General features: G+C 42.4%; 12 protein-coding genes across 19 annotated transcripts; 6 read left to right on the top strand and 6 right to left on the bottom strand.

Moving 5' to 3' along the window:
• Positions 1-2,794: 2,794 nt before the first annotated feature.
• On the bottom strand, positions 2,795-28,108 carry LOC112225125 (sterol 26-hydroxylase, mitochondrial). 2 transcript variants are annotated; one of them, XM_024388786.2, is made up of 9 exons: positions 27,828-28,105; positions 24,366-24,556; positions 18,760-18,959; positions 14,786-14,983; positions 14,481-14,644; positions 6,219-6,385; positions 6,028-6,109; positions 5,658-5,858; positions 2,795-3,114 (listed from the first exon to the last, which is right to left on the bottom strand). In XM_024388786.2, exons 1-9 carry the CDS (start codon positions 28,068-28,070, stop codon positions 2,983-2,985), a joined length of 1,578 nt encoding a protein of 525 aa, XP_024244554.1. In that variant the 5' UTR covers positions 28,071-28,105; the 3' UTR covers positions 2,795-2,982. The 2 variants fall into 2 exon arrangements, 1 of the variants encoding a protein (XP_024244554.1); XR_006080031.1 differs by having other exon boundaries at positions 2,978-3,114; positions 5,993-6,109; positions 27,828-28,108.
• A 6,404-nt stretch (positions 28,109-34,512) lies between these two features.
• Positions 34,513-39,493, bottom strand: LOC112225126 (mitochondrial chaperone BCS1). The gene is made up of 8 exons (XM_024388788.2): positions 39,325-39,493; positions 38,624-39,002; positions 36,750-36,889; positions 36,369-36,563; positions 36,173-36,236; positions 35,780-35,952; positions 35,072-35,189; positions 34,513-34,971 (listed from the first exon to the last, which is right to left on the bottom strand). The coding sequence occupies exons 2-8, from the start codon at positions 38,941-38,943 to the stop codon at positions 34,719-34,721; spliced, it is 1,263 nt and encodes a 420-aa protein (XP_024244556.1). The 5' UTR covers positions 38,944-39,002; positions 39,325-39,493; the 3' UTR covers positions 34,513-34,718.
• Positions 39,494-44,715: 5,222 nt separating this feature from the next.
• On the top strand, positions 44,716-56,779 carry znf142 (zinc finger protein 142). The gene is made up of 8 exons (XM_024388791.2): positions 44,716-45,111; positions 47,995-48,481; positions 48,602-48,832; positions 49,095-49,919; positions 50,018-50,195; positions 52,543-55,564; positions 55,778-55,883; positions 56,001-56,779. Exons 2-8 carry the CDS (start codon positions 48,007-48,009, stop codon positions 56,579-56,581), a joined length of 5,418 nt encoding a protein of 1,805 aa, XP_024244559.1. The 5' UTR covers positions 44,716-45,111; positions 47,995-48,006; the 3' UTR covers positions 56,582-56,779.
• A 140-nt stretch (positions 56,780-56,919) lies between these two features.
• plcd4b (phospholipase C, delta 4b) lies at positions 56,920-85,087 on the bottom strand. 2 transcript variants are annotated; one of them, XM_024388792.2, is made up of 16 exons: positions 84,730-85,087; positions 79,035-79,088; positions 78,673-78,831; positions 73,044-73,272; positions 72,459-72,588; positions 71,314-71,545; positions 68,697-68,898; positions 61,742-61,886; positions 60,550-60,702; positions 59,532-59,693; positions 59,114-59,264; positions 58,842-58,958; positions 58,582-58,757; positions 58,325-58,457; positions 57,957-58,106; positions 56,920-57,651 (listed from the first exon to the last, which is right to left on the bottom strand). In XM_024388792.2, exons 2-16 carry the CDS (start codon positions 79,054-79,056, stop codon positions 57,551-57,553), a joined length of 2,262 nt encoding a protein of 753 aa, XP_024244560.1. In that variant the 5' UTR covers positions 79,057-79,088; positions 84,730-85,087; the 3' UTR covers positions 56,920-57,550. The 2 variants fall into 2 exon arrangements, with proteins under 2 accessions (XP_024244560.1, XP_024244561.1); XM_024388793.2 differs by lacking the exon at positions 84,730-85,087 and having other exon boundaries at positions 78,699-78,831.
• Positions 85,088-87,328: 2,241 nt separating this feature from the next.
• On the bottom strand, positions 87,329-110,935 carry LOC112225129 (CCR4-NOT transcription complex subunit 9). The gene is made up of 8 exons (XM_024388794.2): positions 110,551-110,935; positions 109,568-109,747; positions 108,224-108,339; positions 108,027-108,136; positions 107,788-107,897; positions 107,576-107,674; positions 93,972-94,063; positions 87,329-88,224 (listed from the first exon to the last, which is right to left on the bottom strand). Exons 1-8 carry the CDS (start codon positions 110,566-110,568, stop codon positions 88,056-88,058), a joined length of 894 nt encoding a protein of 297 aa, XP_024244562.1. The 5' UTR covers positions 110,569-110,935; the 3' UTR covers positions 87,329-88,055.
• A 247-nt stretch (positions 110,936-111,182) lies between these two features.
• On the top strand, positions 111,183-146,989 carry LOC112225132 (ubiquitin carboxyl-terminal hydrolase 37). Its single transcript, XM_024388799.2, has 24 exons — positions 111,183-111,359; positions 114,044-114,251; positions 117,694-117,859; positions 117,965-118,053; positions 118,153-118,268; positions 118,609-118,686; positions 118,974-119,062; positions 119,154-119,247; positions 119,373-119,528; positions 126,852-126,983; positions 127,337-127,460; positions 127,539-127,756; positions 127,975-128,092; positions 134,656-134,735; positions 134,847-135,011; positions 136,298-136,348; positions 140,911-141,046; positions 141,175-141,391; positions 141,616-141,776; positions 142,064-142,124; positions 143,774-143,889; positions 144,393-144,462; positions 144,804-144,942; positions 145,686-146,989. The coding sequence occupies exons 2-24, from the start codon at positions 114,078-114,080 to the stop codon at positions 145,774-145,776; spliced, it is 2,841 nt and encodes a 946-aa protein (XP_024244567.1). The 5' UTR covers positions 111,183-111,359; positions 114,044-114,077; the 3' UTR covers positions 145,777-146,989.
• Positions 146,988-148,665, bottom strand: ybey (ybeY metalloendoribonuclease). Of its 2 annotated transcripts, XM_024388801.2 has the most exons (5): positions 148,574-148,665; positions 148,277-148,476; positions 147,936-148,067; positions 147,429-147,497; positions 146,988-147,342 (listed from the first exon to the last, which is right to left on the bottom strand). In XM_024388801.2, exons 2-5 carry the CDS (start codon positions 148,310-148,312, stop codon positions 147,247-147,249), a joined length of 333 nt encoding a protein of 110 aa, XP_024244569.1. In that variant the 5' UTR covers positions 148,313-148,476; positions 148,574-148,665; the 3' UTR covers positions 146,988-147,246. The 2 variants fall into 2 exon arrangements, with proteins under 2 accessions (XP_024244569.1, XP_024244568.1); XM_024388800.2 differs by lacking the exon at positions 148,574-148,665 and having other exon boundaries at positions 148,277-148,486.
• A 181-nt stretch (positions 148,666-148,846) lies between these two features.
• Positions 148,847-178,896, top strand: LOC112225130 (minichromosome maintenance complex component 3 associated protein). Of its 5 annotated transcripts, none has more exons than XM_024388798.2 (29): positions 148,847-148,934; positions 149,344-149,434; positions 149,512-151,115; positions 151,242-151,489; positions 151,630-151,711; positions 151,953-152,118; positions 152,357-152,535; positions 152,771-152,907; positions 153,219-153,416; positions 153,678-153,946; positions 154,243-154,405; positions 154,596-154,756; positions 156,335-156,573; positions 156,889-157,220; positions 157,661-157,761; positions 157,894-158,025; positions 158,312-158,425; positions 158,614-158,766; positions 160,749-160,946; positions 161,070-161,138; positions 161,255-161,389; positions 162,654-162,807; positions 169,719-169,962; positions 170,115-170,212; positions 170,598-170,988; positions 171,219-171,473; positions 171,697-171,847; positions 171,985-172,357; positions 177,936-178,896. In XM_024388798.2, exons 3-29 carry the CDS (start codon positions 149,576-149,578, stop codon positions 178,107-178,109), a joined length of 6,456 nt encoding a protein of 2,151 aa, XP_024244566.1. In that variant the 5' UTR covers positions 148,847-148,934; positions 149,344-149,434; positions 149,512-149,575; the 3' UTR covers positions 178,110-178,896. The 5 variants fall into 5 exon arrangements, with proteins under 5 accessions (XP_024244566.1, XP_024244563.1, XP_024244565.1 ...); XM_042306628.1 differs by having other exon boundaries at positions 148,889-148,971; XM_024388795.2 differs by having other exon boundaries at positions 149,344-151,115.
• Positions 178,897-179,149: 253 nt separating this feature from the next.
• On the top strand, positions 179,150-192,612 carry lss (lanosterol synthase (2,3-oxidosqualene-lanosterol cyclase)). Its single transcript, XM_042306629.1, has 22 exons — positions 179,150-179,244; positions 179,654-179,822; positions 182,222-182,360; positions 182,707-182,815; positions 183,019-183,140; positions 183,387-183,483; positions 183,692-183,827; positions 183,995-184,103; positions 184,195-184,313; positions 184,755-184,852; positions 184,948-184,975; positions 185,136-185,192; positions 185,369-185,440; positions 185,616-185,666; positions 185,838-185,987; positions 186,245-186,341; positions 186,458-186,563; positions 186,662-186,727; positions 188,750-188,830; positions 188,990-189,163; positions 190,638-190,716; positions 190,986-192,612. Exons 1-22 carry the CDS (start codon positions 179,228-179,230, stop codon positions 191,121-191,123), a joined length of 2,214 nt encoding a protein of 737 aa, XP_042162563.1. The 5' UTR covers positions 179,150-179,227; the 3' UTR covers positions 191,124-192,612.
• Positions 192,613-210,530: 17,918 nt separating this feature from the next.
• Positions 210,531-261,775, top strand: hibch (3-hydroxyisobutyryl-CoA hydrolase). The gene is given in 8 exon segments (XM_042306940.1): positions 210,531-210,633; positions 211,045-211,158; positions 211,299-211,383; positions 211,641-211,689; positions 237,036-237,155; positions 261,147-261,269; positions 261,491-261,524; positions 261,663-261,775. Coding segments are annotated over 8 exon segments (735 nt in total). The 5' UTR covers positions 210,531-210,536.
• A 5,841-nt stretch (positions 261,776-267,616) lies between these two features.
• On the bottom strand, positions 267,617-274,434 carry LOC112225135 (small membrane A-kinase anchor protein). The gene is made up of 2 exons (XM_042306954.1): positions 273,870-274,434; positions 267,617-270,784 (listed from the first exon to the last, which is right to left on the bottom strand). Exon 2 carries the CDS (start codon positions 270,597-270,599, stop codon positions 270,336-270,338), a length of 264 nt encoding a protein of 87 aa, XP_042162888.1. The 5' UTR covers positions 270,600-270,784; positions 273,870-274,434; the 3' UTR covers positions 267,617-270,335.
• Positions 274,435-276,138: 1,704 nt separating this feature from the next.
• Positions 276,139-280,720, top strand: mstnb (myostatin b). The gene is made up of 3 exons (XM_024388805.2): positions 276,139-276,656; positions 277,739-278,106; positions 279,107-280,720. Exons 1-3 carry the CDS (start codon positions 276,284-276,286, stop codon positions 279,485-279,487), a joined length of 1,122 nt encoding a protein of 373 aa, XP_024244573.1. The 5' UTR covers positions 276,139-276,283; the 3' UTR covers positions 279,488-280,720.
• The last annotated feature ends 7,638 nt before the right edge of the window (positions 280,721-288,358 follow it).

Below are 288,358 nucleotides of genomic sequence, written 5' to 3' on the forward strand. Positions count from 1 at the left end.
AATTGTACACTGAACAAAAATATAAATAACATGTAAAGTGCTAGTTTCAAGAGCTGAAATAAAAGATCCTACACATTTTCCATTTGCACATAAAGTGTATTTCTTTCAAATTTTGAGCACACATTTGTTTACATCCCTGTTTGTGAGCATTTCTCCTTTTCCACGATAATCCATCCACCTGACAGGTGTGGCACATCAAGAATCTGATTAAACAACAATCATTACACACATGCAGCTTGTGCATGGGACAATAAAAGGCCACTCTAAAATGTGCAGTTTTATCACACAACACAATGCCACAGAATTGAATGTTAATTTCTCTACCATAAGCCACCTCCAATGTTGTTTTAGAATTTTTTTTAGAACGTCCAACCAGCCTCACAAAATGCAGACCACGTGTAACCATGCCAGCCCAGGACCTCCAAATCCGGCTTCTTCACCTGCGGGATCATCTGAGACCAGCCACCTGGACAGCTGATGAAACTGAGGAGTATTTCTGTCTGTAATAATGCCCTTTTGTGGGGAAAAACTCATTCTGATTCATAGATTAGGACATAATTCATTCATTTCAAATGACTGATTTCATTATATGAACTGTAACTCAGTAAAATCATAGAAATTGTTGCATGTTGCAATTATATTTTTGTTCAGTATATTTTCTTGGTATTTCATTACCTTAACAAAAAAATTCCTAAAGGTATAAGATGGTTACATTTCATTTCAGTTTTGTTAATTTTCTAGGAATGTTCTCCAACTGGTTTGACATTGGGAATGTTCTCAAATAGTTTTGAGAATGTTAAGAAACAACATTCTTCTGTGGGAATTTCCTCGTGGTTCTATTTTCCTCATGGTTCTCATGGTTCTATTTAAAGTCATCTTCTCAAATTGTTCTGAAAAGGTTAAGAAAACTTTCCATAAAAACCACAAGAAAACTCTGTCAAGTTGGAAGTTGATTATTACTAGACAACGATCTTCATGTTTTGCTATAGATTTTCAAGACGATTTAAGTCAAAGATGTAACTAGGCCACTCAAGAACATTCGATGCTGTCTTGGTAAGCAACTCCAGTCGATATATTTGGCCTTTCCTGATGAAAGGTACATTTGTCTCCCAGTGTCTGTTGGAATGCAGACTGAAATAGGTTTTCCTCTTTTGCATGTGGTAAGCTCAATTCCATTTATTCTTATCCTAAAAAAGTGCCTAGTCCTTGCTGATGACAAGCATACACATAACATGAAGCAGCCACCACCATAAATATGAAGAGTGGTACTCCGTGATGGGTTGGATTTGCCCCAAACATAACGCTTTGTATTCAGGACATAAAGTTATTTTATTTTCCTAATTTTTGGCAGTTTTACTTTAGTGCCTTATTGCAAACAGGATGCATGTTTTGGAATATTTTATTTTGTTCAGGCTTCTTTCTTTTCACTCTGACGTTTAGGTTACTATGGTGGGGTAACTACAATGTTGATCCATCTTAAATTTTCTCCGATCACAGCCATAAAACTGTAACTGTTTTAAAGTCACCATTGGTCTCATGGTGACATTCCTGAGTGGTTTCCCTCCTCTCCGGTAACTGAGTTAGGAAGGACTCCTGTATCTTTGTAGTGACTGGGTGTATTGATACACCATCCAAAGTGTAATTAATAACTTCACCATGCTCAAAAGGATATTCAATGTCTGCTTTTTGTTTTACCCATCTACCAAAAGGTGCCCTTCTTTGCGAGGCATTGGAAAACCTCCCTGGTCTTTGTGGTTGAGTCTGTGTTTAAAATTCACAGCTCGACTGGGGGATCTTACAGATAATCGTATGTGTGGGGTACAGAGATGTGGTAGTCATTCAAAAATCATGTTAAACAATATTATTGCACACAGTGAGTCCATGCAACTTACGTGACTTGTTCAGCACATTTGTACTCCTGAACTTATTTAGGCTTGCCATAACAAAGGGGTTGAATACTTATTGTCTTAAGACCTTTCAGCTTTTGTTTTTTTCATTCATTTGAAAAAAATATAATGAGACTTTGGCATTATGGGGTATTGTGTTTAGTATCCGCAAAACACCAGTCTCAACATCAACAGTGAAGAGGCGATACCGGGATGCTGGCCTTCAAGGCAGAGCTGCAAAGAAAAAGCCATATCTCAGACTGGGCAAAAAAATAAAAGATTAAGATGGGCAAAAGAACACAGACAGTGGACAGAGGAACTCTGCCGAGAAGGCCAGCATACCGGAGTCACCTCTTCACTGTTGACATTGAGACTGGTGTTTTGCGGGTACTATTTAATGAAACTGCCAGTTGAGGGTTTGTGAGGCATCTGTTTCTCAAACTAGACACTCTAATAATGCACTTGTCCTCTTGCTCAGTTGTGCATCGGGGAGTTTCTTGCCAATTTCTCGCATGGAATAGCCTTAATTTCTCAGAACAAGAATAGACAGACGATTTTCAGAAGAAAGTTATTTGTTTCTGAGAGTAATTTGTTTCTGGCCATTTTGAGCCTGTAATGAAACCCACAAATGCTGATGCTCCAGATACTCAACTAGTCTAAAGGACAGTTTTATTGCTTCTTTAAAACAAAACAACAGTTTTCAGCTGTGCTAACATAATTACAAAAGGGTTTTCTAATGATCAATTTGCCTTTCAAAATGATAAACTTGATTAGCTAACACAACTTGCCATTGGAACACGGGAGTGATGGTTGCTGATAATGGGCCTCTGTACGCGTATGTAGATATTCCATAACAAATTAAAAAATCAGCCGTTTCCAGCTACAATAGCCATTTACAACTTTATCAATGTCTACATTGTATTTCTGATCAATTTGATGTTATATTAAATGGACAAAAAAATTAGCTTATCTTTCTAAAACAAGGACATTTCTAATTGACCCTAAACCTTTGAACTGTAGTGTATTTTTATTTACATTCAGCGATAGATATTGTAGGCTGCTTGGTGACAAATGGCTATCACCTGTCTTTAACATATCAAAGGGCAGCTTTGTCCGTCCTCTCCAGGAAGTGCAGATTGACTTGCCTGTCTGCTACTAAAACGGAGCGATTGAGAGCTTTCACCTCTCTTATGCTGGGGTCCGGTCTGATTTCAAATAGCTTGATTATCTGGGGGAGAGAAAATATAATTTTCAGTCATTGTCAGGGTCTCTCCAGGAGTATTCATGTTCAAAAAACATTCCTGTCCTATCGGCTTCCTGACAACCACCAACCGCTTTGAGTTCTAGATCTAGTAGTAACTGAAGTAATCCTACAGATCAAGATGCCTTTATATATTCACTAAGAGAGAATAGGCCTAAGTCGTCCACCTAAGCATCAAGCAAGACTCCTGGCCAGCGTTTCCTTTTTAGGAGGGTATTTTCCACAATTTTCAATACCCTGTCCAAACCTTTAACTACACAGTCTTTCTTGAGGAGGAAGTATGTCTGTGAAATCTTCATATTAAACACTATTACAGTCAATTGCTTTTTTCGATAGATATTCTCATTGTTCAACTCAAAGTTGGATCAGTTTAATATCAACCAACATCTATGATGTATGTAGGCCAATACGTAATTCAGAATGACTATATAATCTTGAGGCTCAGAATAATATTTTTTTCTTCCTTTTAGCCACTTTGATTTTTAGCCACTGATGCTATTAGCCTTTGCAACACCTGTGCCATTGTTCCCTTCTCCCTGAGTGCTGCGGGCTCTCCATCAGGTGATTGGGTCTTTCTAACAGGCTACAAGTGAAGACAGACACTTCGGGGATGCAACAGAGTCGTCCTTATCCAATTCCGAGGTGCATATTGAATATATTGGAAAACTGTCCACATTTACTTTTCGTCAGCCAACAAGATGGCCTAACAAACAGCAAAAGCACTAGCCTAGGTCAATCTACTATCCCCCATAGTGGCGGTAGGTAGCCTACTGGTTAGAGTGTTGGGCCAGTAACTGAAAGGTTGCTAGATCTAATCCCCGAGCTGACAAGGTAAAAATCTATCGTTCTGCCCCTGAACAAGGCAGTTAACCCACAGTTCCTAGGCTGTCATTGTAAATAAGAATTTGTTCTTAACTGACTTGCCTAGTTAAATACATATATATATTATTATTTTTACAAAAGTTGACCTATTCTGTGAGAAATAAATATTCCAAACAGTCTGGGTCAGTTGTAGGATGCGATAGATACCAAATGAATATAACCACTAGCATCTCACTAACAAAATATTTTTTACACAATGAGGCAACAGATCAGAATGTTAAGCTTAAAATGTGACAAACTATTAGGCTATTTCTTCACATTATAAGAGCAGCAATGTGTACATGGCAGTAGGCTATAAGCACGAATGTTCCATTAGCGGGAAAACACCATTATCAAAAGTGACAAATACGATTATTACATACAAATACGATTATGCATGTAATGCTTTTATTATAAAGGTGCATTTTTATGGTGAAAATGATCTTCCCCAAACTTGACTCACGGGCTGCATATGCCAGTTAGGCTCTACACCCCTTGTAAAGCGGATTAATGTGCTTAATTTTAAGAAATTATTTTGTCACTTTAGTTGTGATACAAACCTTACCAAACATATAGGTCTATGGGCTAGGTTACATGTGTGCGACTATGATTCGAAAAAGTCGCCCATTAGACTAATATTGTCACCCATCAGACTATTCTTGATTTAATCTTGTCTTTACATATATGTGTGAAATGTGTTTTTATTTAGAATGGACCCTTATCATGCACCTGTCTCAGAACAGGGGCAGGGGAAATATACATGTCATCTATGCACTTAAATAGCAAATGGAGGATGCTTTTCCCATGGTTCATTTGCATGCCAGCCAGGTAGTCTATACTCATTTTTTATATATAAGCAATGTGCTTAATATTAGGAAAGTTGAGAAATAAATATAGTAGGCCTAGCCTTGATGGGATCCTCCTCTCTTTAATAGAGGCCATCACTCTGTTTTCTCTCACAATTGCATAGCCTATATGAAGTGTTTGATTAGATTTTAGATGACATTTGCATTAATATCAAAGTGATTAGAGGGACAATAGAGTGCTGAGTACAAGGCAGTTAGCAAGTTTGGTAGGTTACTAATGACCATCACCAACATCAGAGCTTGGAGAAGCCTAATTACCATGACTAAACGGTCACATGGAATTTGACTGCCCTCATGAATCGTGACCATAATAAGGTCACCGCAAATCAAATGTTTTATTTGTCACATACACATGGTTAGCAACAGCCCTACCTGAACCCTGAAAGCTCTGTATTAAAACTTTTACTTCGACTGGATCCTAGAACGCAAGTTTCCTCTTTAACCTTTACCAAGTCAACTGTGCTACTGTAACAGTATAATTTTAGACCGTCCCCTCGCAAATACCCGGGCGCGAACCAGGGACCCTCTGCACACATCAACAACAGTCACCCACGAAGCATCGTTACCCATCGCTCCACAAAAGCCACGGCCCTTGCAGAGCAAGGGGAACCACTACTTCAAGATCTCAGAGCAAGTGACGTCACCGATTGAAACGCTATTTAGCGGGCACCACCGCTAACTAGCTAGCTATTTCACATCCGTTACACTACTACAAAATCCACTCTACACAATCTATTGTTGGTTGAAATAGTCTAGTGCAATGCATCTGTAAACTGCTCTTACCCGTGACAAAGCCAGGTACATCTCCAGTTCAGCTATCCGACGACCTACGCAACCCCGAACCCCAAAACCAAATGGGATAGAGCCAAAGGGGTTTGGCCGGACTCGGCCGTCCCTCAACCATCGTTCAGGCTTGAACTTCGATGGTTCTGGGAATGTCTTTTCATCTTGGCTGATGGCGTAGTGGCACATTGTAAACGAAGTCTACAGACACAAAACAGCAGAGAGGGAAATAATTGTTACAGCACTGTACCAACAATGGCATGATTTACATGCATTCAAATGTTGTTTTGTTTTTATGGTTGGGACAGTTTTAGGCCAGTAAAGTGAAGATGTACTTGAAAGTTGGTTGTTTCCCTAAAGAGAGATTAACCTTCTTGGGGAAAAAATGTCCGCCAATAATGACATCCTTCTCTGCCATGATGCGTGAGTTCAGGGGGACAACAGGGTACATTCTGAAGAACAGGAAGTACATCAGAAATGGTGTTAGAGCAAGATAAGGGAACTTTCAAGAACTCCATCCTTTCCAAAGTGACAAACACGACCACTATTCACATTTCTTACCTTAGTGTTTCCTTGATTACAGCCTTGAGGTATGGCATGCAGTTGACATCTTGAGCAGATGGAATGTTGTCTCCTGGTACACAGCGTGACACCTCCTGATAAAGGGTGTTCTGCACATTGGAGTCCCTGGACAGCAGGTACATCGCCCACATCATGGTATTGGATGTCTTAAAATATGACAACAGCAGCGGTAGTGACACAGGAGGCTACTGCCGGGAGAACGGCTCATTATAATGGCCGGAGGAAAGCAAATGGAATGGCATCAAACACCTGGAAACCATGTGTTTAATGTAATTGATACCATTCCACTTATCCCGCTCCAGTCGTTAACACGAGCCCATTCTCCCCAAATAAGGTGTACTACTAACTGGACAAAGGTTTTTGGAGTGATGGAGAGCTTTTCAGTGACAAACACAATTAATATTAGCAGCAGAGATGAGCAGCAACACAGCCTTCATCATCTGGTGAGCTGCTGGGAGCAAGCAACTAGTGTAGGCAGACAGGCTCTGCTCCAGCTCCGCCTCCGATTATAGACATCGCGCAGGTGACCCTCTTGCTTCACTTTAGCTAAACAGTCACCACCAGCCTTCTAGTTAGCTACTCTTTGCCTGGTTAAAAAACACAAGCCGCTTTACGATATTACAGACAATTTCAGCATTGAGTTTAATAGTAAAACAATAGTCTAGCTATGTTTTTCTCCCACTTCAGTAGGCTTTAGAAAAGTAGGCTGTCTTTGAATTTGTAGTCTCGATCAATCCTTCCACATTTCCCACTGAATTTCATATACAGGTTCTGTATCCAAGTCTCCATCTTTTCTTCAGAGAAAACGTCTTGATTCTAGCCCTTAGGCTACCATTCAAAAGGCTTGACTCATAAAAGTGCACTACGTTTTTTTCTTTCTATCATGCATTGGCAGGCTGCATTTTACATTCATAAAGCATATCGTGGGCTGTTCTAAAAACCAAACATGCTACTTTTGGACTGGGCCGTCAACCATTTGTTTAGGCTACACCTTGTTCAGTGATGTTACCTCATTAGCGAGCTATAGCTAACAACTTGGGGAAGCGTTCAGCAGGACACGTTTTAGAATAATACTATGAAGAACAAACAACTTTATTCAAGAACATTTTTCAACTGAACGTGGCCCTAGTAACATTACCAGTAGCGTATATGCAAACATTTTGTGGCACAGAAAGAAAGGAAAAGGGATAGCAAACAATTGAATGACAATAGTGTCCAAAAATAGTGTTGATATATGCTAGCCCAGCTAATAACCAAATCAAATCAAATCAAATCAATCTGCCGGGAGAACGGCTCATTATAATGGCCGGAGGAAAGCAAATGGAATGGCATCAAACACCTGGAAACCATGTGTTTAATGTAATAACACATCCATGACAATGACATTCGCCAAAGTAATGAGACTGGGTGTTTAAATTTTAGAAATATCATTCACGCCAAAAAAAATGAGACTGGGTGAGTAAGTATGCCGCCAGGACAATATAGTGAATTTGGCATCATGTATAGACCCCCAAACAAATAAATAAGACCAAGGACATCCAAAATCCATCAGATTAACAGTTTTTAATGAAGCCAGTCTGATGCCCTGGAGATTGAAATATAGTTTGTCTTTTGGTACAAGCTTTGATGCACCTAAACTGCCTCCACCTTCTAGATGGTAACGGGGTGAACAGGCAGTGATTCAGGTGCCTGAGGTCCTTGATGATCTTCTTGGCCTTCCTGTGACATGGGGGCGTGCTCTCTCTGCTGTCTCCTGTAGTCCACGATCAGCTCCTTTATTTTGTTGACATTGAGGGAGAGGTTATTTTCCTGGCACTACTCTGCCAGGGCTCTCACCTCCTCCCTGTAGGCTGTCTCGTCATTGTTGGTAATCACTACCACGTTTGTGTCGTCAGTAAACTTGATGATTGAGTTGGAGACGTGTGCGGCCACGCAGTCATGGGTGAACAGGGAGTACAGGAGGGGGCTGAGCATGCACCCCTGTGGGACTCCCGTGTTGAGGATCAGCATGGCAGAGGTGTTGTTGCCTACCGTCACAACTTGGTGTCAGCCCATCAGGAAGTCCAGGACCCAGTGGCACAGGCATGGGTTTCGACCCAGGGCCCTGAGCTTAGTGATGATCATGGAGGACACTATGGTGTTGAAGGCTGAGTTGTAATCGATGAACAGCATTCTGTAACACTTCACTTGACACCTAGCGTCACAACGTTTTGACACAGTCCAAACCATGTCATAATATTTCATAACAGCTGACATGACCATATTATGACCGGTTACGACAAGTTATGTCAGCTGTTATGACACATATATTTAGACCTACTGTGACATATATTGCATTATTTTATGGCTGGATATGACAACTACTGTACATTAGTGTCAAAACCCCCAAAAACCTACCACTGTAGTTCTTTTATGGCTGTTTATGACACCTACAGTACTAGTCAAAAGTTTGGACACCTACTCATTGCAGACTTTTTATTTTTTACTTTGTAGAATAATAACACATACGGAATCATGTAGTAACCAAAAAAGTGTTAAACAAATCGAAATATATTATGTGTGTGAGATTCTTTAAAGTAGCCACCTTTTGCCTTGATGACAGCTTTGCAAACCCCTTGGCATTCTCTCAACCAGCTTCATGAGGTAGTCACCTGGAATGCATTTCAATTAACAGGTGTGCCTTGTTAAATGGAATTTATTTACTTCTTTATGCATTTGAGCCAATCAGTTGTGTTGTGACAAGGTAGGGGTGGTATACAAAAGATAGCCCTATTTGGTAAAAGACCAAGTCCATATTATGGCAAGAACATCTCAAATAAGCAAAGAGAAATGACAGCCCATCATTACTTTAAGACTTGAAGGTCAGTCATGAGGACCGCCACAGGAAAGGAAGATCCCAAGTTACCTCTGCTGCAGAGGATAAGTTCATTAGAGTTACCAGCCTCAGAAATTGCAGCTCAAATAAATGCTTCACAGAGTGTTCAAGTAACAGACACATCTCAACATCAACTGTTCAGAGGAGACTGTGTGAATCAGGCCTTCATGGTCAAATTTCTGCAAAGAAACCACTGGGGCGGCAGGTAGCCTAGTGGTTAGAGCGTTGGGCCAGTAACTGAAAGGTTGCTGGATTGAATCCCCGAGCTGACAAGCTAAAAATCTGTCATCCTGCCCCCGAACAAGGCAGTTAACCTACCGTTCCCTGGTAGGCAGTCAATGTAAATAAGATTTTTTTCTTAACTGACTTGCCTAGTTGGGTTAAATGAAAAAAATACTGAAGTACAGCAAGAAATACGAGCAATGGACTGGTAGAAATATGTCCTTTGGTCTGATGAGTCCAAATTTGAGATTTTTGGTTCCAACCGCTGTGTCTTTGTGAGACGCAGAGTAGGTGAACAGATGATCTCTGCATGTGTGGTTCCCACCGTGAAGCATGGAGGAGGTGGTGTGATGGTGCTTTGCTGGTGACACTGTCAATTATTTATTTAGAATTCAAGGCACACTTAACCAGCATGGCTACCACCACATTCTGCAGCGATACACCATCACATCTGGTTTGCACTTAGTGGGACTATCATTTGTTTTTCAACAGGACAATGGCCCAACACACCTCCAGGCTGTGTAAGGGATATTTGACCAAGAAGGAGAGTCATGAGTGCTGCATCAGATGACCTGGCCACCACAATCACCCAACCTCAACCCAATTGAGATGAGTTGGACCGCAGAGTGAAGGAAAAGCAACTTAAAAGTGCTCAGCATATGTGGGAACTCCTTCAAGACTGTTGGAAAAGCATTTAGGTGAAGCTGGTTGAGAGAATGCCAAGAGTGTGCAAAGCTGTCATCAAGGCAAAGGGTGGCTACTTTGATTAGTATATTTTGATATATTTTTGGTTATTACACGATTTCACGTGTGGTATTTCATAGTTGTGGATGTCTTCACTACTATTCTACAATGTAGAAAATAGTATATTAGCATCTCGAGTGGCGCAGTGGTAGCTGTGTGTTGGGTTGTGTTTCGGAGGAGTTGCAGCAGTTGCAGTGATGAGTCAAGACTGTAACTACCAATTGGATACCATGAAATTGTGGAGAAAAAGGGGTAAAATATATTTCAGAAAATTGTCAAAATAAAGAAAAATCCTTGAATGAGTAGGTGTCTAAACTTTTTTTTTACTGTGTTTTTTGGATTTTCAAACACCATATTTACAAAATAATTGCACTTGTAAGTTATTTGGTAGTAATATAAAACAACACATCAAGGACAACAATACAGCAAAACAAAGAGTGAGACAGAAATAACAAAAAAAACAAAGACAAAAGAAAGATATTTTGATAGTTTTTACAAGTCAACTAACACAGATAATACAGTCCTCCTTATCATCCGAGATTCCGTGTATACACATACCAGGCCTCTTACGTCACCGATATATAAATATACATCACCCTGGAACTGCAGAGAAATCGTTTAACACAAGAAAAGAAGGGAGCCCACAATGCATAGAATTTGTCTATAGACCCATTGAGGGGGTGTTACATTTTTTCCAACTTTATGCAATTCAAAACGGATTTAATACAAAGAGCATGAGAAGGGAGTGCAAAGGATTTCCATCTAAGTCAAATGAATCGTCTCGCTAACAAAGTGACAAAGAAAATTACATCCTTATTCATTTTGGCCAGTTGTATTGTGGGAAATGAAACCCCAAATAATGCAATAAAAGGGTCTGGTTCGATCTGTGTGCAGCTTAATTCTGAGAGTGCGTTAAAGAGGTCTTTCCAGAAACCAACAAGAGATGGGCAACATCAAATTATGTGTACGTGATTAGCAGGAGACTGGTTACATCATACACAATTAGGGTTCACATCCATTGTACATTTTGGATAATCTCGCTTTGGTCCAGTGAGCCCTATGAATGAGTTTGCATTGAATGAGATCGTGCCGAGCGCAAATAGAAGAGGTATGTACCCTTTTGAGTGCCCCTTCCCATAGCTCATCGGATATTTCCTCACCCAGTTCCTCCTCCCATGAGGATTTAATATTGTTTGATTAGGTGGTTTGTAGTGAGCAAATTTGGCTATAGATTATTGACAAGATGCCTTTCAGAGTAGGAAGTGGGATAAGAAATGTGTCAAACTGTGTTTCACCAGGAAGGGTGGGGAATCGGGGATCTATGCTGTGGACGTAACTCCTGATTTGTAAGAACCTAAATAAATTATGTCTGGGGAGACCAGATTTAGCTAATAATTATTGTTCAAACGTGTCGATCGTTGCAAAAGGATGCAATCTGATTAGTGTTATTAGTCCTGACAGAGGCTTGAGGGGATGAGTACAGAAGTCTTATCCAAGTAAATGAATTTGGAGCCAAAGCCAAATTTATTTAGTGTAAAAAAGTATTTACATTCCAAATGCTTTCTCCACATCCAGGGATAGAATGGCTTCAGAGGCATTGGTGACAGAGGGATTACATATAATATTAAATAATTGAAGAATGAGTGTATATTTTTAATAAATCTTGTTGATCCGGAGAGATAATTGATGGGAGGACTGTTTCCAGAAGTTTGGCTAGAATTTTATAGTCGACATTTAGCAGACTAATTGGACGGTATGATACACTGTCGGGTCTTAGACAAGTCCCCAATTGGGTTTTATAATTTTTTTAAAAACTAAGACAAATGGTTGCCTGAGTGAGAGCACCATTTACAAATGCTTCATTCTACATTTTGTACTATTTTGGAGAGAATCTTTTTATAAAAAACTTTTTATAAAAAAAGCCCAGGCCCCGGGCTTCTCCTGGATTGAAGGTATTTGACAGCCTTAGACAATTCTTCAACAGTGATCAGCTGCTCTAATTTTTTAACCAAATCCCGGCTGACAGAAGGCACAGCAAGTCAGTGGAAGAAATCATTGACGTACAGTTGAGTGGTTAAAACTTTTTCGGGATCGGTGTCCCTTCCACGGGACGGTTGAGCTAACGTAGGCTAATGCGATTAGCATGAGGCTGTAAGTAACAAGAACATTTCCCAGGACATAGACATACAGTTGAAGTTGGAAGTTTACATACACCTTAGACAAATGCATTTAAACTCAGTTATTCACAATTCCTGACATTTAATCCTCGTAACAATTCCCTGTCTATGGTCAGTTAGGATCTCCACTTTATTTTAAGAATGTCAAATGTCAGAATAATAGTAGAGAGAATAGTTTATTTCAGCTTTTATTTCTTTTACATTCCCAGTGGGTCAGAAGTTTACATACACTCAATTAGTATTTGGTAGCATTGCCTTTAAATTGTTTAACTTGGGACAAACGTTTCAGGTAGCCTTCCATAAGCTTCCCACAATAAGTTGGGTGAATTTGGTCCATTCCTCCTGACAGAGCTGGTGTAACTGAGTCAGGTTTGTAGGCCTCCTTGCTCGCACACACCGTTTCAGTTCTGCCCACAAATTTTCTATAGAATTGAGGTCAGGGCTTTGTGATGGCCACTCCAATACCTAGACTTTGTTGTCCTTAAGCCATTTTGACACAACTTTGGAAGTATGCTTAGGGTCTTTGTCCATTTGGAAGACCCATTTGCGACCAAGCTTTAACTTCCTGACTGAAAAGATGTTGAGATGTTGCTTCAATATATCCACATAAATTTCCTGCCTCATGAAGCCATCTATTTTGTGAAGTGCAGTAGTCCCTCCTGCAGCAAAGCACCCCCACAACATGATGCTGCCACCCCCGTGCTTCACGGTTGGGATGGTGTTCTTTGGCTTTCAAGCATCCCCCTTTTTCCTTTTTTATGGCCAAACAGTTCTATTTTTGTTTCATCAGACCAGAGGATATTTCTCCAAAAACGATGATCTGCACTGTGCAGTTCCAAACCATAGTCTGGCTTTTTGTGGCGGTTTTGGAGCAGTGGCTTCTTGTTCTGAGATTGATTTGCACTTTTCGCACCAAAGTACGTTCATCTCTAGGAGACAGAACGCGTCTCATTCCTGAGCGGTATGACGGCTGCGTGGTCCCATGGTTTTTATACTTGCGTGCTATTGTTTGTACATATGAACGTTGTACCTTCAGGCGTTTGGAAATTGCTCCCAAGGATGAAGCAGACTTGGAGGTCTACAATTCTTTTCTGAGGTCTTGGCTGATTTCTTTTGATTTTCCCATTATGTCAAGCAAAGAGGCCCTGAGTTTGAAGGCAGGCATTGAAATACATCCACAGGTACACCTCCAATTGACTCAAATGATGTCAATAAGCCTATCAGAAGCCACAACATAATTTTCGGACATTTTCTAAGCTGTTTAAAGGCACATTCAACTTAGTATATGTAAACTTCTGACCCACTGGAATTGTGAAAAGAAATGCACCCTGATGACAAATGGTCGAGGGGGTTCTCCATCCCGGGGTCGGCTACACAGGGTGCGGTGGGCCCAGTCTAGCTGCAGCTTCTCCTGCAGGCCGAGCAGCTTCTGAAGCAGCTGGGCCATGAACTCCATCGGTCTTGGGCCCTCCACTCCCTCTGGTATTCCCAGAAGATGAATGTTGTTCCTCCACATTCTACTTTCCATATCTTCGCATCTATTGTCGAGGTATATCACCCTAGTTATTAATATGACAACGTTAGCCTCTAGCTCGCTAATGCGAGTGCTGTGGTCTGTAGCACCAAGCTCCAGCTCCGATAAGGCTGCTACGTGTGTCGAGCTTATTCTGTATACTCTCTATAGATTGTTTAATATAGTCTTTTTTTTAAGCTCGTCTTTGACCATTGATATCTCTGACCTGAGATCGGTAAAATTGACTCTCTCTCCACCAAAAAATATCAGTTTTGAGGGTGCCCATCACGGATTGTAGCAGCTCTACAGTCAGTGTTCCCGTGGGTCAGTGTTCCTTCTCCTGATTTAGCGGCTGAATCCACGGCTGAATCAGGAGAGGGCACGGGCTTGCTGCGGCCTGCTCTTTCAGACTCCGTTTTTGGCTGGGTAGAAAGCATTACAACATTTCTCAGACTTGATCTGAATTGCTTAGAGGTCTCTTCAGACACCTGACCAAACAGAAATACATACAATTTTTCAAGGTTAAATATATACATTTGGTCACTAACTAGGGAAATGCGTTCTACATCCTTAGCTTCCAACAGCACCCCACACGTGTCCAAACTTTTGACTGGTACTGTACCTGCAATAGGCTACTTTATCATAAAGGATCCCCCCGGTTGCTTCCCCCAAAACTGAGACGGTAGTTAAAGCTCCGCAGATTTACTTACCGTATCGACTCCAGCCAATAACAGCTCAGCGACGCTGCCGTACACCTCCTTATTGGTCATCTTTGTATTGGAGAGGAGGTACGTTAAGTATTCTCCCTCAACTTCCTGGTTTGTGTCCACTCGCTTCTGAATTGCCTCCATCTTCATCTCAATAAACTTCACAGCTGAAAAAGAAAATCATTATCCATCTGTACTAATAGGTAATCAAATGAATTCCAATATCAACAATGCACACTCCATTCCAGTGCTCTTAAATCCTTGAGATGTGCAGAAGTGCACAGAATGTCTTATGCTGAATAATTCACAGAATTTGAAGATGCCCTCCCAGCCAGCGATGTAGCGCCCATAGAATGGCAGGATGTTGCGGCTCCACTTGGGCAGCATGGCCACCGGCAAGCTGTAGGAGAACATCTGAGCGATGGAATCGATGAAGTGCTGCGTCTCCACCGGGATCTCTTCCTCCAGACAGCCGATCCGAGTCTCAAACAGGATGGAAGAGATTCCTGAAGAACAGAGATTTAAAGTTTAAGATAAACTTTTGTCTGCACGTGAATGGTGAAGCCATAGACTTATGGAGCACAGACACCATCACTGCTGATACTGTACATATGATGCAAAGGGACAGATTAACAGCAAAGTCATCACTATCATTTGCTCAGCTCAGCAGCACGGAGAGAGAGTAAACACAGCTTTAACTACCTGTTGAAAACATTTTGACCCAGAGGGACAATTAGATGTCTCTGACCCAGTTCTCCAATCACAGCTGCAGTGCAGGCGAGGCCATCAGAACTCCACATCAGGCTGGTCAGAGGTTCTAAACAACTCTCCATGACACCAAACTCTTTTTGTACGTCCACATATAGGAGCCTGAGGGAGTGCTCTGCTCACCTCATCCAGAGTGAAGATTCTATAGGAGATCAGAATCTTGCTCGCTAGCCTGGTCAGGTTGTGGAACATAATGCCCAGTGCTGGCTGCATGATGAGGTCCACGTTCATTGGCGTCAGATCCCTCAACTGCACTAGTGTTCAGGTCAGTCATGTCCACAAACTCCTGCAGGGAGGGGATGTCGTGGTAAGCTGTAGGGCGAAGCCTGGTGTCATGACGTTGCCCTCTTTGAGTACAGCGAGCACCCTCCCCCGCTCTCTGCTTCTACAACCAGACTGCTGTGGTCAGAGGTCCTAAATTCCTAAGAAGACCTCATGGACACACAGTTATAGAGTAGTTTTTCATGGAGAAAGGAAATCCTTCCACCACACAGAACTTGAGGTATGAACAAATTTCATGTTCCAGAGAAAGTGTAAAAGATCGGTGAAGAATCCAGCTACGAACTGGTCCGTTTGGCACAACTTGTGAAGCTCAAGAGAGACGGTGTGGCCACATTACCATAACGCTGTTTATATAATAGCATCAGTTATGAGGTTTACATCTAATTGTTATACAAGAAGAATGAGAATGATACCTTTTATATAATATGATTGTGGACTTTTTAATGAAGAAAAACACAATTCCCTTTCTGATTTGAACTAAATCAGAGGACCACCCCTGAGCCCAGTTAGGGCAAGACATCCTGGGACAGCCCTTTTCTGCCATTCCGAATAAAACCCAACTTGGAGAAATTATCACCAGACCAAGCTTACCTCAATTATGAGAGGGCTAAAGGTGTAGACCATTGCTCAATCTTTTTAACCATACCTCGTGGTTAAACTCTTAAACTATCGATACCGACAGAATAAGAACAAGTCTTTGATATTGATTACTGGTCTGCAGCTAGGAATTCGGCATCATTGAACGCAAAGAATGACAACCACCGAAACATACATTCTATAATGAATGTCACTCTGAACAATCCCCTCTAACCACAACCGAGAGAGAGAGAGAGAGAGAGAGAGAGAGAGAGAGAGAGAGAGGCGGACAATTCTGCAAAAGAAATGAACTTTTCACCAGCGATCAAGACGACACACTGAGCGTAAATATATATATTGATTGCAATTGTTCCCGACTGAGTGAGCGTTCATGTGTAAGGATTAGCATTTCAATTATAATTATGAACTCTGTAGTGACTTTAGTCGACCCCCACTCCCCTTTTGTCAAACAAGCCATGATGCCGGTTCAGCCCACTAGGGCACATTCTATCATTTCATGTAACCATATTTACTGTTTGTTTATGCATTTCTGTGAATGACTTAGTTACTAATAAATAAATGATTTAAGACTATTGATGTATGGATGACTCATAGTGAAGACTGGGTTCGTACAGATAACCAACAATTTACGACATTTGGAATGAGACTAACATGAGGTAAAATAAATAAATCATTATAATCAGAAGACTATTGTTCAGATATGAAAATATCTGAAAGGTTATATTGGGAAATTATAACTTTGTAATCTGAATACTTTCCCTTGGTGCCCCAACTTCCTAGTTAATTACAGTTACATGATTATTCAGTTTAAATCGAGGCACTAATTACAGAGAATCTTTGATAAAAACGAAGTCGTCATTATAATGATAGTAAAGACACGACACTGGTTTTCGCAACTGTCACTACCGATGATGTTGGTGAGAGTAAACCAGGAGCAAAGTTCATGTGAATCAGCCCTTGAAGACAACACCAAATATGTTTGTCAGATTCACAAAGTCTGAATCTACTTTCTTCAGCGAAGTGAGGAGGATGAATGCAGACACTTCAATGTGTACAAGTGGGTTATTATGCAGGATTAGTGTTTCCAAGCTGTGCAGACCAAATGAACTGTTCTTTGTAATCATGTTTTTATCCAAGCAAGAATCTAAATTTACCCAGTCCCTTAAATGTAAAGTCTACAATAGTTGTGACTTTATTAACAAATAAATCCAGCCGCTCGAGATTCATCAAGCAACTCTGAAGTGATGTTTGTGATGTGTAAATTACTCAAGGAAAGTCTCCACAGCAACGTGACAGGACTCGAGTGTTATAAAACATACCGAGCTCAGGTGCGCATGTTAACAGTCATGTCTGTTAGAGTCTTCAATGTGAAGTTAACAGTGCCATACCCTCAAAGTTGTATTACCTTTATACCCTGGCAGTTTCTCAATGCAGATGTGTAGTTGTACCTACATTTAGGAAGCTTTAAGACCATTTTTGTAATTGACGGTTTGAGTACTGTTTTACAAATGGATTCAGATTAATTTTCCCTGTCAAAGGAAAATTATATATTCTGCTGATTCCAGACTACAAAAGCTCTATTTATAGGTTATCAATATTGGACAAAATGAGATACAATATAATTTCAAAGTATTGGAATGCTCCTTTTGCTATATGACGTGCATTAGGAACAGTAAACATTACCTCTTGAAGATGATGGAAATAAGGTAGCTGAAGAATGACTGAGCAGTTTTGGTGTCTCAAAATGACTATCCCCTCTGACTCAAAGTCCAGGGTTGTCAATGACTAACATTGACTATTCTACATAGCAAATCAGAAATATCCCATATACAGCTGATGATTGTGAGTTTCTTAAAAAAAGGGATCCCACCCAATGCATCTCACTTCCTCCTAGCCTCTGTCTACTTCGGAGGTAGTGATAAGCATTGTCCATATCATATCATTACAAAACAATACCTTAAACCATGATTGGAGAGACTTCACAAATACAGCAAAGAGCTGCTGTTTATGAGTAAGTTCATATTTAAAGTTGTTATTAAGCACTGTCAACACTTTTTTAACACTTAAAAACCATTGAATGTGTGTTCTCCCTACAACTAGTACAGCAGATGCAATGAAGGGATACAGCAGTGTTTCGATAAGCTTGCGTTGTTATTATTTAAGTAACGTTTAAAACCAAATCTGAGCTGTTGATCTAGGCTTGCATTTTGACTCAGAAAGTGATCTTGACTCAGAAAAGGTTGGTGACCACAGCTTTACAGCATCCAGGTATGAGGCATTAGGATGCAGCTGTAATGCATAGCAAGACTAGCATGTATGACCCCGTTATAATGTCGTATAATCATCTCATAATGAGCCGGACTAAATAACAGCCAGTTTGAGACCGTTGAAAATGTTAAGCAACGAGATAGCCCACATGACATTAAAAGCCTTGTTATTATAAGACATTTCAAAGCCTAGTAATGCTTATAACAAGTTAGAATTATATTATAATTATACCTGGATGTTTTAAAGATCCAGTCAAACATGCAACTTGACCCAACTTGATCAAATCATTGAACTTAAAATGAACTGTAGATATAGTGAAGAGTGAAAGAATCGCCTTCCCAACCCATAAGCAGAATTTCCCACGTACCCTCCAGAGAGAATCGGTAGAGCTCATTGGACAGGTTGTTCACCCGGTCTCCCGTGGGGCTGGTCCGGCGTAGGTGGTAGATCCTCTTGATCAGGTCGCTGACCACCTCGTTGACCACGTCTCCGTACTGCACCGAGTCTTTAGGGTGCAGCATGCGCTTGTTCAGCACAGTCCTCAGATTGTACCACTTCACCCCTTCCCTGTCAGGAAACATATACTGTATCAGGAAACATGCATGACACATTCACAACAATAACATTGATGATGCATTAATTAATTGGTACATGTTGGAATTTAGGTAACTTCATATTGAATTCAAGCAGGATAAGATGGGATAAAGCTTTAACTTCAGCTTCTGTGTAAATTGCATACAGTATGTAACAATAGTGTATTACTACTCTTACGTAACCGGCTCATTTAAATGGATGTACTGTTTTTGAGCATCCGGTTTGATTAACGTGACTGGACCTTGACCTACAAAGCCACGCAAGGGTGTTGTGCTGGTCTTGCGGCACTTGGAGTTCACGGAACACAAAACTAAGGAAATAAATCAGAATGACTGCACTGCTTTTCGATTTGAAGCATATGTGTTGATATACATAGGAAATCTCACAAAGCTAGATGGCTGCTAAGTAAAATACATGTAATCTCATACAGTTTGATGGTTCTAAAAGGACACTCCCAGTGCAAACTGTGCTGTGTTAGTCCATAGTTCACGTTTCCTGCCTTGCACACACGCATGGTCTATAGAAATGTGTAATGACAGCCTTTTTTGAATCACTGGATCTTCAGAAAGTATTTACACCCCATGACTTATTCCACATTTTGTTGTGTTACAGTGTGGGATTAAAATGGATTCAATCGTCATTTTGTGTCAACAATCAACACAAAATACTCTGTCAAAGTGGAAGAAAAATATTTGCAAAATGTTAGAATTTATGAAAATAAAACACTTATTTATCTTCCTTACATAAGTATTCATCCCCCTGAGTCAATACATGTTAGAATCACCAGTCTTTCTGAATAATTCTAAGAGTTTTGCACACCTGGATTGTACAATGTTAAAATTCTTCATGCTCTGTCAAGTTGGTTGTTGACCATTGCTAGACAGCCATTTTCAAGTCTTATCATAGATTTTCAAGAATGTAACTAGGCCACTCAGGAACATTCAATGTCGTCTTGGTAAGCAACTCCAGTGTATCTTTGGCCTTGTGTTTTAGGTTATTGTCCTGCTGAAAGGTGAATTTGTCTCCCAGGGTCTGTTGGAAAGCAGACAGAACACGGTTTGCCTCTAGGATTTTGCCTGTGCTTAGCTCTATTTCGTTTCTTGTTTTCGTAAAAAGAACTCCTTGCCGATGACAAGCATACCCATAACATGATGCAGCCACCACCATGCTTGAAAATATGAAGAGTTGTACTCAGTAATGTGTTGTGTTAGATTTGCCCCAAACATAACGCTTTGTACTCAGGACAAAGTTCATTTTGGGCAGTTTTACTTTAGTGCCTTATTGCAAACAGGATGCATGTTTTGGAATATTCTTATTCTGTTCAGGCTTCCTGCTTTTCACTCCATCATTTAAGTTAGTATTGTGGAGTAACTAAAATGTTGTTGATCCATCCTCAATTTTCTAATATCACAGCCATTAAACTCTAAATGTATTAAAGTCTCCATTGGCTTCATTGTGATATCCCTGAGCGGATTCCTTCCTCTCCGGCAACTGAGTTAGGAATGACGCCTGTATCTTTGTAGTGACTTGGTGTATTGATACACCATCCAAAGTGTAATGAATAACTTCACCATGCTCAAAGTGATAATCAATGTCTGCTTTTTATAATTTTTTACCCATCTACCAATAGGTGCCCTTCTTTGAGAGTATTTGAAATTCACTGAGGGACCTTGTGTGGGGTGCAAATCATGTTAAACCCGCTCACATTCTGAAATTGCATTTTTGTCCCCCCCACCCAGTTTTATAATTGTGCTGTGACACAAAAATGGCATCAGTGTGCTTTAGGAGTTTGTCGACGCCTCTGAGCGGCTGGATTTAGGGCTGTGCAGACAACACAGCACATGTGGATAGGCTGTGTGAAGGTAAAGCTTCCGAAAGGCTGGCTTAGGAACGGCACAGGGGAGTTGAACAAATGTAGCTGTTGTCAGTGTGTATTGTGTTGCGCTCTTTCTCCAAGTTGTTACAGATGCACTGAGAAAGTTATAGATACACAAATATCATACCCGCAAGACATGCTAACCTCTCACCATTAAAATAACAGGGGAGGTTAGCATTTTGGGGGGGGATACGATATTTATGCCTATGTAACTTTCCCTCATTATTATTTCCGAGTCATTCGGGGATATACTGTAATCATGGTAGGATCCATATTAATGTAGAAGTGTTTAGAAAACATTCTATTCTTATTTACAATAAAAGTGACCCAAAATGTCACAATACATGATTTACCATTGAGTTTGAGTTAATTTTGTTTTTACAGGGACAGTGCACATTAATCAACGTTTCAGTAAAAGTGCCGGTTTTAGCCAGCCGGGTAATTTTCAACAGCAGTCCCTGGGCAGGTTATTAAAAACAATTACAATATAGACAATCATTGAGCAGTGAGCACACGCAGAGCAACATAGGACAAGCAAGGCGTAGCATACAGACAGAGCAACCTAGAACAAAAAGCAGTAAGACAAAATTCATAAAAGCAACAAAGTGTTTCCACACCTCACAAGCTACAGACAACATGGAAAGCGGCAATACACCACTAGGGATTATATTCACAAATCTGACTGACCTTTAGCCATGTCTTCATGCATTTTGTGAAAGTTTGATATGTGGTGCAGTTGTGTGTGTCTGATGGCAGTGTATTCCAGACATGGGAAGCTCTCACAGAGAAAGCAGATTTACTAAAGGTGCTTTTCTTTAAGGGAACTATACAGTCACCTCTCATGGCAGACCTTGTGGATCTGCTGCCATATGTTTGGGTTTTCTGTTTAACAAAAAATACTGAGTGGAGGGGGAGCCAGACCATTTACGATCTTGAAAACAAGACGTGAGTCGGTGTATTGCACAAGATTTTCCCAACTCAGGAGCTCATGCTTTCTGAGGATGTAACAGTGATTATGGCTATTGGGCTTCCTATCAAGCACTTTGAGAGCCTGTTTGTAGACAGACTGAATAGGTCTTAATGTTGTACAGCAACTTGGGCCCAGCTAGTAAAGCAGTATGTTAAGTGGGGGAGTATCATAGATTTGAAGTACAGTTTTGCTACCTCTGTAGTCAAACAATTTCATATAAATAGGAAATTAGCTAGGTTGAATTTGGTTATTTGAATTACCTTTTTCACATGCTTTTTAAAAGTGGAAGGAATCAAGTATGATGCCAAGGTACTTAAAATCAGATACCACCTGGAGCTTCTCCCCTGACACATAGACATCTGGCTCAGTAACATCTGTTGCCCTCTTTGTGAAGAACATGCAAACAGTTTTTTTCACATTGAGATGCAAACACGAGTCACTGAGACACTTTGTAACCTGGACCATTACAGTATTGGACCATTACAGACCATTACAGTTCTTGTGCAGCTTGTTGTTTGCTCTTTGCATGCACATATCACTGTATCATCTGCATAAATTTGAACTTCAGACCCAGTACAAACAGAAGGCAGATCATTAATGTACAGGCTGAACAGGAGGGGCCCCAGTATTGACCCTTAGGGCACGCCCACATCATAGCTAAGAGTGGGCGACAGCTCATTGCTCACTCTGACACACTGAGTTGTGCCTTCAAGGTATGATTTCATTCATTTCTATTGGGCATAAAATAATCAGCAAATGAATCCAACAAATGTCTAGAGTCACAAGCTTGATATAGTTATTGCGTGCTATGAATATGGGACCAAATAAATTAACTTTTTACTACTTTAATGCACATACATTACCATTCAAAAGTTTGGGGTCACTTAGAAATGTCCTTGTTTTTTTTAAATAAAAGCACCTTTTTTGTCCATTAAAATAACATCAAATTATTCAGGAAAACACTGTAGACATTGTTAATGTTGTAAATGACTATTGTAACTAGATTCTTTAGACTTGTTGAGTATCTGGAGCTTCAGCATTTGTGGGTTCGATTATAGGCTCAAAATGGCCAGAAACAAAGGACTTTCTTCTGAAACTCATCAAGTCTATTCTTGTTCTGAGAAATGAAGGCTATTCCATGCGAGAAATTGGCAAGAAACTGAAGATCTCGTATAACGCTGTGTACTACTTCCTTCACAGAACAGCGCAAACTGGCTCTAATCAGAATAGAAAGAGGAGTGGGAGGCCCCAGTGCACAACTGAGCAAGAGGACAAGTACATTAGAGTGTCTAGTTTGAGAAACAGGTGCCTCACAAGTAATCAACTGGCAGCCTCATTAAATAGTACCCGCAAAACATCTGGCTCAAAGTCAACAGTGAAGAGGCGACTCAGGGATGCTGGCCTAGGCAGAGTTCCTCTGTCCAGTGTCTGTGTTCTTTGGCCCATCTTGATCTTTTACATTTTTTTTATTATTGGCCAGTATGGCTTTTTCTTTGCAACTCTGCCTAGAAGAAAAAAAAATAACCTGACAAATGTACACTATTGTACCTCAAACAATAACAGGCAACCACCGTCTCCCACACTGCTAGCTGTCGGGCAGGCGAACAGTGAGTACTGGAATGTCCACTAGTCTGAAACGTCATTACCAAATAACACTTTTACTAAGCTAACATATGCAATTGTTTTAAGATGTTCGAATGGATCATTTAGCCATTTGATTTAGAGTTTTAGGACACCTTTAGGTATAAAGAAAAATGGCCTTTACTACTAACCAATGGAAACACATTGAATAACAGGTTCATAAATGGCAAAACAGACTGTCAAAAAATAAATCATAAAGACTAAGGTTTTTAAGTGTCTGTCCTATATCTAGGAGATAAGAAAGCTCAGGAATTAAATTTTTTGTTAGCACAAAACTACCTCTGTACTGCCTTTCATTCCTTTGTATGGATTACCTTCAGACCTTCCGAGTAAAACGGAGGACAGCATCACGTTTGTGAGTGTCACAGGTCTATAGAGTGGTCATAAGTTTGTAGGCCGTTCGAATGCTGCAAACCTTTTTATGAGAAGACATTTTCGGGATGTCTCGTGGTCTGAAAAACACTGCTGTAGCTCGGCCACCTTCCACCACAGGTGTGCAAGGCCACCACAGGTGTGGAAGGCCACCACAGGCAGATGCGGTGGATTTAGACACAGCCCATGCAAAAAATACAGTATCTCTAGCTTGCTTCTGACAGATGGATTTGTTTATTATGTTACTTACATTGACGCACAGGTGAGTCAATAGAGGATTTTAATAGCCCATGTCACTCTGGTTGTTGGAGCTTCATCAAGGTTTGTAAGTAAATCTGGCTTTCATAAGAGCCCGTGCTTACCCAGCCACTGACCTCACTGCATCACTGAGTGTGATCATAAGACATACTATGTATGTACAGTATATTCTAACATGACTGCTTTCCCCTAGCCACTGCTATATCCCTCTTTTATGTGATCTCATCACTTCCCACCAACAGATGGCATCCCTGGGCCTTACTCAGTGAAGGGGCCGTAACCAATGCCCCTCAGGTCCCGGTAGTCTGTCCAGAGGGACATGTCTCCTCGGCTGGGGAACCTCTCATCCTTCCTAAGCAGCTCCTCCAGTAGCTCCACACTGTTGAGAGCAACGGAGTTAATGCTGCCTACGCCTATTTTGTACATGGGGCCGTACAGCTGCTTCTCATACACCTAGCACACAGAGGGAAAGTGAGAGAGAGAGAGAGCGACGAGCTGGGTTACATATAGTATAGGCCTACTTTGTTGTACACACATCTACTATTCAATCTTTTCCACATTGTTATGTAACTGAAAAGCTGGATTGATATTAGTAAATGGGGTCAACAAATCTTTCAACATGCATTCTGGTACAATAAATGTAAACCGCTGTACTTTGGTAATCCCTGCTGTGTCAATGGGGATTGTATTTCCAGGGCAAGGCAGCTCTTGGAGAAGGTAAACAACACTGCACGTCAGCAAGACTGCCTGTTTTCCTTAAGTTGCACTCCTCTGCGGGTTATTACGGGAACAAATATAATATATATATATATACTGCTCAAAAAAATAAAGGGAACACTAAAATAACACCATCCTAGATCTGAATGAATTAAATATTCTTATTAAATACTTTTTTCTTTACATAGTTGAATGTGCTGACAACAAAATCACACAAAAATTATCAATGGACATCAAATTTATCAACCCATGGAGGTCTGGATTTGGAGTCACACAAAATTAAAGTGGAAAACCACACTACAGGCTGATCCAACTTTGATGTAATGCCCTTAAAACAAGTCAAAATGAGGCTCAGTAGTGTGTGTGGCCTCCACATGCCTGTATGACCTCCCTACAATGCCTGGGCATGCTCCTGATGAGGTGGCGGATGGTCTCCTGAGGGATCTCCTCCCAGACCTGGACTAAAGCATCCGCCAACTCCTGGACAGTCTGTGGTGCAATGTGGTGTTGGTGGATGGAGCGAGACATGATGTCCCAGATGTGCTCAATTGGATTCAGGTCTGGGGAACGGGCGGGCCAGTCCATAGTATCAATGCCTTCCTCTTGCAGGAACTGCTGACACACTCCAGCCACATGAGGTCTAGCATTGTCTTGCATTAGGAGGAACCCAGGGCCAACCACACCAGCATATGGTCTCACAAGGGGTCTGAGGATCTCATCTCGGTACCTAATGGCAGTCAGGCTACCTCTGGCGAGCACATGGAGGGCTGTGCGGCCCCCCAAAGAAATGCCACCCCACACCATGACTGACCCACTGCCAAACCGGTCATGCTGGAGGATGTTGCAGGCAGCAGAACGTTCTCCACGGTGTCTCCAGACTGTCACGTCTGTCACATGTGCTCAGTCTGAACCTGCTTTCATCTGTGAAGAGCACAGGGCGCCAGTGGCGAATTTTCCAATCTTGGTGTTCTCTGGCAAATGCCAAACGTCCTGCACGGTGTTGGGCTGTAAGCACAACCCCCACCTGTGGACGTCGGGCCCTCATACCACCCTCATGGAGTCTGTTTCTGACCGTTTGAGCAGACACATGCACATTTGTGGCCTGCTGGAGGTCATTTTGCAGGGCTCTGGCAGTGCTCCTCCTGCTCCTCCTTGCACAAAGGTGGAGGTAGGGGTCCTGCTGCTGGGTTGTTGCCCTCCTACGGCCTCCTTCACGTCTCCTGATGTACTGGCCTGTCTTCTGGTAGCGCCTCCATGCTCTGGACACTACGCTGACAGACACAGCAGACCTTCTTGCCACAGCTCGCATTGATGTGCCATCCTGGATGAGCTGCGCTACCTGAGCCACTTGTGTGGGTTGTAGACTCCGTCTCATGCTACCACTAGAGTGAAAGCACCGCCAGCATTCAAAAGTGACCAAAACATCTGCCAGGAAGCATAGGAACTGAGAAGTGGTCTGTGGTCACCACCTGCAGAACCACTCTTTTATTGGGGGTGTCTTGCTAATTGCCTATAATTTCCACCTGTTGTCTATTCCATTTGCACAACAGCATGCGACATTTATTGTCAATCAGTGTTGCTTCCTAAGTGGACAGTTTGATTTCACAGAAGTGTGATTGACTTGGAGTTACATTGTGTTGTTTAAGTGTTCCCTTTATTTTTTTGAGCAGTATATATATATACACACACACACACACACACACACACACACACACACACACACACACACACACACACACACACACACACACACACACACACACACACACACACACACACACACACACACTCTCTCTCTCTCTCTCTCTCTCTCTCTCTCTCTCTCTCTCTCCTTTATTTAACCAGGTAGGCCAGTTGAGAACAAGTTCTCATTTACAACCTGGCCAAGACAGCAAAGCAGTGAGGCAGGATGAGGGAGGTAACGTAAACTCATCCCATTCCGTACAAATGTGCGCAACCGCAAAATTCAAACGAGGCTACAAAGAAAACTAATGGGACTGTAGCGACTGTGTTGACTTCAAAATCGGGGGTGTGAACTAGGTTTCTACTCAAGCGTGGATCGACATGGTAATGGCTCTAAAGTATTGGGGAAAAGTTGAAAAAAACGGACCCTCTGTTACATCGGGACGTGTCATGTCGTAATGTACAGCACGCATAAAGAAATTATTTCTGTCTTACAATCTCTCTCCACCAGGTGTAGCACTACTCTCTTCCTTTAAAAACAAGAAATGGACAGTGCCGGAGTAAGGGGGGGATACATAGTTATTTTTTGCGTCATTGCATGCGATCATCATTCTCAAAAACGCTGTTTATTTCTAAGATCACTTTAGCACCGCCCTAAAAAACCTGATTCAAATTCGACACAAACCTTCAAATAGGTATGTAATGACACATTATATAAACTCTTTATAGTGTTTTATTTACATTTTAGAGGCGATAAGGTGATAAGTTGGACAGATCGAGTGAAAAAAAGCAATTTTCCCACAACATCTCTCCGTCTCACTATCACGCATTAGTTTCGCTTCCCCACCCGCCATTTTTAAAAAGATCCGACGGGGCTCATTGCCTGCTTGAATTATGCAGAAACGGGCAGTTTAAGTCATGTAATTAATTGAGGTTCCAGTTAGAAGGTCTAAAAAATATAGAAGATCCGTACCATGTTGGGTGAGGCGGGTTGGAGGAAGGTATATTTAATTCGAAAATGGAAAGAGATTGAAATGTATATAGAAAAAAAGCTGAATATTTACAAGGGACAAAAATAAACATGTCTTGGGTTAAATCCACGGTCTCTGTGGGTCAGCTGTGGCTAAACACAAAAGCTCACCCTGGCTGACACGGATCTCATGTTTCAATTTGTTAGTAAATATCAGAAACACACAGTAAGATATTGGAAACTTACAGGACCCAAAACATAGAGAGGGGTAAATATTTGCAGCAAGCCACCTTGAGTACCAAAGAAAACATAGAGAGCCTGCTTAGAATACACACATTTCCTTTTTTCCTGTACCTGTAGCTCATGTAGACGCTTGTAGTAGCCTTGGACATACAATCTGTACAACATCTCCCTGGTTTTAATCCTGGGGAGGTCATCCTCGGTCCGAATCTTATCCTGGGAGGTGGACGGTTGGGCGACTGAGGGAGAAGGGGTGCCTCCTGCAGCCCTGGTGTAGACCAGAGACAGGGCAGTAGGGAACGGCAGGAGCCAGCGGCCGCTCCTCTGCACCATACTCTGGGCCAGACAGACTACCATGATGGGAGCAGTACAAGGAATGTCTAAAAACACAGGGCTTCTGTTTCACCAGTGAGACTGGGGAGGGGCCATATCCCTGGGATCCTAAGGAGGTTAACCCTTCAGCTCCAACACACAGGAATGTCCCCTTGTTGAAGAGAAGCCCTACAGGAAGTAATGCTTACTTGGAACAGAGAAATAACAGAAGGCCACTGTCACTGTCTATGTGTTGAGAAATTCTAAATCTCAGATAAAAAAACGTCTGTGGGCAGTGTTGGGGAGTAGTGAACGACATGTAGTTCAACTAGTAATTTAACTACATTTTTGCAGTAGCTTTGTGGTCGTTGAACTAAATTCAAAGCTTGGTAGTGTTTGAGTTGTTAATGACTTGTTTTGCCATGTAGCTGTCTAGTTAACTACTGGAAATACACACTACTTTCTTTGCAAAAACTAAAAGAAAGAATTAATACCCATTGACTTATTCCACATTTTGTTGTGTTACAGCCTAAATTCTAAATTGATTAAATATATTTCTCTCATCCATCTACACACAATACCCCATAATGACAAAGTGAAAACGTGTTTTTAGAAATGTTTCCTAATTTATTGAAAATGAAATACAGTATCTCACTTACATAAGTATTCTCACCCCTGAGTCGATACTTTGTAGAAGAAACGTTGGCAGCGATTACAGCTAAAAGTCTCTGGGTAAGTCTCTAAGAGCTTTCCACACCTGGATTGTGCAACATGTTCCTATTATTATTTTCAAAATTCTTCAAGCTCTGTCAAATTGTTTGTTGATCATTGCAAGACAACCATTTTCAGGTCTTGCCATAGATTTTCAAGTAGATTTCATTCAAAACTGTAACTCGGCCACTCAAGAACATTCACTGTCTTCTTGGTAAGCAACTCCAGTGTATATTTGTCCTTGTGTTTTAGGTTACTGTCCTGTTGAGAGGTGAATTAATCTCCCAGTGTCTGGTGGAAAGCAGACAGAAAACGTTTTTCCTCTAGGATTTTGATTCCATTTATTTTTCATCCTGAAAAAATCCCCAGTGTTTAATGATTACAAGCATACCCATAACATCAAATTAAATCAAATTGTATTTGTCACACACACATGGTTAGCAGATGTTAATGCGAGTGTAGCGAAATGCTTGTACTTCTAGTTCCGACCGTGCAGTAATATCTAACAAGTAATCTGACCTAACAATTTCACAACAACTACCTTATGCACACAAGTGTAAAGGAATGAATAAGAATATGTACATAAAAATATATGAATGAGTGATGGCCGAACGGCATAGGCAAGATGCAGTAGATGGTATAGAGTACAGTATATACATATGAGATGAGTAATGTAGGGTATGTAAACATTATATAAAGTGGCATTGTTTAAAGTGGCTAGTGATACATTTATTACATCAATTTTTCCATTATTAAAGTGGCTAGAATTGAGTCAGTATGTTGGCAGCAGCCACTCAATGTTAGTGATGGCTGTTTAACAGTCTGATGGCCTTGAGATAGAATCTGTTTTTCAGTCTCTCGGTCCCCGCTTTGATGCACCTGTACTGACCTCGCCTTCTGGATGATAGCGGGGTGAACAGGCAGTGAACAGTGTTGTATTAGATTTGCCCCAAACATTACACTTTGTACTCAGGACAAAAAGTTAATTGTTTTGCCACCATTTTTGCAGTATTACTTTAGTGCCTTTTTGTAAACAGGATTCATGTTTTGGAATGTTTTAAAAAAACATTTATTTCACCTTTATTTAACCATAATTCCACTTTGACATTATGGGGTATTGTGTGTAGGCCAGTGACAGACAAATCTAAATGTAATCAATTTTAAATTCAGGCTGTAACATAACAAAATGCGTAAAGGGGTGTGAATACTTTCTGAAGGCACTGTATGGGTGAAATAGGCAAGAATTTCCTTCTTTTTTTCAGACCACGCTTGAAACATAGTTTGGTTTTTAGTAGGCTAAATTAGATTTTTTTTATTTTTTTTACATCTGACTCCGGAGTGATCTGTTCTTGCAATTTGTATGACATTTCAGATTAAATATGATAATTTATCACTCAGGGTGACATGGCCTGAACTGACCCTACTTCTGTTCACTGGCTTCCTCTGTTGTCTGTGTTGATGTCAGCCTAATCATTGAAATACTGGCCCCTCCTCTAACCACATCTTGTACACTTCTCTGAAGGTGTGTTGGTAGTGCACTGGGCCTTTATTAGTATTAGCGGACTGATATAGATCACGGGCAAGAAATCTTTTTCAGCATCTCTGCTTTGGCAAAAAAGGTACTTGCATAATTAAGGTATCTTGCAGGATTCAATAGGTGGAATTGTAAGATTTGTTGCCCTGTCCCTTTATCTGTGATCTTCATTCTAATGGAATCCAGAAATAACTCAATCCTGCCCTCAAACATTTTCATCAAAAGGTGCCAAGTTATGGGCAAAGACCCGAAACACCCACATTAAATTTAATATATTTCTTGATAAGATAATGGAAAACAACCACTTTTTGTGCAGCATTAATTTAGCATCCTTACAAACCACTTAATGAAAATGTATATTACTGTATAGTACATAGGCTGGTCATCTAGGTTTGTACCTGTAGACTTTCCATCACCATGAAGAAAAACAATGACCAATACAGTAATTGAGTACATTGAGACATCAAGTGGCTTGCGGTGTGATGATGTGGCTCAGTTGCTAGAGCATGGTGCTTGCAATGCTAGGGTTGTGGGTTCAATTCCCATGGGGGACCAGTATGAAAACTTATGAAAATCTCACTACTGTAAGTTGCTCTGGATAAGAGTGTCTGGAAAATGAATGAACAAACCAATTCAGTTTTTAGGGTTCTACCTGGAACCAAAAGGGTTCTTCAAATGATTCTCCTATGGGGACAGCCAAAGAGCCCCTTTAGGTTCTAGATCGCACCTTTTTTTCTAAGTGTATGACTCTGTTTTACCTGCAACAGGCATCTTCAGCACAGAGTAAATTGCATCTGCATGTGGTAGATTAGTCTGACCTAACATGTAGAATAATTGAACAGCATTAGAAAGACAGTAATGATCCCTCTACTCTTCAATCCAGTATATTCGCTATTAGAAAATGCAGGGGGCACTAACAACCATGCATAATATGGCGTCATGGATCAGTTGATTCCTTAAAGCTGGGAAGGTCTGCAGTGTATGAAGTCTGTCCATCCCACTTACACTACTGTTTTGAGTAATTAACTATCGATTTAATAGATCAAGGTCTTCCACAATCATGTTTAATCAGTCGTGTTATAGCTGATCTGGGGGGAAAAAACCCTCCAGGATCAGATTTGCCCACCCCTGCCTTAGAATATTACTAATCTATTCAATAATTAAATGTGATAATTGATTACATGGGAGGCTAATTGAGAAAAAAAATAAACATTTACATCATATTCATAGCTTTACATGATTCATTAGATCAGTACATTAGATCAGAGCTTGAAGTGAGAAGAAACAAGCGGACTGACCATGCGGACTGACCATTTTTAGTAGGCAGATAAGCAGCGCCAGTAGATCAACGGCCACGATCAGTACCACAACGATTCCCACGGCAATTAGTGTAGTAGAGGGCCTAGGGGCTGGAGACTCTGAAATAACAGACGTGCAATTGTAGTACAAGTTTTAAATGGACGTTAAATATATGTGGATTTCGATCAATGAGAACTTTGTGTACAAAGATAATGTCTTACCTTTCCAGCTCTCTGGTGATTCTCCAGAGCCTCGGTATTTACACTTGTAGAAGCCCTCATCAGTCTTTGATGCTGAGGGGATGGTCAACTCTCCTGTAGTCTGGTTCCCGATCCATCTTTATAAAATGTTGGGATGGAATGGGAGGGAGTAGTCTTATTTCTACAGCAGAGTCACATATTTTCCCTGTCACAGGATGCGTAGGAATCTCCAAGGTCACATTACCACCTGTACAACTGCAGAACAATCATATTATGCTGTACATCAACCCCATTATTCTACAATTAGAAAGTAGTTATTAAACTACTACGTAACAACATGATAATGACACTGTTACCATAGTAATTACAGCTGTACTACACACAGGTATAGAGCAACTTTGTCAAACGTTAGCCAACTCAGGTTGACACCCTGTCACTTCTCCTGACTCTGTCGTGAACCTCTTCAATCTCCATCCATGAAGACTTTCCTTAACCTCACAGCGCAGCGAAAGACTCTGGTTCCTAACGTGTTGAACTCTTGTCAGGATTCATCTTCAGCAAGGTTAGGGGAAGCCCATATGAAACCAATAGGGACTAGGTCAGACTGACCTGCTAACCAGAGAAACTGAGTTTTGCTGTCTCTTGTTTAACAGCCACCTCTCCCAGCTTTACACTTGTATCTTCCTCTATCGGTTAGTTTAACAGAGCTGAAATTGTAGCAGGACCCAGGGGATTCATGGGAAGAATCTTGTCCCAGACAAACTTGCAGCCTGTAGAAGAGCCCTCAACCCCACAGCTCAGTCACCGAGTCTCCTACATTCAGCCACCATTTTGAAACATTTGCTACAGCTCTGGGCCTCTCTGTAATGGGGAGATGCATTGGAAATGTTCACAATGTACTTCACAGCTGAGCATCTTACATCAGCCTTACCAGTCCTTCTAAAACATCCTAATGTATGTGTTAGATATACTTACCTGACACAGTAAGATTAATAGCATTGCTTACAAATCAAATTTGAAGCTGCGAGCGTGCATGTGTATAGTTTGAAAATGGCATGTGTATATCCTGCTCTTTTAACACCAATACAAGTGTAGACATCCATGTAAACTGCTGAAACAAAAGGGATTCTGTATTCATGATCTGCATTGGAATTTACTGACGTATCATTCAATCTCCATTTATAGTCCCAGTCAGTGGCTCCTCCATCTTCTGTCATATCTAAACAATGACAGTCTCTCTTTTGAATATCTGAGTCCAGTTTGGCTGCAGGGTTAAGAGCAGCCACAAGTCTCTCTGGCAAAATTTCAGAGAAAAAAAAGAAAGATATTATAACAGAATTCAATTAATAGTGTGAAACTGAAATATGGCAAGACATCAGATGAAAAGGATGGATGGATAGAAGATCAAAGTCAGTTTTTTGGTCAATTGCACATAGGTCCAACCGAAATTACATCCGCTTTTAACCCAACCCCTCTGAAAGACACACATACAGGTTTTGGAGAGTTGCTGGGGGCAGCCACACGAGCTGTTGTTGTGGGGAGTTCATAACCTTTGTCAATGGCACAACGGGAGGCAATGGCATCTAGGACTTGATACGAGCAACCCTCCGGTTGCAAGCTCACTTCCCGCAAGATTTTCCCCATCGGAACCAGGATTCAAACTAGCAACCCTCCGGTTGATGGCACGCTCTCTAACCGCTAGGCTACCTGCCGCCCCATAAGCTGGAGATATGAAGGGATGGAGAATCTATCTGACTTTATTACAGAACATCCCATTGGGCAACCAGCTTAGCCCGCTGGGGGGGAATCCTTCATCTTGACTGTATCCAGAGTTGGTGAATGTAGAGTAATTAGTACTAAATCACAAACAAATGTCATTAAATGACACAACTCATCTCAAATTTAAAAAACAAAGTATACAATTATGTTGTAAATCAAGGAGAAAATACAATAGTGATAAACCCAAATGATTGGCACATACACTTACAGAAGCGACCCTATCTCCATTCTGTCCAAACAGTGTGACACCTATGTAAACTGCTGTATATATATATATATATAGTAGACCTCCTCCACTTCCTAAATAAAGTCAGCTAGGTTGCATAAGACACAGAGCAAAAAATACAGAAAAAACGTTGCACGTGTTAACATTTGATCTCTACTCAACGTATCTTTCTGTGGAGCTTACTCTTACAAAGAGGAAGTAGAAGGGCTTAACTTTACATCTTGGACCTGTTCAGAGTTTGTCAGTTACGAGCAATGACTGTTAGTACATTATATAATTACTAGATTAGTTCCTACAGTAATTATATCGTAATATTGCAGTACTTAGTTTTCTCCCAATCTCAAAACTCAGTAATACAGGTACCAACCAACCTCAAATTAATAACATTGTATAAGCTAGGGACATCAATACTTAAGCAGTTGCCAAACACAGATTGTGACAGACTTCTCAAATCAACCAATGAGAAAGGCTACCTAGGTGAAGGTAGACTTATGCCAATCTGCAATCAAATGCAGAGTGGATTTGAGAAATGTGTTTGATTTGCACAGCAGCGTGTCCCGGTAGGAGGGAGTTGAGACTTGTTATAGAAGTGTGGTTCTGTGAACTGGATGGCTTCTCAGACAGAATTTCCATTGAATTATCAAAAGTCTTAGAATTCGAAGAGTGTAATACATGACACAACCCTTTTACTTTGAATCTCTATATACTGTAAATACCACGTCAATAGTACCAACTTACTCATGTGCCTTTGATTTTATTTAAAACATGTTTAATTTACACTCACTCACTTTTATTCAGTACGTGACTTTGCAATAAAAAAAGCACATAAAAAGTTTGAGAAGTTACAGCATTTTCCATCTCAAACAGAGTCCCTTTAACTTCTCCTTTCGTGTCAAATGACGACTTCTTCTGTGACCTTCCTTCCCAGAGTCCTTTAAGTCTCCTCACTCCTTCATCTTGGCCACGTTGTCTATGGAGCCCGTTGGGTCCATTTTGAACAGCATGAAGTGCCCCTGCACCTGGGCAGCACTGATGTTGGGGTGGGTGGCCAGCGCGCTCTCCGCAAAGCGGTCCCCCTCTGTGGCCGACTCAGCTGGGTAGAAGCGTCGGAACATCTGGGTGAGCTGCCAGTGGGTGCAGTGGCCCACATATTGTTTCAAGTCCACACGGCCCGGCCTGATCAGAGCTGGGTCCAATCTATAGGGATGAAGGGAGATGGCAGTCAGGATACACAAAGGATTAGATCACAATACAAAATGTTGCTAGATACTGTATTAAATCTCAAGGTGGCTCATACCTGTCTATGAAGTTGGTGGTCATGAAGACTATTCTGGCCTCTGACGAGGCCACTCCATCCAGAGCATTGAGGAGGCCACTGAATGTCAGCCTGCCCATGCCCTGGTAGGCCAGAGGGCCTGTGGGACAGAGAGATGCAATAATGAGTCCTAAAGAGCAACCGAACTAGAAGGAAGAGTATTGTTTTTATTTTATTAAACCTTTATTAAAGTAAAGAGTCTTGATCGAACCGTCCCCATAGTAAGCATAGTGAATGACAATCAAGTAAACATTAACTAACCAACAGTTGAAGGCGGAAGTTTATATACACTTAGGTTAGAGTCATTAAAACTCCTTTTTCAACCACTACACAAATTTAATGTTAACAACCTATAGTTTTGGCAAGTCGGTTAAGACATCTACTTTGCGCATGACACAAGTCATTTTCCCAACAATTGTTTACAGACAGATTATTTCACTGTATTACAATTCCAGTGGGTCAAAAGTTTACATACACTAAGTTGACTGTGCCTTTAAAGAGCTTGGAAAATTCCTGAAAATTATGTCATGGCTTTAGAAGCTTCTGATAGGCCAATTGACATAATTTGAGTCAATTGGAGATGTACCTGTGGATTTATTACAGACCTCTACATGCCCTACATGCTTTGGAAGTAGGAAAACCGGCAAGATCGGCAGTGTTTCAAATACTTGTTCTCCCCACTGTACATACTTTCGGTGGGCAGCAGCTCTCGGCTGACGAAGGCGGCGTCCACGTCCTCCAGCAGGATGATACTCTGCTGCGGCGCCACGCTCAGCAGGTGGTTGAGGCGGTCGTCAGACAGGCTGCGGTCGCTCAGACTCATCAGGCAGATGCTGTAGCCCAGCTCTCCAGCCAGGGCAGTGCTGAAACACAGACAGAGCATGCAACAACAAAACATTCAGTTCAAGGAGGCTAATGCCATCTCGGTAAACTGGGCCAATTGACAACAGCAAAGGTAAGTGGAAAATCATGACAACTTGTATTTTGAGAGATCTATCCCTTTAAACTGAATAAATGTTATAAGGGATTATACACAGATTAGTGTATAAATCAGGTTGGGGCTACCATCATCAGCATACTCACATGAAGCTGCTTTTCCCACAGCCTGGAGGTCCATACAGCAGATAACCTCTCCTGTAGGGGATCCCTGAATACAAAACACAACCACATTAACCCTGACAAAACCACACACTCAACTGCTTGTATGATGAAAAGGAATGGGGTCAATTCAATTTCAAAACAGCTATTCATTTGTCATTAATTACTGAATTGGAATTACCTCGGTCTGTGTACCACTTGGGGTTTCCGATGAACTCCTTCACATCATCTACAATCCTATCGGCCAAGCCCTCTTCCAGGACCACTGAGCTGAGGGGCCGTCGTCGCCGTGGGAATCCAAAGGGCCTCCACTCGGAGCCCAGGGCCGTGTACATCACCGTCCGACCCTCCTCCTGCTTCAGGGCCAACTCCCTGGCTGCATCACACCCAAACAGACAGACAGAGCCAATCAACTCCATATCACAAGCTAGTAATACAGCCAATCTCCCTTATCTGCAACAGCCAATCAAGTTGTGTGCACATTTTCCTGCCACTCTCAGTCTCTACGTGCACATTTTCCGGCCACTCTCAGTGTCTACTTGTCTAGATGATTCTAGTGTACCTTCTTGCAGGATGTTGAAGAAGACGTCTCTGTTTCTTCCCATGGCGGTGAAAGTGACTGACTCCCAGGGAGTGCCTGTGTGGAGATCCACCATCTGTTTCTCTCTGGTCCTCTCCACTCGGATCCACTTCCTCCCATACCTGCACTCAAACAGGGATGGCAGTCAGTACAAAGTTTACCAACTCACACTCTGAAACAAAAGTGCTTTTCTAAATTATGGTATGTGTTGCTACAGAGCTGTGTACATATATAGTCAGGTCCAAAATAATTGGCACCCTCGATAAAGATGAGAAAAAATAAAATTAAGTAAAAATTGAAAATGTTATATTTATACAATTGCTCAAAGAAGGAGAGGCAACCAGTTTTCTGCTAAAATGTCCTGATACTGGGTAAAGTTCATGACACTGTTAACCTTAACAAAGACCCCGTGTGGCTCAGATGGTAGAGCATGGCGCTTGCAACGTTTGATTCCCACAGGGGACCAGTAGGGCTGGGAATTGCCAAGGCCCTCACGATACGATATCATCACAATACTTAGGTGCCAATAGGATGTGTATTGCGATGAGATACTATGATTTCATTAAGATTAGATGTTCCAATCCTATTTCTCACCATATGTCTGCTGCAGAGGGATAAAAGAGAGCCATGAGAAAACTAGTTTTGATCATTCATGGAAATAAATGTGCTGAAAACAAATTGGCTCCATATTTAAAAAGAAGATGGAGAACAAGCTATGAAGGAAAGACACGAGTTTTGGTGCAGGTACAGCCAAATAGCGCAAAAATATTGCAATATTGTCAAAATGATACATAAAGAATAATATCCCGATATGTAACCTCATCAATATTTTCCCCCAATCACTAAGTAGGTATGGGGTTCTTTTATGAATATGCATATTTCTTTCTACGCAAAGCTCACCACTTGTGTGCATGGCCAAAGAGCTCTATTTTCATGTAATCGGACCATAGCATCAGTTCCAATCCAAGTGCCAATGCCATTTAGCTATCTCCAGGCGTTTACATTTGTTGGATGACATCAAAATACATCTCTTTCGCCACACACACCAGTGGTGGGTTTTGCGTCGAAATAATGATATTCAGAAAATAACCACTTATCTACTGTAAAATATGGTGGTGGATCTTTGATGTTATTGGTCCTGGTATGATGAACTTACCCAGACAGTAGCAGGACATTTTAGCCAAAAACCTGGTTGCCTCTGCCGGGAGGCTGAAACTTGGCCGCAAGTCAAACTTCCAGCGAGACAAAATCCACACAATTTTTTTTTAATTGACCACAAAATCTACATTTTGCAATGGCCATCTCAGTCTCCGGACTTGAATCCCATTGAAAACCTGCGGTTTGAATTGAAGAGTGCAGTCCGTAAGCTCAGACAAATGATATAAAGGATTTGTAAAGATTCTGTATAGAGAAATGATCTAAAATCCCTCCCAAGACTCTATGCTTTTATCTTCACAAAGTGAGGTATTAAAAAGGTATTGAAAAAATCGTTTTTACCCCCCATATTTTTTAGAAGAATTATTACTTATTAAAAAATACATCTCTCTTTGAGTATAAAATATATTTTGAGCACACAATATAGCTCAGTATGTTAATTTCTTTTATAGTGCATTTTTTACTCATCTTTATCAACAGTGACAATTTTGGACCTGACTGTGCCTACCCCCTACCTGTGAAGAGATATCCTACTGTATAGTATCTGTTGACAATGTTAAGTTCCGCATATATTTTCTCACATCAGCTCAGAGAAAAACAGAGCAGAACTATGAGAGACCACTACGACAACTCATCAGACAACTAATCTCTAACTAATCAGAGAGTACAGTCAGGGTTATTGAGTCTTGTCAACATTTTACCAGATTATGTGGTTGCCAGGGCTGGGGTGGAAGTCAAACTGTGTGTGTACCCGTCCACTCTCGTGCTGCATGTAAGAGGTCTCCACACTCAGGTGCTGCGTGTGCTTGGCGTGCTTGGTGATCCAGCTCAGCAGCCAGTGGTAGCTCTTGTCCCGACTGGGCACCTCCAGGGTGATCATGTAGTTCCTCCGGAAGAAGATCATCCCAAATTGAGCTGATTTCCTGGCCACAGCAATGGCCGAGCCCACCCCCACCAGTCCAAAGCCAGCCCCAAAGTAAGGGTTGTCCTTCAAGGCATCCACGAAGTCTGATAGAGGCATGGTCCTTGTGTTTCCTAGCTATGTAGCTAGGCTACTCAGAAGCTATACAACACCTCGACCTAAAAGAAAAATAAGACGTTCTTACAGCTAGCTAAATTACAGTCATTATCATTATTAGTTAGCTAGCTAAAGAGGCTCAGGCAGGTTGGATGTCTTGCTCTGATCACGCCGGTAAATGTAACTGTCAGAATGTTGTAGCAACAGACAGAATATTTGAGATTTTGTGCAAATAGAGAAGCTAGCTTGTTAGCTGGCTATATTATAGCTTTCGGACACAACATCGGGAGTTGTGTAAATCAAATCTGTTTATTGTTTTTTTATTGGTTGGAGTTCAACCAATACACAGACACCTGATGTTGTGTCCCAAAATTTATTACATACGTTATGAGCATCCAAAAGAGGTGTCCTCACAGTCTTCACTTTCCAGTCTCATTCCTAGAACCATGGCACCCTTGGCCTTGTTACACTACAGATTTGGCATATAATTTCCACAGTGCTGTGGCGATGCTGTGGTTTGGTTCATCAGCGTCTCGTCAGCAACACTAAAAAGGTACTTCCGGGTCACAGAATTTCGAAAATGTTTCTAATAAAAGTCCCCAACGTAATAGTAGAAAACTGTCAATAACCTGTATTTATTCACGATATATGGAAATTGTCTAAACATGAACAACTATTTATATTTGTTCATATTTAAGTGACAATTGCATTAAAAATGGTCCGAGGTCAAATAAATGCCCCCAATGCAAACAAATCACCTTGTATGAAATACATATTGGCTTATAGAGCTAAACATATTCTAGGTGCTGCAGTAAAAGTATTGTAGAGAATACTCAGTAAGGTAGGTAGAATGTATATATAGTGGCATTTCATGTAGCACTGAATTACACAGAGTGTTGCTGGCCTTTTAGTATATTTTCAATATCATACATTTTCAGTCACTCAGAAAAGGATAGAAAAGCAAACATCTTAAATTAAATGGATAAGTTATTGTTCTGGACACTGTGAATGCACTAGATTTCCATGTGCCATATTCAGGCGATATCATACATTCAGATGAAGATGGTATAAAGACCATTTCGAGCACACTCACTTTTCCAAAATGTGATTATTGCGCAACAGGACAGTTAAACCGCACTGTCCTCAAACCAATCCATGCTGCCTGCTAATTATCTATAGGCTGTTTCAACTTGTCAATTTCTAATTATTTTCAAAAAGTTGTATTTTCTAACAACAGTTTGAATTGAGGTGTGTTCTGCCTCCTCATTAATTCACATAGAAGTAGCCCATTTCACTGTTGCGGGCAATTTACAGTACCAGTCAAAAAATTGGGATGTGTAGAACAGCAGAGTGAAGGGAAAGCAGCCAACAAGTGCTGAGCATATGTGAGAACTCATTCAAGACTGTTGGAAAAGCATTCCAGGTGATGCTGGTTGAGAGAATGCCAAGAGTGTGCAAAGCTGTCATCAAGGCAAAGGCTGGCTACTGAAGAATCTCACTTGTTTGGTTAATTAACACTTTTTTGGTTACTACATAGTTTCCATGTGTTATTTCCTAGTTTTGATGTCTTCACTATTATTCTACAATGGAGACAATAGTAAAAAAATAAACAAAACCCCTGGAATGAGTAGGTGTGTCCAAACTTTTGACTAGTACTGTATATACAGAAACACACAGACACACTTTTTTTTACAATATTTTTAATTTGTTCTTCCCTTTTTGTAAATGTATTTCTACAGCTGCCTTAAACTCTGTGAAGTTTTGAGAAACAGAGGTAAAATCACATACATTTCTATAACTCTCATCCCCTTGGAATGAGTGCAACCAAAACAAAACTCATCGCCAATATGGCAAAACATGCAGTCAAAATAAATGTGTGCCAGGGCTACACACTGGCTAAACACAAAACTTATTGATATCCCACCCTTGAAAGACAATCAGCAAACAAGTTGTCATGACCATGGACAAGGTGGAAACTCCTGGAATATGAGAATCCAGCAAATAAGTTGGCGATTTGTGGAGCTCGTCTTTTTAAAGAAAACAATAGAGTTATGATCGGTAAAGACCACTAGAGGGGTAGAGACCGATACATTAACCTCAAAGTGCTGTAGAGCCAGCACCAAAGCAAATGTCCAATCTCGAAATATAAATGAGAAAAAAAAACTACGCCCGTAACAGACACGTCATAAAAAGGGGTCAAATTCAGTAATAATAATAATAATAATAACATTTATAAAATAAAATAAAACATGTAATCACTTAGGGGGGTGCACCCACAAAATGCAGTCAATGTGATGGCGCATTGATTAGACAGACAGTTTGGACCATCACACCAGATATTCTTGTTATTTTTGTGCCCTGTGTAGCAGAAAATGGTACAGTAAAGAGAGACCCCATCTTTCCATCCAGTACAATTGAAATCCCAGCTAGGGAAGGGGTTGGCACGAGTACAGACGCAAACAAACCACTTGATTCAGAAACAGATTTGTCATTCGGGGCGGCAGGGTAGCCTAGTGGTTGGAGCGTTGGACTAGTAACCGGAAGGTTGCAAGTTCAAACCCCTGAGCTGACAAAGTACAAATCTGTCGTTCTGCCCCTGAACAGGCAGTTAACCCACTGTTCCTAGGCCGTCATTGAAAATAAGAATTTGTTCTTAACTGACTTGCCTGGTTAAATAAAGGTAAAATAAAAATTCCACAGTATGAATACTTCTCCAATCACACAGTTGATAAAATGTTACCTGTTTAAATGTTTCTAAATACTACATCAGCATAGTAAACTACAACTGATAGTAGACTACAAAACAACTGATAGCAGACTACAAAACAACTGATAGCAGACTACAAAACAACTGATAGCAGACTACAAAACAACTGATACAACTGATAGTAGACCACAAAACAACTGATAGTAGACTACAAAACAACTGATTGTAGACTACAAAACAACTGATAGTGGAACCGAGGGACATTTCTGCAGAAAGCATAGGCGAATACCTTGTTGGTTCAAATCAACAGAGCAAAGCATGTAATATCTAAGAATTCAAAAGCCTCTTAACATTCAAGCTTTCATGTAACCCATGCGGATAAGGAGTGCAGGGGTTCTCCACTTTGGTCTGAAAGTAGTCCTACACTGTCAAATGCAAGGAATGTGATTCCTCTAAACTTCAAGACATTCCTCAGCCAACTCGAAGGAAACTGAGAATTTTGATACAATAACCAATGGAAACCGGTTCAGTGATAAGATAATAGATGTGTACCTTGGTTTTGTAAAATATCATTTGGAGGATCACTTTGTGTTGATCTGCCCCGCTTCCTTTGTTAGCCAACAGTTACAGAATCTCTGTTCCGAGAGGATAGATGTTCTGCCTAAGGTACCTAGAAGAGCCCACAATTGGTGGTGTTTTGAGTGTAATAATACCTGTGAATTTAAAAGCACTTTGAATGGCCATAGCTATAAACATGAAAAATAAAGTTTGTGCTTGCAATAGTAGAACATATAACTACTTTATCTTAGTCTATGTTGCTCTGACATTTCTCATGCATGTATTTATATATTGTTAATTCCATTCCTTTACTGAGATAGATTTGTGTGTATTGGGTACAGTGGGGCAAAAAAGTATTTAGTCAGCCACCAATTGTGCAAGATCTCCCACTTAAAAAGATGAGAGAGGCCTGTAATTTTCATCATAGGTACACTTCAACTATGGCAGACAAAATTAGAAGAAAAAATATCCAGAAAATCACATTGTAGGATTTTTAATGAATGTATTTGTGGTGGCTGACTAAATACTTTTTTGCTCCACTGTACATAACTACCTCAAATTCTCCAGTATCCCTGCTCATTGTACATTTGGCACTGCCACAGACCCTGTATATACTGTAGCTTACTTTCTCGTGTTTTTCTTATTTCTTGTGTTTTGAAATATAATCGACTTTATACTATTTGATATTGAATAGTGCATTGTTGGGAAAGAGCTAGCAAGTAAGCATTTCACTGTACTTGTGCATGTGACAAAACTTGAAACTTCTCTGTTGATCAATTTGGTTAATTAACTTCAATGTGATGAATACTTGCATTTCTCTTGACTTTTCAAATAAACATGTTGTAGGTTGTATTTTTTCCAAAGTGTCTACCAGAAGGAAGATTATAAGATTTTTTTGATTTTTCTTTTACAATATAAGCTATTTTGGAATGACAATGTATGCATCCTATGACACAGTGCTATATTTGAGCCCTATAGTGTCCTGGCACCCCATTTTAAGCCGTTTGTTTTGACAGTTAAAATCCATTAACGCTTCATATGACTTAGCTTTTAATTCAAACTCACCCTACTGAGTCTTTTCCCATCTCATTTTAGCTGAGACAGGTAGTAGACAGTCCAGTACAGTATATTGCATAGAAAGCAATAGTAATGGTGTCTTTTTGTAGGCACTAACTCCGCCATGGTTTGTTGTACAAAGCCTATGAGGAAAAGACTAGAATTTTTGAAGAGTTTTGAGATAAACACTGAAAATAAGGTCTTTGGTAAACACAGGCTTTGGAGATCTTATATGTTTTGTTCTAATAAAAAATCATATTCAGCTAATCAGCTAATGTTACCTTTTGTGAATTTTGAAGCATTTATGTATTCAGAAAAAAACTTAGACTTCATAATTCATAAAGGTAATGTTAACTGATTGATACTATCTCATAGAACAAAACGTATAAGATGACTCCAGTCTTAATTTCAGTGTTTATCCCAAAACCCTTTTCTTTCCCCATAGGAATGGCTGAATGAACCAGAGGTAATTCATTTCTGTTTTTTAAGACTACCAGCTGGCAAGCTCTATTGGGGGCTATGGAGGGGGCAGAGTAAAAAGCCAGCAGCAGTCCACATGACACAGTCCCCCTCCAAAACGAAACATTTGGTTAGTAGTCTGACTTGTCTCTTATCTCTTTCACTCCCCAGGGTTCTGTGTCTATGAATCTCTTTTAGCCTTGAGGCGCTTTCTCTTAGACACCCTGTTTTGACTGCAATAACTCACACATCTCTCAGACTGTTTCTTATAAGAAGCAGAGGCTAGAAAAGAACTGTGGAACAATATTAAACCTTATAATGCATATATATATATATTGCTAATCTGTAGTCCAGGACTCTATCGATGTAGTGAGGGAGGGGTCTTATAGCCCTTCCCCTTCTATTAATACAACATTAACATAATCAATTATTATAATACATCAACAATTTGGTGCAGCCCCTATTATGACCCCAAGGTGACCCCCATCAGCTTTAAGCCACAAGATGATGCTACAAGGTTAAGACACAAGGCTTTCAGCCACTACAGGATACTACTAGGATAAGACACGAGGCTATAAGTCACTTGGCCATATAATCATCCAGGAATACATCTCAAGCAAACTGGAAGAAAAAAAATGTGATAGGATCCTGTAGTTATAATTTTGTACGAATTTTAACATTATGCTCTATGACTATGCAAAGCTGCCAAAAAATATTGATTTCACAGGATGCTGCTGAGGGGAGGACAACTCATAATAATGACTGGAATGGTGTGAATGTAATGATATCAAACAGATGGAAACCATGTGTTTTATGAGTTCGATGCCATTCCATTTTTTCCCTTCCAACCATTACCTTCCCAAATAAGGTGTCACCACCAAACTACCGTGTCGTATCATACACAGCGTTTTACCGAATACTTTTATTTTGAAGGCAAACCGGAAAACTGGAAGTCTTAAAGTTGCTATCGGGACACTAATGTCACGGATAGAACAATGAGGTATTAGTTATTCAAAATCGTTGTTCATGTTGTTGCCGTGAATCATGTAGCGACCTCTATAATACTTCCGGTGTTCTATGAAAATAGCTCCGTCTTTTCAGGACGCAGTTGATGTTAGTTCCTGGTCTTCAAATGCAGCGTCATTATTAATGCTAGACCAAACTTAAGTGACCGAAAATGATTTTAATTGTCAACAATATACCTAGTTAGCTATATCTACATGCTGTACATATACGCCTTGAGTATACAAGTAATTATGATGAGATTCTTTCAACTGGAAATACTTAATCATTGCTCCACCAAAATAAACATAGTGATGGCGTCGTTTGGTCATTGGAGTGGCGATTTAGCAAAGTAAAAACAATCTACCCAGCTTCAATACCTTATTAAGGTAAGACAGGCTCATTAAATGACTTAGCTAAAATATGTTCATTACATGTAAACATATGTAACGATATCATATCCATCAGAATACAGGTCCATTTAGAAAGGTCTGACGGGGTAAAATACATTGTTTTCAAGAGAAAGAATCTCAGAAGTTGACGCAGTAGGTCAGAATTCTGTTTCATAAATGCTGTCATTATTAAGCACTGCTGATAATTAATTTGTTACTGGAGAACTCAAAACATAATTTCGAGTGCTAATTTTTGTTTATCAGCTAGTACTTCGTTTTTATAGAGGGCCACAGTGGGCTCGTCACAATACCCATAAAACCTAGCGGACAAACACAGAAATGGTTCCAATAATTTTTTTCATCATTTATTTTTCTCGAATGGGATTTCATGTAGGCTTTAGGTGCCTTTACTCAGTACTTTGTTGAAGCACCTTTGGCAGTGATTACAGCCTGAAGTCTTCTCGGGTATGATGCTACAAGCGTACACCTGTATTTGGGGAGTTGGAAGGTGAACCTTCACCCCAGTCTGAGATCCTGAGTTCTCTGGAGCAGGTTTTCATCAAAGATCCCTCTGTACTTTGCTCTGTTTATCTTTCCCTCAATCCCGACTAGTCTCCCATTCCCTGCCGCTGAAAAACATCTCCACAGCATGATGCTGCCACCACCATGCTTCACCGTAGGGATGGTTTTGGCCAGGTGATGAGCGGTGGTTGGTTTCCTTCAGACGTGACGCTTGGCATTCAGGCCAAAGAGTTGAATCTTGGCAAACTCCAAGTGGGCTGTCATGTGCCTTTTTACTGAGGAGTATATTCTGTCTGGCCACTCTACCATAAAGGCCTGATTGGTGGAGTGCTGCAGAGATGGTTGTCCTTCTGGAAGGTTCTCCCATCTCTACAGAGAAACTCTGAAGCTTTTGTCACCTCCCTGACTAAGGCCCTTCTCCCCGATTGCTCAGTTTGGCCAGGCAGCCAACTCTAGGAAGAGTGCCTTGGTGGTTTCAAACTTCTTCCATTTAAGAATGATGGAGGCCAGTGTGTTCTTGGGGACCTTCAATGCTGCAGACATTTTTTAGTGCCCTTCCCCAGATCTGTGCCTCGACACAATCCTGTCTTGGAGCACTACGGACAATTCCTTCAACCTCATGGCTTGGTTCTTTGATTTGTGGGACCTGATATAGACAGGTGTGCCTTTCCAGGATGCACATGAGCTCAATTTTAAGTCTCATAGCAAAGGGTCTGAATACTTATGTAAATAATTATTTTTGTTGTTGGTGTGTTTTATACATTTGCAAACATTTTTTGTCATTATGGGTTATTGTGTGTAGATTGAGGATGTTTTATTTAATGTAATCATTGTAGATTAAGGCTGTAATATAAAATGTAGAAAAAGTAAAGGTCTAAATACTTTCCGAATGCACTAACTTTGACATGTTCTGTTGCAGATTCAAAGCCAAATGAACTCATTGCAGAATTCATTCATAACCATGAATAAATAAGAATATTTATTTGACAAGAATGCACCTAGTCACCCATCAATCACCTGAACTCCAATTACCATTGTTTTAAAGAAAACAAAATGGTAAACAATTCATACGAATGTCTTTTATACATAAAATATAAACGTCTAAGTAAATGTGAATTATTTATTCATCAATGCCATAAACCTGGGACATCACAGAGGACCATATGAAAAAAATATATATCTGAGAGCACGCATATTCTTCTAATTTTCTAGTTTAAGAATTAGACTAGCACAAATAACATGTAAAACAGCATATTGTGATTTTTGGTGGGTGAGTTACAAATGGATAAACAACTGGATGTGTAAGTTAGGTTTAATATAAAATACTAGGTCAAATCCAGCAGAATGAGAAACACTTAACTCACTCAAAACAAGGAAGGCATGCCTAAACGCAGCTATATCAACTCCCTTCTTGTCAATTTAACAGGTCCATGTTGATTGTCATTTGTGAGTAGCACATTTTCCACAGTATTTAGTCCAAACCCCAGAATAAGCAAGAAAAGGCCAGAATTACACAGGTGGAAAAAAGGTAGCAAAAACAATACATCACAGCCGTTATAATCATTGACCAGTACGGAGAATTAAGTAAAACCACAAATCCAAATCCATATCTCCATCCATGGCTAATTTAGGAAAGGAACCATTTTAGCTAGCTTGCCACTGGAGGACAGAAACACAACGGGATGCAACAATGGGTTTTGATGCGATGTGACTGTAAAGCCAAATCCAAATGGTCTTCCCTTTACATATATATTTTTTGTGTTTACCAGGACCATTTTTGTGAAGGGGGGGTGGGGGGGTGCTGTGGGATAATTTTAGATACTCTTTGAAGAGGTAGGATTTCAGACGTTTTTCTCTGAAGATGGGCAGGGACTCTGCTGTCCTAGTTTCACAGGGAAGCTAGTCCCACAATTGGGGTGCTAGGACAGAGAAGAGCTTGGACTAGGCTAATCCTACCCCATTGATTTTAATCACTCAGTTGTGAGTTTATTTACATGCATGCAGACAGCTTATACCAGTTGTAAACAGTACTATGAAACAACACAGTGCCTATAACTGTAAATACATAGGTAGGGACACCTAAGGTAAACATTTTATTGTATATTCCTCCCTGTGTGACCAGGCAGCTCCAGTAGTTGACATTTCACTGTGCTTCTACACCTGCATTGCTTGCTGTTTGGGGTTTTAGGCTGGACTTCTGTACAGAACTTTGTGACATCAACTGGTGTAAGAAGGGCTTTATAAATACATTTGATTGATTGGCATAGTCCTTGGTGATAGGCACACTAACTCATTGTTATTTAGTATTAATTGCCTGTCATGTTATATGGCATAATGCTCTTAATATTTTCTCAACAGACAAATGAGCCAATGGAGACTGAGGGGTTGTGTCTCTGTGAAAAGTGCGGGAAGGAATTATCCGATAGCAGCCGCCTTTCCTCTCACCTTTGCACTGTGGACTTCACCAAAAAGGGACAGTTGACCCGTTATAAGTGTCCTTTGTGCGATGAGGTCTTTACCATGCCAGGTGCACTGAAACACCACTTTCAAAGCCATCGGAAGGAGGAACTCACAGGTCCGTTCCACTGCTCCGAGGAGGGTTGCCAGTTCAGCACCTCACACCGGTTGGTGTTCCAGGAACACCTGCACTCACAGCATGCTCTCACCCTCGTCTCTTGTACCTTCCGGTCCTGCACCTTGGCATTCCGCACACGTTCTGAGATGGAGGGCCACTGGCGTATCCATATGCCTTTCCACTGCCCCCGCTGTGACTTTGTGACCGCTCATGCTAAACAGCTGAGTACCCATGGTGTGGAACATGACCGTCCACTTGCTGCACCTGAGGGTAAACTTTTAGAATAAATGCATCATTCTCCACACAAACTAATACTCACTCACACACATTGTTATATTTAGGGTAGAGCCAACACGGGATGCCTCAATTTGTGTACATTTTTGTGCTCAGGTGACAAGGTGCCAACAACGACAGGCCAGGGTGGAAACAGCCAATCGGCTCTTGAGACCAGCTCTGGAAGGCCAAGAAGGGCCCGGAAACGCAATCCAGCTTATGTGTCATCATCACAAGAAGATGATGAGGATGAAGAAGAGACACAGCAGCACAACATCGACAATAGAGCCAGAGAGGAGGTGCAAAAAGACAAAGCAGCTACGAACATCAATGAGAACCCTTCTAAAGGTAGTGTGGGATCTCTAGACCTGCTTTGGCGTTGTTGTTCTTCTCTTCTGTGTTCAGGACCATTCAAGTTTTCTGGTGAGGTAGGGTTTTGCCAGGTCATCAAATATCAGATAAATGTTGTGCTAACCATACTTTTGAAAATCACTTTAAATCAGGTTTATGTCAGTAAATCTAGGTCTACATTTACATACTAGGAAATAATTAATAATTTAATTTGTTTCATTACAAGAGATAACACCCACATCTCCTCCCTGTCCTGAAGATCATATTATGGCAGGCATGGAGCATATGTATCGCACTCACATCTGCCCCGAGTGCCGCCGCTGTTTCAAGATGCGCTCCCACCTGCTGGAGCACCTCCACCTCCACTTCCCAGACCCCAGTCTCCAGTGCCCCACCTGCAACCATTACTTCACCAGCAAGAGCAAGCTGCGCATCCACATGCTTCGCGAGTCTGGCCAGAAGGTCCATCGCTGCCACCTGTGCAACTACGCCTCTGTGGAGCGCAACTCGCTCCACCGCCACCTGGCCAGTGTGCACTCCAACGAGGTAGGGGGTGACATCCACCCGGAAGTCTACCCCTGCCCCACCTGCGGCCAGAGCTTCCGACAGAGCCAGGCGCTCAAGTCCCACATGAAGTCTCACCACACGTCGCGGGACAGCCAGCCACTGGCCTGCTTCCAGGAGGGATGCTCCTTCAATACCTCTGACCGGAAGGAGCTCCAGAGACACGCAGCCGATGTCCATGGAATCAAGGCCGTAGAGTGCCGCCATCATGCCTGCAACGCCATCTTTGGTAGCCCCCAGGACATGGAGGCCCATTACCGGACACACTTGGCCTTCCACTGCTCACAGTGCGACTTCTCCTGCTCCAACAAGAGCCTCTTCCGGCAGCACAAACTGCAAGGCCATGCCGGGGACGAGGAGTTGACCTGCAACTTCTGCCCCTTTGCCACGTTCAATCCTGTGGAGTTCCAGCAGCATGTCGGCCATTTCCACGCCAATGAGAAGATCCACCGGTGCCATCAGTGCAGCTTTGTCACCGCACACAAGCGGGTCCTACGACGGCACATGCTGATGCATAGTGGTGAGCAGAAAAAAGTAACGTAACATTGGACTGTTCTACTCATCCATAGCTTCCAGATAACTCATTTTTGAAAGTCATTCATGTATTTTTCTTTCAAGGTGAGAAGCCCCACAAGTGTAACCTGTGTGACTTCAGGTGCCGTGATGAGACCTACCTCTCAAAACACATGCTCATCCACTCAGATGACAAGAATCATATGTGCTCTGAGTGTGGATATGTCACCAAATGGAAACACTACCTGAATGTGCACATGCGCAAACATGCTGGTGACCTCAGGTAAGTGATTTACTAGTTAGTTATTTTGCACATACAGTACCAGTCAAAAGTTTAGACACACCTACTCAGGGTGTCATCAAGGCAAAGGGTGGCTACTTTGCAGAATCAAACATTTGTTTAACACTTTTTTGTTTACTGCATGATTCCATATGTGTTATTTCATAGTTTTGATGTATTCACTATTATTCTACAATATAGTAAAAACAAAGAAAAACCCTTGAATGAGTAGGTGTCCAGACTTGACTGGTACTGTCAGTCTTCGAGAACTGTCAGTGGCGCAGCGGTCTAAGGCACTGCATCTCAGTGCTTGAGGCGTTACCACAGACACCCTCGTTTGATCCCAGGCTGTATCACAGCCGGCCGTGATTGGGAGTCCCATAGGGCGGCGCACAATTGGCCCAGTGTCGTCCGGGTTTGGCCGGTGTAGGCCGTCATTGTACAGTGCCTTGCGAAAGTATTCGGCCCCCTTGAACTTTGCGACCTTTTGCCACATTTCAGGCTTCAAACATAAAGATATAAAACTGTATTTTTTTGTGAAGAATCAACAACAAGTGGGACACAATCATGAAGTGGAACGACATTTATTGGATATTTCAAACTTTTTTAACAAATCAAAAACTGAAAAATTGGGCGTGCAAAATTATTCAGCCCCTTTACTTTCAGTGCAGCAAACTCTCTCCAGAAGTTCAGTGAGGATCTCTGAATGATCCAATGTTGACCTAAATGACTAATGATGATAAATACAATCCACCTGTGTGTAATCAAGTCTCCGTATAAATGCACCTGCACTGTGATAGTCTCAGAGGTCCGTTAAAAGCGCAGAGAGCATCATAAAGAACAAGGAACACACCAGGCAGGTCCGAGATACTGTTGTGAAGAAGTTTAAAGCCGGATTTGGATACAAAAAGATTTCCCAAGCTTTAAACATCCCAAGGAGCACTGTGCAAGCGATAATATTGAAATGGAAGGAGTATCAGACCACTGCAAATCTACCAAGACCTGGCCGTCCCTCTAAACTTTCAGCTCATACAAGGAGAAGACTGATCAGAGATGCAGCCAAGAGGCCCATGATCACTCTGGATGAACTGCAGAGATCTACAGCTGAGGTGGGAGACTCTGTCCATAGGACAACAATCAGTCGTATATTGCACAAATCTGGCCTTTACGGAAGAGTGGCAAGAAGAAAGCCATTTCTTAAAGATATCCATAAAAAGTGTTGTTTAAAGTTTGCCACAAGCCACCTGGGAGACACACCAAACATGTGGAAGAAGGTGCTCTGGTCAGATGAAACCAAAATTGAACTTTTTGGCAACAATGCAAAACGTTATGTTTGGCGTAAAAGCAACACAGCTCATCACCCTGAACACAACATCCCCACTGTCAAACATGGTGGTGGCAGCATCATGGTTTGGGCCTGCTTTTCTTCAGCAGGGACAGGGAAGATGGTTCAAATTGATGGGAAGATGGATGGAGCCAAATACAGGACCATTCTGGAAGAAAACCTGATGGAGTCTGCAAAAGACCTGAGACTGGGATGGAGATTTGTCTTCCAACAAGACAATGATCCAAAACATAAAGCAAAATCTACAATGGAATGGTTCAAAAATAAACATATCCAGGTGTTAGAATGGCCAAGTCAAGTCCAGACCTGAATCCAATCGAGAATCTGTGGAAAGAACTGAAAACTGCTGTTCACAAATGCTCTCCATCCAACCTCACTGAGCTCGAGCTGTTTTGCAAGGAGGAATGGGAAAAAATTCAGTCTCTCGATGTGCAAAACTGATAGAGACATACCCCAAGCGACTTACAGCTGTAATCGCAGCAAAAGGTGGCGCTACAAAGTATTAACTTAAGGGGGCTGAATAATTTTGCACGCCCAATTTTTCAGTTTTTGATTTGTTAAAAAAGTTTGAAATATCCAATAAATGTCGTTCCACTTCATGATTGTGTCCCACTTGTTGTTGATTCTTCACAAAAAAATACAGTTTTATATCTTTATGTTTGAAGCCTGAAATGTGGCAAAAGGTCGCAAAGTTCAAGGGGTCCGAATACATTCGCAAGGCACTGTAATTAAGAATTTGCTCTTTACTGACTTGCCTAGTAAATTAAAGGTTAAAAAAAGTGAAACTAGTGGTCTGTTTTATGGTGTGCATGCAGTAGTGTAGGGATTGTTAACAGATAAAAGCATTACAAAATACTTTTTGTTTGATGTTCACCCAAGTTGATGTGTATGTCTGCTCTAGCACGTCTTGGTGTGAGAAGTGGGATATCATATCAGGAGTTAATGAACCTAAGGCCACACTTAGGCATTGAGAGATTGACCGATCCAGTCCGTTTCTTCTCCTAGGTACCAGTGTGACCAGTGCTCCTACCGTTGTCACCGCACGGACCAACTGAACAGCCACAAACTCCGACACCAGGCCAAATCACTGATATGTGAAGTCTGTGCATATTCCTGCAAGCGCAAGTACGAGCTTCGCAAGCACATGCTCAAGCACTCTCAGGGAGAGGGCCATCAACCTCCAGTCTTCCAGTGCAAGTACTGTCCCTATCAGACATGCTACCGCCAGGCTCTGCACAACCACGAAAACTGCAAACATACCCGGACTCGAGAGTTCCGCTGTGCCCTCTGCCCCTACTCCACTTACAGCAGCACCGGCCTCTTCATCCACAAGAGGAAGGCTCATGGATACGTGCCTGGCGATAAGGAGTGGCAAGAGAACTATGCAGAGAAGGAGAGGGAGAACTCTGTGGACCTACTGCAGGGCTTCTACAAAATGCCAGCCAAGAACTCTGCTGAAGGTCCTATCAAGAAACTACAGGAGAAAGTCGCTGGCTCTGCTGTTCAAAATGAACACAACCTAGAAACTGTAACTGGCCCCAAAACCACAGAAATGGCAAATAAAAATTCTGATATTATCCAAGTGGTAGTTGACAAAGGGATTCTGGCATGTCACAATTCAACAGATAATCCAGAGCAATGCTGTACTTTAGTTTTGACAACAATAGCTAACACAGAGTGCACTGAGATGGCATCCATGCAGGGTGAGACGCCAAACGGCAGAGACCCAACTTACAGAAGACCCACGGTGGACCCTAAAGGATCTAACACCCTGAGCCAAAAGCCGGCATCTGCAAGTGAGGCGGAGGAAGAGGACATGGCTATGGAGGATTGCGATGACCTAAACGATTCAGAAGACAGAGAAACTCCTTTAACCGCTACAAGGCAACCAGCAGAGGCTGCAGAGAACAACACACAGATAGCGGAGGTGTCTAGCGCCGCTTGCATCTCATCCTCCGAATCATTGGCGCAAAGCGCCGACTCTGAGATTCGTCTGAAGGCCATGAGGAAGCAAGACAAGGACCAAGCGGAGGCTCTGGTTTTGGAAGGCCGGGTTCAAATGCTGGTGGTGCAGAATGAGGCCGGAGAGGCTAGCATATACCGGTGCGAACATTGCTCCTACGTGACTCGCAAGCAGTCCTCTCTCCAACACCACTGCCGTTCCCTCTGCCTCGCCAGGTGGAAGAGACTCAAGTGCCAAGCCTGTGGGGCGCAGTTCAAACAGAAGAGAGGCCTGGACACCCACCGCCTTAAGAAGTGTCCCGCTCTGCAGAAGAACACCAGGAGGTTCATTGGCACTCCCTCTGCTGGACAGTCTGGAGAAAGGGACTCGGGTCAGGGTAAATCCCAGATCCCTGATAAAACCACAACCGATCAAACAGCCGATCAATCAGAGATAGTATCTTGTGATGTTGCGCCAACCGAAGATTCCATAGACACACAACCAGAAATGAGAGGAGAGGAAGCAAACTTGTGCGATTTGACCAATCCTGGAGGCTCGGGTGAGAGAGGATCTACAGCACTACAGAAAAGCCAAAGGAAGACAGTTGGAAAGACAAAAAGGCAAGTGAAAGTTGGCAGGGTAAAGAGACCTGTGAAGATGAAAAAGATCAATGAGGGAGAAATCTTAGGAAAGACAGACAAAGCCCATCCTGTGAACACAGAGAATGACAATGCTCATAGCTATATAGAAGATGACATGAAATTCACTTGCAAGATGTGCAGTTTCAGGTCCTCCAGGCTTGTGACGATAGAGCGCCACTGTTCGACGTGCACAAGAAAAACTCCCACAAAGAAGGCTGTCCGAATTGTTAGCTCTCTGGAGCAGGATGATGACAGCAATGAGGAGGATATGAATATTAAAAGGAGTTCTGAAGAAGATGTGGTTGAGATAAAGGTATCAAATCCAAGCTATTCTCCTAAATTTTCCTGTCCCAACTGTCTTTTCAGGTGCAAACAGAAGAGAGCACTGATCAACCACGAGAAGCGAGGCTGCCTGAAGCCAGACGAGGTGCAGTGCGAATTCTGCTCGTATGTGGCCAAGTCACAGAAAGCTATGGCTAACCATGTACTGGTCCATCGGAAAGACAAGTTATCGCTCTTAAAAAAGGTCAAAAGGTCAGTTTTGCGTTGCGACCATTGCCCCTTTACTTGTAAGCAAGAGCGTTGCATGACCCAGCACGTGGCTCTGAAGCACGAAGGTGCCAAGCCCCACCGCTGCCGCTTCTGCCCGTTCAGCACCACACGGCGCTACCGCCTATATGCCCATGAATCTCTTCACACCGGCATGGGCCGCCACAGCTGTGATGTCTGCGACCAGACCTTTGGCGCTGCCTCCAAACTCCGCCAGCATCACAAGCGTGTCCACGACAAACAGCCCTCTCATTTCTGCACCCTGTGCGACTTCAGCAGCTACTCCCTCAACGATGTCGGACGACATACCCTCCGTTGCCACACAGGGAAGCTTCTGCACCCCTGCAGCCAATGTGAGGCACGCTTTAGCTCCGACACAGCGCTCAAGCAGCACTGCAGCCGCAAACACCTGAGCCCCGCCAGCGTAGCGTGCCAGAAATGTGACTTCAGCTGTGGCAGCCAGGCCACCCTCAAGGTCCACCAGCAGAAAAAGCACCCTCAGCTGGACTGTGCCACCTGCCAGGAGACCTTCCCCACCCGGGAGGGCCTGGAGGAGCACCAGAGGACCCACCTCACCCAGCAGTGCCCGCTTTGCCCCTTTGCCACCCGTAAGAGGCAGCCACTCATCCAGCACCTTCTCGACGAGCATGAGGATGGCCCCCCAGAGGACAAGCCACTGAAGTGTGCCATCTGTGGCTTCGCCTGTCGCCACCAACTGGTCTTTGAGCAGCACGTTCGCTCCCACGGGGGTACCCGCCTTTACAAGTGCACCGACTGCCAGTACTCGACTCGCAACAAGCAGAAAATCACATGGCACATTCGCATACACACAGGGGAGAAGCCCTACCATTGTGAGCAGTGTAGCTACTCCTGCGTAGATCCATCAAGGCTAAAGGTGAGCAATGAGGTCCTTCAAAATCTTTGCTGTAATGTAACACATGGTACTACACCATTTTATTTTATAGAAGTCAGGTCCTCTCGGTCTAATACCAAACCATTGGGCTTAAAAAGTCTACAAGGACTGGTAGAGGACCTTCTATAATAAGATACCATGTGTTACAAATGGTGTAGTAGATACCTATTTATCATCATTGTCATTCCATTATAGTATCACATGAGGATCCACCAGGAGGAGAAGAAGTACCTCTGTCCTGAGTGTGGCTACAAATGCAAGTGGATGAGCCAATTGAAGTATCACATGACCAAACATACAGGTACAAAGTATGAGTCACACTATTGCTGTCATCATTTATAACAAATACATTTAGTTGGAATTCGATCATAAAATGACCTTTCCCCTGCCCTTTCTTTCTCTCTCCCTCCACCCTCAGGGGATAAGCCATATGCGTGCGAGGAGTGTGAGTACCGCACCAACCGTGGTGACGCCCTCCGCATCCACAGGGAGACGCAGCACTGCGACGCTCGCACCTTTATCTGCGAGAAGTGTGGCAAAGGCTTCAAGACGCGCTTCCTCCTTAAGACCCACCAGCGTAAACACAGCGAGGAGCGGCCTTATGTGTGCGGCCTGTGCCGCAGGGCCTTCCGTTGGCCAGCCGGCCTCCGCCACCATTACCTCACCCACACTAACCAGCAGCCTTTCATGTGCCGCTACTGCCCCTACCGTGCCAAGCAGAAGTTCCAGGTGGTCAAGCACCTCCGGGGGCACCACCCGGACCAGCCTGTGGAGCAAGGGGTGGCCAAGGATCCCCACGCCCTCAGCCTAACCCTGCAGGATGCCCGTCTGGGGGGGCTGGAGGAGGGGGCTGGGGAGGAGGTGGAGGAGGGAGCTCGGGAGGAGGGGATGGAGGTGATTGTACCGGATGGGGTGGAGGTGTTGGTGCAAGAGAGGGTGGAGGTGTTGGTGCAAGAGAGGGTGGAGGAGGTCACAGAAGGCCAGCAAGGTGAGGAGTAAAAAGGTTCAGCCCACTCAACTGGAACCTGAGAAAACAGACATTTTAGTGAACGTTTTGATGCAGTTTTCCTCATCCAAGCATGATGAGGACTGGGCTACAGCGTAAACTTGAATTAAACATCAACAAAGGACCTTGTCTTAATGAGTATGCATGTACATATACTACTGCAGAGTGCACCGTGAAACAAATATACAATTGTATGTTTAGTATTAAAATATTGTCAATTAATGGCGTATAAAAAAAAATGCTAACTGACAATTACAAGAAATGGGCAGTTTAAAAATGTTTAACCAATAGGAATATAACTTTTTATATTAAGAGGTTTTCAAAACAGCAGGTCTTTCATTTCTCTTTATTTATAGAGCTCTATGCGCATGCATACATTACAGTATAATCTTTTACAACATGACGCATGAGATATAGTTTCATGCCACACTTTGAGGAACTGTACAAAATGTCTATGGAAATGCTTGGATGGAGGACTAATTGTCTATGCAGTTAAGCTACTCGACCAGCACACAATGCAAGTGTTGAATGGTTATGAAACAATGATATAAAAACAAAGGTCATTGCATAGTCTGTAACCCTAAAAGGACTTGTGAGCCCTGCAGTATGTCAGTTATTGTATCAGTTCGATCAGCCAAGTGCTATTGAACATTGCTTAATGCGTTCCTATGACATGACAAGTTAAAAAACATTGATTATTTTAAAAGATTTTATATTGGGGAAATGGCAAAATATCACTTAATTGCTGTGAGTTCCCAGGTGTTTTTTCATCAGTGTGAGGTCCCACTAATGTTTGCTTGAACAGAAATGGGTATTTATGCAGAAATACTGTAAAGCAGTTCATACTGATGTATTTTCAATACTGATAACAGTTAATTTGAAAGTGACCGCAATCATGAGGTATTGTAGCCCTCCCATGTAGTTGGAGTTTGCAGCATGTTATTCAGCCAATCATTGGGCCATCAGACTTCTGTTGTTACCTCAGAGATCTTGACGTTGACAAACAGAGTAGACAGGGGGATAGCCGTTCCGTCTTTGGACAGGAGGTGGATATGCCGATATCCTGGGAAAAGTGGGGAGAGCATCCAGTAGAAATTCAGATTTTTGTCAGGAAAGAGCCACTTAGAAACCATCACTCATACAGTATAATATGTACATTTGTACATAACAGGCTTAAATAAAAACTCAGTTGAGATGTACAATTCAGACAGGTTTCATTTATTTAACCTTAATTGATTTAACCTTTAACCAGGTAAGTCAATAGGATAACATTATTTTGTGAAATAATTTGAAGAAAACTGCACTTGAGATTTACCCAGCTGTCCAGACTACGCTATCTCAGTTGTAATATGAACATGTCTATTTTACCTGGCTGAATACAGGTGAAGGGCACGGTGAACTGGCCCATGAAGTCATTCCTGGAAGCCTTGTCATAGTCCTCCACCACAAAACGCACCAGGGCCAACTCTGGGACGTGGATTATAAAATTGAGGGTCTCGTTCCATAGAGGGTTAAAACCTGTAGACAGGGGGCAGCAGAGACCAGGATTTAGGCAGCCAAGAGAAGGACTGGGGTTCTATGTCATGTTCTATCTAATTTACTTGAACATGGCAAGGTGCATACTATTTACATGTAAAAAATAATAATAATGCATGCATTTTGGTCCCCGAGTTGACCGAGTCTGTACAAAGACCCCAATGAATCTCTTTGTCAGGCCATGTAAGATGGTCCCTCACCATTGTTGTCAATGTAACTAGTCTCTTGCTTGGCTTGGTCTTGTGATACTCCGTAGATCTCCACTCTAACCAGAGGGTCAACGATGGAGCCCTCTTTCTGGTTCACCTTTGGTAGCTGCTGCCCACTAATTACCTGATGGACACACACAATCAAGACTCGGAAAAGTATAAACTTGCAAAAAGTAATCCTTCAGTACACACAAACTGCACAAAGGCACACAGCATAGTTGTATGATACAGAGCAGTTGTTTCTGGACCTGGATAGACAGTTGGAGTGATGTGTAGCCATCCCTGTCCTGCGGTCTTTCTGGGTCAAAAGAGTCATCGTTCCTCATGAAGTCAGGTTTGAGGACGTAGCCACAGCAGCCATTCTGACGGAAGAGCCCATCGTTCAGATCCATCTCCAGCCCAGCTGTCTGGACGTTCAGCGCCACTAGGAGTAGATTAATCAACCAATCAATCAATCACATGTATTTATTTCTATATGTATGGATGTTAATTATGCAATATGTTTCACCTATCTGACAGCCCACGTTCCACAGCTCCTGTGGGTTGTAGTTAGAGGAATCGGTCCTCATGCCGCTGGGATAGACTCTGCTAAGCTGTCTGCTGTTGTGGTGCACAAACTCCGTCCCTGAGAAAGACAGCCATACAGCGACGTTTTTTCCTATCCCCTAACCCAGGGGACCTACAACAGTGAATGGGAGTGAATTCCTCACCGATGACCCTTGGCAATATCTGAATACATTGTTTTCTATGTAGGTATTGCTAAAATAGTTCAGGGCGTACCTGTGTCCTTTGCAAGTTTCCTGGCCTTGGACTCGGAGAAAGAGGACATTTCGTAGCACTTGGAGTGTAAGCGAGAGTACTCAAAGCTGTGAAAATGGACACTCTTGCAGTACACCACCAGATCCGAGAGTTCCCTAGAGAACTTGGATTTCTGAGGAGACAGGAAATGACATGCCTGCGTAAGTGACCTAAACTCACTTGCGTTGTGGCTTTTGAACCAAGGCAAAACATGATTAGCTGGCAGATCAAGGTACAGTGTTCATTGCTTGCTTACTGTGTGATAGACAAAAACATGATCTAGATTTTTCACATAATGGCAGGATGTATTAACAGTAATAATGTGTGAATGTGTAATAGTTGGCGCAGATGATGACAAGAAGTTGCCAGACGTTCACCATCCATCCATAGATCCCCATACCTTATCATGGAGACAAATGGCCTCTGCAGACAGGTTTTCTGCAGACGGGCTCTCAGGTTCAGCTTCATCGCTGACCTCGTCAGTGGCCTCATCGGTCAGCGTTTCACTTTCTTCTAGGCTGCCAATCTTCTTTGCTTTCAGCAGGATCTTTCCCTTCAGATCCTAATATGTGCATGCACAAACACACACACTCTGCCAATCATAAACTTCGGTATTGATTATCTAAAGTGCTCTGAATGGAAAAAGAATAAAACAAATCACTGGAGAATACAGACTGTACTCAGTGGTGGAATGCGAGGCTGGCGGTGCGCGTGCACTGGAGCCCACGGCCATGGGGGGCTCACAAGCCCTAACTATTAAGTTATGCATGGGAACCCTAGTTATCTGCATCCCGGGCTGTATAATTTGTACACCAGACTTGTCAATAGTCCACTATGAACCATATCAAAATGCATCATGCTGTTTATAAGACAGGCCTACAAGTCAACAACACATCCCAATTATGGTAATATGTAACTTAAATGTTTGGGCACTACATAAGTCACCTAAATATTTCAATGTATGGATGACAATACACCGATTTGCTTCACATAAAACCTCACTGAACAGTAACAATGTCATTTTTTATTGGTATGCAAAGATCGCTGGGAAATATGCAAATACTGTCCAATGATTTTGTAGCAGAGATTCAGATACGTGGCTAATTGTGGTTGTGGCTTTCAGTTAGTTATTTTTGGCTACCTGTAAGTGTGAATGTCTTTCCAGTTCATCTGGTCTGTTGACTTTCAGTTACTGTTCTGCTTTACATTGGGGGCCCAGTGCTATTTTTATAATATAACAATGTATTAAAGCCACTGACTGGTACTGCTCTTAGCTACACTGCTGAATAAAAACCTGAACATAGTCAGACAGGAAATCAAATCCATAGAGAATGGGTTCTCAATTGACTTGCCTTGTTGGTGAATAGTTACGGTAGAGTAGATAAATAGAATAGAAAACACATTGAAGGGGGTCTTACGTGGGGAGAGGGCAGCTCTTGGTGAACCAGTCCATCCAGGGGTTCCCTGAGCAGCATGTCCCCAAGGATGGTGTCCAGGAGCTGGGCCATGACCCTTTGCTGCTCCACACTGCAGTGGTTCTCCAGGGACAGGATGACAGGAAACTCAGATGCCTGGGAGAGGGGACAGATGAGGGACTAAACAGGAATTCGTAAAGGAATGTGTGGATCTATTACAGTAATGTTTTTAATGATATGTTAAGGCTGAAGACAGATTGGTTTATGATTCTGAATACTTGTTTGAAGCAAAAACCAACACAGAAGACAAATGGTCAGGACAAGAACCACTTAGAGACTGGATTGAATAGAACTGAGTGGTCATGGCCTTGTGAGTGGCGCAGCGATCTAAGGCACTGCATCGCAGTGTTGCGGTGTCACTACAGCCTGGTGGTCCCATAGGGTGGCACACAATTGGCCCAGCGTCATCCGGGTTAGGGGAGGGTTTGGCTGGGGCGACTCCTTGTGGTGGGCCGGCCGCCTGCAGGCTGACTTCAGTCATCATTTGAACAGTGTTTCCTCCGACACGTTGGTGCAGCTGGCTTCCGGGTTAAGCGAGCGGGAGTTAAGAACCGCGGCTTGGCGGGTCATGTTTCAGAGGACGCATGACTTGACCTTCAACTTTCCCGAGCCCGTTCGGGATTTTCAGCAATGAGACAAGGTCGTAATCCCAAAATTTGGGAGAAGGGGGTAAATAATTACAAACAAAAAAAATGTCATACAAAAATAGCTGAGTGGTCATGAATATGTGATGGAAATGTTCTGTTTGTGTGTCAGATCAATGCTGCTTTTCTAATAGCTACTCATGTGACTGACTGATTGATTGTACATGGGAGGAATCCTCACATTCGCAGTACGCCCATAACATTGCTCTGGGATCCAAGAGAAGTATCTTCATTCAAGGTCTCAGCTTTGAGAGAAGTCTCATGAGGTATCGGTCAGTCACATGCAGGAACTAACATTAATAATGAATAATGTAAATCATGCTTATATGACTTGTTTGTGTAGGGAATGACCTTGTGAGAGTTTTCATCAAGCATGGACTGAGTTTGTGAACCTTGATAATAAAGATGGATTCATTTACTTTCAATTTGAGTCCTTAGAGGTGAATTTCCACAGCAAACGGTATAATTAACTCAGGTATTGAGGTGCCCACCTTGAAGGCGTACTCTCCCAGTGTGGTGATGACATCTCTGAAGAGGATCTTGGAGGTGAAGGTGTGGCCGTGATAAACAACCGGCTCTCCATTCGGCCCGTCCCAACAATCCACCTCAACACAACGACAGCCCCGCTTTAGAGCCCTGCACAGCAAGTACGCAGACACTCAGACATGGACTGAAAACTGTTTGAAAGATGGTTTGGTTTGTAAGAAATTAGAAGTTCTGTGTCTCACTTTCATACAAGCCAGAGATGGGCAACTCCAGTCCTAGAGGGCCTGATTGGCATCACACATTTCCCCCAGACCTACCTAACACTGATTAAACTAATTGTATTATAAACTGGAAACCATTTTTTATTTAACCTTTATTTAACTAGGCAAGTCAGTTAAAAACAAATTATTATTTACAATGACGGCTTACCGGGGAACTGCCTTGTTCAGGAAGGGTCAGAAAGACTGATTTTTACCTCGTCAGCTCTAGGATTCGATCCAGCAACCTTTTGGCAACTAACCACGAGGCAACCTGCCGCCCCGAGAATGTCTGACCATGATTAGTTGGTTATTAGATGTGTGTCAGCTAGGGCTGAGGCAAATGTGCATAGGCAACTGCACCCACACCTTCAAAATAAGAGTGCAAACGTATGTTTTTGCACCCTCACTTTTTTTACCAGAAAATGATCATGATCCATTGGGTAATTTGTCATATTCAATGATTATCAATCTTTTGAGTTAGTCTACTAAAATACATATGACCATTTAATATATTATCTGCATCTATAGTGCCTTCAGAAAGTATTCCCACCCCTTGACTTTTTCCACATTGTATTACATTACAGCGAGCCTGAATTTAAAATGGATTAACAAGAGATTTTGTGTCACTGATCTACACACAATACCCTAGAATGTCAAAGTGGAATTGTGTTTTTAGACATTTTTAGAAATTAATAAAAAATGAAAAGCTTAAATGTGTTGAGTCAATAAGTATTCAACCATTTTGTTGTGGAAAGCCTAAATAAGTTGAGTAAAAATGTGCTTAACAAGTCACATAATAAGTTGCATGGACTCACTTTGTGAGCAATAGTGTTTAACATGATTTATGAATGACTACTTCATCTCTGTACACCACACATACAATTATCTGTAAGGTGCCTCAATCGAGCAGTGCATTTTAAACACAGATTCAACCACAAAGACCAAGGAGGTTTTCCAATGCCTCACAAAGGAAACCTATTGGTCAATTTTTGGGGGAAAAAAGCAGACATTGAATATCCGTTTGAGCATGGTGAAGTTATTAATTACACTTTGGATGGTGCATCAATACACCCAGTCACTACAAAGATACAGGTGTCCTTCCTAACTCCGATGCTGAAGAGGAAGGAAACCGCTCAGGGATTTCACCATGAGCCTATGGTGACTTTAAAACAGAGTTTTAATGGTTGTGATAGGAGATAACTGATTTGACATTTTAGTCATTTAGCAGACGCTCTAATCCAGAGCAATTTAAAGGAGCTCAAGGGCACGTCGGCAGATTTTTTTATTAGTATTTTTATATTTAAAAAATAATTTTACCCCTTTTTCTACCCTATTTCGTGGTATCCAATTGGCAGTTATAGTCTTGTCTCATCGCTGCAACTCCCATACGGACTCGGGAGAGGAGTGTGTCCTCCAAAACACAACCCAACCAAGCCGCACTGCTTTTTGACACAATACCCACTTAACCCGGAAGACAGCCGCACCAATGTGTTGAAGGAAACACAGTGCACCTGGCGACCATGTCAGCGTACAATGCGCCCAGCCCGCCACAGGACTCGCTAGTGCTCGATGGGACAAGGACATCCCTGCCGGGCAAACCCTCCCAATACCCGGACGACGCTGGACCAATTGTCCGCCACCACGATTCTCCCGGTCGCGGCCGGCTGCGACAGAGCCTGGACTCGAACCCAGAATGCCTTAGACCAATGCGCCACTCTGGAAGCCCCGGCAGATTTTTTTTAACCTAGCTGATTCTGTGTTATGTTTTGGGAAAATCCAACACAACACTTCAATGAGTACCAACCACTCTTCATATTTTCAAGCATGGTGGTGGCTGCATCATGTTATGGGTATGCTTGTCATCGGCATGGACTGTGGAGTTTTTTTTGTATAAAAAGAAACGGAATAGAGCCAAGCACAGGCAAAATCCTAGAGGAAAAAAATCCTGTGGTTCAGTCTGCTTTCCAACAGACACTGGTAGACAAATTCACATTTCAGCAGGACAATAAAATAAAACACAAGTTCAAATTGGAGTTGCTTACCAAGATGACATTGAATGTTCCTGAGTGGCCTAGTTATAGTTTTGACTTAAAATCAGCTTGAAAATGTATGGCAAGACTTGAAATTGGTTGTCTTGCAATGATCAACAATCAACTTGACAGAGCTTAAACATATTGTTAAGAATAATGGGCAAATATTGTACTTTCCAGGTGTGCAAAACTGACTGATCCAGAAAGACTCACAGCTGTATTCACTGCCAAAGGCAATTCTAACATGTATTGAATCAGGGGGTTGAATACTTATCTAATCAAGATACAGTATATTAGTGTTTCATTTACTATTAAAAAAAAATACATCTTCAAAATGTTCTTCCACTTTGACATTGAAGTATTTTGTGTAATTGTTGCCAAAAAATTACAATTAAATCAATTCTAATCCCACCTTGTAACACAACAACACTGTGTGTGAAAGTGAATACGATCTGAAGGCAATGTATTTCCTTAAATCAATCGGTTAAATCACATTGTTAAAATGTTTTCATTAAGCTACAAAAGTAACATTCCTGGCTGAGACCCATATGCAAGTACAAAACAACGCTTCGTGGTTACAGTGTAGCCAAGCTGTGTCTGTATCAGAACATGTGAGCAGAGTTGAAATGCCGCTCAAAATGGCGCCAGAAGAAATGGCAGCAGATTTACAGGCGCCCAACCAATTGTGCTATTATGTGGGTTTTTTTCACGTTATTTGTAACTTATTTTGTGCATAATGTTTCTGCAACCGTATCTTACGGCAAAAAAAAGAGCTTCTGGATATCAGGACAGCGATCACTCACCTTGGATTAGACAAAGATTTTTTCTTCAACAAGCAGGACGCACAGGACATTCTCCGAACACCCGACAAGGCCAACATCCCAGTTATTTGCAAGAGGAAGCGGACAGGGGACACAGAGCGGGATGCCTCGTAAGGGTATACAGAAGGCGAGTGGGAATGCTGCCGTTACCGTCAATAATACCCGCCAACGTGCAATCATTGGACAATAAATTAGAAGAGGTATGATCACGAATATCCTACCAACGGGACATCAAAAAGTGTAAAACCTTATGTTTCCCGGAATTGTGGCTGAACGATGACATGGAAATTCATTTAGCGGGATATACGCTGCACCGGCAAGACAGAACAGCACACTCCAGTAATACAAGGGGGGGAGGTCTGTGCATATTTGTAAACAACAGCTGGTGCACGAAATCTAAGGAAGTCTCTAGATTTTGCTCGCCTGCGGTAGAGTATCTTGTGATAAATTGCAGACCACACCACTTGCCAAAAGAGTTTTCAGCTATACTTTTCATGGCTGTTTATTGACCATCACAGACGGATGCTGGCACTAAGACCGTACTCAGTCAGCTGTATAAGGAAATAAGCAAACAAGAAACCCCTCACCCAGAGGCGGCACTCCTAGTGGCCGGAGACTTTAATGCAGGGAAACTTAAATCATTTCTACCAAATTTCCATCAACATGTTAAATGTGCAACAGAGGGAAAGAAATCTAGATCACCTGTACTCCACACACAGAGACACGTACAAAGCTCTCCCTCACCCTCCATTTGGTAAATCTGACCACAATTCTATCCTCCTGATTCCTGCTTACAAGCAAAAAGCAGGAAGCACCAGTGACTCGGTCTATAAAAAAGTGATCAGATGAAGCAGATGCTAAACTACAGGACTGTTTTGCTATCACAGACTGTAACATGTTCCGGGATTCTTCCGATGGCATTGAGGACCACACCACATCAGTCACTGGCTTTATCAATAAGTGCATCGAGGACGTCATCCCCACAGTGACTGTACGTACATACCCCAACCAGAAGCCAGGGATTACAGGAAACATTCGCACTGAGCTAAAGGGTAGAGCTGCCGCTTTCAAGGTGAGGGACTCTAATCCAGGAGTTTAGAAGAAATCCTGCTATGTACTCCGACAAAACCATCGCCCAGGCAAAGTGTCAATACAGGGCTAAGACTGAATCGTACTACACGGGCTCCGACACTCGTCTTATGTGGCAGGGCTTGCAAACTATTACAGACTACAAAGGGAAGCACAGCCGCGAGCTGCCAAGTGACACGAGTCTACCAGACGAGCTAAATCACTTCTATGCTCGCTTCGAAGCAAGCAACACTGAGGCATGCTTGAGAGCATCAGCTGTCGGACAACTGTGTGATCATGCTCTCCGTAGCCGACGTGAGTAAAACCTTTAAACAGGTCAACATTCACAAGGCTGCGGGACCAGATGGATTACCAGGACGTGTGCTCCGGGCATTAGCTGACCAACTGTCAGGTGTCTTCACTGACATTTTCAACATGTCCCTGATTGAGTCTGTAATACCAACATGTTTCAAGCAGACCGCCATAGTCCCTGTACCCAAGAACACGAAGGCAACCTGCCTAAATGACTACAGACCCATAGCACTCACGTCCGTAGCCATGAAGTGCTTTGAAAGGCTGAAATGCCTCACATCAACACCATTATCCCAGAAACCCTAGACCCACTCCAATTTGCATACCACCTAAACAGATCCACAGATGATGCAATCTCTATTGCACTCCACACCGCACCTTTCCCACCAGAACAAAAGGAACTCTTATGTGATATTCATTGACTACAGCTCAGCGTTCAACACCATAGTACCCTCAAAGCTCATCACTAAGCTAAGGATCCTGGGACTAAACACCTCCCTCTGCAACTGGATCCTGGACTTCCTGAAGGGCCTCCCGAGGTGGTGAGGGTAGGTAGCAACACATATGCCACGCTGATCCTCAACACTGGAGCCCCCCAGGGGTGCGTATTCTGTCCCCTCCTGTACTCCCTGTTCACCCACGACTGCATAGCCAGGCACGACTCCAACACCATCATTAAGTTTGCAGACGACACAACAGTGGTAGGCCTGATCACTGACAACGACGAGTCAGCCTATAGGGAGGTGGTCAGAGACCTGGCCAGGTGGTGCCAGAATAACAACCTATCTCTCAACTTAACCAAGACTAAGGAGATGATTGTGGACTACAGGAAAAGGAGGGCCGAGCACGCCCCCATTCTCATCGATGGGGCTGTAGTGGAGCAGGTTGAGAGCTTCAAGTTCCTTGGTGTCCACATCACCAACAAACTAGAATGGTCCAAGCACACCAAGACAGTCGTGAAGAGGGCACGACAAAACCTTTTCCCCCTCAGGAGACTGAAAAGATTTGGCATGGGTCCTCAGATCCTCAAAAGGTTTTACAGCTGCACTATCGAGAGCACGCATGCCTCCGGTCGCAAGGCACTACAGTGGGTAGTGCGTACGGCCCAGTACATCACCAGGGCCAAGCGTCCTGGCATCCAGGACCTCTATACCAGGCGGTGTCAGAGGAAGGCCCTAAAAATTGTCAAAGACTCCAGCCACCCTAGTCATAGACTATTCTCTCTTCTACCACACAGCAAGCAGTACCAGAGCACCAAGTCTAGTTCCAAGAGGCTCCTAAATAGCTTCTACCCCCAAGCCATAAGACTCCTGAACAGCTAATCAAATGGCTACCCAGACTATTTGCATTGCCCCCTTTGGAACGCTGCTGCTACTCTCTGTTGTTATCTATGCATAGTCACTTTAATAACTCTACCTACATGTACATATTACCTCAATTATCTCGACACCGGTGCCCCCGCACATTGACATTGACTCTGTACTGGTACCCCTGTGTATAGCCCCGCTATTGTTATTTACTGCTGCTCTTTATTTGTTATTCTTATCCTCTTACTTTTTGGGGGGGTGTTTTCTTAAAACTGCATTGTTGGTGTCTGGATTGGCGTGTAAGTAAGCATTTCACTGTAAGGTCTACCTGTTGTATTCGGCGCATGTGACAAATACAATTTGATTTGGATTTGATTTGTATCTCGATAAAACAGCTCTGCTTGGCTTGGTAAGTGTAATATGGACCAAAAAGCCATTCCTACCCTCTTTGCATCCAATATGTATGCTGCTGAGACAAGTTAATACAAAAAATGTAATGGTGACAGTGCGTCAAGCAAAGGCAGCAAAAAAGGTCCATGTTGGAGGAAAAGCTGAAAGGTCAATTAATGTGCTTGCTGAGACTACACTCCTGTTATTCCTCATACTTTTCATGAATATTCGGGTTCTTCACGATTCGTTGTCAAATAATGTAGCCTACTCATTGTAGTTGTTGTTTAAAAGCCCACCATTAAAAACATTATGATAATAAAAAATTATTTATAGTAGCCCAGGCTACAGTGGAAAAAATTAATTCATTCATTAAAACAATTTTTAAAAACGTGTATTTTCTCTCATCTTAAAAAGGTACGATTCTCAGGTTAGGCTACATGAGACAAAAATAAGATTAACTTAATGATCAATTTAACAATGCAATTTAACAATGCAATTCTAACAATTCTTAACAGTTTGGCTTGTCAATCTATCACTATGGGTGGTATTTTCATTGAAGGGGGCGGGATGTTTGTGAGTCACAAGATTGGTAGGGTTTCAGACCTGTCAAATGAATTGCGCTCCCACTTTCAAAGTCAGGCACCCATGCAAATGTGTGTCACCAATCAGGCCGGAGGACGGGATTTGCCCATCCCTGAGCTACAAAGGGTTATAATTGGATGTTAGGTATGAAGCTAAGGGTTGTAATGGTGAGGATAATTTTGTTCCTCACTGGATGTAGGCCTCCTGGCTGCTCTGTCCTCTGAGCTGGTCCTCCATCAAGTAGGTGTTGTGGGAGGAACAGATGAAGTAGTGGCTGAGGGGCTGGCTCATGTCCTGGTTCAGGGTCAGCCGCTGGGGATCCAAGATGGCGCCCTCTGGAGAGACCAGGTACATCTGGAAGCCATCTATAGACATGGCCCCCTGTTTCTTGGCTGTGAGGAGACATGGGAAGTTCCGTCTTATCATAAGTCAAACCCAATCAAAAAATGCTCAGTAACTACTGTAAAGGAAATTTTACTTTGTACAACTTGTCTTTGGTGTCATAAACAATACTTGGTTCTTACCTGTGTCTGGTAAAGATATGAGGGGGGGTATGTCATGACCTCCTCCTTTATTTGTCAGATCACCCAGAATATGTTATTTAAGTTAAGATAGGAGATGGTGCCAGACACATGCCGGAACAAATTGTGACCGACAGGCTTGAGTCGGTCTTATGTAGAATTCTTTTTTTTCTTATGTAGAGTTGTTTTAGTTGGATAAAAGTAGAGACTCAGAGCTGGAAAATGGTATATCATACACTACAGTTGAGGGGCAATGGGAAAGTAATTCTACTTTAAAAGTTGAACTTGTAATGTCACTTTTGAGAAAATGGCCCTTGAATGTTTTGGTAAACCTACTGGAGAGCTCTCTTTGTCTACGTTCTTTCAGCATCGTTCACACCCTCTTAAGCCTTAGCCCCACCCATCTCTTTAAGGATTCAGATGTAGGGCCAAAAGGTTTCAAGACTCAAGGCTGTTTATACTACGCCTATCGACAGTTGTCGCAGTGACATCATGAACATTCTATTGTCTTCCGACAAACTTGTCGTTGTCGTATAAAGTTTATAAAGTATAAACACAAAAACTACCGGCTGCATGACATCAGCAGCCAGGTGGTCCAAAATAGCTAGTTGTATTTTAACATCAATAAACCCACCCGTTTAAAAATTAATTTAGTATATGTCAATCTAGCAAACCAGGCAACTAAAAGCAACTTTCTAAATAAACAATGTTTTGGTTTGTTTCTAGCTTGTTAGCTAGCTAATGTTAAGTTAGCTGGCTAGCCAGTTCAAACGATGACCATATCATATAGCTGACGTCTTCACTTTAGCCCATTTGTCTTCATTATTACAGAAAAATAAACTCACAGCAAGATCATTATTTACAAGTTAATGGTGAGCCAATTACAGAAAATAGGTAACGGTTGTGAGTGTGATGAAATAAAAGCAGGGCATTCTACTGGATCATTTTTGAACTTGGACACTGTCTTGTTGGCCTAACATTATATCCTAATTTGACTTTGGTGCAGGTCATGTTCTTCACATTACCGTTTCTGGTAAACACATATTATATGACATAAAATCAAAGTTTATTTGTCACATGCAAAGGATACAGAAGGTGTAGTGAAATGGTTACTTGCATAGTGGAGTCTTTTGTTTAGACATGTAGCTAGCTGGCTAGCTAGCTAAACAATGAACCATAATCTCAACTCATAATGTTACTACCCTGCATGAATCTGCAGGTAGCTAACCAACCAGGTTCAATATTAGCTTGCTAGCTAAACATTAGGCTATAATTAGCAATGCAAATGGCTCTGAGATACGAATAATATTACTACACAATTCATACACTTAAAATTAGCTTGCGAGCCACCCAGCTAACTTTAGCTAGCTAGCTAACAGTACGCTTTAACTTGAAATGAAAACGACTTTGACAAAATTAGAATCGTGTAATATCTTAAAATGTAGCTTGCTAGATTATTTTACCTGTAGACATGGATGGACGCTTCTCCCTCACTGTCACAGATGCCATGGTTGCCCTTAGTTTTAATATGTAATCCGGAGACTGGCGTTTTATATACAACAGCCATACACAACAGTGTGTTCTCTTTTCGACTCCCTCCTCATATTTACAATCAAATGCCAGAATTTTCTCCATCTATTTAGCTATCACACTCCAATTCCACCCGGCATTCCACTGATTTCAAAACTCGGTCCTCCAGAAAGTGGAGAGCAACACTTTTGCAATTCTACTGTGTGATATCTTTAAAAAAAAGCTGTGTTAGAAAGGATTAACCACACATACTGTACTGACCAGCTCATGTTGTAGACAAAAGCGTGCTACATGGCAGACCAATCTGAACTCATCTCTCGGCATGTCCAGGCCATCCATTATCTCAGCCAATTATGGCTAGCGGGAAGGTCCCTGACTTTTTCTGTGACAAAACCAACTAGGCTTGTAATTTAATAATTGTATTCGTATTTACAGATGGCATACACGTTTGTTATTAAGACACATGAAAGATAACATGTTCCAGAAGGCATTTCTACAAAAAAAACACATTTTGATATTTAAAAAAAAGTTTACGTTCAAAATGCCTCTCCTGTGAAGTAAGTGACATGCAACATACAGCTAGTTTCCTTACTTGTTGAATGGTTCATTGTGGGCTCTTGTGGTTTACTGAAGTAAACTAGGTTATTAATATTGTGGTTGCCGTTCATTGTGATTGACATTGTCTCACCGAGGCTATTAATGAAATAATTCATTACAGTTGACTGTGGTTGGTTACAGTTGCACAGTGGTCCTTACCAGTCTCTGACGGCTCATAGCGGTCAATCAGCTCCTGGGCATGCTCCCAACTCCTCTCCCCCTCCTGTTGCTCCTGCCTCAGAAAGTCCTTCAGCTCAGCAAGGGTTAATGTCTGTCCGTCTCGGGAGTAGTCCTGGAACACCCGCCACATGTCCTTCCTTTCTGTCAGTATCTTATAGAACTGGACAAACTCCTCGTTCTCTAGACAACCTGACTTAGACTTATCTGCCAACTGGGGGTAAAGAAAATAAGCAGCATAGATTGTTACCTCTGCAGTCTTCCAGTGGTATTGTACTCTCAATAAATCATGCTAAAACAGAATTCCATCACCTGATGATGGAAGGCAGATTAGTTACTGATATTTGACTGTGATAGGTTTCTGTTAAATATTACCAACGTTGAGAACTATTCCACGACCAACAACATCCCAATTGAACCGCTGCTCACAATGCAAGGTTGATTCATTGACTGAGGATGTCATATGAGCAGTGGGAAAGCATAGAATAAATATAGAAAATAATATATTTTCTTATGGTTTTGATACATGTTGGGGAATAATCAGAATTAGTTGGTAACATAGGTAAGATGTTTTATATTCATCATATGTTTGTAAGTTACTTCTCATCAGAATGTGTTTGTATAATACTGTGGCGGGGTTGCAGTATCTGGTCTATGTCAAGACTAAGTTACTTGGGCCGGAGAGAGGGGAGAGGTCAAGCGTGTATCTCTTGGCTCCACAATGTCTGTGTGCCAGTCAATGTGTCTCTGTGATCTTGTCAAGATAGGATGGATTTGATATATGGCTGTTGATATGGAGGATTTGTTTATGGTTCTGAGTTTGAGAAAAGAACATAGTTTAGGAGACAAAGCTGAACGATAAATTATGCCGATGCTATCTGGCTATGTGTGTCTTTGCTATAAAGGATCTCAGTTGCAATGTGTAAGGGACTCTCAGAGAATTCATTGATAGACACTGAATTGATCTGAGAGTCACAGGGTTGTGATAGAGCTCATATAATTAAAGATGGACTTTGTGATAACTAACCCTGACTTGTGTGTGGTTTGCTCTCATGATTTGGTAATTACAGAACATTTCCACGACATACACTAAACGGAAGACCGCACGAACTTGATGGGTACCTCACCGTGAAGAGGTGAAGAGCATACTCCTCATTCATGTCCACGTTCATCATCTTCAGCAGTGTGCGCACCTCCTTGAAGTTCATCCGTCCGTCCTTGTTTTTGTCCGCCTTCTGAAACCAGTCCCAGATCCATCTGAGGGAAGATGCTGGCTAAGGGCAACACTTGGTTAGACATGATTTCGAAAGGAGCAAAAACGAAGACTTTACTCTCACAACTTAAGTGTTTTTTGACCACAGAATTAGGCATTAGAATACTAGAATGGAAATTAACCTTCTTATGATGGGATAAAGGTCAGCCATTTCGGTCAGCCAAAAGAATCAGGGAGCAATTTCCCTGCATAAGTAAAATCTGGATTTCTTTCTCTACTGCCATTAATTCCAATTAGACTAGTTTGGATTTCTTTCTGACAATATGGCTGCCATTTTCACCCCATTCTGGAACTGTAGCCCCTCCAGTAACTTAATAGGACCTCTATGGTTTTGATTGTTTAGATCAATTGTTATAAACATATTATGATAAGGCCCCACCAAGTCAAGTGTCACAAACCATCTAATAATCTGCCTGTTATCTGAATGGGATAAGGATACTGGTCAACCCTCTCCTTGTCATCCATGCTCTCAGCATTCTGTATCAGCTTGCTTACACCCCGGATCCAGGCCTGCGCCTCAGAAGGTGACTCCGCCACCAGGTCCAGGTTGCCGCGGCGACCACGGAACACCAGGGTGAAACAGAGGTCAGCGGGGAATTCTTCAGCGACGCTCAGCAAGACCTCCGACTGGTGACCTTCACGCACCACCTCAACATCAGCCACAGAGACTAGAAAGGAACATTAGGCATTATCGGTCAGATTCATACTTAGGAAAGGCGTGTGTAAGAAAGGCGTAATTTCCTACGTGCTTCTCAGTAGTTGGTATTCAGACTTACCTTATGAAGGTTCGTAACGGGCTTTGCAGTCATGGTTCCCTTGTGTGAACTGAATTTCTTTTAATCAACCGCTGAAAACCCTCCCATTTGCTGGCCAACAGGTTTTCTCGTGGAGTTTTTATTCAAAAGGGTTTTCAGTACATTTATCTTAAGCCATCCCTTTAAATACGATGTACCTTTAATTAGAATTTTGTCGACAGACTAGAATGCATCGCGATAACTGGTTCATAAAAATAGAGAAGAATGAAAGAAGCCATCTAAATATGCATCTTTGTCTCCGTTTCAGCACCAACTGGTAGATTTAAAAATACGCTTATCTTGTAGATTATTTAGGAACATTTTAGAGTTAGGAAAGCATGTATGAATCATTAAAAAACTGGTTTGGAGAGCCTTTACATACTAAATACTGTATATTGACGAATAAAAAAAATGTGGTTTGATTCATCCTGAAAGTTATTATATTCGAGTTCAATCCATGAAATATTGGAAGGTGGGAAAGGAAAAAGTGTACAATAGAGGTTGAACAATAGTCCTACAAATCTACCCTAATTCTTACTAATTATGGAACTGTATGACAACGGTCCAGTCGTCGTGAACCGTGCGCCAGGCTCCAGGTTTAATCTGCTACATGTGGTCTGAATTCCATAATGATTCAAATAGGCTTCAAGTCCCAAATTATTTCACAACATTAACCTAATATGATCCACTAACGCTAGAGGAACAACTTACATGGATGTGACAAAAAAAAGAGAACGGAAACGGAATGTTGCCATGACGTTGGCCTCTTTGGGTATAGCAAGCCCATCCCCTCTCCCTGCCTCCCCCTTGCCTCCTTCAACTAGGCTGCTGTGGTCAGAGGTCGTAAATTCCTGAGAAGACCTCATGGACACACAGTTATAGAGTAGTTTTTCATGGAGACAAAGGAAATCCTTCCACCTCACAGAACTTGAGGTACGAACAAATTTCATGTTCCGGAGAAAGTGTAAAAGATTGATGAAGAATCCAGCTACGAACTGGTCCGTTTGTCACAACTTGGGAAGCTCATGGGAGATGGTGTGGCCACATTACCATAACGCTGTTTATATAATAGCCCCAGATATAAGGTTTACATCTAATTTTTGTATAAGATGAATGAGTGAGTATGATACTGTTTACACAATTTTACAATGTGATTTTGGACTGAAGGAAAACTCAAAAAGGAAACTGGATTTGAACTAAATCAGAGGACCGCCCCTGAGCCCAGTTACTGTCAGACATCCTGGGACAGCCCTTTTCTGCAATTCCGAATAAAACCCAACTTTGAGAAATTATCACCAGACCATGTTTCTCTCAATCACGGGAGTACAAAGGTTGTAGACCATTGCTGAATCTTTTAACCATACCACGTGGTTAAACTCTTAGACTATCGATACCGACAGAATGAGAACAAGTCTTTGATATTAATTACTAGTCTGCAGCTCGGAATTCAGTATCATTGAACGTAAAGAACGACAAGCGCCGAAACATCCATTCTATAACGAATGTCACTCTGAACAATCCCCTCTAACCACAACCCCACCATTTCTCCTTTACCCAAATCCAAATAGCCGATGTTCTGAAAGAGCTGCAAAATCTGGACCCCTACAAATCAGCCGGGCTAGACAATCTGGACCCTCTCTTTCTAAAATTATCTGCCGAAATTGTTGCAACCCCTATTACTAGCCTGTTCAACCTCTCTTTCGTATCATCTGAGATTCCCAAAGATTGGAAATCTGCCGCGGTCATCCCTCTCTTCAAAGGGGGTGACACTCTAGACCCAAACTGCTACAGACCTATATCTATCCTACCCTGTCTTTCTAAGGTCTTCGAAAGGCAAGTTAACAAACAGATTACTGACCATTTCGAATCCCACCATACCTTCTCCGCTATGCAATCTGGTTTCAGAGCTGGTCATGGGTGCACCTCAGCCACACTCAAGGTTTTAAACAACATCATAACCGCCATCGATAAGAGACATTACTGTGCAGCCAGCCGTATTCATCGACCTGGCCAAGGCTTTCGACTCATTTTTATTGGCAGACTCGACAGCCTTGGTTTCTCAAATGATTGCCTCGCCTGGTTTACCAACTACTTCTCTGATAGAGTTCAGTGTGTCAAATCGGAGGGCCTGTTGTCTGGACCTCTGACAGTTTCTATGGGTGTGCCACAGGGTTCAATTCTCGGGCCGACTCTCATTTCTGTAGACATCAATGATGTTGCTCTTGCTGCTGGTGATTCTCTGATCCACCTCTACGCAGACGACACCATTCTGTATATTCTGGCCCCTCCTTGGACACTGTGGTAACTAACCTCCAGACGAGCTTCAATGCCATACAACTCTCCTTCCGTGGCCTCCAACTGCTCTTAAATGCAAGTAAAACTAAATGCATGCTTTTCAATCGATCGCTACCCGCACCTGCTCGCCCGTCCAGCATCACTACTCTGGACGGCTCTGACTTAGAATACGTGGACAACTACAAATACCTGGGTGTCTGGTTAGACTGTATACTCTCCTTCCAGACTCACATTAAGCATCTCCAATCCAAAATTAAATCTAGAATAGGCTTCCTATATCGCAACAAAGCATCCTTCACTCATGCTGCCAAACATACCCTCGTAAAACTGACCATCCTACCGATCCTCGACTTCGGTGATGTCATCTATAAAATAGCCTCCAACACTCTACTCAACAAACTGGATGCAGTCTATCACAGTGCCATCCGTTTTGTCACCAAAGCCCCATACACTACCCACCATTGCGACCTGTACGCTCTCGTTGGTTGGCCCTCGCTTCATACTCATTGCCAAACCCACTGGCCACAGGTTATCTACAAGTCTCTGCTAGGTAAAGCCCCGCCTTATCTCAGCTCACTGGTCACCATAGCAGCACCCACTCGTAGCACGCGCTCCAGCAGGTATATCTCACTGGTCATCCCCAAAGCCAATTCCTCCTTTGGTCATCTTTCCTTCCAGTTCTCTGCTGCCCATGACTGGAATGAATTGCAAAAATCTCTGAAGCTGGAGACTCACATCTCCCTCACTAGCTTTAAGCACCAGCTGTCAGAGCATTTTACAGATCACTGCACCTGTACTTAGCCTATCTGTAAACAGCCCATCTATCTACCTACCTCATCCCCATACGGGTATTTATTTATTTTGCTCCTTTGCACCCCAGTATCTCTACCTGCACATTCATCTTCTACCATTCCAGTGTTTAATTGCTATATTGTAATTACTTCGCCACCATGGCCTATTTATTTCCTTAACTTACCTCATTTGCACTCACTGTATATAGACTTTTTGTTTTCTTTTGTTCTACTGTATTATTGACTGTATGTTTTGTTTATTCCATGTGTAACTCTGTGTTGTTGTATTTGTCGAATTTCTACGCTTTATCTTGGCCAGGTCGCAGTTGCAAATGAGAACTTGTTCTCAACTAGCCTACCTGGTTAAATAAAGGTAAAATAAAAAAATAAAAAAATAAATATATAAACCGAGAGAGAGAGGACGAGAGACGGACAATTCTACAAAAGACACAAACTTTTCACCAGCGATCAAGACGACACACTGAGCGTAAATATATACATTGATTGCAATTGTTCCCGAATGAGTGAGCGTTCACGTGTAAAGGATTAGCATTTCAATTGTTATAATTATTAACTCTGTATTTACTTCTTAGTCGACCCCCACTTCCCTTTTGTCTAACAAGCAGCCATGCCGGTTTAGCCCACTAAGGCACAACCTCCTATCACCACATCTACCTTGTTTGTTTACGCATTTCTGTGAATTACTTAGTTAGTAATAAATAAACAGACAATTAATGTATGGAAGACTCATAGTGAAGACTGGGTTCGTGCAGATAACCAACAATTTACGACGTTTAGAATGAGACTAACGTGAGGTAAAGTAAAAATTCATTAATTAGAAGACTAATTGATCAGATAAAATATCTGAAAAGTTATTTTAGGAAATTATAACTTTGTAATATGAATATTGTTCCTTGGTGCCCCGACTTCCTTAGTTACGTGATTAATCAGTTGATCGCATAGTAACTAATTACAGAGAATCTTTGATAAAAACTATCAGTCTTCAGTTAATGATAGTAAAGACACGACATAAACTACAAATTGAAAACTAACAACAAAGTGACAGAAATGTATGTGGGTATTACCGATGGTGGCTCCCGTTAGTGGCTAATATTTAACATGATACAAATTGTAGAATAAAACAAAAGACCGGGCATAAGCTATATTTAAAACATTATTTAAAGTCCATACATCAACTGGCAGATTAAGCCCCACAGAAACCTATAGCTTGGGTGTCCAAATTTCATCCACACAAATTATGAGGGCACACAATGAAAATTCTGACTAACAGCACAGCTATTTATAGGCTTTTTCACTGTGGTTTCACATTCGTCTCCAAGGAAAAATGATCTAAAACGATGGCTGTGTATTTACAATCCCCTTCTCCAAATGGATTACTCATTTACCTAGCTCTTATCAATAGCTCTTATCCATTTATAAATTACAGTGCATGGATAATGCTGCTATTGCTATCTGAAAACAGAAAGATGCTTTTTCCATTTGGAACTGGCAGGTTTGCTCAACCTTATTCATGGTTTCCTCACGTGTAAATGTGGCGTAATTATGAGGGAGTTAAGTCAAGGTCAGAATATGGGCTCTCGAGTGGCACAGCGGTCTAAGGCACTGCATCTCCGTGCTAGAGGCATCACTACAGACACCCTAGTTCGAATCCAGGCTGCATCACAACCGGCCGTGATTGGGCGGCACACAATTAGCCTAGCGTTGTCCGTCTTTGGCCAGGGTAGGCCGTCATTGTAAATAAGAATGTGTTCTTAACTGACTTGCCTAGTTAAATTAAGGTTACATTTTTATAAAATAATACATCTGTTGACACTTCCGCACCTTTCATTTCTTAGATCTCCGCCCGAACGAAGTGGGTGAATAGCATGCTATTCTCATGCTTAATTCAAGGTCAGAAAACGCATAGAGAGAGAAGTGCATAAAAAGGGAATATAACGTTCCATTTACACGCGCTTAACTCGGGTCGGAATCGGGGCCTATGTGAAGACATACTTAGGCTTTTTCAATGCTAAAGTGATTTCTCAAGGAATGATTCTACGCATCATCCTTTAAAAAAAGAGAAATAATGTGGCCTTAATTCAGTTATCTACAGTATGTACAGTCTGTGGTCAATTCTTATAACGTCTCATCCGTGCTCCCTCCTGCCACCCACACCCTCATTACTCACAGGTGGAGTGGCTTGTTCCTGCCCACCTGGACTTATACCAGATGGTCTGGCCATCTTCCTGTAGCCGGAAATGCCGCTGCTTCTTCCATGATTTGGACTTGACCTTCTTCAACATGGCCCCCGCCTTCATCACCTGGAGGTCCTTGTCACCCTTGGCAACTGTGCAGGATCAGGGGTTACCATCGTGTTTACAAATACAGTCCATTTTTGGTCAATTGAGACACCAGTGTAGCTTCTCTATTCTGTTTAATGGAGGCTGACATATGTACTCCAAAAGTTCAATTTTGAGATTTGATCAAAGAAAATAAAATGTCATTATTGCCTGTTTCCTCATGCAACAGTTTTAGTACCCATCAACTTACACAAGCTTTGGGGAGAATCCATCAACAGCCTTGACACATGCACTTGGTGATATCCTGCCAAAAAAAAGAGGACAAACATAATTGCTGCGATACCTATTACGCTGTGATAGTGAAACATATACAGAAACTCTACAAATTATTAGCGGTGGTAAACCAATTACCTCCCTACTTGCTAATCAGTGTGGCCCACCATGGCTTAATAATTGTTCTAACTGTGTCGTCAACATTATGGCTGGGTTGCCTGCAGAGCTTAGAAATCCAATAAAGCTTTTGCTTTCTCTATCCATCCTCTATTGATTGGCTAGGGGGGGTAGATGATTGACAGTCTGTGTGCTGCACTGGTTTTTCCAATACCGTCCAAACGATTTCTTTGAAGTAAAAAAAATAAATGTGTTGCTAAATACCTGCAAGTAAACTGCAAGTACAGTGCCTTGCGAAAGTATTCGGACCCCTTGAACTTTGCGACCTTTTGCCACATTTCAGGCTTCAAACATAAAGATATAAAACTGTATTTTTTTGTGAAGAATCAACAATAAGTGGGACACAATCATGAAGTGGAATGACATTTATTGGATATTTCAAACTTTTTTAACAAATCAAAAACTGAAAAATTGGGCGTGCAAAATTATTCAGCCCCCTTAAGTTAATACTTTGTAGCGCCACCTTTTGCTGCGATTACAGCTGTAAGTCGCTTGGGGTATGTCTCTATCAGTTTTGCACATCGAGAGACTGAAATTTTTTCCCATTCCTCCTTGCAAAACAGCTCAAGCTCAGTGAGGTTGGATGGAGAGCATTTGTGAACAGCAGTTTTCAGTTCTTTCCACAGATTCTCGATTGGATTCAGGTCTGGACTTTAACTTGGCCATTCTAACACCTGGATATGTTTATTTTTGAACCATTCCATTGTAGATTTTGCTTTATGTTTTGGATCATTGTCTTGTTGGAAGACAAATCTCCGTCCCAGTCTCAGGTCTTTTGCAGACTCCATCAGGTTTTCTTCCAGAATGGTCCTGTATTTGGCTCCATCCATCTTCCCATCAATTTTAACCATCTTCCCTGTCCCTGCTGAAGAAAAGCAGGCCCAAACCATGATGCTGCCACCACCATGTTTGACAGTGGGGATGTTGTGTTCAGGGTGATGAGCTGTGTTGCTTTTACGCCAAACATAACGTTTTGCATTGTTGCCAAAAAGTTCAATTTTGGTTTCATCTGACCAGAGCACCTTCTTCCACATGTTTGGTGTGTCTCCCAGGTGGCGTGTGGCAAACTTTAAACAACACTTTTTATGGATATCTTTAAGAAATGGCTTTCTTCTTGCCACTCTTCCATAAAGGCCAGATTTGTGCAATATACGACTGATTGTTGTCCTATGGACAGAGTCTCCCACCTCAGCTGTAGATCTCTGCAGTTCATCCAGAGTGATCATGGGCCTCTTGGCTGCATCTCTGATCAGTCTTCTCCTTGTATGAGCTGAAAGTTTAGAGGGACGGCCAGGTCTTGGTAGATTTGCAGTGGTCTGATACTCCTTCCATTTCAATATTATCGCTTGCACAGTGCTCCTTGGGATGTTTAAAGCTTGGGAAATCTTTTTGTATCCAAATCCGGCTTTAAACTTCTTCACAACAGTATCTCGGACCTGCCTGGTGTGTTCCTTGTTCTTCATGATGCTCTCTGCGCTTTTAACGGACCTCTGAGACTATCACAGTGCAGGTGCATTTATACGGAGACTTGATTACACACAGGTGGATTGTATTTATCATCATTAGTCATTTAGGTCAACATTGGATCATTCAGAGATCCTCACTGAACTTCTGGAGAGAGTTTGCTGCACTGAAAGTAAAGGGCTGAATAATTTTGCACGCCCAATTTTTCAGTTTTTGATTTGTTAAAAAAGTTTGAAATATCCAATAAATGTCGTTCCACTTCATGATTGTGTCCCACTTGTTGTTGATTCTTCACAAAAAACTACAGTTTTACATCTTTATGTTTGAAGCCTGAAATGTGGCAAAAGTTCGCAAAGTTCAAGGGGGCCGAATACTTTCGCAAGGCACTGTAAATACCTGCAGTCAACTTGTTCATCATTTCAGCTGTCACAATTTTTCATAATGAATAATGTTTACATACATTTTGTTAAGTTACATCCTTATTCTAAAATGTATTAAATGTTTTTTCCTCATCAAGCTACACACAATACCTCGTAATGACAAAGCAAAAATAGGTTTTTTGAAATTTGTGTACATTTTTACTGGTTAAGTGGGCTTTGAATTCTAAGTGGGCTTTGAATTTAAAAAAAAAAATGGAAATAAAAAATGGAAATATAACATTTACATAAGTATTCAGACCTTTTACTAAGTACTTTCTTGAAGCACCTTAGGCTCGCTGCAGCCTCCAGTCTTCTTGGGTATGACGCTACAAGCTTGGCAATCCTTTATTTGGGGAGATTCTCTCATTCCTCTCTGCAGATCCTCTCAAGCTCTGTAAAGCTGGATGGGGATCGTTGCTGCACAGCTACAGTACCAGTCAAAGTTTGGACACAACTACTCATTCCAGGGTTTTTCTTTATTTGTACTATTTTCTACATAGTAGAATTTAGTGAAGACATAAAATAACACATATGGAATCATGTAGTAAGCAATAAAAGGTGTTAAACAAATAAAAATATATTTTCAGATTCTTCAAAGTAGTCACCCTTTGTCTTGATGACAGCTTTGCACAGTCTTGGCATTCTCTCAACCAGCTTTATGAGGTAGTCACTTGGAATGCATTTCAATTAACAGGTGTGCCTTGTTAAGAGTTATTTTGTGGACTTTCTTTCCTTAATGCATTTGACCCAATCAGTTGTGTTGTGGAAGGTAGGGGTGGTATACAGAAGATAGCCCTATTTGGTAAAAGACCAAGTCCATATTATGGTAAGAACAGGTCAAATAAGCAAAGAGAAATGACAGTCCATCATTACTTTAATACGGAACATTTCAAGAACTTGCAGTCGCAAAAACCATCAATCATTATAACGAAACTGGCTCTCATGAAGACCGCCACAGGAAGGGAAGACCCAGAGATACCTCTGCTGCAGAGGATAAGTTCATTAGAGTTACCAGCCTCAGAAATTGCAGCCCAAATAAATTCAGAGTTGAAGTAACAGACACATCTCAACATCAACTGTTCAGAGGATACTGCGTGAATAAGGCCTTCAAGGTCAAATTGCTGCAAAGAAACCACTACAAAAGGACACCAATAAGAAGAAGAGACTTGCTTGGGCCAAGAAACACGAGCAATGGACATTAGACCGGTGAAAATATGTCCTTTGGTCTGGAGTCCAAATTTTGGTTCCAACCTCCATGTCTTTGTGATATGCGGTGTGGTGAATGGATGATCTCCGCATGTGTATTTCCCACCATACAGCATAGAGGAGGAGGTGTTATGGTGTGGGGGTGCTTAGCTGGTGACACTGTCTGTGATTTATTTAGAATTCAAAGCCCACTTAACCAGCATGGCTACCACAGCATTCTGCAGTGATACACCATCACATCTGGTTTGGGCTTAGTGGACCATAATTCGTTTTTCAACAGGACAATGACTGGACACACATCCAGACAGTGTAAGGGCTATTTTACGAAGAAGGAGAGTGATGGAGTGCTGTATCAGATGACCTGGCCTCCACAATCACCCAACCTCAACCCAATTGAGATGGTTTGGGATGAGTTGGACCGCAGAGTGAAGGAAAAACAGTCAACAAGTGCTCAGCATATGTGGGAACTCCTTCAAGACTGTTGGTAAAGCTTTCCAAGTGAAGCTGGTTGAGAGAATGCCAAGAATGTGCAAAGCTGTCATCAAGGCAAAGGGTGGCTACTTTGAAGAATCTGAAATATAAAATATTTTTATTAGCTTTTTGGTTACTACATGATTCCATATGTGTTATTTCATAGTTTTGATGTCTTCACTATTATTCTACAATGTAGAAAATAGTAAAAATAAAGAAAAACCCTTGAATGAGTAGGTGTTCTAAAACTTTTGACAGGTAGTGTAAATGTTTGCAAGCTAGATATCTTATATCGCTTAAGTTAACTGTCTAAAATGTGCTAAATGCTCTGTAATTGTGCATTTGGTTTGCTAATTTAGTATCTAGTAAGCTATCTAGCTAAGTGGTTAGCTTCTTCCAAAATCAAGCTTTGCTTGGTAACAGCAGATAATCCTGTGCAGGATCAAGAGCCTTGTTGCCTAATATTTGTTGTGTGTGTGCTGTAAACTTTCAGTAGCATTTTTGGGTTCTTGTATAACTTTTAGCTGGGATGTCTGTCCTGCAAATGCATTAGCGCAATGCGCTCCTTAGCATTTAGTTAGCATTCTCTATGGGATTTTACATGTACTTGTTAGCATTGCTAACCTTTGGATTACAAAGGGTCAGTGGGGTTTTAAAATAGCTCCCCTTGTGTTCAGTGCTGGTATTACCGAATATCCCGGTATGGCACAAGGTCGGTATGGAGGTATGACAATCTGGATACCGCCCAAGCCTATTAATGATGGCAACTTTTGGCTCAGCTATCTAGTCCCTTGGGAAAGAGGTTCTTAAACCTTATCAGAGAGGAAACTCACAAGGATTATTGTATTGTATACACTGAAAAACAAACAAATGTTCCATAAAGGGATAGTTCAAATGGCTACTCTCCCTTTTTTGGGGGCTTTTCAATGGCTCTCTTTCCTTTTATCTTTGTAGAACAATGGCAAATATTTATAGTATCCTCAGGGGTTGTTTTCAACTGTTCACAGCGAGGTCCATGTTCCACTGTTCAAAATACCACAGTTACTTCCCTTCCAGGTCCACTGTTAGTAAATATCAACTCTTTACCCAGCAATACAAGTATAGCAAAAGCAAAGAAACTATATTTTTGATACTTTTTAACCACCCCAGTGATGTTGTTGATTGTTGTGAGATGTTTGTGAAAAGATGTTAAAGAAGAGGCAGAAACAGAACTCTCATTTCCTGGACCCCTTCTGTAACTACAAATACAAAAAAAGTCATATGGTTCTAGCCAAAGAATAACCTTCTATGTTATTTGAGGGGCGGTGGCAGGAGTGTTTCGGGACAGAGAACTCTTTCAGGGGACTTGACTAATATGTGCAAGAGTGTGGTCAACACACACACGCACAGAGTCATGACTCACTGGTAAATTGGTCTCATACTCACACAAAAAATACTCAAAGTAATATAGAAATACTATACACCCAGTGAAGTAGCAGCCTCATTATATGCCCATATGACTCCACTACAAGCACCCCTTATTATAACCATTTGTGATATCCACAGGAATGTTCAACTTCCCCTTTCATGAAAGCTCTGTGCTTGACCCTCACAGGTTGGTTCTACACTTCAGTAGGAGCTATGTGAAGAATCCTATAAACAAACCAGTCTTTTATCATGCGAAGAATCCTATAAACAAACCAGTCTTTTTTCATGTCTGTAAAACATGCTTGTGCCAGGGAGGGAGGCTGGCTGAAGGACAACAAAGTAGAACCAGATGCTGTAATATGAGACAGTATTAAAACAGGGACCAGGGGGTATATTATCATCAAACCAACAAAATCAACACTAAACCACAAACTGTACTGAACATATACTGTATTGTATAGATGAGGAAAAAAGTTGAGTTTCTGTAAAGTAATGTGAAGGGTCAAAGGAGAAAAAAAAGAGACTTACCAAATTGTAGACTGCTCACTTGGGTCTTTGCCCCGACTCAGCTTGGGCTGCCACTGCTGTGACGAGCTCCAGAATAGATTGATGTTTGGTGAGAGCCAGTCCAGGAAAAGGCTCTAGATCAGAATTAGGGAGTGCCCAAAAGATAGCTGGCCCCCAGAGATGGGGGTCTGTTGGAGGTAGCAAGCCCAGTAGAAAGCTCCAGAACTTAAGACACTCAGGGAGTGTCCTGAGACCACTAGCACAGCACAGGGAGATGGGGAGTGTCCAGAGGAAAGCTGGCTCAGTGTCAGCCTCTCTGTCTACCAGGCTCCACTCTGCCTGCGTTGTCTGGGAAAACTGATCCCCAGACAACACTGCCGCATGCTGGTACACTGTTCCCCCCTCCACCTACCCCCTCTCCTCCCTTTCCTGCCACTCCCTCTTTTTTTCCTCCCCCCTCGCATCTGATGAGGGCTGTTCCTTTTTTCCAAGGCTGCTCTCTTCGCTCTCCTTTACCGTTTTCCGGTATGCTGCCTCTCACTTTAAATGTCTTGCTCTCTCTGTCTCCACACACTCTCCCTTATATATCAGCTGACTGCAGATCCGATTCACTCCTCTTCCTGGTTTAAAGAGCAAAAGCCCCTAAAAACCAACTTCACATTTAGAAAACAGCCTGTGGCATTGATGAGTCAGAAACATGTGTTCTATTTTCAAAATTGACTACAAGGTGTAAAAAGGATAATTTTGGTCATAAAGTCAGTCTCATCCAAAACAGTTTTGTGAGACTCGTGGTCGTGACGGCATCACCACGTAAATTAAAGTTGGGTTTGTTTCAATCCTGCCTACATGCTCACAGCAAGTAATCATCAATTCGGAGTGCAGCTGCATGCGACCCAATCGCAATGCCGGTCATAAATTTCAGTTGATCTTGGATGGCTAGTTTGTGACCATAGGTAAATTACACATGGGACAATATGTTAAAATTCTAATTGTTCCAAATTTCAATGACATAAAAAGCATTTCATGAGAAAACTAAAAAGTGTGCAACATGAAAATAGTCTCATTTACATTGTGTAATTTATTGATGGTCCCTAACTAGCACCAGGATTGGCTATCCAAAGTCAAACCACGGTCCCGCACTAGCCGGCTGAAGCTAATTGGCAAAAGAACTCCTTCCCACCTTTGAACACACACACATAAAATCAAACCACACCCCGAAACCAACTCACGTTTCAATTTATCGTGGATGCTAGCATTTCTTAATAACCCAAATAGAAAACGAGGCCAAATCAGGAAGTTCAGCCGCCATTTAAAGGGCAGCAACCCAGACAGGCCTTTGTGCTTACCTTAGTCAAGGAGGGGTTAGGTTGCCTGTGCAAGATCAAAATACATGTAGAGAGCTGCATACAGTACTCGAGTTCTCACAAACCCAATCGTTTTCATACATACTGCACTAATCCCATCTGAGTTAATTTACATCTATTGCACATGCAGCCATGTTTTGCTGAGTTTATTGTCCAATATATTGATAGTTACATTATATTCCATCCTCTCCAACATCTAAAACCCTCTCTGATGTGTTTGTATTTACCCACTTAGCACTGGTACAATGACTGATACCATATCTGAAAACATGGTAGGAAATGGTAGAGTGAGTTACACTAAAGAGAAAAGACCTAATCGAGAAAGCGCCATCCCATTTGGCTGTGTGCCCATGCACTGCAGTCAAGAGACCAGAGTGGTAGAATGAGCTGTGGGAACAGCTTTCACAGCATCACATATCACTCTTATGAGAATTCTACCCTCCTGTGGACCAAACCTTTCTCTGGTATCTAACGGAAAACATTAGTTAAAAATCCTGGAGTTTGGGTATAATTTGCAATTGCCCCTTTGCAACCCCATTTCACTCGTAGTAGCAGTATTTAAATAAATTACTTTGCAATCAGTACAATTTATTTCACATAGAATACCACCTATTTAAAAAAAAATCATAATACATTTTCAATATCTACAAAATGTCATTCTCATTTTCCTAATGCACACTCACTTGTAACATAAAATGGAGCGTTCCAGATAGGTGGATATAAAAAAAACATTTATGGGCACTTTCCCGACAGGAAAGCACATTACAGATTTTAGCAGAGATCCTCTAGGGATCCAGTTTATTTACAAATGGAATCTACCCCAATAAACAAAATGAAAATCCCTCCCTTGTATTGTTAATGGTCCCTATGGCGGAAATGGTAGGCTAAAAGCTGTTAAAGGCTAATGTACAAGTGAAGGGAAACCTTTCTTCTCTTCAATAACCTGCGCTCAGATAATTTACAATAACTCGGAAATCACATTTGAAATCTCAATTTCCAATAATAGAGGACAAACAGCTATTCCTTCAACAATTCAAGAAAGTAAGTGGTTTTTGCTGAGATTGGGGCTTTGTTTTGGAATACGTTACAGTAGATATGGTCAACGTATAGCTCCTATAACTCCGAAGCAAAAAGGTAGCTCTCTGTTGATGCAGAGCCACCTTTTGTGGGCCCTAAGCAAGATTTGTCTTGAGTGGATGGTCAGGGGGCCGGAACATTATTAGAAATAATGTGTAGACTGCAAGAAGCCCAAACAGATATAATATTTATTAAAAACCTTGTTTACATTTGTATACCATCACATACAGTATCTCTATTATACATGGGAATACTTTGGAACAGATTTCCCAATTCACTTAAAGCTGATTTACTGGTGTTTTTACAGTCTTATGTACAACAGTAAAAAGAAAATGCATTAAAATTACATGTTTTTGGGACAAATAAAATCTCCCGTGGGCCAAATTCAGGGAACCCTGCTCTAGATGGTTAAAAGAAAACATATATACAAATATAAAAAAAACACTTAGAAAATGCCTGTAGTGATTTTGGTTCAGGACAGAACAAAAACAGTGGGAAACACCAGGTTAAAACCAGACCAATGTTGATTTCCTTTTTGATGACGTCAATGTTCAACCCTGTTGAAATGTTACGCAAACACCTCCATAAGCATTGAGGAAGCATTGTGAGAACGTCTCAGGGAGAATGCCAGGTGAGCGGCAACAACAAGTGAGCCACAGAGTTTATGGTTCTACACAGCATCATCTTCTCCTGGTCTTGGACAGTGGTTAAATTGGACAGGCGCACACCACTACAGAGTACCAGAGCCTATTATTTTCTACTCTTTTGAGTACCTGCACCTCTTATAGAACATTTACTCTTAAATATTAACACGGGTACTTTAAAATTAGTACTAATCATGTTTTTCTTCTGTGGCTCTGCCAGCACGGTACTGTTCCTCAGGTAGTGTCAAAGGGGTTGATGAGGTTACTGTGCGGTCAGGGGGATGCCTCGGCCGTCCGTCACCGGGCCCTCCTGCAGGTTCTTGACCAGCTGGGCCAGCCAGCGCTTGGTGGTGGTGTCGTCCTTTAGCACCTGGGCGAATGTGGCATCCTTCAACTGGTCAGGCAGGCACTGGCGCAGTGCTTCTCGCGCTCTGGGGGTCAGAGGTTAGATGTAATGAGTGAACAGAACACCAAATATATTAGGGGCACGTTCATCAGGAAACAACGTTGGCCAACATTTAGATAGGAATATGCTAGAACAAAGAACAAACACAACTCTGAAGAAGGAATCATGTCGACTCTCCATGGCATTCCTGTCTTCAACGTTCAAGAACGTTAGGCTTCTGAACATGACCCTGGACTGCAGTACATCCCCCCACCCCTGCTCTTGTTCACTCCTCTTTGTGTATCTGAGACAACTGGGTAAGTGTAAGAGAGACTGTAGGTCCATATACAGTGGCAAACTGGGACCAGAAATTGGCCCAGGGATTTGTAACACACCGGCCCGTTTTTTCCCCCTCAAGGCCCCCCAATCGGCCCATTTATTTCCTTGAGGCTCCCAGTATTAGCCAGAAACTTAAAAAGTTGCGCAAAAATTTAGATCAGCTCAGTGGGCTAAAAATGGACAAGCCTATTTGCCTGATGGCCAGTCCGCCTCTGCCACTAACTTAACATCCACCACCCACACTCCTCTATAAGATGAAGGGAGTATCAATTTCCTGTTACAAGGTAGAGCTACAGGCAGCTATGTGATACATTCACCTCAACACAGTAGTTTCATTGCTCACCCCCCCACCCCCAGACCAACGATTAAGATATTCTTAACAACATGAGATCCATGGTTGCCGTGGCAGCCTTTGTAGTTTACTAACGGCATCTTACAGACTACCCCTCCCCCTCAGCAACTTTACAGAAGTTATATCCTCCGCTGTGCAGTCAAACATTTATAAAATTAAGGCCACCACTTGCTCCCTATCCCAACCTGCTCATCTAGCCTGCTTATGTTCATCACCACCCTGATCAACAAGTCCCTGCTGCAGGGCTGCCAACTTTTGAAGACAGCTCAGAGTGAGATTTCATATTGTGAATGTCAATGGTTCCACCCTCTAACCGTGGGGTATGGGTGTACACCCCCCACGTAAAAAAATAAATATATAAAATGTTTTAAAGCTAATTTCCGGCTATTCTACATATTTTCACATGGCTAACATGCTGACTCAACAGGGCAAGCATCCACCATCATGAGCATGTTGGTTTTGTCCATCCACACCAGACGAGTTCAGGACACGCAGGTTGAAATATCAAAATGAACACTGAACCAACTCTATTAATTTGGGGACAGGTCGAAAAGCATTAAACATTCATGGCAATTTAGTTAGCTAGCTTGCTGTTACTAACTAATTTGTACTGGGATATAAACATTGGGTTGTTATTTTACCTGAAATGCACAAGGTCCTCTACTCCGACAATTAATCCACAGATAAAAGGGTAAACCGATTTTGTTTCTAGTAAGCTCTCCTCCTTCAGGTCTTCTTCCTCTGGACTTTATATGGTGGTTGGCAACCAACTTTAAGGTGCATGACCAACACCAACTGGACTGTGGACCTCAGTTCATCTTTCAATCACCCATGTGGGTATATGCTCCTAAAAACCAATGAGGAGAGAGGCGGGACTTGCAGCGCATCAAGCGTCACAAATAGAACCAAGTTCTATTTTAGCCCATGGCTATGCAAATGCTTGTTGACGCGCGCGAGCAGTTTGGATGCAATGATTGAATGACATGTATGTGTACATTTATTGTGTGGTCAGCATTTAAGGCCCATGACCAGAGTGGATTTTTTTGTCGATAAGAAACCAACATGTAAATATCTCATTCATATGGGTGAACTATTCCTTTAAAATAGGACCATAGAAAATCCTGATTGGAGGTAGCTCTACAAGAGGGTTGGCCACCTGATCTATGTCTCCCAAAAACTGAGGGTTTGAATATGTTCATGTGACATTTGATTAGAATAAATAACCCCACATTTAAGAAAAATTGAATGAATATTTATCTTCAGCAGGCATAATAGAACATTAATACAGGTCGCAATCGCTCAAGCACAAGCTCACTTCCTAGTGAGTAGTCAGCTAATCTTCATATTTCAAGTTTAGCCAACTTCAAACTATTTGCTAGCTAACAAGGCAGAACAGTTGAATTGTTATGGAACACACCATCCTGTCCATCTCCAACTGTTTGAACAGCATGCTTGTCTGTCCACTTTGTTCAGACGTTGAAATCAAGTGGCCTACCTAATTTCTCAGAATGAGAACGAGTTGCCAGTTCCCTATATACACACACACACACACAATTGTTTTTGATGCATATTGCACATTTATAAAAACACAGACTTGACAGCTAGTATAACAGGCTAAAATGATGTTGGTACTGAAATGCTGCGTGCAATATACTGAGAATTCATTTTCCAGAATCAATGTTCATTGACCCTCTCGTTTTATTAGTCATTTCCAAACAATTGACCTCTCGGCTAAATGGAGTCAGCCCTAATTTTTATATACATTACCAGTCCAAAGTTTGAACACACCTACTCATTCAAGGGTTTTCTTTATTTGTACCATTTTCTACATTGTAGAATAATAGTGAAGACATAAAAACTATGAAATAACACATATGGAATCACGTAGTAACCAAAAAAAAAAAAGTTAAACAAATCAAAATATTTTCTTGATTCATCAAAGTACCCATCGTTTTCCTTGACAGCTTTGCACACTCTTGGCATTCTCTCAACCAGCTTCACCTGTAAATGCTTTTCCAACAGTCTTGAAGGAGTTCCCACATATGCTGAACACTTGGCTGCTTTTCCTTCATTCTGCAGTCCAACTCATCCCAAAACATCCTCCCGAAATTCTTCCACTGCTCTGTCATCACTACACACTTTAGTCTGAGACTGCCATTATTTAAGTCGTTTGTGGTGATGAGGAGCATTGTACAAAACAAAGTCATCAGGTTTTGAATAATCTCTAACCAATCAGAGTATCAAAGCCAATGACGAATTTTCGAACTACCGCTTTACCCACGTAAAAAAGCGAATGTTCTGACAAGAAGCGTCTACCATTTTCATGTGGAAAAGGCACTACATACTATGTGGAAATAGCTTTGTAATGGCTTGATTTCTAGAATAGGCTCTTTGAGGTTTCTTGCAGCCCCCCAGTATTAGCTAGATAATGATCATTTTGAAAAAAAAATATATATAATAATTATCACAGGCCCACTGAAAATGCCCATCTGACTTTTGTCCGAAATGCCAGATGGCCAGTTGGCCCCTGTTTATATAGTTCCATCACATTGGTTTCACGTTTTCCAGTCCTAGCATACTGTGCATTCGGAAGGTATTCAGAGCCCTTGACTTTTTCCACATTTACTTACGTTACAGCCTTGTTCTAACATTGATGAGAAAAAATTTAATGATTTAATCAAATCTACACACAATATCCCATAATGACAAAGCAAAAACAAGTTTGTAGAAATTTATTAAAAATAATGAACTTAAATCACATAAGTATTCAGACCCTTTACTCAGTCTTTATTGAAGCACCTTTGGCAGCGATTACAGCCTCGAGTCTACTTGGGTACAAGCTTGGCACATCTGTATTTAGGGGGTTTCTCCCATTCTACTCTGCAGATTCTCTCAAGCTCTGTCAGGTTGGATGGGGAGCGTCGCTGCACAGCTATTTTCAGGTCTCTCCAGAGATGTTCGATCGGGTTCAAGTCTGGGCTCTGGCTGGGCCACTCAAGGACATTCAGACACTTGTCCCGAAGCTACTCCTGCTTTGTCTTGGCTGTGGTGCTTAGGGTCGTTGTCCTGTGAGAAGGTGAACCGTCGCCCCAGTCTGAGGTCCTGAGAGCTCTGGAGCAGGTTTTCATTAAGGATCTCTCTACTTGGCTCTGTTCATCTTTGCCTCAATCTTGACTAGTCTCCCAGTCTGTGCCGCTGAAAAACATCCCCACAGAATGATGCTGCCACCACCATGCTTCACCGTAGGGATGGTGCCAGGTTTCATCCAGACGTGAGGCTTGGCATTCAGGTCAAAGAGTTCAATCTTGGTTTCATCAGACCAGAGAATCTTGTTCCTCATGATCTGAGAGTCTTTTAGGTAACTTTTGGCAAACCCCAAGCGGGCTGTCAAGTGCCTCTTACAGGAGTGGCTTCGGTCTAGCCACTCTACCATAAATGCCTGCCTGACTGGTGGAGTGCTGCAGAGATGGTTGTCCTTCTGGAAGGTTCTCCCATCTCCACAGAGGAACCCTGGAGCTCTGTCCGAGTGACCATCGGGTTCTTAGGTCACCACCCCGACCAAGGCCCTTCTCCCTCGATTGCTCAGTTTGTCCGGGCAGCCAGCTCTAAGAAGAATCTTGGTGGTTTCAAACTTCTTCCATTTCAGAATGATGGACGCCACTGTGTTCTTGGGGTCCTTCAACGCTGCAGAAATGTTTTGGTACCATTTCCCAGATCTGTGCCTCGACACAATCCTGTCTCGGAGCTCTAGGGACAATTCCGTGGTTTCATCTCATGGTTTGGTTTTTGCTCTGACATGAACTGTCAAATGTGGGACCTTATATAGAAAGGTGTGTGCCTTTCCAAATCATGTCCAATCAATTGAATTTACCACAGGTGGACTCCAATCAAGTTGTAGAAACATCTCAAGGATGATCAATGGAAACAGGATGCACCTGAGCTTAATATAGAGCCTCATAGCAAAGGGTGTGAATATTTATGTAAATAAGGAATGTTAAAAAAATATATTAAATTTGCAAACATTTCTAAAAACCTGCTTTCACTTTTTCATGATGGGGTATTGTGTATAGATTGATTAAATAAAAAATAAAATCCTCAATTTTAGAATCAGGCTGTAATATAACAAAATGTGGAAAATGGAAGGGGTCTGAATACTTTCGGAATGCACTGCATCTCTGACTGACACAGTGACCTCCTGGCTTAAATTACATTCATGGCACAGCTCCTCTTGATGGACATGAAGAGACAGTGCACCAACAAAGAGAACAAGTGAAGCTTCCCCTTTCTAATATCTCATATATTAAGATTCTGCACATTTTAGACAAGATCATTATGAGAAAGTACTAACACATTATAACGGCGTCATACATGCTTATAACAAGTCTTACAGTGCATTATAACGGCATCATAATGCATAAGCCTATACCTGCTGGTGTTAAAGACACCCTCTGGGACTTTGACGACTAGTAAGTATTCCAGCCAATGAGCTTCAGCCCCTCACCATTTGAGTGACAGCTAGCTAGATGCACACAGCAGAGCGAGAGAGAGCAATGACATGGTGCACATATGTGACGTGGTAAGCAATTTTTAGGGACCAATTTTTGGCAAGTGAGTGCTACTTTCAGAACTACTGGCTAAAAAGTATACAAAAGTATCAGAGAATCTCTTTAAAGTGCTGTTAACGGACATGCTACCTGTCCCAGACCTGCTTTTTTCAACTCTAGAAACAGCAGGAGCGGTAGAGATACTCTTAATGATCGGCTATGAAAAGCCAACTGACATTTACTCCTGAGGTGCTGACTGCACCCTCGACAACTACTGTGATTATTATTATTATTATTATTTGACCATTTGTACATCTTGGCCATGTTCTGTTACAATCTCCACCTGGCACAGCCAGAAGAGGACTGGCCTGGTTCCTCTCTAGGTTTCTTCCTAGGTTTTGGCCTTTCTTGGGAGTTTTTCCTAGCCACCGTGCTTCTACACCTGCATTGCTTGCTGTTTGGGGTTTTAGGCTGGGTTTCTGTACAGCACTTTGAGATATCAGCTGATGTAAGAAGGGCTATATAAATAAATTTGATTTGTTTTAACACTTAATTTACCTTGGATTATCAGAGAGGCGAAGGTAGCAGCGTACAACATGTTTCAGCAGACGTGCAGATGGTTCCTTCGAAAGCTGCAGCACCATTTTCCCCTGAAAATAAAGGGAATCAACATGTTTGGGGTAGAAAAACACAATAGTTTAGTGCTTTCAGAAACATTTGACACATTTTGTTGTGTTACAGACGGAATTTAAAAATGGATTAAATTGAGAGTGTGTGTCACTGGCCTACACACAATACCCCATAATTCCAAAGTGGAATTATGTTTTTAGACATTTTTACAAATTAATAAACATTTAAGAGTCAAGTTTTCAAGCCCTTTGTTATGGCAAGCCTAAATACATGGAACAAATACAAGTGTTTGTCCCATGTTTCATGAGCTGAAATAAAATCTCAGAAATGTTCAATACGCACAAAAAAAGCGTATTTATCTCAAATTTTGGGTACAAATTTACATGTCTCCTTTGCCAAGATATGCCACAACTGTCAGGTGGATGGATTATCTAGCAGCTGATTAAACAGCGTGATCATTAAACAGGTGCACCTTGTGACGAGAACAATAAAAGGCCACTCTACAATGTGCAGTTTTGTCAAACAACACAATGCCACAGCTGTATCAATTTTTGAGGGAGCTGTTGAAAGATCATTAAAATGTTCCTTTCTCTACCATAACCTGCCCCCAATGTCGTTTTAGAGAATTTGGCAGTACGTCCAAACAGCCTCACAACAGACCACGTGTATGGCGTTGTGTGGGAGAGCGGTTTGCTGATGTCAACATTGTAAACAGAGTGCCCCATGGTGGCGTTGGGCTTATGGTATGGGCAGGCATAAGCTACGGACAACGAACACAATTGCATTTTATCAATGGCAATTTGAATGCAGAGAGATACCGTGACAAGATCCTGAGGCCCATCGAGGCGGCAGGTTGCCTAATGGCTAGAGCATTGGGCCAGTAACCGAAAGGTTGCTGGATAGAATCAAATCAAAGTTTATTTGTCACATGTGTCGAATACAACAGTGAAATGCTTACTTACAGGCTCTAACCAACAGTGCAAAAAAGGTATTAGGTGAACAATAGGTAAGTAAAGAAATAAAAACAGTAAAAAGACAGTGAAAAATAACAGTAGCGAGGCTATATACAGCATCTAGGCTATAACAGTAGTGAGGCTACATACCGGTTAGTCAGGCTGATTGAGGTAGTATGTACATGTAGATATGGTTAAAGTGACTATGCATACATGATAAACAGAGTAGCAGCAGCGTAAAAGAGGGGTTTGGGGGGCACACAACGCAAGGTAAAAATCAGTCGTTCTGCCCCTGAACAAGGCAGTTAACCCACTGTTCCCCGGTAGGCCGTCATTGTAAATAAGAATTATCTTAGCTGACTTGCCTAGTTAAATAAAGATTACATTTAAAATAAAACTAAATGTATCCGCCGCCATCACCTCATGTTTCATGATAATGCACAGCCCCATGTCGCAAGGCTCTGTACACATTTCCTGGAAGCTGAAAATGTCCCAGTTCTTCCATGGCCTGCATAATCACCAGACAAGTCAATCATTCATCATGTTTCAGATGCAGCTTGTTCCAATTCCCGCCAATATCCAACAACTGGGACAAGATTCCACAGGCCACAATCAACAGCCTGATCAAATCTATGCGAAGGAGATACACTAGTATATGGACACCCCTTCAAATTAGTAGCTCTGGCTATTTCAGCCACAACTGTTGCTGACAGGTGTTTAAAATCGAGCACACAGCCATGTAATCTCCATAGACAAACATTGGCAGTAAGTTTTTTTATTTCACCTTTATTTAACCAGGTAGGCTAGTTGAGAACAAGTTCTCATTTGCAACTGCGACCTGGCCAAGATAAAGCAAAGCAGTGTGACACAAACAACACAGAGTTACATATGGAATTGAGGTAAGGCAATAAATAGGCCATAGTGGTGAAATAATTACAATTTAGCAATTAAATACTGGAGTGATAGATGTGCAGAAGATGAATGTGCAAGTAGAGACACTGGGGATCAAAGGAGAAAAAAAACAGTATGGGGATGAGGTAGTTGAATGGGCTGTTTGCAGATGGCTATGTACAGCTGCAGTGATCATGAGCTGCTCTGACAGCTGGTGCTTAAAGTTAGTGAGGGAGATATGGGTCTCCAGCTTCAGTGATTTTTGCAATTTGTTCCAGTCATTGGCAGCAGAGAACTGGAAGGAAAAGGCGGAAAAAATAAGGAATTGGCTTTGGGGGTGGCCAGTGAAATATACTTGCTGGAGCGCGTGCTACGGGTGGGTGCTGCTATGGTGACCAGTGAGCTGAGATAAGGCGGGGCTTTACCTAGCAAAGGCTTATAGATGACCTGGAGCCAGTGGGTTTGGCGAAAAATATGAAGCGAGGGCCAGCCAACGAGAGCATACAGGTCACAGTGGTGGGTAGTATATGGGGCTTTGGTGACAAAACGGATGGCACTGTGATAGACTACATCCAATTTGCTGAGTAGAGTGTTGGAGGCTATTTTGTAAATGACGTCACCGAAGTCCAGGATCAGTAGGATAGTCCGTTTTATGAGGGTATGTTTGGCAACATGAGTGAAGGATGCTTTGTTGCGAAATAGGAAGTCGATTCTAGATTTAATTTTGGATTGGAGATGCTTAATGCGAGTCTGAAAGGAGAGTGTACAGTCTAACCAGACACCTAGGTATTTGTAGTTGTCCACGTATTCTAAGTCAGAACCATCCAGAGTAGTGATGCTGGACAGGAGGACGGCGGTTGGTTGAAGAGCATCCATTTAGTTTTACTTGCATTTAAGAGCAGTTGGAGACAACGGAACGAGAGTTGTATGGCATTGAAACTCGTCTGGAGGTTAGTTAACACAGTGTCCAAAGAAGGGCCAGAAGTATACAAAATGGTTTCGTCTGTGTAGAGGTGGATCAGAGAATCACCAGCAGCAAGAGCGACATCATTAATGTACACAGAGAAAAGAGTCGGCCCGAGAATTGAACCCTGTGGCACCCCCATAGAGACTGCCAGAGGTCTGGACAACAGGCCCTCCGATTTGACACACTGAACTTCAGAGAAGTAGTTGGTGAACCAGGCGAGGCAGTCATTTGAGAAACCAAGGCTGTTGAGTCTGCCAATAAGAATGTGGTGATTGACAGAGTCGAAAGTCTTGGCCAGATCAATGAATACAGCTGTACAGTATTGTCTTGTATCAATGGCGGTTATGATATCGTTTAGGACCTTGAGTGTGGCTGAAGAGCACCCATGACTAGCTCGGAAACCATAATTGCAGAGGTTGAACAGGCAAGTAATAGGGGTCGCAACAATTTTGGCTGATAATATTAGAAAGAAAGGGTCCAGATTGTCTAGCCCTGCTGATTTGTAGGGGCCCAGATTTTGCAGCTCTTTCAGAACATCAGCTACCTGGATTTGGGTGAGGGAGACTTGGGCAAGTTGCTGTGGGGGGTGCAGGGCTGTTGACCAGGGGGAAAGCATGACCAGCCGTGGAAAAATGCTTATTGAAATTCTCAATTATTGTGGATTTATCGGCGGTGACAGTGTTTCCTAGCCTCAGTGCAGTGAGCAGCTGGGAGGAGGTGCTCTTACTCTCCATGGACTTTACAGTGTCCCAGAACTTTTTGGAGTTTGTGCTGCTGGATGCAAATTTCTGTTTGAAAAAGCTAGCCTTAGCTTTCCTAACTGCCTGTGTATATTGGTTCCTAACTTCCCTGAAAACTTGAATATCGCAGGGGCTATTTGATGCCAATGCCGTAAGCCACAGGATGTTTATGTGCTGGTCAAGGGCAGTCAGGTCTGGAGTGAACCACGGGCTATATATGTTCCTGGTTCTAAATTTTTTGAATGGGGCATGCTTATTTAAGATTTTGAGTAAAGCGCTTTTAAAGAATAACCAGGCATCCTCTACTGACGGAATGAGGTCAATATCCTTCCAGGATACCCGGTCCAGGTCGATTAGAAAGACCTGCTCGCTGAAGTGTTTTAGGGAGCATTTGACAGTAATTTGTGTGAGATTGAGGGCATCAAGCTTCGATTGTAGGATCGCCGGGGTGTTAAGCGTGTCCCAGTTTAGGTCACCTAACAGCACGAGCTCTGAAGATAGATGGGGGGCAATCAATTCACATATGGTGTCCAGGGCTCAGCTGGGGGCAGAAGGTGGTCTATAGCAAGCGGCAACGGTGAGAATTGTTTCTGGAAAGGTGGATTTTTAAAAGTAGAAGCTCAAATTGTTTGGGCACAGACCTGGATAGTAAAACAGAACTCTGCAGGCTCTCTCTGCAGTAGATTGCAACCCCGCCCCCTTTGGCAGTTCTATCTTGTCGGAAAATGTTATAGTTAAGGATGTACATTTCTGGGTTTTTGGTGGCCTTCCTCAGCCAGGATTCAGACACAGCTAGGACATCCGGGTTGGCAGAGTGTGCTAAAGCAGTGAATAAAACAAACTTAGGGAGGAGGCTTCTAATGTTAACATGCATGAAACCAAGGCTTTTACGGTTACAGAAGTCAACAAATGAGAGGGCCTGGGAGTGGAGCCAGACACTGCAGGAACTGGATTAACCTCTACATCACCAGAGGATCAGAGGAGTAGGATAAGGGTACGGCTAAGGGCTATAAGAACTGGTCGTCTAGTACGTTCGGGACAGAGTAAAAGGAGCAGGTTTCTGGGCGCGGTAGAATAGATTCAATGCATAATGTACAGACAAAGGTATGGTAGGATGTGAATACAGTTGAGGTAAACCTAGGCATTGAGTGACAATGAGAGAGGAATTGTCTCTAGAGACATCAATTAAACCAGGTGAGGTCACCGCAAGTGTGGGAGGTGGGACAAGAGGGTTAGCTGAGGCATATCGAGCAGGGCTGGAGGCTCTAAAGTGAAGACAATCACTAACCAAAACAGCAATGGACAAGGCATATTGACATTAGGGAGAGGCATGCGTAGCCGAGTGACTTCCAAAGTGGCATCGTCATAGGATGCCACCTTTCCAACAAGTCAGTTTGTCAAATTTCTGCCCTGCTAGAGCTGCCCTGGTCTACTGTAAGTGTTGTTATTGTGAAGTGGAAACATCTAAAAGGTTGCAACACTTATAACCGACTTCCAAACTTCCTCTTGAAGCAATGTCAGCACAAGAACTGTTCGTTGGGAGCTTCATGAAATGGGTTTCCATGGCTGAGCAGCCGCATACAAGCCTAAGATCACCATGTGCAATGCCAAGCTTCGGCTGGAGTGGTGTAAAGCTCGCCGCCATTGGATTCTGGAGCAGTGGAAACGTGTTCTCTGGAATGAAATCCCGTATCACCGTCTGGGTTTGCTGGATTCCAGGAGAACGCTACCTGCCCAAATGCATAGCGCCAACTGTAAAGTTTGGTGCAGGAGGAATAATGGTCTGGGGCTGTTTTTCATGGTTCGGGCTAGGCCCCTTAGTTCCCGTGAAAGGAAATCTTAACACTACAGCATACAATGACTTTATTGACGATTCTGTGGTTCCAACTTTGTGGCAACAGTTTTGGGAAGTCCCTTTTCTGTTTCAGCATGACAATGCCCCTGTGCACAAAGCGCGGTCCATACAGAAATGGTTTGGTTTGTTGAGATCGGTGTGGAAGAACTTGATTGGCCTGCACAGAGCCCGGACCTCAACCCCATCAAACATTTGAGGGATTAATTGAAACGCCGACTGCGAGCCAGGCCTAATCCCCCAACATCAATGACCGACCTCACTAGCGCTCGAGGCTGAAAGGAAGCAAGTCCCCGCAGCAATGATCCAACATCTAGTGGAAAGCCTTCCCAGAAGAGTTGAGGTTGTTATAGCAGCAAAGGGGGGACTAACTCCATATTAATGCCCATGATTTTGGAATGAGAAGTCCAACAAGCAGGTGTCCACATACTTTTGGCCATGTAGAATATGTCGCGCTACAGGAGTCAAATGGCGGTCACACCAGACACCGATTGTTTCTCTGATCCATTCCCCTACTTTTTTGTTGGCATCTGTGACCAACTGATGTATATCTGTATTCCCAGTCATGTGAAATCCATAGATTAGGGCCTAATGAATTTACTTAAAATTGACTGATTTTCCATATATGAATTGTTGCATGTTGCATTTATATTTTTGTTCAGTATAAGTTCAGGAGTAAAAATGTGCTTAAGTAACATAAGTTGCATGAACTCACTATAATAGGGTTTAACATGATTTTTGAATAACTAACCGATTTCTGTACCCCACATATACAATTATCTATAAGGTCCCTCAGTCGAGCAGTGCATTTCTGTCACACCCTGGTCTAAGTATTTTGTGTTTTTCTTCATGTATTGGGTCAGGCCAGGGTGTGGCATGGGGTTTTTGTATTGTGGTGTGTTTTGTCTTGGGGTTTTGGTGTGTATGTATTGGGATTGTAGCTAGTGGGGTTATCTAGCAAAGTCTATGGCTGTCTGGAGTGGTTCTCAATCAGAGGCAGGTGTTTATCGTTGTCTCTGATTGGGAACCATATTTAGGCAGCCATATTCTTTGAGTTTGTCGTGGGTGATTGTCGTTAGTGTCTTTGTTCCTGTCGCTGTGTTAGTTGACACAAGTATAGGCTGTTTCGGTTTTCGTTACGTTTATTGTTTTGTAGTGTTTTGTGTGTATTCGTGTTTACGTTTGTTTGATTAAACATGGATCGCAATCTACACGCTGCATTTTGGTCCGACTATCCTTCACCACAAGAGAACCGTAACAATTTCAAATCACAGATTCAAGCACAAAGAACAGGGAGGTTTTCCAATGCCTCGCAAAAAAGGGCACTTATTTGTAGATGGGTAAAAAAAAAGAAGCATATATTGAATATCCCTTTGAGCATGGTGAACTTATTAATTACACTTTGGGTGGAGTATCAATACACCCAGTCACTACAAAAGATGCAGGCGTCCTTCCTAACTCAGTTGCCAGAGAGGAAGGAAACCACTCAAGGATTTCACCATGAGGCCAATGGTGACTTTAAAACAGAATTTAATGGCTGTGATAGAAGAAAACAGGATGGAGCAACAACATTTTACTTACTCCACAATACTAACCTCAATGACAGAGTGAAAAGAAGGAAGCCTTTACAAAAGAATGTATCCAAAACATTCATCCTGTTTGCAATAAGGCGGTGAAGTAAAACTGGGAAAAAAATGTGTCAAAGTAATGAACTTTATGTCCTGAACACAAAGCGTTATGTTTGGGGCAAATCCAACACAACACGTCACGGAGTACCACTCTTCATATTTTCAAGCATAGTGGTGGCTGCATCATGTCATGTGTATGCTTTTCATAAGCAAAGAATAGTTTTTTTTGTTTAACAAAAGAACCAGACGAGAGTGATGCACATGGCAATATCTTTGGTTTGTCTCTGACATTCAAAAGCATGGCTATGACCTAAAGTAGAGGAGTAAAAAAAAGAAGGTATTTGCTTGGGAAGTAATCTTATACAATGTGTGACTATGTGGCTATCAATTGATCTAATCACTTTCTGTAAAACAGAATGTATAATTAAATTATAGGTTCAAAAATTATTCCAGTGTTTCCCAACCTTGGGATACGTGGGCAGTCCCAGAGGGAACTTGAGAAGATTTTCAAAAATGTGAAAGAAAAGAAAATATTTACTGGTGTGAAATATCTAGTTATTTTATAATTGAAAAGGCCTACTTTTTTCACTTTAGTTTCTGCGTGTGTGCATTTCTCTGGCTACCTGGCCTCTGCTCTCCAGTTGGATCTGTTTGATCCTATGCTCGCACCAAGTGCACATGATCCATTGCTTATCCTCGCAGAAACTATGATTGATAAGACAGCAGCTGATGCACTTTAGACTGTACCATTGTCAAATAACACAGTGTGCTGTAGGATCGATGACATGGGCGTTGATATTGTTGATCAATCAATTTACTTAAAAAAAAAAAATTCAGGTACATTTTCTCTGCGGTTGAACAAATCGACTGATGTCAGTGGGGAAGCCTAATTGATTGCGTGTGTGATAGAGACATTTCGGAAATGAATGAGCACATTCTGTTCTGCAAGAAGCTAACGGGGAGAACTACAGGTGAGGATGTGTTTTGCATTATTGACCGCTTTTTCTCAGACACAATCTGGATTGGAAATCCTGTTTTCATGTGTGCACGGTTCGTGCTGCATCAATGTCTGGGAACGAAATGATTAATTGCCAACATAAATAAATTAAATCCCACTGTATCATTCATAGTCATTGGCCATCAAGAGAATGAGTCCTGAGTTACATGATGTTTTGAATGACGCAGTGAAAGTGATTAACTTTATCATGTCCAGGCATTTGAATCACCGACTGTTTGAAAGGCTCTGTGATGACAGTGGGACTGAGGACCAGCAGATACTGCTTCACACCGACGTCTGTTGGCTATTCAGAGGGAAAACGCTTCAGAGGCTTTTTGAGCTGCGTGCGGAAGTCAGTCATTTCCTGTCTGAGCACTCACACCCCCTTGTGGCTGTGTTCGAGGACAGACTGGGGAGCCCGCCTCGCCGATGTGTTCAGAAAACTGAACAACCTGAATCTAGTTCTGCAAGGTAAAAGACACACACATTCTAAACATGCACCACAACGTGTGTGGATTCGTGAAGCAGATCAAACTCTGGGAGAGGGAATGTGAAGATGGGGATATAAGCTTAAGTTTCCAGCAGCTTGACACCTACCTTTTTACAGGTGTTTTCAAGTCTTGCCATAGATTTTCAAACAGATTTAAATCAAAACTAGAAGTCAGCCACTTGGCAAGCAACCCCAGTGTAGATTTGGACTTGTGTTTTAGGTTATTGTCCTGATGAAAGGTGAATTCACCTCCCAGTGTCTGGTGGAAAGCAGACTGAACCAGGTTTCCCTGGTTCAGGCTGCAATTTATGTGACTTGTTAAGTAAATATTTACTCCTGAACTTATTTAGGTATGCCATAACAAAGGGGTTGGATACTTATTGACTCAAGACATTTCAGGTTGTCATTTTTTATCCATTTGTAAAAATGTCAAAAAACTATTCAGTTTTCAGATTATGGGGTATTGTGTGTAGGCCAGTGACAATTATTATTATTTTTTAAATCAACATTTAACCCACTTAAAATTCAGGTAATTCACAACAAAAAAGTCAACCGGTATGAATACTTTCTGAAGGCACCATATCACTTTGGAGGGCAGCCTGCCTGCAGAGTGCTCGTTGCCAACCTGGTAGTTGTTATTCCTAATAAATATTGTAGTAAATTCACTAGAATATGTTACAGATCTTCATCCCCTAATATTGAAGGCAGTACGATGTTACGGCTGCATATCTTTAGACAAAGAGTCAGTAGCCACCCAAACTAGGCCCATCTGAAATATGAAAAAGTATCAATCAAATCAGCAGGTAGCCAGGGTTGGGTAGGTTACTTTCTAAATGTAATCCATCAGTTACTAGTTACCTGTCCAAAATAGTAATCATAAACGTAACTTTTGCATTACAAAAACTTAGTAATATGACTACATTCAGTTAATTTTAGATTACTTTTCCCTTAAGAGGCATGAGAAGAAGACAAATGTATGTTACCAATTGAACTGCATGTATTGCAGGATAAATCAATGTTAAAGTTTACATAGTTACATTTTACTTTACGGGTTGGTTATGTAGGCTTCTTCTAACCCATCGCTTTCTACAACATATAAGATTAAATTACATATTAACATTAATATATAAGTCCCAAAAAATGTATTTAGCAACTACTGATTGCCCCTTTAAGACTTTCAAAGCTGTGTGTGTTTTAGCATGTGTCCATTAGGCCTCTGGATTTATTTTTTGTATCAGCATGAATTAGATTTATTGCTCAAAGACCTGCTTTTATTCCATAGGCTGGGATCTGCACTATGCAGCTGTTGCAAGAGCACATTTTTCACTGGCTGTCCACTGGTATCAAATATAATGATTGATAGGCAGCTTAAACTTCTTGAATTCAACCATTATTGGGTTCAAATACACATTTAGATTAGTGAACAGCCATCCACGACAACCACAATCCATAAGGTGAAAATAGATAAATGAGAGAGCAGCAGTGATTCACATCAATACGCTATGTACAGTTAAAGTCGGACGTTTACATACATATAGGTTTGAGTCATTAATTCTCGTTTTTCAACCACTCCACAAATTTCTTGTTAACAAACTACAGGTTTAGCAAGTTGGTTAGAACATCTACTTTGTGCATGACACAAGTAATTTTCCTAACAATTGTTTACAGACAGATTCACTTATAATTCACTGTATCACAATTCCAGTGGGTCAGACATTTACATACACTAAGTTGACTGTGCCTTTAAACAGTTTGGAAAATTCCAGAAAATTATGTCATGGCTTTAGAAGCTTCTGGTAGGCTAATTGACATAATTTGGGTCAAAAAGTGTACCTGTGGATGTATTTCAAGGCCTACCTTCAAACTCAGTGCCTCTTTGCTTGACATCATAGGAAAATCAAAAGAAATCAGCCAAGACCTCAGGAAAAATAATTTGTAGACCTCCACAAGTCTGGTTCATCCTTGGGAGCAATTTCCAAATGCCTGAAGGTACCACGTTCATCTGTACAAACAATGGTACGCAAGTATAAACACCAATGGATCACGCAGCCGTCATACCGCTCAGGAAGGAGACGCCTTCTGTCTCCTAGAGATGAACGTACTTTGGTGCGAAAAGAGCTAATCAATCCCAGAACAACAGCAAAGGACCGTGTGAAGATGCTGGAGGAAACAGGTACAAAAGTATCTATATCCACAGTAAAACGAGTCCTACATAGACATAACCTGAAAGGCCGCTCAGCAAGGAAGAAGCCACTGCTCCAAAACGACCATAAAAAAGCCAGACTATGGTTTGCAACGGCACATGGGGACAATGATCGTACTTTTTGGAGAAATGTCCTCTGGTCTGAAACAAAAATAGAACTGTTTGGCCATAATGACCATCATTATGTTTGGAGGAAACAGGGGGATCCTAACTGACTTAAGACAGGGAATTTTTACTAGGATTAAATGTCAGGAATTGTGAAAAACTGAGTTTAAATGTATTTGGCTAAAGTGTATCGAAACTTCTGACTTCAACTGTAGATATCAATAAGTGATATCCGTATCACCGTAGACTACACCACTGCTGGCAACCTTACCGCCAAGCATTTATTCATGTTGGATAGTCTTTGGGTGCCAACAGAAGTCGCACAATTGGAAGACATAGCTTGAACTGTAACCCACAAGCCTATTCCTGCTCTTTTTGCGCAATCCATCAAACAGATTTGGTGTGTCATCATAGTGGTCTCTGACTTGTGGTCAGACTCGCTCAGGTGGAACAAACTTGAACTTGCGCCTTTTTTCAATGCTGATTTGAACGTCATTGAGAAAACAGAGAAAAACATCCTTTCTATATTAAAGTAATCCTCGGCGTAATGATCTACTTTTTCAAAAGTATCTAATCTGATTACAATATTTTTGCTGGTAACGGATTAGTTACCGTTTTTTGTAGTCCCTTATATGTAACTGATTAAATGTAATCTGTTACTCCCCAAGCCTGCAGGTTGGTGTTCCTATTGTTCTGGCAAAGATGAGTCAGTAGTAGATTGCTAAACTGTATTTTATATGGATGATAAATGTAGGCCTACTCTATTTTTGCCAGGCAAAACTGGAGGAAATTAAACGAGCTGTGTTTGAATACTCATAGTAACCTCACTACTTGTGACGTGAATTGAGTATATAGTATGCTTATTGGTCATAGTACGGATATAGTTAGTATGACAAAAGTTACCAGATGTCGTACTAAATTTGCCAAAATATGATGTATACATGCAGTGGACACTTTCTGTGCTTTTAGGGCCCATAATGCAATTCATTATAAAATGGCCGTGGTTTCACAGCGTTTTCAGATTTGAAGAAAATGGGTGAAAATATGGAGCCAAAGTCCAACGAGAGTGGATGCAAATTCATTGCTTTAACTAATTATAATCAAAGTTAAGAAAATGTTGAGCAATGTAATGAAGTAATAACTTTTCAAATAAGTTACGTTACACGTTATGTTGGCTGACAATTTGCTAACTACGCTATCCTTACGAACCGCATAGCATTACAGCAGTATGTACCAGTATGTTACCTGGCTACTAATAAATCGAACTGGCCAGGCCGTATATTAACTATCTGCTAACTAACTAACCAACGTTTATTGACTCGATTATTCACATAATTCTTAACTAAGTGGTATAGTCGTTGTGCGTTTCAATGGAAATGGTTAATTCCGGACAGCTACTCTGATTTCAGAGCACTCTTGTGCAGAATAACTGATGAATTTACAAAACGCTCAACACCGTTGAATATGGCCAGTGTCAGTAAACGTTGGCCAAAAAAAGCGTAATTAAATTGTTGCTAGCAGCACAGTTAGTCACCAAAGCTCTGAAAAACAAACAGTCTAACCAGCTTTGCTAGGGTGAGTAAAATGGTGAGAGTGAGGTGTTCTCTCATTTGTGTCTGAAAGTAGCTAGCCAACGTTAGCTTTGGTGCTTGACTGCCATTGAACGCGCCGATCAACCCTAGGGTGCGTTCTTAAATTCCCTCAGGCTATCTACTCCGATTTCAAGGCACTCTGGTCTGAGTGTGCCAGAGTGCAGAATAACTGATGAATTTACGAACACTCAACACCATTTGAATATGGCTGCTGTCAGTAAATGTTGGCAAAAAACGTAATTAAATTGTTGCCAGCAGCACAGTTAGTCAACAATGCTCTGGACAACATAAAAACAGCCGAACCAGCGCTTCTAGGGGGAGTAAAATTGTCAGAGTGAGGTGTTCTCTTATTTGTGTCTGGAAGTAGCTAGCAAGCTAGCCAACATTAGCCAGTTAGTTTGGGTGCTTGAATGCCGTTGTGAGTTTGGGTGCTTGAATGCCGTTACTCCTCTGCCAGAATGTCCAGTGTGCGCACTGAACACTCCGAGAGCGAAACGCTCTGAATTTACGAACGGACAATCTGACAACGCTCTGGATTTACTAAGGCCCAGAGTGCACCCTGGAAATCCAGATTGAATTTACGAACACACCCGAAATCGTAAAATGTTTAGCTAGTCATTTGTTATGCTAACAAGCTAGCAAGAGGTTGCATCGCAACAGTGTCAACTTCCGGTAGGCAGGCAAAGCTCTATTATGCTCAACTGAAACTATACTGTTTGTTTACAGTATACCTAAATGAACAAATTGTATGTTAGTATGAGTATTCAAACACATTTAAGTTCTTTCTGGTCAATAATCTTGATACGCACGTGTCCCTTTGCACGCCATTGCTGATGATTGGTAATTGGTCAACAATCAAGACGCTGAACTTTTTGGTTCTGATGCATGGATGACAATTTAAAGACGACTTACAGGCAGTGGGTTCAGAAGAACTAACATTTTGTGGGAAATTTTATCACCACAGAAAAGGGCACTTTGGAGACTGGGAAGGCAAATGGGCAGGTGCTCTGCACAGGTACAGCCCCATTTGTTCACGTGTCTGGTTTTATCGCTGAACAACCCCCGTATATATACAGCTGTACTAAACCTTCCTCTGAAAACAAATGATACTTACAAGAATCATTGCCACGTGAGAGAAACGTTCATAGGTCTGGCATATGTACGCCAGCCCGGTGTCGTCCAGCAGAATTTTTTGGAGTATGAAAGTAGCAACCTGACATTGAGGACAAAGGGAGAATTACTAAAAGGTTATACATTTCCTTTTGTTTATATGCACGTAACATAATGTGTGTAAGCAATATGGCAGAAGCTGGATAGATTAGCTACCGTTTTGGAGAGTTCGCTGCCTGACTCCATGATGCGCAGGCATAGAGGGATGATCTCTGTGGTGAGCAGGAAATTGATCACCTCCTGTTCATCTGTTTTGACCAGAGCACCTGCAGGAACACAAACAGCAAACTACAGTTGGAGGCATTCAGGTGTTTTTAACGAACCAGAGAATTGCGGCATGAACAATCGGGTGCATTGGAATCAGGCAGACAAAAGCAGGTAGAAAAGGATGTTACCTATGACTCCTAAGCTGGTGAGGCGCAGGTACTCAAATGGGCGTGTCTTGCTCACAGTATGCAGGAAGGGGTAGAGGAAGAGAGGAATGTGTGCTGCCAAAAATGCAGACCTGGAGGAAGTGGTTACATTTTGAATGTGTAAGATAGTGACACATAACACAATCATTTACATATTGAAAAGAAAGATGGTGCATTACCGAGTCTCTGGATGGGAGGCGACACACTGTAAGAGCGCGAGGGCATTGCATACTCTGTTGGATTGGTGGGCTGTCAGAGTTGGTGGGTTTATGGAGGGGTAGATGTTCACAATTTCCTGAAAGAAACAGAATGCAAATAAATTAGAATGTGAAGTAGTATCGTCCTCTTAAAGAGATTCTGCGGTACTTTTGTATACTTTTTAGCCAGTAAATCTGAAAGTAGTGCTCACGAGCCAAAAGTAGTCCCTGAAAATTGCTACGACGTCACATGTCCAGATACGGGATGTGCACCACGTCACTGCTCTGCTGTGTGTGCGTGCATCTTCCTTGTTGCCACTCAAATAGCTAGAGGCTGAAGCTCATTGGCTAGAACCTGAAATGATAGGGGATGGCCCACATGGGGGAAAATGGCGCAGTAAAGCTTCCAAACAAACTTAGTTTCTAACTAGTGATTTCATGGCTAATTGAGGTAAGACAGTAATTTTGCACATAGATTATGCATGTATGAACTACACGTCGCCACATCCAGCACAATGCTGGAGGTTTAAAAAAGACTTAGTAGTCGCCAAAGGTAAAATACATGTCTTTAAGGAGACACTGTAGGTACCTTCACGCAGCAACATTTTACATTTACGTCATTTAGCAGATGCTCTTATACAGAGAGACTTACAGTAGTGAGTGCATACATTTTCATACCCTGTAAGAATATTTTAAGATAAATAAACAATGCAGAGGACTAGAGGTCATTGGGGAAATGACGATCAATGGAAATTTTCAGTTCAACATCTATTTAGAATCTGTGTAGGGGTTTCAGTCTTGGACTCATAGTGACATGTGGCAAGTTCTCATTGGTCCGTCTTGTCTATACATTGAGCCTTAAACGAGATACTTGATATTTGGTCATTGGTCCAATTTTACTGTAAGTAATTCTAATCTGTCAACCACAGGTTGTGTTATAAACTACATCTGGTCTCTTTGTTCAGTGGAGAAAACACTGAGGACAGGGAAGAATGACCATCTACTTTCCAGCATAACAACTATGATTTGTTCTCTTTGAATAAATATATTTTTCTCCCTCTGATTTGCATTGGGGTCTGTGTTATTGAAGAAAAACATCAACTGCTAACATCCCCTGTGGGAATCGTACCCACAACCCTGGCGCCATGCTCTACCAACTGAGCGAACACAATGCCACAATGACTAAGACACACAGACATAGGGGGAGCCCACCTAAAACAATGCACATGTATTTTTCCTCTTATGAAAGTGCATTACAGATTGGCTTGAATCGGCTCAGTAATGTGAAATAGGTATTACAGTAAGCAAAGATAATATATTTAGTACCTGCAGGAGGGCAGCAATGGTTCCACAAGAGTGCCATAGCATGGGTGCAAGGTCAGGGACAGACTCCCTCTTCTTGCTGAGCTCCAGGAGGGCATTCTCCCTGGTCTCTGGGGTAGACAGCTCGTTGATCCACTGGTAGATCTTTTCCCGATCCACCTGAACCAAGGCTGTGGTTGCAGCCTGTGAGAAAAGGGCAGGGGGGGTGAACCAACCTCAGACATGACATCTGAGCATGTAATACAATTCCAACGAATGCTCTCCCTTTCTAGGATCATCCTTCAGATCGGTTTGCTGCCCTCTGACTAACTAACGTTAGTTACTAACTTAACTAGTTAAATTTTACAATGCACGAACTGCAATCATGTGTTCGGACGGGTGGGTATAATTTGTGCAACGTTTCAACTGGAATCTATTCCAACAATAAGGTTGCCAACAAACAACACATACAAAGTTGTATAAGAATAAGATACCGGGTAGGGAGTGGGCCATTTCATAAAGTTTTTCACTCACCACGTTTATTCCGAAAAATGTCTGTCCTCACTCTGGTAGCCTCACTTGCCTACCTTGTTAAATAAAGGTAAATAATAAAATAATAGCCTATGGACAAACATTAAGAATAAGCTACGTGTTGAGTTGATGCCTATTCGGCAGCTACTTAGCTAGGTGAATTGATCATACTACTTTGTATGCGTAGTTTGTTGGCAACCTTGTAACGTTACTTTACGAAGTTTCAGGAACAGATTCCTGTTGGAACGTTCGAAAAATTATACCCATCCTGTTTGGGCTGTGTAAACTAGAGACCTCCCGAGTATTTAGCTTTGCGACACATCGGTAGTATGTGTACTGGTTGGACTCCCCGAGTTGTGCATGGATCTGGTGGGTGGCGACAGAAAATAACCATAACACAAAATGAATATGTATATTGATAGATAGCTAACGTTACATTGTATGCCGTGTTATCTAATTCAATATTGCAAACTTACTGCGCCTGTAGCCAGCATTGTCTGAAGCGTCTGGATATGATCTCCCGTAAGCTGTTGAGCTAGCTACAAATAAAACAAAAACTACAACTAGCTAGCTAGCTTAGTTTTAGCAGAATATATTTGGTCTTAGTTTGCTACAATGGTCACATCGGAACTGGAACTACGTTTAAACCTTTACCCGCGCGTTTATTATTCCAACATGCTGAGAACTTCTGTTTGAGAAGGAGATCTGCTTTATAGCTGTCTAACGCTATAACACAAGCAACATAGCTATTATCTTTAAACAAAATATAACCCTTAGTTTACATGGTAGGTCGATACCAATAGGAAGCTAGTAAGACAGTTATGCATTTAATTTGTTGAATCAGAGACGGAAAAGGAAGCGAGACCCCCGACTCGCTGTTTCTTTCTGGGGTTTTTTCTGGTTCAATAAAAGTCAGAACCCAGCTGCTATTGCATTGGTGTCTATGGTAGACACACCCTGTTAAGTAAACCGGAACGGATCATTTTTGCGATGCTTAACGGCATGAGTGAACTATCTTTATTTTTTTCACCATCTTTGGTGTCAATTCATCGTGGTTAAGTATCGCGAGAAGACATGTGATATGTGTTCTCGTATATCATTTCCTCTAGATTTTCACATTCCCGCCATCATCGAGTACTGGAGGAAAACGTCGTGCGGACCACACTGTCAACAACATAATACTGGGGCCAACGAATGCCGGCTAAACCAACTTACTACTCCCCGAGGATTTAAAACAAAAATATTATAATTTACAAGTTTCGTTGAAGGGATATTTCATTCAAAGGCAAGTGTTCCTTGTCTTGTAATTAAGTCAAGGCGATGTTTATCTCCAAATGACAAAAATCAAATTAGCTAGCTATTCCTTGTCCTTTTTAGCAGCCAGCTATCGTTAGTTACGAACTTGCTCGTGCATGGGACACGGCTAGACTTTCACAGCTAGCTAGATGTGTAACTATCCAATGTTGTTTTGCTGAGTTGATTTGGGGGCGTCATTCTCATCTCGTAATATTCAGTTAGCCAGCTACCTAGATACTAAGCTAGCTAGGGTTAGCTAACTAACTAGTGGTTAGCGGTGCATCACAGCAGTTATCTAGCCAACAGAAACTCAATCGAGTGTAGTGTGGTTGTGTCCTCCCTGCCCCAGACCGTATCTGTGCGTCAGAGATGTTTGCCCAGGAAGCTCCGATTCAAACGAATTAGACAGCTCTGAAAGCGTATTAATGTCAAAATACGTTCATTACACACCAACTACAGTATGGAGTTTCGCTTAGGAACTATCTACATTTACTCCCTTTATGGCCGGTATGTACGTCCAAAAAAGGTGTAAATAAAACATTTACAAGCAACCAAATGTATTTGGACATGAATACGCTTGCAGAGTTGTGTAACGCCTCGGTCACACGGACAGCTTGGTTGCATGTTGGAATACTAGAAGTACATTAATTTCCAATGGAACGCTGCGTTTGCCTTGCAGCATTGCGGGGGCAGTTGCAGTGCGTTTTGTGTGTACAAATGTTGGATTTATCGAATGTTTGCTCAACTATATGCGTAGACGGCTTGATAGAAATGGTAGCAGAAGGTAAATGTTGAACTTTTGTTGCACACATCCAGATGATGCTGCATACCATTTTGCGCAATGACGCGGTAGGCATAACGCTTCGATCACACCGACAGTGAGGTTGCGCAAAATAGTATGTGGTATCATATAAATAGTTTTATATTTCTTAAAAAGTAGTGCACTGGGCCATTACTAGTCCTGTATTACTGGACAGCTATAGTAATTTGTAGTGTGGGCAAAAAATAAAACATCTTAAAATATTTTTTACTTTTGCCATCTGTCCTAGTGTTGATTTGCTGTTTTTTTTCTTTTTCGGAAATCACCATAGCAGCACATACCATCATGCTGGCTTGCTTTTACAATTACTGTTCTTGCTTTCTTGTCCCGCTATGCCCACAGGTATGTTTTTTGCATCCCTCGTCTAATAGAATAAAATATGTAAGTCCACAAGTTTGTGCAGTGCCCCTCTTTTACATTAGTTTGGGAGATCCCTGTAGATAAGGTTGAATCTCTGAACATGGCTATTTGTCATACAATGGGGGCATACTTAGCTAAGCATCGTTATGCCAGTTCGATTATAGCTAGCTAAGTAACGTTAGTTCCCCCTCTATCTAGCTATGTCACTTGCTTGCTAGCTAAATTTAACCAATTGGACTAACCAAGTGGCTAAGGATGCTTGTCGTAATACACTGCAGCCCAATGGGTAATGCGTAAACAATACCTTTGATTGTTGTGGATAATGCCACACTTACACTTCCCTGCCTAGCAGAGCTTCCCAAGACTTTACTTGCAATTCGGTAAACAAGTGAACCCCTCCCTGAATAGGTTAAAAACGAAATTGCATCATGCAAACATTTGTCACTGCCAAATAAGAACACCATGTGACCAAACATAAGCAGAACATTTCAATTTACAGCTTGAAAAATTTGCCCAGGTCACGTGCACTGGTCTGCACAGTATATTATTTAATTCAAGTATTTTGGCATAGTGTTCCCTTTCAAACCAGACTTACCCATAGGACAGAACAACTGGTGTTGCGCCAACAATGTGTTAAAAGTTACTGGACGACTCAGTTACTGCTCTCTTACTCGTGCTCTAAATGTAAAAAATATATTTGAAGTAGTCGTGGGCGGTATCCAGATTGTCATACCTTCATATTGTTCTTGTAATATCCTGTGATATTCTGTAATACTTGCACTGAACACAAGGGGCACTATTTTCAAACCCCACTGAGCCTCTGAGATCTAAAGGTGAATGTAAACTAAATACTAATGAATGCATTGCAAACATTTTATACTGTCTCTGACCTAAACTATTTGCAGGACAGACATCCCAGCTCAAAATTATACAAATAATTCAAAAGTGCATGCTATTCAGTTTGCTGCATGCACAAAACAAATACTTGATCCAGGATGGAATTCACTGCTATTACCAAGCAAAGCTTAATTTTGCAATGAGCTAAGCACTTAGCTAGATGCCTAACTAGCTACTAAATTAGCAAACAAATGCACACCTGCAGAGCATTTTGCACATTTTAGACAGTTAACATAAGATATTTAGCTCGCAAACATTCTGTTGTGAATTCCATACTGTAACTAGATCACCTGTCACGTGCTGCACAACAAACAGTAAGTGACTCACAAGGCTCTCATGTTGTATGCTTGTAAACAAATACCACGTGACTGGGGACTACTGTTAATCAATTTATCTCCTATTGTATTACACAAGTGGACTGCAGGTATTTACTTAAGTAGCTACACATTTAAATTTATAATTTAAAAAAATCTAAATAGTTTTGACGGTATTGAAAAGCAATCCCGTGGCTATTTCCAAATATCTGGTATACCGCCCAAGCCTAATTAAAAAAATATGTCCTTGTTTGCACACAATCTACTTTTCCCTTCCATTAGGTTTATTTGGAGAGCACAACCCTGACAATCACTAATGGCAGCAGCAGTGCCCAAGCTCTCCAGCGGAAGTGTTGTCAAAATACGCTACAACAGCATAGACGTGGGCACCACTCGATGGAAGGAGGGGACCTTCGAGGTTCTTGAGAAGGATAACAAAGTCAACCTGTGCCTGAAATTCAATGCCGGTGGTGCACTCAAAAGTTTCCAGGTAATAGTTTTCCCTATATGTGCTCATTCACCTAACAAAATGGCATGATTACATTGGACTTGAATTGCTGAAATTGTGTATGTTAAGAAGTCTTTTAAGGTACAGTACCAGTCAAAAGTTTGGACACCGACGGATTCAAGGTTTTTTCTTTATTTGTACTTTTTTTCTACATTGTATAATAATAGTGAAGACATCAAAACTATGAACTAACACATATGGTGTCATGTAGCCTAGTGGTTAGAGTGTTGGGCCAGTAACTGAAAGGTTACTGAATCAAATCCATGAGGTGACAAGGAAAAAAAATAAAACATCTGTCGTCCTGCCCCTGAACAAGGCAGTTAACCCACTGTTCCCCAGTAGCCCGTCATTGAAAATAATAATTTATTCTTAACTGAATTGCCTAGTTAAAAGGTTAAATTAAAAAAATTAAAAATACATATGGAATCCTGTAGTGACCAAAAAAGTGTTAAACAAATCAAAATATTTTATATTTGAGATTCTTCAAATAGCCACCCTTTGCCTTGAATGACATCTTTGCACGCTCTTGGCATTCTCTCAAGCAGCTTCACCTGGAATGCTTTTCCAACAGTCTTGAAGGAGTTTCCACATATGCTGAGCACTTGTTGGCTGCTTTTCCTTCACTCTGCGGACCAACTCATCTCAAACCATCCCAATTGGGTTGAGGTCAGGTGATTGTGGAGGCCAGGTCATCTGATGCAGCACTCAATCACTCCTTCTCGGTCAACTAGCCCTTACACAGCCTGGAGGTGTGTTGGGTCATTGTCCTGTTGAAACAAATGATAGTCCCACTATGTTCAAACCAGATGGGATGACATATCACTGCAGAATGCTGTGGTAGCCATGTTGGTTAAGTGCCTTGAATTCTAAATAAATCACAGACAGTGTCACCAGCAAAGCACCATCACACCTCCTCCATGTCAACTGTGGGAACCACACATGCCTAGATCATCCGTTCACCTACTCTGCATCTCACAAAGACACGGCGGTTGGAACAAAAAATGTCATTTGGACTCATCAGACTAAATTAGAGATTTACACCTGTCTAATGTCCATTGCTTGTTTCTTGGCCCAAGCAAGTCAGTCCCTTCTTCTTATTGTTGTCCTTTAGTAGTGGTTTCTTTGCAGCAATTTTACCATGAAGGCCTGAGTCACGCAGTCTCCTCTGAACAGTTGATGTTGAGATGTGTCTGTTACTTGAACTCTGATGCATTTATTTGGGCGGCAATCTGAGGTGCAGTTAACTCTAATGAACTTATCCTCTGCAGCAGAGGTAACTCTGGGTCTTCCTTTCCTGTGGCGGTCTTCATATGACAGTGTCATCATAGCACTTGATGGGTTTTGCGACTACTTGGAAGTTCTTGAAATTTTCCAGATTGACAACCTTCATTTCTTAAAGTAATGATGGACTGTCGTTTCACTTTGCTTTTTTGAGCTGTTCTTGCCATAATATGGACTTGGTATTTTGCCGTATAGAGCTATCTTCTGTATACCACCCCTACCATGTCACAACACAACTGATTGGCTCAAATGCATTAAGAAGGAAAGAAATTCCACAAAATAACTTAACAAGGCACACCTGTTAATTGAAATGCATTCCAGGTGACCACCTAATGAAGCTGGTTGAGAGAATGCCAAGGTTGTGCAAAGCTGTCATCAAGGCAGAGGGTGGCTTCTTTGAACAATCTCAAATATGCATGCTACATTTGGATCATTTGGGGTCTCTCGGACCGATGCACATTTATATTTGATGCGTCTCGTTGAAACTTAACATCCCTAATCGGAGCTCGTGTATCGAATCGTCTTGATATAGTATACAGTGGGGCAAAAAAGTATTTAGTCAGCCACCAATTGTGCAAGTTCTCCCACTTAAAAAGATGAGAGGCCTGTAATTTTCATCATAGGTACACTTCAACTATGACAGACAAAATGAGAAAAAAAATCCAGAAAATCACATTGTAGGATTTTTAATTAATTTAATTGCAAATTATGGTGGAAAATAAGTATTTGGTCAATAACAAAAGTTTATCTCAATACTTTGTTATATACCCTTTATTGGCAATGACAGAGGTCAAACGTTTTCTGTAGGTTTTCACACACTGTTGCTGGTATTTTGGCCCATTCCTCCATGCAGATCTCCTCTAGAGCAGTGATGTTTTGGGGCTGTTGCTGGGCAACACAGACTTTCAACCCCCTCCAAAGATTTTCTATGGGGTTGAGATCTGGAGACTGGCTAGGCCACTCCAGGACCTTGAAATGCTTCTTACGAAGCCACTCCTTCGTTGCCCGGGCGGTGTGTTTGGGATCATTGTCATGCTGAAATACCCAGCCACGTTCCATCTTCAATGCCCTTGCTGATGGAAGGAGGTTTTCACTCAAAATCTCACGATACATGGTCCCATTCATTCTTTCCTCTACACGGATCAGTCGTCCTGGTCCCTTTGCAGAAAAACAGCCCCAAAGCATGATGTTTCCACCCCCATGCTTCACAGTAGGTATGGTGTTCTTTGGATGCAACTCAGCATTCTTTGTCCTCCAAACATGACGAGTTGAGTTTTTACCAAAAAGTTCTATTTTGGTTTCATCTGACCATATGACATTCTCCCAATCTTCTTCTGGATCATCCAAATGCTCTCTAGCAAACTTCAGATGGGCCTGGACATGTACTGGCTTAAGCAGGGGGACACGTCTGGCACTGCAGGATTTGAGTCCCTGGCGGCGTAGTGTGTTACTGATGGTAGGCTTTGTTACTTTGGTCCCAGCTCTCTGGAGGTCATTCACTAGGTCCCCCTGTGTGGTTCTGGGATTTTTGCTCACCGTTCTTGTGATCATTTTGACCCCACGGGGTGAGATCTTGCGTGGAGCCCCAGATCGAGGGAGATTATCAGTGGTCTTGTATGTCTTCCATTTCCTAATAATTGCTCCCACAGTTGATTTCTTCAAACCAAGCTGCTTACCTATTGCAGATTCAGTCTTCCCAGCCTGGTGCAGGTCTACAATGTTGTGTCCTTTGACAGCTCTTTGGTGTTGGTCATAGTGGAGTTTGGAGTGTGACTGTTTGAGGTTGTGGACAGGTGTCTTTTATACTGATAACAAGTTCAAACAGGTGCCATTAATACAGGTAACAAGTGGAGGACAGAGGAGCCTCTTAAAGAAGAAGTTACAGGTCTGTGAGAGCCAGAAATCTTGCTTGTTGTAGGTGACCAAATACTTATTTTCCACCATAATTTGCAAATAAATTCATTAAAAATCCTTCAATGTGATTTTCTGGATTTTTTATTTTTATTTTGTCTGTCATAGTTGAAGTGTACCTATGACAAATTTCAGGCCTCATCTTTTTAAGTGGGAGAACTTGCACAATTGGTGGCTGACTAAATACAGTGGGGCAAAAAAGTATATTCATTATATATGTCTTTGCTTTCAGCTCAACCAGAATGTGAAGAATGTCATGATGCATTCCATGCACACTATGCGACGAATTGTGGTGTCTCTTAAGGATGGCAGTGTAGTCACCCTTGAGAGAATTCCCACTGCTGTGGCTGAGAAAATGAAAGAATATCTTGAGAAGTTGAAGCAGGGAAAACCAACAGGTAACAATCTATTGGAACTTGTAGATCATTAACTGTTTCTACGAATTTGCATGATTTCCTGCGGAACTGGTGTCCTTCTGTTAGACAAGTGTTGTTTTCTTGTAGTTCTGAAGACATCCCAGGGAAGTGCAAGCTTCAGTGTGCTCGGGAATCGATCCGTAAAGAAAGAGATCAGCCCACCTGGAGAACGACAGGTAAAGAGTTGTAAGAAAGTACCTGTCATTTACAACCATACTGTTCCTGGTTTTTGCTTCTCTGAAACTATTACTTATTTAAATCTGGCTCTGTTTCAGACAACACCCAGACGACCCAGTGTGGACAACAGGGAGGAGACGATGCCCCGCAAACCTCTGAGCAGTCCCAGCAGAGTCACCTCCACACCTTCCCGCAGTGGGCTGTCTGAGAACAGGTAGGCAAGCCAACACACCAACCATCCAGGTAGATAAAGCATCACACGCAGGCTGCGTCCTGACTGCACTCATACTTTCCCCCCTAATTTATTTAAGTGGATTGGACTTTTAAGTTCACATGGGGGAATGAACAAGTGCGTACTTCTGGGTGAGGGGTATAGAATCCCAACCTCTTCCACTCTTTTGTCTCGCTATCCTTTCTCCTGAGATTGCATTTCTTCATTTGACAGAGGCTTTAGTCTTCGTGTGTGCATTGGTCTCATAACCACTCTTAAAGGGACATTTTAAAAATGTGTACTTCATATTCATCATCTTCAGAACCATCTTTTGCCCCTTCAGGATTGAGAAGAGGAAGAGACACCTCACCTCTGACAGCGACCTGACTAAGGACTACCCCAAGGAGAATGACTCATCCAGGTATGACAACGACAGTGTTACTTTACCAAGCAAAGGGTTGACTTCGCATCCCTTCCTGTCAATTTAAGCTCATGTCCATTGCGGCCTCGGGGTGTCTAGCGAGTGGGGGTGAGGGGGTAGGTGTTTTTACAGTGACGGCCATGATTTTAGCAGCACCGGTTTAGCGTAAAAGTTAAACTGCCATTACAACAGATCAAAACTTTTTGACCAAATTTGCTGTTACTACACTTTGCCTTTGTAGGGCAGAGTTGTGCACCAGTGAATCTAAACTGTTTCTTGTATCTCAGCAACAACAAGACCATGTCGGACCCCTCTAGGAAGTTTCTGCTGAGCTGCAAAGACAAGCTGAAACAGGCAGAGGAGAACCGCTGCTCTGGTAAGCCCTCATCAGACTGAGATTACCTTCTCCAGACTAGAACTGTGCCGTGTCTAGTCGCCCTGTGATAACTGTCTACCTTTCCCACCAGTTTTACTGGTTCCAGCGCCACTTCAGCCCACGTCATTCTACGGCAGCCGATCGGTGACCAAAGACTACTCCACGAGTCACTCTTTCCTCGACAGGTAAGTTATTTTTTTTGCGCCTTAATTTAACCAGGTTGTCCCATGGATGTTAAGAAAACATTCTTATGCATCATTAAGATGCTGCCACACTTTGACTTCTTCAACGTTTGACGTTCCCTCCACAGGCCATCCAGTACATCCCAGACCACCTCGGCTAAGAGAAGTCTCATGTTACCCAATCACTCGACCCCCTTCAAGAAAGTGCGCCCCATGCTGGACTACGGTGGCTGGAACAAGCCAAGACCATCCACTCTGGCCCAGCCCCAGCCTCCACTGCAAGGGTAAGGAGACATCCCAGGGTTATACTGATATTTCTAAAGTTAATGAGGGGCTTTTATAGTGCTGCCCACCTACCAGTAATGTGTGATTTACTATATCTGTTAATGCTCGTTATGAATGTGCCATACGGCTGACCCCAATTAGTCGATTGTTTGGTCAATAGGCTGTTGGTCGACCAAGATTTTTATTTTTTTGTCAAGCAGTTGCAAATACAATTTAAGGAACACGAGACACCGGTCTTATTCACGCCCATCTCTGTGATCTAATCCATTATGGAGGCCAAGACTAATCCATTGTGTCGGCTGCGTGGATGGCACAGTCCAAGAAGAAGGGGAGTGTGGCTAAGATGCACAATGCACATCTCTCTCCAGAATGCGCGCTCTCCTGCCAATTTGTGCACTTTCATTGGTTCTTAACTTTATTGTGTGAATTGTTTGAGTTAGTGTCTCGATTCTCCATTACATAAATCACCAGCAGTACATTTGCCGTTAATTCCTATATTTTTTTAATCTACAATATTTGTTTGGTTATTGTTTGCAGAGTGCACAACCAAATCAAATCAAATCAAATTTTATTTGTCACATACACATGGTTAGCAGATGTTAATGCGAGTGTAGCGAAATGCTTGTGCTTCTAGTTCCGACAATGCAGTAATAACGAGCAAGTAATCTAACTAACAATTCCAAAAAAAACTACTGTCATACACAGTGTAAGGGGATAAAGAATATGTACATAAGGATATATGAATGAGTGATGGTACAGAGCAGCATAGGCAAGATACAGTAGATGATATCGAGTACAGTATATACATATGAGATAAGTATGTAAACCAAGTGGCATAGTTAAAGTGGCTAGTGATACATGTATTACATAAGGATGCAGTCGATGATATAGAGTACAGTATCAACGTATGCATATGAGATGAACAATGTAGGGTAAGTAACATTATATAAGGTAGCATTGTTTAAAGTGGCTAGTGATATATTTACATCATTTCCCATCAATTCCCATGATTAAAGTGGCTGGAGTAGAGTCAGTGTCATTGACAGTGTGTTGGCAGTAGCCACTCAATGTTAGTGGTGGCTGTTTAACAGTCTGATGGCCTTGAGATTGAAAAACAGCTTCTATCTCTCGGTCCCAGCTTTGATGCACCTGTACTGACCTCGCCTTCTGGATGGCAGCGGGGTGAACAGGCAGTGGCTCGGGTGGTTGATGTCCTTGATGATCTTTATGGCCTTCCTGTAGCATCGGGTGGTGTAGGTGTCCTGGAGGGCAGGTAGTTTGCCCCCGGTGATGCGTTGTGCAGACCTCACTACCCTCTGGAGAGCCTTACGGTTGAGGGCGGTGCAGTTGCCATACCAGGCGGTGATACAGCCCGCCAGGATGCTCTCGATTGTGCATCTGTAGAAGTTTGTGAGTGCTTTTGGTGACAAGCCGAATTTCTTCAGCCTCCTGAGGTTGAAGAGGCGCTGCTGCGCCTTCCTCACGATGCTGTCTGTGTGAGTGGACCAATTCAGTTTGTCTGTGATGTGTATGCCGAGGAACTTAAAACTTGCTACCCTCTCCACTACTGTTCCATCGATGTGGATGGGGGTGTTCCCTCTGCTGTTTCCTGAAGTCCACAATCATCTCCTTAGTTTTGTTGACGTTGAGTGTGAGGTTATTTTCCTGACACCACACTCCGAGGGCCCTCACCTCCTCCCTGTAGGCCGTCTCGTCGTTGTTGGTAATCAAGCCTACCACTGTTGTGTCGTCCGCAAACTTGATGATTGAGTTGGAGGCGTGCATGGCCACGCAGTCGTGGGTGAACAGGGAGTACAGGAGGGGGCTCAGAACGCACCCTTGTGGGGCCCCAGTGTTGAGGATCAGCGGGGAGGAGATGTTGTTGCCTACCCTCACCACCTGGGGGCGGCCCGTCAGGAAGTCCAGTACCCAGTTGCACAGGGCGGGGTCGAGACCCAGGGTCTCGAGCTTGATGACGAGCTTGGAGGGTACTATGGTGTTGAATGCCGAGCTGTAGTCGATGAACAGCATTCTCACATAGGTTTTCCTCTTGTCCAGATGGGTTAGGGCAGTGTGCAGTGTGGTTGAGATTGCATCGTCTGTGGACCTATTTGGGCGGTAAGCAAATTGGAGTGGGTCAAGGGTGTCAGGTAGGGTGGAGGTGATATGGTCCTTGACTAGTCTCTCAAAGCACTTCATGATGACGGATGTGAGTGCTACGGGGCGGTAGTCGTTTATGCTACACTTGTTTATGCTACACACGTTTATGCTACACTTACACATAGTCGTCTATGCTACACTTGTGAGAAACAAGTATGGGTTTATTTAATTCCTTTTACGAGTTTTGTCAATTTAGTTAGTCTTTTGTATTGAGCGCTCCTGTCAATTTTTAGTGTGGATGCACACCTGATTACGCATGGAAGTAGGCCTATAGGCTACCTGGCCTACATGCAAATGAAGGCCTATAAATGTGCCCATTTGGGAATCTGATAGTATTTCTGATTGGCTTAATGCACCACCACTAATGAGATGTGGAGCCTCTCAAAGTAATGTTTTCTCAACCTCGAACAGCAAGCAAACAGTCTGTTTTTTATATCTATTGAGAATGACAGTAGTTCCTCTGAACTTAGCAAAAAAATAATCGTCCTCTCACTATCAATTGTGTTTATTTTCAGCAAACTTAACATGTGTAAATATTTGTATGAACATAACAAGATTAAACAACGGAGACATAAACTGAACAAGTTCCACAGACATGTGACTAACAGAAATTGAATAATTTATCCCTGAACAAAGGGAGGGGGTCAAAATCATAAGTAACAGTCAGTATCTGGTGTGGCCACCACCTGCATTAAGTACTGCAGTGCATCTCCTCATGGACTGCACCAAATGTTCCAGTTCTTGCTGTGAGATGTTACCCTACTCTTCCACCAAGGCACCTCCAAGTTCCCGGACATTTCTGGGGGGAATGGCCCTCACCCTCCGATCCAAAAAATCCCAGGCATGCTCAATGGGATTGAGATCCAGGCTCTTCCCTGGCCATGGCAGAACACTGATATTCCTGACGAGCAGTATGGTTGGTGGCATTGTCATGCTGGAGGGTCATGTCAGCATGAGCCTGCAGGACGGGTACCATATGAGGGAGAAGGATGTCTTCCCTGTAATGCACAGAGTTTGCCTGATTGCCTGCAATGACAACAAGCTCAGTCCAATGATGCTGTGACACACTGCCCCAGACCATGACGGACCCTCCTCCTCCAAATCGATCCCGCTCCAGAGTACAGGCCTCGGTGTAATGCTCATTCCTTCGACGATAAACACAAATCCGACCATCACCCCTGGTGAGACCAAACCGCGACTCGTTAGTGAAGAGCACTTTTTGCCAGTCCTGTCTGGTCCAGCGACTGGGTTTGTGCCCATAGCTGACGTTGTTGGCGGTGATGTCTGGTGAGGACCTTCCTTACAACAGGCCTACAAGCCCTCAGTCCAGCCTCTCTCAGCCTATTGTGGACCGTCTAAGCACTGATGGAGGGATTGTGCGTTCCTGATGTCACTCCGGCAGTTGTTGCCATCCTGTACCTGTTCCGTAAGTGAGATGTTCGGATGTACCAATCCTGTGCAGGTGTTGTTACACGTGGTCTGCCACTGCGAGGACGATCAGCTGTCCGTCCTGTTTCCCTGTAACGCTGTCTTAGGCGTCTCAGTACGGACATTGCAATTTATTGCCCTGGCTACATCTGCAGTCCTCATGCCTCCATGCAGCAAGCCTAAGGCGCAGATGAGCAGGGACGCTGGGCATCTTTCTTTTGGTGTTTTTCAGAGTCAGTCGAAAGGCCTCTTTAGTGTCCTAACTTTTCATAACCGTGACATTAATTGTCTGTCTGTAAGCTGTTTATCTTTGACTGTTCCACAGGTGCATGTTCATTAATTGTTTATGAACAAGCATGGAAAACAGTGTTTAAACCCTTTACAATGAAGATCTGTGAAGTTATTTGGATCATCCTTGAAAGATAGGGTCCTGAAAAAGGGACGTTTATTTGAAAAAATCTTTCCAGCTCTCTTTTCAATAACCACTCAGCATGAAAGGGAAAACTATCATGATCTGATCCAGTGGAAATTTCATCAAATAGGCCTACCTGATTATTTCTTATGCCTGTGTCTGTCCCGAGCTCACTGGCACGGGAAACTCGGAAGGCCCAGAATATCTTATGCAAGTTTGCTATCATCTGCTTTGGGTCAGACCCAAGTTAATAATTGATACAATGTTTAAAGTGTGTGGCCATGGCCTGTCTGCAAATGTGATTTATTTCTATCAGGATATTTTCAACCTGCAGGCTGCAATATTTTTTTATTTGTTTGCTTATGTAGGTGATTGTTTTTTAGTTAGTTGGCAGTATAAGTTTTTAAGTTTGTATAATTTTCATTTGGATACAAGTTTGATTAACCACATGACAATGATTGAGATACAAAGACGTTATTATAAATTAAATTAAAGCGTTCCATGAAAGAACTGGCACGCAGATTGGTAGAAGTCTTAAGACAAATTGGCATTCCACATGATAATGGTTGCCGACGACTCATGTAGCTTATTACTGGCAACTTCGGCAGAGTCTGCGAAAGCCAGCAGGAACGGGAGGAGGATGGTAAGGTTCAGGTTAAGATTTTATTACTCTGGCTCCCTCTTGAGTCATTTGACTTATTTCATCAGAGTGTGCTTAACCCCTCTAGACTTGATTGACGCACCGGTCAGTCAAAGTAACGTAATACAAAAATCCCCATCAAAATCCGTCAGTTTAACCTAGTGATATCTATTTTTTTAATAGGATCAGTCTCAATCCGCCAATGTCGCCCTTCCACATCTGCAGTGAAAGGTGGCATAGCTAGAGCAATGTTTGTCAGACCACGAGACAAACATCTGTAGCGTCCTAACTAAACCACTGTGGAAAGGGGAGACTCAAACAAACACGATGGTGGTCTCCGTTTTGCTCAACGACCATGGACAAGTGTCACGTGACTCGTCTGAAGTCCATTGTGTCGATGTGCCAAATTCTGTTTGTAGCTTCCGAACCGTTTGGGCTACAAACTGTGAGTCCACTGTGGAAAGGTGAGATTCTCCGTTTTGCTTTACGACCACCACAAGTGTCACGGGACTTGTCTGAAGCTAACCAGCACCAGTATTATTATTTTTTATTTAATGTAAGTATGAAGGTAGGTTTGCTACCTACCCCAAAAATGTTTAATATGTGTAAAATAATACTATTTAAAAAATATATATTTAAAAAATGTGATGTGTGCCTTTGGAAAATATTCAGATTTCCATTTTTTTTGTTACATTACAGCCTTGTTCTAAAAGGGAGTAAATGAAAAATAATTCCTCAGATCTACACACAATACCCTATAATGAAAGCAAAACCTGTCTTTTATTTTTGCAAATGTCTTAAAAACAAACACACCTTATTTACATAAGTATTCAGACCCTTTGCTATGAGACTCGAAATTGAGCCCCGGTGCATCCTGTTTCCATTGATCATCCTTGATGTTTCTTCAAATTGATTGTAGTCCACCTGTGTTGAATTAAATTGATTGGACAGGATTTGGGAAGGCACACGCCTGTCTATATAAGATCCCACAGTTAACAGTGCATGTTAGAGCAAAAACCAAGCCATGAGAGGTCAAAGGAATTGTCCGTAAAGTGCTGATACAGGATTGTGTTAAGGCACAGATCTGGGGAATGTTACCAAAAAATGTCTGAAGCATTGAAGGTCCCCAAGAACAGAGGCCTCCATCATTCTTAAATGGAAGAATTTTGGTACCAACAAGACTCTTCCTAGAGCTGGCCAAACTGAGCAATCGGGGGATAAGGGCATTGGTCAGGGAGGTGACCAAGAACCCAATGGTCTCTCTGACAGAGCTCCAGAGTTCCTCTATGGAGATGGTTGTCCTTCTGGAAGGTTCTCCCATCTCTACAGCATACCACCAATCAGGCCTTTATGGTAGAGTGGCCAGACAGAAGCCACACCTCAGTAAAAGGCACATGACAGCCTGCTTGGAGTTTGCCAAAAATCTCTGGTCTGATGAAACCAAGATTGAACTCTTTGGCCTGAATTCCAAGCGTCACATCTGGAAGAAACCTGGCACCATCCCTACGGTGAAGCATGGTGGTGGCAGCATCATTCTGTTGGGATGTTTTTCAGCGGCAGGGACTGGGAGACTATTCCGGAGCGAGACAAAGATGAACGGAGCTCAGAGATCCTTAATGAAAACCTGCTCAGGACCTCAGACTGGGGCGAAGACTCACCTTCCAACATGACAATGACCCTTACCACACAGCCATGACAACGTAGGAGTGGCTTCCGGACAAAGCTTCTCTGAATGTCCTTCAGTGGCCCAGTCAGAGCCCGGACTTGAACCTGATCGAACGTCTCTGGAGAGATCTGAAAATAGCTGTGCAGCAACGCTCTCCATCCAACCTGGCAAAGCCTGAGAGGCTCTGCAGAGAAGAGGGGAGAAACTACCCAAATGCAAGTGTTTCAAGCTTGTAGTGTCATATCCAAAAGGATTCAAGGCTGTAATCGCTGCCAAAGGTGCTTCAACAAAGTACTGAGTAAATGATCTGAATACCTATGTAAATGTGACATTTCCGTTTTTTTTATTTTTACTAAATTGGCAAACATTTCTAAAAACCTGTTTTTGCACTGTCATAATGGGTTATTGTGTCTCGATTGATAGGGGGGGGAAGTTTAATATATTTTAAAATAAGGCTCTAACCTAACATGAAAATAGTCAAGGGGTCTGAATCCCTTTTGAAGGCACTGTATATCATGAGCTTTCTCATCTCCCAGATATAGGATAAACACTTCAACCTTGTTTCTGATTTATTTTGAATGTATTTTTTGCCATTTTATGGTAGTATGTTTTTAGATATCCCAATGTTGTGTTTTTTTATATATAAAGGGGTCCTTGATATTCAAAATCAAATGGCTAAATGATCCATAGTGTGACCATCTCAAAACAATTCCATATGTCAGCTTTGAACCCACCCCCCCAACGGCGTAGGATCTTAAGAATTAAAGCATCAAAGCTTAATACATAGAGTTGATTTTATTAAAACACACAGGGTGTGTCTAAATGGAAAAATACACACAAAAGAATGTCAGCCAATTGATTGGTCGAAAGAAGACATTTTGGTCAAGACTTTTTGTTGTCGCTTACAGCCCTAATGTGCCGAAGTAGATGCTTTCAGTTAAAAACATGCCTTTTCACCAGTGGTTGTGGTACATGGATGGAGTTATACTTAGTTTTCTCTAACCTCTTTGCTGCAGATTCTCCAACCTGGGCAACACGTGTTACATGAACGCCATCCTGCAGTCTCTCTTCAGCCTGCCGTCGTTCTCCAATGACCTGCTGAAGCAGGGAATCCCATGGAAGAAGATCCCCGCCAACGCCCTACTCAGGTAGCCTACTGTTACTGCAGTCATCCTTTAAAATAAATAAAAATGTTTTTAAAAACATTTTAGTCATTTAGCAGATGCTCTTATCCAGAGCGACTTACAGCAGTGAGTGCACACATTTTTGTACTGGTCCCCTGTGGGAATCGAACCCACAACCCTGGCGTTGCAAGCGCCATGCTCTACCAACTGAGTAGAGTCAATATTTCCACTTTAACGTTGGATTTACTCTTAAAAGCTGTTTTTGTTTAGGTGGCTTAGTGTTTTCATGGCTATGGCTCAATATTTCTCTAACTGCTCAGCTGACTTGTGTACCTGCCCTGCACCCTCACTGACCTTCCTCTCTGTTGTGCATGCAGACGCTTTGCCCACTTGCTGGCCAAGAAGGACATCTCGTGCCCTGAGGTAAAGAAAGACCTGCTGAGGAGAGTGAAGAGTTCCATATCCTCCACAGCTGAGCGCTTCTCTGGATACATGCAGAACGTAAGACCTATAATATTTGCACCACAACCATTTTGGCTCTTTTGTAGCTCTGTATACTCACGCCCCCCTCCCCCCCAGGACGCCCATGAGTTCCTGAGCCAGTGTCTGGACCAGCTTAAGGAGGACATGGAGAAGGTGAACAAGAGCTGGAAGAGCGAATCGGCGGCGTGGGACGAGGCCCCCCAGCAGGCGGCCGCGGTCAGGCCTGGGGAGGAGGCGGACACCTCACACACGTACACCTGCCCCGTGGTGGTCAACATGGAATTTGAGGTGCAGCACACCATCACCTGCAAAGGGTGAGTGAATCATCAGACTGTGGATTTCTGGGTGGTACATCTCTTCCCTGATGGAAAATAAAATAATTGATGCCATAGATTTAGCTTTTAATAGTCCATACCTTTAGCTTTTATGGTATTACCTTTCCTAAGCATATGAAGTTATCATAAAGACCGACTGAATGTCATGTTATAAACAACAAATCATGAAAAAAGGTTGTGCTATTGTGTGGTTTCAGCTGTGGAGAAGTGGTGACCAAACGGGAGCAGTTCAACGACCTGTCCATTGACCTGCCTCGCAGGAAGAAGACCATACCTCTCCGGTCCATCCAGGACTCTCTGGACCTCTTCTTCAGGGTGCGTGTCCGCTGTCCCCAAAAACCACCAGGCTAGCTCCTGTCCAAATATATTGTATATCAACTAGGGCTGTGGCGGTCATGAAATTTCGTCAGCCGGGCATTGTCAAGCAAATAACTGCCGGTCTCACGGTAATTGACCTAATGATCAATTAACATGAACACATTTAGCAATTCCTGGCTTCCACACACAGCCTACAAGCCACGGATACAGACCTTTGGACATCTACATTTTAAAAAGTCTAATAAATCCATGTAGTATGGCCTTCACTTTCACAATAAATCCATTATTTATTTTAGACTGGTCTAAAGAAACATGATATGAAGAATTTCAGAAGAACAGAATAGCATACTCCGTGTTGTCCTTATCTGGCTTTGCCATATTGCTGTGGGCTATACTCATTTAGCTGACATTTTTCTTAGAATCCCATGCCATTATTTTATTATAATTTATAGTATAAAGAATACAATTCAACAAAGCTGAAATTTTCCTCAAACGATTTGAGAGTGCGCACATTCTATGTTGAGCAGTTAAAGAAACAGGTACTCCTATATACCTAATTTAGAGTTTTTTTATGTAACGTTAGTTCTACAAACATTGGGCTCCTTGTTTATATTTGTTATACATTCTAAGGCTGCATGATGCGACTCTAATGATGATTTGAAAAAAGTCACATGAAAGGCATGAGCTTTTTTGTGCAGGCTGTTCACACTTAATCAGTCTCTCATTCACAATTTGACAAGCACTTGATAATGCCTCGGATTTCCCGGCGGTATCCCCTTTGTTTGGCTGTGTTGCCCCCTCAAGAAATCCATGCCCTTTGCGGCTAGTTGCCGTTGTGCCCTTGGGCTGAATATAATAATTTGAATTTCCTTCTCCCTGTGTGCTCTGAAGCACCTCTCACTCACATGGGTCTCCGTCACGTGAAGACAGACACATCGGGAATGCACCTGCACGTGTCCTTATACAATTCCGAGGTGCATATTAAAGATATTGGAGAAACTGTCTACATTTACTTTGTCAGCCAACAAGATGAGTAGGCCTAACAAACAGCAGAAGCACTTGCCGATGTCAATCTACTATCCCTTATAGTACAAAAGTTGACCTATTATTTTCTGTGCAAGAAATAAATATTCCCAACAGAGTCTGGAACACTTGTGGGATGCCAAATTAATACAATCACTAGCATAACATTTTTTTTTACACAATGAGGCTGATGCAACAGAATAGAATGTTTAGCTTAAAATGTTGATAAACTATTAGGCTATTTCTTCAAATTATAAGCGCAGCAATGTGCACACGGCAGTAGTCTATAAGCGCAAATGTTCCATTAGCGGGAAAACACCATTATCAAAAGTGACCGCAAATGTGATTATGCATGTAATGCTTTTATTATAAAGGTACACTTTTATGGTAAATTATCTTCCCCAAACTTGAAACTGGCGGGCTGCTTATGTTGCCAGTTAGGTTCTACACCCCTTGTAAAGCGGATTAATGTGCTTCATTTTAAGAAGTTATTTGGTCACTAGTTGTGATACAAACCTTATGAAAACTTATAGGCTTATGGGCTAGGCTACATGAGGTATGCTACTATGATTATAAAAAAAGCCTTATTGCACACAAGCTGGGCATCGTTCACAAGTGATAATATATCATTCACAAGTGATCGGCTAATTTTGTCACCTATCAGACTATTCTTGATTTAATCTTGTCTTTACATATACTAAATAAAATGTGAAATTTGATTTTGGATGGACCATTTATCATGCACCTGTCTCAAACCGGGCAGTGGGAAAAATACATCTACTGTATGCACTTAAATAGCAAATGGAGGATGCTTTTCCCGTGGTTCATTTTCACGCTCCAACTGCTCTTAAACGCTAGTAAAACCAAATGCATGCTTTTCAACCGTTCGCTGCCTGCACCCGCACGCCCGACTAGCATCACCACCCTAGCCTTATGGCTAACGAGACATGGTGTGATGAAAGAAACATACAGGAACTCAAATCCTTCTGTTCACCTGATTTAGAATTCCTCACAATCAAATGTAGACCGCATTATCTACCAAGAGAATTCTCTTCGATTATAATCACAGCCGTATATATCCTCCCCCAAGCAGACAAATCGATGGCTCTGAACGAACTTTATTTGACTCTTTGCAAACTGGAATCCATTTATCCGGAGGCTGCATTCATTGTAGCTGGGGATTTTAACAAGGCTAATCTGAAAACAAGACTCCCTAAATTTTATCAGCATATCGATTGCGCAACCAGGGGTGGAAAGACCCTGGATCATTGTTACTCTAACTTCCGCGACGCATATAAGGCCCTGCCCCGCCCTCCTTTCGGAAAAGCTGACCACGACTCCATTTTGTTGATCCCTGCCTACAGACAGAAACTAAAACAAGAGGCTCCCACGCTGAGGTCTGTCCAACGCTGGTCCGACCAAGCTGACTCAACACTCCAAGACTGCTTCCATCACGTGGACTGGGATATGTTTCGTATTGCGTCAGATAACAATATTGACGAATTCGGTGTGCGAGTTCATTAGAACGTGCGTTGAAGATGTCATTCCCATAGCAACGATTAAAACATTCCCTAACCAGAAACCGTGGATTGATGGCAGCATTCGCGTGAAACTGAAAGCGCGAACCACTGCTTTTAATCAGGGCAAGGTGACTGGTAACATGACCGAATACAAACAGTGCAGCTATTCCCTCCGCAAGGCTATCAAACAAGCTAAGCGTCAGTACAGAGACAAAGTAGAATCTCAATTCAACGGCTCAGACACAAGAGGCATGTGGCAGGGTCTACAGTCAATCACGGACTACAAGAAGAAATCCAGCCCAGTCACGGACCAGGATGTCTTGCTCCCAGGCAGACTAAATAACTTTTTTGCCCGCTTTGAGGACAATACAGTGCCACTGACACGGCCTGCAACGAATTCATGCGGACTCTCCTTCACTGCAGCCGAGGTGAGTAAGACATTTAAACGTGTTAACCCTCGCAAGGCTGCAGGCCCAGACGGCATCCCCAGCCGCGCCCTCAGAGCATGCGCAGACCAGCTGGCCGGTGTGTTTACGGACATATTCAATCAATCCCTATCCCAGTCTGCTGTTCCCACATGCTTCAAGAGGGCCACCATTGTTCCTGTTCCCAAGAAAGCTAAGGTAACTGAGCTAAACGACTACCACCCCGTAGCACTCACTTACGTCATCATGAAGTGCTTTGAGAGACTAGTCAAGGACCATATCACCTCCACCCTGCCTGACACCCTAGACCCACTCCAATTTGCTTACTGCCCAAATAGGTCCACAGACGATGCAATCTCAACCACACTGCACACTGCCCTAACCCATCTGGACAAGAGGAATACCTATGTGAGAATGCTGTTCATCGACTACAGCTCGGCATTCAACGCCATAGTACCCTCCAAGCTCGTCATCAAGCTCGAGACCCTGGGTCTCAACCCCGCCCTGTGCAACTGGGTACTGGACTTCCTGACGGGCCGCCCCCAGGTGGTGAGGGTAGGCAACAACATCTCCACCCCGCTGATCCTCAACACTGGGGCCCCACAAGGGTGCGTTCTGAGCCCTCTCCTGTACTCCCTGTTCACCCACGACTGCGTGGCCACGCACGCCTCCAACTCAATCATCAAGTTTGCGGACGACACAACAGTGGTAGGCTTGATTACCAACAACGACGAGACGGCCTACAGGGAGGAGGTGAGGGCCCTCGGAGTGTGGTGTCAGGAAAATAACCTCACTCAACGTCAACAAAACTAAGGAGATGATTGTGGACTTCAGGAAACAGCAGAGGGAACACCCCCCTATCCACATCGATGGAACAGTAGTGGAGAGGGTAGCAAGTTTTAAGTTCCTCGGCATACACATCACAGACAAACTGAATTGGTCCACTCACACAGACAGCATCGTGAAGAAGGCGCAGCAGCGCCTCTTCAACCTCAGGAGGCTGAAGAAATTCGGCTTGTCACCAAAAGCACTCACAAACTTCTACAGATGCACAATCGAGAGCATCCTGGCGGGCTGTATCACCGCCTGGTACGGCAACTGCTCCGCCCACAACCGTAAGGCTCTCCAGAGGGTAGTGAGGTCTGCACAACGCATCACCGGGGGCAAACTACCTGCCCTCCAGGACACCTACACCACCCGATGTTACAGGAAGGCCATAAAGATCATCAAGGACATCAACCACCCGAGCCACTGCCTGTTCACCCCGCTATCATCCAGAAGGTGAGGTCAGTACAGGTGCATCAAAGCTGGGACCGAGAGACTGGAACAGCTTCTATCTCAAGGCCATCAGACTGTTAAACAGCCACCACTAACATTGAGTGGCTGCTGCCAACACACTGACACTGACTCAACTCCAGCCACTTTAATAATGGGAATTGATGGGAAAATATGTAAATATATCACTAGCCACTTTAAACTATGCCACTTTGTTTACATACTCATCTCATATGTATATACTGTACTCGATACCATCTACTGTATCTTGCCTATGCTGCTCTGTACCATCACTCATTCATATATCCTTATGTACATATTCTTTATCCCCTTACACTGTGTATAAGACAGTAGTTTTGGAATTGTTAGAATACTTGTTGGTTATTACTGCATTGTCGGAACTAGAAGCACAAGCATTTCGCTACACTCGCATTAACATCTGCTAACCATGTTATGTGACAAATAAATTTGATTTGATTTGGATAGTTCCGACCTAGAATATGTGCACATAAGTACCTAGGTGTCTGGCTAGACTGTAAACTCTCCTTCCAGACTCATATCAAACATCTGCAATCTAAAATCAAATCTAGAGTTGGCTTTCTATTCCGCAACAAAGCCTCCTTCACTCACGCCGCCAAACTTACCCTAGTAAAACTGACTATCCTACCGATCCTCGACTTCGGCGATGTCATCTACAAAATAGCTTCCAATACTCTACTCAGCAAACTGAATGCAGTTTATCACAGTGCCATCCGTTTTGTTACTAAAGCACCTTATACCACCCACCACTCTGACCTGTATGCTCTAGTCGGCTGGCCCTCGCTACATATTCATCGCCAGACCCACTGGCTCCAGGTCATCTACAAGTCCATGCTAGGTAAAGCTCCGCCTTATCTCAGTTCACTGGTCACGATGGCAACACCCACCCGTAGCACTCGCTCCAGCAGGTGTATCTCACTGATCATCCCTAAAGCCAACACCTCATTTGGCCGCCTTTCGTTCCAGTTCTCTGCTGCCTGTGACTGGAACGAATTGCAAAAATCACTGAATTGGAGACTCATCTCCCTCACCAACTTCAAACATCTGCTATCTGAGCAGCTAACCGATCGCTGCAGCTGTACATAGTCTATCGGTAAATAGCCCACCCATTTTTGCCTACCTCATCCCCATACTGTATTTATTTACTTCTCTGCTCTTTTGCACACCAATATCTCTACCTGTACATGACCATCTGATCATTTATCACTCCAGTGTTAATCTGCAAAATTGTAATTATTCGCCTACCTCCTCATGCCTTTTGCACACAATGTATATAGACTCTCTTTTTTTCTACTGTGTTATTGACTTGTTAATTGTTTACTCCATGTGTAACTCTGTTGTCTGTTCACACTGCTATGCTTTATCTTGGCCAGGTCGCAGTTGCAAATGAGAATTTGTTCTCAACTAGCCTACCTGGTTAAATAATGGTGAAATAAAAATTTTAAAAATTAAATGCCAGCCAGGTAGGCTATACTTCTGTTGTAAAGATGAGCAATGTGCTTTATTAATTGAGTTGAGATATAAATATAGAAGGCCTAGCCTATAGAAAGCTGATGGGGTCCTCTTAAGAGGCCATCACTTTTCTTTCTCACGCAATTGCATAGCCTATAGAAATGTTGCACAACATGGGCTCTCATGAAGTGTTTGATTAGATTTGATAACATTTGCATTGATGTCAGAGTGATTAGAGGGACAGTAGAGTGCTGAGTACCAGGCAGTTAGCAAGTTTGTTAGGCTACTAATGACCATCATCAGCACTTGGAGACTCATAATTACTGTGACTGCCTTCATGACTCGTGACCACCGGTGTGGCAGTAATACGGTCACAGTAACAGCCCTAATATCAACTCATTAAAGCATGGGTGACCAACTTTTTATATTAAAAACCAAACAAAACAAATTGGGTGGGAGGGACATACTCAATATACTTTAAAAATGACTAAAACCAAATTGAAACTGAAGAAATAATGGAGCTACAGTCACTGTTTTTTGACTGTGTCCAGCTCACTAATAATAACTGAAATGAAAGCTAGACAGTCGGGGAGCATCAAGTTACCAAAGTTAAGGATAGAGGATCATTTTTTTTTAGCAAACTTTGACGCCAAGGAAATGTAATATTTTCATTGTGGCTCCCCGGACCTCGTTGAAGAACGAATGCGGCCCTAGAGGCAAACAGGTTTGACCCCCCCCCTGCACTAAATGCAATGAAACAGTTAACCTAGTATCTACATCCTAATAGGAAGTAGATGAGTTGAAAGTGTGTTGATGTGTGTTCCAGATGGAGGAAATCGAGTATTCTTGTGAAAAGTGCAGCAGGAAAGCGGCGACAGTGACTCATAAATTCAGCCGACTCCCCAGGTATGCCCGTGTGTCTACAACAGTGATCTGATGTTTAAAGTGAATGAGAAATGGTATGAGGTTCACCAGAACCCTAAATTCATTCCTTTCTGTCGTTTCCCCCCCATGCAGAGTTCTTATCTTGCACCTGAAGCGCTACAGCTTCAACGCCCAGCTGTCCCTAAACAGTAAGCTGGGCCAGCAGGTGATGATTCCCCGCTATCTCACACTGCTGTCCCACTGCACAGACACTACGCAGCCCCCCCTCAGCCTGGGCTGGAGCGCACATGGAACCATGTAAGAAACACACCCCACAGTGAAAATTATCGAACGTTTTTTGCATAATTATACAATTTACCAAGGCCGGACATTCATTTTTATACTCCACATTTTTTGGGGTGTTTAACACTTTGGACCAAAAAGGTAACGGAAAATTGTTGTATGATGCAGGGCACCACTTTACAAAATAAAATGTGTTATTAGGCCTGTTACAGTGCCTTCAGAAAGTATTCATACCCCTTGACTTATTCTACATTGTTACAACCTGAATTCTAAATGGATTATTTTCCTCACCAATCTATATTCAATACCCCATGAAAACATGTTTTTAGAAATGTTTGCAAATTTATTGAAAATTAAATACAGAAATATCTCATTTCTATACGTATTCACACCCCCTGAGTCAATACTTTGTAGAAGCACGTTTGGCAGCAATTACAGCTGTGAGTCTTTCTGGGTAAGTCTCTAAGAGCTTTCCACACTGTATTGTCAACATTTGCCCATTATTCTTTAAAACAATTCAAGCTCTGTCAAATTGGTTGTGGAACATTGCTAGACAACCAGTTTCAGGTCTTGCCATATTTAAAAATTAAAAAAATAAAATGGCTAAAGTAGCCTACTTCAAAGCAAGGTAGCTGTTTATCGATAACATCCTTTCAGGGGAGATCTATTGACAGCATGGGAGACATTACTAAATTCTTAATTAGGATTATCTAAGAATATATTTTAAAGTTGTCAGTGACATGCCCAATGTTGAACAGAAGGGAATCCCAGATTTTCAATGGTGTCAGACTTTTACAGCCGGAGTAAGCATTGATTTATTAACGCACCCGTTGATCAACTGCGTGTCGCCATTTGTAGTTATGGTGAAGTTTTTAGGACATTGGACATGACAATTACATTAATACATGATAATAGTTAACTACCGAGAACTATCCAGGCTACACAATAGGTGCTGAATTGGCTAACTAGTTGTTCTGTCATTATTTTGTAGCCTTACCTGCTGTAATGTCTCCCTCTCTCATCTAGCACACATGCAGTTGATGCACACACCCATGATTTTTCCAGGGTTGGTCTGTACAAAACCTGTTTGCTGACCGAAAATGTGCACGTAATTTACTAATCGGCAAGGATTAGAAACAAATGTGCACACGTGGCTACACAGATCTGTTCTTTGATGTCAATAGCACATCTCGCCAAAGGGATTATTGAAAGACCACTCTGCCTGTCAATGCAATACAATCCTACTCTAATGTGCTCTGCAGAAATTAAATGACCTTACCACACCCTGTTTTTTTGTACAGGGCACGAACACTGAAGGCCTCCCAGTTGGTGAACTCCTCCTCACTACTTTGGTAAGCCACTCATTTAACCGTTCTGTAACACTATGGTATCACTTCCACCCCATGGACACCAATCATGTTTACAGTACGTCTCTTGTTTCTTTGATGTGAACATTGTGTAGATCAGCAGTTCCCAAACTTTTCCATTCCAGGGACTACCAAATCACCGGCAAACTCTTGAGGATCACATTCCAGGAATGGTACAATTTAACAAAGTATCTTGGCGGTCAAATTTAGAGTTCATTTTATCAGTAAATGTAACTTATTATTAATAGTTGTGTTATTATTGTAAAACGGTGTAGAATCAGCTTGATTCTCACGTCTTTGTCGAAGACGTTTGGACCTTTTTTGATATTTTCAGTGGTTTTGTTAACAGACGTGAGAAATAAAAACAGGTTCAGCCCCTGGTTCGACCGTGATCTTGCAGAGTTACTCCACCTCAAGAATTGCATTTGGTGAAAGGCTCGGCACATGCATACTCAGGCTGACTGGCTCTCGTTCAGGCAAATGAGAAATAGGTGCACTCAGGCTACCCGTTAGTTACTTTTAAGGAGCAGTTCTCTCTGTGGGTCTAATCCCAAAAAGTTCTGGAAAATGGTTAAAGACCTGGAGAATAAGCCTTCCTCCTCACAGCTGCCCATGTCCCTTAATGTTGATGATGTGGTTGTTACTGACAAGAAGCACATGGCTGAGCTCTTTAATCACCACTTCATTAAGTCAGGATCCCTGTTTGACTCAGCCATGCCTCCTTGCCCATTTCCTCATCTCCCACGCCTTCTAATGCAACTATCCCCGATGCTTCTCCCTCTTTTTCCTATGCCCCGCTACAAAGTTTCTCCCTGCAGGCAGTTGCTGGGTCCGAGGTGCTACAGGAGCTCCTTAAACTTGACCCCAAAAAAACATCTGGGTCAGATGGTTTAGACCTTTTCTTCTTTAAGGTTGCTGCCCCTATCATCGCCAAGTCTATCTCTGATATTTTTAACCTGTCTCTCCTTTCTGGGGAGGTTCCCATTGCTTGGAAGGCAGCCACGGTTTGTTCTTTATTTAAAGGGTGAGACAAAGCAGATCCTAACTGTTACAGACCTATTTATAGTTTGCCCTGTTTATCAAAAGTGTTGGGGAAAATTGTAAATAATCAACTGACTGACTTTCTTGATGTCTATAGTATTCTCTCTGGTATGCAATCTGGTTTCCGCTCAGGTTATGGATTTGTCACTGCAACCTTAAAGGTCATCAATGATGTCACCATTGTTTGATTGTGCTGCTATTTTTATTGACTTGGCCAAAGCTTTTGATACGGTAGACCATTCCATTCTTGTGGGCCGGCTAAGGAGTATTGGTGTCTCTGAGGGGTCTTTGGCCTGGTTTGCTAACTTCCTCCAAAGAGTGCAGTGTATAAAGTCAGAACATCTGCTTTCTCGGCCACTGCCTATCACCAAGGGACTACCCCAAGGCTCAATCCTAGGCCCCATGCTTTTTTTCAATTTACATCAACAACATAGCTCAGGCAGTAGGAAGCTCTCTCATCCATTTATATGCAGATGATAGTCTTATACTCAGCTGGCCCCTCCCCAGATTTTGTGTTAAATGCTCTCCAACAAGCTTTCTCTACCATTAACCTATTTCTGAACACCTCCAAAACAAAGGTCATGTGGTTTGGTAAGAAGAATGCCCCTCTCCCCACAGGTGTGATTACTTCCTCTGAGGGTTTAGCGCTTGAGGTAGTCACCTCATACAAGTACTTGGGAGTATGGCTAGACAGTGCAAAGTCCTTCTCTCAGCACATATCAAAGCTGCAGGCTAAAGTTAAATCTAGACTTGGTTTCCTCTATTGTAATCGCTCCTCTTTCAACCCCAGCTGCCAAACTAACCCTGATTCAGATGACCATGCTAGATTGTAGAGACATAATTTAAAGATTGGCAGGTAAGGGTTCTCTCGAGCGGCTAGATGTTCTTTACCATTCGGTCATCAGATTTGCCACCAATGCTCCTTATAGGACACATCACTGCACTCTATACTCCTCTGTAAACTGGTCATCTCTGTATACCCGTCACAAGACCCACTGGTTGATGGTTATTTATAAAACCCTCTTCGGCCTCACTCCCCCGTATTTGAGAGCTCTACTGCAGCCCTCATCCTCCATATACTACAGTGCCTTGCGAAAGTATTCGGCCCCCTTGAACTTTGCGACCTTTTGCCACATTTCAGGCTTCAAACATAAAGATATAAAACTGTATTTTTTTGTGAAGAATCAACAACAAGTGGGACACAATCATGAAGTGGAACGACATTTATTGGATATTTCAAACTTTTTTAACAAATCAAAAACTGAAAAATTGGGCGTGCAAAATTATTCAGCCCCTTTACTTTCAGTGCAGCAAACTCTCCAGAAGTTCAGTGAGGATCTCTGAATGATCCAATGTTGACCTAAATGACTAATGATGATAAATACAATCCACCTGTGTGTAATCAAGTCTCCGTATAAATGCACCTGCACTGTGATAGTCTCAGAGGTCCGTTAAAAGCGCAGAGAGCATCATGAAGAACAAGGAACACACCAGGCAGGTCCGAGATACTGTTGTGAAGAAGTTTAAAGCCGGATTTGGATACAAAAAGATTTCCCAAGCTTTAAACATCCCAAGGAGCACTGTGCAAGCGATAATATTGAAATGGAAGGAGTATCAGACCACTGCAAATCTACCAAGACCTGGCCGTCCCTCTAAACTTTCAGCTCATACAAGGAGAAGACTGATCAGAGATGCAGCCAAGAGGCCCATGATCACTCTGGATGAACTACAGAGATCTACAGCTGAGGTGGGAGACTCTGTCCATAGGACAACAATCAGTCGTATATTGCACAAATCTGGCCTTTATGGAAGAGTGGCAAGAAGAAAGCCATTTCTTAAAGATATCCATAAAAAGTGTCATTTAAAGTTTGCCACAAGCCACCTGGGAGACACACCAAACATGTGGAAGGTGCTCTGGTCAGATGAAACCAAAATGTAACTTTTTGGCAACAATGCAAAACGTTATGTTTGGCGTAAAAGCAACACATCACCCTGACCACACCATCCCCACTGTCAAACATGGTGGTGGCAGCATCATGGTTTGGGCCTGCTTTTCTTCAGCAGGGACAGGGAAGATGGTTAAAATTGATGGGAAGATGGATGGAGCCAAATACAGGACCATTCTGGAAGAAACCTGATGGAGTCTGCAAAAGACCTGAGACTGGGACGGAGATTTGTCTTCCAACAAGACAATGATCCTAAACATAAAGCAAAATCTACAATGGAATGGTTAAAAAATAAACATATCCAGGTGTTAGAATGGCCAAGTCAAAGTCCAGACCTGAATCCAATCGAGAATCTGTGGAAAGAACTGAAAACTGCTGTTCACAAATGCTCTCCATCCAACCTCACTGAGCTCGAGCTGTTTTGCAAGGAGGAATGGGAAAAAATTCAGTCTCTCGATGTGCAAAACTGATAGAGACATACCCCAAGCGACTTACAGCTGTAATCGCAGCAAAAGGTGGCGCTACAAAGTATTAACTTAAGGGGGCTGAATAATTTTGCACGCCCAATTTTTCAGTTTTTGATTTGTTAAAAAAGTTTGAAATATCCAATAAATGTCGTTCCACTTCATGATTGTGTCCCACTTGTGTTGATTCTTCACAAAAAAATACAGTTTTATATCTTTATGTTTGAAGCCTGAAATGTGGCAAAAGGTCGCAAAGTTCAAGGGGGGCGAATACTTTCGCAAGGCACTGTATATCCTCCAAATACTATATTGGCTAAATTCCCAATCTGGCCATCAAACCATCATGGTCACCTAATAATCCCCAATTTACAATTGGCTCATTCATCCCCCTCCTCTCCCCTGTAACTATTCCCCAGGTCGTTGCTGCAAATGAGAATGTGTTCTCAGTCAACTTACCTGGTAAAATAATGGATAAATAAAAAATACAAAAATATACAACACCAGTTCTGCCAGTCACGTTCTGTTAAAGGTCCCCAAAACACACACGTCCCTGAATCGCTCATCTTTTCAGTTCACTGCAGCTAGTGACTGGAACGAGCTGCAACAAACACTCAAACTGGACAGTTTTATCTCAATCTCTTCATTCAAAGATTCAATCATGGACACTCTTACTGACAGTTGTGGCTGCTTTGAGTAATGTGTCGTTGTCTCTACCTTCTTTCCCTTTGTGCTGTTGTCTGTGCCCAATAATGTTTGTACCATGTTTTGTTGCAACCATGCTGTGTTTGTCTTAGTTCTGTCTTCATGTAGTGTTGCGTTGTCTCTTTTTTTTAAATCCCAGCCCCCGTCCCCGCAGGAGGCCTTTTGCCTTTTGGTAGGCTGTCATTGTAAATAAAAATGTAAGACTTGCCTCGTTAAATAAAATACATTGTTATTACAATTTGCATTGTGTAAAGTAATTATAAATGACAAAATTAGATTCTAAAAATAAATGAAAAAATGTTGGACCACCTGCAATACCTCTGGTCCACAGGTTGAAAACCACAGGTGTAAATGTTTGGATCTTCTAACCACTGTCTTTATTTCCTTCCCCCAGGAAAGTGTCTCTGAAGGCAGGGGGCAGCTCCAGCAGTATCCTGGTGGACTCTGACAGCGAGGAGGAGCTGAGCCGGAAGGCGGTGAGCCGCAAGCGACGCCTCAGCGACTGTCTGCCTGACGACAAAGCAGAGGAGGTAGGGGGACTCGGGAGAAATTAGTTACTACAACTTAACCACTGACACATGCAGGGACAGGTTGAAAGAATACTGTTGGTTTAGGTCCGGTGTGACATGGTGGGCTCTGGTTGTGTGTTTCGGTCCAGCGAGGCGTCCAACACACAGACGCGTCAGACATCAACGATGAGGCGATGCTGGCGGTAGTGCTAGAGATGAGTTGTCAAGACACTGGTCTCTCCTGCCCCACCCCTGAGGACGAGCCAACCAGCAGCCCCGACACGGGCTTTGGGGACGCCGACCCCGACACCCAGGAGCCAAACTACCACCCAGACCTGCTGGAGACGGACAGCAAACCGTCTGCAGGTAACCACGACACACACACACCCCAGCCAGGAGAGAAGGGGGAAGTGTAGGCTTAAACGGATAACACACCAAAACAACTCTCTGTAGTTACTAGATGTCCATTATGAAATTTGTGAAATTGTAATTTCCTTGAACTATCCTATACTAAGTCATGAAGACCATGGACTGTTTTGAAATGTGCGTTTCACCAACCCTTGCGCAACAGAGTGTATCTGTGTGTGTAGATGCGCTGGACTCCCTGGATCTGACCATGGATGAAAACAAGGAAAACCAGACACCTGAGGGGGTGCAGGGGGAGCTGGACTGGGTGCAGCAGTTTAGCCTGGAGCAGGAGCGGGAAGAGCAGGAGCTGCAGCAAGCCCTGGCCCAGAGCCTGCAGGAGCAAGTAAGACTCCCAACACACACTAGGCCATTACATAGAGACCGATACAGCTCTACCCTTTTTACTGTTGGATAAACCTGGTGTCTGTGGTTCACCAATGTTTTTGTAATGTAGGCTAATCTTCCCTCTGCATGTTTTGGTGAATACCCAAAATTGGGTTGAAGCTCTGATCCACCAACTTCATATAATGTCAACTAGATGTCCATTTGACCCTGTATCCAGCAATGCTGCCTTGTTGCACCATCGCAATACATTCCAGTGACATTTTCAATTTGTGGTATGTCCTACAGGAAGCCCAAGAGATGAGGGAGGACGACGACCTCAAGAGAGCCACAGAGCTCAGCCTGCAAGGTACAGCATAGAAACTGGTACCCCTTTTTTAAGCATATACTCAGCATCACAAAATAAAAGTAGTGTGTGTGTGTTTACACCAGGGGTTGGAATCAGTTCCGGTGTTCCAACCAGAAAATATGTTCTGAATCGGTTCGAACCAATAAATTAAAAAAGTAGCAGTTCATATAGGTCAGGGAGGGGCAACTTTGATAGGGGTGGGGGCCACACACTCTGGACTCATGAGGGGCTGTAGTTGCCCCCCCCCCACACACACACTGCGGGCAAAACATTTTAGTGGCCCACCTTTTGACAGCGGAGAGACTTAACTTTTAGAGTTCATTTTGTGCAATTTTGTCATAGTGTAGAGAGAAATATTTGCAGTTTTAATATGGTATCTGAGTGAGACTAACAAAATCAATGGGAGGGGCCCTGGCCGATAATTTGACCGTGATAACAAGTTTAGTTTAGCGGCCAGCAATCTAATTTACCAATCTAAAAACATTTAGTTGACATTAGCTAATTGACTATCAGTGACAGATATAACAATAGAGAAACTGCTGATTCACATCCACATTTCTAAATTGCACCTTGTGTATTCTAACTTGCAACAAACAGGAAGTTGAGTTGAATTTGATCCGAGGGCCTCCAAAAGGGGGCCTGCGGGCCGCATGCCAGCAGTTGCCCATCCCTGATCAGTGGTGGAAATTGTCATATTTGAGTAAAAGTAAAGATATCTTAATAGAAAATGACTCAAGTGAAAGTCACCCAGAAAAATCCTGTTTAAGTAAACGTCTAAAAGTATTTGGTTTTAAATATGCTTAAGTATCAAAAGTAAATGTAATTTCTCAAATGTACTTAAGTATCAAAAGTATAAATCATTTCCAATTCCTTATATTAGGCGAACTAGACGACACCATTTTCTTTAAAAAAAATATATATATTTTTAAATTGATGGATTGCCAGGGACACGCTTCAAACCTCATACATAATTTACAAACGAAGCATATGTTTAGTGAGTCCCCCAGATAAGTGTGTGAATTAGACGATTTTCCTGTCCTTCTAAGCATTCAAAATGTAACGAGTACTGTTGGGTGTCAGGGAAAATGTATGGAGTCATTGTCTCTAAGAATGTAGTGAAGTACAAGTATAAAGTTGTCTAAAATAGAAATAGTAAAGTACAGATACCCCCAAAAAACTACTTCAGTAGTACTTTAAAGTATGTTTACTTAAGTACTTTACATCACTGTCTTATTTACATGTTTGATTGGTCAGATAAGTGCAGGCGCGAGATGCGACTGAAATTTCACAGGTGAGGAGAGGGCAACGTGGTGGACATGGAGGGGCTTGGCTTGAAGCGCTGAACATCATGATGTGAATTGGAATGTGTTTAGGCTGTTACTAGCATTATAACTTCACAAAATTACCAAATTATATTCTAGACATTAGGAATATTTTGGGAACTAAAAAGAATGTTAGTAAGCCCTAGGCAAGATATGAAAATAACGGTTTTGTTCCAGAACACGAGAGATCCCTTTTGTTCCCGGTTTCACTTCCTCTGAAAAATGTCGTTATTTTTTGGTTCCCTGAACTGGTTCCAACCCCTGGGCTGCGCATTTCAGTGGTTTTCACGTGTCTTGATCTGCTCTGCTCTGGTTTCTCCCTCCCAGAGTTCAACAACTCGTTGCCGGAGCTGCTGTGTTCAGACGAGGATTCTGGGAACGAAGAGGTGCTGGACATGGAGTACAGTGAAGCAGAGGCTGGGGACCTGAAGAGGAACGCTGAGGTACAGAGCCTCCCTCCTTTTCCTCATCTCCCACACTAACCAGCCTTCACCAGGGTCCTGTTCAGTAGGGAGTAAACTCTCGTGGACAGACACGCATAACATAAATGGTAGTGTCTTACAAGAGACTGAGATGTGACGACTAACGAGCAACTTTGTTCTGGTACGCAGTTTTTTTTGTCACTGATTTGGACAAATCGTGATTTTGCAGGTGCTCGCATCTTACAAATTTCTAAATGGGACATTTGGCCCATAGACTTGCCTGAAACTGGCAGAGAGTTTCTGTTTAGGGGGTCGAGAAATGGCTATTCTTGTTAGTATCTTTTCTAACGTGTGTGTGTGTGTGTGTATATATGTCCCCCCCCGCCGCCACCAGAATTTAATCGAGCTTCTGATGCAATTACACAACATTTTAGTTCTGGGTGTCTGACATTAAGTAAGGAGAAACGTTTTGAAATGGAGTGAAACGTCCTGGCTTTGACAACTTCTTCCTTTCTTGTTCCCAGAGTGGAGATCTGGCCAATTCCTTCCGGCTGATCAGTGTAGTCAGTCACATCGGGAGCAGCTCCTCCTCTGGTAAGCACTGCCCTCCCTATAAACCACAGTCTGCTAAGATATATGGCTGTGTTACGAGATGCACCGTTATTTGTGGGACCCAAAAAATGTGTTCAAGTTGAATGAATATTGAAGCATGAATATCATTCATATTTTTTGGTAGCAACGGATTTCTGCGCATCTCAAAACACACTACGGTGTAACAGGAGCCACCGATTATCACTCATCCGTGAAACAACGTAAAGCATGAAAATGTAAGGTTGTGTGAGCTGAGACAACATATATGATTACGATACCATGAGAACCCCAAACACTGGATTCTTGTCTAATATTAACCTATAATTCAATCGCCCGACTCTCAGGCCATTACATCAGCGACATCTACGACATGAAGAAGCAGTCGTGGCTGACCTACAACGACCTGGACGTGTCGCGCACACAGGAGGCCATGGTGCAGAGGGACCGCGACCGCAGCGGATACATCTTCTTCTACATGCACAAGTGAGTGTCCCTCTTCTCTTCCATCAAGGTCCCTATTCCAGCTTCAGATGGAGGGCGGGGTTGTGTTCAGTGGAGAACGTGTCCTGAACTTGTCCAATAAGAACAGATTTGTTTTCAGTTGCAATAACTTTGCAACAGTATCCCCTACTGAATACTAAAACCCTGTTTTCTTATGCTTAGGCAATAAGGCACTGGGGGGGGGGGTGGTATATTGCCAATATACCACGGCTAAGGGCTGTTCTTATGCGTAACGCAGAGTGCCTGGATACAGCCTGTGGCCTGGTATATTGGCCATATACCACAAACCCCTTATTGCTATTATAAACTGGCTACCAATGTAATTAGAGCAGCAAAAATTGATGTTTTGTCATATACCTGTGGTATACAGTTTCTGGGTACAATCCAGTGGCGGCTGAGCGAGACCCAGCTCCAGTAAGCAGGGCTGCCAACAACAATGGGCAACTGAGCAGAAGCTGGGAACCCCCCCCCCCCTCTCATGCAATTTGTTCAAAGCTCTTCTTTTTTCAGAAAAAATTAAGGGGGGAAATTAAACAGTCTACTATCTCGAAGAATGCTGGGGGGGGTTTAATACAAATAAAGGACATTAAAACAAATGAAGTTGTACATTCACTTATTGTAGGAGATGTTGCCTAACTTGGTGTTGTGTGTATCATATACACTGGAACCCACTATGATGGGTGTGGATGCCTTGACTGACTGCTGTGTTTGTTCCCTCCTCTCAGGGATGTTTTTGAGGAGCTTTCTGAGCTGGAGAGAACCGGGGCCAGTGGAGGAGCCTCAGAGGCAGGGAGGACCGTCCTGCAGCCCCTCTGAGCCACCAGTCTGTCATCAATTAATCACACCAACCAACACACTCCAACAGCACAGAGCTGTTCCCCATCAGATGTGTCGGGTTAAAGAGAACCCTTCTCCAGTACTACTGATTGCCGTCCACATTTTGCCCTCTTCAGGCACTTTGTCCCTTTTTTAAAAACAAAACACAACAGACCAAGGTAGCTTCTGTCAGGCGCAAGACATCAGCACACATACAGCCCACATTCTTCTCTCCAGGTCTACTCAGAAATGAGACATGCAGCACACTCAAAATATAGGAGTTGACTATGTTCTTTGTTTATTCAAGCCTGAGAGAGATTAGCCCCCAAACTTTGTTTCTTTTCTATGATTTGTTGAATAACTTGTAAAATAGTTTCTTGGCACTCGTATGATATTAACTATCATGCGTTTAAGAACTTTGATAGAAAGTGTCAGATGGATTGTATGGTTGACTCAATTTCTAATAATCTATCGAAAACCAAGATTTATTCTTGTGCTGGAATTAAAGCTAATTTAAGGTTAGTACTTTCTTCTATATGCATCGGATACATGTGGTGCAATATTTATTTTGTGGCATAGATTTGCCAATACTGCTTATGTTTGTATTCTGTTCTAGAGTTGTGTTTTTTTTTTTTTTCAATTTCTTGCAATGATTTACATATGGACTGTTTGTTGCTGTTTTATTCATGTTTTATCACCTTGACAAACTAAACATTAATAAAGTAGCTTGCTTTTTTTTTTATTTTTAGAAGCTTACGCACCCAGTACAGAACCGGTAGTTTCTTTTTCTAAAGCGCTTTACTTTGAGAAATGCACAACCACTTTGTTTAGAATGTGTTCCTTCAAACCGCTGACAATGCAGAAACATGTATTACATGCGTAAGCTATCCTGCATAGGCTTTGCTTTTAATAAGGCCATAAGATTTAACTATTTATTTTAGCAGAGGTCTGTTTATTGGCCAGCTCGGATGTCTCATCACACCTGACCAGTATTCACATCTTTTAGACTACTTTTTGCTAAGATTAGGGTTTGGCTAGCTATTTACTGGTCTCCTGCTTGCATTAAGTGAAAATGAACATGTTTTAGGTTGACAAGCGTGTCTGATGTGGAAGGCAAAGAAGTAGCAGAGTGGAGTTTTTTTTTTTTTGTAGTTCAGGCTCCAGTATTTGACTTCCTCCTTCCATTTTAAAATAAAAGTGAATTTAAACAATGGTTTTGGATGTTTTTAATTCATCAATGTCAAGTCATGAGTAGTGCAGTTTGATTGTAAAAAAAAAAAAGAGTAGCCTGTCTAGCTCCATAGGTAAAAGCTCAGCAATCACATTAAGGCTGACACTGTCTGTAGCTATCACTTGGAAATGGGCAGTTTATTCATGATCAAGGAGTCGTCTTTGCAAGTTTCCAAATCCATCCAAAGCTAAGTCCATTGGTTTCAAAGGCCTTCCATTGCAGTTGGTTCTTCTTGGTGGTCACCCATCTTGGCTACACTTCTTGGTCAGAGGCACCAGCTGTCTGCCAGTGAATCTGTTGAACTCATTAAGTATGTAGCTTTCCTTCTGCAGCATCTGGGAGCACAGATATACAACTGTTAAAAGGAAATCTTTCATTGAAAAAATGTGGGACCTAGCCATTGCACTTTTATCATCCATACCTCTTTCCACTCCTCCTCAGTTTCATGTCTGTAACCCAACAAATGACAGATTCCATGAGCAGTGACTGACTGATCAAGGAGAAGGGGGACAAAAAAAAGTCAAATGAACAAGCACTAATGCAACTACTAGTGTTTAGTGTAATAAAAAACAAATGTCTGTCAATTTGGGACCCAGAACCATATTTAGTGTGTGCTGGCAAGTATTTCACTAGAAACGTTATACTTTTGCATGTGAATGATTATCACATGATAGTCACAGGACAAACTGTTAATCACACAGTATTTCACCATTCTAAAAGGAAAGGTGGGCCACCCCGCCTCACTCTTAAGCTCCCGCCAAAAAGACCCTGGCTTCGATTGAAAATGTGACTTAATGTCTGTTGCATGATATTACTGTGTTGTAGGTTGTCATTGTAAATACATATTTGTTCTTAACTGACTTGCCTAGTTAAATAAAATAAATGTTGTGCATGCATTGTGTGGCTGTTTTACTAGTAGCTTGCTCACTGTGAGAATTCCATGAAGATCCTGAGACTGCTGCTGGCACTGTTTCATCAGGTATTCAACCCCCAAGAAAATGTCTCCAAGGTTCAGTTCATCTCTGTAAATGGGGCAAGGCAGCTTCCCAGGCCTCAGCTCCTTTAAAAACAAAACAAACATTGATCACCGTTTCTTTACCTAAATTCAATTTCCAAATGTTCACATAGCGAACAGGGTAACACTTCCAGAGGCCAGAGACCATCCCACCACTGCATCTTGAACCTGTGGTGCATTAGCACCCGTGCCATGAAATCCCAGACCTCTTGACAGGGGCAGATTAATGCTGGGAAGGCAACTTAGATACCAACCTCATAGAATGGAAATGAGAGGACATCAGTGGGCATATTTTTTTTCCTATAAATGTTATTGATGCGTTGAATTTTGCGGTTGTCCACGCAAATGACTCCCAAATCAAATTTTTGGATGCCTAATATGTGCCTCAACGTCTCCACATCCTTCCGTAGCCTCGCGCGTCGCAACGGCACCACGTTCTGAAGATTCCGTAGAACTACACCCATTTGAAAACGCCAGTCACTAATGTTACAAAAACTCTGAAGGAAATAGTTTTTATCAAGTAGTCGTAAATATTACGAATGTCTACATACAAGAAACAGGTATCCTAGGTAACTAGCGTGTTGTTAGCCGGCGAATGCTCGTTGGTTCAATCAAGGTGACTCAGTCGTTCCAGTTGTTGAAGGCATTCTTATTTTAGATTATGAATACAAATATGTACTATTCTACAACAAGGTCATCTAGAGCTGCTGTAATGATACACATCCAATATATTATTATATGACAAAATATCCTATTGCTACAAACAAACAATTAACATTTCAGCTAGCATTATTCTCTTGCGGATCCTTCCCGGGGTGGAATGTAGAATCTGGGAGCCTAAATAGGTTGGACCGGAACCGGATGTCAGCAAGTTTCTATTCAAATTGATGAGCATTGGGGAATACTGAAAAAGTAGGTCACTAGCTATCTTGTTTGAAACAATATAAAGGTAAAGTCCGTCTGTATTATAAAAAGCAACCGAACGTTTTAGCGTTATTAAAGACGTCCTTAATTTTCAAGTAGCACGTCTTGTAAATTCGCTAGCGCGTTAACAAACTAAACGTTAGCTAGCTAGGTTTACATGATGTAACTAACGTGAGCTAGCTAACATTTTCCAAGTCACAACATGTTAACGAACTAGCTAGTTACATGTAAAGTACGCCATTAAAGTGTTTACGTAGTCTTTGAAGCTGAATTACGTGTACATAATTAGTTTAAAAAAAATAGATAACATGAATACGTTTCCATAAACCACGTTAGAAAACATGTTAAGTTAGCTATATAACATCAACATGCTAATGTTTACTTTGCTTGTCTTCAGGCTCAATGATGCTTCACTGAAGACACTTCAAATGTAGGAACACACACTCCTCAACATGCATTGCAGCAACCTGGACTCTAGAACGGCTTATGTGAGTTCAAGTGAATAAGTGACTGCTGTTGAGTACAATTGAGACTATTCTGACATTTCCACCATGAATCCCAATAGTCTGTTTGGAAGACAGCAGGGAGGAGCTTTCCAGGCCCCCAGCAACACTAACAAGACTGGTGGCATGTTCCAGGCCTTCAGACAGGAGGGTTCCACCAACCCTCCACAGAATGTAGCATTTAGGCAAACTGCAACATTTGGGCAACCGTCTGCCTTCAGTCAGCCTTCAGTCTTTGGTCAGTCTCCGGCATTTGGGCAGACGCCTTCGCTTGGACAAGACTCTGTTTTTGGGCAAAGTGGAGGACTAGGTCAGGCGTCAGGGCAGACCTCGACATTCTCTTCAATAAGTCAGCCTCCAGCCTTTGGTCAGTCCTCATTGGGGCAGGGTAGCTCTGGGTTTAGTGGTGCTCCCCCACCATCGTATGGTCAGGCCACCGGACAGATTCAGAGTTCTGGGTTTGGACAGATGCCTGCTTTTGGACAGAGCGCTGCCTTTGGGCAGCCACCTGCATACGGGCAGCAGCAGGCCCCGGCATTCGGCCTCTCCTCTGGGATCTCCCAAGCTTCCTCTGTCCCCACCACTACCACCACCGCAGGGTCGGCACAGCCTATGAGTTTTGGCCAGTCGCCCTTTGGCCAGCCGCCACCCAGCGCTACGACCACCTCCTTTGCTACAGCTCAGAGCGTTGTCCAGAGTGGAGGCTTCAGCACGTCAGAATTCAGCTTCAAGCCGTCCAACGAGGTGCTGTTTAAGCCCATCTTCAGTGCCAGCCCAGAGCCGGCTAACCCCCAGCCCGCCTCTGCATCCGAGCAGCCCTTCGGTGGCACCACCACCACCCAGCCCTCTTTCAGCACCAAGGACAGCAGTGGACCAGCCAGCTCAGGCTTCTCTCTCCAGACCGGAGCCAAGAGTGGCCCGCTTGGCTTCAGCTTCTCCCAGCCGGCGGTGGCCCCCTCCATCTCCGCTTCCATTGCCACTACCAGCCTGGCCCAGAAAGACCCTCTCAGCATAGGCTCCGGAAGGAGCCTGCAGTTCACATTCTCCCAGCCATCCGCTCTCTCCAGCACTAACTCCAGCTCCAGCACCGTTGCCCCCCAACCAGCTCCGGTCCCCAGCAGCCCCTCCTCCTTCAGCTTCTCTACCAAAGTCCTCCAGTCCCAGCCCGCGCCCCCAATGTCCCTGTTTGGAGGAGTCGGCTTCGGCCAGACTTCTACATTCGGAGACCTCAAAACCGAGGCCCAAGCTGAGGAGAAAGTTGGCGATGAGGAGAGCACCAGGGAAGTGACCGTGTTGGGGAGACTTGGAAAAGGAACTAAGCGGAAGGAGGAGCCAGTGAGTCCCAAAGCCGCTTCAAGGAAGCCTGCCCAATCAGAGGACGCCCAAGCTGAAGCCAGAGCTGACTTACCCAGACACCCCTCCAAACGGCCTCTCCTGAGGTCCTCCCGCGGCCCCGTGGGTGGACTCTTCTCCAGGGCAATGAGTGGCATTATGAAATCCACAGCCAACTCAGTGAGGAGGGACCCCGTGAAGGAGGAGCAGCAGCCTCCAGGATGGGGGGAGGGGGAGAGAGCAGACACACAAGCTCCCATCAGTCTCAGACCCGCTACTCCTCCCAGTGCTCAGGCCCCCACCAGAGAGGTTCTGGAGAAAGCAGAGGCGACTGGTAAGTCCTCATCTTGAAAATTAAGTAAAACACTATTACTTGCTGTGAACCAAAATGTACCAACAAAATGTTTAGTTTGTATCACAGATTTTGTCATGCTGATTTTCTTCTCACCTTTTACTCCAGGTTCGGTGGAAGCCCCCGACCCAGACGCTGAGACCAAGACCCCAGCTAGGAGAAGGCAGCGCAGCGAGAGCACGGACAGCCTGGGGGGCATGTCCCCCAACGACGCCACCATCCTCCAGTGCAAGAGCATCCCACTCAGCCTCAACAAAAAGAACGTCATAGAAAAGCACTTTGGCCGATTCGGGAAAGTCTGCCGGGTCTACTGCCGACCCCATAAGAACCTGGCTATCGTCCACTTCCAAGACCACGTGAGTACCACTCTACAGACAACAGAAGTGACTTGACATGCTTTTGGGGATTCTCAGTTCTGTTACATGTTATATGATTGTGCCGAATTTAACTGAGAATATTTTTTGGTTTGTTTTCAAACATCTGTGATACCTTTCAGGCATCAGCAGCAAAGGCAAAGAAGAAGGGTAAAATGCTGCACAGACAGGAAATTGTTATCTTCTGGCAGAGGAAGAAACACAGTAAGTCCTTGTGGCCGCATCCTCCTATTTTGCAGAGTTAAGACAGACAATGCAGACCAAATTACTGTTACTAGTTAAGTATGCAATTAATAGGCTTATCTAAGGGAAATCATCTGACAGACAAGTAGCCCACTGTCAAGCTCTTGATCAGCTGCCCCTGTATTTCCATGCACCTTGATTGAAGCCATTCTGTCTTTAGAAATTGATTGTGTGTGTATTGCTCCTTACGTGTTTGTGTCAGGCCCGGGGAAGAAAGGCGATCGAGCCCCAGAGGGAGAGGAGGAAGAAAGGGACAGGGACAACCAGGTTCCAGACACCAGTCTGGGGGGCTTCCAGTCCTCCTCTCCACTGAGGAAGCCACTCCCCAGAGCCCCTGCCCTCAGCAGCACTGTCAACCTCAGCAGGAGGTAACCTTGGCTCCCCCTCACAGCTAGCTGGGCCAGACTTCCTGTTTCTGTGAAGTGCTTTTATAACCCGAAATGCTTGTGGAAACATACGACTTATACTGTAAAGATAATAGATACTTTCAAGGCTTATTAACTTGGGGATAACTGTGGGTGTTAGCTAGCCGTGGGTGACTAGAGTTAATCTCTAAACACATCAGGATGTGAAGTCCGATATAAAAAAAGACACTTTGCTTCTCAGCTCCCCAGTGAAGAAGCCGTCCATAGCCAAGTCCCTGCAGTTTGAAAGCGAGCCCCAGCAGGACAGCAGCTCTGAGCGCCCCGTGCCCTCCTCCCTCCTCCACCTGATTGGCCAGCTGGCTGAGACAGCCGAGGAGAAGTACCGCTTCCTGGAGCAGAGGGACAAGATCTTGCGAGCTGGTAGGTATAGTAGAGCTGTCAGTCTGACATGCAGTCCTGGAACTGGCCACGCACTTCTGAATTGACTTTCCTGCATTTCTTGTATGAAGCCATTAGTTGACATGAAAGAAAGAGCTGAATGTCGATTTCTTTGACTGTTGGCATAACAACAACGAAGAAATGAAAGTAATAATAATAAACATTAAATAAAAATCTGGTCTGTAGAGGCTGACTGGTTCTGTTGTTCAATGTGCAGGGCGGCCCAAACGGACAGACCTGGAGCTGTCTTTTTTTGTGGGGACATGCCCAGACATGTGCCCCGAGAAGGAGCGCTACATGAGGGAGACACGCAACCAGCTCAGTTGCTTTGAGGTCGTCCCAGACACTGAGAGGGTAAAGCCATTTCTTCTATCCCTGTTTCAAGTCACACAAATTCTCTCAGGCACACATTTTGCAAGTATACTGCACCTGTGCTACTGTTGTGTAAAGTACACCACCCTGTCATCAATAGAATGTTCCACTTAATGGCATATGATAATCATAATAATGATGATTTTGATATGTGTGCTATTTATCTAGATATGTCCTCAAACTCCAAGTGCTTGACATTGTGAGTGGGATATACTCCTGTCCAAACGTCTCAGTTAAAGGATATCAACCTTGTTTATACATTTTATAATGAGACGTAACCACTTCCTGTCCAGGTGGACCACGTGGCGGCCATCAAGGAGTACAGCAGGTCGTCGGCGGACCAGGAGGAGCCCCTCCCCTACGAGCTGCGGCCCCTCCCCGTGCTCAGCATGACCATGGACTACCTCGTCACCCAGATCATGGACCAGGGCCACGACAACTACCGCGACTGGTACGACTTTGTGTGGAACAGGACCCGCGGCATCCGTAAGGTACACACAGCTACTGTTGGTTAGCTAGCTAGCTAGCTGGTACTGTTTTTTTAATAGTTTAATAGTTAATATCGGTGTCACAATTTGTATTTTTTTTTATTTAACTAGGCAAGTTAAAGGAATGGGAAAGTGCTAAGAAATGCTGAGTAGCTGAGAGCAGAAAAAAAATAAAAGCTAATGAAAAAGTGTTCATAACACATTGCTGTGGTCTGAGGGGCTTTGTCCGTTGGAGTTATGCTAACTCTATTCCTCTCCTCCCAGGACATCACCCAGCAGCACCTGTGCGACCCGCTGACAGTGTCGCTGATCGAGAAGTGCACCCGCTTCCATGTGCACTGTGCCCACCACCTGTGCCAGGAGCACATGATGACGTTTGACGCCAAGATCAACAACGAGAACATGACCAAGTGCCTGCAGAGCCTGAAGGAGATGTACCAGGACCTGTCCACCAGGGGTGTCTACTGCCCCCAGGAGGCTGAGTTTCGCCAGTACAACGTGCTTCTCAAACTAGACGTTGGGGACGTCCTCCGGTGAGTCACTCACCAACGATTGGGTCGTGTTTATTAGGGTACACTGTAGCAAAAGATTTGGTAACGGAAAAGGTAATAAGTGTCTCTTATTGGCCAGTTTTACCTCCCAGTCTCCCTTCGTTACAGACCATTTTCTTCTGTTTTGTTCTTACGACTGTGACATTACCCTAGTTATTCTCCATTTGGAAACATACTACTGATGAAATGTAAGCTTGTCTTTGTTTTACTGTTTCAAACACCGCCCTTATCCTCCACTCTGACTGAGAGTATGCTCTCTTTTGTTGTGGTCCACACAGTGAGGTGCAGCAGTTCAGGGACGAGGTGCGCAACTCTCCAGAGGTGAAATTTGCCGTGCAGGCATTCGCAGCTCTCAACAGCAACAACTTCGTACGCTTCTTCAAGCTGGTGAAGTCTGCCTCCTACCTGGCGGGCTGCCTATTGCACAGATACTTCAACCAGGTCAGCAATAAAAGTCACCTACCCTAGTAACATTCTACCTCCATGTGATTTTTAGTGGGTCTGTAGTTAGCTTTGAAAAGTAGTAGGAAGTTGAACCTGTAGTAAATGAGGGTCACATCCCAACTAGTTGTCCCTTGGGAATTGATGGACGTTTGTGCCTATGTGTTTGTATGCATTCCTGTGTGTGTAGGTGAGGGGCAAGGCCCTGAGGACCCTGAATAACGCCCACACAGCGGGCCTTCAGAGGTCCACCATCTTCCCCCTGGAGGATCTGGTGCGCATGCTCATGTTCGAAGACGCCGCTGAGGCCACAGACTTCATCCAGCAATTCGGCCTCAACGTTAGTGGCGGGTCAGTACCAGTACCTGTCTAATACAATATATGCACCCAACATATTTACTGGAGAGAAGAAATAAAACCTGTAGCATACAGAAAACAAAAAATAACGTTTCTTATTTGATGTTCAGGTTGCACCTCCATGTATCGCTTGAAATGTAACATCTTCACAACAGTAAAGAGCTCAGAGGGACAATGTTTTTAAAGCGGCAATAAGCAGTAGAAACAATAACAAAGAGTACCTCGCGCCCCTGTTTTGCGAAAACGCTGAAATGTATATCATCCATGAAATAAAATGTATAGTTTTAACCATGTTTTGAGTCTATATGAAATTGTATTAGTCACATGCTCCGAATACAACAGCTGTAAACCTTACAGTGAAATGCTTACTTACGAGCCCCTAACCAACAATGCAGTTTTAAAAACTACGGATAAGAAATAAAAGTAACAAGAAATTAAAGAGCAGCAGTAAAATAACAATAGTGAGACTATATTATACAAGGGGGCACCGGTACAGAGTCAATGTGCGGGAGCACCGGTTAGTTGAGGTAGTATGTACATGTAGGTAGAGTTATTAAAGTGACTATGTATAGATGATAACAACAGAGAGTAGCAGCTGTGTAAAAGAGGGGGAGAATGGGGGGGGGGCAATGCAAATAGTCTGGGTAGCCATTTGATTAGGTGTTGAGGAGTCTTATGGCTTGGGGGTAGAAGCTGTTTAGAAGCCTCTTCGACCTAGACTCGGCTCTCCGGTACCGCTTGCCGTGCGGTAGCAGAGAGAACAGTCAATGACTAAGGTGGCTCTTTGACAATTTTTAGGGCCTTCCTCATATAGTGTTTGTTTACATTTATGTTGTTTACAAACATTGGTGTAAACACAGATGTAAAATGCTTCTTATTGTAATTTCTGATTGCTTCAGACAAATTTTGGGCTTCAGTTGCTCTTCTCCACTCGTTGTCATTCCCACATTCACGAACGGAAGGCTCTGACTTTGTATCAACTTTTCTGTGTATTTTTAGCTGGTAAAATGCAAGATTAACATCAAGCAAAACATAAGGAAATTTAGCTGGCTACATTTTTTTCTATGATAAACATTACAAATAGGATTTCCATTCATTGTCTTTGTAAGCTAATTTACGTACGTATGGCTGCTTGACAAATAGCGTTTCACTTTTCTCAAGAAAATGAAGCTATTTTCTGCCAAATGTGTTGCACTAATGTATTTGGTGTGAACGGAAACCATAGTTGCATGCCCGTGACCACTCCTATTGAAGCAAAAAAACACTGACTGTCAATATAAAACGCAGAGTTTCTGATGGTGTGCGTTTTGGCGGGTTACGACAGTTGAACTAAGCTCATGAGGTCACACAAGCTCACTAAGCTTATATTCTTCAAGAATCAATGTGTACATGTTGTTAATTTATAAGTCCAACAATGGATGTAGCAACGGGTAATTGCCCCTTAAAGTATTCATACAAAAAAAAATCAAAAGATGAATCACTATAGTCACTTTTCAATGTTTCACTGGGTAATTGTTGTCATCAAGCAACAGACTTCCTTCTCTGATGTCCTCTAACCTCCTGACCCCACAGCTTGGTGGAACTGAGCCGCACGGCCTGGCAGGAGCCAGACCTGAACCTACCCCAAGTGAAGTCAGATGTCATCATGGCCAAGAGGGCTGTGCTAATTGGGGAGGTGGTAAACGGAGGACCACTGCCCAACCCGCCCCAACATGCCCCCGTCTGCAGCTTCGACGCCCACAACAAGTACTGGGGGGAGGGTCCGCTGGCAGAACCCACACTCTTCAGGAGCAGCCCGGTGGCTGTAACGGGTATGGGAGCCATTGCAGTTCAAGATGGCTAAACTGTAGAGGCCTGTAGAGCCGCTGTGCCCGTAGATTGATGTTCAAGACGGCCCTTACTGACATTGTTTATTTAGCCTGTCATTGTGTCTAGAGTTGTCTGCCGTTGATGCTACCCGTAAAATGTGAAAATGTTCAATAGTTTGTATTGGTAGTCTTGAGCTAATGATTCAATGTCACAGGTACGAGGGGTGTCATGTTCTTTACAATTGCTGCTGTGTTGTAATCTTTCTCATTCTGACTGAGAATTAATAATAAAATAAAACATATTTTGACTCTTCCCAGTGCCAGCCTTCACCCTGCAGAAGCCAGAAGTCAAGGCCCAGCCGGAGGTTGAGCTCCAGCCGCAGAACAAACCTGTCATGCTGCTGGCAGAGCCACGACTCTTCGGGGATCTTCCACCACCGTACCCCGGCCTTGCCACTGCCACCGAGCCTGCCCAGCCATTGCAGGGCACAGATGAGACAGGGGAACCAGAGCCCGCCCAGCTCACTGTCCAGGTCCACCCTGCAGCAGATCTCCAACAGCAGCTGTTCCAGCCCATTGATGTTGCCCAGACCCAGCCTGTCAGACCCCCCTCACCCCCGCCCAAACCTGAGCCAATCTACTCTGACGAGGTGAGAGAGCGAGAAACCCCTAGTGGGTTGATGCTAGCTTGCCTTAGTGGTAGTGTTTCCCAAATGGGCTCCCGATTGGCGCTGTGGTCAAGGCACTGCATCTCCGTGCTAGAGGCATCACTACAGACCCTGGGTTGAACCTGGGCTGTATCGCATCCGGCCGTGATTGGGAGTCCCATAGGGCGGTGCACAATTGGCCCAGTGTCTTTAGGATTTGGCTGGGGGAAGGCCATCATTGTAAATAACAATTTGTTCTTAACTGACTTGCCTAGTTAAATTTTAAAAATGGTGGGTTAAGACTGTTGTTAGGTCGTTGCTGCTTTCTTTTTGGTCATAGCTCTAGGCTCTGCCTCTAGATGTGTATGAAAGTCAGCTGAAGGGTAGGAGATGTGTCCCCCTGTACGTATGACTCATGTTTTCTGTCCATCCTACTGCCGTAGGACATCCTGGCAGAACTGGAGTGCGTGGTAGAGGAGGTGCTGGAGGCGGTGGTGCAGGAGGTTGCCAGCGCTGGGGCCGACTACGCTGCAGCCGCTCTTAGGTGAGTGCTATATTATTGCTTTGTTTGTTTAAGACTGACTTAAGATTGCATACACTGTGGTACATCAGGAGTAGCATTGAACATCCCCTTTCACGTTGATACCCAATGCCTTGTTTTTCTGTCTCGCTGCAGTGCGAGCAGTGTCCACATGGAGGCGGTGGTGAGCGAGGTGGTGGAGCAGATGCTTTGGGAGGTGTCCACAGCTGAGGTCCAAGCAGAGCGAGAGAGACTCGCCGAGGAAAAACGCAGGATAGAGGAAGCCAGGTTTGTCAGAGACTCTGAAACACCTTGATCTCAATCCTAACCCTAGCTGCAAACCCATACGCAAAATGTATGCACGCGTGACTGTAAGTCGTTTTGGATCAAAGCGTCTGCTAAATGGTATATATTATGTTATTAATCTCTCGCTTTCTTAACCATACATTGGAAGCAGAAGTTTAACAAATCACTTAGTCCAAGTTTTGACCTGTTAACATGTAACTCCACATCCAACTTCTAGTCCAATGTCTTCCAACTCATTATCCGTGTCTCTCCCTCTTTTCCTTGGCAGGAGAAAGCAGGAGCACGAAGTCTTCCTGGCCCAGTTTAGTGACTCTCTCTGTTCTGAGATAAGCCAAGAGGTCTTGACCGAGTGTATCCAGGAGACTGCCGCCTCCGAGATCCAGTGAGCTGCCCTTCTACACTCAAAACTCACATTCCTGATTCCATATCCACCACAAGCCCCATGTTCATGGTGCTGTCTCTCTCTTGTGTATATGCACCTGTGCAGTACTGTCGAGCCTCTGTTGTTTTTGCCGACATGCAATAGCCACCAGACATTAGTCATTTTCAGTAACAATATCTGTGTGTCAGGTTAGCCATAGAGGAGGAGGCAGCATGTGTGGCGCGCTGTTCTGAGGAGGTGTGCAGCTTCCTGGTGGAGGAGACCCTGGATAAAGAGATATTCCTCATGGTGGAAGACATCCTGGAGGCGGAGCTACAGCGTATACAGAAGTACATTAAGAGGTACAACCAAGGCATTTGAATGACAACTATGACTGCTTAGGTTGACAGTTGGGCCACCAGACATCGTGGAGACCCTTTATCAAGGTTCTCCAACTCTGGTCCTTGCTGTTTTAGTTTCAAGGCTCATGTTTGCTTTTCAAAGCCTGCCCTCTCTGTTGGGTGTTGGCTCCTTCTCTCGAAGCACCGCCATAAAGCGGAATATTTTACCGTGAACACTGCAGAAAACGCGAACTCCTTCCTCCACTACTCTTTCGTCCTCGTGAGGCTACAATACGTTGAGTATCCGGGGAAGCTGTGAAGCACATAAGCCTACAGAACTTGGTTCAGTAGTGGCCTGAATATTGTATATACATTTGTTCATACGTCATATAAAGGCTGAAGGCTAGAAATAGCCCATATCTATTTTCTACAATGTATTTGAATAAAAAAATATAGATTTTCATTTTTATCTAGGTTTTACACCAATCATTCACTATAATACAAAATATTATGGGGCAATAATAAGTATGCCTAAAACCATATATTTCTAAATAACAAAAAAATATATAAAATAAGAGTAGGCTACATGACAATCCAGCGCCATAAAAATAAGTTCAGAACAAATCGTCCAAGAATGTGCTTAATGTTCTGGTCTCATAAGGATTTTGGAGTCATTGAAAGGGTTGAAATGGATGTGTCACGAAGGCTAGGTGCTAATTTTTTTCAGCTTGAGTCTTCAGGTAAGACACCAGCCGTTCAGTCATGGTGTACTTCTGAACCCAGTAGCTTCAGTTCCTTCTGTTGCTTGTAGTAGGTGGCAGAATGACAGCAAGTTGCTGCTCCCTTCTCATTTCACCTCTGCAGCTGTTGTTGCAATGCCTCGATGAACTTCCAACGGTGGGGTGGTTAGCGCCAAGATTCGCCGAAAATGTTTGATGCCAGCCTTCCACTCAGTTGTTGGTCTTCGCCAAGTCTTGCAGGACAGCGTCGTAGCAGTTCAGAAATTCTGAAAATTAAAAAAAGAGATCATATTCGGTTCACTTCCAGAATTATTTATTAGCGGTCTGTCCTTCCCATCTGTAGGTGTAGCCTTCATGTGCCAGGACATTTTTTCGAAACACTTAGTGGATATATGTGGGTTACATTGCTTGTCAGTGACATCACCAGGACCTTGGATAAGTGAGTGCCACTGGACATGTTGACTGTAATTTCCTCTTATTGTAGGCCGACAATCTGTCTCCACTCTTTGCTGGACTTTCTCTTTGCTGGACTTAGTATGTCAATGTCAGAGTATCTTCTCATTTGGGTAATATTTGTGTGGTATTGAACATATTGTAATGTATCCAGTCATGTAGAATTGCAGGAATTTATTTTAGGAAAGGCTATTTTAGAATTTCATAATCCATTTTCAGACGTTTTCCGTTGGTAGGCCTACCCATGTCTCTCTCCTCGCTCGGAAAGCCTGCTGACTGATGTTAATACCAAAGTTGATAATTGTGACTTGATTAAATTGGAATGATGGGAATAATGATGATGTATAGCCTAACCCTTTAATCATAGGCTACTGTTACTTTGTGTCTCTAAAATCACAACGTTTCTAAAGTCATATTGAAACTTCCAAATGTCGGCCTTTTACAAGATCATTTTTTGGGACATGAAATGTTCTATTTTCCTAACGGATCAAAATTGGGTATGCTATAGCCTATATATAATATTCTGCCCGTATGAACACATTTATTTTAGGCCATATATAGAATAGCTATGCCTGATTTTAATGAAAAGCTGCAAACAGACACATTGTTTTGCAGCCAATAGACTATACAGCTGGCTTCACAGTTTCCCCGACGAATAGGCCTACAAGGAAACTCGACATATCTCGCCGAAGTTGAGTGCGCGAGGGATCTGTGCGCTGCTTAGTACTTTCCACAAAAGGTTTTGCACAACAAGAAGACATGTAAGCTTCCCTCTCACCCCCTCTCTCCCTATTTCTTTCTCTCCGTCAGGTGGCGCGACGTGGTGGCGGTACGCAGGCAGCTAAAGAGACAGATGCGGGGCTTCCCTGCCGCCCCCTGCTGTGTGGACCCCCGCTACAAGCTCAAAGCCCTGGCTCCCAGTGCCCCCTCCCAGCCCTCTATGGACTGTCTGGCCAGGGGCATGGTCAACCTGGGCAATGGCGGCTACATGGCCCTGTCCAGCACCAGGTACTGGAGCTACCCTGCCCTGCTCTGGCCCTCGCCTCCCTCTTCTCTCTGTCCTTCTTTCTCTCTCTTTTTTTTCCCTCTTCGCTCTCTTACACACCTCTGACTCTTCTGTAATGTCCCCAGGTTGCTAAAGACGAGACAAGAAGCAATCCATCAGATGCGAGTCCACTTCTACTACCAGCAGCTGTTGAAGTAAGCTGTCACCCCCGCTCTTACGTCATTGTAGTTCTTCTCTCAGTTGTGTACTTCTCAAACTCTCTCACAATGACATTAAACACAACATCAAACAATATGTGTGTCCCCTTCAGTGAGTCAGTGTGGACTCCTCTAGACATGCCTACGCTGGTGGTTGAGAACGTTCCTAACCCACCTGACAGAATCTTCTGGAAGGCCACCCTGCTGTTGCCCAGCGACCACGAGAGTGTTGCCAGCATTGCCGACAGGTGAGATCTAAAGCAGTGTGGCAGATGTAATTGCCATTGAATTCCACACACCCTCTCACAGTGCAGCATACAAGTACTCTCACCAGTACTTTGATGACTGTGTCCAAGAGTGTCATGTATTTGCCGGCTCTGCTAAATACTGTATAGTGATTTTAGTTTGATGGACAGCTGCCTCTGAAGCCTCCGCAGCTAAGCTTCCATCCTGTGGTTCCTGATCTGCATCTGCTCCATGATAAGGAGCAGCCTGTGAGACCTCAAGAAGAAACAGACTTTCTTTCTTCTAAAAGTGGCACTGGATGCATGGACCACCATTCTCTACACACCTGACCATTTTCACCAGCTGGTCTCATGCTTTCAGAGTGCCTCTTTCTGTCCTGAAACTCATTCAGCTTTTCACCTTTCCAAAGATAACCACATACAATGGATCTCTCTTATCAACCAGTTTGCTGTAATGCTCTTTCATGATGTCATGGGACTCATCCCAGCTCTTGGTGGAATCCACAACAGATCTGTAGAACACATCCAGAGTCATGGGAGAGGCAACATCATCAAAATCAGATTGTCTTGCTCTCATCTCTGCCAGTGGTAAAGATCACAGGCTCAAATTTTCCAATGGTGTCTATCGCGAAAATCATTAGACCTTTTTGTGAATAAAATTCTGAATCAATCGCGAGAGTTTATGAAAAGTGTTCCAATTAAGATCTTTAATAATTTGCCGACGAGGCAGAAAAGTCAGCTGAATCTTAGCTTTCCCAGTGAGGACTGAATTCAGAATTAGCTATTTGTTTTTCACACAAACACTTCTTTATTACATTTATTTTTTTGATAGAATACTGCTAATAACCACAGGGTGCATCAAAGTCCATCTTGCAGAACTTGGTGAATGTTCATATGTACTGTATGTTCAAACGGGGCAGCCTCTTGTATATTTTTATCCGAATGCAATGGGCCACCCGGCACAGCCAGAGGAGGACTGACCACCCCTCAGAGCTTAGTTCCCTTCCTAGGTTTTTTCCTTGGTTCCTGCCTTTTCTAGTGAGTTTTTCCTAGCCACCGTGCTTCTACACCTGCATTGCTTGCTCTTTGGAGTTTTAGGCTGGGTTTCTGTATAAGCATCTGCCGATGTTAAAAGGGCTTTATAAATACATTTCATTTTCTCTCCACATACTTATTTTCACCAGCTAGTCACTCATGCTTTCCAAGTGCTTCTTACCTCTGATGACACTTGTGTTTATTGAGTGTGTTCTCTGTGCTCTTATTGCAGGATCCTGACAGACTGGCTGGAGACCAAGTTTGGCATAGGTGAAAGTGCAAACGACACAGAGAAGGAGCAGGAGGGGACACTGAGGACTCTCTGCATCACCAACGGACTCAGGGAAGCAGGAGAGAAGACTCACAAAGTACACATCAGCATCAAGGTGGGAGCTAAAACAACATTACCAAAACATTTTCCACTATGACTAGTGATAAGTTGAATAACTACTTTCTACACAAGGGGTGTCAAACAAATTTTGGCCCAGCTGCCGCATTCGGTCTTCAACGAGATCTGGAGGGCCATACTGTATGTGTATGTGTTATACAGTGCATTTGGAAAGTATTCAGACCTCTTCCTTTTTTCCACATTTGTTACGTTATGGTAATTCTAAAATTCCCCTCATCATTCTACCCCATAATGACAAAGCAAAAACAGGTTTTAGACATTTTTGCAAATATTTATAAAAAACGTTTAAAAAAAAAAAACTTAGACCTTGTTTACATAAGTATTCAGACTCAATTGAGCTCCGGTGCATCCTGTTTCCATTGATCAACCTTGATGTTTCTACAACTTTATTGGAGTCCACCTGTGGTAAATTCAATTGATTGGACATGATTTGTAAAGGCACACACCTGTCTAAATAAGGTCCCACAGTTGACAGTGCATGTCAGAGCAAAAACCAAGCCATGATGTCGAAGGAATTATCTGTAGAGCTCCAAGACAGGATTGTGTCTAGGCACAGATCTGGGGAAGGTTACCAAAAAATGTATGCAGCATTGAAGGTCCCCAGGAACTGTCACGGTGCTGACTTTTGCCCGTCGCCTGCAGCAAAAGCCTCTGTCCCGTCCCCTGGCTAGGCAGAGTACTTTAGGATTTTTGTCACTTCGGTGTAACAGGGGCCTTGCCTTGCGGCCCCACCAACTCTTCGTATTCGTAATGGCCCTACACGTGAGTTGGGTTTGTTCCTTCGTTCACGTTGTCACTCCCTTATTTGCCGGTCGGGTATGAGGCCTCGGATAGATGAGTACTTTATTACTTTATGTTTATATACTCTTCCTATACTCCCTAACCTTGGGTCCTCTTCTCTTATATATCAATACCTAATAACTAATCTTCTGTTATTATGCTCGTCAGCTAGTAGTCACTTGGAAACTAGCATTGTTATATGTATTTGACTTTTCCAAAGATATATTATTGTCCACACAATGAAATATTCTTTAGTGCAATCACTTTAACCTATAACCAGGGTCACTTTCTGTTCCGTGAGAGTGTCAGAGGCGTTTGCTCTCCAGATCGTAAATCTGGCCTAGCTGTCAAAGTTTCAAGCTTTTATTAAGTCAGTCTGTTTTTGGTCTTTATACACGTTATTACAATTCAATGGTTATACAGTACCAATACATCAATAATGCTCAATCAAACCTTAATGCGCTATGCTATGCCACGTAATATTTTGCAAAGGTGAAAAGCTTAACACATTTCTTTGACTCTTAAAACAAAGCAAACACCCATATATTTACCTTGAAGCTCTATATTCCCTTGGTCCTTCCCGAAACTGGTCTTTATAAGAGTAGTAATATTTTTGCAGCCTTCTGCTGTTTATACTACTATAATCTTCTTATTTAGTCTGAATTTCCTATGGTTTTTACTGACTACTGTTTAGATATTGATTCCTTCTTATCGACTCTTGGCTACTACGAGGCTTTAACTATTTCTGGGCTTTTTCATTCTTGCCGAACTGCGATTGTTACTGACACACCAAAGATGGAACGTTGTTGCTATCAAGAGTTCTCCACACCTCGCATTGTTGAGGGGCGAAGTTCTCTCGTACACAATCTTGTTCACTTATTCTTTTTATAGAGGTGCGTAGTACAACACAATTCTTTAAGATATACTAGTCTATAGTTTGCTCGCGCCTTGAGATCAAAGTAGTCAATACAAACAGAGTATAGTAAAAGTAATTTACCTGGTCTGATGATTCTCTATGATGTCCAAATCATATGGGTAGAGGATCATGCCTAGGCACTGATCTCTCCTCCTTTTATACCTCTTTTAGACACTCAGTTTGGGAGAAGATGTTCGGGAGTGCAATCTATCGTAACACAGAGTGCCATTGCATTACGTATGGTAGCACTTAGTCCAATGTTAGTTCCTTTAGCACTGATGCCCATAGGTTTTCTTCCGTTGGGGCGTCGTCTTGGTAGGTCGGTTCATAACACTCCTCAGTCTTCCTATAGCTTGGTTCTTGTTTAATTCCTAGTACTTGTATTTGCCATGCATTTGGCTCCCTCTGCTGGTCACCTGCTGTTGTGGCAATTTCTTATTTTATCCCAGTCAACAGATGGCCTTAGAGCCAATGAATGTGGCCCTGGAACTGGACCGGCCACTGAGGGAGGGGTCCGATATTTTTTGCCTTTTGCCACAGAACATAGTGGCCTCCATCATTCTTAAATGGAAGCATTTTGGACTCTTCCTAGAGCTGGCTGCCTGCCAAACTAAGCAATTGGGGTAGAAGGGCCTTGGTCAGGGAGGTGAAGCATGGTGGTGGCAGCCTCATGCTGTGGAGATGTTTTTCAGCGGCAGGGACCGGGAGACTTGTCAGGATCGAGGGAAAGATGAATGGAGAAAAGTACAGAGATCCTTGATGAAAACCTGCTCCAGAGCGCTGAGGACCTCTGACTGAAGGTTCACCTTTATCAAGGACAATGACCCTAAGCACACATCCAAGACAACGCAGGAGTGGCTTCGGGACAAGTCAATCAATCACATGTATTTATAAAGCCCTTCTTACATCAGCTGATGTCACAAAGTGCTGTACAGAAACCCAACGTAAAACCCCAAATGCAGGTGTAGAAGCACAGTGGCTAGGAAAAACTCCCTAGAAAGGCCGAAACCTAGAGAGGAACCAGGCTATGAGTGGTGGCCAGTCCTCTTCTGGCTGTGCCGGGTGGAGATTATAACAGAACATGGCCAAGATGTTCAAATGTTCATAGATGACCAACAGGGTCCGATAATGATAATCACAGTGGTTGTAGAGGATGTAACCACTGTAGAGGGTCTCTGAATGTCCTTTAGTGGCCCAGCCAGAGCCCAGACTTGAACCCGATCGAACATCTCTGGAGAGACCTGAAAATAGCTGTGCAGCGACGCTCTCCATCCAACCTGACAGAGCTTGAGTGGATCTGCAGAGAAGAATGGGAGAAACTCCATAAATACAGGTGTGCCAAGCTTGTAGCATCATACCCAAGATGACTTGATGCTGTAATCACTGCCGAAGGTGCTTCAACAAAGTACTGAGTAAATGGTCTAAATACTTATGTAAATGTGATATTTCAGTTTTGTATTTTTTGTCAGTCTTGCAAAGAAGTAGGCCTAGGCTACCTGGTCTGCGTACAAATTTAGGCCTATAAATGTGCCCGTTTGGGGATCTGATACGATTTTCTGATTGTCTTAACCCACCTTCACTGTGTAGCCTGTCAAAGTAATTTTTTCTTCGCATCAATTAGCAAGTTTTTACTTCCATTGAGAATGACAATAGTTCCTCAATGTAGCCTATTTGATGTTGTTTCCAGCTCTCTCCCTTTCGATAATCACTCGGCATGAAAGGGGTAAATATGTCATGCTCTGATCCGTAGAAAACGTCATCAATAGGCTGACCTGATTACTTCTTATCCCTTGCGCAAAAAGACAAACAGACACAGTTGTAGACTTGTCAGCTTACTGGAAACTGAGGGCCCAGAATATTTGCTATCACTATCAGGATGGACCAAGTTAATAGTTGATACAATGTTTCACGATTCTTTCAGACAAGTCATGCGTAGCAAATGTGATTTTATAGGATATTTATTTTTATTAGGATATTTTCTAACTGCAGGCTGTAATGTTTTTATTTATTGGTTTATGTAGGCTATTTTTACATATTGGCAATGGCAAAGTTAATTTTAGATTGGTATCATTTTCATTTAATTTTTATTAACCACATGATTTTGAGATATGAAGACTATTATAAATTAAATGAATCTGATCCATGCATATGAAAATCATAACTGGCACGCAGATCAGTAAAGTACAATAACTTGTTATTCCAAATGGAAAAGGTTGCCGACAGCTGGTGTAGCCTATTACCGGCAACTTCAGGAGCTTGGCAGAATCTGCTAATACCAGCAGCAGAGAGAGGAGGAGGGTTGGGAACAGGTTTTTTTTCTTCTGGTTAGGCTATATTGATCTCTTGCTCCCTCTTTAGTAATTTGTGTGTATTGATTTTTAATCGCAGTGCTTAAAGCATCAGACAAAGCTCAGTAGCCTATATATAGTTGGCTTTATTCAAGCATAGGTTGTTTCTTTATATCAAAAGAACAGATGACTATCGGTCGACTAAGATTTTTTTTTTAGTTGACATACACTTAGGCTGGAGTCATTAACTTGTTTTTCAACCACTCCACAAATGTCTTGTTAACAAACTATAGTTTTGTGCATGACACAAGTAATTTTCCAACAATTGTTTACAGACAGATTATTTCACTTATAATTCACTGTATCACAATTCCAGTAGGTCAGAAGTTTGCACTAAGTTGACTGTGCCTTTAAAACCTCTTGCGGCTCGGTGTCCCGCTCGCGTTCCACTACGACAACATCTGGTGAAATTGCAGAGCGCGACATTCAAACTAAAAAATCGTAATATTAAACATTGTCTTACATCATTTAAAAGCTTCTTGTTAATCCAACCGCATTGTCAGATTTCAAGAAGGGTTTACGGCGAAAGCATACCATGCGATTTTCTGAAGATAGCGCCCCACATCAAACTACTTTTTCAAACCAGCATAGGCATCACAAAACCACAAATAGCGATAAAATAAATTACTTACCTTTGAAGATCTTCCTCTGTTTGCAATCCCAAGGGTCCCAGCTACACAATGAATGGTTGTTTTGTTTGATAAAGTCCTTCTTTATATCCAAAAAAGTATGTTTAGTTGGCACCATTGATTTCAGTAATCCACTCGTTCAACACGCATACAAACAAATCCAACAAGTTACCGGTAATGTTCATCCAAACAAATCAAACAATGTTTCTAATTAATCCTCAGGTACTCTAATATCTAAATAAACAATAATATTTAAGACAGAGAATAGTATGTTCAATGAGGAAGATAAATAACGAAGAGCGCGCAACTCATTCACGAGTGCAACAAGACTACTTTTCTAATGAGGGACACCTTGGATAAACTACAACTACTTGTTCATTTTTCAAGAAACAAGCCTGAAACCCTGTCTAAAGACTGTTGACATCTAGTGGAAGCCATAGGAACTGTGATATGGGTCCTATATCCCATAGGCTAGCATTGAAATGGACTGTGACCCACAAACAAATTTCCGGATGGATTTTCCTTGGATTTTTGCCTACCATATCAGTTCTGTTATACTCAGACATTATTTTTTTTAAATTTTACCCCCTTTTCTCACCAATTCCGTGGTATCCAATTGTTTTTAGTAGCTACTATCTTGTCTCATCGCTACAACTCCCGTACGGGCTCGGGAGAGACGAAGGTTGAAAGTCATGCGTCCTCCAATACAACCCAACCAAGCCGCACTGCTTCTTAACACAGCGCCATCCAACCCGGAAGCCAGCCGCACCAATGTGTCGGAGGGAACACCGTGCACCTGGCAACCTTGGTTAGCGCGCACTGCGTCCGGCCCGCCACAGGAGTCGCTGGTGCGCGATGAGTCAAGGACATCCCTACCAGCCAACCCCTCCCTAACCCGGGCGACGCTAGGCCAATTGTGCGTCGCCCCACAGACCTCCAGGTTATGACAGAGCCTGGGCGCGAACCCAGAGTCTGGTGGCACAAGTGACGTGCCGTACAGCGCCCTTAATCACAGACATTATTTGAATAGTTTTAGGAACTTCAGAGAGTTTTCTATCCAATGCTACCAATTTTATGCATATCCCAGATTCTGGGCCTGAGTAACAGGCAGTTTACTTTGGACACGTCAGTCATCTGAACTTCCGAACACTGCCCCCTAGCCCTAAGAGGGTTTAAACAGCTTGGAAAATTCCGTCATGGCTCAAGAAGCTTCTGATAGGCTAATTGACATCATTTGAGTCAATTGGAGGTTTACCCGTGGATGTATTTCAAGGCCTATCTTCAAACTCGGTGCCTCTTTCCTTGACATCATGGGAAAATCAAAAGAAATCAGCCAAGACCTCAGAAAAACAATTGTAGACCTCCACAAGTCTGGTTCATCCCTGGGAGCAATTTCCAAGCGCCTGAAGGTACCACGTTCATCTGTACAAACAATAGTACGCAAGTACAAACACCATGGGACCTCGCAGCAGTCATACCGCTCAGGAAGGAGATGCATTCTGTCTCCTAGAGATGAACGTACTTTGGTGCAAATCAATCCCAGAACAACAGCAAAGGACCTTGTGAAGATGCTGGAGGAAACGGGTACAAAAGTATCTATATCCACAGTTAAATGAGTCTTATATCGACATAACCTGAAAGGCCACTCAGCAAGGAAGAAGCCACTGCTTCAAAACCACCATAAGCCAGACTACGGTTTGCAACTGCACATGGGGACAAAGATCGTACTTAAAATAAAGCGGTGATCCTAACTGACCTAAAACAGGGAATTTTTTTACTAGGATTAAATGTCAGGAATTGTGCAAAACGGAGTGTGTAAACTTCCAACTTCAATTATATATTTTTTAAATATATATATGTATATATTTTTTTAGGGAACGGGCAGGAATTGACCCCAGATATGGCCTGTGAGCCGTATGTTTGACACTGACGGATTAACATCCTGATGCATTCACCAATCCAATCTAAGCAAATATCAAGACACTTCTGACAGCAGTGTAGTTGTTTTTTTCTTTTATTTAACAAATTCTTATTTTCAATGACGGCCTAGGAACAGTGGGTTAACTGCCTGTTCAGGGGCAGAACGACAGATTTGTACCTTGTCAGCTTGGGGGTTTGAACTTGCAACCTTCCGGTTACTAGTCCAACGCTCTAACCACTAGGCTACCCTGCCGCCCCTTGTACTGACTTTGTCTGTGTGTGTTGTACCTACCAGGCATCTCGGGGCCCGCTGAGTGAAGAGGGCCTGTCCAATTTGGAGGAGGGCCAGGAGCTCCAGGGTACAGGGGCCCTGCTGATGCTGCTGCCTGCCCCCAGCCCAGGCAGCGAGGACCAGGACGTGCCCATGCTCTCCGCTCTGCTCCAGCTCAAACAGCTCCAGCAGGCCAACATCTGGGACTGCTCGCTGCCCCTTGCCATATTGGTGCCTGGCCCCCACAACACACAGAAACTGGAGGAAGGTAGGGGTACCCCAACCACACATACACACATGGCTGGACATCACCAGCATTTTCTTAGTGGTCACTCACTCAATGGCACATATTGTGAAATAAGTCCTTATTAAGTACCAAATCTGGAAATCTCTGCCTGCCTCTTCTTCTCTTCTGGTTAGACCTGATGCTCCAGACGTTAGTTGAAGACGGTCTGATATCAGAACACGTGTTCGTTCACATCCCAGAGACCACCAGCGACCTACAGGGCTCAGAGCAGGTACGGACAGCCCTCTTGAAACAAAATACAACTATTTAAATTGCTCCTAAGATAATTAAATGAGTAGTGTTGTATTTACAACCTGGACGATACCAGTATCGCGATATTTGTTACTATCGTGCCAAAGAAACAAACCACGAAAGGGATTTAATTTCTTTATGATAACAGCCCTAATGTTGGAAACTAACATTATGTTTGCATCCAGAGTTGCATTTATTTATTTTCCAAGCTATCTTACAGCTGGTTTTTAAGGGACCAAAGAATTTGATCTGTTTTTGTTTTTGCCATGTAAAAAGTATTGGGATACTGGTATCGTCGCAACCCAAGTTTTATTGATTTGGAAGTATTCTAATGTGTTGTTTTATGGGGTTTTGCTTGCCCCCAGGTGAGCCAAGCGGTACGCTGGCTCTTGGCACGCGCCCCAGTGCCCGCCCTCCTCTCCTCCCAGACCCTGGTGCACTTCGTGGAGGCCGGGCTAGGCCGCGAGTTCAGTGCCCGCCTCTACAGCCACCGGCAGGACCGGGCGGGGGCAGGGCTGGCGGGCCAACACCCAGCCCCTGTCATTAAACTCTACAATGCTGTGCTGGCATTCCTGGCTGACCTAGTGTCTTCCCAGTACCTCTCCAGCCTGTCCTGGCCTCCGGGGGAGTTCGCCCTGCCTGAGACCCGGGACTTGGTGCCACACCTGGGCTGGAACTCTCAACAACACCTGGCCTGGCTCCGGACTGCTGTAGTCAGCTTGCAGATTCCCAGCTGGGACATTCCCGCTAACACAGGTGGGTAGCTTTTTGGCTTGTGTGTGTGTGTGTGTGTGACTGTGTAGTTGTGCTTGTGTGTGATTCTGTTGACTTGCGACTTTTATGTAGCCTGATCCCAGATCTGTTTTTGCTTTTTCCTAACAGACTGGCACCCAGGCTAACATTTATCCCTTATTGCTGCTCAAATTACAACTGTTTACATTGCCCTCCCATCTACTCTGTAATCTCATTAATAAAATTCCCCCCAGCCTCCTGGCCCCAGCTGTGTTCCGCCATCTTCCAGTACGCCGGCCAGATCCCAACTTCACGCCACAGCCAGCCCCTCCTCATGTCTCGTCTGGAGAACCTCCTGGAGAGGGTGCGCTGTTCCACGGCTGGAGCCCAGGACCACTGGGAGGAGGAGGGCCCATCCTTCCAGCAGGTCCCCTGGGACGAGGTGGTGGCTCTCTGCATAGACCATAAGCTGAAGGACTGGCAACCCCCTGACAGCCCAGTTTGTGATGGTGAGATGACTATTGGTTTATCTACTCTGTCTGCTCTACTCAAGGCCTATTCTAGCACTTTGGGTGACATTTCCCGCACCAAAGACAAATGCAGCTCCTTATGCTAGACAGAATATACTGAGCTGTCAGCGGGATTTGAGACATCAAAGTACTGTATGAAGAAAACAAGTTCAAAAAACCTTTATTGCATTGGAATTTGTAAAGAGCTAAACTTAATCCCAAGACTCCGGTGGTGCTGTTCCAGATGCAGTGACCGAAGATGGAGAGGTCCTGGTCTACTTCCCCAAGGAGGGACTGAAGGGCTTCCAGCCCCCGGCAGAGTGGACGGAGGCAGTCAGCCTCACACACAGAGAGAAGCAGCAGGAGACACAGGGGTAAGGAGGAGACTGGTTCACGACTCTGTCTCTCTTTCTCCCTCTATATTTCTCTCTCACTCTCAAATCTACTGAGTCTGTTGGCTTATACTCCCTTCAGTGAATTGATAAATGAAAAATGATCATTTCCTCTTCAGAGCCAGTCCAGGAGGCCTCGCAGCTCTCTCTCCCTTCTTCAGAGCCAGTCCAGGAGGCCTCGCAGCTCTCCCTCCTCTCAGACAGAAGCTGTTCCGGAGCCTGGTGGATCGTCCGGACCGCTTTGCCCCCTGCCACACTCTGGACATCACACACACCCCCTCACTCCGGGACCTGCTGCCCCACAAGGTCCTCCACGGTCTCCAGGAGGAGAGGGCATACAGCCAGAGGTGTGAGGAACAGCTGCAGCGCTGGCTAGAGGTAGAGCCCTTGGACTCTCTCTCCATGCCCCTCTTCATGCCCTCTAGCCTGCTCTCCATGACTAACATCATGACCCCCATACGTACTTCTGGTGGTGCGTCCACTGCTACACAGGTACGACTGTCTTCGCACACACACACACGTACATATATATGCACACACACAAACACTATTACAGTGCCCTGAGAAAGTACATACAATCTAGATACAATACCCCATAATGACAGTGAAAACAACATGTTTTTAGATTATTTTTTTTACATTAATTGAAAATGAAATACAGAAATATCTCATTTACAGTGCCTCTAGAAAGTATTCACAACCTTTTACTTTGTGTGTTACAGCCTGAATTTAAAATTGGTTATAAAAAAAATTCACTGGCCTATTATATTTTTTACAAATGAATTAAAAATGAAATACTGAAATGTCTTTAGTCAATAAGTATTCAACCCCTTTGTTATGGCAAGCCTAAATAAGTTCAGGGGTAACAAGTCACATAATAAGTTGCATGGACTCTGTTTGCCATGATAGTGTTTAACATGATTTTTGAATGACTACCTCATCTCTGTACCCCACACATACAATTATCTGTAAGGTCCCTCAATCGAGCATTGAATTTCAAACACAGATTCAACTACAAAGACCAGGAAGGTTTTCCAATGCTTTGCGAAGAAGGGCACCTATTGGTAGATGGGTGAACGTTAAAGCAGACATTGAATATCCCTTTGAGCATGGTGAAGTTATTAATTACACTATGTAGTGACTGGGTGTATTGATACACCACCTAAAGATACATGCGTCCTTACTAACTCAGTTGCCGGAGAGGAAGGAAACCTCTGGGATTTCACCATGAGGCCGATGGTGACATTAAAACAGGCCGTGATAGGAGAGAACTGAGGATGGATCAATGGCATTGTAGTTACTCCACAGTACTAACACAGTACTAACATACTAAATGACAGTGAGAAGAAGGAAGTCTGTACAGAATAAAACTATTCCAAAACATGCATCCTGTTTACAATAAGGCACTAAAGTAAAACTGCAAGTAATGTGGTCAAGTAATGAACTTTGTACTCAATACAAATAGTTATGTTTGGGGCAAACCCAACACATCACTGAATACCACTCGTCATATTTTCAAGCATGGTGATGGCTGCCTCGTGTTATGGGTATGCTCGTCTTTGACAAGGACATGGGAGTTTTTTTATTATAAAAAGAAGTGGAATAGAGCTAAGCACAGGCAAAATCCTAAAGGAAAACCTGGTTCAGTATGCTTTCCAACAGACACTGGGAGACAAATTCACATTTCACCTAACCTAAAACACATGGCCAAATCTACACTGGCGTTGCTTGCCAAGAAGGCTGTGCATTTTCCTGAGTGGCCGAGTTATAGATTTTACGTAAATCTGCTTGAAAATCTATGACAAGACTTGAAAAAGGCTGTCTAGGAATGATTAACAAACAACTTGACAGAGCTTGAAGAATTTCAAATAATAATGTGCAAATATTGTCAACTCCAGGTATGCAAAACACTTACACTTACCTAGAAAGCCTCACAGCTGTAAGGAAATTCAGTCTATAACACAACAACATTTTGAAAAATTCATGGGTTGTGAATACTTTCTGAAAGCACTGTAATTGATCATTTACACTGTTGAACATGTGTTAAACACAACGCACTAAGTAGGCTACTATAACAATATACACAACACACTATATACTGTAACCACTGTCCAGTAGTTTTAAAGTACTTTAGTAAAAAAAATACTTATTTTGGGGGTGAATTTGTACTGGCAGACTCAATAAACACGCATGCTTTGTTTGCCGACAGAGATGGCCGCCTCGCTTCGCGTTCCTAGGAAACTATGCAGTTTTTTGTTTTTTTGTTTGTTTTTTTACGTGTTATTTCTTACACTAGTACCCCAGGTCATCTTAGGTTTCATTACATACAGCCGAGAAGAACTACTGAATATAAGATCAGCGTCAACTCACCATCAGTACGACCAAGAATATGTTTTTCGCGATGCGGATCCTGTGTTCTGCCTTACAACCAGTGCAACGGAGTGGATCACATGCAGCGACCAAAAAAAAAAAACGACTCAGAAAAAGAGGGAAACGAAGCGGTCTTCTGGTCAGACTCCGGAGACGGGCACACCGTGCACCACTCCCTAGCATTCTTCTTGCCAATGTCCAGTCTCTTGACAACAAGGTTGATGAAATCCGAGCAAGGGTAGCATTCCAGAGGGACATCAGAGACTGTAACGTTCTCTGCTTCACGGAAACATGGCTAACTGTAGAGACGCAATCCGAAGCGGTGCAGCCAGCGGGTTTCTCCACGCATCGCGCCGACAGAAACAAACATCTTTCTGGTAAGAAGACGGGCGGGGGCGTATGCCTTATGGCCAACGTGACATGGTGTGATGAAAGAAACATACAGGAACTCAAATCCTTCTGTTCACCTGATTTAGAATTCCTCACAATCAAATGTAGACCGCATTATCTACCAAGAGAATTCTCTTCGATTATAATCACAGCCGTATATATCCCCCCAAGCAGACACATCGATGGCTCTGAACGAACTTTATTTAACTCTCTGCAAACTGGAAACGATTTATCCGGAGGCTGCATTCATTGTAGCTGGGGATTTTAACAAGGCTAATCTGAAAACAAGACTCCCTAAATTTTATCAGCATATCGATTGCGCAACCAGGGGTGGAAAGACCCTGGATCATTGTTACTCTAACTTCCGTGACGCATATAAGGCCCTGCCCCGCCCCCTTCGGAAAAGCTGACCACGACTCCATTTTGTTGATCCCTGCCTACAGACAGAAACTAAAACAAGAAGCTCCCACGCTGAGGTCTGTCCAACGCTGGTCCGACCAAGCTGACTCCACACTCCAAGACTGCTTCCATCACGTGGACTGGGAGATGTTTCGTATTGCGTCAGACAACAACATTGACGAATACGCTGATACGTGTGCGAGTTCATTAGAACGTGCGTTGAAGATGTCGTTCCCATAGCAACGATTAAAACATTCCCTAACCAGAAACCGTGGATTGATGGCAGCATTCGTGTGAAACTGAAGGCACGAACCACTGCTTTTAATCAGGGCAAGGTGTCTGGTAACATGACTGAATACAAACAGTGCAGCTATTCCCTCCGCAAGGCTATCAAACAAGCTAAGCGCCAGTACAGAGACAAAGTAGAATCTCAATTCAACGGCTCAGACACAAGAGGTATGTGGCAGGGTCTACAGTCAATCACGGACTACAGGAAGAAACCCAGCCCAGTCACGGACCAGGATGTCTTGCTCCCAGGCAGACTAAATAACTTTTTGCCCGCTTTGAGGACAATACAGTGCCACTGACACGGCCTGCAACGGAAACATGCGGTCTCTCCTTCACTGCAGCCGAAGTGAGTAAGACATTTAAACGTGTTAACCCTCGCAAGGCTGCAGGCCCAGACGGCATCCCCAGCCGCGCCCTCAGAGCATGCGCAGACCAGCTGGCCGGTGTGTTTACGGACATATTCAATCAATCCCTATACCAGTCTGCTGTTCCCACATGCTTCAAGAGGGCCACCATTGTTCCTGTTCCCAAGAAAGCTAAGGTAACTGAGCTAAACGACTACCGCCCGTAGCACTCACATCCGTCATCATGAAGTGCTTTGAGAGACTAGTCAAGGACCATATCACCTCCACCCTACCTGACACCCTTGACCCACTCCAATTTGCTTACCGCCCAAATAGGTCCACAGACGATGCAATCTCAACCACACTGCACACTGCCCTAACCCATCTGGACAAGAGGAATACCTATGTGAGAATGCTGTTCATCGACTACAGCTCGGCATTCAACACCATAGTACCCTCCAAGCTCGTCATCAAGCTCGAGACCCTGGGTCTCGACCCCGCCCTGTGCAACTGGGTACTGGACTTCCTGACGGGCCGCCCCAGGTGGTGAGGGTAGGCAACAACATCTCCTCCCCGCTGATCCTCAACACTGGGGCCCCACAAGGGTGCGTTCTGAGCCCTCTCCTGTACTCCCTGTTCACCCACGACTGCGTGGCCATGCACGCCTCCAACTCAATCATCAAGTTTGCGGACGACACAACGGTGGTAGGCTTGATTACCAACAACGACGAGACGGCCTACAGGGAGGAGGTGAGGGCCCTCGGAGTGTGGTGTCAGGAAAATAACCTCACACTCAACGTCAACAAAACTAAGGAGATGATTGTGGACTTCAGGAAACAGCAGAGGGAACACCCCCATCCACATCGATGGAACAGTAGTGGAGAGGGTAGCAAGTTTTAAGTTCCTCGGCATACACATCACAGACAAACTGAATTGGTCCACTCACACAGACAGCATCGTGAGGAAGGCGCAGCAGCGCCTCTTCAACCTCAGGAGGCTGAAGAAATTCGGCTTGTCACCAAAAGCACTCACAAACTTCTACAGATGCACAATCGAGAGCATCCTGGCGGGCTGTATCACCGCCTGGTATGGCAACTGCACCGCCCTCAACCGTAAGGCTCTCCAGAGGGTAGTGAGGTCTGCACAACGCATCACCGGGGGCAAACTACCTGCCCTCCAGGACACCTACACCACCCGATGCTACAGGAAGGCCATAAAGATCATCAAGGACATCAACCACCCGAGCCACTGCCTGTTCACCCCGCTGTCATCCAGAAGGCGAGGTCAGTACAGGTGCATCAAAGCTGGGACCGAGAGACTGAAAAACAGCTTCTATCTCAAGGCCATCAGACTGTTAAACAGCCACCACTAACATTGAGTGGCTACTGCCAACACACTGTCAATGACACTGACTCTACTCCAGCCACTTTAATCATGGGAATTGATGGGAAATGATGTAAATATATCACTAGCCACTTTAAACAATGCTACCTTATATAATGTTACTTACCCTACATTATTCATCTCATATGCACACGTTGATACTGTACTCTATATCATCGACTGCATCCTTATGTAATACATGTATCACTAGCCACTTTAACTATGCCACTTGGTTTACATACTTATCTCATATGTATATACTGTACTCGATATCATCTACTGTATCTTGCCTATGCTGCTCTGTACCATCACTCATTCATATATCCTTATGTACATATTCTTTATCCCCTTACACTGTGTATAAGACAGTAGTTCTTTTGGAATTGTTAGTTAGATTACTTGTTCGTTATTACTGCATTGTCGGAACTAGAAGCACAAGCATTTCGCTACACTCGCATTAACATCTGCTAACCATGTGTATGTGACAAATAAAATTTGATTTGATTTGATTTGTAAATTGTTTACGCGTTGGACTGTGTCCCTGGCTATCCGTGAATTTAAAAAACAAGAAAATGGTGCCGTCTGCTTAATATAAGGAATGTGAAATGATTTATACTTTTGCTTTTGATACTTAAGTACATTTTATCAATTACATGTACTTTTAATACATTTATTTAAAACCAAATATGGTTACTGTAGTAGTATTTTACTGGGTGACTTTCACTTTTGATTCATTTTCTATTAATGCATCTTTACTTTTACTTAAGTATGACAATTGGGTACTTTTTTCACCACTCCCACTGTCTCTCTCACCCAAGTGTTGTGAGCATTTGCGATGAATAGTACAATAGTAGAGTGACTTAACTGATATTCTTCAATGTCTTATTTTTTTGTAGGAGGCAGAATCAGAAGACCCTTTGGAGAAAGCAGAGCGCGATTGGCTCAAGGGTGCTCCTGTATCCATGGCGCAGCGCCTGAAGGAATTGGATAGGCTTTTATTAGCCAGTCGAGAGGAGGAGCTTGCGTGCGGGCTCAAGCTGAACAGCTTATTGAACATTGTCGAGGACTGAATCTCATGTCATATCACACCACTTAGTTAAAGGCCTTAGCTTTTGCTTTTTGGACTTGTTGCCATCTGAAAATCTGTTATTGTGGTCAGAAAATGTAAACCCATAAAATTGTCACTGTGTTTTTACTTTTTAAAATGTTGGTTTTCTAATTGAGAAGAAAGATTCATTGCTTTTTCTTTTTTAGTTTTGTTAAGTAGTTTTGCATTATGAAAGGGAACTGATTTGTTCCATGTGTCTGCCTTCCTATAACGGGTGGATCTCAGTGACCTACACATGCAGTTGCTTGACAGACATGACATGACTTAAGTTTATATCCACGATTATGTATTCGTTGTAATTAGTTGCTTAGTCTTCTTGTAGATGTTTTTTTTTTTAAATCCCAAGGATGGTTTATTATCATATTTCTCCATATTAACTGATTTAGGGATATTTTGTGGATTGACCCAAATGAATTACTTTGGTTATGTTTGTGCCTATGTGTCATTTTGAGCTATATTTCAACTTGAGCAGCGGAATACAAGTGAGAGCTTGTAAAAACAACATGCAGCACACTTTGGAAATTTGCCTCGTCATTGTCCAATACATCAATTAAGGATTTGGTACCAAGAATGGAATATACAAGTGTTAATTTCAACAATTTGAGTTCATGATTTGTCTTCAGCTCTACCAGTGGTCTAAAATGCTGGGGTTATATTTGTCATAGTAATCTAAATAAGTCTTGTGATGAATGTTGCCATGTAGTGTTCTTAACTGACTTGCCTAGTTAAATAAAGGTAAAATAAATAGATATGTCAAGAGTTTATGGTAAAGCTCTCACATTCGAAAGCAACATGTTCGAGCACTCATTAGAGCGCTACATTGAAACCCCGCCCATTTCCCCGCCTCTCTAAATTGTGATTGGACAGTCGTTTGTCTGCTCATATCTCTCCATGCAAAAGCCACCTCGGGTGGTACTGCTTGGTACCATGGGAAGGGTAGTCCTCTGTGGCACAAGTTAGTGTTTATCCAACGGAAATATTTTGAAAAGAGAACTTCAATTCCCACAGTATCACAAATGGGGGCCGATCCTGTGGATCAGCTGAAGTTTGCGGACGATTTAATTCATTCATAAGGTTTTAATGATGACCGAGGGAACGTAAGTACAGAACGAACATGTTCAATTATGTGTATGAAATTATATATGCTATAAAAGTAAACGTTTGTAGGAAGTTATAACTTGCTAATTGATTGGTAGCTGATTGCTTTGTGCTCTTTCACAATATTAACTTGGATCAGAAAGGACATGCATGATCATTAGGAAAGGAACAGGGTACATGTCAACGACTATCAATTTCAACAAAGGCCATTATGTACAATACAAATTGTGGTGCAGAATTACTCAAGCGCCACACCCACTGGGCACAGACTTCAATTCAACGTCTATTCCACGTTGGTTCAACGTAATGTCATTGAAATTACGTCGATTCAACCAGTGTGTCCCCAGTGGATACGCGCGCCCATGGATTCCATACGCATACGCGCGCTGTCAATTCTTGCACCCTCAGATGCCTTCGTAGGAGGGGGGGGCCGTACAAGACCGAGCCAGCGACAGACCTGACCCGCTGGAGGCTGAGTAACACAGAGGGCAGGCAGACATGGCGCTATGTAGAGGATCAAGACACATCAGACAGGGAGCAGACTATGCTTGAAGCCCATTCACTTGGTTTGGATACGGTACACATACTCAGCCATGTTTATTTTTTCACTAGCCATTGGGAATGTCAGCTGTATCTACTAAAGGAGAGGACTTACCTAGGCAACCTTCTCTCGATACATTTCATATTATATATTCTGTACGGAAAACCAAGACACTAATTAGTATGAAGTTACTTTTATTCTGTACGTAAATCCGAGACACTATTTAGTATGATGTTACGTTTCATATGGTATGTATTAATTTGTGGATGTCCATCACCCATTTTATATGATATGTTACGAATTACAATTAGCATTATATGTTATGAGTTTGCTAAATGTATAACAAGCTGCAAATTTGCCAAACGTATGATGCTTTTGGTCATGTAGTGTATGTGGACACTTGCTCGTTGAACATCTTATTCCAAAATGATGGGCAGTAATATGGAGTTGGTCCCCCCTTTACTGCTATAATAGCTTCCACTCTTCTGGGAAGGCTTTCCACTAGATGTTGGAATATTGCTGCGGGTCTTGCTTCCATTCAGCCACGAGCACTAGTGAGGTCGGGCAGTGATGTTGGATGATTAGGCCTGGTTCGCAGTCGGTGTTCCAATTATTCTCAAAGGTGTTTGATGGGCTTGAGGTCAGGGCTGTGCAGGCCAGTCAAGTTCTTCCACACCGATCTCAACAAACCATTTCTGTATGGACCTCGCTTTGTGCACGGGGCCATTGTAATGCTGAAACAGAAAAGGGACTTCCCCAAACTGTTGCCACAAAGTTGGAAGCACAGAATCGTCTAGAAAGTCATTGTATGCTGTAGCGTTAAGATTTCCATTCACTGGAACTAAGGGGCCCAAACCATGAAAAACAGCCCCAGACCATTATTCCTCCTCCACCAAACTTTACAGTTAGCATTATGTATTCGGCAGATAGCGTTCTTCTGGCATCCGCCAAACCCAGAATCGTCTGTTGGACTTCGATGGTGAAGCGTGATTCATCACTCCAGAGAATGCATTTCCACTGCTCCAGAGTCCAATGGCCGTGAGCTTTACGCCACTCCAGACCATGCTTGGCATTGCTCATGGTGATCTTAGGATTCTGTGCGGCTGCTCGGCCATGGAAACCCATTTCATGAAGCTCCGGATGAACAGTTATTGTGCTGACGTTGCTTCCAGAGGCAGTTTGGAATTTGGTAGTGAATGTTGCAACCGAGGACAGGCGATCTTTAGGTGCTTCAGCACTCAGCGGTCCCGTTCTGTGAGCTTGTGTAGCCTACCACTTCACGTTTGAGCTGTTGTTGCTCCTAGATGTTTCCACTTCACAATAACAGCACTTACAGTTGACCAGGGCAGACATTTTCCTAACTGACTTGTTGGATGACGGTGCCACGTTGACGGTGCCATGTTGAAAGTCACTGAGATCTTCAGGAAGGCCATTCTACTGCCAATGTTTGTCTATGGAGATTGCATGGCTGTATGCTCAATTTTATACACCAGTCAGCAACGGGTGTGGCTGACTGGCCAAATGAGCCAAATCCACTCATTTGAAGGGGTGTCCACATACTTTTGTATATATTGTGTATGTTACAAATTCCGGCAAGGTGGCTAACGTTAGCTAGGGGTTAGGGTTAAGTTTAGGAGTTAGGTTAAGGTTTAGGGCAAGGGTTAGCAGACATGCTAAGTAGTTGCAAAAGTTTTAAGTAGTTGAAAATGAGGTATACATCTCTTATGTAACCATATGAAACCTAACATAACATACTCATTTCAGTGTCTCTGATTTACGTTTACTATGTTACGTCTGGTCCATGAGAACAGACTGACCTAGGCTATCTGAAGTGTAAGCATTAGTCATGACAGGTAGCCTTAAGGCTAGAGCGTTAGGCCAATAACCGCAAGGTTGCTGGTTCGAATACTGGAGCCGACCAGGTGGAAAATCTGTAGCTGTGTCCTTGAGCAAGGCACTTAACCCTAATTGCTCCAGGGGTGCTGTACAATTGTGACCCCACTCCCTGTGGGTGTCTCAGGGGTAGTTGAAATGCAAAAAAATTGAAATAAATAACATTTCCATTTCACACTTGTATTGCATTTTTTGGATTGCCTACATGTCCCCTTAGTTGGCCTTCATTGTAAATAAGAATTTGTTCCTTAATTGACTTAAATCAATATAAATTTAACAGGTAAAATATAAGCACCCCCCAAATTATTATAATATATTATATATATATATTATATATTATAATCTTGCAAGAATAAGTGCATATTCTCTCATCTCTCACCTCTTATATACATATGTCTCATTGAAGTATAAATTCAATGATAGAATAGTTGGGCCCTACAAGAACAAAAGGTGGAACTAAATCTCTCCTCTAATGAGCTCGTCATTAGTGTTGTGACCTTTGACCCATGCTTTGTTGTGACAGTACCTATGCCCCTCTACAGAGTAAATTCATCCCTGGCTCTCCCTCAGCCCACACTGCAGTGGAGTCAGCCCTGAAGGGCATGGCATTCTACAGCCAGCTCCAGGCAGAAGATGGCCACTGGGCAGGAGACTACGGAGGACCCCTCTTCCTGCTACCAGGTACACATAATTAGATGCACTTTCAGAGGAAGTACAGTATGTATCTCGTAAAATTAAATGTCTGCATAATGACCATCCAATATTCACTTCCATATTTACAGATAATGTATGTACACATAACAAGCACAGTCATTGAGTTTTATTGTGTCATGTCCATGGGAAAATAACAGTGGACGGGGTCGGACGTGGTGTGCATTATCGTGTACATTATGCCATGGTAGTTATAATGTAATACATGGGTTATGAAAACAGTAAAAACACTGAAGTTAACGATGAGACTCACATCTGTACTTACAACATCTGAGGTGACATCAGTGGTCTGTCTGTTTGTCTGTGCTATCCTCAGGTCTCCTGATCACCTGTCACATAACCCAGATCCCTCTCCCTGAGGCCTGGAAGAAGGAGATGGTGAGATACCTGCGCTCTGTCCAGCTGGCTGATGGAGGCTGGGGCCTGTGAGTGTTCTCATCACTGCTCTCCTTCACTTCTACCCCAAAATACAGTGTGAAAATAAGAGGGATGCCCACGCACACTGTTTAGATATTCTCCAGTAGTTTAATTAGCAATGTTTCTACCACAGCTTATGAGGCTTGTGAGTATCAGCACAGTCAAAGCTTCAAAGATTTCTTATTGTTGTGTTTTGGTAATTTCTTGTCAGACACATTGAAGACAAGTCCACAGTGTTTGGCACTGCCCTCAGCTACACCACCCTGAGGATTCTGGGAGTGGGACCGGATGACCCGGATATGGTTAGGGCCAGGAACAACCTGCACAACAAAGGTCTTATTTAACTGTTAAATTTTTTTTTTTTTTTTTGGGGGTCAATTAATTGAGCTCTTTGTTTCATATGTTGGTGGAACCAAAGAAATATGCTGTTTGAAAAAATGAAAGGGAATGTTGGAGAGCATCACCTGTATATGTTTTAAACCTGAAATAAAAAGTGTCTAAATGCTTTTAACCTCATAAGAGGTGAAATTGTTACCATTGTAGAGTCAGATCATGTCTGTGTGTCTGTCTGTTGTACAGGAGGCGCGGTTGGCATCCCCTCCTGGGGTAAATTCTGGTTGGCCATCCTCAATGTGTACAGCTGGGAAGGAATGAACACGCTCCTCCCGGAGATGTGGTACGCTTGATGTCCTGATACGAATTTGATCAGAATTGTACATAGATTTTAATTCGCCTTTATATAGCACCTATACATAAAAGTTTAAATTCGATAGGCCACTCACTCTTGAATACTTGTTAACTTTAACCTTGATTTGGGATATTGATTCCCTCAGCTATGTTTCAACTTGTCCTGTTCTTTGGTCCATGTTTTGTCCTCTATTCAGGCTGTTCCCTACCTGGTTCCCTGCTCACCCATCCACTCTCTGGTGCCACTGTCGCCAGGTCTACCTTCCTATGAGCTACTGCTACGCTGTCAGGTTTGCTGCCAAGGAGGACCCCCTGGTGCTCAGCCTCAGACAGGTGCAGTAGTTACTTCACCCCACCTGGGGGCGACATGTTTCTGTCATAGTGCTCCACTCACTCCGGCCAGAAGTTGCCCACGTAGGCACGGCCCCAAAGATCAGCTAGAATAAGATGGAGCTGCAATAGAGTACATGGACTTAGTAGCATCCTTCTCTGTTCTATAGGAGCTGTATGTCCAGGACTATGCCACCATCAACTGGCCTGGTCAGCGGAACAATGTGGCAGCATGTGACATGTACACACCACACAGCACGCTACTCACCGTGGCTTACAGTAAGCACTGCTCATACCGTATGAATAGTTTGTGATTGGTCATTTGTGACGACGTTATAACTGTAACCTTGAATTCTCTGTTCTTCCTCAGTGGTCATGAACGTGTATGAGGCCCACCACAGCGGCAGTCTACGAGGAAGAGCGGTCAAAGAGCTGTACGACCACATACAGGCTGACGACCGTTTCACCAAGTGCATCAGCATCGGCCCAGTAAGAAACTGAACTTTAATCGAAGTACCTTTTTTTTTGATGCCACTTGTGTTTTAGGATTATCTAGTATTTCCTTGCACTTCCAGCTGGAATCCTTCTTTGTGAAACATTGGTTTGCAATATTATCACAGCAAAGAAGTTACTGCGAACAATGAACACAGTTCTTTCCCTTCAGACATCATTGCACGGGCGGTAGAACAGAAGCATATGTACTGGATTTTTTTCTTTACCTCGATATGAAACGCTTCCCCACCGCTGCTTCTTCAACGAAACAAAAACGACAACGGCCGTGGGGCGGATAAACATTAGTGGCAATGTTTCCCCTAGTGCGGATTCCATCTTTAATGCTGTTTTGACAGTTTACACTATGGTTTAAGGTGATCCAGAATTGTGTGTCAGTTGTTACGTGGCGGTGATTTAACGCCTAGTTTCACTCCTCAGATCTCCAAAACGATCAACATGCTGGTGCGCTGGCACGTGGACGGACCCTCCTCCGCTGCCTTCCAGGAGCACGTGTCCAGGATCCCAGACTACCTCTGGTCAGTCAGTTAGTGAGTCAGTTGTATGTGACAATGCAGTAGGTTGTGAGCATGTTTATTTACATGTTTGTTTTCCATTTCCTGCTTTGCGATAGGCTGGGATTGGATGGTATGAAAATGCAGGTATGTTGGGTATTGGCTAGCCATGATATACACAATGTCGTTAATCTTTTGCATTATGGGCTGGTTTCCTGGCCCAAATTAAGTAGACAGAAAAGCATTAACAACCACTTTTAATGTCTGACCTGTTTTCCTGACATGCAGTCTGGTTGTGTTCCTATAGGGAACCAATGGATCACAGCTATGGGACACGGCTTTCGCAGCTCAGGCGTTCCTAGAGGTGAGATATTCATGTTACGCTACAAAGAATACAAAGAACCCATCTGACTTGTTCATCATGCTTTACGTTCTGCGTGCATTACTCTCCATTCATGTGATGATTGATAACTGTAAAGATGTCAAAGTTAAGAGGATTTGAAATGTTTTTGTGTTTTTCCCTCAATTGGGGTCATTCAGGCAGGGGCTCAGGACAGCCCCAGGTTAGAAGAGTGTCTTAAACACGCCCACCAGTTCCTCACCACCACACAGGTGAGAGCGTCACAGGAAATGGGCTTGAGTTCCTCACACAGGTCACAGAGTCTAGTGTATTGGCTCGCTGCCAGACAAAACACCTTGAGGGCACACATTCCTCAGTTCCTAATACACCTGTTGCTTTTATGTGGATTTTTTTCCCGATGTCTGACCAGTTTTCTCCTTTCATCAGATACCAGACAACCCCCCAGAATACCAGAAATACTACAGACAGATGAACAAGGTGAACCATTACTGCCAGTCAGAGGAAGTGTCTGCGTGTCCTGTATGGGTGTGTGTGAGTGATTGTGTGTATTTGTCCTGCACATCCGTGTGTCCTGCATGGTTGTGTGCGTGCATTTGTGTGTGTGTGTTTGTCTATGCGCGCTTACATGCATGAATGTGTGTTTATCAGGGAGGGTTCCCCTTCAGCACGCGGGACTGTGGCTGGATCGTGGCCGACTGCACGGCAGAGGGCCTAAAGTCAGTAATGCTTCTGCAGGAACACTGTCCCTTCATCAGTCAGCAAGTCCCCTCAGAGCGCCTGTTTGACTCCGTCAATGTGGTCAGTGGCAACACCAACTAACTTCTATCTACTGGACAACCCAATCACAGTTTTACCACAACTTGATATATCGTGTCAGGGGCTTTTCTCGATCTTTCATGTATTTTCCTCTCTTCTCCCCAACTTTCAACTTCTTTCAAGATGATGTCTCACGGTGCTGATAATAATGCAAATTCTCAGCTCATGTTTGATTCCATCATACAACAAAAAAGCAACATACAATACTGACACTTGCCCTGGTTGACTGTGTGTTGCAGTTGCTAAGCATGAGAAACAGAGACGGTGGTTTTGCCACTTATGAGACCAAGCGAGGAGGGAGACTGTTGGAGCTACTCAACCCCTCAGAGGTGTTTGGTGAGTCTTTCATCTCACCCCCCCCTGTGTTGTATTTATGGATATAATAGCTTTTTTGGTATAAATACAAGCTTTGTACTCTCTCCCACCACCACCCCCCTATCTCTTTCTTTCAGGTGACATCATGATAGACTACACCTATGTGGAGTGCACCTCAGCAGTCATGCAGGCTCTGAGACACTTCCAGCACGTGTACCCTGAATACCGGATAGAGGAGATCCGGTACACGCACACACACATGCTATACCTCTAGCCTGGAACCCTAACCCTCTCCAAGCTGCTGCCTAAAAGCATCACTTTTTCTAACTGTTTTAACTCAGGTCCACTCTGAGAGAAGGATTGGAGTACTGCCGGAAGGTGCAGAGGCCCGATGGGTCATGGGAAGGGTAAGTAGCTTCCGGTCTCACTTACAGCGCATTCAGAAAGTTTTCAGACCCCTTGACTTTTTCCACATTTGGTTACGTTACAGCCTTATTTTAAAATTGATTACATATTTTTTTGTTCTTAACAATCTACACGCAATACCCCATAATGAAAACAGGTTTTTAGAAATGTTTGCAAATTTATTACAAATAAAAAACAGAAATACATTATTTTCTTAAGTATGCAGATCCTTTGCTATGAGACTTCAAATTGAGCTCAGGTGCATCCTGTTTCTATTGATCATCCTTGAGATGTTTCTACAACTTGATTGGAGTCCACTTGTGGTAAATTCAATTGATTGGACATGATTTGTAAAGGCACACACCTGTCTATATAAGGTCCCACAGTTGACAGTGCATGTCAGAACAAAAACCAAGCCATGAGGTCGAAGGAATTCTCCGTAGAGCTCCGAGACAGGTTTGTGTCAAGGCACAGATCTGGGGAAGGGTACCAAAAAATGTCTGCAACATTGAAGGTCACCAAGAACGCAGTGGCCTCCATCACTCTGAAATGGAAGAAGTTAGGAATCACCAAGACTCTTGCTAGTGCTGGCTGCCCGGCCAAATCGGTGGAGAAGGGCCTTGGTCAGGGAGGTGACCAAGAACCCGATTGTCACTCTGACAGAGCTCCAGTGTTCCTCTGAGGAGATGGGCGAGCCTTTCAGAAGGACAACCATCTCTGCAGCACTCCACCAATCAGGTCTACATGTAGAGTGGCCAGGCGGGAGCCATTTCTCAGTAAAAGGCACATGACAGCCCGCTTGGAGTTTGCCAAAAGGCACCTAAAGGACTCTCAGACCATGAGAAACAAGAATCTCTGGTCTGATGCAACCAAGATTGAACTCTTTGTCCTGTATGCGAAGTGTCACGTCTGGAGGAAACCTGGCACCATCCCAACGGTGAGGTGTGGTGGTGGTGGCAGCATCATGCTGTGGGGATGTTTTTCAGCGGCAGGGACTGGGAGACTAGTCAGGATCGAGGCAAAGATGAATGGAGCAAAGTACAGTGAGATCCTTGATGAAAACCTGCTCCAGAGCACTTAGGATCTCTGACTGGGGAGAAGGTTCACCTTCCAAAAGGACAATGACCCTAAGCACACAGCCAAGACAACGCTGGAGTGGCTTCGGGAGTCTCTGAATGTCCTTGTGTGGCCCAGCCAGAATTTCTAACATCTCTGGAGAGACCTGAAAATAGTTTGCACCCCATCCAACCTGACAGAGCTTGTCATCTCCCAAAATGGGGTCAATAGCAAGGTACAAAGTATTGTATAAAATAAAGATATTTCTGGGGGTTTTAAAAAACAAAATAAATCTAAACTTTGTCATTATGGGGATTTTAGAATAAGGCTGTAACCTAACAAAATGTGGAAAAAGTCAAGGGGTCTGACTACTTTCCAAATGCACTATATATCATGGCTGAGTGTCTCCTCGTCTCCTTTACTTAATGACCAAGGAAAGCATTGGGCATCTAGGTATATAAAGCCATTAAAGGTCATAAGGAATAATTTAGGGCCCTATGACAACTGATGGGTGAGATAATATAGATAGGTCTTCTCCATGTTGATTCCATCTAACAAGTCCAAAACACTGGTCATAAAGGAAAGGATACAAGTAAAGGAGGCTATTGAAGACTGTCAGGACTCTGGATGTGATTTGAATGCAATGTGATTTGAATGGCAGTGTCTGTGATTTGAATGCCAGTGCCTGTGATTTGAATGCCAATGCCATGTGATTTGAATGCCAGTGCCTGTGATTTGAATGCCGGTGCCTGTGATTTGAATGTCATGTTGTTATTCATTCTTCTGTGTCATATGGACCATTTTAGTTATGTGTCCTTCCTAGGGTTGCAAAATTCTGGTAACTTTCCCCCAAAAAGTTTTCCAGAAATCCCGGTTGGAAGCTTCACGGAATCAGGAGGGAATAGGCAGGAAATCCTACTGTACCTTTTCAACCCTAGTGCTTTCTTATTGTGGTGTGTGTTGCCTAGATCCTGGGGAGTGTGCTTCACCTATGGGGTCTGGTTCGGCTTGGAGGCCTTTGCCTGCATGGGTCACACCTACCATGATGGGTAAGGATCCTTAGTGCCGGAGGAAGACATGTACGCACACACCACATTCAAAGGAAACACGAATGTCTGTGGAATCGTTTTTTCAAACCTTTAAAAATACATCTTTCCCTCTCTCCCACTCTCTCTCTCTGTCTGTTTCTGTCTCCTTTCTCTCTCCAGCGGTGGTGTGTGTAAGGAGGTGCAGAGTGCCTGTGACTTCCTGGTGGCCCACCAGATGGAGGATGGGGGCTGGGGTGAGGACTTTGAGTCCTGTGAGCAGCGTCGCTACGTGCAGAGTGCTAACTCCCAGATCCACAACACCTGCTGGGCCCTGCTGGGCCTCATGGCTGCTAGGTAACAGTAACTATTTATGTATCTGCCTTGTAATGACTTATTTAACTAACGTAAACTTACTCACTTTTGTACATCGCCTTGGTCCGTACAATTGACCTTATTTTAGCACCCAAAAAACGTAATACTTCCAGATCAACTGTAATGTCAATACCATTGTAAAGCACAATTTCTCCCCTTTCCAACAAACTCCATGCCGAGTCCTTTGCGTTGCCCGTTTCTGCATGATTCAAGAAGGCAATGAGCTCCGCCGGGTCATTTTTAAAATGCCAGGAGGAGAAGTGAAACTAATGCGTGATAGTAAGAAAGAGAGATGTCGTGTGGGGAAACTGCTTTTTTTCACTCGATCTGTCCAACTTATCACCTTATCACCTCTAAAATGTAAATAAAACACTATAAAGAGTTTATATAATGTGTCATTACATACCTATTTGAAGGTTTGTGTCGAATTTGAATCAGGTTTTCAGGGCGGTGCTAAAGTGATCTTCAGAAGTAAACAGTGGCTTTTGAGAGTCATGATCGCTTGCAGTGAAGACGCAAAACAATTAAATGATGAGAGAAGTGCTACACCTGGTGGAGAGAGATTGTAAAGACAGAAATAGTTGCTTTATGCGTGCTGTACATTACGGCATGACACGTCACGATGTAACGGAGGGTCAGTTTTTTTCAACTTTTCTCCAATACTATAGAGCCATTATCATGTCGATTGAACGGTTGAATAGAAACGTAGTTCACACCCCAGATTTTGAAGTCAACACAGTCACTACAGTCCCATTATTTTTCTTTGCAGCCTCGTTTGAATGTTGTGATTGCGCACATTTGTACGGAATGGGGTGTGTTTAAGTTACCTTGTAACTACCTATGAGACTACCTTGTAACTACCGTTAATAACTACTGTTAGGTTCTAAATAACAGGGTAAAAAATGACATACAACTAATAAAAGCTCAAACCAAGTTTATTCACCCAAAGGGTCGGACAGCAGAACAGGCAAATACATGTTTCCACCAGCACAAGTGTATATATACCTCAATTTGTGTGAAGCATCCTCCTTCCCTCTTAACTTCCTGCCTAGCAATAAAGATGTCATGTTAAGTGATGCGGGCAATAAACTGTTCCTTCTCCCTTAATATGACCTGACCCCAACCCCCATTCCTCACTAAACCACCTCTCTTCACCCTTATCAGTGACTCTAACCATGTGATTGCCTTTCCTTTCCTCAGTACATTCCAAGCACAATTGCCTCCACCATATACATTCCCCCTACAGATAATCATTAACTTCTGGTGTAGTAACCAGACTATGGCACTCCTCATTTCCATAGGATTCCTGATAATTAACAATATTTCAAGTTTAAGAGTCAGAACCCATCACTACCTTGTAACTACATGGTTTAAAACAATATGATATAAAGTGGGACCAATCAACCTCCGTATGTTTAAGTTGTAGACCCACAATCTCTTCTCTGCTCTGTGGCAGGTACCCAGATGCACAGGTGATTGAGAGAGGAATACAGCTGTTGGTTGACAAGCAGATGCCCAATGGAGACTGGCCACAGGTGAGTCCCCGCCTCCTGTCACACTGTGCTCAGTGCTTAGCTCCACCCAAGGCTCAAGCATGAAGTTGTCAAATTATTTAGCATAATCTGTTGTTGAACGTCTGGCCCTCTGGATGTCTTTCATGTACTGTACTGTAGATTGTGTCAGTGTGTATATTTGGAGCCCAAGAAGCAGTGTAGAGTATTCTTACTAGAGATACATACTACATGAAGAATAACCTGAAGCTTTATAGATGACCACAACTGTATTTTGGCCTATCTTTCCTCAGGAAAACATCTCGGGAGTATTCAATAAGAGCTGTGCCATCAGCTACACTTCCTACAGGAACGTCTTCACCGTGTGGACGCTGGGACGCTTCTTTAACCTCTTCCCCTCCAGCCCTCTGGCCGGGAAGGTGAAGCTGTGAGGTCAGAGGTCACCTAGTCAGCAAGGATTGGAACAGTGCCCTTTCTAATCTATACATAAAGAACGGTCGTGAACAGGGTTGGGGAGTAATGGATTACATGTAATCCGTTAAATGTAACTGATTCTAAAAGTATTTTTTACCTGTAATCCGTTACCAGCTAAAATATTGTAATCAGATTACAGATACTTTTGAAAAACTAGATGATTACTTCTTTCTTAATAACATTCAAATCATCTTAAATGTGTTCCGCTTGAGAGAGTCTGACCACAAGTCAGAGACCATTACACACCAAATGTGTTTAATGATATGCGGGAAAAGAGCAGGAATAGGCTTTTGTAGATTACAGTCCAAGCTATGTCTTACAATGGTGCGAGTGCTGTCAGCATCAAAGATTATTCACCCAATTTGAATAAACGCTTGGAGGTAAGGATGACAGCAGTGTTGTAGCCTACGGGTGCTAGGCTTTCACTTATTATTGATATCTATATAGCTCATTGATGTGAATCACACTGCTGCTCAATCTAATTTGTGCTGATAAAAGAAAAATGCCCATAGGCCTAACGGACATGGTCAAACACACACACTTTTGATGGACTTAAACAGCTGCAAATTATTGAGATATCAAAGTGTCACCAACAAAAGCTTAAACAATAGGCCTATAGCAAATGCAGCATATGGAAATCATTTTTCACATGCCAATAGCACTTTTCCAAGTCCTATTTTTGAAGACCAAGGGGTATGAAATCAATTGGAAGGATTGGAAATCTGACAACTTGATTTTCAATGTGAAGATGTAGCCTACTCGTTTTATTATCTATATTAAAGTAGAAAGCTATCGGTTAAAAGAAGCCTACATAACTATAAAGTAAAATGCAACATCTATTTATTGCCAGAACTTTGTAAACTCTAACATTGATTTATCCTGCAATAGATGTCATTCAATTGGTAATATTCATTTTTGTCTTCTTCTAATGCCGCTTAAGGGGAAAGTAATCTAAAAGTAACTTAAAGTTTAGCAGATTACGTTACTGAGTTTGGGTCATCCAAAAGTTAGTGATTACAATTGAGGACAGGTAACTAGCAACTGTAACAGATTGCATTTCTAAAGTAACCTCCCCAACCCTGTTCGTAAAAGTTACGTTTTTCAATTTTTCTACTGGGTGAGTCCTGAAAAGACCTCAAACTTGGGATCACCTTACCTTGCCTGCTTTTTTAACATTCCTCTTGCCTTACATTTTGGTGGGACTGAACTCTTTCGAAACAAACCTTTTTAGCTGCTATGTGAGAAATGAGGGTGTCATTTTGGCATCTGTATTATGAAATCAAAATCGAGCCCGTAAATCAATCTGTAAATAGTGCTGAAATAAAAGTGTTTCCATGTTGCCTATTAATATCAACCTTAGTTTCTGAAAATCTATTGATGTAATTGATTTGTAATGAAATCTTATTTTGAAATGCAGAATAAAGTCATTTTGGATGGTTTCACTAATTCACTATTTCTCTCTTGCAACAGCTGATGATGTTTGAGTGGGAGAACAGTGTGAGTCAAACCTACCAACCAGTAGCCCGTGACCCGTCCTGCATCAATACACACACACACACATGCTCTCTCTCACCGAATTTGCCAAATCAAAGTATCTAATGGAATACAAGGTGCGGTTTTGGGGAGTGTTTGTAACCTTCAACTTTTTGTGTGTGTGTGTGTGTGTGTGTGCGTGTGTCCGTATTTGTGTGGGTGTAAGGTGCAGCTATCTGGACAAAAAGCTATCTATGTCACTGTCAATCGTAGCAATAGTGAAGGGAGATCATATGATAACACACAGTAGAAGTGTTGCACAATAGGCATTCCAAAGAAAGGCGTGCTTGATAGGTACATTTCTGTTTTCACCTCCCCCATGCCACATCCAATTTGTTTTGTTCCTGAAGCATGACTGCCAATAAGAATGCTGGTACTCACCTCATTCAACCCCTTCTCCACCAGACCTGGAATAATTTGTTTTAAATAGGATTTGTGCAAAGTTCCTTTTTTTCGGGGGAACAAATTGTTACTTTGGATGTGAATACGGATCCCCCAAAAAACCTATTTGAATACAGATCTCAGAAATGGACTACTTATTCTAAACAATTTCAACACAGATCTCAGAAAGTAACTACTGTCGTGGAAATTCTAACCAAGTGAGAAAGACGTTGAGCTGGTCAGCGACTCCCTGTTCTTATTGTTAGGGATGCACCAATATGACATTTTGGGCCGATATCCTTGCCAAAAACCCTGATACCAATATTAAACATTTTAACGGCCTTTTAAGCATTCTAGAACAGTTAAATAGTTTAAACACACACACACACACACACACTGACGGTTGGCATTTACGTATGTCCCATTACCAGTAAAAACATAATCAAAACCTTCTTTCACTTACTTGCTGTGCTGTTTGTTGTTCATTTGTTCAGTCGTTTCATTCTCAACCAAGATTTCCCCATACATGTCAAGCAGTGAAGTTTCAGCTGTCTGTCCGTGGCCTCTTCTGTCTTGGGTCCTCTTCTTCGGTGCGCACTGTCACTGTGTCTGTTTCCTTCTTGTCCAGCTGTGTCGGTACAATTTCACATAAACCCTGTTTCTTGCCTGCATCGAAGTAGCGGTCCTTGTACCTAGCATCGAGCATAGTGGCGATACAGTAAAGAGGCTCAGAGAGAATGCCACCGAATCACTTGTTCACAGCCTCTAGTAGAAGTTTTAACCCCACGGTCTGTATCGGCAGTTTTGTTGAGCAGGCATTTCAATGCCATGACAGAGGGTATCACGTCTGCTGCAGACGCAGTTGAGGAGCTTATTTCTCGAGTCAGTTGTTCGAATGGAGCTAGCTAGTGCGTTCATGTTTCAAACATGTTCTCAAATGCCATTGAGACGGCAACAGCGGTATGGGGATGACATCGCTGGTCCAAATGTCAGTCGTGAAGCTAATAGCAGTGGCGACCATAGCAAGTAGCTCATGGATATGCGTTTCAACAATACTTTGTAACTCTGAAAAATAGCTCCTACTAGGTAGTGTGTATACTGGGGCTCGAGGTTCCCCACCAGTCGGCGAAAACCAACATCATCCCCAACAGAGAACGGTTGATTGTCAAGGGCAATGAATTCTATTATCTTGGCGTTAATGGATTTCGCCTTTGAGTTGTCTCGCTGACTTGAACTTGTTTAGTTGTTGGAAGTGTGTGCTTAGTTTTTTTTCTGCTTTTCTTCTAAGTAGTCACTGAACGTCTGGGGGTGATGCATTTTCAAATAAGTAATTAGGTTTGTGGTATTGAAAGATTTCACTTTCTCCCCTCCTAGGGAAATAATAGCAGCACAAACTTAGCATATGGCTTTTTTTTAAATCTTCCTTTGAAACTTCAAAATAGATCCACACAGAAGACATTGTAGGCTAAGTTAGGAATGCTGTGTTTTATGTGTAGCTCTGTATTTTTTTGTGGTGTCATTACGTCATCTACCTACGTTATTTATGTTTGCACGTCAGCATTGACATCAGTTTTGCACATCGGCGTTAACATCGGGCCGATGCCGATGTTGGCATTTTTAGCTAATATCGTCCGATTCCGATATGCTTACCGATATATCGTGCATCCCTACTAATTGTATAGAAACCAGGGTTTGACCCCTAAGACAAGGTTCTTCTTATCAGCTGTCCGTACTAGAGCCATCTCCTCCCTGGTACCTCGAGTACACAAACACCAATTCAATCTATGGAATGCAGGCTCCGACAGAGGACAAGACCATCATAAATCAGTTGCTAGCCCAAAACCCCAGAGGCCAACTCAGTACACACAGACATAGATGAGGGAGTACTGAGAAACTTTATTCAATGCATAAACAGTAGTAAAACGTAATCTCGTAATTTTCTACCATACTACTTTTCAGAAACTATTGGATTGGCTGCCTTCAACTAATGGCAGGGCTGTATCTGGAATTGCATGTTGAAGATAGAAATAGAATGAATAGAGCACACACAAACTAGGGCAGGACCTAGTTATGGAAACTCTGGCCTAGCAGTTAGAATGTTGGGCCAGTAACTGAAAGGTCACTGGTTTGAATACCCGAGCCGACAAGGTGAAAAATCTGTCGATGTGCCCTTGAGCAAGGCCTAATTTGCTCCAGGGGGGCCATACTACTATGGCTGACCCTGTAAAATAACACATTTTACTGCACCTTTCCTGTGTATGTGACAACAAAACATTTGTTTTTTTTCCTCCTTTGAATGTCCATTTCCCCAGGTGTACATTATCAAGTCAAACCAATCAATGATATCAACTTTTCTTGTGCCTGTGTAATAAAACTGTAATTACTTTGAGCAACATTTTATTAGCATGTCGTTACATAACTTTGGAAATGAACATTTTAATTGCATATCAATGAGCTAAGAGTTTTTAACTACTGTGCACAAGAGGAATAGTGGCTGTTCCTTATTCCACCTGTAATAACTCCATTATTATGCCATTATAAATCAATTCCCAAAGTCCTATGTAAGTAACAACAATGTTGCTATTGTAATAATCAAAGTTACTACACATGTATAAGAACTTGATGTCAAGTGTTACCTTATGTCTCACTCATTATGAAAATATATTTGTTTGTCATTTTGAAGCTGCAAATGAGGTCTATTCTAATGTTGTCATTATATTATAGGCTATAGACTATATTAAGATTCATATCTAAGAGCCCTCCAAACCATGTGCGTATGATAATATATTTAGACTAATTCAACTAATTGTTGTAGTTTTTGGTTCTTCATCAAGTATTTGGTAGCCATCAAATATATATACAGTGGGGCAAAAAAGTATTTAGTCAGCCACCAATTGTGCATGTTCTCCCACTTCAAAAGATGAGAGGCCTGTCATTTTCATCATAGGTACACATCAACTATGACAGACAAAATGAGAGAAAAAAATCCAAAAAATCACAGTGTAGGATTTTTAATGAATTTATTTGCAAATTATGGTGGAAAATAAGTATTTGGTCACCTACAATCAAGCAAGATTTCTGGCTCTCACAGACCTGTAACTTCTTCTATAAGAGGCTCCTCTGTCCTCCACTTGTTACCTGTATTAATGGCACCTGTTTGAACTTGTTATCAGTATAAAAGACACCTGTCCACAACCTCAAACAGTCACACTCCAAACTCCACTATGGCCAAGACCAAAGAGCTGTCAAAGGACACCAGAAACAAAATTGTAGACCTGCACCAGGCTGGGAAGACTGAATCTGCAATAGGTAAGCAGCTTGGTTTGAAGAAATCAACTGTGGGAGCAATTATTAGGAAATGGAAGACATACAAGACCACTGATAATCTTCCTTGATCTGGGGCTCCACACAAGATCTCATTCTGTGGGGTCAAAATGATCACAAGAACAGTGTGCAAAAATCCCAGAACCACACAGGGGGACCTAGTGAATGACCTGCAGAGAGCTGGGACCAAAGTAACAAAGCCTACCATCAGTAACACACTACGCCGCCAGGGACTCAAATCCTGCAGTGCCAGATGTGTCCCCCTGCTTAAGCCAGTACATGTCCAGGCCCGTCTGAAGTTTGCTAGAGAGCATTTGGATGATCCAGAAGAAGATTGGGAGAATGTCATATGGTCAGATGAAACCAAAATAGAATTTTTTGGTAAAAACTCAACTCGTCGTGTTTGGAGGACAAAGAATGCTGAGTTGCATCCAAAGAACACCACACCTACTGTGAAGCATGTGGGTGGAAACATCATGCTTTGGGGCTGTTTTTCTGCAAGGGGACCAGGATGACTGATCCGTGTAAAGCAAAGAATGAATGGGGCCATGTATCGTGAGATTTTGAGTGAAAACCTCCTTCCATCAGCAAGGGCATTGAAGATTAAACGTGGCTGGGTCTTTCAGCATGACAATGATCCCAAACACACCGCCCGGGCAATGAAGGAGTGGCTTCGTAAGAAGCATTTCAAAGTCCTGGAGTGGCCTAGCCAGTCTCCAGATCTCAACCCCATAGAAAATCTTTGGAGGGAAAGTCCGTGTTGCCCAGCAACAGCCCCAAAACATCACTGCTCTAGAGGAGATCTGCATGGAGGAATGGGTCAAAATACCAGCAACAATGTGTGAAAACCTTGTGAAGACTTACAGAAAACGTTTGACCACTGTCATTGCCAATAAAGGGTATATAACAAAGTATTGAGATACACTTTTGTTATTGACCAAATACTTATTTTCCACCATAATTTGCAAATAAATAAATTAAAAATCCTACAATGTGATTTTCTGGATTTTTTTTCTCATTTTGTCTGTCATAGTTGAAGTGTACCTATGATGAAAATTACAGGCCTCTCATCTTTTTAAGTGGGAGAACTTGCACAATTGGTGGCTGACTAAATACTTTTTTTGCCCCACTGTATATATATTTTTTCAAATATTATTTGGTTTTCTGAGAGGTATTCAAAATACTTTGAAATATTATTTGGTTTTCTGAGACCTGTATAAACTATATTCAACTACCACAACAAAATACAACTATTTTCTGCCCAGGTCTGTTCTCCACATCTCATTTGTAAATGACAACTCTTTAAAAAGTGCCCAGTATTTACCAATGCTCAGAACTTTCCCAATTACTCATACTTTGTGTGTAGTGTGAGTCATTTGATGGTTGGAAGACTCATCTTACCAGATATTTATTGCCATCTGTCTTTAATCTTCATTCTTAATGCTTGTATTTCTCATATTACTTACAAAAATATTAATACCTGATAAGAGAATATTGCAGCAAAAAGCTGAATTGCAAAATACCTATCGCACATACATGTTTGTCTATTGTTGTGACGTAGATCAGTGTCACGGACGTGTGGAGAGACGGACCAAGGCGCAGTGGATGTTGAGTTCCACATAATTTATTAATAAAGTGAAACTTAGCAACAATAAATCAATAAACTAACAACGAAACGTGAGTACGTGTTACACAAAATAATATCCCACAACACAGGTGGGAACAATGAAGAACATAAGTATGATCCCCAATCAGAGACAACGATAATCAGCTGCCTCTAATTGGGAACCATACCAAGCTCACCAACATAGAACTAGGAAAACTAGAACACAACATAGAAATACTAGATCACCCCCTAGTCGAGCCCTGACCTAATACACCTGTTTCTCTATGGTCAGGGCGTGACAATCAGATCAAATTTGATGACCAATTTATGCAGAAATACAGGTCATTCCAAAGGGTTCACATACTTTTTCAAGCCACTACATTACGTAAAACCCAATGGACCATATGCACTATTCAATTAAAACTGAATTCTTTGTAAAATGAAACAAATATTGGCCAATTATTTTATACATTCATCAAATTACATAAAAACACAAAAATGACTGCCCTTCTATTACCACCCCCCTCGCGTCCCCTTGACACACACACACACACACACACAGAGAAAGAGAGATGTATGTTTAGTTTATGACGAGAAATTTGGGGAGTGTTAAAGGAAGCGAGGTGTGTCTCTCTACAGTATAATTACGAGTTATTTCTCTGGGAAGCCATGCAGACAGAACCCTGACAGGAACTACATCTCAGTAAGTACACTATTTCTAAATATGCCTTATTTTGACAATATCTATTTTTTTTAAACAATGTTTTTTTTTAAAGAAACATGTAAAACATGATTGATAGAGTTTAACAGATAGCACTTTGATTGCTGTGTTACAGTACTTTGAACTATGGAGACTAAAATTGCCAATGCAGGGAAATATGTTCTATGTATATCTTTAATTGTTAATAAGTATTTTTTTAATCTACTTAGGGATACGTTTACTAAATGTTTATTCCAGATGAAATAAAAGACCAAAAACAAAACAAAGCTAAAATGTTTGTATTCCATTTGGAAAAGTACAATTTCTGCTATAATGCTAATTCTTAAGTAATCAAGAAAGTAGTTTATTTGACCCGTGTCAGTGCTTAATTTACCAGCAAATACTGGGATAAATACTTAGTACCTGCGTAAAATATCAATTAATTCAGTAACTTAGGTGCTTACTGATTACCTCAGTGCTTTCAATGCTCCAGCCAGTGGAAATCCATTGAAATACCATATTATATATAGTATCTTGACATTAATGTCAAAGCAATTATCTTTTATAAGTACCTGAGAAAAACTGTTTATAAAGGTATCTTTGCAGACAGTATTTACCTGGCAACTACATGAATAAAAAGCACTGCAAAAGGCTAAAAAAAACATGTTGGCCAACACCCCACTGTTACTTTCCCTGGTAAGGAACATTGGTCTTAGTGTGCAGCCAGCAGCCACATCTTTCTAGGACACTATTGTTCCATATGTTTGCAGATAGCATTTTCCACAACCAGTCAGACTGGTTAGATGTGACTGAATGTAGCAATATGTTGACAAGGACCTCCTCCATCTCTAACTCTAGGTTCTATACTAGTGAAAGCGGGGACAAAATATAATATTTTAAATAAATCATTAAAACAAGTATAAATATTTTTTCCATTTCAGGGTTTTGATCTGAAACATCGAGATGTGGGGTCACAACCAAGGTAAATGTTTGTAAATGCAGACCCATTTAATTTGTTTCTACCTCTCTTTCAATTTATAGTGTAGGTAATTTGGCTCGTAATCTATATAAATCTCTCCTTGTATAGGAAACCAGCATCCCTCTGGCTACAACGTGAACCCAAGTGGGTGCGAACCGCCAATGCCAGGTGGGGGACACCCTGGCGGGTGCACCATTGGTGCCATCATGGCCCCATCATGCCCTCCCTACCAGCCCCCCTCCACCTGCTACCCTGTGCCACCATCTTATCCAGTACAGGGTCCCCATGGAGGTCATGGGCATGGGCACGATCATGGGCACGGACCTCATGGCCATGATCATGGTCACGGGCACGGACATCATGGTCATGATCATGGTCACGGTCACGGGCATCGTGGAGGTCACGGTCATGGAGGGCACGGTCATGGAGGACACGGAGGGCACGGTCACGGAGGGCATGGTCGCGGAGGGCATGGTCATGGGCATGGTCATGGTCATGGGCACGGTCATGGTCATGGTCATGGGCACGGTCATGGATGCAGGCACAGGCACAAGCATGGGCATTGGCATGGGGGTTGTCACAAGAAAGGGAAGCAGAGTCATGGGGTAAGAGATCTTTTTAGTCTAAAACTAATTGAAAGTGCTCCATAGTAAAAAAAATCTCTGTTCAATTGAAATAATTTATGTTGAATTAAAGGTGTTCCTTTTCTGTTTCTCCTCCATCCAGAGTTCAAGCAGCTCCTGCAGCAGTGACTCCGACTAGAGCCTGCAGTCAGAGGGACATGACTTATCCTCTTATCAGCCGTAAGAGACCTGGATCTCTCTCCCCAGTGCTTTACTATAGCCCCAGAACCAATCCCTAATCCCCATACCTAACATATGGATGTTACAAACCCACATCTCTCCCGCTCATATGTCTGATTTTTTTAAAAGCATGATGGTTTCTTTTATGTAAAATAATTAAAGGACACAGAGGGAAACGTATTTTTTCTTGTTGTATGCCAAAATGATTTAAAAAAATAAAATAAAAAATGTCCAATTACTGTGTACATCATAACTACAACCCACAGTATACATTTTTGATATGTCAATTATTGTGGGCCTGGGGAATTCTGATTTGTTTATGGGTATTTGGTTATCCGAGCCAAGCTATAATTGTAACCCTGCATAGTTTCCTCATAAAGTCAAGCATTCCTAAACATTGATTTGTAGGAACCTAAACTCAAATGTGGGCGGGTTGCCTGTTTTGCATGTTATTTTGACATGAATACATGTCACATATCAGTTTGCACACAATATTAAAAAATAAAAATATGTCATTAAGCTAATAAAGCTGCATACAAACTTAGTCTCTTTGTTGCTTTATTGAGTAAGGCAGCTCAAAAATGCAGGTGTTTGAGCCTAATCTCAGTGCTCTCTGTGGCGGTGGGATAGGCAGTGGAAAAAACGGAGCAGAGGGGTTGGTAATGTTCTCTAGTTGGGTGTGATTGGGTTATGTTCTCTAGTTCCACCGTGATTGGCTCAGGGTTCTGTCACTCATGGGGACACCACGTCGCACCCAAATCTAAGAGTAAAGCTCGAAAATTCAAGCCCCAAGGGTGCTGCCATAGAGAGTTACATTAGAAGTGCCCATCCAAGAGGGCTCAAGGTCATTGGACACAGATAAAATTACGTGAAATCACGTTATATCTACAGTAGCTTTGATTGGACTGATCATGTCAACCTCATACTTTCAAAGTCTTAGCTAGCAAGCTAGTAGTCATCATCATGGATCTAGTCGACAATCTACTGGCAAATTATTTTTAATCCTTGTCATATGAAGACAAATAATGAAGAAAAATTATAGATAAAACATATTAGTGCTCATCGGCCATTGGACATAAACATTACACAACAAGTCGGAAATCGCAAATTCAACAATGAGTGGTTTGGAAGGAATTAGTATAGTGGCTAACAGCAAGCATTGCAAAGCAATCACTAGCCTGCTATTCAGTGGAGTGGGTTTGTGGTTCCAAATCTGGGATTAAGGGTTCATTTTCCAAATTTAAAAGGATAAACAATCCAGCATGATTTCTGCCGCGCTCAAAACAACTGTAAACTCAGAACTGTGAAATCTGACTTCAGTGAGTTCAAAAGAACTGGGAACTCTGGAAAAAAATTAGCCCTGACTGGGAAAATGCATTTTCAATGGTCATCCAACTCAGAATTGCAAATCGGGAACTCTGTCCGAAGATCACTGACGTCATCATGATTCAACCTTTTTTTTTTTTAAAGCACCATAAATCCAGAGAACGCAAGACTTTGATGACAAAATTTGTTCACGAAGGTGAGTCCAAAGAATGTATTGTATGCTGCTGCATAAATTATATAATATGCCAGGGAGACATGTATACTGTAGCTAAGAAAGTAATACTAAGTGTATGTTGTGTAGTAAACTGTTAGTAGCCCATGTGCCTCACTCTAATAATTTGGTCCCTAAATAGATTTTTAGGTTTGCCCCACCAAGATTTACATGCTAAAATCGCCACTTCCCTGGGATGTCACATGCATCACACTTATATCAATCAGTACACTCCTAAAACCTAAGCATACGAAACTTCTAATACATCAAATAAGCCTCACGTATTAAAATAACAATTCATTTTTATCTGGACTAAATTTGACACCAATTGCCCCCCTCCCCATTCAAAAACTCCACTTGCTTAATAATGAATGATCTGCTTAACGTAGACAGATTTTGGGCACAGAAACCCCGCTCGCGTAGCCTCTTCCTCTGCTGAACGTAAACTTGCAGAGAGGTTTGAAGTAGTGATGGGAAAACGAGGCTTTCTGAAGCCTTTGGGGCTTTCACCAAATTGTGCCGGAAAATGACTGAAAGCTTTTAACACAATGTACATTAGTGACGTCTGCTGGTCAGCAATAAACACCATTTGATGTTCAGATAGAAGTAGTATTACTGTTAGGTTTGCCTCTAGCACAGGGCCCGCGCCAGAACGAATCTGTTGGACGGGCATTTGATTTCCATAGGGGGGCACGTTTTTGTCACGGGATCTCCTTGTTGGATATATGTTAAAAAAAAAAAATAATAATAATAATACATCTATGAAACAGAAAGCATTGGTGTTGGAACCCGGTATAAACTTCTTTTTATAACTTCAAAATAAAAATTAATATCGTAACCATCAAGACTCGGTCAGCAAGATGCATGGTCAAATTACGAAAACATCAGTAGCCTAAACATCATTACAAGCGCCAAGTGTGCTTGATAATAGTGAAAATCATCACAAAAGCAATAATGGCATAATGAATACAAGTCTATATATGACAGCAGTCCAAATTCAATTATCAGTTGGAGCATGTCCATGTCACATAGCCTTAACAATAAAAGCAATTGAGTGTTGCTGATTTTGTTTCTTGCTTGAGATGTAGGGCCTGCTTTCTCAGTGATGACATTTTGTGTTGATGGTGGTGTGGTCACCTGCTCAGTTCGCACAGTTCTGCCTTTTCCCCCCGCTTAGTCCTCATTGGTCTAGGTTCAGGTTGAGGCTCAGAATCAGCAGAATTACTCACCAGGAGATGTCATCATGATTAATTTCTTCACCCACAATCTGAGTCGTTTTCATTCAAATGTTTTAGGAACGTTAACGAGTGCATCCGTTCGTCTTGGTCTTCTTGCCATTGTAAATGACGCACGCTCTCACTGGGTGCTCCCAAGTAGGCCAGAGTAGATTGACATAGTACATAACATTTTGAGATTATAGTTAGAATATATAAATACAATCGACTGGCCCGTTCTGTTCTTCATTTACAGCTGCTGAATACATGATTATGCACCTTTGCTTCCCCTCGCTCATCAACTCCTCCATTCTCCCCCATCATACTTTAGCCTATACTTAATTTGTTTAATCTGTAATTATATGTGTGAAATTCGTTTCGGTATAGTTTAGGTTCACTTTCGAGGCAATAATCGGGGTGATTATCAACTCGGCACAGCATCTTCAACTATTGGGAGAAAAAGTGGAGCAGGCAGGTCCTATTGTCGAGAGGAGGGGCAATGGGGAAAACCCTATAATAAATGACATTCCCTCCTAAAACTGTCTATAACATCAGTTCTGTTTGTGATTCTAACAACGACAGTGTGTTATATAGATTGATTTATTTAGGAAAAGTCAAGGACAGAGGGGGGTATGACTTAAAATGGCAGAGTAATAAAACTAATTTAAATTCATGAGCAGTCCAAATTACTGCTATAGCGGTTATATTGTGGGTTTTATAGTAATGTAATTTAACTTGAACTCTATTAGCCTACCTTTTAATGTGCCATGAGCACAACCTGTTATGATGTTTTCATCTGACTGTAAAACAAATCACTTCGCAAGCTTGTCAAAAATTGCATCTGATCGACCGCATCAGCGCCCTTCTGTGTTACAATATGTAGCCCATGTATCTGACACGGTCTGACAAAAAAAAGAGAATGTCATGAAATACTCTTTAGGTCCAGACAGCATCAGATATGCCTACATGAGCTACAAATACTGATACATAGAGTCGCTGTTTCGCTTGCTCGGATACTTTATCTGACAATGATAGGTCTTTCTGTCGGCGTGCGTCTCGGTCAAATAAATTATCAATATTTTAATATTTTATTTGAATGGGCAAGAAGGTATGGTAGGGCGGGCCGGAAGGTACATTAGGGTGGACCAGGCCCCTTAAGGCCCGCCCATAACGCAGGCCCTGCTCCAACAAGTTCACTATTTTTCAAAAACTGTGAATCCATGGCATTGTTTAGGATGCGACAAAGCTATAACATATAAATGACCCGACGCCTTGTAGTTTGAGTGCTCTATCAGTCCCGACCCTACCTGCTGAGCTACCGTTCAGGTCTAACTTTGTAAGTAGGTGCACACAAGCGTTTCCTCATTATATCCAGTATCTGTTTATTTATAAAATACCTATCCAGGCATTGTAAGATCTGGCATGTGTCAGCAACGCCTGGTCAAAGGAACGCGCCTTATTTCCATATTCACTTGCTAGTTAGAACTAGCCAATTCTGAAATGCCCGACTGGCTAACAGGTTGAATGCAGCAAGTGTATAACTACAACCAATTAGCAAGTCGGACATTTCCGCGTTTCCTAATTCAGACTAGGACTTGAATGTGGCATATGGTGCTTTCAAGACAACTGGGAACTCTGAAAAAAAAGGTCAAATCATGACGTCAGTAATCTTCATGTCAGAAGGTCAGAGCTCTAGAAAGAGGCCCGAGTTCCTGAGTTGGATGACTATTCAAATCAATTTTTTCCCTGTCAAAACCATTTTTTTTTACAGAGTTCCCAGTTGTTTAGAAACCACCAAAGTCGGAAGTCGGAGATTTCCCGAGTTCCCAGTTGTTTTGAACGCGGCACCAGTTGTCTTGAAAGTGCAATAGGTCTGCCCTTCAGCAAGCTTGCTATCGGTGTTTGGAAATGGGACATCAACAAATGTAATCTTTGACACAGTAGCCTGCGCACAGTAGCCTACACAACCGCAATGATATGATACATGGAAAATGTTAACAACATGAAAGCATGTTAAGATACGTGCATTTACATGCAATTTTTTGCCACAGTGTGAGTGATTTCACTACACAATTATTCTGAGTTTCCGCAAAGCCCTCAAGTTAATTTCAATGCCAGTTGTTCGATGCACCCTCCTCTACAGTGATGTCTCCACGAATCTCTACACTCACTGGCAAGAACTGACAGAATTTCGGACCAATTACATGTGCGCTTTCGATGCTCCTACTTTCTTTCGATAAGATTTGGCATGGATCCTCAGATCCTCAAAAGGTTCTACAGCTGCACCATCGAGAGCATCCTGACGGGTTGCATCACTATCTGGTATGGCAACTGCTCGGCCTTCGACCGCAAGACACTACAGAGGGTAGGGCGTACGGCCCAGTACTTCACTAGGGCCAAGCTTCCTGCCATCCAGGAACTCTATACCAGGCGGTGTCAGAGGAAGGCCCTAAAAATTGTCAAAGACTCCAGCCACCCTTGTCATAGACTGTTCTCTCTGCTATAGCACGGCAAGCGGTGCCGGAGCGACAAGTCTAGGTCCAAGAGGCTTCTAAACAGCTTCTATCCCCAAGCCATAAGACTCCTGAACATCTAATCAAATGCCTACCCAGACTGTTTGCATTGCCCCCCTTTACACTGTTGCTACTCTCTGTTATTATCTATGCATAGTCACTTTAATAACTCTACCTACATGTACATATTACCTCAATTTCCTTGACTGACTGGTGCCCTGCACATTGACTCTACCGGTACCCCTTGTATATAGCTTAGCTATTGTTATTTTACTGCTGATCTTTAATTATTTGTTACTTCTAATTCTGATTTTTTTTTAGGTATTTTTCTTAAAACTGCATTGTTGGTTAAGGGCTTGTAAGTAAGCATTTCACTGTAAGGTCTACATCTGTTGTATTCGGTGCATGTGACAAATACAATTTGATTTGATTTGACACCCCTATTTCTTTTGACACACCCAACCATTTTGGGCTGTAGTTACCCACTTCCAGAGAGGATCAGACCAGACAGGAAGAGCCTAAGTGAGAGGATTTACTCCGCCCAAAATCTTTCTAATGAAAATAAACCCACATGAGGTGAGGAATTTTTGTATGGAGGTTAATGAGCGAGTCGAATTTGTCAACAAAAAATGTAATTGCACATTTTCGATGTGAGGCTTATTTGATCGAAGACAGGTTGTTACAAATCAATCAATCAAATGTATTTATAAAGTCCTTTTTACATCATGTAGATGTCACAAAGTGCTACACAGAAACCCGGCCTAAAGCCCCAAACAGCAAGCAATGCAGATGTTTAAGCATGGTGGCTAGGAAAAACTCCCTTGAAAGGCAGGAACCTAGGAAGAAACATAGAGAGGAACCAGGCTCTGAGGTGTGGCCAGTCCTCAGGAGTAAATGTCAGTTGGCTTTGCATAGCCGAGCATTCAGAAGTCAAGACAGCAGGTGTGGTAGAGAGAGAGGTTGTCGAAACGGCAGGTCCGGGACAAGGTAGCACGCCCGGTGAACAGGTGCAGGGTTCCATAGCCGCAGGCAGAACAGTTGAAACTGGAGCAGAAGCACAACCAGGTGGACTGGGGACAGCCAGAGGTCATCAGGCCAGGTAGTCCTGAGGCATTGTCCTAGGGCTCATATCCTCCGTTGAGGGGAGGGGGAGAGAGAGAGAGAATTAGAGGGAGCATACTTAAATTCACACAGGACACCAGAATTACACCATATATAACAGACTGACCCTAGCCCGTGCTAATATATCCTCCTAACACCGGCTTCGAGGGCATTATCACTTTTATACAACGTGTTACCAACATTAAAATAATGATTTAGATATTTTCATTTTTTTTTTAAAGAATCGTACAATTTCATCCTTCCACGAGATATAGTCCCGACATAAATCTAAGGTTGCTACACAAATTGGCTGGACGTTTCTTCTATCAGTTTGGTAGCCAGAGACGCGACCCAGTCGTTAAGTCTTTTTGCTCTGTATCTATGGACAATACCCAGTCGTTCATTCTAAGTGTTCCATTGCCATACTGGCTGGAAATGTTCTTATCCCTTGCTTGCTAGCTAGCCAACTATGCCTAACCTTTCAGGCACGTCAAACAGTGTACCCAGAATAACATTAAAGTAGCTGCATTTGCGTTTGTTTAAGCTGTTTTCTAGTGACATTTATTTGGATACATCCATAACAATTAGCTAATGATGCACGGTTTTGCCTGGCATAGAAAATGTGCTCTCTCGTCAGGACACTGTTATTCAGAGGAGCTAGCCAACAACACAGCTAACACAATCACTTCAAACTGAAGCTGAAAAGACTGCAAACTAGCTGCATTTAGTTTCATTTTACCTATTTTCTATTGACATTTCTTTGTATATATCCATAAAAATGATGCCAGCTGATTCATGATTTCGACTGACTGAGAAAAGCTGTCTGTCTGCCTGTATATCTCGTCCCGACAGTTCATTACTATGGGACAGCAGGAGATTGATTCAATGTTGAAATTCGATGTTTCAAATGTCGGGGAGAGACAGACAGAAAAGTTTATACAAATCTCTGCTGTTAAAAACCAAATGCTAGTCAAAAATAAATTTGAGATAATGTCTAGATGCTTTTCATAGTGGATATCAAATTTATAAATTGCTGGGCTGATGAGACAGTGGATTGCGCAGTCAGATGGAACATAGTAAATAGGCATTTCAACATTATAGATTTAGCCGAGGGTAATTTGTGGAATAGACACCGGCTGGAATGCGGTTTTAACCAATCAGCATTCAGGATTAGACCCACCCGTTGTATAAAATGCCAATTTACCACAGTTTAGGGCTTTTTTTTTAGGCTTGATGCATTATATCACAACCCCCAAAGGTGACTTATTGTTACTATAAACTGGTTAACAACGTAATTAGAACAGTAAAACATTTTTTGGGGTCATACCCATGGTATATGGTCTGATATACCACGGCTTTCAGCCAATTCAGGGCTCAAACCACCCAGTTTATAAAACCCGTTTTAGCATGGACATTGCCATTGAGTGCTTCCATTTTAAAGTATCCAACTGGGTGGGGATTCCTATGAGTTGGGAGCAATCAGCCAATGAAGAAGAAAATGGACTAATTTAAAACGGCTGCCCAAGTTGTCACAGACACTATAGAGTAACACACTAAGAGTCATAATACCCCAAGGAAACGGTTCCAATTGTATTTCCACCATTTATTTTTCCCATATGGGATTTTAGAAAAACATAAAATAAGGGCTGTATTTCTTGTAGGCTTACCCTGGCGTTACGTTTTAGTAACCGTGTAAATCTTTCCAGGACAAGGTGACTTTTATCAATATATTTGCCTGTATTTACCCCAAAAATGTAATACTAATTAGCTGCTAAAGTGGCTATCATAAAGAACTACAAATTCAATGATGATCTGGAGACTACGAATCTCTGGATTAACTATCTAATGTTAGCTAAATGTAGTAATGAATAAATAGGCTACATTTCTTTAAATGGGCAAATATGTTAACTGTCTTGTGCAAGTTTTACATTGACAAAATACCTGTTAGCAAAGGTATCAGCTAGAGATGACGTGCAGGAGCTTGCAGGGATTTTTAGTTTTGCATGATGTCTACTTTGATGCTAATTGGCACTTTCGAATCTAAGAGTAAATAGAGCTGAATATATTCTTAAGTCACCTTGTCCTAGAGAGATTTACGCAGTTATCAAAAGTAATGTCAGAGTAAACCTAAATGAAACACATCCCTTGGGGAAAATGAATGGTGGAAAACTTATTGGAACCATTTCCCTGTTTGACCGCTAGGTTTTATGGGTATTATGACACCTCCATTGAAAATCAGGGTTATTCCACCAAATATTGATTTCTGAACTCTTCCTACATTAAAACATTAGTATTGTGTTGTTTAAAAATGAAAATGAACTTATTTTCCTTGCATTATTCGAGGTCTGACAACACTGCATCTTTTTTTGTTATTTTGACCAGTTGTCATTTTCTGCAAAAAAATGCTCTAAATGACAATATTTTTATTTGGAATTTGGGAGGAAGTTTGTCAGTAGTTTATAGAATAAAACCAAAATGTTAATTTTACCCAAACAAATACCTATAAATAGTAAATCCAGAGAAACTGATAATTTTGCAGTGGTCTCTTCATGTTTTCCAGAGCTGATTATTATGAAGTAAAATGTTTGCTTTGTGTATCTCTTGTTGCGTCATTATTGTTGCTGGAAGAAGGTTCATTGAATGGGCATATGCATCGTGGACAGTAGGGGGAGTGCAAGTGCTTCTCAAATGTAACATTTCATGCCTTCTCCACACTCGTCCTCACAAGAACATACACACTCGTCCTCACAAGAACATATTCAAGAGAACGTCCTCGGAGAATGCATTTGAAGTACGGTAGTAAGCATATTGAGAAACACCCATGATTTTGGTTCGTGAGTGTGTGTGATATTGGTGTTGGATAAGTATTTTCGACATTAATAAAGAAAACCTTTTAGAAACAATGCAACACTGCTATGTTGATCTGATCCTTGCTGTTGGAAAACTACATTAGTGTCTGACTTTCGGCTGTCACCGATGCACGTCCCCCGACTTCACTCTTCGACTTTCGTTTACAGTCAGTCGCTTTCTCCTTACCCCTTAAGCACGCCCGATATCTTGACATTGCATTCGTCAAGCCACTTAGTCTTCCAACTGCAAATGATATGTTTCGCCAAAGTGACTAACAATAACCTAGCCAATTAACAATAATTGGTGGACTTCTCCATACTGCAATGCAAGGAAGAATTAAACAGCATTTTTAGTTAGTCAAGCCTTATCTACCTCACCTCTGATATTTGTGAGCCAATGTAAAAGAGGTCAATATGTCCAAGTTTACACTGTCCATAGTTCATTGTCACATTTAATCTCTAAAAAAAAACATGTACATCTTTCTTGTGTTCTCTTTAAGGTCTAAGGACAAGTGATAAGCACTTGCAATTGATTAATCTGTGATCAATTTAGCTTTGAGACGGTTAGCTACCTACAGTGTACAGGCTCAGATGTTGTAATACTCCCTCCACAAAAATTAAGGGGGGCAGACATGCATGTTAAAAGCATTAGCTACATTAACAGCACCACATGTAGAAATGTGGTGTAGGAGAGTGCTAGAAATCCTCATCCTTGGGTTTAGGAGCTAACAAATGAAGCTCGTTCTGCTACTACTACTTAACACCTGCATTGCTGTACCTAAAATGTTTCAGCTTGTGTTTACATTGCATCTGTGTGTGTTTGGGGGAAGATGTCAAGTCAGGCCGAGGTGCTGATGGAGAAAGTGGGGAATGCTGGGGTAATCACCTTGAATCGATCCATAGCCCTGAACTTGATCCGACTCTCTCACTATCTAGGCTACCTGTCACTAGGGCCATGGGTCAAGGACAGGAAACCATATCAGATCCCCTCCTGCAAACAACAGCAGCCAACTGTAGGAGTAGTTAATTAAATGTGGCAACAGTTTGGCTAAACTGCTTACTGTTAAGGCCTCTATTCACAGTAGGGAATTGGGAAGTTAAGGTTGCATTCAAAATCTTAAATGTTGAAAAACTTGTTTTAATGGCCGTGGAACGTGCAAATACTTGTTTAAACACAAAGATATTGTGCAATATGCAACAACTATTCTATAGCTTGAATGCAATGAGAGTTACATTGGCATTCCAATGGGCAAATGTAGTAGCTTGTCGTGTATCATGGGTAAACCTAAGATGGCAGTCAGCATTGACTTACACTGATCCACATAATGTACTAAACTGTTTTGAATCTACTGCATGTTTCATCATAGAAATGGTAGACGCACAAGGAGACTGATATTGTGATTATCAAAGGAGCCAGTGGGAAAGCCTTCTGTGCTGGTGGAGACATCAGAGGTAAACAACAGACTGTTGAGATCCACAAACATACACACAGGATCTTGATTTGTACTGATGTGGTCATCTCCATTTTCAAACGGGCGTCTTATCATCTCTGTGCTTTACTGAGCGCATTTTGTGATGTAATTTCCTCCTAGCTGTGACTGAAGCGGGGAAGGTAGGAGATCCCCTTGGTAAGGACTTCTTCCGTGAAGAATATATCCTGAACAATACTATTGGTACGTGTCCCAATCACGCATCTTCCATGATTATGTAAGAGAGGGGAGAGTTTTATAACAAACAGTATGCCTGTGTAATACATAATGTTTGGTTTTCATTATGAACCTACAAGGACAGACCGTACTGTACATCCATTTTCTCTGATGAGACCAGTTATTTTTTTTGTATCTTAGGAGCACCTGTTTCCCTCCTTTGGCTATCAGTGACTTTTTTTTACAACACTTGCTTTGACTTATGTTCCTTAAAATATAAAATAAAATATATCAGAAACCATATGTGGCCCTTATTGATGGGATAACAATGGGAGGGGTGAGGATAAAAATATATTATTTTGCCCAGACCTCCGAGCATACAGATAGATGACATTGCAAGTTATTTCTGCGGTGCATGTTTTGACCACCAGATGGCGACATGAGCGGGCATGATTAGCATGATTTCCTTGGAGCAGAGATGGAGTGTGGTCCTGGCTGTCACTGTAGCTTGTCTCAGTAATCTCCCTTGAAAAGGTTAGATGAACATAAAAACAGGTAGGCTTCTAAACACAAACATGGTTTGCCAAAACCCAACAAGATGGCAGATAAGTAGCCAGTAGTAGCCCCCCCCCCCACACACACACACACACCAAAAAAGCCATAATTAACTCTATGTGTTGTGATAATTGCATTGCTTGCTCTTTATTAGATCATATTCCTTGCAACTGTGATATATAGGCATAAAGGCTGAGACAATAAGAAGAATACATTCAACCACGCCTTTATTTTACATTACCTACAGCATGGTCAAGCAAGTTAATGTTTCCGACATTTTCGGACCACTAAACTACTATTGATTTAGAATCACCCTACACCAATGCCATCCTCCTCTCTTTCATGTTGACGAAACGATCACTCTGTCATACAGTACATGCTTGTATTTTTTGTTGTCCTAGAATACCTGGCTAAAATGCTTGCTCGCTAGCCTAACTTCCATTCACGGGCAACATTATTTAGTTAACATTAGCCGTCTACATCTGGCTACATATTGAACTTCCATCCTCTCAGGCCAGGGGCACAACAATGTATGAATTAATGGTTAGATCAGAATCACCATTATAATCATTGGCAATGTATGTACAATTAAGTAAAACCTCTCCATCCATGGCTAATTTAGGAAGGGGACAATTTTAGCTAGCTGGGTAACTATCCACCAGAGGACAATGAGATGCAACAAGTTTTTCTGTCAATTATGTATGCTCTCTATGGGATTTGATAGGAGTGATGTCAAATCCTTGTATACAAAATTAGCCAATCAGCATTGAGCTAAACTGAGCGAGCTCAACTGAGAATGGTCCTGGCGCACAAAAAAATAAAGGGTCAAGGGAAGCTAGCTTGAATTGGCCCTTTCTCAGTTGCTCGCTGGCTTCCCTTGCCTTCAATGCTATGGGTGGCCACAATGTCATACTTGTTTGGACCAGACAGCATCAGGTAGATGGCCCACACATAGAGAGACAGGGGGGCTCTGTTTCTCCTGTGAGATACATTCAGCTTCTTGCGAATTGAAGAAAATGTATGAAACATAGAGAGACGAAAGATAAATCATTTTGTTTTTTAATTGGGATTTTTTTCGGGGGGGAAACCCTTGGCCACTATTAATACACACCACTGTAGGTAGCCAGTTAGGTCACAGACTAGAATGGGTATTTGAATATGTTGTCATTTTGTGAATATCATGTCCCTTTTTTTGTGTGCAGAAATACTACATTTGGAATGTTTAGCCTTTGAGTCATCACCAGTGACCCAATTTCAGGTTCTTTGAAATGACTAATGTTCCAAAAACAAGGACTGATTTAGCCTTTGGTGGAAAACTTTTGTACTATACGTGCATTAGACTACCGTTCACAGCAGTATGAAAATGCTTTAATTTGCAAAGTTATGGGTCTGATATGGAGGGAATACTGATGGACATTTGATGTATTGCCCCTCATTCACTCTCAAGGAAGTACTTGTGTATTTCATTCCCTTCAAACAGAATTTACTCTGAAGGTTTTGATCATAGTTCAACTGTACACACCTCATTTAGACAAAGGCCTCTCTGTCTAGAGTACAATTAATTTGCCCCTATGAGTTCACACACTGTTCAAGTCCTTTGATGACACCCTTTTTATAGCTGACAATAAAATGTGTCAGTTCGCTCTATAATTTACAGACCTTGCTGCAGGTGGCAGCCATGTGCTTAACATCCTTGTAATCCCTTTTTTATTGTGAATTGATACCAAGGTGGGCTCTCATTGGTCGCGATGAGAAGTGACATAGACCAGAGCATGTTGCTGCCACTGTTTTTTCCCATCCTCCTGTCAGACTTGCCCGGTACGTGAATTTATACCTTGTTGTCCTGCCGATGGTTAGAAGCGGAGAGTCACTAGCTACAGTTACTCAGACAGTAGACATAGAGCTGCTGCCGAAGACAGTCAATACAACCATGAAGAGTGCACCATCATGCATTGTGATAGGAATGTGTGGAAGTGGTATGTCTGACAGAGTAGAAGCCAAGCCATGATTTAATATGAGTAGCCTAGATTGTTTTGGAATAAAGGGTAAAAGAAAATCTCACTTATACATACACATTTCGATCCACTCAGAACCTTGTGCAGTCATTCCATGTTAGCGATGTATTATTTCGCCCAGCCCATAATGAGAAGTAATATGTGGCATGTGTATGCTGGATGAGACACTATGGCAATAGTTTCACCCAGCTGTCAGACTGTCAGCTGTGTGTCCCCTCCCTTCCTCTTCTGGGTGCCCACCAAGGTCACTGAGCACAGACGAACTGCGTGTGTCCATCAGGTTCAATGTGTTTGTGTGTTTTTGTCGGTTTCCCCCTGGCAGGGTGGAGTCATGGAGAGGTGTGAGTGATTTAGATCGAGTTCACACACGGCACACAAAGATATGGCAATTTCTTATGGCATAGGAAAGGGTTTGACTCAGGCAGGTTACATTCAGACAAATCTTCTTGTATGGGGTGGCAGGTAGCCTTGTGGTTAGAGCGTTGGGCCAGTAACCGGAAGGTTGCTAGATCAAATCCCCGAGCTGACAAGGTAAAAATCTGTTGTTCTGCCCCTGAACAAGGCAGTTCAGGGGCACTGTTCCTAGGCTGTCATAGTTAAGAACAAATTCTTATTTAGACTTGCCTAGTTAAGTAAATAAAAAAATAGGGTCACGGAGAGCTGTTCTGGATGACTGTGTGGTAATGCTCTCTCTTGGTAGCTGATATGAGCAAGGCCTTTAAACAGGTCAACGTTCACAAAGCCGAGGGGCCAGATAGATTACCAGGACGTGTACTCAAAGCATGCACGGACCAACTGACAAGTGTCTTCACTGACATTTTCAACCTCTCCCTGACTGAATCTGTAATACCTACATGTTTCAAACAGACCACCATAGTCCCTGTGCCCAAGGAAGCAAAGGTAACCTGCCTAAATGAATACCGCCCCGTGGCACTCATGTCGGTAGCCATGAAGTGCTTTGAAAGGCTGGTCATGGCTCACATCAACAGCATCCTCCCGGAAACTCTAGACCCACTCCAATTCGCATACTGCCCCAACATATCCACAGATGATGCAATCTCAATCGCACTCCACACTGCCCTTTCCCACCTGGACAAAAGGAACACCTATGTGAGAATACTGTATGGGAAGGGTAGGCAACAACACGTGTGCCCCGCTGATCCTCAAGACTGGGGCCCCTCAGGGGTGTGTACTTAGTCCCCTCCTGTACACCCTGTTCACCCACGACTGCGTGGCCAAACACGACTCCAAAACCATCATTAAGTTTGCTGACGACACAACAGTGGTAGGCCTGATCACAGACAACAATAAGACAGCCTATAGGGAGGAGGTCAGAGAACTGGCAGTGTGGTGCCAAGACAACAACCTCTCCCTCAATGTGAGCAAGACAAAGGATCTGATTGTGGACTACAGGAAAAGGCGGGCCGAACAGGCCCTCATTAACATCGACTGGGCTGTATTGGAGCGGGTTGAGAGTTTCAAGTTCCTTGGTGTCCACATCACCAACGAACTATCATGGTCCAAACACACCAAGACAGTCATGAAGAGGGCACGACAAAAACTTTTCCTTTTCAGGAGACTGAAAAGATTTGGCATAGGTCCCCAGATCCTCAAAAGGTTTTACAGCTGAACATTCAAGAGCATCCTGGTTGCATTACCGCCTGGTATGTCAACTGCCCGACATCTGACCGTAAGGCGCTACAGGCGTACAGCCCAGTACATCACTGGGGCCAAGCTTCCTAACATCCAGGACCTATATAATAGGTAGTGTCAGAGGAAAGCCCATAAAATTGTCAGACTCGTCACCCAAGTCATAGACTGTTTTCTCTGCTACCGCACGGCAAGCGGTACCGGAGTGCCAAGTCTAGGACCAAAAGGCTCCTTAACAGCTTCTATCCCCCAAGCCATAAGACTGCTGAACAATTAATCAAATGGCCACTGGACTATTTACATTGACAACCCCCCTCCATTTGCTTTGTACCCTGCTGCTACTCACTGTCCGTTATCTATGCATAGTCACTTCACCCCTACCTACAGGTGAAAATGACCTCAACTAACCTGTACCCCCGCACACGGACTCGGTACCGGTACCCCCTGTATATAGCCTCGTTATTGTTACGTATTGTGTTACTTTTTACATTTTTTAAATTTTTTTAACTTTAGTTTATTTGGTAAATATTTTATTAACTCTTCTTGAACTGCTCTGTTGGTTACGGGCTTGAAAGTAAGCATTTCACACTATGGTCTACACCATAGTGTGACAAATAAAGTTTGATTTTACTTACCTTACTTAATTACTCACCAGTAAGGGGCAATATAGCCTACTACCTGGGGGCCTCCTGAGAATCTCAGGAGTCCTCTAAAGGATGTTTTACACCAAACATCTTTATCTTTATTTGGGCTTCAAGTTTGTTCTCTGCATATTTCCATGGGGGGAAAGTGTGGATGTCTTAGCGATAGACAACTGGGAAAAATCATAAATTCAGTGGTTGGACGGTGAAAGCAAGTGTTATGGAAGCATTTTACCCCTGTCCAATCAGAACTATCTCCCCTGAGCGAGGGCTTGATTTATTGGCCTGTCTGTTTTTTATGGTGTTCCCAGATCCCGGTCTAACACTGAAAACAATGACGAGCCTACCTGTTGGCCTGATCAAACACGACAGAGCCACTGGTCTATATTGACACAATTTCTAAATGTGTTATTTCAATCACCCTGCCACATTTTTCAGATGTAAGTTGTATATATTTTTTAACTCTTATGTACTTAACTCTAAACTGATAACTTGTAATGCCCCCTATCTTACATCAGATGATAGGCTCACCATTTAGTCATTTTAACTGCCATTTAATCCAATTGCAAGAAATGCAAGATTCACATTTCAAAACTTTTTTTTTCTTCTTTAGTGCTGGTTAGAAAGAATAGTAGATGGTAAATATCCTAGTATTTAACAAGAAGGCATATTAGTCCAAGTCACCGAATGGCACTGATCCAGACCCAAATTCAGTTACTGCTCTGTTCAATATGCTCTGGCATCTTTTGAGTTCAATATCATTACATTAGACTTTCATTAGACAGTCATGTATGCATTAGTGAATCAATCATACAATCAATTTGACTTCGGTAAAAACAATCTAACTGCATAACATAATGGCAGTCTGTCACACACTGATCTGTTTCACCTGTCCTTGTGATTGTCTCCACCCCCCTCTAGGTGTCGCCCATCTTCCCCATTATCCCCTGTGTATTTATACCTGTGTTCACTGTTTGTCCGTTGCCAGTTCGTCTTGTTTGTCAAGTCAACCAGCGTTTTTGTTATCAGCTCCTGCTATTCCCAGTCTCTTTTTTGTCTTGCCCTCCTGGTTTTGACCCTTGCCTACCTTTGCCCCACCTCTGGATTGTTGACCTCTGCCTACCCTGACCCTGAGCCTGCCTGTCGTCCGGTACTGTTGCCCCACCTCAGGTTTACTGACCCCTGCCTGCCTTGACCTGTCTATCGCCTGCCCCTGTTGGAATATTAAACCATTGTCAATTCGACGTGTCTGTATCTGGGTCTTACCTTGATTCCTGATGGTACGAACTGGCCATGACTGACCCAGCAGATCCGGTGCCAGCTCAGTGTGCCCTCGTCTTCGAGCTTCAGCCGCCCTCCTTCCCCTCGGATCATGCCAAGATAGCCTACCTCATCACGCTGATGTCCGGGAGGGCTTTCACCTGGGCTGCTGCAGTGTGGGAACAGCAGCCAGTCTGGAGTGGTTCGTGGGATGCCCCATTCTCCGGGCGAGAGGACTCCCGCAGTGTAACTGATTATGCTGTGGATTTCCATACTTTGGCAGCAGAGAGTGCTTGGAATCAAATGGCACTGTCCCATATATTCCTGCACGGCGTCTCAGAGGGTGTCAAGGACAAGCTTGCAGCCCGGGACATTACCTACGGAGCTCAATTCCTTCATCGCTTGACCATCTGTATCGATGAGCGATTATGGGAACGACGAATGGAGAGGAAATTGAATTTCCAGGGATCCCACCTTGCCTCCAAGTCATCCCGGAAGCTCCCGATGGCCTCGTTGCAGAGAGAACCTGAAGCTTCCCGAACTGCCCCAAGGGCTGCTAAAGATGGCAGAGTCACCTCCTCTTCATGAGCCTATGCCACTAGGCAGAGCTGGGCTATCGCCAGCGGAACGGCAATACAGGATTGACATGAAGAGTTGTCTGTATTGCAGGACTCTTCGTCATTTCGTGTCCCCTTGTCCTTTAAAAAACCAGGCTCACCGGTAGGAGCGAGTACTCTGGTGGGCTATGGAGAACATTCCTGTTAGGAGCGTCATTGACCAGAGCTTCCAGTACTGTTGCCCCACCTCTGGTTTTACTGACCCCTGCCTGCCTTGACCTGTCTCTTTCCTGCCCCTGTTGGAATATTAAACCATTGTCAATTCGACGAGACTGCATCTGGGTCTTACCTTGATTCCTGATAGTAGTCATTTATTTGAATGGTAAATCTCTTGATAAATTGGGTAAATCAAGATGTAGCCTAGGCCTATTCACAATATACTGGTCAATGCATATTCAATAGGAGTGTATGCATGCATTGCGTTATTGAGCTTGTTTTGGTTGATTTCATGGGGCTACAGATGACAAACAATCAGTTTCCCTTCCATTTGGGACTGATCAAAGTTACCTACAAAGCTGGACGCTACCAGTATCATTTTGCGTTGTAAAGTGTTCTTGCCTGTATGGACATTGTTCTGTGAACAGTAAATAACAGTTTCAACATTTCTACATGCCATGTCGCATTATTCAAGTGTGTTAACTTCTGGGAGGCATGAGTGGGGAGCTAACATGATACAGCCCAGACTCCCGGTGCAGGATAAGTGCTAGCTGTGCCACCAGAGATTCTGGGTTTGAGCCCAGGCTCTGTTGCAGCCGGCTGCGACTGGGAGGTCCATGGGGCAACACACAATTGGCCTAGCGTCGTCAGGGAGGGTTTGGCTGGCGGGATATCCGTCTCATCGCGCACTAGCGCGGGCTGGGCGCAGTGCACGCTGACCAGATCGCCAGGTGTACAGCGTTTCCTTGGACACATTGGTGCAGCTGGCTTCCGGGTTGGATGTGCATTGTGTCAAGAAGCAGTGCGGCTTGGTTGGGTTGTGTTTCAGAGGATGCACGACTCTTGACCTTGGCCTCTCCCGAGTTTGTACGGGAGTTGCAGGAATGAGACAAGACTGTAACTACTACCAATTGGGGAGAATCTATATATTTTTTTAAAGGCACATTCTAGTAACAACAATTCTAGTACCGAAACGTTTTTCATGTTTTAGTATAGGAAAAGTACAGAAGTTTCGGTATAACGTGCAACACTCGTAGCACAGTGACTCTTTCCACTGTGTCCTATTGAAGCACACTAGCTAATGGAGAATTAGTATTTAGTATTTACAGCAAACAATAAAAAAATATATATATTCATGCCAGCAAAGCCAGAGCACTAAACAATACATTAATTGCACTATAACGGTGACAAACAGTGCCGACAAACTGTTTGGGCCTACATAAAGCTGTCCCAACACAGCTACACCTGGCTATCAGCGGAGCCTTGTTTGGAAGCAAAATAGTTAATTCAACCTCATTTACTGCTTTAAAAAAAACCATGGCTGACTTGCTTAAAAACAAATGTGGTTTCGACTGACAAATGCCATAGTTTGTACATCTCAAAAGGGGACGATGAGCGGATAAGAGGCAATCCGTAATTTTGATTTAAGACATTAATGAGCGAGCTAGGACATAGCTATATTGACTATTTGTTCAACACTTTTTAAATGTACATTGACAGAATTCAGAACATTGGCCGTTCTTACAGTTTTCTCCTTGTAAACCCAAGTCAGAACCGTAGGATAAATAAAGGGGGTATATAAGAAGACAGTAAAAGCTCTTAAAATATTCAATGATGACATTTCTCTAAAACAGGTTATAGGCTACATGTGAACCACCAAGTCAGAACAGTAGGCAAAATTAAGAGGGGAAAAGGGACCAAATTATTAGGGTGAGGCACTTGGAACAACATACACGTAGTATTACTTTCTTAGCTACAATGTACAATATACACACAACATACACGTAGTATTACTTTCTTAGCTACAATGTACATATTTCCCTGCCATCAAAGTCTGGCATTCTCTGGATTTATGGTGCATTTAAGACAACTGAGAACTCTGGAAGAAAAAAAACAAGGTCCAAACATGATGACGTCAGTGATATTCAGGTCTGAGCTCTAAAAAGAGGCCCGAGATCCTGACTTACAATTCCAAGTTGGATGACTGTTCAAAAGTATTTTCCCAGTCGGAGCTCGTTTTTTCCTTGAGTTCCCCGTTGTCTTGAACTCACTGAAGTCAGATTTCCCAGTTACGAGTTTCAAGTTATTTTCAATCCAGTCCTGCTGGATTGACAGAATGGCCAATGTTTAATGTTTGTCCTTTTAAGCTTGGAAAAGAGACCCTTAAACCCAGACTTGGGACCACACACCCACTCCACTGAATAGCAGGCTAGTGATTGCTTTGCAATGCTTGCAGTTAGCCACTGATTCATTCCAAACCACTCATTATTGAATTTGCTATTTCCAACTTGTTGTGTAATGTTTGTCCAATGGTCGATGAGCACCGATACGTTTTATCTATAATTTCTCTTCATTATTTGTCTTCGTATGACAAGGATTTAAAAGGACTTGCCAGTAGATTGTCGACTTGATTCATGATGATGATTGCTAGCTAAGATTTTGAATGTATGAGGTTGACATGATCAGTACAATCAAAGCTACTGTAGATATAACGTGATTTGACGTCAGTTTTTTCTGTGGCCATTGACGTTTAGCCTTCTTGGTTGGGCACTTCTAATGTAACTCTATGGCAGCACCCAAGGGGCCTGAATTTTCTAGCTCTACCCTTAGATTGGGCAGTGACGTAGTGTCCCCATGAGTGACAGAACACTGAGCCAATCACGGCGGAACTAGAGAACATTACCAACCCCTACGCTCCGTATTTTCCACTAGCTGCCCCACCACCACAGAAAGCAATAAACTAGGCTGAAACACCTGCATTTTGGAGCTGACTTACTCAAGAAACCAAAAAAGAGACCCAGTTTTTATGCATGGACTTGCCTGCAATGATCACCCTCAATTGCCAGTAATATCCCCATTCCAACAACTGTCACTCAAATTATGTCTACATTGGCCATATGGCATTTCATAATCTAGCATTAAAGAGTCAGAGGATAGAGGAAGCTAAAAATGTAAACAAAATTGATCAGCAACTTGCGTGGTCTCCTGTTGATGATGATACACCAACGGCGTCTTAGGTTGATGCTCTACAGCATTTTACAATTGATCTGAATTTATGCTTGATGTTAGATAGAAGAAGCATAGTATTTCTCTGGACATTTGTTAATTTACATTTTAATTAGGATGTGTATGGGCTGCTGATGGCTGCCAGACATTGTAGTCTATCAAATTAGGCACCATAGATGCCGTTCTTACAAGACGACCAGACACTCTGGGATGGCTCGCATCTGGATGTTCAATTAATCCATTAGTGAGATCAAAAACAGTTCCCACTTCTGGGTCATGTACATTAGGGCACACAACGGAAATGGTTTTCCAACGAAAAATGAAAATGAAAATTTGTTATTGAAAGTAGTCACTCCCTGTTTCATAATGAAAGCAACCCACTTATATGGCTGTCTGATGATGGTGAGGTTTCAGAATGAGGATTTCACCTGCACCCTTCCAGTGAGACCAAATAAAGTCCTATGCAAACAGCTGCTACCTGAGCTAGTCCTTTATCAGGGTCTTCCTATCAGCGTTAGCACAGTAGCATGTGTCATAGAAGGGCTTACATACTGTACAGTGCCTACAGAAAGTATTTACACCCCTGGACTTTTTCCACATTTTGTTGTGTTACAGCCTGAATTTATAGTAGATTAAATTTAGATTTTTTTTTTGTCACTGACCTATACACAATACCCCATAATGTCAAAGTGGAATTATGTTTTTAGACATTTTTACAAATTAAAAATGAAAAGCTGAAATGTGTTGAGTCAATAAGTATTCAACCACTTTATATTGGCCTGCCTAAATAAGTTCAGGAGTAACAATTTGATTAACAAGTTGCATGGACTCACCGTGTGTGCAATAATAGTGGTTAACATGATTTTTTTCAATGATTACCTCATCTCTGTACTCCACACATGCAATTATCTGCATGGCTCTCGGTCGAGCATTGAATTTCAAATACAGATTCGACCACACGCATCGCAAAGAAGGGCACCGATTGGTAGGTGGGTAAAAAAATAAAAAAAGTAGACATCGAATATCCCTTTGAGCATGGTAAAGTTAGGATGGTGTATCAATACACCCAGTCTCTACAAAGATACAGACTTCCTTCCTAACCCAGTTGCAGAAGAGGAAGGAAACCACTCAGGGATTTCACCAAGAGGCCTATAGTCTTTAAAACAGTTATATTTATTGAAAATATATTGCAAGACCTGAAAATGGTTGTCTAGCAATGATCAATGACAAATTTGACAGAGCTTAAAGAATAATGGGCAAATTTTGTACAGTCCAGGTGTGGAAAGCTCTTAGAGACTTATCCAAAAAGACTCACAGCTGTAATCGCTGCCAAAGGTACTTCTACAAAGTATTGAGTCAGGGGTGCAAATATTTATGTAAATGAGATATGTCTGTATTTCATTTTTTTAAATAAATGTGCATAAATGTCTTAACATGGATGTCAATTATGGCAGCCCCCGCTCCTCTCTGATTCAGAGGGGTTGGGTTAAATGCGGAAGCAACATTTCAGTTGAAAGCCTTCAGTTGTACAGGTTGTACTAGGTATCCCCCTTTATTTATTTATTTATTTATATTTTTACTTTGTCATTATGAGGTATTGTGTGTAGATGGGTGAGAATATTTGCTTTGCAACTTCAGAAAATGTCCATAATATATCTGCCGCTAATAGTGGAATAATATTGTTTCACAGTATTACTTACCCACCAGTGTTGTGATGGCTGTGATATTCGAATATTGATTTCTCCCGCCAAAGCTGCCTCTGTTGTCAAACTGGGAATGCTGTTCTGACTTTGTGGCTGTGTTATCTAATGGAAATCCCTAATTTCCTGGTTGCTAACGCTGCTGGATTTTTCAGGCTCAACATTTTCCCGTGTGTATTAAGAATGGTCCACCACCCAGAGAACATCCAGCCAACTTTACACAACTGTGGGAAGTATTGGAGTCAACATGGTCCAGCATCCCTGTGGAACGCTTTCGACACCTTGTAGAGCTCATGCCCCGACGAATTGAGGCTGTTCTGAGGGCAAAAGTGTGTGCAAATCAATATTATGAAGGTGTTCCTAATGTTTTGTTCACTCAGTGTATATTATGGGTATTTTCTGAAGGCTGTAACACAACTAAATGTGGAATAAGTCAACGACAGCTGCATATGCGTACTAGCCAATACTTACAGTGCATTCGGAAAGTATTCAGACCCCTTCACTTTTTCCACATTTTGTTACGTTACAGCGTTATTCTAAAATTAGGGGGAAAAAATATTTAATTCATCAATCTACACACAATACCCCAGAATGACATAGCAGGGTTTTGGCAAATGTATACAAATCTGAAATATCACATTTACATAAGACTCTTTACTCAGTACTTTGTTGAAGCACCTTTGGCAGCGATTACAGCATTGAGTCTTCTTGGGCGTGATGCTACAAACTTGGCACAACTGTTATTTGGGGAGTTTCTCCCATTCTTCTCCGCAGATCCTCTCAAGCTCTGTCAGGTTGGATGGGGAGCGTTAAATGCACAGCTATTTTCAGGTCAAGGGCATTCAGAGACTTGTCCCAAAGACACTCTTGCATTGTCTTGGCTGTGTGCTTAGGGTCATTGTCCTGTTGGAAGGTGAACCTTTGCCCCAGTCTGAAATCCTGAGTGCTCTGGAGTAGGTTTTCATCAAGGATCTCTCTGTACCTTGCTCAATTCATCTTTCCCTGTACCTCCTGCTGAAAAACATCCCCACAACATAATGCTGCCACCACCATGCTTCACCGTAGGGATGGTGCCAGGTTTCCTCCATGCGTGAGTCTTGGCATTCAGGCCAAAGAATTCAATCTTGGTTTCATCAGACCAGAGAATCTGGTTTCTTATGGTCTGAGAGTCTTTAGGTGCTCCAAGCAGGTGTCATGTGCCTTTTACTAAGGAGTGGCTTCTGTCTGGCACTCTACCATAAAGGCCTGATTGGTGGAATGCTGCAGAGATGTTTGTCCTCCTGGAAGGTTATCCAATGTCCACAGAGGAACTCTGGAGCTCTGTCAGAGGGACAATTGGGTTATTGGTCACCTCCCTGATCAAGTTGTAGGCCCTTCTCCCACGATTGCTTAGTTTGGCCAGGCGACCAGCTCTAGGTAGAGTCTTGGTGGTTCCAATCTTCTTCCATTTAGGAATGATGGAGGCCACTGTGTTCTTGGGGACCTTCAATGCTGCAGACATGTTTTGGTACCCTTCCACAGATCTATGCCTCGACACATTCCTGTCTCGGAGCTCTACGCACAATTCCTTTGACCTCCATGGCTTGGTTTTTGCTCTGACATGCACTGTCAACTGTGGGATCTTATATAGACAGGCGTGTTCCTTTCCAAATCATGTCCAATCAATTGAATTCACCACAGATGGACTCCAAGTTGTAGAAACATCTCAAGGATGATCAATGGAAACAGGATGCATTGGAGCTCAATTTCAAGTCTCATAGCAAAGGCTATCAATACTTATGTAAATAAGATATTTCTGTTTTCAAAAATGTATACATTTGCAAAAAAAATCATTACCTGTTTTCGCTTTGTCATTATGGGGTATTGAGGGGGGAAAAACTAATTTAATCCATCTTAGAATGAGGCTGTAACAAAATGTGGAAAAAGTCCAGGGGTCTGAATATTTTCCGAATGCACTGTATTAGCTGGAAGTGGAAGCCAAAGTATTGTTGTCCATTAGTTTACTCCAATTAGGGGAGGGGTAGTAAGGTTAGGGGAAAATAATAAATAAAGAAAATACATTTTAAAAACTATACATTTAAAATAATATATTTACATGTCTCAAGTTGAGAGGGAGTGTGCAATTGGCATGCTGACTGCAGGAATGTCCACCAGAGCTTTTGCCAGAGAATGTTATGTTAATTTCTCTACCATAAGCCGCCTCCAACGTTGTTTTAGTTTATTTGGTAGTACGTCCAACCGGCCTCACAACCACAGACCACGTGTAACCATGCCAGCCCAGTACCTCCGCATTTGGCTTCTTCACCTGTACGATCGTCTGACACCAGCCACCCAGACAGCTGATGAAACTGTGAGTTTGCTCAACTGAAAAATTTCTGCACAAACTGTCCGAAACCGTCTCGGGGAAGCATCTGCATGCTCGTCGTCCTCACCAAGGTCTTTACCTGACTGCAGTTTGGCGTTGTAACCGACTTCAGTAGGCAAATGCTCACCTTTGATGGCCGCTGGCATGCTGGAGAATTGTTCTCTTTAAGGATGAATCCCTGTTTCAACTGTACCGGTAGAATGGCATCGTGTGGGCAAGTGGTTCGCTGATGTCAACATTGTGAAAAGAGTGTCCTGTGGTGGCGGTTATTGTATGGGCAGGCATAAGCTACGTACAATTAACACAATTGCATTTTGTCGATGGCAATTTGAATGCACAGATACTGTGACGAGATCCTAAGGCCCATTGTTGTGCCATTCATCCGCCGCCTTCACCTCATGTTTCAGCATAATTAATGCACAGCCCCATGTCGCAAGGATCTGCACACAATTCCTGGAAGTTGAAAATGTCCCAGTCACCCATTGAGCATGTTTTGGATGCTCTGGATCGACTTGTACGACAGTGTTCCAGTCCCCCCGCCCCCCCCCCCCCCCAATATACAGCAACTTCACACAGCCATTGAAGAGGAGTGGGACAACATTCTACAGGCCACAAGCAACAGCCTGATCAACTCTATGCGAAGGAGATGTTGGGCTGCGTGAGGGAAAGGGTGGTCACAACAACTGGTTTTCTGATCCACGCCCCTACTTTTTTTTAAAGGTATCTGTGACTGACAGATGCATATCTGTATACCCAGTCATATGAAATCCATATATTAGGGCCTAATGAATTTATTTCTATTGACTGATTTCTTTATATGAATTGTAACTCAGAAAAATCTTTTGAAATTGTTTCATGTGTTAATATATTTGATCAGTGTAGGACTCATTACTCCAACAGTTGCAAACGAGAGTTTATATTGGACAAATTCAGGTATGTTTATCCCCGTTCTGTTTGCTTCCGTTTTAAGAAATGTTTTTCAACAGAATCCGCGGAATGAATACACCCCCGATCATAAGCAAATTCAGATCACTTTCATTGCAGCCACATACAAACAGCATGATCATTTTGTGCTTTGTATAATTTGCCTCTTTGTGCTCTCCTTCTCTCATCTTTTCCCTTAGATTGTGGACTTCAGTGCACAACACATCAGGTGTCTGTGACTAGGGCTGTTACAGTGACTGTATTATTTCCACACCGGCGGTCACGAGTCATGAAGGCAGTCAAATTCCACGTGACTGTTTAGTCACAGTAATTAGTCTTCTCCAAGCTCTGATGCTGCTGATGGCCATTAGTAGCTTACCAAACTTGCTAACTCTAGGGTAATGCAAGGCCTCTTTCATAATCATGTGAAATGTCAGTTGCTATGGAAATGCTGGGATGTGTTTTTCAATGATGTAATTATGATGCAACATTGACAGTGATACGATATGGATTACAATGATCATCATGAATATTAAGGATATATGCACTACAAGTTACACACATACATAGACACTCAACCATGCAAATTATTTATTTGGACAGCACACACTATAGTCTTACTCTTAAACAGACATCGTAGACACTTTCACTAAATCACATCCAATATCATACACATCAACCTACTCAGATTTACTACACACATCTTGTCTCAATTTTCTAACATCTGTGGCATTGGCTCACAGGCAAAGAGGCAAGGGAATAAAACAAATATTGCTAGAACATATTTCTTGAATTCTAAATATGACATTTGAAAGCACTAATTTTGACCATCATAATACCTCTTGTGGCAGTAACTTTACAAGCACTAATTATGGTCAATTTAGACTGAGAAAAGTATATAGTTATGGTAAGGGGTGAAATAAGACATAAGTATAGCCAGTTATAATTGTAACGGTTTAGCAGATTATAAAATAGATCAGTCTTTACATGGCTAAAAGAAAAGGAATATAACACATACTGTTTACAGGAAACTCACTCTACATCCTTTGATGAAGTTGGTGGAAAAAGGAATGGGGTGGTGAAATAATTTTCTGTCATGGACAAAGGAACTCAAAAGGTGTGATGATTTTAATGAACAACATTTTTTACTTTTTACACATACAAGAACACACATACATGAAATAGTGCTAGACATGCACACAGCTATTGGGGAACTATGGAGGGATCGGGCTCACGTTTTTTGGCCTGGTGGTAGATCGGTCAACATACCCTTGAGCAGGGCATTGACCCTGGATGCTTCTGTGTGTCGCTCTGAATGGGAATCTGTTGGATGACTGGTATGATGTAGTTGTTGAGCGGCTTCACCGCAAGTATATTGTATGTTTTGAATATTCAATAAAAAAATACAAAACATATATATTTTTAAGTATCTGAATGTGCAAAAAGTCAGGAATGATTTGCAAGGAAGGTGGATCTTTTTAAATATGAAAATGGACAAAAAAAATACTTTGCTCATTAATCTATTTGGTCCAAATCAGGATGATCCATACTTCTTTGAAAATATTTATAGCAATTTATTGAACTTACAGGCAACAAATGATGAAATCATTATGGTAGGAGTGTTAAGTGTTGGTAGGAGTGGTAGGAGTGTTAAAAAGCAGTTTCTGGCTAAAGAGACAAGACTTACAAGGGAAATACATGAACTAATAGTACAGGTAGATAGCAATAAAAACGATACGACAGAGATACAAAATAAGTTCGAGGAGAAAAAAAAAGAACTTGAACTTATTCAAGAACGATCAATCTAATGTAATCTATTACAAATATAAAGCAAACTGGATGGAATATGGAGAAAAATTCACAAAAGTCTTCCTGAATCTCCAATACAGGAAGGCTAACAAAATAACTAGCAGAAACTCATTACTGAAGACATCTATGATTCTCCGAATGATATTTTTAAAAAGGAAGCTGAATATTTTAGGCAGATGTTCTCTTTTTTCGTCTCGGTAAGGAATTATTTCCAAATAATATAACAAATGGAAAATTAACAAATGTACACAAAGATCAGTGCAAAGGCCATATTACAGAGGAAGAATATTTTGAGGCTATTAAATCCTTTCAGTCTGGAAAACCACAGGGCTTGTTGGCATACCAGTAGAGGTATATCAAGCCTTTTTGATATATGTAAAGCTCTATTGTTAGATTGTTTTAACTACTCCTATAGAAATGATAGTCTGTCAGGTACTCAGCAGGAAGGTCTGATTTCTCTGTTATTAAAACAAGACCCAGGTGGAAAATATAAAGATCCAGTCTATCTAAAAACTTCAATGTTGTGATGCAAAAATACTACCGAAATGCATAGCACTCAGAATTAAAAGGATTTTACCAGCTATTGTTCATCCTGATCAGACAGGTTTTTTACATGGACAATACATTGGAGATAATATACGACAACTACTAGAAATAATAGAACATCATGAAACATCTAAGAAACCAGTCTTGGTATTTATAGCAGATTTTGAAAAGACATTTGATAAAGTAAGACTGTACTTTATTTATAAATGCCTGGAATTTTTTCAATTTCTGTGATTCTCTTATAAAATGGGTAAAAATAATGTATAGCAACCCCAGGTGTAAAATAGTAAATAACGGCTACTTCTCAGAGTTTTGAATTGTCGAGGAGTTAAACAAGGGTGTCCGCAGTCACCATATCTATTCGTTATGGCCATCGAAATGATAGCTATTAAAATCAGATCCAATAACAACATTAGAGGATTAGAAATCCATTTCAATAGAAAACTTGTAAAAATAGACAAGATCCTGCAACCATTGATCGCTAAATACCTGTCTATTGATCTAAAATTGACCCTAGAAATAGTACTGTTAGGTTGACCCTAGAAATAGTACTATTAGGAGATCTGGACAGAGCGGGTCAGTCAATTACTAATATACTAATACTCTTAGTAAAAGTATTTATCTTCAACTCGCAACCTGGATTCTATTCGATTAGATAGATTGAAAGTGTACGTTAAACATCACAGCATAGTTGAAAGATATGTGTTGCGTAGAAATCCAAAGAGGGTGGCCAGCAGAGATAGGTGGGATGGGCTGAGAGAAGCTGAGGGTTGGGATGTGGAATTCAAGACCAGTGGGAGTGGAGTTGCTTGTGGGAGATAGAATGATGGTCAAAGATAAAAGTACAAAATAAAGTCAAAATAAAACATACTTTTTATTATGTTTGAATGACACTATGTTTTTACAGCTAATGCCAGTTTGTCTGAGGCTGATGCCGTGCAGGTGTTTGTACACATGCATATACACACACTCTCATTCAAATAAATGCATACAGGAACACACACATACATGTAATCGTGCCAGACGTGCACACGAACATATACAGTTGGCATTGCTGTTATGATTTTAGTTGTCCTTTGCGTTGTTGTTTGCTGTTTTCTTCTGTCCTTTTTTTTTATTTAGTTAATTCTTGGGGGTGGGGATAAAATGAATTGTATTTTTAATTAATTATTTTCTTCTTGGGGAGGGGGGGGTGGCTGTGGGAGCGGTCTCGGATGGTTGAGGGACCGCTATTGGGAAACTGTGGGGGGGATCAGGGAGGGTTCGGGTTCACGTTTTTTGGCCTGGTGGGAGATCTGTCAATGTGCCCTTGAACAGGGCATTGACCCTGGATGCTTCTGTGTGTTGCTCTGAATGATAGTCTGTTGGATGACTGGTGTGGTGTAGTTGTTGAGCAGCTTCACTGCAAGTATATTGTATATTTTGGATATTCAATAAAAAAAAGCTTGCTAACTGCCTGGTAGTCAGCACTCTATTGTCCCTCTAATCATTCTGACATCAATGCAAATGTAATTGAAAATCTATTGAAAATCTACTGACCCCTGCCTGCCTTGACCTATTGCCTGCCCCTGTTGGATTATTAAACCATTATTAATTCGACATTGTCTGCATCTGTGTCTTACCTTCATACCTGATAATACATGATGGAGATCCATGTGAGGTGAGAGGTGCTTCGGAGCAAGCAGCACTCCGGGAGAAGGGAATTATCATTATTATATTCAACCCAAGGGCACAATTGCTACTGGCCGCAAAAGGCCAGATTTTTTTAGGGGGCATTACGGCCACACAAAGGGGATGCCGCTGGGAAATTTGAGGCATTATCAAGTGCTTGTCAAATTGTGAATGAGAGACTGATGAAGTATGTACAGCCTGCGCAAAAAACAAAGCAGAGTTCATGCCTTTCATGAGACTTTTTTCAAATCATCATTAGTCGCACCATGCAGCCTTACAATGTATTAAAAATCAAAACATGTAAAACAACTAAAGTTACATTAATAACTCTAAATGAAGCATATAGGTGTACCTATTTCTTTGTTAACCGCTCAACACAGAATATCCGCGTGTGTGTACTACCTCAAAATATCATAACCGCTAACCGCTACATACAGCCTACATCCTTGTCACCATATTAGGTAATGTCATAGTCAACATAGCTACTAGAGCTAAAGCGCTAGTTAACCCGCTACAATCATACAGTACAGTCAGCAAGCAGTTTAGCAGTTACACCGGCGGGCCCCGGTGGCAATAAATTAATAAAACCAAAAGCTTACCTTGACTTGGAAGAGTTCCAGTGTTGGATAGCCATAACCAGCCAGCTAGCTAACATTGTGTCCCTCTCTGTTTGAGCCTGTTGTTTGTGTAGGCTAAACTGCATTTGCTAGCTCAGTGAAAGTGAAAAAATACAACGAAATATAGCTGTCTCTCTCTCTCTCTCTCTTGCTTCTCATTCATTTTTAAGGAAATTAATTGTTAAAAACTGTTCAACTATTGTCTTTCTCTCTATTTGAGTCAAACACATTGATGCACTGCAGTGCAAGCTAGCTATAGCTTATGATTTCAGTACCTGATTCATTTTCTGATCCTTTGATTGGGTGGACATGTCAGTTCATGCTGAAAGAGCTCTGATAGGTTGGAAGACGTCCTCCAGATGTTGTCATAATTACTGTGTAAGTCTATGGAAAAGGGTGAGAACCGTGAGTCTCCTAGGTTTTGTATTGAAGCCAATGTACCCAGAGGAGGACGGAAACTAGCTGTCCTCTGGCTACACCATGGTTCTACCCTACAGGGTGCTGTTGAGGCTACTGTAGACCTTAATTGTTTTTAATCAATTGATTGGTGACATGAATATATTTAGTATAGTTTTATCTAAAAAGGATAACTTTTTAAATGTTCCCCACATTTTCTTTTAGAATGAAATTCACTGAGGATGGTTCTCCTCTTCCTGTTCTGAGGAGCCTCCAGTGATATAATTGAGAATACCCCAAAGACCCCTGATGAAGCTGTAAAATGTTAAGTAGGAAATGTGCTATGCCTGGGCTATACTGTATATTTGACTAGTTGTTTGACAAGTCCTATGTTCCGGGAATCCAGATACCCTGAACGTGTACTTAGGTGGTCGGTGGTACCCGTAGATCATATTGTTCCTTTACTTTTATGGGTATGATTTCATCTTATGAAATGCTAAATTAAATGCTCCCCTTTCATGCTCCTTCATTCCGACCAGCAGTTCCCATTGCTATAAAAAGGTGAGAGATATACAGCCTCAGATTCCATCCTGAGAATAATTCTCTGTAAACCTATGTGCGGGGAATCTGCTTTTCCACTCCAGTCTCCAGAGCCTGCACGGCCATGTCAATGGGTGGTATTTTCCACTTTGGAGAAAAGGCTGCTTAGTGCCAGCAAGATAGACAACTCATATTCCGTCCATTTGAGATGTTTAATGGCTTCTCTATATTTCTGGTGTCCTGATCTGATAGGAATGTCTCACAGAACCTAACATGAACAGAATGTCCTTTGACGGCCATTTACACGCACAACACTTCACAAAGTCTTACCCTTCAGATTCAATCAAAATGTAATCTGAACTTCATGAAATATAGATTCATACAGTTTCATGCAAGTTAGTCAAATATGTTGAAGCGCATTTTTCTATATAAATCAACCTTAAGTTCGACAGGAATCACTCGACGACTCAGACCTTGAGCAGAATGTGATTGATTTGACTTGCTGCAAGGATGCAAATTGGAATGTATTGGGAGGAGCGGAGGTATTGACACAACCATGACACTCATCTCCGCTGACAGCCCAACACACCTACAGCAAAGGACACAGTCACCATTTCCAGCTGCCGGGCACCAATGACCCTTATCTGAGGTGACCTGTCCAGGGCAGTTTAATCAACTAGTTATAGCTCTGTTTTCCTTACCAAGGTCCCTCCCACTCTCTTTATTTCCTCAAAAACATTGTTATTCTACTCCTTTATTTCTCTAGAAAGATCTCCTGTACAGCATGTCCTAATTTCATTCAAAAAATGAATGGGCAGCCACCCTCCTTGTACTTGTCCCCAATGTGGCCTTTCACACCCCGCGCCCCAGCTCTGGGGTAGTTGTCTGTTGCAGCCAATGCGTGTCAATGAGGGGCTCTCACTAAGTCACATCAATGCTACATATCTTCCAGTTAACACTGCAGTGACGTCTGTTCACTCTGTTGATGTTTAGTCTGCATGGCTGTTGGTCACACAACCCCCAGGTGAACCCTGGGTGGTTGGGGTCGTCTTTGGTTTGTTTTGGCTTCATGTTTATTGTTGTTACTGCAAGCTGCCTGTCTGTCTGTAGTCACGGAGGTACTGCAGACCAGACGCTCTTTCACAGACATCAACGCAGAGCAGGTGCTGCTCCACAGACGTATAAATCACCTATCCACATCATGTAACCTTTTCCACCTTTTTACAGGCTTATTATAAAATGTATGAAATGTTTTTTTTTCACTCATCAATCTACACACAATTCCCCATAATGACAAACAAAAACTGGTTTTAAGAAAATGTTACTCATTTATTTAAAATAAAAAACTGAAATATCACATTTACATAAGTATTCAGACCCAGTACTTTGTTGAAGCACCTTTGGCAGCGATTACAGCCTCAAGTCTTCTTGGGTATGACGAAATAAGCTTTGCACACCTGTATTTGGGGAGTTTCTCCCATTCTTCTCTGCAGATCCTCTCAAGCCTCTGTCAGGTTGGACGGGGAGCATTGCTGCACAACTATTTTCAGGTCTCTCCAGAGATGTTTGATCGGGTTCAAGTCTGGGCTATGGCTGGGCCACTGAAGGACATTCAGAGACTTGTCCCGAAGCCACTCCTGCATTGTCTTGGCTGTGTGCTTAGGGTCGTTGTCCTATTGGAAGGTGAACCTTCACCCCAGTCGGAGGTCCTTAGCGCTCTGGAGCAGGTTTTCATCAACTATCTACAGTTGAAGTCAGAAGTTTACATACACTTAGGTTGGAGTCATTAAAACTTGTTTTTCAACCATTCCACATATTTCTTGTCAACAAACTATAGTTTTGGCAAGTCAGTTAGGACATCTACTTTGTGCATGACACAAGTAATTTTTCCAACAATTGTTTACAGACAGATTATTTCACTTATAATTCACTGTCACAATTCCAGTGGGTCAGACGTTTACATACACTAAGTTGACTGTGCCTTTAAACAGCTTGGAAAATTCCAGAAAATTATGTAATGGCTTTAGAAGCATATGATAGGCTAATTGACATCACTTGAGTCAATTGGAGGTGTACTTGTGGATGTATTTCAAGGCCTACCTTCAGACTCAGTGCCTCTCTGCTTGAGATCATGGGAAAATCAAACGAAATCAGTCAAGACCTCAGAAAAAAAATTTGTAGTCCTCCACAAGTCTGGTTCATCCTTGGGAGCAATTTCCAAATGCCTGAAGGTACCATGTTCATCTGTACAAACAATAGTACGCAAGTATAAACACCATGGGACCACGCAGCCGTCATACCGCTCAGGAGGAGACGCATTCTGTCTCCTAGAGATGAACGTACTTTGGTGGGAAAAGTGCAAATCAATCCCAGAACAACATCAAAGGACCTTGTGAAGATGCTGGAGGAAACAGGTGCAAAATTATCTATATCCACAGTAAAACAAGTCCTATATCAACATAACCTGAAAGGCAGCTCAGCAAGGAAGAAGCCACGGCTCCAAAACCGCCATAAAAAATCCAGACTACACTTTGCAACTGCACATGGGGACAAAGATGGTACTTTTTGGAGAATTGTCCTCTGGTCTGAGGAAACAAAAATAGAACTGTTTGGCCATAATGACCATTGTTATGTTTGGAGGAAAAACGGAGATGCTTGCAAGCCGAAGAACACCAACCCAACCGTGAAGTACAGGGGTGGCAGCATCATGTTGTGGGGGTGCTTTGCTGCAGGAGGGACTGGTGCACTTCACAAAATAGATGGCATCATGAGGCAGGAAAGTTATGTGGATATATTGAAGCAACATCTCAAGACATCAGTCAAGTTAAAGCTTGGTCACAAATGCATCTTCCAAATGGACATTGACCCCAAGCATACTCCCAAAATTGTGGCAAAATGGCTGAAGGACATCAAAGTCAAGGTATTGGAGTGGCTATCACTAAACCCAATTGAAAATCCTATTGAAAATTTGTGGGCAGAACTGAAAAAGTATGTGCGAGTAAGGAGGCCTTACAAACCTGACTCAGTTACACCAGCTCTGTCAGGAGGAATGGACCAAAAGTCCCCCAACTTATTGTGGGAAGCTTGTGGAAGGCTACCCGAAACGTTTGACCCAAGATAAACCATTTAAAAGCAACGCTACCAAATACTAATTGAGTGTTTATAAACTTCTGATCCACTGGAAATGTGACGAAAGAAAAAAGCTGAAATAAATCATTCTCTCTACTATTATTCTGACATTTCACATTCTTAAAATAAAGTGGTGATCCTAACTGACCTAAGACAGGGAATTCTCCGACTTCAACTGTATCTGTAATTTGCTCCGTTCAACTTCACCTTGATCCTGACTAGTCTCCCAGTCCCTCCCACTGAAAAACATCCCCATAGCATGATGCTGCCACCACCATGCTAGGGATTGTGCCAAGTTTCCTTTAGACGTGATGTTTGGCATTCAGGCCAAAGAATTCAATCTTGGTTTCATCAGACCAGAGAATCTTGTTTCTCATGGTCTGAGAGTCTTTAGGTGCCTTTTGGCAAACTCCAAGCAGGTGTCATGTGCCTTTTACTAAGGACTGGCTTCCGTCTGGCACTCTACCATAAAGACCTGATTGGTGGAATGCTGCAGTGATGGTTGTCCTTCTGGAAGGTTCTACCATCACCATAGATGAGCTCTAGAGCTCTGTCAGAGGGACCATCGGGTTCTTGGTCATCACCCTGACCAAGGCCCTTCTCCCCATTTTGCCTATTTTAGCTTTAGGAAGAGTCTTGGTGGTTCCAAACTTCTTCTAGTTAAGAATGATTGAGGCCAATGTGTTATTGGGGACCTTCAAGGCTGCAGACATTTTTTGGTACCCTTCCCCAGATCTGTGCCTCGACACAATCCTGTCTTGGAGCTCTACGGACAGTTCCTTCGAACCTCATGGTTTGGTTTTTGCTCTGACATGCACTGTCAACTGTGGGACCTTATATAGATAGGTGTGTGCCCTTCCAAATCATGTCCAATCAATTGAATTTACCATGGGTGGACTCCAATAAAGTTGTAGAAACATCTCTAGGATGATTAATGGAAACAGGATGCACCTGAGCTAAATTTTTTGAGTCTCATAGCAAAGGGTCTGAATACCTATATAAATAAATATTTTCAGTTTTTTTATTTTTTATATACATTTGCAAACTTTTCTTAAAACCTGTTTTCGCTTTGTCGTTATATGGTATTGTGCGTAGACTGCTGAGGATTTTTTAAATTTACTCAATTTTAGAATAAGGCTGTAACGTAACCAAATGTGGAAAAAGTCAAGGGGTCTGAATACTTTCCGAAGGCAAAGTGCTGCTCTTTTACACTGATCTCTTATAGAGGGGAAACGTCTATAAAATGAACTTGTGTTGACGGCAGTTTCCATTTGGAAAAGGCACTTTGCAACCATTTTCAATCAGACGGGTTTACATCTTTAGTGCCATCTTCAATCAAAAACAGTTTACTTGATAAGTCTACAGAGCATTTTGATATATCAGGCCTAGTGTTTTTTTTTCAGCAGTCAGACGCTAATATTCTGCTTCCACTGTGCCAAAGGGCTCCTTGAAGGGACATGGCTGCTACAGACCAGGACAGGGTGTGATAATGTTAGTGTCTACAATGTCTAGTCTGATCATATCAAATTCTCCACTGTATTATGCCGCCCTGCCATTGGTGCTTGACTTTGGTGTACTTGAGTTTTAATATTTTTTGCACTGTGTGTGAGAGAGAGGGAGAGACGGAGGCTGTTTCCACGGTAACGATGCAGTCCTTGCCTTGTCTTGGACACACCGTTTGGTGTGCTGCTATGGCAGCAAAGGGATGCTCAGCCTTTCCTCCTGGTTAACCTTCACCCTTCTTCCTAATACTCTGTGTGGCTCGTTAAACACACACACAGAAACACACACACACACACACAAAGGGCTTAACATGGCCTCTCCCTCAGTCTGCATTTACAATCTGTTACATACCTTTCCATCAGTCACATCACTTATATCTAGCGATGGATCTTTGTATGCCCCTCTCTTTACCTTTCTTTCTCTTGCTCTAGTCTCTTTCTCATCTTCTTTCTATCTCATCTTTTCTCTCTCTCTTTCTCTTGCCCATTTCCTTCTGTCCCAATTCCCTCATTAATAATTTCCCCCTCATTATCTTCCCTTATCTTACTCACACTAACCCTTTCTTCCCCTCTCTCTCCCACAGGGTGTGGGCCTCTCAGTCCACGGGAGGTTTCGGGTGGCCACTGAGAAGACTCTGTTCGCCATGCTGGAGACGGCAATCGGTAAGACACTGTGCCGGCATCGACCCCTGCCCTCCCCTGAGGTCCATGTTTGGCTCATGTTATTGTGATTGTGTGTATTTTCACCTCGCTTGGCACAGTCACTTCAGTGCATTAATAATAAATGGGCCATGCAGACATAGCAAGAAGAGCATCCTCCTCAGTCAGATATGAACAGGCCGAGCAGGGTGACACATACACAGAAACATACACAGCTGTTTCTGTGGCTGTTTCTCTGCGGTTTGCCTAATGTTTTACAAAGGCTTCACATGGCATGACAATTAAACCTTAAATGTTTTATGTAAACATTTAAAAATAGTTTGTTGACCGCTTAGCCTGAATAGATGGTCACACTTCTTTCAGGTGACAGAGTCATTTGTTTTTAAAAATCTGAACACCTAGCTAATTACGCAATAGCCTGTTACCTGTTTAGGTCAATATATGTCTGATTTGTTCAAACTACAGTAAGTATGGGTATTTAAAATGTGAATATGAACCTGGGTGCAAAAATGTATTTGGCTATATGTTATTCATATGATTTTGAGTGTTGATGGTTATGGGGACCATGGGAACCATGGGAAAATACAGTTTTATATGGAAACTGACAACCAGTTATGCTGCGTGAACAGAAGGTATGCAGATGATCACCTGGTGGGCACTACCCGCTATGGAAGGAAGGAATGCTCGCCATGCGGCCAACTGCAAATCAAACCGTCGTTAAAATGCTTGAGGCCGGTCTCACGCAGAGTCTCAAAGTGTCAACCCTTGGTCTCGGACCGTCACTCATTCCCATGTGCACTTTTTACCAAGTTGCCAGGTGTGGGGTTTGCCAACATCATGTTCCACTGGGCATGATGAACACCTAACTCGTCTCATCTATTGAAGATGGGCCACTTTTCCTGAGACGATCGATTGTAATGAACAATAGAAAGCTTTCATGGCACCCCATGCTGTAATGTGTCCCAGATAATTTTGGGAGTTTCTTTGCTTCTTTGTTATGTTGTGATTGATTTTACTGATCGCATCTTACTGGCTGCTGCTGTAGTGATTCCCCTCTTATACTGTACAAAGATGAACAGCATAGTCATTAAGGGGGAGGAGCTGCCTCTGAATCGATCCAGATCCTTCTGTGTTTTTGGCAGGTTTTAGACCAACCTGTAATTATGTGTGGTTTGCAAGGTCTTGTATATCGACCCAGTAGTAATTGGCCATAACGTAGGGCTGGGTGATTAATGGCGTAGAAGTCATATCTCAATTTTTTTCAAACTTCTGGGCGATTCATGATATAAAGTGCCTTCGGAAAGTATTCAGACCCCTTGACTTTTTCCACATTTTGTTAGGTTACAGGCTTATTCTAAAATGTATTAAATAGCTTTTTCCCCCTAATCAACCAACACAAGACCCCATAATGACCAAACAAAAACCATTTTTATCCATTTATGCTAATGTATTAAAAATGGAAATATTATATTTACATACATATTCAGACCCATTACTCAGTACTTTGTTGAAGCACCTTTGGGAGCGATTACAGCCTCGATTCTTCTTCGGTATGACACTACAAGCTTGGCACACCTGTATTTGGGGAGTTTCTCCCATTCTTCTCTGCATATTCTCTCGAGCTCTGTCAGGTTGGATGGGGCGTTGCTGAACAGCTATTTTCAGGTCTCTTCAGAGATTTTCGATCGGGTTCAAGTCCGGGTTGACACCACAATGCAGTAAAATAATGTCTCAATGGTGGGGGTGGGGGGGGTCTAAACTCCACTCGCCGTGTTTGGAGGAAGAAGAAAGATAAGTACAACCCCAAGAACACCATCCAAACCATGAAGCATGGAGGTGGAAACATCATTCTTTGGGGATTATTTTCTGCAAAGGGGACAGGACGATTGCACCATATTGAGGGGAGGATGGGTGGGGCCATGTATTGCGAGATCTTGGCCAACAACCTCCTTCCCTCAGTAAGAGCATTGAAGATGGGTCGTGGCTGGGTCTTTCAGCATGACCACGACCCTAAACACACAGCCAGGGCAACTAAGGAGTGGCTCCGTAAGAAGCATCTCAAGGTCCTGGAGTGACTTAGCCAGTCTCCAGACCTGAACCCAATAGAAAATCTTTGGAGGGAGCTGAAAGTCCGTATTGCTCAGCGACAGCCCCGAAACCTGAAGGATCTGGAGAAGGTCTGAATACTTATGATCAAATACTTATGTCATGCAATAAAATGCAAATCAATTACTTAAAATTCATACAATGTGATTTTCTGGATTTTTGTTTTAGATTCAGTCTCTCACAGTTGAAGTGTACCTATGATAACAATTACAGACCTCTACATGCTTTGTAAGTAGGAAAACCTGCAAAATTGGCAGTGTATCAAATACTTGTTCTCCCCACTGTATGTATATATATATATATATATATATATATTTACTGTGACCTGCTGCTGCTGACTATCAGGCAGTGAGAAGGCTGTTGCTGAGTGAGTGAATACGTGAGTGGTGGGTAGGGTCGGAGGGGTGTCTGTTGAAGCTGAGCGCTGCAGCAGGCAGCTGGGTCACATGAGTGAGAGGATACAGAGCAGCAAACGTGCACATCATTTCAACTTTTTACCAGTTGTAGGTAGACTATTTAGATTGTCATTATGGAGACACCCATTTCCAACCTTTTTTCTCACCATCAGTTCTAAGATGACAATGCACATGTAAACTACTTAAGTTGCTCTAGAGCACATTAGATAAATTAGCTTGAAGGTGTTTTAAACTGTATTCTAATGTCAACTTTGCTTATGGAAAAACCATGTAAAATGAAAGGTTTTACGCATGCTCAGTTCATGGGTGTCGAGTACTGCGCGAGTGGAAATTTCAACTGGAAGTTATGGATCTCCCTCACTTGCTTCGGATATGGGGAAAAGTCCACAATGAAACTAAAATTGAATGTGGACAGTGATACATCTTGTTGTGGACATTCTACACAGGGACATTTAAATCAATCTTAAATTAATCATTCTTTATTATCAGCATGCTGGAGAGGTTCCAACCAACTCAATGCACCAAGTACACATGTCGATCAGGAGCTCTACCGGAGCAGTCCCGTTAGTTCTCTTATATATATTGCAGACAAGTTATATTTGCATGATGCATGACACCAGTCACTTGCATGAACACAAAAATTGTTTATTAGAAAAGCACAAACATAGAACACAGAAATGTGTTTCTAGAAAAGCACAAACATAAAATGTTCCATCACATAACATTTTCCATCACAATCTGTTGGCCATTAAGTAGCCTATTTATTTATATGCCTATGTAGGCTATTGTAGCCTACCATTGGATACAATGAATATGTTGATATTATGTGATCAATGGAGTCATTGCAAATCAATTTGTGTAACTTGTGTAGCCTACCTGAAGCTGGAAAACGGATTTAATAAATAGTCTATAACTTCAGTTTATTGTTGTTGTAGCCTTGTGTTATTATGCAATTATTAATGGCCATGTTTAGGTAATGAAACTGAAAGTTATCATTTGTGATCATGGTCAATTCTATTGCAATTGCCAAACAGCTGTTGTTAGAAAGCATTAGATTAAAGGTAACAGTCAATCAGATAAAAATAAAATAAAAATTTAAAAAATGTAGAAAAAAACACTAGTTGTTGTTGACAAGCATAGGCCTCTTCGGTTCATATCCATATTATTAATATATTGATTAATTATAACACTGTCCTCAGTAGCCTATACCAGCAAGCTGTTTGGCAATAGAAGCACTTCTTACCTCAAAATCGCCTCGCTATTCATGTTAAATAAATGAGTCTGTCAATTTGAACTAAGCAAGCTGCTAAATCGTTCATCTTACATCTTGCCTAGGCTACTGTAGGCTATCAGTAACTATGGGCTACTTGCATCCAGCTAAACAAACCATGGAAAAGTTTAATTACAATCATAAACCTAGATTTTAGTAAGCCTATGCCTACTGACATGACAAATCAATCTCGCAAATAGGCCATTTTATAACGGTTTGTAGTCTTAACATCTGACACATAATGAAGGCATAATTGCCAGAAAATAGCCAAACATTCTTTTGTAGTTTGTTGAAGTGTTTCTTGCACAGAGATTTTGAGATCAATGTGTCTAACTTTCATCCCTCAAACTCTCCTGTTGGATTTATCTATAGTTATGCACATGCGCATAAGGGATTTATTCAGCAGTCATACAAGTTAAATCGACATCCATTGATGGAAAATGATCTGGCTAGTTTAAGGAGGGCAAATGATCTTTTCTCTTGCAACATAATCAAATTCCTTTATTAGTCACATAATAATTATTATTTTGATGGAAATTCCTTATATTAAGCAAACCAGACGGAACCATTTTCTTGTTGTTTAAAAAAAAAAAACATACATTGAATTCCTCTAATTAATGAGATATATCTCCCAGCCCTACCAGAAAGATACGTAATGGGGTCTATCATGGTCGCTTCTAATATTATAGATGAGGCTCCCCTCATACGATAATTTCCCCTCAGGGTTTCTCACTGCGAGGAAGTTAGTACCGGTGGTTGTCCAGGCAAGCAAGAGGGAGCTGATTCACAGACTTTTTGCCTTGATGGCCCACCAAAACTATCAAATGCTATGGGAAACCCACCATCTGGGTACTCAATCTGGGTACGTTCTGTATGTATGTGTGTGTGTGTGTGTGGGTAGGTAGGTAGGTAGGTAGGTAGCCTGGCTTGTGTACGTACAGTATATCAAAACATTTAAGAACACCTGCTCTTTCCATGAATTAGACTGACCATGTGAATCCAAGTGAAAGCTCTGATCCCTTATTAATGTCACTTGTTAAATCCACTTCAATCAGTGTAGATGACTGAGAGGAGATAGGTTAAAGAAGGATTTTTAAGCCGTGAGACAATTGAGACATGGATTGTGTATGTGTGCCATTCAGAGGGTGAAGTGTCAAGACAAATAATGTGGGTGCCTTTGAACAGGGTATGGTTTGTGTCAAGAACTGCCACGCTGCTGGGTATTTCACACTCAACAGTTTCCCGTGTGTATCAAGAAGTGTCCAACATCCAAAGGACATCGAGCCAACTTAACACAACTGTGGGAAGCATTGGAGTCAACATGGGCCAGCATTGCAGTGGAATGCTTTCGACACCTTGTAGAGTCCATGCCTCAATGAATTGAGGCTGTTCTGAGGGCAAAAGGGAGGCTGCAACTCTGTTAGGAAGGTGCTCCTAATGTTTGGTGTACTCAGTGTATGTATGAATATTGAAGTTAGAATGATTTATTATTTCAGGAACCCTCACAGCCTGTTAGAGTCATTTTGAAGTGAGCCATTGAGCCCTTTAAAGCTACGTTTATTCTAGCAGCATATGATCCAAAATCACATTGAAATACCTCTTGGACTGTGAAAGTTTGTTTGTACAATGCCATTAATTCTTCTGATAGATGCTGTGTTCTAAGTCTATCAATCCGGACGCGCACACGCACACACACACACACACACTTTCTCATTGCACTTGCATACAAATACACATCCTCATGCACACACAGCCTCTCTCTTTCTTCCTCTCTCCCTGTTTCTCACACGCACACTAAGTCTCTCACACACACACACACACACACACACACACACACACACACACACACACACACACACACACACACACACACACACACACACACACACACACACACACACACACACACACACACACACACACACACACACACACACACACACACACACACAAAAGGAGACTTCTGTGTGCTGTGTCTAAATAATTACATTCCTGACTGCTCCACCTGAGCTGCAGATGCTGTCTCCCACTGAGACGTGACTGTCGGGAAGTTCTTCTGATCTCTGATTGTGTCTGTCTGTGCGTGTGTGGGTGGGTGCGTGCAGCCAACTGTCAAGGTCAGTTCATCTATATTTTGGAGCTGTCATTGTCAATTATGATTCGGCATAAGAAAGTAATGTAATGTTTCCAAGGGTCTCATTGTTTGCCGGATGGGCTACCACTGAAGTAAATCCTGAAGATTTTCATAAAGAAAAAAAACAACAGTTTGTCGTTTTTGAATACAGAGCATGTGCCCCTGGACTGGCAAGGCAGCAGAGGAAAAATAACATAATCAGGATAATCATTCAATTGCACCAACCGAGACCCATCTGTTTCAGAGTGTAAATCTCTCTCTCTCTCTCTCTCTCTCTGTGTGTGTGTGTGTGTGTGTGTGGTGTGTTTTTCTGTGTGTGTGTGCATACGTAGCTAGCCAGTACAGGCCAGGGTAGCTGGCAGGGCAGCATGCAGAAATGTTTAGAGCCCGACCGTAATGGTATTTTTGAGTCTGCTACCAATTTTATGGAGGCAAAAGTCCACCGATTAACTTCAGAAAGTAGTCACACCCTTGAACTTTTTCCACATTGTGTTGAGTTACAGCTTAAATTAAAAATGTATTCAATTTAGATTTTGTGTAACTGGCCTACATGATACCAGATAATGTCAAAGTGGGATTATGTTTTATAAATTTGTACAAATTAATAAAAAAGGAAAAGCTGAATTGTCTTGAGTCAAGTTTCCAACCCCTTTCTTAAGGCAAGCCTAAATCATTTCAGGAGTAAAAGTCACATAATAAGTTGCATGGACTCACTGTGTGAAATAATAGTGTTTAACATGATTATTGAATGACTAGCTAACATAATAGGCCCATACAGTAACGGTGTTCTTTTTGTATCAAGGACGAGTGTTCACTTTGGCACCAGTTCAGTATTGGCACATAATTAACATAGATTGCTAGCTAGTTAAGCTAACTACCTTGCTGGCTAGCTAGCCAGTTAACGTTAACTAAGTGAGAATGTGATGAGGACAGGACCGCTCGCTTGGTGAAGTGCACTTTTGATTAATTACTTATTCAGATATGCTGGCTGTGGCAAGCTACTCACCGTCAAACCACCATGCCTACTATCTCTCACCTTGGGTTGAGTGTTGTTCAATGAGCAGATCGTAGAGCACCCTCTTCAAGAAACCATTAAAAAGAAAAAAGAAATTACCGCAAATGAGCAGAGGTATTTGTTTATTCTATGTATATAATATTGGCGCTTTATCTGTGGAATAAAGACCGATACAAATATTTCCGTGAAAGGCTAAATTTGGTCGATAATATCGGTCAACCGATTTATCGTTCGGGCTCTAGTAATCTTATTAGCAGAGATGGTCTTGGGTGGAGTTAGACTGAAACTTCAGCTAGGGCTGAGAGACTAATCCTATTTGGCGCTGGCTGGCTTTCTTCCCTGCTGCTTGGCCACACTTCTCAAAGTGCCTAGAGCCACAAGTTGCAGTGCACTTCTCTTCCCTTCTGCCTCTCTGACCCTACTACAATGGACAGGCCAAAGCTCAAAGCTACAGCTCAGGCTTCAATTCTCAGATCTCAATTCAGTTGTTACACTTTCTCTTGCATTTGAATGCTAACGCCAGGGGTACGCCAACACTGTTTCCACCCTCTTGAAAGGTTTTTTGAGGTCATGGTGAAAGGAGCATTTAGGAATTGCCCCTGGCCATCAATGACTCAGATGAGACGATTGGCCTAGTAGTATATCATTTTTTCTTACCACCACCCCCTGGCCCTTATCCCATCACTGCAGTTCACTTGGCTGGTGTCTTTGTAATCTCTTGTCCAATTACCCCAAAAACTGTGACACAAGGAAAGACAAACGGTTTATCTCAGACACCCACCATCTCCTCACACAAATGTTTGCACCCACACAAAGTCTACCTCTCAATCATGGTTTTACTGTGGTCTGGACTTTACATAATGACAAATGGTCTTGCAAGTCGATATATTCCGATCGTGAAGCATTTCGACCTTCATTTCTTCCACAGTCCGATACTTTCTATGAAAAAGTTCAGATCCAATGTCCAATCATGCTTCTCTGAATGCTTCATGTTCAGAGGGTGTAAGAGCAAGTGAAATCTCACCAGTCTTTCCGTATGTTGACCGGAAATGAAGAGAAGCGCAAATTAATCAGTGGTTTTGCTTCAACCTCTGAGAAACATGACGAACAGTCTTTCTGCATGTTGATGAGAAATTAGTGCCAAACAGAAAAACACACTGGCACATGGTTTTGAAACAAACCCAGTTGAACGGTGCTCTCTGCACACTGTATGTACTATCTATCTGGGATTTCATTTGTATGTCCCTCCCCCATCGTTCAGCCCCAGTCCCTTAACCCCCTTTATCATAGGATTAAGAGATTGTGTTCATCTTTAACCCTCCCTGCCTCAGGCTCCATCGGGATTCATAATCTGGCATTTATGATATTACATGTTCAGCCCAGAATCAGGTCAAAGATTCTAATCCCTGAGCCTACTCTCTCTCTCTCTCTCTTTCTCTGTTCCAATAGCATTGTCATTGTAACGATCGTTGTTGGAAGGAGTGGACCAAGGTTCAGCGTGGAAGGCGTTCATCATGTTTATTAATGTGAACCAGCAACAAAACAATAAAGAGTAACAAACGAAACGTACAGCTTTGTAGGGATAAAAAGCAACAATACAAAACCAAGATCCCACACACAACAGGTGGAAAAAGGCTGCCTAAATATGATCCCCAATCAGAGACAACAATAGACAGCTGCCTCTGATTGGGAACCATACTGGGCCAACCTAGAAACAAAAAACTAGAATGCCCACCCTAGTCACACCCCGACCTAACCAAATAGAGAAATAAAATAATTTCTAAGGTCAGGGCTTGACAGTCATGCCAAGGACAAAACTATTGGAACCTTTACATCTGCTCCTTTGTCCAATGTGATTGAAGCGTTGCATAATTTGACACAGGAATACTCCAATCCTGTACAATTGAGACATCATTGAAAAATTTCCTGAATTAGATGCAGATTTTGGCAGTGATCTGAACAGGGATTTTTGTATGAACAGATTATGTTGAGATGTGTCTGTTACTTGAACTCTGTGAAGCATTTATTTGGGCTGGTAACTCTAATAACCTTATCTTCTGCAGGTGAAGTAACGCTGGGGCTTCCTTTCCTGTTGCGGTCCTCATGAGAGCCAGTTTCATCATAGCGCTTGATGGTTTTTGAGACTGCACTTGAAGAAACTTAGAAAGTTCTTGAAATTTTCCGGTAGTGTGATAGTGTGTGGAGATCCCCAACGTCCTTGGCCAAGGTCATGAGCAGGGCAGTCTTGTAGGAAAGGACTTTTAGGTCCACAGGTTCCAATGGTTCAAACAAAGGCTCACACAGTATCCAGGACCAAAGGCAGGTCCCAGATCGATGCTGTAGGCTTAGACACTGGTCTGAGCTGACACACGCATTTCAGGAACTGCACAACCAGAAGATGAGACCCTGGGGTAGAGCCGTCAATCCCTACATGACAAGCTGAGATGGCTGCCATATAAACCTTCAATGTGGAAAAAGAAAGGCCCTGCTCAAAATCCTCATGCAAGAACACGAAAATGTCCACCAAAGCTCTCTGATGGAGAAACACCTTTAACCTGACACCAACCCTCAAACTCACAGTATAAGCTTGGCACACCTGTATTTGGGGAGTTTCTCCCATTCTTCTCTACAGATCCTCTCAAGCTCTGTCAGGTTGGATGGGGAGCATCGCTGCACAGCTATTTTTAGATGTTTAGATGTTAGATGTTTAGATGTTCGATCAGGTTCAAGTCCGGGCTCTGGCTGGGCCACTTAAGGACAGTCAGAGACTTGTCCCGAAGCCACTCCTGGCTGTGTGCTTAGGGTTGTTGTCCTGTTGGAAGATAAACCTTCACCTCAGTCTGAGGTCCTGAGCGCTCTGGAGTAGGTTTTCATCAAGGATCTCTCTGTACTTTACTCCGTTCATCTTTCCTTCGATCCTGACTAGTCTCCCAGTCCCTGCCCTGAAAAACATTCCCACAGCATGATAATGCCACCACCATGCTTCACCGTAGGGATAGTATTGGCCAGGTGAGAGAGATCAATCTTGGTTCATCAGACCAGCTAAACTTGTTTCTCATGGTCTGAGAGTCCTTAAGGTTATTTTTGGCAGGCTGTCGTGTGCCTTTTTATGTAAAGTATTCAGGCCTTGAGTGGCACAGCAGTCTAAGGCACTGCATCGGGTTCGATTCCGGGCTGCGTCCGCGAAACCCGTCAGGCGGCACACAATTGGCCCAGTGTCGTCTGGGTTATGGGAGGGTTTGGCCGGCTGGTATGTCCTTGTCCTATCACGCTCTAGCGACTCCTTGTGGCGGCACGCTGACTTCGATCGCCAGTTGGTCGTTGTTTCCCCCGACACATTGGTGCAGCTGGCTTCCGGGTTAAGCGAGTAGTGTGTCAAGAACCAGTGCAGCTTGGCGGGGTCGTGTTTCGGAGGAAGCATGGCTCTTGACCTTTGCCTCTCCAGCGTCCGTACAGAAGTTTCAGCAATGGGACAAGACTGTATCTACCAATTGGGGGTAAAAAAAAAGGACAAATAAAAAATAATAAGTTCCAGTTTTTTATTTATAATACATTTTTAGTTTTGCCATTGTCATTATGGGGTATTGTGTGTCGAATTGATGAGTAAAACAAAATATTTAATACATTTTAGAATAAGGCTGTAACGTAACAAAATGTGGAAAAAGCGAAGGGGCCTGAATACTTTCTGAATGCACTGTATATGTATACAGCTGTCTTTTAGAAAGCACATGCTCTGACTGTACAGTCGTAATCACATTTGAGGGTTCAACCTTTCAGGGGCCAAACCCACAGATCCCATATCTGCGGTCGTGGGTGCCAAATTCTCCCATGTGCCTGGGACAATAGATCCCGACTACACGGAACCCCGCAATCAATGATCTCCGGGCCACCGGGGACCCACCAAATCAACAACAGACCCTCCTGATGGACCCTATCCACGGTGGCCTGAATCAGGTCCACTGGAGGAACACATAAAGCAGGGTCTTAGGCCACTGATACGCCAAAGAATCTGTTCCCAACGGAGTGACAAGATTCCTTATTGAGAAGAACAGACAACAATGCGCGTTTTCTCGCTATGCATAAGATCTTCTTCGGCCCCGCCTGTCCCCTATTTGGACCACTACCGAGGGGTGCAGTCTTCACTCCGTAGAGATGGGACCCCCCCTGGAAAGTAGATCCGCACCCACGTTGAGAGATCTGGGAAGAAACGTCACCCTGAGTGACAGGTAATGCACGCTGCTCCATACGAGAAGATAACTGGCCAGGTTCAGGAGAAAGCGAGACCGTGTCCCTCCCTGCCTGTTGATGTACGGCACCACCGTCCTGTTGTCTGCAATCACCCAGCGCTGAAACCGACGTATCAACAGAAGTTCCAGAGGCACCACAGCTATCAGACCAAATAACCGCCGGCACAAGCGAAAAGACACCGTTTGCCCCAAGTGGAACCATGCCAGACAGAGCCGGAATGCGACCCTCCTCTGTTGGGACAAAAAACGCATGATTCAGAACCGAGTCCAGAAGCCGGAGTCAATCAACTTTTCTTGTGAATCACTATAAACCCCAGAGACTGAATATGGGAACCTGTTCCTTCAACAAAGCCGACTCCACCACCACAGAAAAGATGCGGGCGATAGGGAGGTGGAGGATGTATAACACATGAAAATATGCATCCTTCAGGTCTATGGACGTGAACCAATGTCTGTCTGTGTCTTAATGGGGACACAGACAAAAGTCATAACCTCTCAGTCTTAGAAACAACATGACAAATAAAACACATCCAGCTTCTAGAATTGTCTTTTCTACCAGTGATCCTAGCAAGCATTTTTTTCATAAGATGCTACCTCCAACATTGATTCTATACACTGTTTCAGAGTAGGAGTGACATGGCCCTTCCAAATTCAAAGGATTACTCTAGCTGCTGTAACAATACCAACAGTGATCAGTGCAAATTCCTCATTTGTTACATTAGGTAACTCTGTTTTATCACCCAAGAGACATATTCTCTGTGAAACTGGAATTGTTAACCCCAACCATTTCTCCAGATATTTCAAAAACATCCTTCCAGAAAGGTAGCACTAATGTTGGCATTTCCAACACAGATAATTGTTGGTCAGCCCCATCTGATGAAGCCTTGTTGGGGTCCAATAAAACCTATGTAGTATCTTCTATTGAGTAAGTTTCCCCCTGGCTTCCCATAGGTTCCTCTCTAAACTGGACAAGATCTTCAACCAGGTATCCTCCTTAATTTCACACTTAAGGAAAATTTGCCATATTGTTCTGAGGTTTGTAATGTCTTTACTCCGCAGGTGACTAAATATTGAGTAAAAATCGGCTGCTTTATGTTGAGGTTCCCTCAATTGTAAATATTTCTAGAAATTTGGTTTGTCTCCCACATCATATTTTTGTCTGAGTATGACAAAACATCTTCACCACCTAATAATATGAATTCCTTTCATTAGCCACACACAGACTTCTTTCCTATCCGTAGCCTAGGCTTGTGCCACAATGATGAGTATTCTTGTTTTATATGTACAATTCCACATATCTTGTGTACTGTTCTCCACATCTTTTTGTTTAACAACATCGGGTTGGGAGTTGCAACAGACCTCTCCCCTGTAAGACTATGTGATAGAATATCAACAGCGGGGGGGGAGATAACTTAGTTCCCGTTCTATTATTATCTAATCCATGCCAACATTCCCTTACCCCAATGAATCGCCAATTTAGCCACTTCAAATAATAAATTGTACAATTTAACATCTGGTAAAGCCAAGCCTCCTTACATTCCTTGGCGAGCACATCTTCTTCATAGTAATCCTGTGTTTTTTTCCAATATCACTTAAAGTATTTAGTTATTTTGTCATATTGTTTAAAATACCGGTCTGGAATAGTCATAGGTAACATTGTAAAGAATGCAATCAAATTGTGGGACCACAACCACTTTAATCCTGTTGATCTTTCCACATAAAGAAAGTTGTATCTTTTCCCATTTTTCTAAATTGGTCTTAATCTTGATAAGTAGTGGTTCAATTTGTTTGCCTATCACTTCCTCCAAATTTGAACTCAATTTAATACCCAAATATTTCATCCCAGTAGGAACCCATTTTAAATTAAATGGGGTAAAGGTTCCAGAGTAACATTGGGCATTAATTGGCATTGCTTCCGACTTATTCCAATACATTTTGTAGCCTGACAAACTAGAATATGATTAAATACAAGTAAGTAATTGTGGTACAGACTGAAGAGGATCAGAGACCAGCAGTAGAATATTGCCTGCATACATAAGCAGCTTGCGTTCTTTTCCTCCTCCATGGACACCTATAAATTCTGAATCTGTTCTTATCCTTGTCTCAAGAGACTAAAACAGGAGAGCGGAGAGTGAGCAACCCTGCCTTGTGCCTCTAGAAAGACAAAAAAAGGAAGCATAATTCCACTTGTAAGTACTGTTGCTTTAGGATTGGAATAAAGGACACCTATCCATTTACAAAAGTCTGGTCCAGACCCAAATTTTCTTAGGGTTCTTAAGAGAAAAGCCCACTCTACCCTATCAAATGCCTTCTCGGCATCTAAGGAGACAGCAGAGGTAGGAACTATATTTGAGTGGTTTAACCACATGAGATGTAAGAGCCTTCTCATATTATCAGTTGAGGTCCTGTTCTTAATAAATCCTTCTTGGTCACAATGTATGATATTAGGTAGTGCCTTCTCTAAGTGTATCGCAAGAGTCTTAGTAAGAATCTTACAATCCACATTGAGGCTAATAGCTCTGTAGTATCTATCCTTTTTAGTGATCAAAAATATCAAAGCCTTATTAAAAACTTCTTAGGGCTGCAATCCCATTAACGAGATCGATATGACAACAGCCAGTGAAAGTGCAGGGCGCCAAATTCAAAACAACAGAAATCTCATAATTAAAATTCCTCAAACATGCCGTCTTATACCGTTTTAAAAGTAATCTTGTTGTTAATTCCACCACAGTGTACGATTTCAAATAGGCTTTACAGCGAAAGCACCGCAAACGATTGTTAGGTCACCACCAACTCACAGAATAATTCAGCAATTTTTCCAGCCAAAGAGAGGAATCACAAAAAGCACAGAGATAAAATTAATCACTAACCTTTGATGATCTTCATCAGATGACACTCATAGGACTTCATGTTACACAATACATGTATGTTTTGTTTGATAAAGTTCATATTTAAAAAATCTCAGTATACATTGGCGCGTTACATTCACTAGTTCCAAAAGCATCTGGTGATATTGCAGAGAGCCACATCATTTTACAGAAATACTCATTATAAATGTCGATAAATACAATTGTTAGACATGGAAATATAGATATACCTCTCCTTAATGCAACCGCTGTGTCAGATTTCAAAAAAACTTTACGGAAAAAGCAACCATGCAATAATCTGAGATGGCCCTCAGAAAATAAATAAAGTTATCCACCATATTGGAGTCAACAGAAATCAGAAATCACTATAAATAATTACACTATAAATCATCATCATTATAAATATTCCCTTACCTTGACGATCTTCATCAGAATGCACTACCAGGAATCCTAGTTCCACAATAAATGCTTGATTTGTTCGATAATGTCCATTATTTATGTCCAAGTAGCTACTTTTGTTAGCGCGTTTAGTACACAAATCCAAACGCTCGTGCAGGTCCATCCGAACGTCGGATGAAAACTTCAAAACAGGTCGAAGAAACTTGTCAAACTTAGTATAGAATCAATCTTTAGGATGTTGTTCTCATAAATCTTCAATAAAGTTCCAACCGGAGAATTCCTATGTCTGTAGAGAAGCCATGGAACGCAGGTCGCTATCATGTGAAATGTGCGTGGCCAGGACCTGGCTCTCTGCCAGACCACTGACTCAAAGAGCTCCCATCCGGCTCCACAACACAGTAGAAGCCTCATTCAAGTTTCTAAAGACGGTTGACATCGACTGGAAGCCATAGGAAGTGCAACTTTATCCATATCCCACTGTGTATTCAATAGGGGCTGGGTTGAAAATCGACCAACCTCAGATTTCTAACTTCCTGTTTGGATTTCTTCTCAGGTTTTTGCCTGCCATATCAGTTCTGTTATACTCACAGACATCATTCAAGTGTTTTCTATCCAATACTAATAATAATATGCATATTTTAGCAACTAGGACTGAGGAGCAGGCCGTTGACTCTGGGCACCTTTCATCCAAGCTACTCAATACTGCCCCTGCAGCCATAAGAAGTTAAAGGTGTCTGAAAGGGAGTCATTTTTAAATGCCTCCTGGAAAACCATTGTCAATACAGGTACAAGAAAGTCAATATACTTTAAAAAAATATATATTCTACAGGAACGCCATCCAGACCAGGTGGCTTCCCTGCTTTCATATAAAATGTTATAGTACAATGTTATAGTACAGTCCAGGTCCTCTACCTGATTATCTGATAATCTAGGTAATTCTATACCAGACAAAAAAAGTATCCATATCTATTGGGCTCGCTGAACAGGAGGATGTATATAAATCATCATAAAAACTTTAAAACAGGCCAGGCGCCTGCAAGTTGATTGTGTTTCCTCCAACACATTGGTGCGGCTGACTTCCGGGTTAAGCGAGCAGTGTGTCAAGAAGCAATGCCGCCTGGCAGGGTCGTGTTTCAGAGGATGCATGGCTCTCGACCTTTGCCTCTCCCGAGTCCTTAGGGGAGTTGCAGCAATGGGACAAGACGGTAACTACCAATAGGATATCATGCTAACAAAATTGAATGTCAAGTGTCATGTTTTTCAGTGGCAGGGACAGGGAGACTAGGATCAAGGGAAAGATGAACGGAGCAAAGTACAGCGAGATCCTTGATGAAAACCTGCTCCAGAGCACTCAGGACTTCAAACTGGGGCGAAGGTTCCCCTTCCAACAGGACAATGATGCTAAGCGCACAGCAAAGACAACTCAGGAGGGGCTGAGTCTCTGAATGTCCTTGAGTGGCCCAGCCAGAGCCCGGACTTGAACCTGATCGAACATCTCTGGAGAGACCTGAAAATAGCTGTGCAGCAATGCTCCCCATCCAACCTGACAGAGCTTGAGAGGATATGCAAAGTACTGAGTACTGTGCTAAGTAAAGGGTTTTAATACTTATGTAAATGTGAAATTTCCAGTTTTTTTTTTATACATTTGCAAAAACCTGTTTTTTCTTTATCATTATGGGTTAGTATGTGTAGATTGATGAGGGGGGGAGAACAATTTAAGCCATTTTAGAATAAGGCTGTAACTTTACAAAATGTGGAAAAAGTCAAGGGATCTGAATACTTTAGGAATGCACTATATGTTAAGAGCCTCAATGCAGATAAGCCTGCCAAACTCATCAGCGTGTTGCTTCAACATTACAAAATGAAGTGTTTGGCTTATCAGGATAATCACACCACTTTGTTTGGAATTCAATTAGCTATGATTAACCTATGCAACACAGCATCCTCTACATTTCAGTGCCTCTATATCTGTTAAATGTGATTCCTGTATGAACACAATATCTGCCTGTTTATTTTAAATATGTAAAAAAATAGTTTTCCTATTCACTTGGTTACCACAAGTAAAGTAAAACCACAAGTGAAGTACTACTGCACTGTTGGAGCTAGGAACACAAGCATTTCACTTCACCCGCAATAACATCTGCTAAATATGTGTATGACATTTGATGTGATTTGACAACCATACATAACCATTAGCCATATTCGCTCCGAGTAGTTAATGCCTGTGAGCGTGAAGTGTCCCATTTAACATGTGACAACTCTAATGAACATTATATAAAATGTCACAATATACAGTTGAAGTTGGAAGTTTACATACACCTTAGCCAAATACATTTAAACTCAGTTTTGCACAATTCCTGACATTTAATCCTGTAAAAATTCCCTGTTTTAGGTCAGTTAGGATCACCACTTTATTTTAAGAATGCGAAATGTCAGAATACTAGTAGAGACAATGATTTATTTCAGCTTTAATTTCTTTAATCACATTCCCATTGGGTCAGACATTTACATACACTCAATTAGTATTTGGTAGCATTGCCTTTAAATTGTTTAAATTGGGTCAGACATTTCGGGTTGTCTTCCACAAGCTTCCCATAATACGTTGGGTGAATTTTGGCCAATTCCTCCTGACAGAGCTGGTGTAACTGAGTCAGGTTTGTAGGCCTCCTTGTTCGCACACACTTTTTCAGTTCTGCCCACAAATGTTCTATAGGATTGAGGTCAGGGCTTTGTGATGGCCACTCCAATACCTTGACTTTGTTGTACTTAAGCCATTTTGCCACAACTTTGGAAGTATGCTTGGGGTCAATGTCTATTTGGAAGACGTATTTGCGACCAAGCTTCAACTTCCTGACTGATGTCTTGAGATGTTGCTTCAATATATCCACATAATTTTCCTGCCTTCATATCCACCACTCTTGACAACCGTGTGTCTGAACGTGGGAAAGACATTTTGATACCCGGGGACCTCGGCAACCAGTAACTTGCCCACCATTCACTGAGTCACTTGGGAGCAGTGTTGGAACAGTAATAGTTGGGGAGTCAAATAGCTTTGTTGGCAAAACTGTCTCATCCAAATAAATCCGACTGTCCCCCAGGAATCCAGAGAACCGGCGCTGTTTATTTGTGCTAGGATTAGCCACCTTGTTAGCCTCAGTATAAATCTTTCAACAGAGGATAAGCAATGCATCACCGTTGCAGGGACAGGAGGTAAATACCTTCCCCCAAACCTGGAGGAACTTCACTGCGGAGGAGAAAACACCATCAAAGGCGCATTCATCCCCAATGGTTCTCCCTCATGCCGAATCCAAAGCCAGGGCTTCAGGCTTCCCCGGACTGATGTCAATCCGATTCACACTCTGAAAATCCTCCAGAGCTCATCAGGGAGTGTATATCATCCCGCGGAATCCGGACTCTGAACACTGCCAGAGAAACTGGAATGAGCCTCATTTGGCTGGGATGATACCCCTATCAACTCTGACCACCAATATTCCTCACAAAGTCAGCCTGAATCTCAATGGAAATTGAATCCATCGGGAGACAACAGTGAGTACTGTGAGTTTCTTTAATTTTCATTGTGAAACCACATGCCCGTAGGGCATGGTCGGAGGTTCAAACCGGTTAGCCTTTTTGAACTTACTCTTACCACTGCCCATCTTACTCAAGCAAGGAAGCACTAGCTACACAAGCAAAGCAAAAACTAGTGGGTTTTTAGCCAACACAACTCCTACCCAAGCAAACACAAAAAACAATACCAAGACCCAAAACTCGCAACATCTAGGGGGATGAGTACTCTCTCCCCACTAACAGACAACGAAGTCAGAGCCGAATCAGAGCCGAACCTGACACGTTCTTCCTTCAGGCGAGCTGAAGAGCGAAGCATTTATAAAATGGATGCCAAACCTGATATAATAGCCAGGAAGGCGGGGCTTCTGAGGGCTGGATCTGCATCCATTGACCCTCTGGGCGTGAATTTAGTTTGCTTCAGGCGAATAGGATTGGTCAACTCCACATAGTACAGTATGTTCTACCGAGTGACCGACTGAAAGGGAACCGTCTGTTATAAATTTGATTATTTCAGTCATATACAGTACCAGTCCAAAGTTTGGACACACCTACTCATTCCAGTTTTTATTTTTATATTGTAGAATAATAAGACAACAAACTATGAAATAATACATATGGAATCATGGAGTAACCAAAAAAGTGTTAAACAAATCAAAATATATTTTATTTCAGATTCTTCAGCGTAGCCACCCTTTGCCTTGATGACAGCTTTGCACACTCTTGGCATTCTCTCAACCAACTTCATGAGGTAGTCACCTGGAATGCATTTCTGCATTCTGCAGCGATACGCCATCCCATCTGGTTTGCACTTAGTGGGACTATCATTTGTTTTTCAACAGGACAAGGACCCAACACACCTCCAGGCTGTGTAATGGCTATTTAACTAAGAAGGAGAGTGATGGAGTGCTGCATCAGATGACCTGGCCTCCACAATCACCCGACCTCAACCCAATCGGGATGGTTTGGGATGAGTTGGACCGCAGAGTGAAGGAAAAGCAGCCAAAAAGTGCTCAGCATATGTGGGAACTCCTTCAAGACTATTGAGTGTGCAAAGCTGTCATCAAGGCAAAGGTGGCTATTTTGAAGAATCTTAAATATATTTGGATTTGTTGAACACTTTTTTGTTTGTTTACTACATGATTCCATATGTGTTATTTCCTAGTTTTGATGTCTTCACTATTATTCTACAATGTAGAAAATAAAAATAAAAACTGGAATGAGTAGGTGTGTCCAAACTTTGGACTGGTAGTGTAGGATGTACTGTGTGTGTGGATGTCCGTGTGTGGTTCCTCATCAGTAACGTCTGCTTGACCCAGAGCTGGAAGTAACCTACTCCACCTTGTTTTATTGAGCATTGGTGCATCAGATAATTTTTCCTAGCAGATTTATGGCCCCTGTATAAAGTTGACTAAAGGGGCCTCAAATGAAGATGACCAAGGCTGCATCCCAAATGGCATCCTATTCCCTTTTTAGTGCATTTCTTTTGACCAGGGCCCATAGGGCCGCAGCCCATTTGGGACGCAGCCCAAGAGACTCAAACATGCCTTTCATCAGACAGCTTTCCAGAAATCTGGTGCCTTGGGTTGGTGTGTTCAGGGATAGGCTTTTTATAGCCTCCTACAGTATGTGGGTTTATACAGGGGTAATATAAAATATAAATGACTTTGGGACCTACAGTAAACCGGTAGAGATGGAGGTGAACACAACAATATGGGGCATAATATTGTGCCAATCGGCCTGAGATTTTCCATAGTGGATATGGAAATAATTGGAAATGCCAACACTGTCTGCGTTGCCAGTCCTAAACATTAGAATTAGTGTTGCACGGTATAACGAAACTTCTGTACTTTTCAGATACTATACTGAACAAAAATATAAAAGCAACATGTAAAGATCCCAGAAATGTTCCATAATCACAAAAAGCTTATTTCTCTCAAATTGTGTGCACAAATTTATTTACATCCCTGTTAGTGAGCATTTATCCTTTGCTAAGATAATCCATCCACCTGACACGTGTGGCATATCAAAAAGCTGATTAATGATCATGACCGCATGATAATTACACACGTGCACCTTGTGCTGTGGACAATAAAAGGGCAATCTAAAATGTGCAGTTTAGTCTCACAAGACAAAGCCACAGATGTCTCAAGTTTTGAGGGAGCATTCAATTGGCATGCTGACTGCAGGAATGTCCACCAGAGCTGTTTACCAGATTATTTTATGTTAATTTCTCTGCTATAAGCCTCCTCCAATGTTGTTTTAGAGAATTTGGAAGTACGTCCAACCGGCCTCCCAACCGCAGACCACTTTTAACCATGCAAGCCCAGGACCTCAACACCCGGCTTCTTCATCTGCTGTAGTGTTTATTGTTGAAGAGTAGACCACAGTCTCTTTGTAAACCGTTGTGAGCAGACTCCAGGAACATATAGTATTAAAGGACCCTTTTGATTGACTGAAGTATCACCCCCAAAAAATGTGAAAGTATTTTTTCTCTCATAGCTAACTACCAGGAAGTTTGAAAAGACTGGCTGAGTGGGCAGGGAGCTTATAATCATGAGCTTACCTTGACTGGCAGCTATTTGAAATGCCTATGTCAAGAAACTTAGATGCAGTGTTGCAGTAAAATCATCTCTAACAAATTTGGTGGTACACAAAGAAACTCAAACAACACTGAAATCCCGTTTGGCATGTTACTTATCATGTGGTTCACAGCAGTACTGACAGATGTGTTGACATGACTACTGTGTCAGTTTTGAATGACCCTTCTTCCCCTTTTGTTCCATGCTGGCAGAAGACCTGGCTATCCAGTAACTAGCTAACACCAGATACTTGTATATATCCGTGTCTGGTATATGTGGACACCCCTTCAAATTAGTGGATTCGGCTATTTCAGCCACACCCATTGCTGACGGGTATATAAAATCAAGCACACAGCCATGCAATCTCCATAGACAAACATTGGCAGTAGAATGGCCTCACTGAAGAGCTCAGTGACTTTCAACGTGGCCCCTTCATAGGATGCCAACTGTAAGTGCTGTTATTGTGAAGTGGAAATGTCTAGGAGCAACAATTGCTCCTCCACGACATGGTAGGCCACACAAGCTCACAGAACGAGACCGCTGAAGTGCATAGCATGTAAAAAATAATTTGTCCTCGGTTGCAACGCTCACTACTGAGTTCCAAACTGCCTCTCGAAGCAACGTTACCACAAGAACTGTTTGTCTGGAGCTTCATGAAATGGGTTTCCATGGCCAAGCAGCTGCACACAAGCCTAAGATCACCATGCGCAATGCCAAGTGTCGACTGGAGTGGTGTAAACTCTGGAGCTGTGGAAACGCGTTCTCTGGAGTGATGAATCACGCTTCACCATCTGGCAGTCCGACGGATGAATCTGGGGTTGGCGGATACCAGGAGAACGCTACCTGCATAGTGCGAACTGTAAAGTTTGGTGGAGGAGGAATAATGGTCTGGGGCTGTTTTTCATGGTTTCGGCTTGGCCCATTAGTTCCAGTGAAGGGAAATCTTAATGCTACGGCATACAATGACATTCTAGACGATTATGTGCTTCCAACATTGTGGCAACAGTTTGGGGAAGGCCCTTTCCTGTTTCAGCATAACAATGCCCCCATGCACAAAGCGAAGTCCATACAGAAATGGTTTGTCAAGAACTTGAGTGGCTCGCAGAGAGGCCTGACCTCAACACCATCAAACACCTTTGGGATGAATTGGAACGCCGACTGCGAGCCAGGCCTAATCGCCCAACATCAGTGCCTGACCTCAATGTTCTTGTGGCTGAATGGAAGCAAGTCCCCACAGCAATGTTCCAACATCTAGTGGAAAGTATTCCCAGAAGAGTGGAGGCAGTTATGGCAGCAAAGGGTGTACACTTTTAATTATAATTTTGACACTTGTGGAGTAGGTATCCAGCTATATAAACCACGCCCCTCCGCAAACACGCTTTCTCCGATGTTGGTTACAAGGCAGTACTTATTTAAATTCAGTAATAGAATATCATGTTACCATTGGTGTATTAAAATGAGTTAGGGGGATGTCACTCTATCCCCTTAATAATCCAACCTCCTGAATCCAAGTGTTTGACAACTCTATGATCAAACTGTTTCAATGTAGAAGCAACAGTCATTTTAAATACTTTGGTTAATACATCATGAAAAACATGATTTTTTTTTACTGTTAAAAACCAGCGTGGTGTCTTTTGCACATCCAAACTGATTGATTCCAGCCAACACTGTCCTTGTTTCAATGCTGGCTTATCCACCCGCACGCTTGTTCGTGTGCGCATACACACACACACACACACACACACACCAAATGAACCCCGGCTCTTAGAGAGCATAGCCATATTTACAGTAATAACACACTGGCAGGGCAAGTTGAGTTCCTTCCCTTCCATACAACCAGTTACAGTACATTTCTCCAGCACTGATGACTTTCCTCTGTGACTACAATAATATGTGTCCATGCGTGACAGTCGCAGCCTCTCTGGCCTAGAAGGCATTGAACCGTGGCATTACCACAGTCCTTGACGCAGTAAACAAGCCTGAGTCATATTGGGTCAACTGTTATTAGATTCTCTCTGTTAGTTGCTCCTTGGTAGCCTGAAGGCAGTAGTCTAGGTATCCACAGGGTGTGCAGGCTGTTGTTCCAGCCCAGCTCTAAATAATATCACACCTGATTCAACCAATCAAGGGTTTGATGATTACAGTTGTCAGATGTTTTAGTACTGGGCTGGAACAAAAGCCAGCACACCATGTGTGTCTCCAGAACCAGCATTGCAGCACACTGCACTACCAACTGTTATATTTAGCATTGGTGCATTGCTAATAGTCGGGGCCTGCAGCACAGGGTACTTTTGAGCAGAGAGAGAGAGAGAGAGAGAGATCACCACTAGTCGCTATTTATATACACTCTTATCATCGAGTACACATGGACCTGCCTACCGTATGTGTTTTTCATGAAAAGCTGTTTTTGACACTGGTTGTTTCACTAACACACATATTCTTAGTGGATGTAAATCCCACCTGCACACTGGGGATTATAACATTGGTTCCGTGTCAAGAATGTGTATGTTAAATGAAAATAGTTTTTTCATTGAGTAGTAACATTGCTTTAAAAAATGTGCACATTGGGCCTCCCGAGTGGCGCAGCGCTCTAAGGCACTGCATCGCAGTGCTTGAGGCGTCACTACAGACCCTGGTTTGATCCAACCGGCTGTGACCGGGAGTCCCATAGGGCGGTGCACAATTGGCAAAGCGTCGTCCGTGTTAGGGGAGGGTTTGGCCGGGGGGGCTTTACTTGGCTCATCGCGCTCTAGTGACTCCTTGTGGCGGGCCGTGCGCCTGCAGGCTGACCCTGGTCGTCAGTTGAACTGTGTTTCCTCCGACACATTGGTGCGGCTGGCTTCTGGGTTAAGTGGGCGGGTGCTAAGAAGCGTGGTTTGGCGGGTCATGTTTCAGAGGATGCATGACTCGACCTTCACCTCTCCCGAGCCTGTTGGGGAGATGCAGGGATAAAACAAGATCGTAATTAGATTGCAATTGGATATCACGAAATTGGGGAGAAAAATAGGGTAAAATATAAAAATAATAATAATAATTTTTCACATAATAAAATTATGTGAGAGTAACACATTCGGTTGCCGTCATACACTAAGTGATGAGTTCAGATGTTGGTGTGTGGGAAATTAGGGAAAGGGCAGTTAGGGGGTTAGGGCTGTGAATTACATGTGCAGCCCCTCAACTTCATTGTTGGGAAGGGCCCGTATGTTAGTCACTGTTAGTCTACACCTGTTGTTTATGAAGCATGTAACAAATAAAATGTGATTTGCACATATCAATGCAAAGCTAGTAATTGTGGGTGACTACAATGATATAGGCTGTTCACAATATCACATTAAATCATTTCCAGTGTATTGACCATGAAGTTAATGATCAATACCTTATGGTCATAACAAACTAGGCTACAGCTAACCAGGTTTGTGTTTGTAAATTTGACAGATCCTAGCCAAGATGTCTCCCACATCGCTGAAGAGAACCTTCAAGCAGCTTCAGGAGGGAAGCGGCGAGAGCTTGTAGGAGGTTCTGGTGATTGAGTGCAGGCTCAATCAAGCCTGCATGGTGGTACGTGACAAAAGTCCCCAGGCCCTTAATACTACCTCCTCTTCCCCATTTTTTTCTCTTTTCTTAGCAATTTAAAGTTTTTCCATCTAAAGGTAATGCAATTTACTAATTTACTGGGTTTGGAATAGGATCGCCCCTCAGCAGCTATGCACCCGTCTCCTGGTCTTATTAGTTTAAAACAGGTATGTGTGTCATGAGTTTTTATTTTTGTTGTTTTGCAGAAGGGCAGTGACTTCTACGAGGGTGTGAAGGCAGGTAAGGTGTTTGACTCCGGCAAAATCCTTTTTTTCTGTACAATGTTGAGTAGTAGTTGGCAAAAACTGCTCTACATCCCTCATTTCTGTCTATTAGGATGTTTCTGGCAGTATGCAATTGATTGTTTTGTGTGCCTAGTGCTGGTTGACAAGCACCACGGCCCCAAGTGGAGACCATCCACACTGGAGGTCTCAGAACAGAGTGTGGATGACTACTTCTTGCCACTGGGGGAGCATGACCTCAAGCTCTAAGGACAACCCCATAGATTAGATCAAGGGATACCACTTTGGTCCTCCATAACCTCGCACTCATGAGGTCTTTTCATAGGTGTCCAAGTTGCCTAAATTAGTTTCTGTCCCTCGTATCCTTTCTTTCATGTCCACTCAATATAATCCATGTTCTCATTGAGTTTTATGGTTGAAATAAGCCACCATATTCACCTATTAGTGGTCATACAGTTGGAAAAGAGACAGGGAAAGGACCATCAGACATGGCATGCCAGGCCTCTCACAACAGCAGGACTTTGGTAAGACCACACCCCAGTGCCGTGCCCATTTCTGTGGGGGCAGAGAGACTATGACCTCACCAGTGCATTATAACAATACTGTGTCAATGATTGTTACATGACATCTATCAACATGGATTCAAAGTATATTATCTTTCTACGATGATGGTTGATAACACAGTGAATCTTTTTGGTTTGTTTCTACTAGATTTACTAAATTGATGTTTCCTAATATACATCTACACTATCTAGCTAGCTGGTCTCAAAGTTTGTAGTGCTGAATTGCAAATCGTAGGACTATGGATCAAGCGATGATCTAATATCTCTGTTGTGCTGATGTACAGAATTATTGGCAAAGGGCAATATTTCTCATTGCAGTTGGTGGTGCAAAGAAGCAAATGTTTGTTTTGGTGAGTAGGTGGAGTCGCTGGGTAAGGAAGAGGTTCTATCCTGTTTGAAGTATCACATAACTTGGGATGGTACTGTCAGGTGGTTTTTATGGCCCTTGTTGAGTCATACTTTCCTGTGCATGTGAGTCTGTCCAATACATTCAATCAAATACACAATGCAGGAAGCCTACACTGGGAAAACACCATGTCAAAATGTACAGCAATTTACTGTAATTTGTACCTAATTTGTATTTTAATAAAAAGGGGGATTTTTGCAGCACTTGAGCTGTTACATTATTTTTCTGCAGTGTGGCTTTGATTGAATTTCTCTGTACGCAGCTCAAATCATTGGTTATATTAAATCCCATTTGCAGCACTCTAACCCTCAGCACACAGTTAAGAGCACTTACAGGCAGGCTCCCAGAGAGAAATGAGGCCAGAGAAGCTAAATGACCCGCCATGGAGTTTGCTAAGTAAACAATGAACCAGCATAAACACTCTCTCCTGGAGAACACAGGCTCAGTAATTCTCTTGGTGTCAGAGATTTTTAGGGTTTAGAATTTGCCCTTCAAAAGGCACCAGCCAGGTGGCATCCTTCTTAATGTCTTTTGCCCGTGTCATGTACCTGAATTGATCACTCAGTGTTACATTTGGCATTGTATTACTGTATGCTAAAGGCCAGTTCTCAATTCATTGTGCACTCTGGTGTACAATTCAATGACTTCAATTTCCCAACTTCCCAAAAGCATGTTGTAGAATAATTACGTTGATCAAGCTGTGTATGAAAACCTGATCGTAACAATTGTAATTTGATGTGTTGTTTGAAGCCGTTGACAAAAGCATAATTACACTGTACCTGCCTATGTAACTATATATTAACACTTAGTTGTATATTCCATTTATAAAGTGGAATGTTAAACATTGGCGTTGTGTACAAGCCTGTATTGTTCAGCTGCTAAAAGCTTCTGAGTCACTATATCAAAGCTAATTTGTGTGATCCATTAATCCATTTGGCCGATTACAAATCTCCTGGACCTGACAGTCTATCAGCTAATCTAATGATTCAATTAACGTTAAAGGGACATAACACAGGCGCAGAGGGAGCTGTTGGCCCTGGACAGGCAAGGATAGGTTGAGCACATGATCAAATCTGTTTCAACTCTAGGTAGTGGATAGGTTGTGGATATTCCTCAAAAAGTTCTTCAGCTGCACCATCAAAAGCATCCTGACCAGTTGCATCACCGCCTGGTATGGCAACTGCCCGGCATCCGACCGTAAGGAGCTACAGAGGGTAGCGAGTACGGCCCAGTACATCACTAGGGCCAAGCTTTCTGCCATCCAGGACCTCTATACAAGGCGGTGTCAGAGAAAGGCCCAAAAAATTGTCATAAGACTCCCAAGTCATAGGCTTTTCTCTCTGCTACCGCACGGCAAGCGGTACCAGAGCGTCAAGTCTCCTTAACAGCTTCAACCCCCAAGCTATAAGACTGCTAAAGAATTAATCAAATGGCTATCCGGACTATTTGCACTGCAGGTGATGCTACTCACTGTTGATTATCTATGCATAATCACTTTACCCCTACCTACATGTACATATTACCTTAATTACCTTAAACTGTACACCCGCACATTGACTCGGTACCGGTCTCCCCTGTACATAGCCTCGTCATTGTTATTTTATTGTAACTTTTTTTACTTTCATTTATTTAGTAAATATTCTCTTAACTCTTGTTTTCTTAAAACTGCATTGTTTGTTAACTTGTAAGTAAGCATTTCACAGTAAGGTCTACACAAATCAAATCAAATGTTATTGATCACATACACATGGTTAGCAGATGTTAATGCGAGTGTAGCAAAATGCTTGTGCTTCTAGTTCCGACATTTCAGTAATATCTAACAAGTAATCCAACAAATTCACAACGACTACCTTATACACACAATGTAAGGGGATGGAATAAGAATATGTACACATATATATATATATATATATATATATATATGCACGATGGCCGTGCGGCATAGGCAAGATGCAATAGATGGCATAAAATACAGTATATACATATGAGATTAGTAATGTAGGATATGTAAACATTATTAAAGTGGCATTATTTAAAGTGACTAGTGAGACCATTATTAAATCAATTTATTAAAGTGGCCAGTGATTGGAGTCTGTATGTAGGCAGCAGCCTCTCTATGTTAGTGATGGCTGTTTTAACAGTTTGATGGCCTTGATATCGAAGCTGTTTTTCAGTCTCTCTGTCCCAGCTTTGATGCACCTGTACTGACATCGCCTTCTGGATGATAGCGGGGTGAACAGGTTACAGGTCTTTAATTATCTTTTTGGCCTTCCTATGACATCGGGTGCTGTAGGTGTCCTGGACTGCAGGTAGTTTGCCCCTGGTGTTGCGTTGTGCAGACCACACTACACTTTGGAGAGCCTTGCGTTTGAGGGCGGTGCAGTTGCCATACCCGGCGGTGATACAGCCCGACAGGATGCTCTCGGTTGTGCATCTGTAGAAGTTTGTGAGGGTTTTAGGTGACAAGCCAAAGAAATTTGGCTTGTCACCTGTTGCGCCTTCTTCGCGATGCTGTCTGTGTGGGTGGACCATTACAGTTTGTCCATGATGTGTACGCCGAGGAACTTTAAAACTTTCCACCTTCATTACTGTCCTGTCGATGTGAATAGGGGGGTGCTCCCGCTGCTGTTTCCTGAAGTACACATGTTGTATTCGGCGCATGTGACAAATATAATTTGATTTAATTCAGACGGAAGACAGCAGATCCAAAGGTTAAGGTTAGGGAATAGGGACATTTAAATTGCTTAAAGTTAGAGTAATGGTAGCTTTGATTCCAGCTGATTTTTCTCAAGCCATTCTCAAATGAGAATACAGTGTTGAGATCTGGTACCCTGAGACTTCAGTAAGGGGTAAGTAAGGGTTAGGGTCACTATCAGATGATTAACCTTTGTTGCTCATGATCAACGGACCCATTTATACCAGGTGCGAACGTGTCCTATCTCCTGATCTTGCCCACATTCTGATTGTGCCCATATCTTTAAAAATGTTGACGATTAAAATATAATTGATTGCAATCAGAACTTCCCAAGCATTTCGGAAGTAGTTTTACGAATTAATTGGTTGGATTAAAGCTCACTGGTCAGAGTTTAGTTAAGGTTAGTGGGGTCTGAGGTGGATGGGGGATGTCAGACGCGGGTAGTGACCCGCAAGGTTTCCAGTTCGAACCCAAGTTTGACTTTTTTCCCACCAACATTACCCAACATACTTTACTAATCACATTTCTAATTTATTAACATTCTAAGTGCCTCAACAGCAGTTGACTATGCACTGGGATAGAGGGTCACAGGTTCTAACCTCGCCGATGCCCTTTCTCAAAAAAGAGATTAAGTCACTTAATCAATGGTAGAAGGCATAGATTTCAGCTTTATTGTTATCCACGTTTTTTAATCAATGAGTTATTTACAGACCTGTACAGTGCTGCAGGTGAAATTAATATTATATAAATATATAGATTCAGATGATTCAAAGGAAGCATTAGGATCTCCCAACAGAAAACACATTTTGTTCAAAATCAAACTAAAGGGTTGACTGAAAGACTGATGTTACTGTAATTTTGCCATGGTTACCGATACTGACATCATATTTCGAAGGAAATAATCCAGGTATACCTAGTTTGTACATATGTTGGTATACCTTGTATTTCATTCAAGCTGGAAGCATTGTGAACTGCAACTTTGACCATAATCCAAAGCATTGTATTTCTGTGTTCAACGTAACTTAGAAGGCTATCACAGTTTTATTATTATGAAATACAGTGCACTCGGAAAGTTCAGACCCCTTGACTTTTTCCACATTTTGTTACGTTACAGCCTTACTCTAAAATGGATTAATACATTATTTTCCCCTCATCAATTTACACACAATACCCCACAATGACAAAGCAAAAACAGGTTTATCAAATGTTTTGCAAATGTATAAAGCAAACAAAATACTGTATTTACATAAGTATTCAGACCCTTTGCTATGAGACTCGAAATTGAGCTCAGGTGCATCCTGTTTCCATTGATCATCCTTGATGTTTCTACAACTTGATTGGCGTCCACCTGTGGTAAATTCAATAGGTTGGACATGATTTGGAAAGGCACACACCTGTCTATATAAGGTCCCACAGTTGACAGTGCGTGTCAGAGCAAAAACCAAGCCATGATGTCGAAGGAATTGTCCGTAGAGCTCCGAGACAGGATTGTGTCAAGGCACAGATCTGGGGAAGGGTAGCAAAAAATGTCTGTAGCATTGAAAGTCCCCAAGAACACAGTGGCCTCCATAATTATTAAATGGAAGAAGTTTGGAACCACCAAGAATCTTCCTAGAGCTGGCCTGCCTGGCCAAAATGAGCAATCGGGGGAGAAGGGCGGTGACCAAGAACCCGATGGTCACTCTGACAGAGCTCCAGAGTTCCCCTGTGGAGATAGGAGAACCTTCCAGAAGCACAACCATCTCTGCAGCACTCCACCGATCAGGCCTTTATGGTAGAGTGGCCAGACAAAGCCACTCCTCAGTAAAAGGCACAAGTTTGCCTAAAGGCACCTAATGGACTCAGACCATGAGAAACAAGATTCTCTGGTCTGATGAAAACCAAGATTGAACTCTTTGGCCTGAATGCCAAGCGTCACGTCTGAAGGAAACCTGGCACCATCCCTACGTTGAAGCATGGGGGTGGCAGTATCATGCTGTGGGGATGTTTTTCAGGGGCAGGGACTGGGAGACTAGTCAGAATTGAGGGAAAGATAAATGGAGCAAAGTACAGAGAAATCCTTGATGAAAACCTGCTCCAGAGCACTCAGGACCTCAGACTGGAGTGAAGGTTCTCCTTCCATCAGGACAACTACCCTAAGCACACAGCCAAGACAACGCAGGAATGGCTTTGGAACAAGTCTCTGAATGTCCTTGAGTGATTCTTGAACCAGATCGAACTCTGGAGAGAGACCTGAACATAGATGTGCATCGACGCTCCCCATCCAACCTGAGAGCTTGTGAGGATCTGCAGAGAAGAATGGGAGAAACTCCCCAAATACAGGTGTGCCAAGCTTGTAGCGTCATACCAAAGAAGACTCGAGACTAAAAACCTGTTTTTGCTTCGTCATTATGGGGTATTGTGTGTAGATTGAGAAAAAAACATTTGAATCCATTTCAGAATAAGGCTGTAACGTAACAAAATGTGGAAAAGGTCTAGGCGTCGGAATACTTTCCGAATGCATTGTATACATTATATACTGTAGTACTAGTTGTCTTCTGCATAGTAAAACATTACTTTTATCAACCAATTTACTGGAGTCAAAATCAAGCTTGATGGAAATCAACTTTTGAATGTTGCAGCTTTATCTATAAGTTGTTACAACATTTAGCTGAAGCAGTGATAACAGTGATCTGTTTCTAAACCCTCCACCTCCCAGTTCTTAGATTTAGGAATTCAGTATGGGGAAAAAAATTGGGTCACCGCTAAATGGGCCTGCAAACTAGGTTTGGTTTGCTACTAGCAAACTCCCTTAAAAAGACCTTTGCTTGAAAAACAAGAAAAAAGCAGCAATATTACGGTTTGTCCCTCTTGAGATGCCGTAGCAACAACTTAGCCAATAACACTTCCTCAAAAGAGTCTGAATTAATCAAAGATAAATCAAGAATTATTAGTAATTAATGTTGGCATTTTTGCTGAGGAGATCTTAGTAATTTTACATCTAACTAAGATGTTTGGTGCAGTATTTCTCAAGTGAGAAAATGTGCATGAAAATTTGAAGAATCCTGTCTATAGTTCCCACTGCTACTACTAGGAGTAGTACTGTTGACCAATCACCGACGAAAGGGCATATACTTGGGCTACCAAACTTCAACTTGCCTCAAGAAAAATGTTTGTGTGCGCGAACAGACAACAAAAAAAACCTGCCAAAACAAAGAATAACGTCACAAAATGTTGTTGCAATATACACGCAAACTGTTTCGACTGGGAGGCATTCGACAGGCTTTTCAATTTGTTTACAGAATTTTTGGGATGGTTCAAGAGATTAATTTCTCAACCCAGATTAGTGCAAATGTCGTTATAAACAGTATTTGTTGCTTTTAACTGTAATGGAGTTTTTGGTGTAGCAGTTAAAGCACACAACCACCACATTTTTTTGCTGAGCAAACCTAATGCCCTGGCAGCTGAATTCTCACTTGAGATACACATTCCAAACTTCACCAAAACTTGATTTTCCAGTGAAATAATGTCCACTTATTAATGTACCATGTTGCCCAGCCTAGACTAATGCACCCTTTTTAGAGCTTCTTGAACATCGTTTGTGGTAGGGTGGGAACTGACGTGCTATGACTAAAACTCACTGATATCGCCGTCTATCAAATAAACGTCATAAGAAAGCCCGTCAAACATATTGTGCTTGTATTCGCGTTCATTAAGGACTTTGGCAGTTGTGGTCCCCTATTCCAAGCAACTCAACTCTCTGTTGTGAGTATGTGTGTCTTTGGCCTGTTATAATAGCATTGTACAATTAAGAAGCCATTTGCTCTTAATAAAAATGGCCTTTTAGAGTTGCATATTTGTGCTGTAAATTCTATGGGGCAGATGGCAGTAGTTCATCATTGGATAGAATACAGTACGTAAAAACCAGGGTGCTTGGCCCTAGACATGCTTGGCCCAAAACAAAAGGTATTTGTGAACCCAGCACTCTTTTTGTGCCCAGAAGCAAAGTCCCGGTAAAAGTGTGTGAATCCGTCCTAATGTCCTGATTTACTCATGGCATGCGGACCTAGCCAGCCCTCAGGAATGTCCTATTGTCATTGGCATTCAAATTCACAAAATGGGAGGACGCTGTAAAACATTCCTAGAGCATCATTTTGTCAAAGTGACTGTAGTCAGGTTCTCGGTTGCTGCAGCTCGTGGTCAAACATGCTTAATGGTAGGGCCGGGACGATACCCGTATCGCAATATTCTTTCCATGGCAAAAATAAAAACACGAAGCTCTTTGGTCCTTTAAAAACCTGCTGTATGTAAAATATTGTGTGCTATAGCTTGGAAAATAAATGAACGGGACAACATAATGATTTTTGTTTCCAACATTAGGGCTGAAGTTAAATTCACTTCATGTTTTGTTACTAACGAATATCGCGATACTGGTATCGTCCCGGACCTACTTCATGGGTAGTTTGAAGAATGAGTTTCCTTTGTTGGTGGATGTAGACCACAGGCCCCCTGGGACGCCATTATCCAATAACCCTAAACTGGGAGCTTCTGTCTGGGAAGACAGATGGAGAGGGAGGTGTGTAGCTGCTGATCCCAGCAAACATTTCAAGTGAAAAACACTGGCCACTTGAGGGGCCTATTAATAACTTCCTACATAGACCTGAAATTTGGCCCCAGGATGACACGTGTCAAGCAACAACAACAAAAAACGGTATAATTTTACTGAAAGGCAGAACCGGTAATTTTCAAAGCAGGATTCAATGATACTCCCCTGCTTTATTGGCTCCCAAGACGGTTTAACCAAACCCACCCCAACTCTCATCCTCTAGCTAACTATGGAGAGAAACGCATGGTCTAGATTGAATATGAGAGGAGTAGCCAAGGTCTTTGTCTGTTAGTCAAGGTCAAAATGTCACCAAATGAGTTACAACATCCAAGTATGTATTAATTCAACAGAAAAATGGCTTTGGACCATAGATTGGGATAAACATCTGTCATCTCCAGCTGGTACATTTTCGTAGTGTTTTGTTTCACCCTGAAATCTGAGTGCTGTCTGGTCTCCTGTCTTCTGGGCATCCATTTGTCTCTCTCTCCCCAGAGGGTCAAGGTGAATCCCAGAACAGAAATGCCTCTTGCACTGCCTGCCTGCCCCCCCCTCCCCTCCCCTCATGGCACGTCACACTCGATGTAGGGGATGTCACTGTAGCGGCTGTCCACCTCCAGCCACTGCTGCACTGCCCGGGCCACAATCTCCTCCGACAGCCGCTGGGCATACTCCAGCAGGATGGGGTCCACCCGGGCAGAGTCTTTCCCTGACCCCGTCTCAGAGTGGACCAGCAGCGCATTCTCGCCCCATCGCTTCCCGTCCACCTTCTCCACCGAGTTGGCGTACTGGGTCGGATCGCTCTTCTTGGATTTGACGCATCCCATGATAGAAATAATGTAGCATTGATTTCAGGGAGCTGGTGAAGCAGGAGTGTGTCTGAGAGGAGCTTAGGCTCTGGTCGAGAAGTGACGGCTAGGAAGCCGATTCTTGTCTGGACCGAGCTTCGCTGGAATAGTCCAGACGGTCAGCCATGCTCCTGTACCTCCCCTACACAGATCTTTCCCATGTGCTGTAGGGGGAGAAAATAGGGAGAGGATTTCAGTGTTTTATTTTCCATCAGAGGCAGCCTAAAAATACCAGATGGCAAAGGAAAGGATTGAGAGGCCTACTATTTTCACAGTGACTTAGCATTTTCCCCTCTGTTACCACCTATGCAGCAGTAGCTACACACCACGTCATTTCAACATGGACCTTTTGGGTCATATTTGGTTGAGATGTTGATCAATGAGAGATTTCAACCTTTTATTCACCCACTCAAAAAAGGACAGCCAGAAGTTTGTTGAATTCCCAATGTGTTATCACTACGCTTTCAACCATCTAAAGCACAACCAAATTCCAATGGAAAAAAACATGTCTGATTTTTGGTTAAGTTAAGTCATCTGAATGTGTTATCACTGCGCTTTCAACCATTCATCTAATAGCACAACCAAATGACCTGGATTGCAGTTGAGATTAGACTGCATTAAAAGTACATAGTGCAAGTGATCAATGCTGTTCAAGATTCTGCCACAGATTATTACAGCAATTGTGAAGATTTCCACAGACGTGCGACCTTTACATGCTATGTTGAACATGCACGCTTTCTATGATTACATAAAAATACATTTATGGTTAGAAAACCTCAATGTGGCCATGGGATGTGTTACTTATTTTAAGGTTGAATAGATACTGTTACATTAGCTTCTAAGATTGCCTTAACTTTTGGCTATTTACTGTACAAAAGTCATATTGAATTGTGTTTGGTTGATAATGCAACCAAATATCAACATTTAAAAGAGATGTATCTAATGCTTCAATAGCTTCATCTGAGCCACTGGGTTAATCCTAATCTTTAACTTTTATTTTTGGTTTACTTGGAGACGTGAATCGAATATATAATTTGTTAACTTGTCAAAGTTAAGGCTATTTACTGTATTTCAAAAGTAATATTGAATTGTGTATGGAAGCAAATATCAACATTTGAAGGAAATATATTTTTGTTCTGTATAGCTTGTAGAGAAACTGGAATTAAAGCCCGATGAAGTTAATGGCACAAAAGATACAAACGCAAGATGTAAAGTGTTTCATGAGCTGAAATAAAAGCATACTGACTGCAGGAATGTCCACCAGGGCTGTTGACAGATAATTTAATGTTCATTTCTCTACCATAAGCCGTTCTTTTAGAGAATTTGGCAGTACATCCAACCGGCCTCACAACCGCAGACCACGTGTAACCATGCCAGCCCAGGACCTCTATATCCACCACTGGCACGCTGGAGAAGTGTGTTCTTCACAGATGAATCCTGGTTTCAACTGTATTGGGCAGATGGCAGACAGCATAGTGTGTATGGCGTGCTAGCGGTTTGTTGATGTCAACATTGTGAACAGAGTGCCCCATGGTGGGGTTATGGTATGGGCAGGCATAAGCTACAGACAACGAACACAATTGCATTTTATCGATGGCAATTTGAATGCACAGAGATACCGTGACGAGATCCTGAGGCCCATTGTCGTGCCATTCATCCGGCGCCATCACCCCATGCATGGTCCCAAGTCGCAAGGATCTACACAATTCATGGGAGCTGAAAATGTCCCAGTTCTTCCATGCCCTGCATATTCACCAGACACGTCACCCATTGAACATGTTTGGGATGCTCTAGATCGACGAGTACAACCGCGTGTTCCAGTTCCCGCCAATATCCAGCAACTTCGCACAGCCATCGAAGAGGAGTGGGACAACATTCCACAAACCACAAGCAATAGCCTGAATAACTATGCGAAGGAGATGTGTCGCGCTGCATGAGGCAAATGGTGGTCATACTAGATAGTGACTGGTTTTCTGATACACGACCCCTACCTTTTTTTTAAGGTATCTGTGACTAACAGATGCATATCTGTATTACCAGTCATGTGAAATCCATAGATTAGGGCCTAATGAATTCATTTCAATTGACGGATTTATTTATATGAACTGTAACTCAGTAAAATCTTTGAAATGGTATCTTATGTTTATATTTCTGTTCTGTGTAGATATAGAGCATTTTCCAAATTACTTATCATTTTTTTCACTTTGAAAATGTGGATTAGGTTGTGTTTAATTATAAGGCAGCAAAATGTGAAAACTGCAAGGGGTGTGTAGACTTTGACTAGGCATTGTGTAAATAGACTGTGTGGCTCTAGGTTGAATGCACAAAGGACTGATGTTATTTGCTGTAGTCCACATCTCCATCTGTCCTGGGCGTGTGCTGCCTGATCCAGATTCAAGGTGGCATGTGATTATTTCTCTGAGAGAGCAGCACACTATTATATCATCCCTTCATCTCTCACATACAATTAGATTTTTACAGATGCTGCAAAATGCTAGCATTGTAGCTTATGCTTTTTGACAGTGGCGTCTGCTTATATAAGTACCGTGCTGATTCCTGAAACTTAAATCAGATTTTTATGACACATCTTTTCATATTTTAAGACAAAGTGGGGAAAAGTGATGTCTGTTACTTTATGTCAAGCATGTCGCTCTAGCCCAGGTAGCCTATAAGGAACGTGGCAATGTAGCATTTCGCTCAAGCATGGAACGTGGCAAGCATGTAGCTCTAGCCCAGGTATCATGGGACGCGACCCTATAACCCTACCTCCCTCCCCAGCGGATTTAGGGGGGGGGGGTGTATTACAACCAACACATATAACAATTCTACTTTACATTTGGAAATAACCTGATTTATGTGTAATATAGTCGTACAGGATATTCTTTGAGAAAAAGTTATTCTAAATAAAAAATGTGTCCATTTCATTTCCGAATGTGAGGGTGAAGTTGCCCATACCAGGGACGTTTAACCCCCATTCTCCTATAACCCACCTTTCTTGAATTAGTAAGGGCATATATGAAATAATCTCACTATTGAAATGTGAACATAAAAGGTCAAGGAGAAATGCTAACCGGGATGGGGAAATAGAGGGCGAAATAGTTGTCACCCTTGGAAATAGGATTCTGAAAAATCCCTACTCGTGAGCGTATTTCTGCTTAAAACAGCATTATTTAGAGGTAGCCTGCGCCTATAGCCCATTTCCCACACAAATACATATCATAAAATATCGTTGATGCCTGGGATACGTACCTTCAAGAGGGCTCTTGGAAAAGTAGGACTGGGTGAGTTTACCCCCATGAATATCAAATTCACCCAGGGGGAAATCACATCCTCGTTTTCTCTTTAACGACACTTTCACCTACGGTTGATTTCAATAAAGAAGTGTCATACATCCACACGGATTGTGAACCGAAATATGCGTGCCGCCTCTCCTTTCTATTCAATCTCCTTATCGCCTTCAAACCGCTGCATATGCGTCCAATGATTTGAACTTGAAGGTTGGAAGGCAGCAATAGCATTGGTCGGTTTCTCTCTCTGCACGAAATGTGCACTACGTTACCAAACTGGGCATCCAATGTTGCACCATACCACATTGTGCAGTAATTTAACTAAATGCTAAATCGATTTAAGGTCTTAAAGCCATGAATAGTCATACCTGGATGACTACACCTTCTTGCCATCATTCTACTCGAGATTGTCCATAGGTCATCGTTGAAATTGTTGCCTGTTTGACTACACTTTCTAATGGCGGCTGTAGCTTGTAGGACGTAATTATATTTTTAATACACACTCAACAGCAATTAGTATCTGTGTCGACTATGTCGTGGAGGTAAATTGTGCGCATACAATCAGGATACTGATACTTGTACAATATCACCCTCTTGTGGCATGCTTGACTTCTCAGTGATTTATTACAACGTTTAAAGTAAGGAATATATTCAGTTGTTGCTATAAACTAATGCCATAGATTATAATCCTGTCTCCCAGGCCTTTGCTTGAAGTGTACCCCCGTGCAGCTTCCCTGTGTCTAAATTTTAGGCTACTACTGAGTCTGCCAAGGGGTCTGGACCATTATGGCACAGGAGGTACGGTAGTGTGCTTTCGCTTAAGCCGCAGAGGTTTTATGAGTATTGATAGCAAGCTATATGTGCTCGGATATATTTCAAACCAATTGTTGTCATTTAAAAAAATATATATATATGACGAATTCGTTCTTGACGAATGCGTAAATCTGTAAAACTCATTGGAGGAGTGTGCGTAAAACTGTATAGTCCATAAGTGTACATTAGTTAAAGTCGTTTAGTATGTTTTCTTTCACATAAGGGATATAGTCTCAAATTCCATAATGATAATAGGCTATAAACCATTGACATGACTCGTGACCAAGTCATTGTGTCATGCCATCCATATTGCTGCGTAAAATGTACATAATTTAGACGATTTGATTGACTTTCATTAGAACCTGTATGTTACTTTTCATCTGTAAATGAAAATAATATTTCATAACCTGTGTGTAATGTTGCAACTGTAGTTGTCGATAAGCCGCACGATGGCACTAAACGTCTAGACAAAAAAGCTTTCGCAAATCAGACACCCCAAGGCAACAATAACCAGTAGCCTATAGTTTAGTACAGTATAGTAGGCTTACATTACAGCCCATTTCGCTATATATTTGGAATGGTATCTAGCAATGGTATCTATCCTATAGCCTATTGATTAATACATTTTGCCTTTGGAAAGTAGGTTTAGAGACATGTAGGTCTACTCCATGTAGCCTATAGGTCTACATAGACTAAATATTGGTTCCTGTCATATTTGTAAATAATTGACCTTACATTTTCAAGAGAGATTCAGAAAGATAGGCAAGCTGATCATATAACTAACTGATCTTAAAGAAGTGGTCATAACTCAGATTAATTTGATCCCTGTAGCTTTGATGGGATGCAGGGGCGGACTGACCATCTGGCATTCCTGGCGAATGTCAGAAGGGTTGGTAAATTCTTTGCCTAGAGGGCCTGTCTAACTTCTTTTTTTTTTTCTTTTTTTTTTGCGCAAAATGATAATTATCTGGCTAATAATGGTGGCCTCAATGAATAAAATGGGCTGGTGTGGGGGCCATGAGGAAACATTTTTAGTTGTGGGTGCCTCAAGGGGGAAAATGTGCCATTGTGTTATAAATGCCAGAACCGATTTCTGGTTCCAGTCCACCCCTGGTGTGATGGGATAGGCTGAATAAAACAGGTTTCTCAGTGGCATTCAGATGTTGACAGGCTGTGGCTGACTTAAGTTCATGCAATAAATCAATAACCATATCCGAAATGTTTATTTGACCATTTGCAGTACTGTCTTGTCTGATTGATAGTGTAGTTGTCTCAAAACTATTCCAAACCTTGCCATTGCGTACCTCTTTAAGGTTTGACAGAAAAATGCAGTTCATGTCTGTCTGTTAAATTCATTGTTGCCAGCCCAACCAATCATAGATTTTGACGACACAAAAGAGAGGCCAAAGTTGCAATATAAAAAGGGCTGCCGAATTAAAGTATGACACCTATCAGTGTAGAGCCTGATTTCAAACAGAGGCAACTCTGTAGTCCGCCTTCACATATGCCAATACATATTACATTTGGGATTCAATTTTTATAGCAAACTCCGCACCTTAGATAATGCATCTGACGCAGGTTCTGATTTATCTCAGTTTCATGGTTGCTTTCGGTCCAGTGGGTCTTGGTGATCAAACCGCGCACCACCAGCCCCCTGCCACGGATGACGGCGAGCAGTGCTCGACATGCGAGGTCCGACAGCAGATCAAAAACATGAGATTACACGCCATCAAGTCCCAAATTCTTAGCAAACTGCGACTCAAGCAAGCTCCCAATATCAGCAGAGATGTTGTCAAGCAGCTCCTGCCTAAGGCACCACCTTTGCAGCAACTTCTTGACCAGTACGATGTTCTTGGAGATGACAATAAGGATGGAGTTATGGAAGAAGATGATGAACATGCCATCACAGAAACAATCATGACAATGGCCACTGAACGTAAGTTTGACAGACTATTATTCAATGTAACTATACACTGAGTGTACAAAACGTTAGGACAACCTGTTTTTTCCATGACATAGACTGACCAGGTGAATCCAGGTGAAAGCTATGATCCCTTATTGATGTCACTTGTTGAATCAACTTCAACCCGTGTAGATGAAGGGGAGGAGACAGGTTAAATAATGATTTTTAAGCCTTGAGACAATTGAGACATGGATTGCGTATGTGTGCATTTCTGAGGGTGAGTGGGAAAGACAAAATACGTAAGTGCCTTTGAACGTGGTATGGTAGTAGGTGCCAGGCGCACCGGTTTGAATGTACGCTGCTGGGTTTTCACGCTCAACAGTTTCCCATGTGTACAAGACTGGTCGATCACCTAAAGGACACCCAGCCAACTTGACACAACTGTGGGAAGCATTGGAGTCAACATGGGTCAGTATCACTTTGGGACGCTTTCGACACCTTGTAGTGTCCATGCCCCGACGAATTGAGGCTGTTCTCAATATTAGGAAGGTGTTCCTAAAGTTCTGTACACTCAGTGTTTAATAACGTTAAAAAGGCACCAGACCGCAGCTGTTTTACGCATTGGGCACAGAGCGCACTTGCATATCTGATCCCGTATTACTTGCACCACTATGTTGAGAATAGGTTGGAATTTCATACGAATGATGAATTCGTATTGATCTGTAATTTCATGTTAAATTGAAACCACTAAAGAATTTTACGCAGTAAATTTACGAACAATACGCACGAGCCAAGTTCCATCGTATAATGTGCCAGTGTCACTCTGGTGTTGAGTGTGGCAGTTCTAAAACTAGATAGGGTAGGCTATATTGCAGGATACCCTGGAGATGACGCATTGTTGTGTTTTATAGTTTATCAATACTTGTCATGACATTGTAACTTTAAATATATATTTTGAAATTGGTTTACCAAGGGTGTTCTTTTGTGTTTTGTGTTAAATACAACTGCAAACGTTTTTTTGCAGTCATTTAATTTAGTTTATAAATCAAATTGTATTGTGGAATTAGAGATGACATTTCCATATGGTAATTAATGTTCTAATTTCTCTCCTCCAGCCGAATCCATCGTCCAAGTCGATCAGAAACCCAAGTGTTGCTTATTCTCCTTCAGTTCGAAGATTCAGGTGAACCGCATAGTTCATGCACAGTTATGGGTGCACCTTTTGCCAGCTGACGAAGTCACCACCGTGTTTCTGCAAATCTCCCGCCTGATGCCTGTCACGGACGGGGGCAGGCACATAGGTATCCGGTCTCTAAAGATCGACGTGAATGCAGGAGTCAGCTCTTGGCAAAGTATCGACGTGAAACAAGTGCTGTCCGTATGGCTGCGGCAGCCGGAGACGAATTGGGGGATCGAGATTAATGCGTTCGACTCGAAGGGAAATGATCTGGCCGTTACCTCAGCAGAAGCGGGAGAAGGACTGGTGAGTTTAGATTGATCTCCCATCGAAGCAATTTACAAATAGTTTTGTAATTTATCCCCGTGGGATCTATGTGAAATAATCCATAACCCATGTATTAATGCGTAATGATGCAATATCAACACGCCACCCTTTACAAGAGTGCAAATACATTTTTGTGTCAAATTGTGTGGCAAGACTCATTTGGCTTCAAATACCAGTTGTTGATCAGAGGGGTCTTGGCATCCTAAGACTTGCTCTCATGTGCTTTTATGTTTACCTAACAATCACATTTTCAAAGTACTTTAGAATCTTTAGTATTAACACGCAGACCTCATTAAAGGAGTATATCTATGACAGAATAGTTTCCCTGGCCACCAATAATATCAAGTTCTATCACCTGATTACATAAAAGTTCACATTATTTACATGGCCAGAAATTCCTGAAGTCCTCTGTGTGACTGTGCTAATCAGAGTAATTGCCTACAGCCTCTCTCTCTCTCACACACACACACACACACACACACACACACACGCACACGCACACACACACTTTGTTCTTCTATCCTCATGGGGAACTACAATTGTTTTCCATTCAAAATTCGATTTTCCCTAAACCTTAACCCTAACCTGTAACCCAAACCCTAAATCCTTACCCTATTTGTCACTCTAGCCCCTAAACCTAACCCCTAAGCTTAAAATAGCCTATGTCCTCATGACGAGGGAGAACTTTCCTTGTTTTACTATCCCTATGGGGACTTTTGAGGATTTTAGGTCCCCACAAGGATATAAGTACACACACACACACACACACACACACACACACACACACACACACACACACACATTTTCAGTGGCTCAAAGTATCACAACACCAGGTTTGAAACCTTGATCAGCAATTTTTATTTTTTACCTTTATTAATAAAGCAATGTTTTATTCGAGAGGCAAAATCAAATATGTTTCCCAATGTATCAAGCAATGCCTGTTTCTGGTTTTCAACCATTCCGTATTGTGCCTTTACAGCAACCCTTCATGGAGGTGACGATTTCAGAGGGCCCAAAGCGCTTCAGGAGAGACTCGGGCCTGGACTGTGACGAGAACTCCCCCGAGTCCCGCTGTTGCCGCTACCCGCTCACGGTAGACTTTGAAGACTTTGGCTGGGACTGGATTATTGCCCCCAAGCGCTACAAGGCCAACTACTGCTCTGGTGAGTGCGAGTACATGCACCTGCAGAAGTACCCCCACACCCACCTGGTGAACAAGGCTAACCCTCGAGGCACTGCCGGGCCCTGTTGCACCCCCACCAAGATGTCCCCCATCAACATGCTCTACTTCAACCGCAAAGAGCAGATAATCTACGGCAAGATCCCCTCCATGGTGGTGGACCGATGCGGCTGCTCGTGAGCGAGAGCTCTGCCGGTGAGGGGGAGGGGCTCACCAGGGTCTCCCCCCTGGACTTTGGGACAGATCCATCCACCACTACCAGTGCTTTCTGCAGAACACGGTGCAATAGAGCCAGAATAGCGGCTAAAGAAATGCCCGTCCATTCGCTGAGCAGCGCTTCCACCACGGACATGTCTCGTTCATTTTTTTTTTCATTTTTGTTTTCTTCCCTCCTCCAATCACATGTTCGCAGCCACAATGGCCTAAAACCACATGGATGTAGGAACACAACGCCTGTTGGACTTGGGAGTGGACGTAGTAGCCTAAAGTACGCCACATGTTCCCACAAAACTGTTAAATGTTACACGCTCCGTCCAGTTATTCAAACATACAGACATGGATGGACACACATACACCAGACCTGGGTTCAAATAGTATTAGTTTTCTTTCAAATACTTTGACTGTTTGATGGAGACAGGTGAGGTTTGCACTTTGGGGAATAATCCATTGATTCCATTGCACCAGGCAAGCACAGCTTAAGTACTGGAAAGAAAACAAATCATATTTTAACCCAGGTCAGAAACATAGGTGCACACACACACACACACACAGACTCATTTCCCCCCCAAGATTTTACAGCTACGCTTACCTATCGGTGTGATAATCATATAAGCATTGTTTGAGAGTGAAACCGGGAATCCTCATTGACTTTTGAAAGGGCTTGGAAAACTATAGCTGAGGTCTCAGTCTGAACTGGCCTTCATGCATAATGCCATAAACACCATGCACACACACAGCAACAGTGCATTCTTATTCAACTTTTAATCACAGCTTCACCACCATTCAACTGCCTGAACTGCCCTACTCACTTGAATTATTCTTATTGTAAATCAACATTACTGGACAGGAGGACTTGAACCGGAGGCACAATGAATGCAGTCTACACATTGAGATGTGTTTAAGACAGATAAATATATTTTGAAAAGTATGAATGTTAAAACCACGTTTAAACTCTGTCTTACAAATAACACAGTTTGCACTATGGCAAACCAATAGAATAAATTGGTTGCTACAAAAGTTGTAAAAACTGATTTTGATATGTTTGCTAATTTGTATTGTATACATATGCCATTGTTTCCATTAGCAGTTGCCTTTCTAAACCACTGTTAGTAAATGTATAAGACCACAAACTAGCAAGAAAACAGTACAAATGCGACTATATACCTGTTAATCAAATAAAGGTGCTTGCTTATATGTTAAGTTCAGTTATTTCATCCAATAGCTTAGTAATGGTATTTTAGTGCCCTAGGAATACTAGAGGCTGTGCATGTATTCTAGACAAGGGGCGATGTGCTCCTTCAGCAATGAGTTCTGAATGACACAAGTGCCATGTGGAATCATATAAAGGTCATTTCTAACATTCCTGTTCATGTGCACAAGCCTCAGTCATGTAAACTGAATCATAAGAGGAAGGTTCTTGTGATAAACTCATGAAGACTAATGCATCCCTAAGGTTCCAATTCACATAAAATGAAATGTGAATTATAGACCGCAATACAGTTCATTCTGTTCCCCTGAACAGGGCTCAAACTCAAAATACTTTGCACAACACCACTTATAGCCAACAGAGCAAGATACATGTCTGTCATCCCATGAGTGACAATTGGCTTCAGATCTCAAGGAAGGTGACGTCAGCGATGTCATCAAGCCAACATGCTACCTGAACTTCTCATCCACTACACAGGCAATTCAGCCAAATAGCGCAAGACCCAAAACCCTCCCATCCATGGTCACAGAAAGTGTGTCCAGGCTAAGGAACAGCATGGGTCCTACCATACCCCATTAAAATGATTGGACCAACATGGTGCCTTTCAGCTGACCAATCACACGGACCCAGCCAGCGGTGGTGTTACCATTTTCGTTTCATCACCAAAAAAACATGCAGTGATCAGAGTAGTCTGGACAACATGCGTCTCATTCACTTGAGTTTATCCACCCTTATTCTTTCAACATATGTCTTCTACTGATGGATACGCCACAGGAGGTGTGTGAGTTTGTGCATGCACCAATGCATGGATGTACAGAAAAGTAATAAGATCAACATTCACTGATAACATTATATCATACGTATTGTGGACATCATTCATTCCAACTTTCTTTCAATCTGCTTTTCCAGCTAGGGGTCTAACAGTCAGTCAGGGCTGTAGAAGGCATTGCAGTCTAATGAGAGAGGAAGTGAACTCTGTTGCGTTCGGACAGCATGACTTATTGAACTGATAGCTTCATGAGGCTTCACTTCCGCCCGGTAGAGGGCGAACTGAGCATTGGCCCTGAGTGACATCCTTTCTTGCTGTGAGCTGGAGGCCTGCCATGACAGTCAGGTGGTTCTCTAGTACAGGGTTTCCCAAACTCGGTCCTGGGGCCCCACCAAGTGCATGTTTTTTCTTCTTCTCCCTAGCACTACACAGCTGATTAAATTATTAAAGCTTGATGAGGAGTTGGTTATTTGAATCAGCTGTCATCCCATGAGCGACAATTGGCTTGAGATCTCAAGGAAGGTGACGTCAGCGATGTCATCAAGCCAACATGCTACCTGAATTTCTCATCCACTACACAGGCAATTCACAGGCTAGGGCAAAGAAAACACAACAAAATGGGCACCGGGGGGTCCCATGACGGTTTGGGAAACCCTGAAGTCTAGCAGACAGGTGCAGTAGATTCACAGAACAGCTTTCTTTGAGAGTATTCTTTTCCCCCAAAGTTATTCCTTGCCCACTGCCATCCCGACTAATGCATACGGACACGTAACAGGTGCATTTTTAGGAAGTAAAGCACTATGGGAGCGAGCTTTACACATTACGTGGTCCCTACACGTATCATGCCTTTAGGCTACATAGCAATGGCAGGAAGTTCTAGAAAAGCCCAACGAATAGTAGTAGGTAGAATAACATTTTTAAAAATCAAGTTACTTCCAAATCATTCTCAGAGGTAGAAGCGATCAATTCAATTAAAACATGTAATCAATGACATATACACAAATTACACTACATTGAAACGAATAAACATGATGACAACATTACATGACAATTTTCCACAGTGTTTATGATTGTTGAAAAAGTACACATCTAGTTCAGTTGATAAAATACCTGATGTAACACTTTACAATATAGACTTAGATATGAATTAACATTAGTTAATGCAGCAGTTAGCACAAACAAATTATTAAGTAATAGTGCTACAAATCATTAAGTATTCTTTATACCAACATCACATATTTTCCATTATGTTTACAATGAATATTTGTTGAATCTAGTTCAATGTAGATCTAGTACCTAATCGGCAGTACTTTAGAATACAGCTTCATTACTCATGTGGATTATTTAGTTAATGAGTTCAAGCAGTAATTAACATGAATACATCATTAAGCTAATGAAGGTAATACCGGGAGGGTGTGTTCATAGGGTGGGAGGGAAGGAACTTGTAACATGACTGTAATGGCATATTCTCTGCCATCTGTGTGTGTGAAAAAAATATAGACTTTTAATAAATGAGTAAAGAGGTGAAAATGGCAATAAATGGCATGTACATAAGTATTAGTAAGTACATGGTTTGTTAATTAGGTATTAGTTAATGCTATCTAAGTATTAAAGGGATAGTGCGGGATTTAGCAATTCCTTCCTGCGTGCAGTTTGAAGAAAGTTGAAGGTAGTTTTGCGAGCCATTGCTAACTAGCATTAGCACAATGGCTGGAAGTCTACTGTAACAGCTGTCATGGCTACTGGAGCAGCCAGATCAGCTTTTTCATAAATAAGTAGCACTTCTTGAACACCTCCAACATTCAAATCTAATCATCAGATAGGTGTGCTTAAGTGATAAACCTCCAAATCAGCACCATTCTCCAAAATCCCCATTCTCCAAAAAATATCTGTCAAGGTAGCAATAGTACTGCACATGTTGGATTGTTTTCCTGGTCTGTGCCAGGTAAGTGTTGCTGCTAAATGAACAGCAGCAGGGAAACGCTTTGACTGATCATCACTACATCTGTCACCGCAAGACTAGCATTTCCAGAGAAGTGACACTGCCAACAACATTCCGTGCTTGACAGGTGAGGATGTGACAGTGAGAAAAGGGGAAGGAGGGGGAAACAGTTCTGGTTGCTGCGCTCAGGATTCCCCTCCGTCTGGTATTAGGATGCTCCACCTCATCCCGGTCCCGGACGGGGCAGAGAGCCACAAACAAGGGGAAGGGGTAGGCTGCCAGGGGCAGTCCGACATCTGGAGCCTTCGGCAGACGTGCAAGACATACGGAGTCTGAACAAAAAAAAACATCTGGAGAAACACTCTGGCAGATTGTGGGAAGGAAGGACTTCCTTGTAACGTACACGGGTTGATAGGGATTAGGATGGATGAAGCTGTCGCACTTGACGAAAACCCTTTGACGAAAACCCTTTGTGTTCTTCTAACTGATTGAGGAACGTCTAATACAGGGGTGGGCAACTCCAGTTCTCGAGGGCCTGATTGGTGTCACAGTTTTGCCCCAGCTAACACACCTGACTCCAATAATCACCTAATCATGATCTTCAGTTTAGAATGCAATTTGATTAATCAGCTGTGTTTGCTAGGGATGGAGAAAAAGTGTGACACCAATCAGTTACCCAAGGGCTGGAGTTGCCCACCCCTGGTGTAATAGCTGAGGGGTCATCAATGGATCATCACTATTATGCCAGGTGCGTTGGAGAGTTTTGGGAAGCCATACCAAAGGAGGTACAAGTGTTTTGGGTCTTTGGTAACTGGTATGGAGTTGGTCCTCTGTGTGCTCCTGCCCTGTCTATTTATCTGGTGACTATGTATGGGAAGTCTTGACTGCCCATTGACAAATTACTTATCGACCCCTACTCCCTGAACACATGAGAAGGTCTGAAACAGGGGTGTCAGCAGGGGTGTCAACTCCAGTCCTCAGGGGCCAAAGTGTAAACTTTGCACTTCATTAATCAAACACTGATTCAAAAGGCAAGGATTTAAATCAACAGGTATGTGGCCCTCCAGGAGCTAAGACCTGTGCTAATGTGACTTGGGGAGCTAATACAAGTCCTCAGGTCTTAGGAAGGTCACTCGTCACACAAGTGAACCACGGAACCACCTCCATTACACTTCACCCCTCGCAGAGACCCATCCAGGTGACGGCACCAATGTGACAGACTGGGTTTTGAACCCGGGTCTCTTGTATGGCAAGAAAGTATTCAAGTCTCAAGAAGGTTGCTCATCACACAAGTGTGAGTAATTAACTAAATCAAAGTAGCTAGGATAGACACTGGCATAAAAGTGCAGCAAGAGATGGGCCAATCAACCACACAGGGAAAGCCTGGGAAAGTTTCTCAATCCTGGGAAGCCTCTCAATCCTCACACTGCTAGGCATCCAGGTACCTGCAGATATGTAGTAATCACTAAAATAACCAAGAAAGGATGAGAATAAGGGGCCAGCTGAAAGGTAGTCTGTTAAAGTCTCTCGGGTCCGAAGAAAGCAATGAAATGCAATAAAAGGAGCCAGTCTGGGACAAGGGGAGCCAGATGTGCAGCTGCTGGAGGCTACCTGTCGTCAGGCCACAATGATTTATCCTTCTCGTCCACACCGCTGCTTGCTTTTTCACTTAGGGGAGGAATCAGCGCTCCCATCCCTAAACTATACTGACCTCTGTGAAACTATCACATGATTAATGACATTGTAAAGCTACTGGAAGTTGGGATCTTTTTGGTGTCCATTCAAGATACATTTAAATTACTTATTTTTTTGTCTTTTGTGTGACATGACAGTTGGAAGTACATCCGCTGCAACAATCGTGTTTACAACACATCTAAATATCTATCTTCGTTTACGAGGAGGACAGTGACTGACATAAATGTGGCTAAAAGACAGCCAAGGCCCAAGGCAATGAAGCAAGTGTTCTCAGGGGCCGTGGGCTGACAGTGATGGAGGATAGATGTTTCTCTAAGGAGACTGGGAGAAGTCTGGATTATGGAAACCTCATGTCTCCCAGTGTCATTCCTGTGCAGTTCCGACAGCCGGATGAAGAAGAATATCAGCTATCTGTCAGATGGGGGATATGTTTTGACATGTCTCAGAACAATATTTATGAAACGTTTTTAGAGATATTATTACATACAATTAATTATACGGAAAACTCTGGGTTGAGTGAAATGTTCAGAAGCAATAATGCTGTAAAATGTACAATAAACTGACAACCAGTCATTTCCAGAGCCAAATATATACGGGCCGACAAAACTTCTCTGGACATCCCTGTTAATAATTAGCCTCCTCAATGGGAATGAATATGTGCGCCATTTAGCAAGGTTTATTTTCTGAGAATGTGCGTCCCCCACTACAGCGACAGATCAACAGTTTCCATTTAGAAAGTTTGGTATACTAAAACTAAGGGTTTTGTGTTGTAATGAGGTAAGTCTATTGACTATGAACCAAACATGCAGCATATACAGTGCCTTCAGAAAGTATTCACACCTCTCAACTTTGTTGTGTTAAAACCTGCATTTAAAATGATTACATTTAGATTGTGTGTCACTGGCCTACACACAATACCCCATAATGTCAAAGTGGAATTATGTTTTTAGAAAATTATAAGCTGAAATGTCTTGAGTCAACAATTCAACCCCTTTGTTAAGGCAAGCCTAAATATGTTCAGGAGTAAACATGTGCTTAACAAGTGTCATAAGTTGCATGGACTCATTCTGTGTGCAATAATAATTAACATGATTTTTGAATGACTACCTCATCTCTGTACCCCACACATACAATTATCTGTAAGGTTCCTCAGTCGAGCAATGAACACAGATTCAACCACAATGCCTCGCAAAGGGCAACTATTGGTAGATGGGTAAAAAAAAGAAAGTAAAATGACATTGAATATCCCTTTGAGCATGGTGAAGTTATTAATTACACTTTGGATGGTGTATCAATTCACCCAGTCACTACAAAGATACAGGTGTCCTTCCTAACTCAGTTGCCGGAGAGGAAGGAAACCACTCAGGGATTTCACCATGAGGTAAATGGTGACATTAAAACAGTTAGGGTTCAATGGCTGTGACAGGAGAAAACTGATGATGGATCAACAACATTGTAGTTGCTCCACAATACTAACCTAAATTACAGTGAAAAGAAGGAAGCCTGTACAGAATAAAACAAATATTCCAAATCATGCATCCTATTTGCAACAAGGCACTAAAGTAACACTGCAAAAAATGTGTGAAAAGAAATTAACTGAATACAAAGTGTTATGTTTTGGGCAAATCCAAAACACAACACTGAGTACCACTCTTAATATTTTCAAGCATGGTGGTGACTGCATGATATTAGTGGCATGCCTGTCAATGGGCAATGATTAGGGAGTTTTGCACAGGCAAAATCCTAAAGGAAAAACTGGTTCAGTCTGCTTTCCAACAGACACTGGTAGACATATTCACCTTTCAGCAGGACAATAACCTAAACCACAAAGCCAAATATACACTGGAGTTGCTCCCCATGACATTACCATGACAAATATCCCTAAGTGGCTTAGTTACAATTTTGACTTAAAACTGCTTGACAATCTATGACAGAAATGTCTGTCTAGCAAAACAACCAACTTGACAGAGCTTGAAGAATTTAAATGTGTCAACAATCCAGGTTTACAAAACTCTTAGAGACATCAATGTGTTGACTCAGGGGTGTGAATGCTTACAAAAATATTTCATATACATACTGTATTTAATTTTTTTTAAATTGGCTACATTTTCAAAAAAATATGTTTTCACTTTGTCATTATGTGTGTAGTTGGTTTAGATTGTGTATTTATTTAATCCATTTCGAATTCAGGCTGTAACACAACACCATGTAGAATAAGTTAAAGGGCAGGAATACTTTCTGAAGGAACTGTACATTTGAGGTAATGTCTGAGGGAAACAATTAACAACATGGCAGTTGTCCCGGACTGCATCTTCAAGTTCAGAGATACAATTTCAGGGAGAAAATTCACCTCACAGACATCATTGAGCGGAATTCCCAAGCCATTATGGAATAGTTGGTTACTTCATCTCAATCTGTTGTTTCATTTTTTTTAAATGTATTTTGGAAGAACATTAACAGATACCCCCCTGGCTGTCATGAACTCTGCTCCAGGAGCAGTTACACTTACACATTCTATCTGTATAGAACAGTTTCAGTTCATATTCTGTATACACACTGAACAAAAATATAAACGCAACATGCAACAATTTCATAGAGTTACAGTTTACATAAAGAAATCAGTCAATTGAAATACATTCATTAGCCCCTAATTTAAAAGTCAATGGGTCTGAAATCTTTCCTAAGCACTGTATACAATGCCTTCGGAAAGTATTCAGACCCCTTCCCTTTTCACACATTTTGTTATGTTACAGCCTTGTTCTAAAATAGATAAAACATTTTCCTCATCAATGTACACACAATACCCCATAATGACACAGCGCAAACAGAAATACCTTATTTACATAACTACTCAAACCCTTTGCTATGATACTCGAAATTGAGCTCAGGTGCATCCTGTTTCCATTGGTCATCATTGAGATGTTTCTACAACTTGGAGTCGACCTGTGGTAAATTCAATTGATTGGACATATTTTGGAAAGGCACACAGCTGTCTATATAAAAGGTCCCACAGTTGACAGTGCAGTTCAGAGCAAAAAACATCTCGAAAGAATTGTCCGTAGAGCTCCAAGACAGGATTGTGTCGAGGCACAAATCTGGGGAAGGGTACCACCAAAACAATTCTGCAGCATTGAAGGTCCCCAAGAACACAGTGGCCTCCATCTTTCTTAAATGGAAGAAGTTTGTAACAACCAAGACTCATCCTAGAGCTGGACGCCT

Source organism: Oncorhynchus tshawytscha, linkage group LG26, assembly GCF_018296145.1.
Source record: "Oncorhynchus tshawytscha isolate Ot180627B linkage group LG26, Otsh_v2.0, whole genome shotgun sequence".
Classification (NCBI taxonomy): Eukaryota; Metazoa; Chordata; class Actinopteri; order Salmoniformes; family Salmonidae; genus Oncorhynchus; species Oncorhynchus tshawytscha.

What these genes read in the sequence shown, in the direction of transcription:
- LOC112225125 (XM_024388786.2), bottom strand. Translation starts at nt 28,070, where the DNA reads ATGGTAGTCTGTCTGGCCCAGAGTATGGTGCAGAGGAGCGGCCGCTGG. An exon ending in AGCGTCTACATGAGCTACAG is followed by an intron (nt 24,557 to 27,827) that starts GTACAGGAAAAA and finishes TCTGTGTGCTAG; the next exon opens with GTGTATGAGAAGCAGCTGTA. An exon ending in TGTACCTGGCTTTGTCACGG is followed by an intron (nt 3,115 to 5,657) that starts GTAAGAGCAGTT and finishes TCTCTCCCCCAG; the next exon opens with ATAATCAAGCTATTTGAAAT.
- LOC112225126 (XM_024388788.2), bottom strand. Translation starts at nt 38,943, where the DNA reads ATGCCTCTATCAGACTTCGTGGATGCCTTGAAGGACAACCCTTACTTT. An exon ending in CTTCAACATCCTGCAAGAAG is followed by an intron (nt 36,564 to 36,749) that starts GTACACTAGAAT and finishes GGTGTGATGCAG; the next exon opens with CCAGGGAGTTGGCCCTGAAG. An exon ending in AGAGCTGCTGCCCACCGAAA is followed by an intron (nt 35,190 to 35,779) that starts GTATGTACAGTG and finishes TCTGTCCCACAG; the next exon opens with GCCCTCTGGCCTACCAGGGC.
- znf142 (XM_024388791.2), top strand. Translation starts at nt 48,007, where the DNA reads ATGGAGACTGAGGGGTTGTGTCTCTGTGAAAAGTGCGGGAAGGAATTA. An exon ending in AAACATGCTGGTGACCTCAG is followed by an intron (nt 50,196 to 52,542) that starts GTAAGTGATTTA and finishes TTCTTCTCCTAG; the next exon opens with GTACCAGTGTGACCAGTGCT. An exon ending in TCACATGACCAAACATACAG is followed by an intron (nt 55,884 to 56,000) that starts GTACAAAGTATG and finishes CTCCACCCTCAG; the next exon opens with GGGATAAGCCATATGCGTGC.
- plcd4b (XM_024388792.2), bottom strand. Translation starts at nt 79,056, where the DNA reads ATGGATTCTCCCCAAAGCTTGT. An exon ending in AAGAGCTGCCCTCTCCCCAC is followed by an intron (nt 59,694 to 60,549) that starts GTAAGACCCCCT and finishes TGCACATATTAG; the next exon opens with GATCTGAAGGGAAAGATCCT. An exon ending in TAGTTACATTGACAACAATG is followed by an intron (nt 58,107 to 58,324) that starts GTGAGGGACCAT and finishes CCCTGTCTACAG; the next exon opens with GTTTTAACCCTCTATGGAAC.
- LOC112225129 (XM_024388794.2), bottom strand. An exon ending in GCCTCCCATCCAGAGACTCG is followed by an intron (nt 108,137 to 108,223) that starts GTAATGCACCAT and finishes CACTTCCTCCAG; the next exon opens with GTCTGCATTTTTGGCAGCAC. An exon ending in GCAGCGAACTCTCCAAAACG is followed by an intron (nt 107,675 to 107,787) that starts GTAGCTAATCTA and finishes CCTCAATGTCAG; the next exon opens with GTTGCTACTTTCATACTCCA.
- LOC112225132 (XM_024388799.2), top strand. Translation starts at nt 114,078, where the DNA reads ATGGCAGCAGCAGTGCCCAAGCTCTCCAGCGGAAGTGTTGTCAAAATA. An exon ending in AAATTCAGCCGACTCCCCAG is followed by an intron (nt 134,736 to 134,846) that starts GTATGCCCGTGT and finishes CCCCCCATGCAG; the next exon opens with AGTTCTTATCTTGCACCTGA. An exon ending in CACAGAGCTCAGCCTGCAAG is followed by an intron (nt 142,125 to 143,773) that starts GTACAGCATAGA and finishes TCTCCCTCCCAG; the next exon opens with AGTTCAACAACTCGTTGCCG.
- ybey (XM_024388800.2), bottom strand. Translation starts at nt 148,486, where the DNA reads ATGGGTGTAGTTCTACGGAATCTTCAGAACGTGGTGCCGTTGCGACGC. An exon ending in TCTCATTTCCATTCTATGAG is followed by an intron (nt 148,068 to 148,276) that starts GTTGGTATCTAA and finishes TTGTTTTTAAAG; the next exon opens with GAGCTGAGGCCTGGGAAGCT. An exon ending in ATCTTCATGGAATTCTCACA is followed by an intron (nt 147,498 to 147,935) that starts GTGAGCAAGCTA and finishes CTCCTTGATCAG; the next exon opens with TCAGTCACTGCTCATGGAAT.
- LOC112225130 (XM_024388795.2), top strand. Translation starts at nt 149,498, where the DNA reads ATGAATCCCAATAGTCTGTTTGGAAGACAGCAGGGAGGAGCTTTCCAG. An exon ending in AGCCAATCTACTCTGACGAG is followed by an intron (nt 157,221 to 157,660) that starts GTGAGAGAGCGA and finishes CTACTGCCGTAG; the next exon opens with GACATCCTGGCAGAACTGGA. An exon ending in GTTGCCAGCATTGCCGACAG is followed by an intron (nt 161,390 to 162,653) that starts GTGAGATCTAAA and finishes CTCTTATTGCAG; the next exon opens with GATCCTGACAGACTGGCTGG.
- lss (XM_042306629.1), top strand. An exon ending in ATTCACTTGGTTTGGATACG is followed by an intron (nt 179,823 to 182,221) that starts GTACACATACTC and finishes GCCCCTCTACAG; the next exon opens with AGTAAATTCATCCCTGGCTC. An exon ending in GCTACTCACCGTGGCTTACA is followed by an intron (nt 184,104 to 184,194) that starts GTAAGCACTGCT and finishes GTTCTTCCTCAG; the next exon opens with TGGTCATGAACGTGTATGAG.
- LOC112225135 (XM_042306954.1), bottom strand. Translation starts at nt 270,599, where the DNA reads ATGGGATGCGTCAAATCCAAGAAGAGCGATCCGACCCAGTACGCCAAC.
- mstnb (XM_024388805.2), top strand. Translation starts at nt 276,284, where the DNA reads ATGCATCTGACGCAGGTTCTGATTTATCTCAGTTTCATGGTTGCTTTC. An exon ending in CATGACAATGGCCACTGAAC is followed by an intron (nt 276,657 to 277,738) that starts GTAAGTTTGACA and finishes TCTCTCCTCCAG; the next exon opens with CCGAATCCATCGTCCAAGTC. An exon ending in CAGAAGCGGGAGAAGGACTG is followed by an intron (nt 278,107 to 279,106) that starts GTGAGTTTAGAT and finishes GTGCCTTTACAG; the next exon opens with CAACCCTTCATGGAGGTGAC.